Source organism: Bubalus kerabau, unplaced genomic scaffold (genome assembly GCF_029407905.1).
Source record: "Bubalus kerabau isolate K-KA32 ecotype Philippines breed swamp buffalo unplaced genomic scaffold, PCC_UOA_SB_1v2 scaffold_38, whole genome shotgun sequence".
Lineage (NCBI taxonomy): Eukaryota > Metazoa > Chordata > Mammalia > Artiodactyla > Bovidae > Bubalus > Bubalus kerabau.
Genome location: NW_026577892.1, coordinates 44,829 through 330,713, shown reverse-complemented (window position 1 = coordinate 330,713; position 285,885 = coordinate 44,829). Strand labels below are relative to the sequence as shown.

Sequence of the window (285,885 nt, the reverse complement as noted above, 5' to 3'; positions counted from 1 at the left end):
GGATTACTTTTCCCTCAGTGTTTAGGGTCTGCTGGGTTGGTTAATCGAGGTGGCCTCCCCTTGCCCAGTCATAAGACTAAGCTAGGCCAGGTAACTGATGCTGGCTTATCCTTGCTTTACAGCCAAGGTGATCATTCAAAGTACCATAGATGCTCTGAGTAGACTGTTAAGCTGTTCTTAGACTCTTCTTGGAGGGGCTTCCTTGGTGGTGCTAGTGGTAAAGAATCTGCCTGCCAATTCTGGAGACAGAAGAGATGCAGGTTTGATCCCTGGGCCAGGAAGATCCCCTGGAGGAGGCCATGGCAGCCCACTCCAGTATTCTTGCCTGGAGAATCCCTGGGGCAGAGGACCCTGGTGGGCTATGGTCCACAGGGTCACAAAGAATCAGACACGACTGAAGCAACTTAGCATGCATGCATGTCCTTTCTTATCCATTTTGTGGGCCACCTGATAGCCTTCAATAAATTTCACCTACATTAGCTAGAAGACCCTTCTTGTAGGGGCATCCCTGGTGGCTCAGATGGTAAGGAATCTGCCTGCAGTGCGGGAGACCTGAATTCGATCCCTGGGTTGGGAAGAGTCCTTGGAGGAGGGCATGGCAACCCACTCCAGCATTCTCGGCTGGAGAATCCCCATGGACGGAGGAGCCTGGCGGGCGACAAAGAGTTGGAAACAACTGAGCGACTAAGCACACAGCACACACACATTAGCTAGAATCTATTTCTGTTGTTTGCAACCAAAACTTTTTACATTACACAGTTTGGATCCTGGCTCTAAAACTTACTAGCTTTGAAACTTTTTGCAAGTAGTCCCTCAGTCATGTCCGACTAACTCCATGGACTGCAGCATGCCAGGCTTCCCTGTCCTTTCCCATCTCCCGGAGGTTACTCAAACTCATGTCCATTGAGTCAGTTATGCCATCCAACCATCTCGTCCTCTGGCATCCCCTTCTCCTCCTGCCTTCAATCTTTCCCAGCATCAGGGTCTTTTCTAATGCGTGGGCTCTTCGCATCAAGGGGCCAAAGAATTGGAGCTTCAGCTTCAGCATCAGTCCTTCCAATGAATATTCAGAACTGATCTCCTTTAGGATTGACTTGGGCAGGTACACACTGCTATACTTAAAATGGATAACCAACAGGGACCCATGATATAGCACAAGGAACTGTGCTCAATGGCAGCCTGGCTGGGGGAGAATGGATACATGTATATGTATGGGTGAGACCCTTCATTGTTCATGTGAAACTACCACAACACTGTTAATTGGTTATACTCCAACACAAAATAAAAAGTTAAAAAAAAATAAAATAGCATCACCACAGACTTTCTTAGAACTTCCTGTTATTTCCAGAGTTCTTCAAAGCCTGTCCTTGAAGGGGGCACAACAAAATATTTTAAGGTAAAAAATATTTAAAGCAGATGGATGGCATTTTTCAGTATATAGCTTCAGTGTTTCTGTTTGTTTGTGCCTTCTTCCTCTCTGAAGGTATGTTTCAGATCCAAAGCAGTGGTGCTGAGTTGGAGCCTGCACAGGATTTGCCTGCCTGACCCAGGGCTCCAAAAAGTATAGCAACAAATATAAGACAATTTAAAAAAAGATTTCTTTTTATTTATTTATCTGGCTGAGCCAGGTCTTTGTTAGGGCATGTGGGATGTAGTTCCCTGACCAGGGATAGAACCCAGGTCCCCTGGACCACCAGGGAATTCACCCGGACAATATTTTGATCCACATGCCACAACTAAGACCTGGAACAGCCAAATAAATAAAAACAATTTTTTTTAATTAACCGTTAGTTTTGGACTTACAGAGGATTCCCCCAAATGCTAGATCTGAAATTTTGTGACTCTCACTTGACATGTAATATTCCCTCTCAGGTTTAAATTAGAGCTGAAGAGAAAGCCTCAGGGTTTTAAACCATAGATAATGTCTTCCTGCAGTTGCCTGCTGATACCACTCCACTGGAATAAGGGGAAATAAAGGAGGTTCAGATGAGCCCTCACATTCTTAGCTCCTAACAGCTAAGTTGCAAAGATGTAAGAAATGATTTCATTACAGTATTATTAATTGGCTGCTATAAAAATACACATGAGCAGGCAAATATATAAAGCATGGTCACTGAGTCTAGATCTGCTCAGTTAAAAATCACATATTTCCTTTTTTATTGCTATTTATTCATGGTTGATGTTTCTTCTATTTAAATTGATTGAAGTTGTGTGTACACAACAATTTTTATTTATCTGTTTAGGCTAAGCCACTCGGCTTGCAAAATCTTAGTCCCCAACCAGGGATTGACCCTGGTCCTCAGCAATGAACATACAGAGTCCTAACCTCTGGACTGCCAGGGAATTCCTTAAACCAATTGTTTTCCATCTTTTATTTTATTTTTTTCAGGCCTATAAAACTCTTTGAGGATATGATGAAAACTATGAATCTTCTCCCTAGAAAAATTCATATTAACATTGCTGCTGCTGCTGCTAAGTCACTTCAGTCGTGTCCAACTCTGTGTGATCCTACAGACGGCAGCCACCAGGCTCCCCCGTCCCTGGGATTCTCCAGGCAAGAACACTGGAGTGGGCTGCCATTTCCTTCTCCAATGCATGAAAGTGAAAAGTGAAAGGGAAGTCACTCAGTCATGTCCGACTCTTAGTGACCCCATGGACTGAAGCCTACCAAGCTCCTCCATCCATGGGATTTTCCAGGCAAAGTACTGGAGTGGGGTGCCATTGCCTTCTCCGCATATTAACATTACATTTTGCTTATACCAGGTTAAAACCTTCTGTTGTAAGCTCAGAAACTCTCTTTTCCCAGTTTGAGTAGAAAACAACCTGACTGATTCTAAGCACGATTTCTGATTAAGACAAAGTAGTTTTTCCAGGTCCTCCCTAAGGTTTTGCTGTTGTTTTTTTTTTTCCCTTCCTGGTTCTTCAGAGCTAGAAATCATTTGAATTAGGCTTTTTTTTCAAATCAATTTGAGTAAAGTTTGGTTTTCAGGAGATGGGCCTGGCTGAGCAAAAGAACCCTCTTGGTAATAGTCTTCCTAAAGCAGGCATATGGAGGTATCCTGCCCTGGTTTTTGTCATTATCCTTTTACAGTTTTTTTCCTCTGTCCACTCTAGAAGATGGGCAGTGTGCATATCTGCATGTCCACACTGGTTCACAGTATAGACCACTCAGACGCTTTCATACAACATACCAAAAAATTACAAGACAAAGCAAGTTGCCTTCCCTCCTTCTACATACAAACCTGGCTGTTGTTTTTTCATGACCTCTTTCCCCTTAATGGCTGTCCTTGCATGTTCCCCTTTAATTTTTCTTTGGATGAAGGGGAAGAAAAAGGGCTTCTGGCCCTTACCCCCAGTGTGTGCTTCTAGTGTCATGCTTAAAGGCAAGGCTAGGTCCTCTGGTCAAGTTCCAGTGGTAACACACCTCCAATCCCATCTTCAAAGCCATTCTTCACACTGTCACCATTGCACAACTTCACTAAAGACTTATTAGGTCTGTATTACAGGTATAAAGACAAGTCTTGCCTGTAATGGAGATTACAGTCTACTACAAGAGGGTTTTTTTAACAAAAAAAATGTATATATTTAAGGTGATGTTTTAGTATATGTACACATTGTGGGATGCTTACCACAATCAAACTATGTAACATATCCATCACCTCCCATAGTTACTGTGTGTGTGTGCATGTGTGCGTGTGTGTGCATGTGTGTGCTTCTGTGTGTGTGATTACCCTTGAGATCTACTCTTCTAGTAAATTTCAAGTATATAATATATTATTATTAACTATAGTCACCATGATCCCTGGGCAGGAAGATCCCCTGAAGAAGTTAATGGCAACCCACTCCAGTGTTCTTGCCTGGAGAATCCCATGGACAGAGGAACCTGGTGGGCTACAGTCCATGGGGTTGCAAGAGTGGGACACAACTTAGCGACTAAACTACCACCACCATCACCACATAGTCACCATGCTGTACATAAGGTCTCTAGAACTTATTCCTTTTATAACTGAAGGTTTGTACCCTTTGATCAATATCTCCACACTTCCCTCCTCCCCAACTTTGGCTAACCACTACTCTATTCAGGGAAGCATTTTTTTTAAAGGTCTGTTTGTCATTTGTCAGCTCAAAAACCTTCAGAGACTCAGTAATGGCTACAGAATCCTTAGCATGCTGATCTAGGTGCACCATGAATTTACCTTTTTGGTTCATCCTCCTTCCTCTCCCTTCATGCACTATCTGTACAGACACACTGAACTTCAGATCAGAGAATGTGGTACAAAACTGGTGCTTCTCTGCTAATGTGGTTTTCTGAATGTGCTCACCTGAATCCTAAACTCAGTAGTACACAGTAGGTGCTCAATAAAACCTTGTCTCAATCAGCGGAATGAATGAACACAATAGTGGAGGTGAGGTGGTTTAAGGATGAAAGCTAGTGGCAAAGAAGGTACAACTCAACATTAGGAACCGAACATTGGGGTTAGACTCAGGATAATCGGGTTTTTATTTGGCGTTTACAGAGCAGAACACGGTTGAGTTTCTCCACTAACACACAGCTCACCCATTGTACGCTGCAGTATCATCAGAGAAGGAAATAGAGATTGCCAGGAAATGATCAGGAAATAGGGTACGGATGTGAGAGTTGGACTGTGAAGAAGGCTGAGCACCGAAGAATGGATGCTTTTGAACTGTGGTGTTGGAGAAGACTCTTGAGAGTCCCTTGGACTGCAAGGAGATCCAACCAGTCCATTCTGAAGGAGATCAGCCCTGGGATTTCTTTGGAAGGAATGATGCTCAAGTTGAAACTCCAGTACTTTGGCCACCTCATGCGAAGAGTTGACTCATTGGAAAAGACTCGGATGCTGGGAGGGATTGGGGGCAAGAGGAGAAGGTGACGACAGAGGATGAGATGGCTGGATGGCATCACTGACTCGATGGACGTGAGTCTCAGTGAACTCCGGGAGTTGGTGATGGACAGGGAGGCCTGGCGTGCTGCGATTCATGGGGTCGCAAAGAGTCGCACACGACTGCGCGACTGATCTGATCTGATCTGATCTAGATTTAAATATGAATTCATCTTATATTCAACTAGGTGGAAACAAAGAGAAACTATAAGACAATGCAAAGACCTAGTGCTTTGATAAGCACAGAAGTAATTATTTGTTGGTTGTTAATTTCATATATACGATGCACCTGGTCATTTAACTGCTAATACACAGCAAAATGTAATTCCCGGGGTCACTGCCAAGCCTCGTGAGAAGCCCAGGAGGACCTGAGAGAAGAGCTCTCAAAAGAGTCTCCATCTTTTTCATGCAGCGATCACTGCTCTCACCTCTTTAGGGCTTTCTCTTCAAGTCTTTCTCCTCAAGCCTCTAGCGCTGGTGTTGCCATAGCTCCTGTTTCTGTGACTCTGTCTAGCCCCCACCCCTTCCAGTAGGCCAATCACTACCTATAAATCTTTTCGCTGGCATCCGGGGTCTCTTAGGCAACAATGTGTGGTCTCTTGATTGGCTGGGAGATCCTGGAGGGCTGGCTCCAAATTTGGGCACGGGGACAAAATGGAAAAGTGGGAGGGCCCAGAGGGTGGGAAAGGCTGCCATCTCTCAATAGAGTGCCAGGACGAATACGCAGCCAACCCTGAAACAAACAGCATTAAATGCCCCCATTCAAGCTGTAAGTATGTTCAAATCAGGCCAACCTACTGAGCATGCCCAGTTATATCGTTCTGGTCACTCCGGGGTTCTGAAACGTAAACTCCGTTTCTCCGGGTTTTTAGAGTGGCCAACAGGTAAAAGAAGGTTGCAGGAAAAACAATTCTGGAGAGGTTCAGTGAAAGAATAGCACCTGCACACAGGAAGTGAAAGAACGTGGGAAAATTGCCCAACACACAAACTCAGCAATGCTTCCACATGAATTGTAATTTATTGGGTTAAGGAATTCAGGCCGACTAACAGATACACCAGGGAACCAGCAGATGGCATGCCTGAATAAGGATAACTCCAAATTTGGGGAATTTTTCAATCTGGTCTAATTTCATTAATGAAATTTATGAAGCATCTACCATGTAATGAGAGGCAGAGTGAGAATGCAAGAATAAAAAAAAAGAAATCTAATGAGGAGGATTTGAAAGTACAATGTAGAAATAACTACTGGTATAGAACTATAAACTAATGCTGGAGAAAAACAACATTTCAGAAGGGACATCTGGGAAGTGTAAAACAGTTCTTATGGGCAGCAGCTAACCAAATTCAAAAAAGAAGACTTTTCTCATTATCTCACATTCTCTAAAATACATAAAAATGTACTCTCTTCCAAGGTAAATAAATGTAAACCCTATGTTTATATTGTTTCATTGTTTTGAAATAGGCAGCATTCGTATATCTCCCGTTTAAAAAGAAAATGAAAAGTAAAGCTCATAGAGGTTGCTGCTTTCTTTAGAGTTGACAAAGGATCAGTAAGTGGCCAAATTGAAACTTATGTTGTCTGAATTCCATCCCAGTGGTTTTAAGTATGGTTGTATGTTTTATGATCAGGTTGTACGTAAAATGAATAAACAAAGACTTTTGCAGGGGTGGAGGCCTGGGGGAGGTAAGTAGATGCAATACTCAATTACCATGTATTAACTGTTAACATGGATGGTTTCAAAATGGGTTCATCCAGAAAGAGACCAGTTTTAACAACTCCCTGGGAGAGTGTTGGGTCTCGGTGAAGTTCCTGAGCTACCAGGGAAGCCCTAAAGACTTTCTATTGGTGGTTATAACATTGAATGAAAGAAAGATGGGATTAAAGAGAGCCCGACACTTTATCCCTGTTAGATCTGAATATTTTTATCCCTGAAAATAAGGTCCCTTTCATTGATCCTCTCAACTAGCATCCTCTGGACCTCTCCTTGTTCAGCCCTTCATCAGTGTGACTGCTGATCCCCCAGTGAACACCACCATTCACATTGTGTTCACGGTGAGCACATTGGCTCAATGTCCTTGAAAATTTAACATTACTTTCATTTAAAATTTTTTTTTAAAATTCCTTTTTAAAATATTTATTTGGCTGCACTGGATCTTAGTTGCAGCACACAAGATCTTGGATCTTTAGTTGCAGTTTGTGGAATCTAGTTCCCAGTTGTTCTTCAGTCGCTAAGTCGTGTGTGACTCTGAAACCCCATCAACTGCAGCACTCCAGGCTTCCCTGTCTTTCACTAGTTCCCAGACCAGGGATTAAACCTAGGTCCTCTGCATTGGGAGGGTGGAATCTTAGTTACTGGACCACCAGGGAAGTCCCTCAACATTATTTTTAAAGGAAACATTTCAACCATAAAGAAAAGTTTACAGACTTGCCTAAGAAACACCCTTTTCTCCCTGCAGAGATTTTTAAAAATGTTAACATTTTGCTTCATGTGTGTGATTAAGAGTTGAAGACTGTTTTACATGCTGCCCAGGTCTCATTTCCCACCCTGCCTGCCTAGAGGCATCCACTGTCATAAAATTCAGTGTACTGCCTACTTGTCCACTTTTTATGCTTATTATATATACATGTTTGGCCTTGTAAACAGTGTGACTGTTTTAAAGAGCTATCATAATTTACATACTTTGTAGTTCGCTTCTTTCACTCAGTGGTCTATTTCTGAGATGTGATCATGTTGATACATTCAACGATAATTTCTACATCATTCCCACCTCCCACTAGGAGCCAAGATATGTTCTATGCCTGACAGTTTTCACAAGACCATGTGTAAATTGCATAAAAATGTGAGAGCAGCACATCTCTAGAGGATCTGAAGGTACAAGGGATCTAGAAGTACCCGAAGCAGGTCTATACTGCTTTTCATAAATGCTCTTAGCTGCTTCACTCACCTTCAGTAGAGGCAGTGTTGGCTCCACAAGACACAATGACTTGATAAGAATCAGCCTATGGATCAATGTTATTTTTTTTTTAGAAAGTATTACTGCATTAGTATTTATTAACGAAATTGAAAATGTCATTTCAGATCCCCTTTATGGTGCAATTCGCATAGCTCATCTTCTGACATTAAACGATATTTATGACTGTCTAAGCTCAGTATTTATTATCATTTAGGGAGCATCTTTAAAACAGATTGTTTCACTGGTGGCTCAAACAGTAAAGAATCTGGCTGCAATGCAGGAGACCTGGGTTCCATCCCTGGGTCGGGAAGATCCCCTGGAGAAGGGAATGGCAACCCACTCCAGTATTCTTGCCTGGAGAAGTCCATGGACAGAGGAACCTGGTGGACTACAGTCCATTGGATCACTCACAAAGAGTCGGACACGACTGAGGGACTAACACTTCCACTTTTCTTTGTAAAAATAGTTGCCTATAATTAAAGAGGCCACAGAGATGTGTCCCAAGGGTTTGGACAAACCACAGATTATATAGCTGTTTTTGGTCAGTCTCCTAACATGGGGTGGCAAAGATTCAGACAGAAGATTATACTAAAATACACCATTTTAAGCAAGTGTACAGTTGAAGAACCTTAAGTACAGTCATACTATGCTACAAGATCAAAGTATTTCTTTAAGTCCTGTGTGCTACCATAGAACAAAATGATGCCTGTGAAGTCTAGGTTGAAAAGGGAGGGAAAGGAAGAGAAAGGAAGGTAGGTAAAATGATAGAGGCCAAGGTAACAGCTTTGGCTTGGAATGAGTGAATCCAGACTCAGCCCTTAAAACGCTGCCTGGCTTTGGCTAAGTCTTTTTAACCTTTCTGGACCATTCTTTTCCACGTCTGAATAATGAGAGGTTAGGTTTAGATGATTTCTAAGGAATCTTTAAGTTCTGAAATAGCTTAGGTAGAAAAAAATTAAATCACTTACGAAGAAAAAGAGAGAAGAAACATTTCTCAAAGAACAGAAGATGGGGCATGTCACCAATAACCTCAAGCCCCACCTGCTCACTAAAGTGGGTGTTGGTAAAGAGGGTATCTGCTCTGCTGCTTCAGCCTGGAGCTCTGCAATATGAAAGCTGACTACCTCTATCTGCACCCAGTACCACTCTCAGCACCCGCCTCTTAATCAATTCCAATCCCCGGGTTCCCAGGGGGCACGCTGGTTCTCAAACAGGTTTTGGTGGTCTCTCAGTAATAGCGTTCCAGGCTTGAGTGATGAGAGTCGCTGCACTGTCTCAGCAGGGAAGGGAGGGAGAGCTTTGCAAAGGGGACTGAGGGCATTTAAGAAAAGCTTCCAGAGCGCGGAACGACTCCGCCGGAGCAGGACAGGGCCGGGCATCAGCCTCGGCGCGAGGTCAAGAGCAACGAAACCTGCAGACGGGTATCCAGAAGCTGGGCTCAAACTAGGAGCGCTCGGCCGAGTGTGCGCAGCGCGCCTGCGCCGTACGTGCGTGCGCATGTGCCGCGGCCATCGCGAAAGCTCTCGGTTGCTCGGAGGCGCACGCTGGTGGTCCTCGCTGGCTCTGTTTACCTGAGGGAACTGCGGCTGCCCCCGGCCGGCGCCGCAGCCCCCCGGGAGCCCGGCCCCGATGTGTGAGGTGAGCCCCGGGTCGTGCAGGCCACTTCCTGTCCTGCTCAGCGGGAAAAGGACTTGGGAGTGGGGACTGAGGAGGTGCCGCGGCGGCTGCCCGCTCCTCGGTCTAAGCCTGTGCCGAAGAGCCACGAGCAGCTGTGGCACCTCCTCCTCAAGGATCGTTATTCTCGTCTCCGACAAAACAAAAGCCTTGGGCGCTGTGCTGTGGAGGGGTGTCTCCGGGCTTTCTCGGGGTGGGTGGCGGGCCGGCGGGGGAGCCCGAGTTTGGCGCTGGGCGGGCTGTGCGCGCGGACTGGATTAACCCTCTCGGTCCCGAATCTGCGTCGAGCAACCGGTTCGAGTGTGGCCCGCGCTCCCTGCACGCCGCCCTCGGCCCAGCCCTGGGGCTCGGTCGGCGCCGCAGGGGCGTGTGGCGCTCCCGGGCCACTGGGGGCTGTGGGTGGAGCACGCGGCTGCTTGCGGGGAGGACGATGCACGGAGGGCTGGGTGCGGGGGTGCGGGCGGCATCGCAGCATCTGGACTGCTTCCTGTTTCTAGTCCTGAAAGTTGTCCCCTCTCCTCCCTCCCGTCAGTTTTGCAAAGTCTGCATATTCCTCCTCGAGGCTTTCCCCTCTGCCCCCTTGGACGCTCCGTGTGTTTGCCCTGGGGTACCTCGGGGAGGTTCATCCATAGCCTCTGAAATAAGGTTCTGTTAAACATTTCAAGACATTTTAACATCTTCCTAGAGGCCTTTTTCAGAATTAGTTGCCTTCCTCAATAAGAGAATAAGGGGTGGTTTTTTCTTTCTTTCTTTCTTAAAAGAACAAAAGCATATGCCACTAATTTAGGCAGAGGAGTCAACTCGAAGTTGCAAAATATCTAGGAAGGACAAAAGGTCTGGTTCTGGGCCCAGAATAAATGAAATTTTGAATTTTTGTTCCCTTCTGAATGTAGGCAGACAGAGCAGCAGAGCAGACCAGCAGCTATAGAAATAAATGACTGCTCGATAAGATTGGTCAAACAATATCTTATTTTATAGAAGTAGTTTGGAGAGACCTGTAACGTTTATGTACGGGAATTGGGTTACTTGGCAAAGCCAATACCGCAGGAGCAAGGAAACAAACACTTGACGAGGGGGATGTTAACCTCCCTCTTGAGCCTTCTTTTAGCCTTTAGTGGCATGCTAACAGTCAAAGGGATGGATAAATCCGTAGTTCTGTTATTAAGAACCATTTACTCCTCAAGATAATGATTTCCCTCCATCCTTTTTTTTCCCCCCAATCCGTACTTTTAAGCAAATCAATACCATCTTCTTCCTCCATAAGAAGAAGGAAAAAAAAAAGTGTTTGTTTGAAGTACCAAACCACAACATAGAGGTAATAAGATAAGAAAGTGATGTAAAAGTTTAAGTGGGCAGGCTTGCAAGGATGTCGCTGAAAATAAAAGATAATTAAGATGCAGTTCTTCTTACAGTGTTGCCTTTTATTTAGTGAAATAAGAGGTTCCTCCTCTACCCCCCTCTCCCCAAATGCTTTGAAACTGTCAGGAAAATAAGGTAATTAGTTTTCAGGAAGCATTTAACAGGAGGCTTCCTGTGTGCTGTTTTGGATCTGTCAGAAATTCTCTGTTCCTTATTAATTCCTAAATACTCAAGTGTCTCCCGGGGGCTGAGGAATCCAGGCATTTCCTTCATTAGATTTTCTATACGGAGATAAGTACCCTCTTCCTTCTTGTGAACCATAGGGTAAAAGTGATTGTTTACAACTCTCTCTCTCTTTAATATGGATCGCCTATGTTTTGTAAGTCTGGAATTTTCATCTTTATCTTTGCTGAGAAAAACTACCTTGTAAGACAGTCTATATGCCCACACCATGTTAATTAAAACACCTTTGCTCCATCAGAGCTCTGATCCCTGATATTAGAGCATTTCCTGAACACATTTTAATGGAACAGGGAAACGAGGCTGGAATTTCAACCTGATTTTTTTTTTTTAAAGTCCAGACTCTGGCCATCTTTTAGGACTTCCCTGGTGGCTCAGATGGTAAAGCGTCTGCCTACAATACGGGAGACCTGGGTTCAATCCTTGGGTTGGGAAGATCTCCTGGAGAAAGAAATGGCAACCCACTCCAGTACTATTGCCTGGAAAATCCCATTGACAGAGAGGCCTGGTAGGCTACAGTCCATGGGGTCACAAAGAGTCAGACACGACTGAGAGACTTCATTTCACTTCACTTCTGGCCATCTTTTAACTTTCCCGTTTTAGTTTTAAAAGATCTTCTGCTTCTGCTGTCTCTAGTATTAAAAGTATATATAAGTTGTAAGATGGACTGGAGTTTGATGCCTGCTATTCATTTTAGTTTTGAACTTTATTTGTTTTTCCTGTATTTTTTTAAGCCCCATCACTCAGCACACTGGAAGATTAGATTATCTTTTGTAATCAGTAGATGACTAGACGGACTTTAAAAACTAGATAAAGTAGCAAAATGATACCTTGAGATTTGTAAGAATCTAGGCCCTATGAATTAAATACGCTGCTGCTAAATCGCTTCAGTCGTTTCCAACTCTGTGCGACCCCATCGACGGCAGCCTACCAGGCTCCTCCGCCCATGGGATTTTCCAGGCAAGAGTACTGGAGTGGGTTGCCATTGCCTTCTCTGATGAATTAAAGATGGAGCAGAGATCAGCCCTGGGATTTCTTTGGAAGGAATGATGCTAAAGCTGAAATTCCAGTACTTTGGCCACCTCATGCGAAGAATTGAATCATTGGAAAAGACTCTGATGCTGGGAGGGATTGGGGGCAGGAGGAGAAGGGGACGACAGAGGATGAGATGGCTGGAAGGCATCACCAACTCGATGGACTTGGGTTTGGGTGAACTGCATGAGTTGGTGATGGACAGGGAGGCCTGGCGTGCTGCGATTCATGGGGTCGCAAAGAGTCAGACACGACTTAGCAACTGAACTGAACTGACACTTTAGCAACCAGAAAACAGTATCCTGAGAATGAATTTATTTTTTAAACAAGATATGGAAAACAAAAGGCCAAAACCCACATGAGTTTTAGGAAAAGGAATCTAGCACTTCGAGCAGTGATATGCTCTCAGTGTGTACTTTGCTCTCTTACAAGATGATGATTTCCTTGAGAGAAGAAGCTTCAGAGGTAGTGATTGCTAATCCTTATAATGCAGTCTTGGAAAACTCTGAAAGAAGACAAAAGAATATCCTCCGGTTCCCATTGTAGCCAGTGTGTTTGAGGCAACCTTTAATTTGTGAATTGGATACGCAAAATGCTATGTATATGTATAGCGTGTCCAGATAAGTAAATCTAAGCTGAGAAAGATGAAAGGAATCACTTTCTGTACAGAAAGTGTGAATTGGAATAGAATTGCTAATATCTTTTGTTGCAGGGCCTTGCTGACGAGCCCCCAGGGCCCACTTTTGTCATTGTCTCTTCTGGGATTCTGCCGGCTTTCTTTCCTCTTCACAGTTGCCATCTCTTGCTTTTCCCACCTGAGTTCTTTGGGTCTGGCTTTGTAGCCAGCCTCTGAAGACAGTCTTCCAAGATTGCATGCCCTTTATTGCTGCTCTTCAGGACAAATACTCAACTTATTTTAGGGGCTTTTACTTTTTAACATCAAAAGAGAACTGGTAAATTGGGGAATATCAGATTCCTGATGTTACACATTGATAAAAATTAAAATGTAGGGTTAAGTGTATCTAGTCCTTTTTGTTTTCTGATGAAATAGTCATCAGGTCACTTAATTGGAAATTAGTTTTCCACATATATTGCTCTGTAAAGAAGTGAATGTCTTCGCTCAGGGTTAGGGCATGAAAAACTGTTGCCAGACCCCTCACTTTTTACTGGTCCTTGACGCCTGAGACTTTTCCCTCCAGTTAATTCACCAATTCCCTTTATTCAACTGAGATTCTGCAGATTGTTATAGTAAAAGATATAATATCAAAAAGAATGCAAACAATCTTTTAACCTTTATGTGATCAGTTGCTGTATTTTGTCAGTATTTCCTGGTTTCCTCAATCTTCTGTGTCCCCTCTGAAACTTACAGCTTCTTCAAGGATGGTTCTCTTAGGAAAAAGGACTGTTGCTATCCATACTCACGTGATCCTGATTAGAAGCATTTATTTCATTATGTTATTGAAAAGCAACTTAGAATATATATCAAAAGTTTTGTTTTTTAACTGTGCATAATATTTGGTTCAGCTGAGAGGTGATCTGATTTTTTTCAGTATTCAAAATCAATTTTTGACCCATTCTAAATTGATCATCTTTTTTTTTTTTTTGCTTTTCTTGCTGCCTGTAGGAGGGTATTTTTCTGTCCCTTGGCTTGTTATTTAATCAACAGCCAGTAAATCGTTGATTCAAGTAGTAGTATTGTCAGCACACATTCATAGATTTAGCACTTAATGTTCCCATACATGAATAACATGCGACGGACTTTAAAATAACATTGCAGCATTTATAATACTTTACTACTTTTTTGTTTTGTTTTTGTTTTTTGACCACGCTGTGCAGCTTGTGGGACCTTAATTCCCTGAGCAGTGATGAAATTCGAGCTCCCTGACATAGAAGTGTGGAGTCCTAATCACTGGATTGCCAGGGAAGTCCCTATAATATTGTATTTTTAAACAGTTCAGGTAGTTTTATTCTGTTCCGTGTATGTATATTTTTGACAGAAGTGGGAGACTATATGCTGTTTTGTAAACCATTTAAAATTTTATTTTTCAGTTTTTGTAGTGTTACTGTCTTTTGAAGTCAGTATATACAGATCCTGCTCATCATTTTTAGTGAGTGTGTTATAGGTTGGTTGTACCTTAGTTTAACCAATTCCATATTGGCAGACTTTCAGATTGTCTCTGGGTTTTTGTACTAACATTTCAGTTATACATCATGTGTACTTGTGTTTACTTTCTTAGCATAAATTGTAGAATAGGTCTGCTGAATCAAATTATATACATTTTAAGGGCTTTTGATGTCCATAGCTATTTTTTTGAAATACCAACTAGTTTGCTTTTCCTCCAGTAGTATTTGAAAATGGAGAATTTCCTGGCGGTCTAGTGGTTAGACACTCCACTACTCTAGCCCGGGTTCAGTCCTTGTTTGGGGAACTAAGATTCTGCAAGCCGTGTGGGACAGCCAAAAAAAAAAAAAAAAAGTACTTCCATGTGTTGGAATGTTGAATATATTCCTTTTTCTGCACCCTCTCCTATACTGTGTTCTGTTATTCTTACTTTGCTCATCTGATTGGCAAAAATGTTAAATATCATGTTTGTATGTTTTTATTAGTAAAGTTGAGTATCTTTTCATATGTTTGTTGGCCATTTGTAAATTTATGTCCTTTTTCGATTTTTCTATTAAGGTAGTATTCTTTATCTGCTTTAAAAAAAAATTCATTTTATATATTACTTTTGCTAAGCACATAATTATGTGCAAATATCCTGTACTGTTTTAAGTTATTCTATTTTAGGATAGCATTTCTCAAAATATAACTTATAGATCACTTGTAACAGTACAGAGATAATCATTAGAATGCATGTATATCATTCATTTTCCAGAGGTTTGGATTTCTTAGACCCGTGGGGTTGCTATGAATCTACTGCACATTAAAATGAGGGAACCTCTAATTTGGAAGAAATATGAATTCCTTAATGTTTTTACTGTTCCTATTTTTCTTCTTGTCTCATGGCATTCTACTGTTTTTTCTTATTTATCTTAATAATCGTAAACTACAGTCTTAATGTATTAAGGTTTTATCCTATCCCAGGCTAACAATAATTTTACAAAAATGTTTGGATATATGGAAATTTGAATGTTAAAGTGCATAAAGGAAAGCACTTTTGTAAGTCTGTGAGAAGCATTGTTTATAAATGAGGCAAAAGGAATAACTGAGGGAAAAACAAGTAAAATAGAGTAGACAGAAGTATAAGGGGGTTTCTCATCTGGTTTAAAAAACTCAATATTACCTTGTTTCTGCCTCAAGTTTTGTGTGGTCATCTTCTTTGAACCGTAAATTTAGAACCCATACAGCTTGAATAATAGTCTAAATGAAAAATTTGAAATTCTCATTGTTATACACATATTCAGTAGGGAGCAATGTCCCCTTTAATTTTTTTTAAGTTGCAAGCAGATGAACATGCTGCATAAGGAGCAAACTACAAAAATGGAACTTCTATGGATGTTTGATACTGTAGCCAAATAAAGCTTTCAGGGCTTATTTGACACATGTAATGATATGCATAATTGGTACCGTGCTGCATGATAATTAAGCTTAAATATACATGACTGTGTTTAATATCTCTTTTCCATAGCCAGACATCACATTTCTGGGCCCAGCTTGAAGGAGGAAAGAAAATGGCAGGCCAAGAAGCTTTAACAAATATTTCTGATTTAGAGATTTCCGTATTAGAGAGATGAAACGTTTGGGGCAGAGGTTGCTTGTGACTTCGGTGTCTCTAATTCCTAAGGTTGTAGACTTTACTTTTCTCTTCTTCTACTCAAGACCATATGCTTGGGGGAGAAATTGGCAAGATTCAGCCATGGCTTTACTTTCTCCAAATAGTTTTTTCTGCCCAGTAATGAAAGCCTGGGAGGCAGAGGTCCCTGTCATTGGTAGTGCGCAAAGGACAGTTTCTTTCTCTGCTTTAGCCAAGACGGTTCAAGTTCTCTGTCACAGGCCCTAATATCTATTTGAGTTGTCCTGTTAACCTGGGTCTCTGAGAATTTCTGAACCTGACTTTCTCATGTTTTCCCAGCTGAGGTTGTGTACTTCAAACAGAAATATTTGACATCTGTGAAGCAAAAATAAAGTAAAAGCAGACTTAACATCATTACAAAACCAAATGGAAGTATGATAGTTTTAGAATATGCTTTTTTCCTACCAATCCTGCCTTCCGCTCTACCTACCCTTCCAGCCCCAAAAGAGATGCATATTTTTGTCCCTAGAAAAAAAGTGAATGTGAAAGTTGCATCCAACTCTCCGCGACCCCACGGACTGTAGCCTGCCGGGCTCCTCTGTCCATGGCATTCTCCAGGCAAGAATACTGGAGTGGGTTGCCATTTCCTCCTCCAGGGAATCTTCCCAACCCAGGGATCGAACCCATGTCTCTAGCATTGCAGGCGGATTCTTTACCGTCTGAGCCACCAGGGAAGCCCCCAGGAAAGGCAGTGTCAAATCCAACTCTGAAACTTGGTAGAAACTCTTAACTGGAAATCATTCCTATTCCATGCTGTAACTCTAGAGTTGACTCTTCTCTGCAGCCTGACTGTGTATAATGAGGCATTTGTTGGTCAAACGTTTTCTCCATCTATGTACTGAATTTTTGTACTATCTAAAAGGATGAAGCATTGTTGGGAAAATGTCCTGATGCTACTTTTAGAATCTTCTGTTTGTCAGTTCAGTATTGGTTGATAGAAGTAAGTCTTTGTATCTGCTGTCATTCAGTAATAAAACGACCTAAAGTTTGATGTTGCTTTACCTTTTATAGAGGGCATTATTTTATAATTCACTCATACATCTTTGACAGGGAGGTGCAGTTTTTAGAAAGGAAAATTCTGAGCTCAGAGCAGTTAAGTGATTCACATAGTTGGAAAGAGGCTTCAATCCATATCTTTTGATTTCTTTAGAGTTTACACCTTTCACAGATACCATCTGCTGAATCATGTAATGATTAAAACGTATATAATAACATTTAAATAACTTGTTATTAAGTGTGGCAGATATTTAAATAAAATTTAGGACAACAGCATGCAAGGTTTTCAAAATGGATCAATTATGTCTTGTGACAAATGAAAAACTACCACTGTAGATGGGAAATTAAACTATATGTTATATAAACAACTGAGGGAGGAAATAGTGCTTTCCTTTAAATGCTGTTTATGGATTCTCTTGTATAGCTATAGCAGGAATGAGAAGGTAGAGAAACTGTCGTATTTTTTCTGAAATATCCATGTATTTTATCTGTAAGGCAGTCAAAGTTTGTGATCATTGTTGTTGTTGTTAGCCACACGCCTGGCACTTGGAATTTTAGTTCTCCACCAGGGAGTGCACTGGAGCTCATCAGTGGATGTGTGCAGTTTTAATCACTGGACCACCAGAAAGTCCCAAAGGCAGTATTTTAAAATTTCTCTTTCTAGTAGCTGATTGTTAGTGTGTAGAAACGCAACTGATTTTTGTATAGTGATTTTGTATCCTGCAACTTCACTGAGCTAATCAAAGTTTTAATATCAAGCTTGTAATATTTTAAGAGGAAATTGCTAATTTCACCCATTTTTTTTTTTCAATTATTTTTCAGATATTTCAGTCAAAGGAAGAAATAGCTCTTCTCCTAAGATGGAATCTGTTGTTTGGGAATGTGGTTGATCAACTTGACACGTTGGCCACATGGTACCCGATGTAAGAAAATGAAAAGAAGAGGCAAGATGATGTCATTTTCCCATATTGTGAAACCAAAAACAAATGCCTTTTGTGAGACCAAGCTAACAAACCTCTGACGGTGCAGAGTAATTCTGTTTGAAGAACTTAACAGTAGGATAGAAGAAGTACTTTCAAGCTGAGACCTGTAGGTGTACAAAGATCCAAAATACATCTTGAGTAGGCCTGATCATCTGAATCCCATTCAATCGAGAAAGCGTGGCTATGAGTTGGATCATCTTTTAACTGTGGCCCTTGACTATGTTTGTGGGCCATACAGGTAGGCACAGTTTATTTTCTTTGAGCCTATTACCTTGAGGGTGTGCCAGGATTTGCCTTATAACACTGCCTTCATGCCCAATCTTCTGAATCACTATGACCAACAGATGGTAGTTTTAGCAATGGAGGTAAGACTTCATCTATTATTTGGCATATTGTAGAAAATTATTCTTGTATTGCCCTTTTAATCAGTCTAATGAATGTGTTTGATAAACAACAGGAACAACTAACATGTTATTTTTAACTGCATCTTGTACATTAAAAAGTTATGTATTTACGCTCAGACTCGGATAGATTGACGATTTCATGTTTGGGGGATGTTACTTATTTTAGTTTTCAGATATTATTCTTTTATGAAGAACTTTGAAACATTGGAACTGGGGAAGTAATAGCTTTTCAGAAGTTTAAATTGTCCAAGTTATGGTTACATCTTTTCTGTTATTTGATAATAAGACCTTAAAGAGCAGACTATAATAATACTCTTCATAATTCACTTAGTAAATATTGAAGGTAACATGATTTTGAAAATGGGTGCTTTGGTTCAGCCTTTAGGCTGGTGGGTTTACAGTATTTACATTGTCTTAAATACTTAAGATGGTATCCTGGTCTTACTATCTTTACATCAATTTAAGAACAGTAACTCCCAAGCAGTGATAGAGGTGTTGTTGTGTGAATTATCTGTTCTTGACCTCTCAATGCGTCCTGAAAATCGGTTGCCTTACTTGAATTTTTCTAATGATAATTCTTTAGGCACTTTTATTTATTTATTTATTTTTATTATTATTATTTTTTGTTACTTTACAATATTGTATTGGTTTTGCCGTACATCAACATGCATCCATCACGGGTATACACGTGTTCCCCATCCTGAACCCCCCTCCCACCTCCCTTCCCATACCATCCCTCTGGGTCATCCCAGTGCACCAGCCCCAAGCTTCCTGTATCCCGCATCGAACCCGGACTGGCGATTCGTTTCTTATATGATATTATGCATGTTTTCATGCCATTTTCCCAAATCATCCCCGCCTCCCTCTCCCACAGAGTCCAAAAAACTGTTCTATACATCTGTGTCTCTTTTGCTGTCTCGCATACAGGGTTGTTGTTACCATCTTTAGGCACTTTTTAATTATCTTACTTTAGAAGCTATGACAAATTAATGGATACAGTTAGTAATAGGTTTAAATAATTGTGTATGTGTTTCAACAGTGGTTTTAGAATTGTGGACAAAGGTATGTTTACCAGATAGGAATTAGGGGGCAGTAAACTGTGACGACAAGAGGTAAAAGCTTTGGAAGTGTATAAACTGCAGCAGCAGCTACCACTTTCTATCTGTATTACTTTGGTCAAGTTACTTGGGCTTTCTTACCATTGTCACTTTGCTTGTAAAATAGAGTTAACACTTTGGAAGATACAAAATGAAGCGTTTATACAAAATGAAGCATTTATAAAGTATTTGGCACAGTGCTTTTGGAGTAAGTTCTGTGAAAGTGATAGCTTTTACCGTTTTCTCATATTCTAATATTAATGTAGCTACATAGTACCTAGAATTTAAAGTTGTTGTTGTTGTTGTCTTAATTTTAGTCTTTAATCCTTTGTTACAGTGCTTTCAGCAAATCGAATACTACTTGTTTTGGAATCTTCATTTTATTGTAAAATTCAAAGATTTAATACTTCCAAGTAAACTAGCATAAATCTGGGAAATTTTGTAGAAAGATGATTATTGATAGATTTTGAAACGTAGAGGGCAACTTGTATAGTCCAAATACTTGAAAATATTGTAGAGGTTGAATAAAATATTTCTGCTCTTCCACTGACTACACACAGTCTAACTGGTAAGGAGAGATTTGGTATAGACTGTGGGTATTGGTTTAATATAGGAATTTGGTTCCTTGCATGGTAGTCCCTGTTGGGTGTTAAAACTACCCAGTTCTCTCACCAAAAAAATGAAGGAGGACTATCTTTGGTTCTGGTATCATTTTAAGTCAGTATAATCCCTTTGGAAAGCAAATAGAGTTGTAAGAAAGAAGTCATAAAGATTTATATACTGATTTGGGTTTAACTTTTGCCTCTTTCACGTAGTAGCTTTCAGACTTTGAAATTTTTTTTTTTGTTTATTTTTTATTTTGTTTTTAATTTTATTTTATTTTTAAACTGTACATAATTGTATTAGCTTTGCCAAATATCAAAATGAATCCGCCACAGGTATACATGTGTTCCCCATCCTGAACCCTCCTCTCTCCCCATACCATCCCTCTGGCTTTGAAATTAAGTCACCTAACATCTCTGTGATCTGGAGAAGGAAACCCACTCAAGTCCTCTTGCCTGGAAAAGCCCATGGACAGAGGAGCCTGGTAGGCTACAGTCCATGGGGTCGCAAAGAGTCAGACACGACTGAGTCACTTCACTTCACTTCAACATCTTTGTGAAAATCATTTGTGAAAAGGCACTAATAACAAAAATACTTTGAATGGCTATTAGGATTAAGTGAGAGATTTAAGTAGCTAGCACAATGCATGATGCAGAATAGATGGTCCAGAAGTGTTCCTTCTATTCCAGATTTCATTTCTAAGTGACCCTAGAGAGAAAGTACTAGAAAGACGATTTATTTGTTTCATATGAATTTGCATCTCTCATTGTGGGTTCCTGGGGCTTTCATAATGGTGGTGGCATGGTGAGCTGTCTCTGTCCTCTCTTCAAACATGCCCATATAGGCTAGACATTTTGCTGGCAGTGAGACTGCATCTTTTTGAATTTCACTCATTCTAGGGAGAGCACCTAGATGTGTAAGAGAAAGCTCTGGTGATATGAAGTGATGTCGGGGATAGTTGGCTTGGTTGTCATATCAGGCCAGTGATGCCACTGACAGAGTCTCCTGACAGTCTGAGAGTGTAAAGTTTCTGTAATAGCAAAGGATATGGAAATTCAGCAATCAACACAGCACACTTGCAAATAGAAGTAAGGATTCTTAGATCCTTACAAGGACTTGTCTGCTGATGACACCGTCCTGTCTCTGATCCAGGAACTTTGGATCAGCTTGCCAGCTTTTAGTGGGAGCAAATAATTGGAGCAGGTAACCCCAGCACATTCTTGAGTGTTCTTTGTGGGACTGGATGAGTCGAAAGACATTTCCTAGGTAAAGCATCTTTCAGCAGACCCAGGCTTCAAGCCTGCCTTGGGTTCATTCCTGTACTGATGTTTGGTGAAATCAAAATGAGTGCTTCGAATGAAATAATATATGGTATTGAGCTAAGGATGCCAGGAGAGAAATTGCAGAATTTGGGTTATTTCACATTTGCTTATTATTGTTCACAATCAACAAGTTGGGTGTTCTTTCATTGGGTATAGAGAATTCCTCCTCAGTACTTCGATTGAAATTGGAACATGTTCAAATAAATGGGGTGAATGTCCATTTATTAAATTGGAGAAAAGATCCTTGTTAGTATGTTAGTATGTTTATTTCTCTTTACAAAACGTGCATTTATACACAAACACACACATTAAATTTTTCTGAAGTTCTTAACTTGATGTCTGTCTTTTCCCTGAGTATTGTGGCTTTTGATAGAAACAAGATTGCTCATTCCTGAGTTTGGCACACCATTTTGAACTGTCTCAATTGCCAAGTACATGGTACAGTACAGTTGTCTCCAATGTACAATTGACGTTGTACAGGAGACAGGAATCAAGACCATCCCCAAGAAAAAGAAATGCAAAAAAGCAAAATGGCTGTCTGAGGAGGCCTTACAAATAGCTGTGAAAAGATGGGAAGGAAAAGCAAAGGAGTAAAGGACAGATATCCTCATTTGAATGCAGAGTTCCAAACAATAGCAAAGAGAGATCAGAAAGCCTTCCTCAGCGATCAGTGCAAAGAGATAGAGGAAAACAATAGAATGGGAAAGACGAGCGATCTCTTCGAGAAAATTAGAGATACCAAGGGAACATTTCATGCAAAGATGGGCTCAATAAAGGACAGAAATAGTAGGGACCTAACAGAAGCAGAGGATACTAAGAGGTGGCAAGAATACACAGAACTGTCCAAAAAAGATCTTCACGACCCAGGTAATCACGATGGTGTGATCACTCACCTAGAGCCAGGCATCCTGGAATGTCAAGTCAAGTGGGCCTTAGGAAGCATCACTACGAACAAAGCTAGTGGAGGTGATGGAATTCCAGTTGAGCTATTTCAAATCCTAAAAGATGACGCTGTGAAAGTGCAGCACTCGATATGCCAGCAAATATGGAACACTCAGCAGTGGCCACAGGACCAGAAAAGGTCAGTTTTCATTCCAATCCCAAAGAAAGACAAAGGCAAAGAATGCTCAGACTACCGCACAATTGCACTCATCTCACACTCCAGTTCAGTTCAGTTCAGTTCAGTCACTCAGTCGCATCCGACTCTGCAACCCCATGAATCGCAGCACGCCAGGCCTCTCTGTCCATCACCAACTCCCGGAGTTCACTCAAACTCATGTTCATCGAGTCGGTGATGCCATCCAGCCATCTCATCCTCTGTCGTCCCCTTCCCCTCCAGCCCCCAATCCCTCCCAGCATCAGAGTCTTTTCCAATGAGTCAACTCTTCGCATGAGGTGGCCAAAATATTGGAGTTTCAGCTTCAGCATCAGTCCCTCCATTGAACACCCGGGACTGATCTCCTTTAGGATGGGCTGGTTGCATCTCCTTGCAGTCCAAGGGACTCGCAAGAGTCTTATCCAACACCACAGTTCAAAAGCTTCAATTCTTCAGCGCTCAGCTTTCTTCACAGTCCAACTCTCACATCCATACATGACCACTGGGAAAGCCATAGCCTTGAATAGACAGACCTTTGTTGGCAAAGTAATATTTCTGCTTTTGAATATGCTATCTAGGTTAGTCATAACTTTCCTTCCACGGAGTAAGCGTTTTTTAATTTCATGGCTGCAGTCACCATCTGCAGTGATTTTGGAGCCCAGAAAAATAAAGTCTGACACTGTTTCCACCATGTCCCCATCTCTCTGCCATGAAGTGATGGGACCGGATGCCATGATCTTCGTTTTCCGAATGTTGAGCTTTAAGCCAACTTTTTCACTCTCCTCTTTTACTTTCATCAAGAGGCTTTTTAGTTCTTCTTCACTTTTCTGCCATAAGGGTGGTGTCATCTGCATATCTGAGGTTATTGCTATTTCTCCCGGCAATCTTGATTGCAGCTTGTACTTCTTCCAGCCCAACGATTCTCATGATGTACTCTGCATAGAAGTTAAATAAGCAGGGTGACAATATACAGCCTTGACGTACTCCTTTTCCTATTTGGAACCAGTCTGTTCCATGTCCAGTTCTAACTGTTGCTTCCTGACCTGCATACAGATTTCTCAAGCGGCAGGTCAGGTGGTCTGGTATTCCCATCTCTTTGAGAATTTTCCACAGTTTATTGTGGTCGACACAGTCAAAGGCTTTGGCATCGTCAATAAAGCAGAAATAGATGTTTTTCTGGAACTGTCTTGCTTTTTCCATGATCCAGCGGATGTTGGCAATTAAGTAATGCTTAAAATTCTCCAAGCCAGGCTTCAGCAATACGTGGAAAGAGAACTTCCAGATGTTCAAGCTGGTTTTAGACAAGGCAGAAGAACCAGAGATCAAATGGCCAACATCCGCTGGATCATGGAAAATGCAAGAGAGTTCCAGCAAAACATCTATTTCTGCTTTATTGACTATGCTAAAGCCTTTGGCTGTGTGGATCACAATAAACTGTGGAAAATTCTGAAAGGGATGGGAATACCAGACCACCTCACCTGCCGCTTGAGAAACCTGTATGCAGGTCAGGAAGAACTGGACATGGAACAACAGACTGGTTCCAAATAGGAAAAGGAGTATGTCAAGGCTGTATATTGTCACCCTTCTTATTTAACTTCTATGCAGAGTACATCATGAGAAACGCTGGGCTGGAAGAAGCACAAGCTGCAATCAAGATTGCCGGGAGAAATATCAATAACCTCAGATATGCAGATGACACCACCCTTATGGCAGAACGTGAAGAAGAATTAAAGAGCCTCTTGATGAACGTGAAAGAGGAGAGTGCAAAAGTTGGCTTAAAGGTCAACATGTAGAAAACGAAGATCATGGCATCTGGTCCCATCACTTCATGGCAGAGAGATGGGGATAGAGTGGAAACAGTGGCTGACTTTATTTATGGGGGCTCCAGAATCACTACAGATTGTGATTGCTGCCATGAAATTAAAAGATGCTTACTCCTTGGAAGGAAAGTTATGACCAACCTAGACAGCATATTAAAAAGCAGAGACATTACTTTGCTAACAAAGGTCCGTCTAGTGAAGGCTATGGTTTTTCCAGTGGTCATGTATAGATGTGAGAGTTGGCCTCTAAAGAAAGCTGAGTGCTGAAGAATTGATGCTTTTGAACTGTGGTGTTGGAGAAGACTCTTGAGAGTCCCTTGGACTGCAAGGAGATGCAACCAGTCCATTCTAAGGGAGATCAGTCCTAGGTGTTGATTGGACGGACTGATGTTGAAGTTGAAACTCCAATACTTTGGCCACCTGATGCGAAGAGCTGACTCATTGGAAAAGACCCTGGTGCTGGGACAGATTGAGGGCAGGAGGAGAAGGGGACGGCAAAGGATGAGATGGTTGGATGACATCATTGACTCGATCGACATGGATTTGGGTAGACTCTGGGAGTTGGTGATGGGCAGCGAGGCCTGGCGTGCTGCGGTGCATGGGATCACGAAGAGTTGGACATGACTGAGCTACTGAACTGAACTGATATGCCTCTTAATTTATAGTTTCTCCTTCCGTTTCCCATCTTCCTTTTTTCTCGTAACACACTTGCCCTGCAGATTGTCTCAGACTTCATTTTGCTGTTTGCATCCCTGTGATGCTTTTGACCATGTTCCTCTGTCTGTTTTTGTTTTGAAAGAATAGTTCCAAGGCCCTGTAATAGCTGCTTGTTACTCTGTATAATTTTAGCAGCCGTCGATCTTTCCCCAGGTCTAGAATTTTATTAGGGGTTTGTAAAATGGTGATACTCTGTCATTCTTCGTTTCTCAGCTAGAATACTTTATAAACAGAAACTTCCTCATTTTGATTATTGGACTGTTGAGTTACTCTTGTGTTCAGTTTATATAAAAAAGACAGTAAATATGCAGCTGTTCTCCTTTGTTAGTTTTTAGGATAATAAATTGATTCATAAGAATCTTTCAAAAGTGACTAATGAGATCTTTCTCCTTTCAAATATCATCATTCTCCTTTCAAGTATCATTATGAAGTCATGGATTTTTATCATATTTTATGGGTTTCAGTCCATTGCCGTTATTATTTTGTTGTGGCTCAGTCTGTTCTGCTTTTGGCAGTGAGCACCTCTTCAAGATAGCTCCTAAGTGTTTTTGATACTACCCTAGTGGTTTCTGATTGCTTCCTTGCTTTCTGGTATGATCCAACCTCATTTCATAAAATTCTGCCTCAGAACTTGAATTATCAGTTTCTTTTGTGAGCGCTGGTTCCTTTGAGTTGGAAGGAATTGTCACGGACGTTTACAGACTGCTCTCTGGGTGCTATGCTTATTGATCCTAGGTTAGGAATTTATAGGTCTCTTCAAAGATGGAGCTAGGAAATACTTTTTTAAAAAAAGAAAGTTCAGCATGAGTTTATACTGATAACTTGTAATGAAATATTATTGGAGAGTTTTTATTTAAAATTTTAGAATTTTTGTTTCTTCTCATACTGAAACCTTATGATATACAGACATGACATAATTTCAGCATAATATCAGTATCATTACTGAAAGCACTGTAAGGTTTCTTTGTATTTCTTATGTCCTTAGGATGCATTTCACCAAGGATGTGCAGTCAGATTGCTGTGTTTCAGAGTTAAGCACTCCTCTGTTTGGTTTAACTCAATATACAGTGTAGGTTTGTTTTTCATTTTGATTTTGAGGAACGACTTAAAAATTTTTTTTGTTTAAATTTATTTTATAATCATGTTTAAAAACTTGAGATCTATGACAAGGTACATTGAGAGGAGTCTAGTTTCTGGACTGTGTTTGTGCCTAGTCACTCATTTGAGTCTGACTCTTTGAGACCCACTGGACTGGAGCCTGTTAGGCTCCTGTGTCCGTGGGGATTCTGCAGGCAAGAATACTGGAGTGGGTAGTCATGCCCTCCTTCAGGGGATCTTCCCAACCCAGGGATTGAACTCAGGTCTCCCGAATTTCAGGCAAATTATTTACCATCTGAGCCACCAGGGAAGGCCACGAATACTGGAGTGGATAGCCTATCCTTTCTTCAAGGGATCTTCCCGACCCAGGAATTGAACCGGAGTCTGCAGCTGGATTCTTTACCAGCTGAATCCTAACCTTATTCTTTCCTTCCCTTGGGGGTAGTTGGTTTTTTTTAAAGCTTTTTGTTTATCCTTCCATTAAAAGTTATAGTAATTGTAGAAAATGTCTATATAATATCTGTGTATAGCTATATATTCTTCCACGCTCTTTTGGTATAGTGTCATAGTTTGTTTTCTCTACCTTGTTTTTTTTTACTTAACAATATATCCTGGCTATTTCATAGTAGCACTTATAGATAATATTCCTCAGAATTTTTTTTTAATTGTGGCAAAATATACATGTTGCACTAGTGGTAAAGCAACTGCCTGCCAATGCAGGAGATGTGGGTTCGAGCCTAGGGTCGGGGAGATCCCCTCGAGGGAGGGCATGGCTTCCCAATCCAGTATTCTTGCCTGGAGAATCCAATGGACAGTGGAGTGTGACAGGCTACAATCCATAGTGTTGCAAAGAGTTGGACATGACTGAAGTGACTTAGCATGCATGTACACAAAATATATATAACATAAAATTTACCATTTGAATCTTTTCTTGTGTGTTTTTTGGCATGCCATACAGTTTGTGGGATCTTAATTCCTCAGCCAGGGATTCAACCCAGTCCCCGGCAGTGAAAGTTCAGAGTCCTAACCGTGAAACCACCAAGGAATTCCCCCATTCCAGTCATTTTTAAGTGTGCAGTTCAGTGGCATTAAGTACAGTCACCTTGGTATGTCATTACCACTATCCTTTACTTTTTCAGCTTCTGAAACTGAAACACTGTACCTATTAAACACTAATTCCCTGTTCTCCCCTCCCCTCAACCTTTGGCAACCACCATTCTACTTTTTTTCTTTCTCTCTGAATTTGACTACTCCAGTACCTCATCTAAGTGAAATCATAAAATATTTGTCCTTTTGTGATTGGCTTATTTCACTTTGTCCAGTGTCTTCAAGATTCATGCACGTCGTAACAAGTGTCAGAATTTCCTTCCTTTTTAAGACTGAATAATATTTCATTGCATATTTATGCCCAACGTTTAGTTTAATCATTCATGCATCAGACACTTGAGTTCCTTCCACTTTTTGGCTATTACGAATATAGCTGCTGTGAATACAGATGTATAAATATTTGTTCCAGACATTGCTTTAAATTTTTTTTGGTTATTCTCAGAAGTGAAATTTTAGGATAGCATGATAATTCTGTTTAATTTTGTGAGGACCCTCCGAACTGTTTTGTATAGCAGCTGCTCCATTCTACATTTTTGCTAGCGATGCACAAGGGTTCCAGTATCTCTGTATCCTCACCAACACTAGTTATTTTCTGGGTTTTTGTTTTGGAATAATAGCCATTGTATTGGGTACGAACTCGTCCTCATTTTTTAGTTCAGGTCCTACTGCAGGACATTTGCTTTTGAAAGCAGAACTTGCTATTGAGGTCCTTATTCATCTTTGTAGGGCCAGCACGTAACATAGTACCTAACACATCAGATCAGATCAGATCAGATCAGTCGCTCAGTCGTGTGCGACTTTTTGCGACCCCATGAATCGCAGCACACCAGGCCTCCCTGTCCATCACCAACTCCCGGAGTTCACTCAGACTCATGTCCATCGAATCAGTGATGCCATCCAGCCATCTCATCCTCTGCCATCCCCTTCTCCTCCTGCCCCCAATCCCTCCCAGCATCAGAGTCTTTTCCAATGAGTCAGCTCTTCGCATGAGGTGGCCAAAGTACTGGAGTTTCAGCTTTAGCATCATTCCTTCCAAAGAAATCCCAGGGCTGATCTCTTTTAGGCAGGCAGGATAGGGAGCTCTGAACTATCATGGAAACAAGCCACAAATATGTTCCCTCAGATATCCACACATTCTTTCCTCTTAAATGGCAAAATGTGCATTGACTCCTATACTTGCAACAAAGTAAATGATTTTTGGAATTAAAAAAAAAAAAAACTCTTCCTGTGCTAAAAAAAAAAAAAAAAAAAAAAGAGAAATCCCAGGGCTGATCTCCTTTAGAATGGACTGGTTGGATCTCCTTGTAGTCCAAGGGACTCTGAAGAATCTTCTCCAACACCACAGTTCAAAAGCATCAATTCTTCAACGCTCAGCTTTCTTCGCAGTCCGACTCTCACATCCATACATGACCACAGGAAAAACCATAGCCTTGACTGGACAAACGTCTGTTGGTAAAGTAATGTCTCTGCTTTTGAATATGCTATCTAGGTTGGTCATAACTTTCCTTCCAAGGAGTAAGTGTCTTTTAATTTCATGGCTGCAGTCATCATCTGCAGTGATTTTGGAGCCCAGAAAAATGAAGTCTGACATTGTTTCCCCTTCTATTTCCCATGAAGTGTTGGGACCGGATGCCATGATCTTAGTTTTCTGAATGTTGAGCTTTAAGCCAACTTTTTCACTCTCCTCTTTCACTCTCATCAAGAGGCTTTTGAGTTCCTCTTCACTTTCTGCCATAAGGGTGGTGTCATCTGCATATCTGAGGTTATTGATATTTCTCCCGGCAATCTTGATTCCAGCTTGTGTTTCCAGTCCAGCGTTTCTCATGATGTACTCTGCATATAAGTTAACTAAACGGGGTGACAATATACAGCCTTGACGTACTCCTTTTCGTATTTGGAACCAGTCATAGGTAACTGCTAAGTAAATGTTTGAGTGAGTTAATGAACTTCATAAACTGAATTCCAGAAGAGGTGGTGGTAGTCGTGTAGAGGTTGTAGAGCTGTACCCAAGCACATGATCTCCTGGAATTGTAAGTAGCTGTGGGTTTGTTGGGGTTAGTAATGGTAGTCCTGAAAGGAGTACCAGAGATACCACTTTTCTGTGAACACCAGTGTTTTACTTGGCCCCCCCCCTTTTTTTTTTTTGGAGCGGGGAGAGGTCAAAGTGACTTGAAGCTTTCGACAGTATGTGTTTACACTTGTAAGTAGTATAGTAAAGTAAAGGACTAAAACATACCCGCTTTGTTATCTCTAGACCTCTCATTCTCTTTCTGCCTAAATAATCATCTTATCTCCATCTTTGCCTGTCAAATTCTAATGGTTATACTTGATGGATCCCTCCAGGCTTCTCTGTCAGTGGGATTTCCCAGGCAAGAACACGGGAGTGGCTTTGCCATTTCCTCCTCCAGGGACTCTCTGTGACCCAAGGATTGAACCAGAGTCTCCTGCTTGGCAGGTGGATTCTTTACTACTGAGCCACCAGGGAAGCCAAATCTGATACATTAATTAATAGGAAATAAATAGGAAGAGATCATAAAATACTATATATGGTATCATCCTGTTTTTGTTGAAGAAAAGAAGTGTATTCATGTTCATGTAGTGTAAGTGATCTGGAAAGATTTTTGTCAAGACCAACAGTGATTGTTCTTGAATTAGCACAGTTTATTGTGTTTTCTGTGGTTTTCATTTACTGTTTGTGTTTTCTGGTTTTTTTGTAAGAAACACATTGTCTTTTTAAAATAGTAATATTAGTACAGAAACTTTATTTTTAAAAATCCCAGCTGTCCTTTTTTGTCTAGCTCCCAGTTGCAGTGTCTAAGACTTAGTAACTTTTATTAAATATGTTTTTATCTGAATGACTGAAACTTAAGGAAGAACTTGGTAAATGCCATAAATAGGCATATAGTGCTGCGAGGATTCAAAGAGAAAAGGATCATGTGTGGAAAGGATCAGTTGCAGATGATGTTTGAATTGACCTTGAAAGAGTTTTCTGTTGTTTTGTTTTTAAGAGGATACTGTAATTTAATACCCCTTAGTACCCCTGATTAACATTTTGTGGATAGGCATTTGAGGAAATGAAATTTGTTTGATTGTATTTATTCTTTAAGCTCATGGCTTATATTTTTAGGATACGTGCATGACCCAGCAGACTGACTTATTATCTTCTATTTGGGTTAGTATTATTACGGTGGTTTTCCCTAAGCAAACAACAGCCTGGTGAAGTGGATTGAAGAGCCTATTGTATGATAGGGGAACCAGCCAGGAATTAGGAAACTTCTAAATCGAAAAGTGTGGAAAATACACAAGTAGTGGAGAATTAATTGCATTTAGTGATTTCTGACTTTAAGGAGAAATAAGCTTTTAAAATTTTAATTGATTATCTTGCATTTTAGATCACTTTAAAAGAATGCCTTAAAATGCTTATTTTAAAGTATTAATTGTGATGAATTTGGTTTGTAAAGTTTTATCTTTTGAGTCAGACTATAATTCACAACCATTCATGATACTTGAAATGTTAAAAGTACTTCCTGAAGCAAAGTCAGATTTTATGGGCTGCTGCAGGAGCTCCCCTTTGACTTAAGATAAATATACTCCTGTGATAAAGTCATATTTCTGCAAACTAGGTCACTGAACTAATATTGGAAAGTATTTAATATGCTGTCATAAGACATTAACAAAATAAATTTGTAAAAGAAAAGCAAATCTGTGGGACTAGAGGTATTTTACAAACGTAGAATTTTTTATATATTCTATATAAAGTAATTCTTAAAGTTTTAGACCTTTTCTCTTTAGAATTTTATTCGTACAAAAACGTTTTCAACGGTCTTATTTTACGTCACTTAAAATTATTCTAAAAAATTGTTTAAAATAATTTCTTACTCTAATTTGGATCTAAAATAGAATGAATACCATTTTTGAATTTTCAAGGCCATTCCACATTTGGTTTCGCATTTAGTAAATTTAGTCATAATATTCCCAAACCCAGTAGGATACAGTTTCTGTGGTTCTCAGACCCTTTGTAGAGTGACAAAGATTGGAATTCTGAATCTCACGAGTCAAATTTTGGCCTTTGACTCTGTTCCCCTTTCACACTCCTTGCTAAGCTTGGAATGGAAATTTCAAAGAAGAAAGAGAATAGGAGCACAAAGGCTTGGTTGATTTGAACTTGAACAAAAAATAGAAGGTTCCCTGTCTTGCACCTTTGTTGAAGAAACCAGAAATTTAATATTAGAAAGTTATTTTTCAGTTTGTAAACTTCATATACCCTGGTCTTAATTTAGTGAAGAAAAGTGCTGCTGCTTAGGGGAGTACTCAGTAAGACTCTTCTAAAAACTTTATCAGCTGAAGATTCTTTTTTCCTCCTTTATAGAGCTTTGATAGTCTGTGTTCCTTATATATATTCTCAACTTGGCAGTATGCTGGCTAACATTTAATTTTTACTTTGATGAAGTTAAAATTTGTTAAGAGTTATAATCAGGGCAGTTTGCTTATTTGAAAAATATTAATGTTTTTTGTTTTGACATAATTCTGTTGAGGTGTGATTTGTATACAGTTAACTGTACCCATTGAACAGCGTTCAGCTTGAGTTTTGACAGAAGTATGTATCTGTGACACCATCATCACTATCAAGATATCATACATTTCCATCACCTCCAAAGCTTCCTAGCGATCTTCCCTGTGGCTCAGACACTAAAGAATCTGCCTGCAATGCAGGAGACCCAGGTTCGATTCCTGGATTGGGAAGATCCTCTGGAGAAGGGAATGGCAATCCACTCCAGTATTGTTGCGTGGAGAATCCCACGGACAGAGGAGCCTGGTGGGCCACAGTCCGTGGGGTCACACAGAGTCCAACACAACTGAGCGACTAACACTGCTGCTGCTAGGTCGCTTCAGTCATGTCCGACTCTGCGACCCCATGGGCGGCAGCCCACCAGGCTTCCCCGTCCCTGGGATTCTCCAGGCAACTAACACTACTACGCTGCAAAAGCTTCCCTGTGCCCGTTGTAGTCCACCCCTCTGAGTTGACTCCCCGCGGAAGCAACCGCTGATCTGCTTTCTGTCACTGTGGATGAGTGTGTTCATTTTCTAGAGTTTTATATGAATGTACATATAGCATCTACTTTTTTATGTCTGGTTCCTTTCACCCAGAATTGTGATTTAGATTTTAATGCATGTTTTATTTTGCTTTTTAAAAACACCATTCCAGTTGACAATTGACTTTTTCACTTGGTAGTTGAGCACAGGGAATTGAGCAGGGTTCCTGGTGCCCATCAAATAGGCCTTCTGCAGCTTTATTAATTTGTAACTCGTTCCTAATCTGTTTTTAAGCTGTCATTTACTAGGAGCTGTATCCTGTTTTATATATTCTTCTTTGTATATGTTGTTGTTGTTGTTCGGTCGCTAAGTTGTGTCCGACTCTTTGCAACCCCATGGACTGCAGCATGCCAGGCTTCCCTGTCCTTCACCATCTCCCGGAATTTGCTCAAACTCATCTCCATTGAGTCTGTGATGCCATCCAGTCATCTCATCCTCTGTCATCTCCTTCTCCTCCTGCCCTCAGTCTTTCCCAGCATCAGGGTCTTTTCTAGTGAGTCGGCTCTTCACATCAGGTGGCCAAAGTATTGGAGCTTCAGCATCAGTCCTTGCAGTGAATATTCAGGGTTGATTCCCTTTAGGATTGACTGGACTGGTTTGATCTCCTTAATACTTCTATATATATTAACACCATTTTATAGAGGAAAAGCTGAAATTTAGAGAGGTTACAGAGAACAAACTGGTTAATAAGCTCAAGGGCTCTGGACAAGAATGCCAAGGTTTAACTCTTGGGACTGTCTTTGTAGCTATGTGATCTTCGGCGAGCTACTTAGCTTTCTGTGTCTTCTTTTCTTCACATTTATTTTCAAGTGGTATGACTAATGATAGTACCTGCCTTATGGGATTGTTGAGAAGATTAAGTTAGGTGTGTGAAGCACTTACAGCGCTGCCCAGCCTGTAGTGAGTGTCCATCAATGCTAGCTGAGCCACAGCACAAGAGACTTACAGCTAGTGAGTGACAGAAGCGTACACTTAAAGCCTTATACTCAGTGCAAACAGCACAAAATGGTGATTCAAGTCAGTTTTATAATTCATGATGGGGCTCACAAATGCAGGTTTTACTAACATGGTAACATATCAATATCAGAATAGTTGGTATTGTGTAGTTGAGGACTAAGCAAGTTTGAGATTTACTTAGGGCATACATATGCTTGTATGTGTGATGTCTATACATACATCAGCATGTGAATATAATGCATTTTTAAGCTTTGATTTTTTTTTTTTTTTTTTTGGTGGCACTGGGTCTTTGTTGCTGTGCACAGTCTTTCTCTAGTTGTGGTTTAAGAGCTTCTCCGTTGCAGGGGCTGCTCTTGTTTCAGGGCACAGGCTCGAAAGTGCATAGGCTTCAGTAGTCATGGAGCGTGGGCTTAATAGTTGCAACTTGCAGGCTCCAGAGCTCGGGCTCACTAGTTGTGGCCCACTGGCTCAGTTGCCCTGTGGCATGTGGGATCTTCCCAGACCAGGGATTGAACTGGTGTCTCTTGCATTACAAGGTGGATTCTTAACCACTGGACCACCAGGGACTCCCTAAACTTTAAAATAGTTATAGACTCACAGGGAGAAGGCAATGGCAACCCACTCCAGTACTCTTGCCTGGAAAATCCCATGGATGGAGGAGCCTGGTAGGCTGCAGGCCATGGGCTGGCTAAGAGTCAGACACGACTGAGCGACTTCACTTTCACTTTTCACTTTCATGCATTGGAGAAGGAAATGGCAACCCACTCCAGTGTTCTTGCCTGGAGAATCCCAGGGACAGGGGAGTCTGGTGAGCTGCCATCTATGGGGGTCGCACAGGGTCGGACACGACTGAAGCAACTTAGCAACAGCAGCAGCTCAGGAAATGAAAGGCGGGTAGAAATTCTATATACTGTAGCTAGTTTCACTGGGGGCGGGGGGCTGGGGAACTGTGTCTTGCTCTCTTATGTAGCCATTAGTATCAAAACTGGGACCTTGGACTTCCCTAGTGGTCAAGTGGTTAAGAATCCTCCTGCCAGTTTGATACTGGGGGCACCAGTTTGATCCCTGATCCAGGAAGATCCCACATGCTTCGGGACAGCTAAGCCCAGGTACCATAACTACTGAAGCCTCTATTCCCTAGAGTCTGTGTTCTGCCACAAGAGAAGCCGCTGCAATGAGAAGCCCGCACACCGCAACTAGAGAGTAGCCCCCACTCACTGCAGCTGGAGAAAGCCTGCACTCAGCAGTGAAGACCCAGCACAGCCAAATAAATAAATAAAAAGTTTTAAAGGCACAGGTGATCTTAAAAAAAAAAAAAAAAAGGAAAGTTATCATAGGTATACGCTTTAGCCCTTTATCATATTTCACCCGTTTTTACATGTACTCATTTTTGTGTCTGTATATGCACATGTCCATGTATTTTTATTGTCTTTGCATTTGTATCACATGTATAAGTTCATGTAGCCATCACTTTGGTTAAGATACTGTGGAAGTTCCCTGGCAGTCCAGTGGTTAGGATTCTGTGCTTCCACTGCAGGGGGCACGAGTTCAGATCCCTGGTTGGGGAACTGAGATCCCACAAGACGCCCAGCGTGGCAAAAAGAAAACAAAACACCAAAACGATACAGAACTGTTTTTATCACCACATCTTTCTTGTGCTTGCTTTCTCCCTACCACTCTTTCCTGTTCCCAGGCAACCACTAATTTGTTCTCTGTCCCTCTAATTTTGTCAAGAATGTTGTATAAATAGATTCATACAGTGTATAATCTTTTGAGATTGACTTTTTTCGTTTAGCATAATACCTTGAGACCCATCCAAGTTGCTTCATGTACCAGTAGTGACTGTTTTTAATTGCTGAGTAGTATTCCGTTACAGAGATGTTTTGCAGTTTGTTTAATCATCCACTGAAGGATACTGAGTTGTTTCCAGCTTTTTGCTATTGCAAATAAAGCTGCTCTGAACATTCATGTACAGGTTTCTGTGCAGACATAAATTTTCCTTTCATGTAAATAAATGCCCAGGAGTGTGATTGCTGGGTTGCAGGATAAGCATGTATTTGAATTTTTAAGAAACTACTCAGCTATTTTCCATAGAAGTTCTACCATTTTACATTCTACCAGCAGTGTATGAGAGACGTATGTTCTCAGCATTCTTACCGCCGTTTGGTATTTTCACTATGTTTTATTCAGCTTTTCTCAGATGATGTGATTGATACCTTACATGATTTCAATTTGCATTTCCCTTACGACTAATAGTATTGAACATCTTCATGTGCCATTCATGTATCTTCTTTGATAAAATGTCTGTTCATGTCTATTGTTCACTTTCAGTTGAATTGCTTTTTACTTTTGAGCTTTGAGAGTTCTTTATAGATTCTAGATACAAATCCTTTGTTGGAAATATACTTTGTAAATAGTTTATTCCAGTCTATAGCTTGCTTTTTCAGCCTTTTAAGAAAGTCTAGGAGACTAGAAGTCTTAAATTTTAACACTGTCCAGTTTACCAAGTGTTTTTCCTTTTAGAGACTGCATTTTTGGTGTCGTTTCTAAGAATTCTTCAGTGGGTCTGCAAATTCTCTGAAGTTTTATAGCTTTATGTCTCACATTTAAATCTATGATCAATTTTGAGTTGATTTGTAAAAGTGAGTTTCGTTTTTTTGCCTGTGAATATCCACTAGCTTAAGCACCATTTGTTGGAAAGGCTATCTATCCTTCCACCATTGAACTGCTTTTGCTTCTTCCTCAGAAATCAGTTATCTGTCCTTGTATAGATTTATATTTGGGTTCTCTATTCTGTCTTGTTGATCTTTGTGCCTCTTTCACCACCACTACCACAGTGTCTTGATTTTTGGGGCGCCAAAGAATTGATGCTTTTGAACTGTGCTGTTGGAGAAGACTCTTGAGAGTCCCTTGGACTGCAAGGAGATGCAACCAGTCCATTCTAAAGGAGATCAGTCCTGGGTGTTCTTTGGAAGGAATGATGCTAAAGCTGTAACTCCAATACTTTGGCCACCTCATGCGAAGAGTTGACTCATTGGAAAAGACTCTGAGGCTGGGAGGGATTGGGGGGCAGGAGGAGATGGGGACCACAGAGGATGAGACGGTTGGATGGCATCAGCAACTCAATGGACATGAGTTTGAGTAAACTCTGGGAGTTGCTGATGGAAGGGATACCTGGCTTGCTGCAGTCCACGGGGTCTCAAAGAGTTGGACATGACTGAGCAGCTAAACTGAACTGAATATTAAGTAATCTGGACTTCGTAGAATTTGTTCGGATTAGTTCTCTGCTGTTTTCTGGAAGAGATTGTGTAGAATTGGTATTCCTTTAAAATTGTTAGATTTTACCAATGAAAGCATCGGGCCTGAACATCTTTGTTCAGGAGATTTTAAACTACAAATTCAATTTGTTGAATAGTTACAGGACTGTTCATATTATCAGTTTCATCTTGGGTGAGTTTGGGCAGTCTGACTTCTGAGGAATTGGTCTACTTCATCTAAATTGTCTGGTTTATATGCATAGAGTTGTTTGTAATAGTACTTAGGTATTTTTAACATTTTTATTGGAAAGTGAAAGTTAGTTTTGGTTGTGCTGGGTTTCCATTGCTGCGTGCAGTCTTTCCCTAGTTGCAGAGTGTGGGGGCTACTCTTGGTTTTAGGCTTTTCATTGTGGTGGCTTCTCTTGTTGCAGAGCCTGGGCTGCAGAGTGTGTGGGCTTCAGTAGTTGTGGCACATGGGCATGTCACTCTGAAGCATGAGGGAATTTCCTGGACCAGGGATCGAACCCATGTCCCCTGCATTGGCAGGCAGATTCTTAACCACAGGGCCACTAGGGAAGTCCTTCCTTATTATATTTTTAATGTCGGTACAGTCTCTAGTGATACCCTCTTTTTCATTCTTGATATTGGTTAAGTTGTGTTTCTCTGTCGTTTTAAATGATTTGTACTAGAACCTTATCAATTGTACTAAAGTTTTCAAAGAACCCGCTCTGGGGTTGTGTGATTTTTTTAAAAAATTGATTTTCTGATTTCAGTGTCATTGACTTCTCTTCTTTATTATTTCCTTTCCTTTGCTTGCTTTTGCTTTATTTTGCTCTTTATGGTTATTATGAATAACACTGCTCTGTTATGAACAGTCATATGCACATTTTTGCTTCAGTTCAGGTCAGTCGCTCAGCCGTGTCCGACTCTCTGCGACCCCATGGACTGTAGCATGCCAGGCCTCCCTGTCCATCACCAACTGCCAGAGCTTGCTGAAACTTCTGTCCATTTAGTCGGTGATGCCATCCAACCATCTCATCCTCTGGCGTCCCCTTCTCCTCCCGTCTTCATTCTTTCCCAGCATCAAGGTCTTTCCCAGTGAGTCAGTTCTTCCCATCAGGTGGCCACAGTATTGGAGTTTCAGCTTCAGCATCAGTCCTTCCAATGAATATTCAGGACTGATTTCCTTTATGATGGAGTGGTTTGATCTCCTTGCTGTCCAAGGGACTCTCCAGAGTCTTCTTCAACACCACAGTTCAAAAGCCTCAATTCTTTGGCACTCAGCTTTCTTTATAGTTCAATTCTCACATCCATACATGACTACTGGAAAAACTACAGCTTTGATGAGACGGACCTTTGTTGGTAAGTAATGTCTCTGCTTTTTAATAAGCCGTCTAAGATGATCATAACTTTTCTTCCAAGGAGCAAGTGTCTTTTAATATCATGGTTGCAGTCAGCATCTGCAGTGATTTTGGAGGCCCCCAAAATAGTCTGTCACTGTTTCCATTGTTTTCCTGTCTATTTGCCATGAAGTGGTGGGACTGGATGCGGTGATCTTAGTTTTCTGAATGTTGAGTTGTAAGCCAACTTTTTCACTCTCCTCTTTTCACTTTTCATCCAGAGGCTCTTCGGTCCTGCTTTGCTTTCTGCCATAAGGGTCGTGTCATCTGCACGTCTGAGGTTATTGATATTTCTCCCAGCAATCTTGATTCCGGCTTGTGTTTTGTCCAGTCTGGCATTTCACATGATGTACTCTGCATAGAAGTTAAATAAGCAGGATTATTTTTGCTTAGACATGATTTAAAATTATTTGGGGTATATTCCTAGGAGTGGAATTCTGGATCATGTGGCAGTTTTATGTTTAACTGCTTGAATAGTCACCATAGTGGTTGCCTCATTTGACATTCCTATCAGCAAATTTTTTTTTGTACCTAGTCCAGCAATCTTACTCTCTTATGTCGTCGATAGTTCATTTATATATAATGCGATTGGTGATGTACTTGGGTTAATATCTGCCATCTTATTCTTCGATTTCAGTTTTTCCAAACTGTTTTTCTTTTTCTCTCTCCTGTCTTGACTTCTTTTGTATTATTGTATTTCTCTCTCTGATTACCTAGTTAGTTGTGCATTCTTTTATTGCTTACCCCAGAAATTATGATATGTACTCTTGACTTACAGTATTCTAATACAAATAATAACTATGATCACTCCCCCATTAGTGTTCCTCTGACCCCTGTCTTTATCATTTTATTATTACACGTAATTATTTTGTATTTTATATGTCTCTTAAGGCATTCTTTTTTGTTTTTACAGAGAATATTCATTTCTGTTTTCCCACATCTTCCTATTTATTTAGGGGCTTCTAAGAGGCTCAAAGCATTTTATGAAAGAGTTACACATTTCAAAGTTTGTTGATATTTCTAGAAAGCCATTCACATGTAACATATTCATTAAAAACATGGGGTTTACAGTCCCATCTGTAACACTTTGAGTCTCAGTTTCCTCATGTAAATATAGGGAATAATATGTTCAATACAGTAATATCTACCTCATAGGTGGCTGTGAAGATTAAATGAGAAAATCAAGTTAAGCCTCTTACTTGAATGCCATACACAAAGAAACATTTCATTATTCTGTTGTGGCAAGTACATAATTCCTGAGGTTTAAAAAAGAATTGTTCTTATATTCTGTATTAGAATCATCATTTTGTCTTTTAAACATTGATTTTCAAAAGAACATGTTTCCTTTCCTAAAGTTTCCCCCTTCATTTTTTTCTCTTTCATCCATCTGATCCAGTTATCTATGTCCCAAGGAATTTTGATACTAGAACCTGTGTTTCAATAATAGAAATGTGTTACCGTAATAGAAGCAGCTTAGCCAAGACTGTCAGTTCACCTTAGAGCCATTTGTAGAATTAAAAAAAAAATTATTTGTGTAGAAAACAAACAACCCATTATTTCTATTTTCAGCCACAGAAGGCAGCCCATCTGTTGTTTATCTAATCTTGATTCAGAAACATACAAAAATAGAACAATAACATCATATCTAACTCATAATTTTAGTTTCATTTTCTGATAACAGTGTTTCCCCTTCACCAGACAATAACAGAAGGACCTGACAGAGGAGCACAGAACTAGAGAAACACTGTTTATGTGTTTAAAAGACAAACTAGAGAAGCATTGTTTATGAAAGGACCATAAGGAAATGGGTATGTTTTGCTCTTGCAACATTAATGACAGCAAGTAATTCTCTATAAATAGATAGTATATACTACTAATCTTTTTTTTTCCTGCTACTAATCTTTAAAGTTGGGAAGTATCCTGCCTGTGACTTCCTAGCACCAAACTGATTTTTCCTCAAAATTGTTCAGTGCCTGTAATAGAGGGAAAGAGGGAGAGTTACTGAAAAAATATTCAAAGTCTCTTATAGGAAAATATTTTGAAATATATTTTAGAAGTATAGACTATTAAATGTATTTTAAAAGTATTCATCCTCTTATGTACAGGCTGTAAAATGCTATCAAGGGGCACTTTTGGATAAATACTTTAAAATATACGAGTCATTTTGGCCTGTGTGAAACAGACTAAATAGCCTAAGCCATGAGTTCCGTTTTAGTCTTAATTCAGATCAACCGGTGGTGGTGGTGGTGGTGGTGGTGGTCATTCGTTAAGTCGTGTCCAACTCTTTGTGACCCATGAACTGCAGCACGCCAGGCTTCCCTGTCCTTCACCATCAAAGAGCCCTGTCTTCGTCTTTTGGGGCTACTGTTGTAAATCCCGTAGACTAGCTGATAAACAACAGAAAGTTGTTTCTTGTAGTCCTGGAGGCTGGGGAGTCCCAAGATCACCAGCAGGTGCCACGTCTGGTGAGTCATGTTTCCTGGTTCCTAGATGCCTGCTGCTTCTCCCTGTCCTCGCAGCACGGGAGCCCATTCCTTCCTGGCCTGACCCCTCCCAGAGTGCCTGCCTCCTAGGATCATCACCACGTGCGGGGTGAAGTTTGAGGGCCCATAAACTGTCAGCCCATTGCAGTCCCTAAGTATACTCTGCATTACTTCCGTCTTTTGAAATAATTCGAGCTTTCCTAATAGCCCAATACATGTTCTTTTTGTTTTATGTTCGTTGGGCTCTTGAAAATAATATGTATCAGTGGGAATGCAGTGTTCCGTGTGTATCAGTTACATCAGGTTTGTCACTCATGTAATTCAGATTCCAGTAGCCACCTTGAATAAAAGCAGAAGTAGGTGAAATTACCTGTAATATATTTTATTTTAACACACCCCAAATATTATCATTTCAGTGTGTAATCAACATGATAAAACCTAATGAAATATTTCACATTCTTTTTTTCATGCTAAGTCTTTAAAATCCAGTGTGTGTTTCAGGCTTGCAGCGCATCTCACTGTAGAGCAGCCACATTTCAGGTACTTCATGGCTGCAGGTGACTACGTACCAGGGAGCCCAGTTCCACGAGAGATGTGTCTTTAACATCTCCCACTGGGATTATGAACTCGACTGTTTCTCCTTTTCTATTTCTGTCAGTTTTTATGTATTGATATTTTGAGGTTATGTTATTAGGTACATTCAAGTTTAGAATCCTCATCTTCTTGCTAGACTGAACTTGTATCAGTATGAGATGTTCTTTTTTATCGCTAGTAATGCTTCTTTCTTTAGACACTATTTGACAGTGATATTGCCACGTCAGTTTTCTATCCGTGTTAGCCTGGGTATCTTTTACTTTCACCTGTCTAAAAGACCCTCCATCTTAACATGTACCTCTGAATAGTGTATAGTTTTCACTGGAATCAGTTTGAGTATTGGCTCTGTTTATAATGTTGATATTCAGTGTGTAGACACCATGTTGCTGTGTGTTTTCTGTTTGTCCCACCTAGTCTGTGTTCTTTGCTCTTGCCTTCTTTTAGAAGTATGAAGTGTTTTCTGTAGTTCTGTGCTCCTCTGTCAGGTTGTTGGGTGTACATTCGCAGACACAGCGTGTGTTTTACATTCAAGTCTAACTTAGTACTCTTACTGCCTCCCTGACACGACTGTTTCCTCCTTGTCACTGTCACACTTTAAACTGTTAGATATATTTTTGGCGTTAACATCATTGTTTTGTAGAGTTAGTATTTACCCTCACAGTTACCTCATTGTTGGTCTTTACTTGTTTTTTATATTTCCATCAGAGACTACTTTTCTTTTTCCCAAAGCACTGCCTGAATATTTTTTTTTAGTTCCTGTGTGTGGGTGATGAGTTGTCTCATTTCCATTTGCCCTAAAAGTCTCTATTTTGCTTTCACTTTCGAAGAGAGTTTTTGTTGGATATAGAATTCCAGGTTGGTGGTTATTTGTTTTTCAGCATTTTACAGATGCCAGTCCATTATCTTCTGACTCCCTTGCTCTTGGAAAGTCAGCTCTCAGTGTTGTTGTGCCGTTAAAAGCCACACCCTTTTTCCTCTGAGCGCTTGAACATTTTCTTCTTGCCTTAGGCACCGCAGAGCTGCTGAAACCAATGTGTGGTTTTCATTTTTGACTCAATGGTCTGATTCTTGAACCAGCTCTTGCCACTGTCCCTGTCAGTCAGTTCAGTCGCTCCACGTCTGACCCGTTGCAACCCCACGGACTGCAGCACGCCAGGCTTCCCTGTCCATCACCAACTCCTGGAGCTTGCTCAAGCTCATGTCCATCGAGTCGGTGATGCCATCCAACCAGCTCACCCTCTGTCGTCCCCTTCTCCTCCTGCCTTCAGTCTTCCCCATCATCAGGTTCTTTTCCAATGAGTCAGTTCTTTGCATCAGGTGGCCAAAGTATTGGAGCTTCAGCATCAGTCTTTCCAATGAATATTCAGGATTGATTTGCATTAGGATTGACTGACTGATTGGATCTCCTAGTAGCCCATGGGGCTCTCAAGAGTCTTCTCCAACTCCCCAGTTCAGAAGCATTGATTCTTTGGCGTTCAGCCTTCTTCATGGGCCAACTCTCACATCCATACATGACTACTGGAAAAACCATAGCTTTGACTAAATGAACCTTTGTTGGCAGAGTAATGTCTCTGCTTTTTAATATGCTGTCTAGGTTTGTCATAGGTTTCCTTCCGAGGAGCAAGCATCTTTTAATTTCACCATCTGCAGTAATTTCGGAGCCCAAGAAGATAAAGTGTGTGTCACTGTTTCCACTGTTTCCTCATTTATTTGCCATGAAGTGATGGGGCCGGATGCTATGATCTTCAGTTTTTGAATGTTGAGTTTTATGCCAGCTTTTTCACTCTCCCCTTTCACTTTCATTAAGAGGCTCTTTAGTTTCAACCCCTGGAGGCATGTCTTATTCCCCTTTCTGTCTTTTCTCCACCATGAGGGTCCCCATTTATAGTTTTTAACAACATAGTTTAACAGCAGACTCCTTCAATACATTCTATCCTTTTTCCCTCTTATATATATATATTGTAACCAATCCGTCCTTCAGTTCACTGATCCTCTCTTCAGCTACGTCCAATCTGATGTTAAGCCCAGAGACTGAGTTCTTAAATTCAGTCACTGTTATTGTAAAGTTCTAGATTGGTTTTGATTCTCAGAAATTTCCCCTTTTGTCAAGTATATTTTTGAACAGGTGACATTTGCATCTGATACCTCTAGCATACCTCTGATATGCTGATACATATCTCATACCTCTGGATCTGGTTCAGTTCTTTTCCTCTTGGTCCTGTTTGTTGTTACACCCTCTTTTGCTTTTTTGGTTGCATGTTGGACATTATGTTTGGAAAACCCTAGAGGTTCTGAGTGATGCTGCCTTCTCCAGAGTTTCCTCTGACGCAGACCTCCAGTGGGGACAGAGCTGTCTGTTCACTCAGGGCCTGAGGGACTTGAGGCTTGGGGGTCCTTGTAAGCTCAGTCTCAGCAGCCTTCACCCACCTCCCCCCCCTCCCCCGACCCCAGGGAGGAGCTTTCCAGCGTCTCCAGTGTCTGGAAGCCTGGGGTGGCTCCCAGGGCCCCCCCTTCTCGGCAGGTCCTGAAGCCCACCGTCTCTCCTGAGCACCACGAGGTGACTGATAGTCAGCCCTCAGCCGGTTTGGGCAGAGTGTTGGGTACGTTTTCTGACATCCGGACTGACTCGTCAGGCCTGCGCTCGACTTTTTGTCTCCACAGCCCAAGGAACCCTCCAGAGCTGTGTTAGCCAGCCCCCTCTGCTTGACTTTTTCCCTTCCTTTTCTTCGCAGAGTCGGCTTTGCTCAGATGCCCCGAGGGAAGGAGCGGCCCTCTCAGTCTCCAGCTCCCTCACTGGGCTTCGCTTTTGTTTGAAATCTTGGATTGTGGCTGCCTAAGGACCTCTTTTCAACCTTAAAAGCTAAAAGCTAAAGCTTTTCTTGCTCTTGGTAGGCTGACCTACAAGATGCTTGCATCTGTCACTGGAAGTGGAGACACCCTGGGGGGTCTTCTGTCATCTGAAGCCACATGTAACAGTCACAGTAGTTGTCTTGATCAAGTTTATTTGATACCAGGGAAAACAAGAACCAGGGGTCCTTGCTTGGTACCCACGGTTGTGTTTCTGGTCAGAATCCCCAGCTTGCCCGGGCTGTTTCAGTGCCACGTGAACTTGGGAAGGAGGTGGAGCAGGCAGCCCACGCGGCCTGGAGACAGAGGAGCCGGTCTCCCCTCTGCCCTTGCCCCTGGCGGCCCAGGGCAGGCCTTGCGATGACGGGCTGCTGGTGGTGGAGGCCAAGGCTGAGGAGGGAGGGATTACGTGACCTGTATTCTGTGACATGGTCACATGTGGGTTTTCTTTTTCAGTTTGAAAAAATGACTGCTTTTAGTCTTCCCTCCAGTTTCACTTTAAGGTGGAAAATGAAGACTTTATTCATAAAGTTGAGCACAGTGACCTTACAGTCTTTTTGAAAGCAACAGTTGATGCTTTAAGAACACATCTCAGAGAACTCCAGTAGATAAAGCTAAAAAAAAGAGAACGTGTTCAGGGTGAACTGCGGGCGGGACCCCAAACTGTACTCTGTCTCTCCCAGAGTGTGTAATTGCTGAGATGGGTGGATGTAGGACCCCAAGCACCCTGGGGACCGAGGTCCTCAAATGACAGCAGAGGTCCGGGCTGAGCCAGGAGCAAGTGGCCTGTGCCCTGGCGAGTGGAGAGCCGCGAGGGTGGGAGTGGAGCCAGGAGAGGGGTGGGAGACTCAGGCGGGGTCTGGGAGGCGCTGGCTGTCGCCGCTCAAGGCAGGGACACCCCTGAACCTCCACTATGCAGCCCCCACAGGGCAGAGTCGTCTGGCAGCCAAGGGTCGAAGTTAAGAGGGCAAGTTCGCAGCAGGTTGAATGAACCCCTGTACGCACTGTGGGTTCATTTTAAGTGCCTGGAGCGAGGTGGGTCAAGCCCTTGCTGAGCTCGAGTGAGGGAGTCAGTCAGGGAGGACCGAGCTCAGGGTGGGAGTGAGGGGCAGCTAGCATGGTGAGTCCTCCTCAGCCGGGTGGGTTCTGGGGACACCCTTGAGTTCAGGGCTGCCCTTTCAGTAGCCCCACTGGAGGCTTGTTTGGGGCTTAAAGGGGGGCAGAAGCCCACTTAGAAGACATGCTCATTCCCAGGGGTGGTGGTTTCTGAAGGAGTATATACTGGTCGGTTCGACTGTGACCCAGTACCTTGCAGGGTCATGTTTGACAGGGGGCCTGAGCCGTGGGCACAGCCTGCCTTCTCCTGCACTCCACGCTCAAGTGTTGTCTTTTTGGCAGCCCCTCCCCCCTCTCTGCACCCTTGACAGTGGGCCTGAGCCCAGCCCCCCTGTTGCCACGGAGCCCCTTGTGACTGAGTGGGTTCCAGTTCTGGGCTCCTGGGAGACGTGCCGGAGGCAGAGCCTTCATGCCATTTGGTGGTCATAGTGTGAGAGCAGTGGTCATAGTGTGAGAACGGTGTGTGTGAGAGTGGTGTGTGAGAGCAGTGTGTGTGTGAGAGCGGTGGTTGTAGTGTGAGATTGGTGGTGGTAGCCGAGGTATCCTACTGTGAAACAGCGGTTGCCCCCGAGTGGGGGGCTTCCCCCATCCGTGAGGATGGGTCGCAGAAGGGCCCGCCTGTGGGCGTTATTCCAGCGCTGCAACCCCAAGGCAAAGGCGAAGACTAGGAAGGACTTGGCCTCAGCCCACGTCCTGGAAGCAGAGCGGCCTGAGGTGAGAGCAGCCAGGGGCTGGGCCCATCAGATTGGCCCTCACCCGGCGAAGCATTGGGGTTGTGTTTCATTTTGTTAGCATGGTTGTGGGCCCTGCCGGCCAGGGCGTTCTGGCCTTAGTGGGCAGGATCGACCCCAGCAGGTTTACCTTGTAAGAGGTTGTGCAGTTGCTGTGTGGAGGATGGGCGGGGGCCCCACAAGAAGGGAAACACTGGCTGGAGAAGTCACTGGGGCACGTGGACTGAGCTATAGAGTCAGTCCTTGAAGCAGAAAGGCTAAGCCCCTTAATGTCTCCCTTCTTGCAAAGAAAGGATATACGGGCTGGAGGAATCTCGGGGTCATGAGGATCGAGCTAGAGAGTCAGTCCATGAAGCAGAAAGGCTAAGCCCGTTAATGTCTCCCATCTTACAAAGCACAGACCAGTGTGTCCAGTATTTTAATGACAGGTACCTGCTGCTTACGTGTATGACATACACCCTCATAGCTACACATGTCTACTACATGCCTCTTACAAGTGCTGGGCACTGTTCTGGGTGCTGAACACTCAGTATGTAGTAGGGGATAGTAGCCCAGGATTTTTTAATTTCTGCAAAGAAAAAGAGAAGAATGAAAGACTCCGTGTGGTTCAGTTTGAGCAAGTTCACCACGTGGACGGCCCCGCATGCACGCAAATTGTGGTAAAGTACATCTAACATAAATTTAACATGTTAACCGGTTGAGTGAATGACTGGGTGGCTTCCGTGGAGTCAGGCTAACAGATGGCTTTGAGGTGCCATCCGCCTTTTTCCCAGAGGAACACTCCAAAGCCTCGTGGCCTTGTAGACCTTCCTTTTTTTCTTCACTCTCCCCAGTGGCTCTAGGTCACTGGTCTGTGTGTCGTTTAAGAATCTCTTTATCCACTTTGTTGTTAGGTTTACGTTTTGGAAAGTTTCTCAAATGTCCCTGGGTCTTGAGAAGGCAGGCTTGGATTCCAGGTTCTCTCCTGCCACGTGCCTGCCAGGTCGAGGTGGAGGCCGAAGGCCGGTCTGAGTTGTGGTGGCCTGTGTTGTCTTGGGGTCAGTGGACCCCTCTTCTCTGGAGGGGCATGGAGATCCTTTGTGTGGAGCCTGGAGAGACTCGACAGGGTCAGTCTTCACAGTCTCGCTCTCTTTTTAATTTATGTTTGCATTTAGTTTCTCATTGAACTGTTTTCTAGGAGTTTCCAGCTCCTGAAGAACTACACACATGGAGGCAGCAGCTGCGTGAAAGACAAGAGGAGATCGCTCAGCTAAAAGCTGAAAGAAACAACACCAGGGTCAGTAGGGGGATTCTCACGTGTTGACATTTGCCCCGTGGGGGTCACCGCTGGCCTCCGTGTGCTGTCTTTAAACTCTGTCTGATTTTCAAGTCATTTTTCACATCTTCCCACTGAGCAGACCAGGGTGGATCAGTTCGGGGTTCTCATAACCTTGCTTCAAATTTCTGATGAGAGCTAATGTAATTTTAGTACATATGAGGGGGGAGTTCTCTTAACTTACATTTTTGTCCACGCTACACTTTGTGTGGGATCTTAGTTCCCCGACCAGGGGTTAAAACCCATGATCCTTGAAGAAGTGTGGAGTCTTAACTACTGGACCCCTGGGGAAGTCCACTCTAACTTTCGACTGCACTGGCGGGATTCCGACGTGCCTTAGCATGTTTCCGGGTATAGCGTGAGGCTGAGAGGAGTTATCGGCCCGGAATTCGAGCATGAGGTTGAAGGTGTTCCTTTGGCCCTGCCCTGCAGCTGCTGCTGGAGCTCCTGGAGCGCCTGGTTTCCCGATGTAGGCCACCCGTCGGGATGACAGCGCGCAAGCGGCAGGCGCAGTCCCCAGCCGGCATGACGAGTGAGGTCGAGGTGCTCAGGGCGCTGAAATTGCTCTTTGAACACCACAAGGCCCTGGACGAGAAGGTACCAGCCATCCGGCCGTCCTGGATTTGTACACTTGCTGCCTTGTTAGGTGGATGATGCACATATTTATGTAACTAGTTGAGTTTTGAGCGTCTTGAATTCTTGTATATACATTTTTTTTCTGTAAGAAGTCAGAGTCATGGTTAAAAAGCGTTGCCTGCGTACATGCTCAGTCATGTCCGAATCTTTGCAACCCTGTGGGCTGTAGCCCACCACGCTCCTCTCTCCATGGGGCTTCCCAGTCATGAATACTGGAGTGGGTGGCCATCTTCTACTCCAGGGAATCTTCCTGACCCAGGGATCGAACCTGCCCTCTTGCATTGGCAGGCGGATTCTTTACCACTGAGCCACCTGGGAAGCCCCCAGTTAAAAAGTATTCGTTGGCATGAATGTCTCAAGATTTATTATATTCTGTATATCAACTTGCAGTTAAAAACTGGGTAATAATTAATTTAGGATAACATTTTGTTCTCTCAAACTTAGAATTTAAAGCTGTTAACAAGCAGATTCTCTTGACGTTAAGATCAATGAGAGACATTAAAGGTATTCTGTGACAGTACCCATGTATTAGGGTGAGTATACACTAAGAAGTATACTAACATATATACACACATCAACACACAGTGACTCGGCCCCTTTTATTTGAGTTGAGAGTGTGATTACGAGTAGCACTCGAAAGCTGTAGTTTGTTCGAAGAAGAATTAGGTGCCACACATAAAGAGGTAAGTTTGATCAGTCTTTGTGTAATTTCCGTGAAGGGTTTGTCATTTGAATCCTTTCATTTTAAAAAAGAATGAAGGCTGTAGTGGTGGGCATCAGATGTTATTTATCTTTCTGATTGAGGACCCGCCCACCAGGGTTACTTTAATGACTAGTAAACTAGACTTGTGACTCAGAGTTGCAGGATCTCTTAAGTACCCCTTTGTCCAGTAGAAGACAAATTCTGACTCGAATCACCTGGTGGTATTCGGGATGGATAGCATCACCATGTATTTTCTTTTTATGTTGTGTTTTCAGTTTAGAGTTGAGTTTTCCAGGTGGAGTTTTGCTGTCTTTACTTAATTTCTTTACTCTGATTCAATGTTTTGGTTTTAGCAGATGATTCTTTCAGAGGAGAATAACCAGGAAAAGATACTAACGGACAGGGTGCTTGATGTACATCATGAGCAAGAAAACATGCCAAGCGCCAGTGGAAAGGCAAGTCCTTGGTCTCGCTCTCTGTCTGGTTCTCGTCTTACCATCCAGTCTGTGCGGGGCTGTTGGGACCTCTCACCGATGCACCATGTAGGTCTGAGTGGCCGTGAGGGTCCTGTGAGCTCCCAGAGCGCAGAAGGCAGTTTTGACCTCACAGATTGCCCGGAAGTACTGTGTTCCCTCCCTCCCAAAACCAGGCTGTGTAAGGCTTCCTTTCCCCCTTAGAGACCCTCGGACGGCTTGGCGAAGGAGACAGAGCTCCAGGAAATCATACAGAGGCAGTTGCGGGAGCAGAGGCAGATGGAGGAGCGCCTGGCAGCCCTCTCTGCCCACGTGAAACATCTGGAGGAGGACCTGGACACGGCCAGGAAGGACCTCCTCCAGTCCAAGGACAGGAACAGAAAACTTGAGCGGGACGTCCGCGAAGTGAGTGACTGCAGCTGTGTCTGTTGTCCTGAGGTGGAATGTGGGTTTCTTGTTCTCCCGGGGATCTCAGCCTTGGGATGGCTGCGTGAGTAAGAGCAGAGCGCTGGAGAGACCGCAACTGGCTGCCTCCCTGCCTCTGCGTCGAGGTCTCTGGAGGAGAAGAGGCCTGGTCCAGGCAGTCCGTTGGCAGTGGAGCAACACGAGCGCAGCCCTGACGCTGTGCTGCACCCTGGGTGTGGACTCCTCCTTTCCACAAGTTCTAGGGGGCCCACTGTGTTCCTTTTCTAAAAATTCATTCATCCATTCATTCATTTATTGGCGTATAGTTGCTTTACACTGCTGTGTCAATTTCTGCTGTACAGCAAAGTGAATCAGTCATCTATCTATCTATCTATTTATGTATCTGTCTCTCTTTTAGATTTCCTGCCCGTTTACTTCACCACAGAGCACTGAGTAGACTTCCCTGTGCTGTACACTAGGTCCTCACTCGTTGACTTTATGTGTAGTATCAGTGCTGTATATATGTCAACCCGAGTCTCCCGGTTCATCCCCGCCCCCCCGCAACTGCCTGTCCAATGTGTTCCTGATGATGCTGAAATTTGCTTCTGATTCACTCAGGCGAGTCTGGTGACACCTGTGGAGCCTGTTCTCTCGGAGAGATGGGAGCATGCTGTGTGGGCTCTGCTGAGGCAGCTTGCCTGGCCATCTTCTCGAGTTTTCTGAGGTTCCGCTCCTTGAAGGGATGTGTGACAGTGATACCGGCGGTCAGACAAGTCGAGTGGTGTTTGCTCACGCTCAGATCCTCAGGCCCGAGCTGTGTAACCATGTGGAATCGTGATGTCTCTGGCGGTCGTGTCTGCAGGTGTCATGATTTATGAGAAACTCCCTAGCGGTCACTGTGAAAACAGAAGAGTGCTGGGGACTCAGGCCTCTTCCTGTGAGCCTCGCCTCTCCTCTGTGCACAGACAGACAGCACCCACCCTGCCCACCCCTCCCCCGTGAGACCATCTCAGAGAGAACCCCTCCAACATGTGGTACAGCAGGTGTACTTGTTCAGTAGCTTGGTGTGAGTAATTCTGTGTGAGAACTCAAAACAGAAATATTTGCACAGGTTTGTATAAGCTATTCACACTACTCTTTGGCAACAGGAGATTAGGTGTCCGAGTTGAATACGTATAGAATTCTAGAAAAAGCGTTTTCAAGACCTTTCACTTTTAAAGTTAGGACTTTACCCACATTGGCTACTTAGTGACCAGGGAGGGACCTGAAGTGGATTTTGAGGTGGCGGACAGGAGTTGCACCAGCAGCAAGTTCTGGTCCTGGTTTGAGCGTTTCATCCATGTGGTGTAAGTCTGCTTTTGAAGAACTAGGCTTGAGAAGGCTGCTCCCAGTTGTGTACAATTTGACTTCTGTTTCCACTCGTTAATATGCTACTTTAATTCTGAGGAAATTGCATGAGACTTTTCCAACTTTTACTCGAGGAAACGAGCCTCAGAGCTCCCCGTTGGATCTGTTGAAGGTCCCTCCCTGTTCTGGGTCAAGCCCGCCTGTATGGTGTAGCAGACAGAGGTCCTGACTTCATGCCAGATACCTTCCCTCCTGGAATTGTTGCAATAACAGGGTAGTTTAGTATACTTTTCGTTTGCTGTTTGGGTTTGTTATGTAGAAAAGAAGCTTGGTCAACCAAGTGGCTGGACAGAACGTTAAGACAGATGGGTGCCAATCGTGGCAAATGTGACCTTTGGGATAGGCGCATTTTTGCTCACGTCCGAGAAAACTGCCGTGTCTAGGACTTTTATTTTGAGGACGTTAACTTTATGTTTGATTTGAAACTTAGGACGACATCAATGATAAACTTGAAAATGAAATTGCAAATAAGGATTCTAGGCATCGACAGGTAATGGCCTTTCTGAACTGTGTCTGACTTATATAGTAGTGAATTCCTGAGGAAGGAAGGTAAAGATCTTTTCATGTGACTCCCACATTGGAAATCAAGTCCCAGTGTAAAGTTCTTATGACCCTAAAATACTGTGTTCAAAAGTGTGGATGTACATCATGGTAAATCAGCTGTACTGGAAGGAAATACATTTTTAAAAAATTGCGGGTGACTGCAACTTACAGGTTTGCATTATTTGGGACTTGGTTTAACCATTTTGTGGAATTCCATTCCTGACTCTTTTGTTTTACTTGAACGTGAATCTGTTGGCTTGTTAGAGTTTTTACCGAAAGAGTAGAGAGCAGCAGGGAACTTCACGGCAGCTGGCTGCGTGTTGGGAACTGGGGTCACTGTGACAAAAGGCAGGGTTAGAGCTCCGGTCTGATTAGGGTTTCTACTTCCTGTGGTTTGGTGAGCCTTACTCGCTCCTGTTCCCGAGTGGTCTCAGATAATCAGGATTTAACCAGGAAAACCAAATCTGGCTTCTCCAAAACAAAGTGAGTCAGTCTGGTGTGTGCCAAAGTGTATCATTGTCCCCACCACAAAAATTAAATACTAGAAAGCCATTGAAATGTATGATGGGGAATGCTAACTAAAAGCATTACGATATACAAAATAATGGCTGTAAAAGGCAGATCAGAAAATACTATGTACCATATGCTATTGTTTTCTGAGGGTTTTAAAGCACAGCATATTGTTTGTGTACGTACATAGAGGAATACGCACACAGAAAAAGTAAGAAAGCTGCTTAGAAACAAATGCTAACCTCTCAGGAACCTGAGCTTATAGATACTTTAATTTTTTTCTTTTTTAAAAAAGAATCTGTCTGTTCTACATTGAAAGTTTTTCAGAGTAAGAAGATCTGTTAAAAGAATAATCGTGCATTTACAAATACTAGTTGACTGGCATTTCACCAGGCACGCTCTTATCAGGTCTGTATTTCAGAGGAGATGAAAGCCATATTTTGGCTTACACGCCCGTAGCCATCTGCGGTCGGTAGGGTTCCCTCTAAGTGATGATTCTGGTGATGTTTTAAGAAGGGTCCGTAGTGAACCCTTCTTCCCTTAACTTGTCAATAAGAATGAATAAGCTTCTACAGATCTTCTTTAATATATAAGAATTTGTTGTTTTTTTTTAAGACGTCCTTGGGGAACATTTAGGAAAAGCAAATACTCTGGCAGGAGGTGTTCTGCTCACTGAGCCCAAGCCCAGGAACACTGAGAGAAAATTTACCCTGACGGAGCTTCCGAAACAGAATGAATCCACTAGACACGTGCATTTAGGTTTTGTCTCAGCTTGCTTAAAGCGACAGTGGCTACACCTCTCGGCCTGTTTTGATCCTGTGCTCTCCCTTTGTAGACAGAGGATAAGAACCGCCAGTTGCAGGAGCGCCTGGAGCTGGTAGAGAAGCTGCAGCCGAGACTGCGGAGGGCAGAGACGCTGCCCGAGGTGGAGGCGGAGCAGGCGCAGAGGGTGGCCTCGCTCTCCAAGGTGCTGCTCTGGGTCCCTGGGGGGCGGGCGCAGGGAGGGCCTGTTCCCCTGCTCTCCCACCGCGCCCCTGCCGGTGCTGCTCAGTCCACACAGGAGCGCAGACGCGGGGGTCGTGCTGCCCGTCTGAGATGGGAGCGCTCCCTGAGTGTCAGGCAGGCCCCACTTCTGCGTCATCCCTACGTTAATTTCCCTCCAGTTTTGTCCCGAGTTGTGTGTGTCCCTAGGACGCTTCAGCTCCGAGTCACTGCTGCTCAGAGTTCAGTCAGCCACTCAAAGCCTAGCAGGATAGGGACCTAGAAAAATCCCATTCTCGTTTAAGAGATGGCCAAAATAGCTCTGTAATGAACACAGTTTTAAGTCATTATCCATACACTTGTTAAAGAAGTCCCAGCAGGGCACGTGCAGACCCGAGGCCCCACTCCCCACTCGCCGTCCCCAGGAGCCCGCGGGTGAGGGGCCATGTCCGTGGGATGTGGCGCTGCTGGGGGCATCGACCCCATTGCCAGCCAGCCAGCCACCCTGTCCTTGTGGCGGGAAAGGTGTTGCCCTGCGCTGCCGGTGGGCACTGGCTGAACATAGAGAGTCGGGCCGGGTCTGTGCTGACGCGGCTGTCGGAAGCCTTGCCAGGAGCTCAGTGAGCGCCCGAGGGGCCATCACGTCGCGGGAGGCTGCCGGTGTCCCGTGCTCGCCGACCCTCCCAGAGCAGGGTCACTAACAGCCGCCAGGGGGCACCCTTCTGCTGTGATCCTCCTCTCCAGGCTTGGTTTCTCCTCTCCCCTGGCATCTCTGCTGTCCATCCCCAGTCGGCCTTGTAGTCCGACCTTTTGTCTTCCGGAAGCTCTACCACTCAGGAGGCTAAACGGTTCGAACTTCCTTCCCGGCTTAGGAAGGTAGAACGTGTGCCTCGCGTTTGCCGCTGTCTGCTGCCCGCGCGGGCTCGCCACAGGCAGTCCGAGGAGGGAGCGCAGCGGCCGTGGGTGTGGGGCCCGGGGCACGGGGAGCACGTCTCCTCTCACGAGCTGGTCACCAGCCCCCTCCGTGAGCCATGTGTCACACACGAAGCCGCGCAGGCTGTGTGAGCAGGCATGCGGGCGTGCCCCCCGCGAACCCAGGGCCCGTGGTTCGCACAGAGCATGGCCCGCTTGCCGCCCCTGCGATCACAGCCCGCGTGCCGTCAGGACAGGGTTGTTGTGAGCGGAGCTGACGCTGTTCTTGGCCGACAGGCAGGAGAGAGAGACACAGCAGCATGGAGGATAGGCTGCGCCAGATGGAGGCCCAACTGGAGGAAAAGAACAAGGAGCTGCAGCGGGTGCCTGTGCTGACGGGGAGGCGGCGTCTGGGCAGGAGACGTGGCTTGGGCGGGGGCCAGCACTGCCTTTCTCCACCACTCCCGTCTCTGGCATCGAGTGTGTGCCTGTGTGGCCCCATCTGCTGATCCGGGCACCCACCTCCTCGGGAGCAGGGCCAGAGGTGGTCGCCCATAGGCAGTGGGCAGGAGCCAGGGCCTCCCCACATTCAAAGAGGCTGCTTGTTGCTCTGACCAGCCAGTCCGGGGAGCTGCTTGGGATACAGGTGGACCTCACGACTGCCCCTCAGACAAACCTGGGGTGCCAGCCCGGGGCCCATGAAACTGAAGGCATGGCGCCCAGGTGTGGAGCCTGCTTGCCTCGGACGTGGCGCTGGAGTCCCACATGCCAAACCGCTGGTCCAGACACGGTGTGTGTGTAGGATGGCTGCCTCTAGACAGGAGAAGCGCAGTTGTGCTGCGACAGAAGGCGCATCACGACAGGAAAGGGTGATGGTGGAGGCTCGCGTCACCGAGTCCTGAGAGAGGTTTCCTGGAAAGGTTGGCCACACGGCGATACAGACCATCCAGGAAATGGAGTGGGGATCCCGGGTCCAGCCTCACGTGTCAGTACTGTCCCCACCATACCTGTGTTCTTGGACTTGGACTGCAGAGCCTCACAGGCGGGCTTCCAGGGGGCAGTGGTTCTGACTCCCATCATGCGACCCGCGGTGAGGCGCCCTCCCCGCTTAGGCGGAGAGCTCAATATCTCCCGATCAGGGGTGCACTTCTTACTTTCATCACTGCTGCTCAGAGGCTGTTGAGATCGGGATGCTGTTTATGACTAGACTAAGCCAATTCAAAGTCAACTTTTGTTTTGCTTTAAAAATCTTTGAAGGCCGATGCCTTATTGTGGAAGCTGTGACAGGTTTTGTTTCCTTGGGCTCAAAAATCACTGCAGACGGTGACTGCAGCCATGAGATTAAAAAATGCTTGCTCCTTGGAAAGCTATGACAAACATAGACAGCATATTGAAAAGTAGGGACATCACTTTGCCGACAAACCATATACTCAAACCATATACTCAAAACTGTGGTTTTTCCGGTAGTAACGTATGGGTGTGAGAGTTGGACCATAAAGAAGGCTGAGCACTGAAGAATTGATGCTTTCGAATTGTGTTGCTGGAGAAGACTCTGCTTTAACAGAAAATAAACTTTTAAAATGTATTACGATGGAAAATTGCAAACATGCACAAAAGTGGATGGAGTAGTATAATAAATACCCATGACCCGTCCCGTCAGTTCGTCTCAGCAATTTCTCATACAGAGCCAATCTCAAATAGATCATTCTTTTGTCTTCTCTCCATTTTTTTTTTTTAATACAGTAGGTTCTGAAACAGCTTTATAAACCTTGAAATTGATGCTCATTTTATAAAACACAGACTTGGCAACTTTGTTATTGCATTTAAAAATTGTTTGAGGTAATTATTTCCAGTTTTTTAATATGAATTTTCATATTGGAAAAGACCCTGATGCTGGGAAAGATTGAAGTCAGGGAGAGAGTGGATGACAGAGGATGAGACGGTTGGACGGCATCACCAACTCAGTGGACATGAGTTTGAGCAGATGCTTAGCAGACGTCGAGTTACATTCTCCTTATGGCGAATCCACTGCTGTAACACGTATAGCACTTCTGGTTTTGAACACTGAATGTGTTTGCATTATAGATGGATTTAGAGTGTGTGGCTGTTGTGTGTGGTTCAGAATTCTGAGTAGTCCTTTCTGGATTCACCCAAGAGCTGAGACAAAGCGTGAGCCATTCACGTGGGCTGTGCTGTGCGTCAGAAAGATAATACGAGCCACCTACACAATCTAAAATTTCCTAAAAACCAGCGGGCTACTCGACGTCCTTCTTTCACCACGAGTGTTGAAATCCTCTGTGTGATTTCCACATCGGGCTTTGCAGCAGCCTGTCTCACGTGCTCAGGGGCTGCACGAGGCGAGTGACTGCCATGGCCGACAGCACAGAGCTTCCAGGTTGAGTTGAGTGACTCACAGACTTGGCCCGTTTGACTTGTTTTACCCCATGAGCAAGTGAAGTGGGCTGTAGAGGAATGAATGTGAGGAATGCAGGTGAGCTCCATGGAGACAATTGAAAGCAGTGAGAGGAGGGAGGGCAATAGAGTGAGTCGTGTCCCCCTGACCCGAACCCCCCGCCTGAAGTCCAGCTTCTCTCTACAGACTTCATCGTTGTTAATGGCTTGCCATGTTTCCTCCAGAGAAACCTTTTCTACACCTGAGATGGAACTTCCTCCTCATTATGGTTTATAAGGGTTAATATTGTTCTGAGTGTTTCCATTTGCTAGGGACTCTTAGAGAACATGTTCTCAGAATTAAAATGTTGGGAGTTGATACCTACTCACGTAACCTGTTCTGCACATTTTGGTGCAAGTCACTTGACATCCAGAAAGCAAGCGGTGCAGGCTGTGTCATTTGCTGTTTCGTAGGACCAGCTGATTCTAAACCTGGAACCCCTGAGAGCCGAAGTGGACCAGACGAGACTGCGAGGGGCTCCCTTCCACCACAGGTAGGCTGCTCCCCCGGGCAGCTCCCCTCAGCGCTGTCGAGTGTGACAAGGGCCTGTCTGGTGTGTGGACAGTATGACTGGGTGTTGCTCATGGTCGCACCTCAAGGAGCCTGTAGCTTCGTGGCCAGCGAGAGGGAAGAGACAAGCATCGTTCCTTAGGGTCAAACTTGGTACCACGGAGTGGTAGTCACAGGATTGACAACACTCAAAACCACAGGCAGAGGTTTGGAAGTAGGGGGCCGACCAGTTGATATTTGGGCGTATTCATTTGAGGGGCCTGACAGACTGTGACACCGATGTTTCTGAAGAGTCGCAGAAGGTTAATGACCTGTAGTCTTTTGACTGCGGTGGGAGGAATCACCTGGCTTGTGAATGAGGAGAGCAGATTACTGAGCATCCTGCTTTTTTCTTCCTCGTTGTTAGAGGGGCGGTAATTCTTATTGAGTATTTAAATGTTTCTTTGGCTTCTTCACGGAAAACGGTCACAAGTGAGAGAGAAACTCTAGCAAAGGTGATTAAGTGCTTACTGGTGACATTCATTCATCTGTAGGAAATCGACTACTGCTTGCAGCCTGACTTAGGAGACAGTTTGGAGCCCACACGCATATTTCTGTGTTTGTGTGCTTAGGGGATCCTCGCAGTCCAGAGCCCCCACCCAGCCTTCTTCTAGAGAAAAGGAGATGTCATTTGAGACAAAGGCAGAGCCAGAAACTGGTCCTGTGTCTGAAACCACGGCGGGTGGAGTTCAAGCAGAGCACGTGCCCTGTAGAACAGGAGGGGACGTGGCCGGACTTGGTGGCAGAGCTCCTCCAGGGTGAGGGGCTGGGGCTGTCAGAGGTGGGGAACCCCTGCTCCCAGGGTGGACGAGGTGAGTGTGAGGAGGACTGCGTAGACAGTGGAGGAAGAGGAGGTGGACACGGCCTCCTCCTCTTGGGGGTTTTTGGGTAACGAGGAGGGACCTGGTGCCAGGACCCGAGGCCTGACACAATTGGGGGCTTCAGATGGGGAAGCCTGGGGCCTGGTCACCAGTCCCGTGTGTGTCAGTGAGAGTGAGAGACGAGAAGAGGAAGCAGCCGCGGGGCAGGAGGAGCCGCTGTGCTCTGAAGACAGTGGGCCACAGCGGCTGGTGCGAGGGAGGGGTGTCTCCAGGAGGCAGCTCTGGAGGGGTCACAGCAGTGACTTAGCAGCACAGGTGGGGCCTCGGAGTGGGGCTTGTGGGCAGTGTGGGCTGGGTGGGGGGCACTGTGCTGCCTCAGGAGGGAGGGAGTGGGGACTGAAAACTGGCTCCCAGGCAGGGCAGGCACGGCGTATTTGGTGGGACCTCCCAGAGGAATTGGTCACCTTGTCTCTGAGACCTTCTCCCGGAGGAAAGAGCTTCGGGTGAGGAGGGGGAGAGAGATGAAGGCTGCACCCCGCGAGGGGACTGGGAGGCGATGGTTGGGGGGCGACCCAACCCGGAGGCCTCTGTGGCCCTCAGAGGACCCTCGAGGGCCCGCAGTCCACAGCGGGACTGTGTCGTACCCCCCACCCAGTTCCCAAGTGTGCTCTAGCCCCAGGCCCTTGGGTGGAAGTGGAGCAGAGAAGGGAACAGTTCTGTCAGGAGGGAGGGGAGACGGGAGGGAAGACAGGTGTGGCTCCGGGAGATTCCAGACTTCCATCTCCTGTGCAGCACAGTGTTCCTTGCAAAACCGTCGAGCAGAGCAGCGTGTGACCCCGAGCAGGCTGAGCTGGTGGTCGGCCCTGGCCACTCTGCAGCGTATGGGGTGTCCTGTCCTCGGAGGAAGGCCCTGTCTCCTGGGTTTAGGGACTCCTGCACGTGAAGGCACCCCCCTCTTCCCAGAGAGAAGACTGAGCAGAGCCCGGGCGGTCCTGCAGTGCAGGCGGCTCACAGTCAAGGCGGGGCCGCCCTGCCTCCCAGCAGGCCCCTGCTGAGTGAGCTCCTGGCACCTGCAGGCCCAGGCCTTAGTGCTCAGGGCCTGAGCATCTGTGCTGGGCCTTGTTCAGCCCAGAGTCCGGTGACACGCTCACCTCTGCTTTAATGGGAGACACCAATGGTGCTCAGCTCCGAGCTGTGGGTCTGAGGCTTTTCTGCTGCGGGTTGTCTGAGGCGCCTTTAAAAACACTGAGAGCTGTGCAGACAGTGTTCCAGGCAGACCGGTGATTGTGATCCACGGACTTCCCGTGGGAGAGGGAGGTCAGAGCAGGCGTGGGCCGAAGGGGAGGTGGGGTGCCAAGGGGAAAGCAGAACAGGTGCAGGCCCTGCCCTGGGACCTGAGAGCGGGCTCCAGGGGGACCCTGGACGCCCCAACCCCAGACAGCCGATCCTGTCCTAGTCAGCTCCACACCCTCGCGTCAGCACTGCCTTCCCCACATACAGGAGTTTTCCAGCTGCTGGGGATGAGCCCTGAGTGTCTGCGGAGCAGCGGGCGGCCTGTTGCTATTGGAGCCAGGAGGGCAGTGCCCTCCCGGGGGCCCTTTTGCTGTGAAATTGCCGATCTTCCAAATGGACAGGCTTTGGCCCGTCTGACAGAGTGAGCTCTCTTTTCTTCTAACAGTGCTGCTCTTTGCCGTGTGTTTCAGCCGACCCCACTTGGGCAGCTCCCCGGACCTCAGGTTCCCTGTGGCGGACCGGCCGGCAGACTCCTTGGGCAACGGGGCGGTGCTGTGGTGTCCCCAGAAAGGCCGGCTGGCAGCGTTGCACGATGAGCCATCCGAGGCAAGGAACCCACCGCCCCCTTCCCATCCCTGGTGGGCACCTTGTGAGGCACCTGTCCCCTCACACTGTGGTCCTGAGGTGGGTTTGGAACAAAGCGCTGATAGGTCGCTTTACGTCTTCCCATTTTCCTTTTTCTGGCTAAGAGTTTACTTTTAAGGCATGCTTTTTTTCCTTAACCAATTTTAATAATTTGTGGCCTATTGTGAGGCCCAGCATGGTACTAATTAGCACAGTTTTGAAATCGTCCTACGAGTAAATGGATACACATATCCATCAGCTTATAGTGAGAGGAATTCTCATTGGAAGTTTAAGTGCCTTTATGTTTTCACCTCATTCATGCCATGTATTTGTTCATACATGTCTGTGTTTTGAGCTTCCACATTCAGTGAGCAGTTAGTTTGGGCCAGACATGGTCAGAAGTAGGACTCCAGCAGTGAATTAAATACCGTGTGTGTTCTTTATCCACTGCTACGTAACGAATCATTGCAAAGCTTAGTGACTTCCCAGGGAGCAGCTCACAGTCCTCAGTGCCTGTGCATTGTAGCAAGCGGGCCTGGTTCAGGGCCTCCTGAGGGCACAGACGCGGGAAGGCACCCCAGGGCTGGATGGCAGGCTTTCAGACTCACCTGGCTGCTGGGGACAGGCCGAGGTCCCTGCCGTGTGGCTTTCCCATGGCCTGGCTTTCCTCGGAACACCCTCTGAGAGCGAGAGTGCGGGGTTTAGCCCGGGGCCCTTCACGCCCTGGTCTGGAGGCCGCACACCTTCACTTATGTTTGCGAGAGTGAGCTGCTAAGTCCTGCCTCGCTCAGGGGCTGAGCAGGAGTTGCCCCTTCTGCCTCTTGAAGGGAGGAGGATGGAAGAATTTGTGGACCCCTTTTTAAACCCGCGCAGCCTGTTGAACAGTAATGAGCAGGGAAAGGAGACCAGAGTGCCTGAGTTGTCCAAGGAGGAGGGGACGATCGTGTGTAAACAGGGTGGCCAGTGAGGTGACACCAGGAGGGTGACCTTGAACCAGAGACCCGGAGGCAGGAAGAGAAGTAGCCACTCGGAGATAGAAAAAGGGTCATGTCAACCAGCGGGGACAAGGGAGAGAGCGGGCCGCATCAGGGAGGAGCCTGGGCTCAGGCCTGAGCAGCTCGAGGCCAGAGCCTGTTTCCTGAGGTGAGGAGGGCTGCCGGGGCGGGGAGCTAAGAGCCGGGCCTCAGCCCTGTTGAGGTGGACGAGCCCATGGGGTGTCCCGGGGACGTGTCAGGAGAACAGCTGAGTGTTCCGGCCTGCATCCGGGAGAGGACTCATTCAGCTCAGGGTGGACTTGGGGTCATGGGCGTACAGATGGCATTTAAAGGCACGAGCATGGTAAAGTCACCAGGCAGGTGCCGGTGGAGAGAGATGGGGTGCAAGGGTAGAGCTGTGGGGCATCCTGCATTCCAAGGTTGAGAAGGGGCGCAAGGGACTGAGGAATAACCACAGGGAGGGCAGGGCCTGGAGCCCAGGGAGAGACATGCTGGGGGTGGGGGGGTGGCGTGGGGGAGGGCAAGGAAGGGAGGGGGCTTGGTAACATGGGTTCCTCGAGCCCCCGGGGAGTTGCCCTGCAGGGCGGGGCTCACCGCCTGCTGGCAGAGAAGTGGAGACCGGGCGGGGAGGGGGACCGTAGAGGCCACTCCCAAGGAGCTTTCAGAGACCCGCAGTGGGCGCTGCAGGGAGCCCTGGAGGAGGAATCTGCTGGTTCCCCTTGTGCGATTGGAAGGCGAGAGAAGGGAGAGGACATGCCGACCGGGCTGATGGGGGTGAACCCATAGGCAGCTGGTTCGCTGGAGCAGAGCAGGAATGATGGCAGGTGGTCCTGGAGCCAGCGAATGGGGTAGCCCAGCCCTGGGGCGGGGTCGTGACGAAGACAGGAGGCGAGGGCACTGGCCACAGGGGACAGGGAGCCAGCAAGCCAGCACCTCGAGGCTGCCCCTCAGTTCCTTTGAGGTCATGTCTGGGAAAGAAGGCAGGACCTGGGTGACAGTGTGGCAGGGGGGACGTTTGCAGAGACAAGGGTGTGAGGTGTGAGAGCGGGAGGGTGGCACGGGGCACCGCAGGCACAATCCCATGTGTCTCTGATGACAGAGCCAGCCTTGCGGTGCGAGGAGCCATCCCCCAGAACAGCCCAAGGGCCTGTGTCCCGAGAGGAGAGCCGCGGAGGGGCTGGCCCTCCCGTCTCCTGGCTGCCCCTGCTTGCGCCTCTCTGTGGGTGTTCAGACCAGCCTGGGAAACGGAGGACTGGGAGCCTGCGAGGACGGCACACTCTGGTGAACTGGTACCAGTGATGACCGCTGATAGGGACCCAGTGGCTGCCGAGCTGAAGGGTTCTTTTTTCTTATTTTCTTCCAGCCTGGCTGATGGAGGCATGGATATATTTTTGTAATTTTCGGTTTCTGTCTCTGACTCCATCAGCCCACCCTGTGAATAACCTCATAGGATTGCCTGCCGTCCACGCTGAGACCTGGGTGTCACCAGGCCATCTAGGAACTGGATTCTCCCCCTGCCTGTTTCTTGAGTCCTGTTCGCTTAAGAGATGGCAGTGTCTCATGAGCATGGCCCATTTATCCACAGTCAGGGCTTCCATGTAAAATTGGGTTCAGTTCCTGATAGACTTGAGCTGCCCTGAATGTCGCTGACGAGACGTGGTCCTCTCGTGCCCAGGTACAGACCCCGAAGGAGCAGGACTGGGAGCGCACGCAGCAAGCCAGCATGCTGGCCGATGTGGCCCAGGTGTTTGAGAGTGACGAGGGCATGTCTGACGACGAGGGCGACAGGGTCACCCTCTTCAGCTCGGCCACTCAGCTGTCGCCCAGCAGGCAGGCCAATGCCAAGACTCTGACCGTGATGATGCAGGAGCAGCTGGACGCCATCAACGAAGAGATCCGGTGGGTGATCCTGAACTCAGCTCCCCAGAAACTCGGTTTCTCTGAGGAGCTGTCTTCTCCTAGGGACACCTGAGTGTTCCATAGTAAGAAACCTGACCTCAGGTCTGCTTCAAGAATTTTCAGTTTTGAGATGGCCCTTGATTACAGAGCTCGGGCAGCCGGGGCGTTCTGTCCACGGTGTGGTGTCAGCGCTCTGTGGGGGCGGGGGGGGCGGCGTTGTGGGGTGTCCCCCCTCAGCTCTGAGCCCCAAGGTGGGTGAGGTGCCGAGGCGGTGTCCCCTGCGGCCCGTGGACCCTCCTGTGTCCCTCAGAGCCCCCCACGTTCTGGTGAAAAGCCACCTGGTGAAAGCTGGGGTTTTGGGGTTGGCAAATTCCCACTCAGATCTGCCTTTTCCTTTTTAACTTAATGTAGTATGAAGATTGGCTTGTTGTAAGACAGTGGTCCAAGGACATGTGTTTGAGTTTTTCTCATCTCCTCAGTATATTTAAGATGTTTTCTTTAGACACCATCTTGGCAGGTATAACAATTTTCAAAACAGGATAGAATCCAAAGGCCTGCCTCGTGGTGAGCAGGGGGCCTTGGGTCTGGGTGCAGCCAGGTGGCTGGGGGCCCCGAGGCCTGCCTGGTGCCACACCTGCCCAGCTATGCCCGTGTCCCGAGTCCACGTTCAGAGTGGCCGCAGGCCGGTGACCCTGCACAGGACCAGGCAGAGCTGCTGCTCAGACTGGTCTCATCACGTCAGCCCAGGCCGAGGTGCCCGTTCCTGTCGGCCGAGCGCGGGGCTCCGGGGGAGAGGCAGGGGGTGAACGGGACAACCAGCAAACGCGGGTGGTGTCACCTGCCCATTTCACGCCAAGACAGACAGCTTTGTGGGCCGTGTTTGAGCACAGACGAGCTCAGAAAGATGGTCTTTCTGCGTCCCTGCAGGAAATATGGAACGGTTATAGATTAATATTTTTATTTTTACAGCAAGTTTTCAGGTAAAAGTCATTTTTCCTTATGCGACAAGTTGACTTGATGTAAACGGTCAATTCTGTCCATCAACTTGTTATCAACAGTGAAAAACTTTCCAGATGTATGAGTTGAAGTGAAGCTGGAGTTTACTTCCTGTAAGAATCTTGTATTTTAATTTGAAAATCATTGTATTTGCATAATCGTATATTTAAACTGCTGTATAAAAACATCCACCACACATTAGGGGAGAAGAGCAGAAACTGTGAATTCTAGGTTAATGCAGCACATTGACATGAATCCAGAAACTCACACAAAGCTGGTGGAGAACTTCATCAAGTGATGCGTTTGTATGTATACAACCTTAAAAAAAAAAAAAAAGATCAACTCAGCACTTCATCTGGTCTGGAGACTTGTGTTTAGAAACTGCAGCTTGTTTGTGAATTGCTGTTTTGATTATACAGAGTTCCTGATTCCCAGCGGAAAAGACTTGAGGCACTTGACGTGCATCTCTGTCCTGAGAGCAGGGGAGGCAAGGGTTGTCAACTTGAGGTATCTCTTCACAGGAAAGAGAGTTGCCACCAGGGCCCCTTCAGAATGTTAGAGTAAATAAGTGAAATCAAGCGTGGATGGTCAGGGCCAGTTTGTAAGACTCAAGGCTAAGTTATTCTAAGTTTGAGAATATTCCAAAGAGGAAAGGTAGAACCTTTTGGCTGAGATGTTAATTGAGCAACTGTTTCTGGAATTTGCTAATCATGACACAGAATGCCAGCCCAAATTTATTGTCCAGACAGGTTCCTCTGCTGACAAAGGCAGGTGACGCCTTTTATTCTATTTTAGGTTGATCGAAGAAGAGAAGGAGAACACGGAGCAGCGGGCCGAGGAGACTGAGAGCAGGGAGGGCAGGGGGAGCTTAGGCAGCCTCCGTCGTTTTAAATCAGTGAGCTCCCTCAACCTGCTTCCCACCTCCTCGCATGCTGGCTCCTGCCCGCCCCTGCCCAAGCCCAGAAGGAGGCAGCAGAGCCTGGCGCAGGAGGGAGACCAGCTGGGCATCATGACTCTGGTATGTGACTGCCTCCTCCCTGCCGCATCCCTCCCCCAGCATGCTGTTTTTTGTTTGTTTTTTGTTTTTTCTCTTTATACCCAGAAGAAAATCAGGTACATTTGCTACGCTCAGAGGTCTAAAAGTTTTTAAACTGCCTCGTCTTTAATCATTCCACAATGGCACAGCGACAAATTAGTCTTGATATTTGGACCACCACTTAGCACGTCATCATGAACTCAGCCAGAGCCTGCCTCTGTAACGTTGGGCCTGGCCTTGTGCAGGGCACAGCAGCTGCAGGGAAGTTTCTGTTCTCAGGGAGCAGACAGCTTCGTGAAAGTAACCATAGGCAGCTCTCATGGCATGGGAAAGCCGTGCAGCAGATTTTCCACTGGGGATGCCTGGCTACAGGGTGCAGGGCATGCGGTGGGAACAAAACCAAGAATCTACATTGGTCTGCTTACTGATGGACCTGGCCACGCGCTCAGGCCAGCTCTGCGTGTGAAACCAGGTTAAAAGCCCAGGGCCCAGGGCCCCAGGGAAGACGTCGGGCTGCCTCACTTTTCCGAGTCTAAAACTGGGATGACGACCTAGGGCTTTTGGTGACAGAGTGTGTGGCTCTAAAGCACATGTTCCAGCTTTCTTGCGTGTTTAGCTTAGGTGTTGTGAGTGCATTGCTGTTCACCCCATGAAATCACGTGTACAACATCCTGCTTTGTAACTGGACTTGTATTGTCTCTGTTTTCTGTTACCACCCATTGCATGTTAGCTGCATTGTTAGTCAGCTTATAATTAAATTAACCGCGAATCATTTTAGCGGCCTGTGAAGTGGTAACTAGTCCATTTTGTGGTCTTTTGACACACTGTTTTTATAATTTGCATCATTGGCTAATTAGTTGATATTTAAAATTCTTTGATGATTTCTCTGTGGTTTCATGCTTGATTTCTTTCCGAATATTTGGAAAAGAACAGTTCTGCATGTTTTCCTTGCTGTTGGAGTTCTCTGACAGTGTGTCTGCTTTCATCATTGGTTTTGATTCCCTCTCTCATCCTGTTGTCTGCTTAGTCGTCATGAATCCAGATCCCCCCCCCCCAGCCCCCGAGGCTGTAGTTTACCCATCCATCTCCCCTCCCCCGTCCCCTCACTTGCTCTGGTCATAGCCGTGCTGTGGTCCACAGCGTGTGTCCCCTTAGTCAGGTTTGTGCTTTGTCTTCATGTCTCATTAAATGGTGTTTTTCCCCCATAGCAGTAAGTTGAATTGGTGTATCACTATGCAGTTACAGGAGAAGGCAATGGCAACCCACTCCAGTACTCTTGCCTGGAAAATCCCATGGACGGAGGAACCTGGTAGGCTGCAGTCCATGGGGTCGCACAGAGTCGGACACGACTGAAGCGACTTAGCAGCAGCAGCACGCAGTTATAAGCATAATGTATGTAGATGGATCCTAAACTACATATCATGTATAATTCATAAATGAGATTGTGCTTACATAAAGAAATGATCCTCTTAAGTGTAGAATTAGTAGAGTTTTAGATATGCAGATGACATCACCCTTAAGGCAGAAAGGGAGAGGAACTAGAAAGCCTCTTGATGAAAGTGAAAGAGGAGAGTGAAAAAGTTGGCTGAAAGCTCACCATTCAGAAAACTAAGATCATGGTATCTGGTCCCATCACTTCATGGGAAATAGATGGGGAAACAGTGTCAGACTTTATTTTGGGGGGCTCCAAAATCACTGCAGATGGTGACTGCAGCCATGAACTTAAAAGGCGCTTACTCCTTGGAAGCAAAGTTATGACCAACGTAGATAGCGTATTCAAAAGCAGAGACATTACTTTGCCAACAAAGGTCCATCTAGTCAAGGCTATGGTTCTTCCAGTTGTCATGTATGGATATGAAAGTTGGACTGTGAAGAAAGCTGAGCATCAAAGGATTGATGCTTTTGAGCTGTGGTGTTGGAGAAGACTCTTGAGAGTGAGTCCCTTGGACTGCAAGGAGATGCAACCAGTCCATTCTAAAGGAGATCAGTCCTGGGTGTTGATTGGAAGGACCGATGCTAAAGCTGAAACTCCAGCACTTTGGCCACCTCAAGTGAAGAGTTGACTTATTGGAAAAGACTCTGATGCTGGGAGGAATTGGGGGCAGGAGGAGAAGGGGACGACAGAGGATGAGATGGCTGGATGGCATCACCAACTCAATGGACATGAGTTTGGGCGAACGCCAAGAGTTGGTGATGGACAGGGGGTCCTGGCATGCTGCGATTCATGGGGTCACAAAGAGTCGGACACGACTGAGCGACTGAACTGAACTGAACTGACACAATATCCTTTCTGTGTTGGTGCTTGTATTTAAGACTGTAAATCTCATCAGCTTTTGCACAGTTAATGTCTCTATTAGACTCGTTAAAAAAGTATCTTCTATGGTTAATAAAATGTAAAGACTGCACCTGCTATTGTGCTAGCTTTCATTCTTACATATTTTCACAGGGAACTTGCTTTAATGAATTTATTTTGAGAAGTTTTAAATCAAATTCTATGTCAGGATTTTACATGAATGTCCAAGAGGTGGTTAGATTTGTTCAACGTTAAACTAGGTATTATGGTAACTTCCTCATCAGTTAAATTACTAATTTAAAGTGTAACATGTTTTTGATTAAGAGAAGCTAACTTATAGAGAGATTTGGCTGAGAATAGACACCTGTTAAGGCCCTTTGTTGTACAGAATGCTGTGCTTTAATAAATCATGATGTTGTAATAGAATGGTATCTTCCTGAGTAATAATTTTTAGTGTTTCTCTAGTAAATCTCGAATAGCTTATTTAACTTCTGTGGTCAAAAAAATGTTCTGTTTCCAGTCACATTTCTCTAAATCTTCATGTCACTTACATGTTTGCCATCATTTTTGCTTTACTGTATTTGCCTCTACGGATTCTTGAAATTTTAGCTTCCAAGTCGCAATGAATCTGGTTTCTCTTCATTTCTTTGCATGCACCTATCAGCCTAGTGATTTAAGGAAGCAGCGTCGAAAGGTAAACTATTGAGTAATTTAGCAGGCCTTTGTTTCTCTGTGAAGTATTGAAGAGTCCTTATCGTTTAACGTGAATGAACACTGTGTGGTTATGTCCTGGTGAATAATTGACGGTTTAATGGAAGTGATGAAACTCACCCACCACTTAAAATGTGCTGATGGTTCTGTTGGAAATTGGTCATTCGTTGGGACAATTGTAACAGTGTGCCTTTCTCCCACTTGTTGGCCTTCTGGTCATCTCATGCTTGTTTATAATAGACATAGTATTATTTATTATTTTTAAAAATTTCTGTACTTATGTTTTTGGCCGTGCTGCACAGCTTATGGGATCTTAGTTCCCCAACCAGGGATCAGACCAGTGTCCCGGCAGTGAAAGTGCCAAGTCTTAACCTTTGGACCACCATGGAATTTCCGCTTAGTGTTTTCATATAAGAAATGACTGAATCAGAGCCATAGATGTTAGATTTGCGGGAAGCCAATTTAATGATGGTGGGTAGCAGTGTGCAGGAGACTCTGTGTGCCGGGCACGTGCTTTCCGAGTCTGTCATCTCATCCCCAGGTGAGGTCCAGTCTACTGCTATCCCCGTTCAGCAGACATAGACACTGAGGCTTAGCGAGGCCGGGCACCCTGCCCAGGCTCTCACACCCAGCAGCGTGTGCAGACTGGTCTGATCAGAGCCTGGACACTTAACCGTGGTGCTGTCCAGCCCGCTTTCCTCCAGAGGCTCTCGTGTCCATCACGGCATCCCTGATGGAGGGAGCATCAGGAGGGAGCTCTCTGCCTCTCCCCTCGGGTCACTTGGATGAGCCCCTGTTGTTGGAGTCCAGTGCCCCAAGGGCTGGCCTTCCTTGTCCCTCTCTTGCTCCCAGCCCGCTGGCCGAGCACTCCTGGGCCTTCCCGCAGGACTGGGGTGGCCGTGCTCCAGTTCAGGCGGCTCAGTGCCCGGGAGCCCTTCTGCTGGGCACAGCAGAGCAGCGCCGTCCCCCTGGGGTTGGTGACCTGGGCGTGCCGCTCGCCCGCTCTGTGGCCTGCTTTGCCCTCCTGTTCAGCGAGGACACGGCACTGCCCTTCCTAGCCACATGTGGCACCAGTGGGGCAGCTCCCATCCTGGGGGAGGGCAGCCAGGCTGCAGACCCAGAGGCCTTCCTCAGGAGGAGGCCCGGGGGAAGGGGCTGGCCTGGGCCCTGACTCCGAGGCAGGTGTTTGTCTCCACTGAGTCCATAGTCAACCCAGGTGTGTCACTTCCCTGCTCTGTTGGTTGTTGTTTTCTGATTTTTATAAATGCTTCTTTTAACTTGAATTTGAGATTGATCCCTGTTCAGTTCCATGTGGAAAATTTCTAGCCTTTGTAGCCTTCTGTTGTCTGAGGGTTCTTGTTAGAGCTCAGGGGAGGGAGCCCAGTTTATCCAGCTGCTGTTAAATGAGTTCAGCTGTATTTTGCACTAAGTTACTTTGTTGTCACCAAGCTCCTCTGGGGCTGCACGGGATCAGTATTCTTTACAGAATCCCACCAAAAAGGCACAGGTTAGTTGGTTAACACAACGCACTCATTGTTTATAACAATACATGCCATGCATGTTTCCTAAAACCTCCCCAGGTTTAGCCACACACCAAAATGTATCAGTGAGACCTGTTTGGACCCTGCAGGGTTAATCTGTTCCCACACTGTCTTCCTTTCCTCACACCCAGGACCAGCGGAAACGCTGGGAGTCCAAGAGAGATCATCTTCTTCTTTTTTTTTTTTTAATTAGTTTATTTTTTAATTCAAAGATAATTGCTTTACAGAATTTTCTTTTCTGTCAAACCTCAACATGAATCAGCCATAGGTATCCATATATCTCCTCCCTTTTGAACCTCCCACTGCTCTAGGGTGATACAAGATCATCTGTTAGTGAAGACCTGGGGGCGCCTTATGGAAACCACTGTGAGCAAATGACACTCGAACAGCGTGTAAGTACTTCAGTGGGTAGTCCCCAGTCTGTATGTTACCGAGAAATACGATCCAGGCACATGGTGTTCGCGTGGAGGGGTTAGGTACCTTTTCTGTGTTTCCCTTGTTGTCATGGGTTCCAGTAACCTGCATCATCACTACAAATGATCTTGGATGGTGGCACAAGCTGTGTCTTTTTCTCCTTCAAACAGAAAGGTCTGGACGGCTTTGCTGAGAGGTTTTGTACTCTAGCTGTGGTGCTTCTGAGCAGCATCTGGCGATGAGCACAGTCCTGTCATCAGGGCAGTTCATGCCGTGCAGGATCCACGGTGCCAGCATCGCTCTGCTGTCCTGCCCTACAGGGCCATCTGGTCGCTGGATTCCAGGGAGGGCCGAGGCCGACTGCAGGGAGGCTCCCGTCCGGGGTCTCTGCACTCAGTCAGATGCTCTCGCTGCCCCATAGCCCCACTTTTTTTGAACAAGACAGTCCTTTAAGATGGCATTAAGGTATAACAAGGGTTTTTTTGTACTTGGGGGAAAGCATAGCTAATAGATTTTCAAATAAGTTTCTGGTTATAATGTAAAGCCTGTGTGATTGCCTTTTTCAGAACAGTCTATTGTTAGCCAATTTGACACTTAGCTCACTCCCTCAGCTGCCAGCTTTACGGGAAGAGGTAGAAGATGACAAGACCGCCCTCAGATGTGAACCCTCGACCCTCGCCTGGCCGCGGTCCCTTCGGCTGGGCCGCCTGCACACGGGGGCGCTGCGCACAGCCACCCACGAGGACCTCAGGGACGCCCACAAGTAAGCGGCCTGTGTGTGCGTCGTCAGTTTCAGGAGCCCTGCGCCTCTTGTCTTGAAAGAGTTGCAAGGATGATTTTAAAGGAATACCACTGAGTTCGGTGCCTGTGTTTAGTGGTGAACTTCAGGTGCTGGGGAAGAAGAGCTCAGTGACCTCAGTGATTTTAGAAAACGTCCATCTCTACAGATTGACTCCTGTGGGAGCTTTCTTCCCGCTCTTGGTAGAGGTCTGCCCGGCCTGGGGCACGTTCCTGACGGTGACGGCCCCGTGCCTCTCGGGTTCGCTCTTGAGGGTCCCTCCCTTTCCTGCAGGGGTCTCCTCTCAGGAGACCCTGTCCCCTCCTGTGACTGACACTGTCCTCATTCAGACCACCACTTGCTGAGCTCCCGTCCTGAGCCAGGCAGCACTCGATGGAGGGCACATGTGGTCACCTGACCAGCGGCCCTGCACGGTGACCGTCGCTCTCCTGCCACGGCCGGGGATGGTTACCCTGTGGGAGGCGGGGGGATCTACCCAGAGCAGGGGAGCTCGTCTTCTCCTGGAGCGTCGTCACCTGCCGAGCAGCGACCCTAAGGGAGGGTCAGAGCGCCCTCTGCACCAGCTGGCCTGGAGTCAAGCCCTCCTCGCGGGAGAGCTCGAGGCAGAGAATCTCAGCTTCCCAGTGTGGTTGTCTGACGCCGGGAGCCTGCATTGCTTGTGTGGAGTGTGGTTGGTGAAGGAGACTCCAACTGTCAGCTGCGAGGTTGAGGTGCGGGTGTTGCTGGGTGCCCGTTTCTATCAGTAGCTCTTGTGGAGGGGTGTGTGTTTGCACAAGGGTGCCAGTTAAAGGTCGTTTTCTCTCCCCGAAGCTCCACAGGCTCTCAGGACAGCCCCGGGAACAACCCCAGCAGCAGCACCAGCAGCCAGGGCTCGCTGCACAAAGCCCCAAAGAAGAAGGGCATCAAGTCCTCCATCAGCCGCTTGTTTCGCAAGAAGGAAAAGGGCCGGCCTGAACACCCCAGCAAGGAGGCGTTAGGACCAGGTGGGTGCTTCACCGTTCAGAGGGAGGAGGGCCTGCAGGCATCTCCCTTCTGTGTCTCCCCCGTCGTCCCCACGAGGCTCCTGTCAATCACGCTGGGGGTCCTCCTGGGAGCAGGAGTGGAGGAGGCGTCTGTCTTCTCAATGGGTCTGAGATGATCGGCTGAGTTAATGAGTGGATGGTTGGGTGGATGGATGGATGGATTAGTGAGTGGTGGATGGATGAACAGATGGCTGGCTGGATGGGTGGATGAATGGAGCATGGAATGAATAAAGCAGATGATTGTACTCCAGTGCTAGAAACATATTCTACGCAATTGATTGAGTAGGAGCTGGGCAATGATTGTTTCATCCTAACAGTGACATGTGTTTGGAAACGGCCTAAGTGGTCCTCAGTGAGGGGTGAGGTACAATCTGTGGACACCCCACAAGGAACAGCCCGCCCTCCTTCCTGCCACCTTCCCCATCCCCAGGAGCTCATCAGGGGTTCTGCCCATGCCCCCACCCCACCCCACAGCCACACAGGTCCTCCTGGGGTCCCCTCATCACACAGGGTTATCATCAGGCCCCCATATCACTCAGCTTCCTCTCCTTGAGGACAGACAGCATATGTTCCTGCCTCTTCAGCCACAAATTTGTTGAGTCTTGTTTGTGCTGGGTGTGGGATGTACAGGGGTAAGTAAAGCAGATGTGGTCTGGAGCACAGCTAAGTGACAAGAGAGAAAAAGGAGCAGATTATTAAATGCTATCCCTATTATTAGTAAATACAATGCATAGATGGATGGTGCATTGATTATGTACCAGATGCTGTGTGCGCCTTAGCAAGCAGGTGCTGCCCCCTCCCGATTCACAGAGGAGGACACAGTGACAGTCACGTGGTTAGGGAGCGGTGAGGGCAGGTTCACACCCACCCAGTGGGACCAGGCACTTTGCCGAGCCCCAGCCACCTCTCTCGTGGATGAAACAGGAATGAGATGGCTCTATGGCATGATGGTTCAATGGACATGAGTTGGAGCAAACTCCAGGAGATAGTGAAGGACAGGAAAGCCTGGAGTGCTGCAATCCAAGGAGTGGCAAGAGTCGGACACAACTGAGCGACTGAACTAAAACCTGAGCGTGTGCTAACCTGCTTCAGTCGTGTCTGACTCTGCGACCCCAGGGACTGTAGCCCGCTAGCTCCTCTGTCCATGGGATTCTCCAGGCAAGAAGACTGGAGTGGGTTGCCATGCTCTCTTCCAGGGCATCTTCTCAACCCAGGGATCGAACCCACATCTCTCGTTATCTATTGCATTGGCAGGCAGGATCTTTACCCCTAGCGCCACCTGGAAAGCCCCAGTGAATGCTGACAACTAGAAACGCAGAACATAAGGGCCGCTCCTAAGTTAAACTGGAAGAGCAGCAAGCACAGGTTGTAAAGAGGAAAACACACGATGAGCGACAAGAGCGCCAACAGAAACAAGGGATGCGTTCACCCACATAGAGGAAATATCTGTGCCATTCGGAAGAGGAGCCCGTCAGCCCTTGGAGGGACAGCTGGAACCAGAATGAAAACCGAGGCCATGGTCAGCAGTGCCCACCACACGGCCTGGGTGGCGTGGTGTCACTCACCGGGCTTCCTGCATCCCCAGGGCTGCTGGCAGTAACCTCTCTGAGTGCCAGGCCGGGCAGCGTCCCCGAGTGAGCTCAGGCATCACCGCTCTCCTTCCAGTGCTGCTCTGGGGCCCTCTGTGGGCGGCCACCCTCATGCCCTGCCCTGCTACTTGCTGGGGCCCGGCTGTCCCCCTGGGATCCTTTCAGCCCTTGAGCTTGGGTGTTCCCAGCCCTCTGCCACACCGGACTGGGACGCAACTCAGGACTTGGGCTTGAGATATCAAGGAGACCGTGAATCTGGAAGGACACCACCCTGGGGCCTGTGAGAGAGCAGGAGAGCAAAGCCCCTACGGGGAGGAAGCAGAGCTGGGGAACGTGCACACAACCTCCACTGCCTCCTGCACAAGTGCCTTTTCTTTGTCTCTCCTTGACCTGAAACAAACGCCAGCTGCTGCTGCTCCGCAGGTGATTCCTAAAGATGCACCTCCTGCCAGAGCTATTGTCCTGCTGCTCTGGGGCTGCCTGAGTGTGCTCAGGAGTACCAGACAAGTTAGGGCTGCCACACCTCATACTGGAGGTGGGGGGCCTGATACTGGGGAAGGGTCGGAGGTGGGGGGAGGGTCTGAGGGTGGGGGAGGGCCTGATGCTGGACTAGGGCCGTGACGCTGGACTGGGATCTGATGCTGGACTGGGGTCTGATGCTGGACCTAGGGTCTGATGCTGAGGGAGGACCTGATGCTGGACTAGGGTGCATCATTCGGGTCCCCGTCAAGGTTGCCCTCGGACACCCCGCCCTGTGACCGATGGCGAGCCTCGACACCTGCACTTTGTTCCCACCCTCGGCCCGCTGCCCACGCCTCAGCAGCAGAGGGGCCCTGTCCCCGCAGATGCTGAAGTGATGGAGCCTCTTGTCTCCGGAGCCAAGGGAATGAACACACCGTCGGGCGCCCTCTAGGGACACCTATGCTTCCGCCTTCTGGCCTTTCCATTGCATCCGTCCGTTTCTCTTAAGAGAATGTCCGTGGGATGACACGGGCTCCCATTACCAGCTCTGGTCTGTTCTCAGTGAGAGTACAGCTTACCCTCGGCACTCTTTATTGGCCCTGGGAAATTTTGCTTCAGTACTTGATTGAAAGAAAGCAATAAATAATACTGTGATAAAAATAGTTCAAAAGTAGACTGTACATACTTTGTCACATATTCGGGAAGTTCACAAAAGATTAATAGGAAAATAGAATGATAACAATGAATTGTACAAGTAAATTAAAGGCGGAACCCACATGTAAAGAGACATGCTGTCTCTGTCTACCAAGATACCAGCTGCATAATAAATATCACACTGTGACCTGAACGCATCTCTTGCTGGCTTTTTTAATGTGCTGCTGAAAAAGTAAAGATTACATTTGCTATTTATACAATCCAGAATGGCTATGTCATCACAATCTAAAAATGTACGCCTAGGTCCATTCTTTACACATGTTTACAAACATGTAAAAAGATGATTTACATAAAAATAAGGCCTTTGTCAGAGCTGCACTACCCTGTCTGTCTGGGAAGTGGCACCTTCACTGTCCAGCTCGATGGCTCTGCAGCAGGTGCAGGGCATCGCAATTGGTCCCCAAAGAGTCTCACGGGAGAGGAGGGATCCGGGTCCACAGAGACTAGGTTACAGGAGAGATCTTCATAGTCGTCTTCTAGGCATCCTTTCAGCCCAAATTTCATTAGAAGCTCACATTTAACACCCAGTACCTTTAAATCACTTCACGCTGTGGACAAAAACCATTTCTTGCTAGAAAAAGTACAGTTTAGGCCAGTCATTAACATCCACCAACAATTGGTTGAAATTAAGTTTGCTTATTTCAGAGTGATTGTTGGAGAGCTTGGTTACATTCTGGAAGGATAATAATGCACACCGTGTCATGATGATTTTACAATCTCAGGAAAACCCCTTCTCTCATGGTTTAACATTGAAAAACAAGAATAATGACAATAAATGCATCATTTACAAAAGCCCTGTGTTTGTTCATAGGATTTATACAGACAAGCACTACAGTACATTCATTTGAAAGACTGAAACCAGGTATCAGAACATGAATGGATCTGAAAGGATATTCATAGCCTGAATATACAAGAAAAAGGAAGTAATTCTATAAATGAAGTCATAAGTTTACATAAATATCAGAAACATTAAATTCTAAAATATTTTTTCTCTATGGTCTTCATGAATTTTTCACTAATTAAAAACCCTGTAATATCTTCGGATCCATGTAACAAGTATTAACAGAGTAAAGATGACATCGAGTTCAAAATGTAGTCTTTGTTGTATACTGGATGCTGTATAAACATCTGGAGAATTCGTGCAGGTAAACTGGAAACAAACACACAGAAAAGTCAGTCCTGGGTTGGCAGCTGGTGCCCCAGCCCCTGCCCCTCCTGACACCCCCACCCCCTACCCCATTTGGGGCTTCAGCTGCTTTGAGAATTCAGAGAAACATGGAGGACCAAGCAGATCAAGGAGAGAACTCTGTGGCTGACTTGATTCTGACATATAGCTAAAAGCTGCTGGTAAAAAAAAACCCTCAAAAGCCCAATCCAGCTTTCTAGCTGAGATGTGAACAGGACAGAGCAGACAGCCTCCTGCCCTCAGAGTTGCTCGAGCAGGGCTGGGCCCCAGGGCCGGACCCACCAGAGGACCACCCAGAGCAGCACCTGCAAGGGAGGGTGGCCCCTTAGTGGCCGCCGAGCCCCAGATGCCGGTGCACCTCCGTGTGAAATGCTGGCCTCTGCACGGAGAGGTCCAGGGCAGGGCAGCCTCGTGAACCCTGACGGTCTGGGCCCTGTTCCCTCCGAGAACGTGCACGCAGGGCGTGGCCGGCAGCACTGCCACTGTGGGAGGGATACCCACGCGTCCCTATGCGAGGGGCCTTGGCCATGCTCTGACCACTCCGGCGGCAGTGGGGCACCAAGGTCACGTTCTCTGCTGTGAGGGTTCTCCCAGGCTAACCTCCGGAGACCCGCTGACCCTCCACTCCCTGGGGCGTGGGCTCCGTGCCCCCGCAGGACCAGGCCGGCCTGTACTCACCCCGAAGCACATCAGGAGCAAGTCCTGACTGTAGCAGAATCCAGCCCCTGCGTTCCCGCCACGCTGCCTGGTCCCATGAGCGCGGGAAGAAGGGTGCAAACACAGAGTGCGGTTAGTCGTGCAACGTCACATGGGGCACGAGGACACACAACGCACACCCGCAGCAGTGCCCACTCCTACTGAGGGTCTGGGGAAACTTGTAGAGGGTGGATGAGCTGGAGAGAGCGAGCCTGGAGGCTGCCACGTGGGGGTCCCTGCCCCCCGGGGTGGGGGGAGGGCGGTCAATGGCACATTTGATAACGTAAACGTGGTCATGGGGACAGATACTCCACATCGGCAGCTGCCAGTCTCTCCTTAGACCTAGGGATTCACAGAGGTCCAGATTCACAGATTCCACATAGTCTATTGTTATTCAATTTTACACTTCCCTCATTCCCTCAGCTGCCAGCTTTACGAGAAAGAGGTACGAGATGACAAGCCCACCATCAAATGTGAGCCCTCGAGATCAGACGAGATCAGGCGCGTTCAGGGTGGTATGGCCGTAGACGGAGGCGGCTGCCGCCGGGCGCCCTAAGAGCCCTGCGCTGCGCCTCCCTTTCGCTCTGACCTGCCGGTCGGGCCAGCCGGCCGCACCTCTCCCCGGGGGCGCGCGCTGTACTTGAGCCGAAGGACCCGCGACCAGACTCCGGCCGGCCAATGCCGCCACGCCCCCGAACACCGCCGCCCCGTGGCCAGCAAACGCCTGGCCAGGTTCGGCAGCCCGGAGGGCTTCCAGGACCCCCAGCGGCATGCCGGGCGTGCGTGCGTGCGTGCGTGCGGGGCCTGGGGGGTGGGCTGAGGGGCGCGGAGGTCTCGGTGCCCTCCCACCCCGGGCCTCTCCAGGCCCGGCTGCGCTCGGCGAACCGGGCCTCCCCGGATCCCGTTCGCTGCTCAGGGCCGTGCGGCCCAGAGGTGTCTGGCTTTCGGACCCGCCGCCACCCGCTCCCCCGCGGCCCGCGGGCCTCTGAGCCTCCTGTGGGCCTAGGCGCAGCCCAGCCAGGGCCCTGAGCGCCCATCCTGCTGGACACCTGCCGGGTGCCCAAACCCACCGGGAGCCACGGAGGCGCAGTCCTCCCGAGCGCCTCAGTCCCGCCCCTTCGCCCTACCGAGGCCCCCCCCCCCCACTTTCCCCCACGCCTCCGGACAAGCACACAACCTTCCTGAGAGAGCAAACGAGCGACAGGCAGTCACACGGACAGACACACAGACAGTCGACAGCCCGCCGTCGCAAGCTCGTCAGCCAGAGCCATAGCACCTGTGAGAGGCTGGGGCCAGAGGAACGGACGGGCCGCCGGGTGTCAGGAGAGACAGAGGCAGAAAGAGATGAAAGTTCAGAGACAGACTCCAAGACTGCGAGAGGGAGATACAGACAGACAGACAGACGCATGTGCGCGCGTGCACACACACACACACACACACACACACACACAGGGAGGCAGAGACAGATGGAGACACAGAGCGAGTGACAGAGAGACAGCAAACAGGAGACAGACAGGGGAGAGAGGATGGCATCAGATCTGAGACAGACACACTGGCACAGCCCGTGACGCACCTCAGAGGAAGGCCACACGGAAGAAGCAGCTTCCCCAAGGGAGGGGGCGTCAGCCTTGGGCCGGGCCCCGGCTGGACGCGGTGCCCTGGGGCTGGCGGTCACCCGTGGGGACCCCAAGACTTCCTCGAAGCCGAGGTCTCAAAGGTCCCCTTCGGCCTGGCTACCTAAGGCGAGACCCAGCCCCCACCCCCAGGCCAGAGGGTGAGTGTGTGAGAGTGTGTGTGAGTGTGTCGGTGGGTGAGGGTGGGGTCGGGTCGACTTGGGGCCGGGTGGATACCCAGAGTGGAGGGGGAGGGTGTGGAGGCCGGGGGTTGGGAAGCTTGCGTGTCCTCTTGCTGTCTCTCTCTCCCTCTTTCTCCGTCTCCCTTACCTGTGGTTTCTAGCTCTTGACCTGTCTCGGCGGCAGGGTGTGTGTGTGTGTGTGTGTGTACCTCCAAACCCAAAGCAACTTTCTATGGAGACATAGTGAAGGGTAAATGCACTCTGACTCATCTGATATATGAGTCTAAAACACTGGACATGTCTGGACTCAAACTTCCAGGGCCGCCTTCCTGCCACCTCTGGCAAGCATTGATGGTGCCACTGTAATCCTCTAAAGGACCGAAAGTCCTGTACAAGTCCAGACATCTGCTCTGTACAGTCTCTGCCTACAGTACAGAAAAGTATAGAACAGAATGACACATTCTTTTTTAATTGTACAGATGAATCAGCTGCTATCTGCTGCCTAGTCAACATGGTCAACATGAGGGAGTCAAGCAAGAGTTCCAAATCTCTTGAATGTGGCCCTTGGAAATACTTCTGCTCTTAGTTGCTCAGTTGTGCCCAACTTTTATGCTACCCATGGACTGTGGCCCGTCAGGCTCCTCTGTCCGTGGCATTTCCCAGTCAAGAATACTGGAGTGGGTTGCCATTTCTTTCTCCAGGGGATCTTCCCGACCCAGGGATCAAACCTGAGTCTCCTGCAGGCGGATGCCTTCCCATCTGAGCCACGATACAACTAATTGCCTAGTCAAAACACAAAGAAAAGAGCTAGTGTTCTACTAAGTGGAAAGATGATTTAAGAAACGGAAGCTTTCCTTTGTTGGTATATTTAAATCTTTATTTAGTTATATTTTATTTTTCCGATTAAGGCTACTTGAACAAGGCAATGGAGAAACCCCAGAGTTGAAAAGCAATTGACTTTTTAAAAGAAACATGTGGCAGGTGAAACTTTCTTCATTTTTTAGAGTTGGTTCAATGCAAAATCTTTATTCGACAAATATGACTCTTGTGAACTTTATTTCAAATCTCCACGATGAATCACTAAGGCATCAAGGAAGAAAGGAGTAGAGGTGGAGAAAAAAAGAGCAACCTTTCCCCTTGGCTCCATCTCAACCAGCTGCTTAGTTCCTTCATCTCATGGACTACCATCTGGGATTATCTTGTTTGTCTGATTTTTGTTTGGGGACCGTTTCTAGTCACAAGGCTAGAAACAGTGGAGGGGGGAAGCCCTTCTTTCCATTCCACATCAGACCCAGTGGGCAGTCCAGGCCCTGCCCACTGCATTGAGTCTGTAGCAACAGAATCACCAGTGATGCTGGTTAACAATGCATGTTCCTGGAATCCACTCCATTCGCTACTGACTCTTTGAGGTGGTGGTCTGGAACCTATACCTGGAAACTTTCTTGATGATTTCAAATCACACCAAAGTCTGAGGACTATGGAAGATCTTCACATTTCTGGAAGAGCCGCACACCTCCAGAAGGAACCACAAGACTTGCCTGAAATGGTAAAGGTATAAGTATTGGACTGAAAGTTGGAAGGTCTCCACCTTTGCTATGTAAGTAAAATGATCTTTCTTTGAAATGAAAATGGATAATACTAAAAGTTCACATTGTTCTAGAGCATTAAAGAAAAAAACCCTGAATTATAGAAATCTGATGTACGAGTTCCTGGAAAGCAAGAACCTATATTTATTGATATGTCTTCATGCCTTAGATCATGCCTTGAATATAGTGTGCACATCAACAGAAGAAAGAAAAGAACTGGATGGACAAAGATACAAAGAGATCAAAAGTGCTGAGCCAAGTGAAAAGTTGAGGCTTCACAGAACTTTTCTGTCTTTCACACACTGAATAAATATTGAGCACCTACTATGAGCTAGTAGGCATGTAATATGTTTCTGGAAATAGAATCCTGAGAGAAGACACAAAGTTCCTTCTTTCCCTGAGACTAATCTAATGATAAATAACAGGCAGATCCTTTGAGAACTTCTATAGGGGCCTCTTCCCTCACCAAAAACTGGGTGTCAGAGAAGGCTTTTCAGACTAATAATTGAGTTGAGATCCATAGGTTGAACCAACGTAAACCAGGGTTGAGATGCAGGAAGAATTTCAGGCAGGTAAAATAGCATCTTGGAAGGCTACGTGACAAGGAAAAGAAATGAAAAAATGCCCTATGGGATGGAACCAAAAGAGTGCAGAAGGCATTCCAGTGAAAAGAAATCAGAGAAGAAAGTAGGGACCAAGCAATGAAGGGATTTGGTCATATCTTCACTATGATGGGAAAATACAAGAGCAGTTGGAGCAGGGAGGTGATAGAATTGCATCTGCATTTTAAAAAGGTCATCTTGCTCCACATCACTCATGATTGGACAGACTCAACTCCAAACTACAACGAGGTACCATGTCACATTAGTCAGAATGGTCCTCATGGAAAAGTCTGTAGATAACAAATGCTGGAGAGGATGTGGAGAAAAGGGAACTCGCCTCCACCGTTAGTAGGAATGTGAGTTGGTAGAGCCACTATGGAAAAGAGTATGGAGGTTCCTGAACGATCTAAACCTAGAAGTACCATATGATTCAGCAGTCCCACTCCCAGGCACATATCCACCAAAAGTATAACTGAACAAGATACATGCACCATCTGTGCACATATATCTGTGTGTGCACGCAGATGCGCGCGAGCTCGGGCGTTCGCCTGCAAGGATGGGGGGGTGGGGTGGGGGTGGGGCTGGGGGTAGGGCTGGGGCTGGGGCTGGGGCTGGGGCTGGAGCTGGTGCAGCCCCCCGGGGATTGCCTGAGGCACGCCAAGGGAGCCCCAGACGGAGACCCGCGGGACGGTCCTCTGGTTTCCTGGAAGCCAAATGCAGAGGGGCTCGCGGGCCGCGCGGAGGCACCCCAGGTCTGCAGCGGGAGTCGGTGCCCTGGCCACCCACCCCCAGGAGGGGTTGGGGTGCGGGAGCCCAAGAGTTGGGACGTGGGGGCGGGGGCTAAAGGAGAGGGAAGGCAAAGAGCCTACAGCACCCGGTATTCCCAGGCGGTCTCCCATCCAAGTAAGAACCAGGCCCGACCCTGCTTAGCTTCCGAGATCAGACGAGACAGGGCGCGTTCAGGGTGCTATGGCCTTAGACGGAGGCCGCTGCCGCCCGGCGCCCTAAGAGCCCTGCGCTGCGCCTCCCTTTCGCTCTGACCTGCCGGTCAGCCATTCCGACTACAAGTAATTTTACTCCTTCCCCTTTCTCTCCCTGCTTTCTGAGAGTCTCTCTCCTTCCATACTCGATGGTGTAATGAATGGATGCCTTAGATCATTTTCCCTCAACATTTTTTTCTCTTTATTTTTACATTGATTTCTATGAATTCATCTTCAAGTTTATGGATTATTTCTGCCAGCATCTCATATGTGCTATTGAACCTATCAATTTTTCATTTCAATTATTTTAGTTTTCAAATCCAGAATTTATGTTAGTTTCCTTTAAAAAAAATAATTTGTAGCTCTTCATTGGGTCTCTCTGTTTGTTGACTTAGTATCATACTGTCATCTAATTCTTCAAACATGGTTCCATTATTTCATTTTGTAGTTATCATTATTTTGATATTTTATCTTTTGACCTTCATACTGAATTTATAAGTGATATACTTATATGAGTTATCAGTGGTATGTTATACAAATGCTTTACTCACCACCATTACCACATTAGAGTTTTCTGATTTTAACTGTATACTTACCTGTCCCAGCAGGTTGATAAAGAGTCCAAGCCTAAAGCCCCTTTAAGGAGGAGGCAAGCTTGCTTGCTTTTTCACATTCTTTGGCCTAAGACAAGTAGGCATTGTAGGGAGCAGTATCTCAGGTTCAAGGACATTCCTCTTTTTGAGCTTTGGATGTATGCTATAGGAAAGGGTCTGGGCAAAACGCTCACATCCTTGAGATGTTTTTTGTCTATTCTCAGAGGCTAGTTGAGACGTATATATGGCCCCACTTAAATTAGTGAGCCCCTTCTGATGTCTGTGTCAGAAGCTTTTTCTGTCACCTTCACTTTAAATAAAATATACACAAAGCTCTGAATGACTGAGACTGTCTTTGGCCCCAGAGTAATATCTTCTTCTTCAGACACCATGAATCCAGTGGCATCGGTCACCATTGACTGCTAGGTTATCATCTTGGGGGCTTGTCCAAGATCTTCAAGACAAGGTAAGAACACTCAGAGTTGAGATTCTTTTGCTCGTTTACTGTGGTCTCTACTTTACTATGGAGAAGGCAATGGCACCCCACTCCAGTACTCTTGCCTGGAAAATCCCATGGGCGGAGGAGCCTGGTAGGCTGCAGTCCATGGGGTCGCTAAGAGTTGGACACGACTGAGTGACTTCACTTTCCCTTTTCACTTTCCTGCATTGGAGAAGGAAAGGGCAATCCACTACAGTACTCTTGCCTGGAGAATCCCAGGGGCGGGGGAGCCTGGTGGGCTGCCAACTCTGGGGTCTCACAGAGTCGGACACGACTGAAGCAACTTAGCAGCAGCAGCAGCAGCAGCAGCAGCAGCAGCAGCTATTTTACTAAATCAGAAGCATGTGGACTGAACTTCTTTTCCCCAGTCAGCTTTTCCTGGTCCCTCTGACCATTTCATATCTGCTTGGGGAATTAAAGTTATTAACCTCGTGTGCCGGATTGTAGACTTTCAAGGGACTTGCAATCCATGCTGTTATTGTGCTTTTCTAGCAAGGCCCCCATTCCAAGTTTTACAGGACACTGCAGACAGGAGCACTTTAGGGAGCGAGCTGGAGCTCTAGCTCCAGGGACATCTCTCAGACTGGAAATCACCATCCTGACCCCACAGACACACAGGCAAGTTCTTGTCGTGGCTATGCCTCTGGACTATATGGATTGAGGCATTGCTGGTGAGCATGAGATTCCTGAGGACACAGATTGGGACACCCCAGATTTGGGCAGATTGAAAGCGCATTGGGCTTCTTCCCTTAGTAGCGCTAGCTCTTAGCAGAGCAGACGAAGCCCTCCAGTGGCTCTTGTCTCAACTCCTTAGGTATTCTTTTCGTACAGTCTGAGGGACAGGAATCAAAAGGATGATGTTGGCACTCCATGCATATGAAGGATTAGTTTTTCCTCGCAGGCGGGCCCTCCATCGCCTCCTTTGTTATTAAATAGACTCGTGTGGCCACTCTCAGGAGGATGTCTTGGGTTTTCTGTTCATCCCTTTATGACTTGCCACTTATACTGTTATGAGGAATGTGCGCAGGTACACAGAAGTTGGGTGTTTCCCCTAGTGGTCTTGGCTCGGCGAGCATCCGGAAAACTACTCTGTTCCACCCCAGGTGGTGCCGGAATAAAAGGGAAATCAAACCAAGGTTTTAATGGTGAGGACCTGGACATCAATCTGGGATGCCATCAGGTCTAACCCTGGTGCATCTCCACCATGCCTGGGTGGTAGAATGAGGGGGGGTGGGAGTAGGACACCTTCACCTGTAAGAGACAGGTTAGCTCTGGCCAGAGAAGGAAGCTTAGGTGGAAAATCAGTCTCCAACCCCGTCTAGAGCAGGGGCAGACACCTCTGGTAGAAAAAAGCCATGGCACTGGGCACTGCTTTTTTCTCTCTTACAGATGGGGCCTAACAGTCCAGAACCACCACCCCCCCTTGAATAATATCTTGAAAAACTGGGATAATTTTGATCCTCAAGGCCTAAAAATCCCTTATATATGGGGTTTCTTTGCTTTAAGAGACGACCTCACCTGCCCAGAGAGATAATCCCTGCTGGGACATCTTCTCGATCAGTCTACCCCTGTCATCAGAGCCAATTTGAGCACTCTCTGGTTTAAATTTTAGCTATGAAGCTATGACTACATGAAGGAGAAATGACATTTTGAACCCTGAATGGCCATGTGTATTCTTTAGACTCCGGAGAAAACTAGGTAAAATGGAATCTTTTTGAAATTGCAAAACTGGTTCCTTTTGCACATGTAATTACTAAAAGTTTGACTTGTGAAAATACTCTTTTGGGGAGCTCTGATCCTGCCTGAGAAACAGAAACATGCCTGGGGAAAAACCTGAGTTAACTCTTATCATGTCCTTGAGATACACAGCCCACTCGATCCGGGACTCCAGCCATGAGCTGGAACTCAAGCCAAGAAAATAAAAGGGACAAAGAGACAATTTAAATTTCAGGTGGAAAACTGTGAGGTTTCTGTCTGTCCAGATTTGTGTGTGTCTCGGTGTATGTCTCCATCCTTGGAAAAAATTGCTAAAGGCTAAGTGGTTCAATGAGCTCTAATTAATTGGCCTAAAGAGAAGTAAGTGCTTACAAATCAAACAATTCTAAATTCAAGGAAATTAAAGTAAATGAATTCGAGGCTTGTGTGAACTGGGAAATAATCATTATTGTATTGATACATGATACTGATGTTTGTTTATTGATCTAATTAACAGAGACATTGTGCAGATACTTTTATAAATGATATAACTTTGGGTGATTTATCCTTACCAATCGACAGAATGATGATGTAAAGTACAAGTCATGGTTTCTGAAGAAAAGTAAGATGTGTGTTTTTAATAAAAAGTAATAAGGAATGGAATTACATTCTATTAAGGAAAAGCAAAGTAAGTCTAAACGTACAGGTGGCTGTCCTCTAAGTGGACAAATGAAGTGACGAATACAGAAAGTGCAAAAAGGTGTGTTGCAAGTGAAAGAAGAGTTTTGTGCATGCTACAAGTTTGTTAAGACATTAAACTGCCTTTGAAGTCTTATTGTGACTATGACTAAGTGAATAACTATTGTTTCACAGTGAATATAAGCTGTTACCAAACTGGAATTTGGTTTTCTCTCACTGATTAAAAGAACAAAGTTTTCTTGGAATGTGGCTTTTGATAACAGACTACAGCACATATGAACAAAGCTCATTCTGCTTCTACAAAAGTTAACGCCTCTTCAGGGAATTTAAAATGGATTAAAAATGGCCATAAACCAAAGAGTTGGGGCTATGAGAGGTCCAACGTGGCCACTTGGCTTTTCCTGGCTCCCTGACAAACCTCATTTTTATTTGATAATGCCTTTCCTGGCTTCAGAATTAATATCTCAGAATAGAAAAAATGGTTAAAAGGTGCTTTCCACAATCTCCAGTGATCAGGGCACCCACTTTGCTGGACAGGTCATACAGACATTCACAAAAGCTTCATGAGTTTCTTCGAGACTACTGCTTTCACTGATGTCCTTGGCCATTGGGCAAGGACAGCAGAACAAAGGGATCAATTGCATGGGATGGAGTAGACTGCTAAATATGACCGCAATTTTCACGACTTTTTGTCTGACATATTGTTGATTTTTACTCTGTGTTTTCAGATATAAAGAAGCACTTCTCCTCGAGTTACTGGTCATTTAAAACAATCTAGTGATTTACTCCTACGGGTAAAATTATACCTTTTTTCTCTCTGCCTCATTCCTCCAGAAGCTGGAGACACTTGGGTTCTGAACAGCCTTCTCAGGTAAATAAAAAGACTGTCTCCCGACATATACAGAAATCTCAACGTATACTGGGGAGCTCTAAAAGAAAAATCCACCTAACTGATGTCAGGCCTATGGCATCTATTATGTTTCACTGAATATTAAGTTCCAGTTTTTTAAGTTAAGGTCTGTATTTACTAAGACGCACTCCTTAGATAGTTCCTTGTGGTTATGTTACATTGCTAAGAGGTTTAATTAAGTTGTTAAAAAGGACATTCTGAGTTTGTTTCTAAAGCTTATCTCAATAACCAGTCTTTGAATCAAGATCAGATGCTCAGGATCTACAACCACGATATCAACAGCAAGCTATAGTCATTTAGCAAACTAAGTCAGATGACATGGAGATGTCACTGGGCTACACCTACTAGAAGTTCTTGACCTAACTTCTTACTTATGATTCTACTATTACTGCTATCGTTTTCTATATTGCCTGTTTCAAGAAGTGTTGTTCCTTACATTATCAAGTGTGTGACTGAGCCACTAAGTGAGTCACTGTATGACTTAGCTGGAAAAAGAAGAGAAGTGAAAAGCAAAGGAGATAAGGAAAGATATAAGCATCTGAATGCAGAGTTCCAAAGAACAGCAAGGAGAGATAAGCAAGCCTTCCTCAGCGATCAATGCAAAGAAATAGAGGAAAACAACAGAATGGGAAAGACTAGAGATCTCTTCAAGAAAATTAGAGATACCAAGGGGACATTTCATGCAAAGATGGGCTCGATAAAGGACAGAAATGGTATGGACCTAACAGAAGCAGCAGATATTAAGAAGAGGGGGCAAGAATACACAGAAGAACTGTGCAGAAAAGATCTTCACGACCCAGATAATCACGACGGTGTGATCACTGACCTAGAGCCAGACATGCTGGAATGTGAAGTCAAGTGGGCCTTAGAAAGCATCACTACGAACAAAGCTAGTGGAGGTGATGGAATTCCAGAGGAGCTGTTTCAAATCCTGAAAGATGATGCTGTGAAAGTGCTGCACTCAATATGCCAGCAAATTTGGAAAACTCAGCAGTGGCCACAGGACTGGAAAAGGTCAGTTTTCATTCCAATCCCAAAGAAAGCAATGCCAAAGAATGCTCAGACTACCGCACAATTGCACTCATCTCACATGCTAGTAAAGTAATGCTCAAAATTCTCCAAGCCAGGCTTCAGCGATACACGAACCGTGAACTTCCAGATGTTCAAGCTGGTTTTAGAAAAGGCAGAGGAACCAGAGATCAAATTGCCAACATCTGCTGGATCATGGAAAAAGCAAGAGAGTTCCAGAAAAACATCTATTTCTGCTTTATTGACGATGCCAAAGCCTTTGACTGCATGGATCACAATAAACTGTATAAAATTCTGAAAGAGATGGGAATACCAGAACACCTGACCTGCCTCTTGAGAAATCTGTATGCAGGTCAGGAAGCAACAGTTAGAACTGGACATGGGAAAACAGACTGGGTCCAAATAAGAAAAGGAGTTCGTCAAGGCTGTATATTGTCACCCTGCTTATTTAATTTCTATGCAGAATACATCATGAGAAACGCTGGACTGGAAGAAACACAAGCTGGAATCAAGATTGCCGGGATAATATCAATAACCTCAGATATGCAGATGACACCACCCTTAAGGCAGAAAGTGAAGAGGAACTCAAAAGCCTCTTGATGAAAGTGAAAGTGGAGAGTGAAAAACTTGGCTTAAAGCTCGACACGCAGAAAACGAAGATCACGGCATCTGGTCCCATCGCTTCATGGGAACTAGATGGGGAAATAGTGGAAACAGTATCAGACTTTATTTTGGGGGGCTCCAAAATCACTGCAGATGGTGACTGCGGCCATGAAATTAAAAGACGCTTACTCCTTGGAAGAAAAGTTATGAACAACCTAGATAGCATATTCAAAAGCAGAGACATTACTTTGCCAACAAAGGTCCGTCTAGTCAAGGCTATGGTTTTTCCTGTAGTCATGTATGGATGTGAGAGTTGGACCATGAAGAAGGCTGAGCACCGAAGAACTGATGCTTTTGAACTGTGGTGTTGGAGAAGACTCCTGAGAGTCCCTTGGACTGCAAGGAGATGCAACCAGTCCATTCTGAAGGAGATCAGCCCTGGGATTTCTTTGGAAGGAATGATGCTGCAGCTGAAACTCCAGTACTTTGGCCACCTCATGCAAAGAGTTGACTCTTTGGAAAAGACCCTGATGCTGGGAGGGATTGGGGGCAAGAGGAGAAGGGGACGACAGAGGATGAGATGGCTGGATGGCATCACTGACTCGATGGACGTGAGTCTGAGTGAAGTCCAGGAGTTGGTGATGGAGAGGGAGGCCTGGCGTGCTGCGATTCATGGGGTCACGAAGAGTCGGACACGACTGAGCGACTGAACTGAACTGAACTGACATAACATAAGAAATCCCCACATAATAGGAATTAAACTCAATATATGAGTTTTCTCATACAGTGTGATTTACTAGCGAAAAGCAACCACCACCCCACAACCTGAACTGCTCATGAATCCAGACTGAATGAGGCAGGCAGAATAATGTCTTATTTTAAGCCTCATTCCGAGAGAGAGAGATTTGTATGAATGATGTCTCTGTGAAATGAAGCAATATATTCTGGCCTCTTTATTTCCTAGTACTTGTATTTATTAACAGGAGAGATAAGAATGGCATATATTGTAAGCATCTTTTTTAAAAATTCCTCACCCAAAATATCTGGTATTAAACTCTGTAGTTCATGGCTGAAGGTCATGGATTATGGTTTCTGCTTAATTTACACATGAAGGCAGAGCTGAGGTCTCTATGGAAGGCTGTTAAACACTATAAGCAAACACAGAGATGGGGATATTGAAAAATATCAGTTATTACCAGATATTCGCAACTATCTGGGAAGACGAATGGATGATCTTTATGAAAATGTAACTCCAAACAACTGATCCACTTGAGGAGATAATTCAATTGGGAAATTAAGTAAGATTTGGTTGATTTACATTATTTACAACATATTCATTCAGTTACTTTGATAACTTCTGCCTCCTTAAGATTATTATTTACAATTCTGAAACACCATTCTTTTTTGACATTTAAATATTCAGCAAAATATGCAAAATAATATTTGCAAAGTATCTTGCAAGTACAAAAATAAGACACATACATATTCAGTTCAGTTCAGGCCCTCAGTCGTGTCTGACTCTTTGAGACCCCATGTACTGCAGCACACCAGGCCTCCCCGTCCCGTCACCAACTCCCGGAGTCCACCCAAACCCATGTCCATTGAGTCCGTGATGCCATCCAGCCATCTCATCCTCTGTTGTCCCCTTCTCCTCCCCCCCTCAACCTTTCCAAGCATCAGGGTCTTTTCAAATGCGTCAGCTCTTCTCATCAGGTGGCCAAAGTGTTGGAGTTTTAGCTTCAACATCAGTCCTTCCAATGAACACCCAGGACTGATCTCCTTTAGGATGGACTGGTTGGATCTCCTTGCAGTCCAAGGGACTCTCAAGAGTCTTCTCCAACACCACAGTTCAAAAGCATCAATCCTTCGGCCCTCAGCTTTCTTTATAGTCCAACTCTCACATCCATACATGACTGCTGGAAAAACTATAGCTTTGACTAGACAGATCTTTGTTGCTCGTAAAGTAATGCTCAAAATTCTCCAAGCCAGGCTTCAGCAATACGTGCACCATGAACTTCCAGATGTTCAAGCTGGTTTTAGAAAAGGCAGAGGAACCAGAGATCAAATTGCCAACACCTGCTGGATCATCGAAAAAGCAAGAGAGTTCCAGAAAAACGTCTATTTCTGCTTTATTGACTATGCCATAGCCTTTGACTGTGTGGGTCACAATAAACTGTGGAAAATTCTGAAGGAGACACACACATAATATAGCCAAATATTAATATGGCCTATCTTTGTGTGGAGAACAGTTAACAACATTTTTATGACATAGTAATAATATGATTCTTTAAAATCCATCATCTGTCCTATTAATTCTAAAAAATATTACATTATTTGAGAGAGAAACATTAGAAAATATCCTATTACCTAAAATAAATCTATAGTATTAAATATAGTTTAACTCATTATATAGAATACAAATCTATACTATTAATAGTTACATTTTATATCCAAAACTATGCACATTTTCATAAGAAAATGCAGCAATCTTAAAAATGTATTTCAAACAAAATGTATACTTTGCCCTAGAAAATCATGAAAATCCTATAGGTATGGATGTATACACATTAGACTTCCCTGGTAGCTCAACTGGTAAAGAATCCACCTGCAATGCAGGAGACCCCTGGTTGATTCCTGGGTCAGGAAAATCCCCTGGGGAAGAGATAGGCTACCCACTCCAGTATACTTGGGCTTCCCTGATGGCTCAGTTGGTAAAGAGTCTGCCTGCAATGTGGGAGACCTGTGTTCAGTCCCTGGCTTGGGAAGATCCCCTGGAGGAGAACATGGCAACCCACTCCGATATTTGTGCCTGGAGAATCCCCATGGACAGAGAAGCCTGGTGGGCTACAGTCCATGTGGCCACAGAGTCAGAAACACCTAAGCACAGCAGCAGAATATATATATATATATATATATATATATATATTCCCATCACTGAGTCTGATCTATATTTTGTCAAATATTATTTTAGGATTATGCTACACTTGAATTTAGATAGTAAGTGAAAGTCTTTTACTTTGAGATAAATCATCTGTTTTGAGGAACTAAAGGATTTATATTTTCTTCTTTTTTGTAGCAAAGTCAGTTGTAGTTTATTTATTCCTTGATCATGTATACTTAATGTCAAACCCAGTTCAAATAGCATGAGTTTGTGTATATATATATATATATATACACATATATTTCCCCCAATACTTACAATGTTACTTCACAAACAGATCACACAGTGACTTGCTTTTCAGACTGTAAGACTTGCCATGTCGACTATAAGGCTGGACTTTACACTATGTTGTATTTAGATCTATATATTCTTTTCACTTAAGTAAAATAATAGCAGTTCACAAATACACACAAAAAAATCTCTAGGTACTTGATTAAAAGAAATCTAGAGTTGTAGGATACGAGGCTAGGTATATAGTTCTGAAAGGAGTTTGCAGTATGTGATTGTTCTTATTTTCCTATAACTGCCTTTTTGTTTTTGTTTAGTCGCTGAATCATGTCCAGCTGTTTTGCATCCCCATGGGCTGTAGCCCACCAGATTCCTCTCTCCATGGGATTTCCCAGGCAAAAACACTGGAGTGGGTAGCCATTTCCTTCTCCAGAGGATCTTCCTGGCCCAAGGATTGAACATGTGTCTCCTGCATTAGCAGGTGGATTCTTTAACTGTCTTTTACCTTGTAACATATTATTACCTTTTATACCTTGAGGCCAAGTATTTTGAGAGCGAAGTCTCCCCCAGGTTTAGCCTTCAATACAGGCAGGATCACTCTCCCTCCAGATTTTTCAGTGTGTTTTTACTCTGTAAAAAGTTTCCTTTTCTTTTTTTTTAAACAAAGGGGATTATTAGTGAAAAGTGAAATCAAGGAAAACGCATTGAGAGGAAAATAAAGAAGGAACCACTGAAGGCAAGCTGTTGTTGGAGGCTTGGCTTTTACACATTCTGCCTGATGTTCCCATTAGCAGGAGAGACTCAGCAACAGAGGGAGTGATGAGAAGACAGTCACTGGCGTCAGAGATGAATGACCTTCAGATCATTAAGCTCCTTTCCCAGAACCTTTTATTGCACCAAACTCTTCTTATGGAATTTTTCATCTCCATGTTTCTAAGTGTGTAGATAAGCGGGTTGAGCATGGGGACAATAATTGTGTAGAAGAGCGTAAACACTTTATCCTCTGGTAATGTTGTGGCAGGTCTAATGTAAACAAAGATGACAGGTGTGAAAAAGAGGATCACGGACTGTGATGTGGGAACTACAGGTGGAAAGTGCTTTATGGTGGCTTTCTGCAGAATATGTGCACACATTATACAGAATCAAAATGTAGGAGGCCATCAAAACCACAAAGAGCACCAGTCCCATCAAGCCAGAATTGGCAATGACAAAAAAGCCAATTTTGTGTGTATCAGTGCAGGCTAGTTTCAACAAAAGATATGCATCACAGAAATAGTGGTCTATTTCACTGGGGCCACAGAAAGGTGAAACAATCGCAAGAAGAAAGAGACCAAGAGAATGAAGAAGTCCCCCTGCACACGACGCTATGAGAATTGAGTGACGTTTTTGCCTGTTCATGGTGATGGCGTCGTGGAGAGGTTTGCTGATGACCACATAGCAGTCACAGGCCATCCCTGTGAGGGTGAAGACCTCATTCCCCCCTCCCCAAAGAAGTAGGTGGTGAAAAGCTGTGTCATGCAGTTTTTATAGGAAATGGCCTTTTTTCCATCAGTAAGTCAGTCATGAGTTTGGGTGTCACAGTGGAGGTGTAGAAGAGATCTGAGAGTGCAAGGCAGTTAAGGAAGAAGTACATGGGCTGGGTGATTAGCTGACTGCATGTAATAGAAATCACAATGATCAAATTCCCCAACCAAATAGCCAGGTAACAGAATAAGAAAAATAAAAAGCAGAGGATCTGGACTTTCTTGTCCATAGAAAGTTCTAAGAGGATAAATTCAGTAACATTATTTCTATCTTCCATGATCTGATGTTCAAGAAAGTTATCTGAAATGACAAAACCAATGAAACGAATCATTGATGAGAAAATGGAAACCTAATATCTACTTTAAATGGCACCAATGTGCCGGTGCTAGACGGCAAAGTCGATCAGGTCCCGAGAACGTGCACGGCGGGGCTGAGAAAAGAAACGAAAGCAAGAGAAATCTCCAACAAAGATGGGGTCGAGAGGTTCAGACACGTCTCCACGAAGGGACGCAGTCTGACACCAACTTTATTCAGCATCTCACATTTATACAGAAGAGCGTGAGAAAGACAAGACAGTTAACATTTTCTTTGTTTGACCTACACATCTTACAAACAGTCACAAGAAATCTTGAGAGCATGGGAATGGCACCCTGTTATTATTTCTTACACCAGATAATATTTCTCTGTGCGTGAGAAGTTTGCACAGAACTCCAGGTGCCTGCAGTAAATAAGCGCCTAATCTCTGGGGTGGCGGGACAGAGAGCTATGTTTGCAAGCAAACCCTCAAGGACTGAGGCAGCTCCCAGAGCTGTGTCCTTCGGACAAAGGACCCCGTTCTGACGGGCAGCTCCCCACACCAATGCCTTTTAAAGACAAGTTCTTTTGAGACCCACTGAAATCATTTTCATTTAATACAAGTCTTTTGAATATCTAGTACTAATATTCCTCGAAGAGCTAAGAATACAGTGATAAATTAGACAAAGTTCCAGTTTTTATATAATGTAAATTATTTTGTGAGGAAGCCAGGAATTATATTTATCAAGAATTTTTAAAAAAGAGATAATCTTAATAGTGTTAAGTAGGGCGACATATAATGTGCCGATTTAGGATGTAAAATAGAGGCAACTATAGAATTTGCTTGATTAAGTGGTTTCTAATGAAGTCACAAAATTGGTGTAGGGTGTGTGGGTGGGCTTTGCAGTGCTGGCACAGAGTCAATGTTAAATAAATATCAATTAAAAAAAATCTGGAAAGTGAACAATGTGCTATAATTTTGAAGGAATAATACAATACATAATCATCCTTTAGTCAGGTAATTCATGATAAAACTGAAGAACAAATCATTTTTATGAGTGGACTCATGATCCTTTTTGACTGTTAAGTTAGTTAAGTTGCTCAGTAGTATCTGACTCTTCGCGACCCAGTGGACTGTAGCCCACCAGGCTCCTCCATCCATGGGATTCTCCAGGCAAGAATACTGGAGTGGGTTGCCATTTCCTTCTCCAGGGGATCTTTCTGACTCAGGGATCAAACCCAGGTCTTCTGCATTGCAGGCAGATGCTTTAACCTCTGAGCCACCAGGGAAGCCCTTTTGACTTTTAAGAGGAAATAATTCCTTCATGAGAAATACTCCATGAAACTTTCATATTTCTTAAACAATATTTGTAGCATCTCTAGGTTAATATATTGACAACTATGCTTTTCCTGTTTGTCTATATTTCTCTTGCAAGATTATTTCCTCTTTCAAAATCAATTAACATTCAGAAGTTATTTGAGTTACATCTTATCAGACTGTAATTATACTTGCCTAGTTTGGAAATCATACACTGAGGAATGGGCTCCTCTAATTCCAAAATAGTTCCCCCCAAACACAATACAATAAACAAGATGTAGCACTCTTTCCCTTAATTTCTTAGAGAATTCACCCACACAATCTGCTTGTGGAGTGGAGTTCCCTTTGGTCCACATCTTCTCTAGCATTCGTTATTGACAGACTTTGCAATGAGGACTATTCGAACTCGTGGAAGTGGTCCCTCCTTGTAACTTGGAGTTGAGTCGCTCCAAACATTAGTGTTATGGAGCAAGACGACATTTAGGAAATGCAGAGAAATTCTATCATCTCCCTGCCCCAACTGCTCTTGTATTTTCCCATCATATTGAATATATGATCACATCCCTTCATGCTTGTTCCCCACGTTAGTCTCTGATGTCTTTTCCCTGGAATGCCCTCTGCACTCTTTGGCTTCCATCCCATAGGGCATTTTCATTTCTTGAACGTCCTAAGTTTCCCTGGTCACGTAGACTTCCAGGATGCTGTTTTCCCTGCCTGAAATTCTTCCTGCATCTCAACCCTGGTTTACATAGGTTCCACCTATGGACCTCAACGCAATGGATACTCTGAAAAGCCTTCCCTGACACCCAGGTTTTGGTGAGGGTAGAGGCCCCTCGACAAGTTCTCCAAGGATCTGCCTGTGATGTATCATTAGATTCGTCTCAGTGAAAGCAGGAACTCTGTGTCTGCTTCTCTCCGCCTTCTAGTTCCAGAAACTTATTACATGCCTCCCAGCTCATCGTAGGTGCTCAGGATTTACTTAGTGTGTGAAAGACAGAAAAGTTCTTGGAAGCCTCAAGGTGTCACTTGGCTCGGCACTTTTGATCTCTTTGTATATTTGGCGATTCCATTCTTTCCTTTCCTGGGTTCATGTGTACACTATAATCAAGGCACAATCTAAGGCACTAAGACATATCCATAAATATAGGTTCTTGCTTTCAAGGAACTCGTACAGCAGATTTCTACAATTTAGGGCTTCTCAAAAGCTCTACAAGAACGTGAACGTTGAGTATGATCCATTTTCACTTCAAAGAAAGATATTTTGATTTCCATAGCAAAGGTGGAGACCTTCCAACGTTTAGTCCAATACTTATACCTTGACCATTTCAAGCAAGTCTTGTGGTTCCTTCTGGAGGTGTGTGGCTCTTTCAGAAACGTGAAGATCTTCCATCGTCCTCGGACTTTGGTGTCATTTGCAATCATCAAGAAAGCTTCCAGATATAGGTTCCAGACCACCACCACACACAGTCAGTGGCCAAAGGAGTGGATTCCAGGAATATGCGTTGTTAACCAGCATCACCGTTGATATTGCTGCTGCACACTCAATGCAGTAGTCAGGGCCTGGATTGTCCACTGGGTCTCACGTGGAATGGAAAGAAGGGCTTCCTCCCCCTCCCAAACATCCACCCCACTCTTGACAGCCTTGTGACTAGAAACGGGCCCCGAAACAAGAATCAGACAAACCAGATAAGCCCAGATGGTAGTTCATGAGATGAAGGAACTAAGCAGCTGGTTGGGATGGCGCCAGGGGGAAAGGTTGCTCTTTTTGTCTCCCGCTCTACTCCTTTCTTCCTGGACGCCTTAGGGGTTCATCGTGGAGATTTGAAATAAAGTTCACCAAAGTCATATGTGTTGAATCAAGATTTTGCATTTCACCATCTCTCAAAAACGAAGAGTGCTTAACCTGCACAGGTTTCTTTCAAAAAAGCCAATTGCTTTTCAATTCTGGGGTTTCTCTCTTGCCTTGTTCAAGTAGCCTTAAGAGTAAAAATCAACGAAAACTAAAGAAAGATTCCAAGATACCAACAAAGGACACCTTCTGTTTCTTCAATCATCTTTCCACTTAGTAGCACACGAGCTCTTTTCTTTGTATTTTGCTTTGCCTAGGGAATTCGCAATGTGCTGGTTCAGATGGCAAGGCATCCGCCCGCAGGAGACTCGGGTTTGATCCCTGGGTCGGGAAGATCCCCTGGAGAAGGAAATGGCAACCCACTCCAGTATTCTCGCCTGGGAAATGCCACGGACAGAGGAGCCTGATGGGCGGCACTCCATGGGGCCTATAAAAGTTGGGCTCAACCCAGCAACTACGAACAGAAGTATTTCCAAAGACCACACTCAAGTGTGTGTGTGTGTGTGTGTGTGTGTGTGTGTGTGTGTGTGTGTGTCTGTATCTCCCTCTCGCCGTCTTGGAGTCTGTCTCGGAAGCTTCATGGATTTCTGCCTCTGTCTCTCCCGACAGCCGTCCACCGGGCCTTTGGTCTGGCCCCGGCCTCTCCCAGGTGCTATGGCTCTGGCTGAGGAGCTCGCGCAGGCCAGCTGTCTCCCATGGCGTGGGTGCGTGCGAGTGTGTGTGTCTGTCTGTGTGCCTGCCTGTGGTTCGTCTGCTCTCTCAGGAAGGTCGGGTGCTTGGCGGGCGGCGTGGGGACAAGGGGGGCGGGGGGCCTCGGTAGGGCAAAGGGGCGGGGCTGAGGCGCTCCGGTCGACCGCGCCTCCGTGGCTCCCGGTGGGTTTGGGCAGCGGGCAGGTGCCGGGCAAGTTGGGCGCTCAAGATTCGCTGCGCCTAGGCCCGCAGGAGGTTCAGAGGCCCCCGGGCCGCGGGGGTCGGGAGGCGGCGGGCCCCGAAGACCGACACCTCCGGGGTCGCGCGGCCCTGAGCGGCGAACGGGATGGGGGGGAGGCCCCGCTCAGCCAGCGCGGCCGGGTCTGGAGTGGCCGGGGGTGGGAGGGCGCCGAGACCTCCGCACCCCTCAGCCCACCCCCCAGGCCCCGCGCGCACGCACGCACGCCCTCCCGGTCACTGGGGGGTCCTGGAAGCCCATCGGGCCCCCGGGCCCGGCCAGGCGGTTGCTGGTCTGGGGTTGGCGGTGTTCGGGGGCCGGGCCGGCGTCAGCAGGCTGGAGTGCGGTCGCGGGTCGTGCGGCTCAAGTACAGCACGGCCCCCCGAGGAGAGGGGCGGCCCGTTGGCCCGACCTGCAGGTCAGAGCGAAAGGGAGGCGAAGCGCAAGGCTCTTAGGGCGCCCCGCGGCGGCCGCGTCCGTCTCCGGCCCTATCGGCCTGAAGGCGCCCGATCTCGTCTGATCTCGGAAGCTAAGCAGGGTCGGGCCTGTTTAGTATCTTGGATGGGAGACCACCTGGGAATTCCGGGTGCTGGAGGCTTTTTTGCCTACCAGAAGAGGTCCTTTAGCCCCCGCCCCGCGTCCCAATTCTTGGACCCACACCCCCCTCGCCCCCCCGCCACCCCCGCAGCCCCAGCCCCTCCCGGGGCGGGGGGAGTGAGTGGGTGGCCGGGGCCCCGACTCCCGCTGCAGACCTGGGTTGCCTCCCCGCGGCCCGCGAGCCCCTCCGCATTCGCATTCGGCTTTCAGGAAACCAGACGACCGGCCGTCCCGTCTCCCTCTGGGGCTCCTTTGGCTTGCCTCAGGCAATCCCGGGGCTTGCACCGACTCCAGCCAGAGCCCCAGCCCCCGCCCCACCCCCAGCCTCGCAGGCGATCGCGCATGCGCATGCGAGCGCGCGCACAGATCGATGTGCCCAAACGGGGCATCTAGCTTGTTGGCTTGTACTGGGGGTGGATCTATGCCTGGGAGTGGGACTGCTGAACCATAGGCTACTTCTACGTTTAGTTCCTTCGCGAACCTCCATACTCTTTTCCATCCCGGCTGTACCAACTCCCATTCCTACTCAGCGTGGAGGAGAGTTCCCTTTGCTCCACAGCTTCTCCAGCATCTGCTAAGGACAGACATTGCAATGAGGCCCAATCGGACTCGGGCGAAGTGGTCCCTCCTTGGCGTTTGGAGTTGAGTCTCTCCAATCATTAGTGACGTGGAGCAAGATGACCGTTTGGAAATGCAGATGCAATTCTGTCACCATCCTGCTCCAACGGCTCTTGTATTTTCCCATCATATTGAAGATACGACCAATTCCCTTCATGCCTGCTCCTCACGTTCTTCTCGGATGTCTTTTCCCTGGAATGCCCTCTGCACTCTTTGGCTTCCATCCCATAGGGCATTTTCATTTCTTGAACGTCCTAAGTTTCCCTGGTCACGTAGACTTCCAGGATGCTGTTTTCCCTGCCTGAAATTCTTCCTGCATCTCAACCCTGGTTTACGTAGGTTCCACCTATGGACCTCAACGCAATGGTTACTCTGAAAAGCCTTCCCTGACACCCAGGTTTTGGTGAGGGTAGAGGCCCCTCGACAAGTTCTCCAAGGATCTGCCTGTGATGTATCATTAGATTCGTCTCAGTGAAAGCAGGAACTCTGTGTCTGCTTCTCTCCGCCTTCTAGTTCCAGAAACTTATTACATGCCTCCCAGCTCATCGTAGGTGCTCAGGATTTACTTAGTGTGTGAAAGACAGAAAAGTTCTTGGAAGCCTCAAGGTGTCACTTGGCTCGGCACTTTTGATCTCTTTGTATATTTGGCGATTCCATTCTTTCCTTTCCTGGGTTCATGTGTACGCTATATTCAAGGCACAATCTAAGGCATTAAGACATATCCATCAGTATGGGTTCTTGCTTTCAAGGAACTCGTACAGCAGATTTCTACAGTTTAGGGCTTTTCAAATGCTCTAGAAGAATGTGAACGTTCAGTGTGATCCATTTTCATTTCCAAGAAAGATCGTTTGACTTCCATAGCAAAGGTGGAGACCTTCCGACGTGTAGTCCAATACTTAGACCTTGACCATGTCAGGCAAGTCTTGCGGTTCCTTCTGGAGGTGTGTGGCTCTTGCAGAAACGTGAAGATCTTCCATCGTCCTCGGACTTTGGTGTCATTTGCAATCATCAAGAAAGCTTCCAGGTATAGGTTCCAGACCACCACCGCACACACTCAGTAGCCAACGGACTGGATTCCAGGAATATGCGTTGTTAACCAGCATCACCGTTGATATTGTTGCTGCACGCTCTATGCAGTGGCCAGAGCCTGGATTGTCCACTGGGTCTCATGTGGAATGGAAAGAAGGGCTTCCCCCACCCCCCACCCCCCACCCCACCCCCCACTGTTGACAGCCTTGTGACTAGAAACGGGCCCCGAAACAAGAATCAGACAAACCAGATAAGCCCAGATGGTAGTCCATGAGATGAAGGAACTAAGCAGCTGGTTGGGATGGCGCCAAGGGGAAAGGTTGCTCTTTTTGTCTCCCGCTCTACTCCTTTCTTCCTGGACGCCTTAGGGGTTCATCATGGAGATTTGAAATAAGGTTCACCAAAGTCATATGTGTTGAATCAAGATTTTGCATTTCACCATCTCTCAAAAACGAAGAGTGCTTAACCTGCACAGGTTTCTTTCAAAAAAGTCAATTGCTTTTCAGTTCTGGGGTTTCTCTCTTGCCTTGTTCAAGTAGCCTTAAGAGTAAAAATCAACGAAAACTAAAGAAAGATTCCAAGATACCAACAAAGGACACCTTCTGTTTCTTCAATCATCTTTCCACTTAGTAGCACACGAGCTCTTTTCTTTGTATTTTGCCTAGGGAATTCGCAATGTGCTGGTTCAGATGGCAAGGCATCCGCCCGCAGGAGACTCGGGTTTGATCCCTGGGTCGGGAAGATCCCCTGGAGAAGGTAATGGCAACCCACTCCAGTATTCTCGCCTGGGAAATGCCACGGACAGAGGAGCCTGATGGGCCGCACTCCATGCGTCCTATAAGAGTTGGGCTCAACCCAGCAACTACGAACAGAAGTATTTCCAAAGACCACACTCGTGTGTGTGTGTGTGTGTGTGTGTGTGTGTGTGTCTGTCTGTCTGTCTGTGTGCCTGCCTGTGGTTCGTCTGCTCTCTCAGGAAGGTCGGGTGCTTGGCGGGCGGCGTGGGGACAAGGGGGGCGCCTCGGTAGGGCAAAGGGGCGGGGCTGAGGCGCTCCAGTCGACCGCGCCTCCGTGGCTCCCGGTGGGTTTGGGCAGCGGGCAGGTGCCGGGCAAGTTGGGCGCTCAAGATTCGCTGCGCCTAGGCCCGCAGGAGGTTCAGAGGCCCCCGGGCCGCGGGGATCGGGAGGCGGCGGGCCCCGAAGACCGACACCTCCGGGGTCGCGCGGCCCTGAGCGGCGAACGGGATGGGGGGGAGGCGCCGCTCAGCCAGCGCGGCCGGGTCTGGAGTGGCCGGGGGTGGGAGGGCGCCGAGACCTCCGCACCCCTCAGCCCACCCCCCAGGCCCCGCGCGCACGCACGCACGCCCTCCCGGTCACTGGGGGGTCCTGGAAGCCCATCGGGCCCCCGGGCCCGGCCAGGCGGTTGCTGGTCTGGTGTTGGCGGTGTTCGGGGGCCGGGCCGGCGTCAGCAGGCTGGAGTGCGGTCGCGGGTCGTGCGGCTCAAGTACAGCACGGCCCCCCGAGGAGAGGGGCGGCCCGTTGGCCCGACCTGCAGGTCAGAGCGAAAGGGAGGCGAAGCGCAAGGCTCTTAGGGCGCCCCGCGGCGGCCGCGCCCGTCTCCGGCCCTATCGGCCTGAAGGCGCCCGATCTCGTCTGATCTCGGAAGCTAAGCAGGGTCGGGCCTGTTCAGTATCTTGGATGGGAGACCACCTGGGAATTCCGGGTGCTGGAGGCTTTTTTGCCTACCAGAAGAGGTCCTTTAGCCCCCGCCCCGCGTCCCAATTCTTGGACCCACACCCCCCTCGCCCCCCCGCCACCCCCGCAGCCCCAGCCCCTCCCGGGGCGGGGGGAGTGAGTGGGTGGCCGGGGCCCCGACTCCCGCTGCAGACCTGGGTTGCCTCCCCGCGGCCCGCGAGCCCCTCCGCATTCGCATTCGGCTTTCAGGAAACCAGACGACCGGCCGTCCCGTCTCCCTCTGGGGCTCCTTTGGCTTGCCTCAGGCAATCCCGGGGCTTGCACCGACTCCAGCCAGAGCCCCAGCCCCCGCCCCACCCCCAGCCTCGCAGGCGATCGCGCATGCGCATGCGAGCGCGCGCACAGATCGATGTGCCCAAACGGGGCATCTAGCTTGTTGGCTTGTACTGGGGGTGGATCTATGCCTGGGAGTGGGACTGCTGAACCATAGGCTACTTCTACTTTTAGTTCCTTCGCGAACCTCCATACTCTTTTCCATCCCGGCTGTACCAACTCCCATTCCTACTCAGCGTGGAGGAGAGTTCCCTTTGCTCCACAGCTTCTCCAGCATCTGCTATGGACAGACATTGCAATGAGGCCCAATCGGACTCGGGCGAAGTGGTCCCTCCTTGGCGTTTGGAGTTGAGTCTCTCCAATCATTAGTGACGTGGAGCAAGATGACCGTTTGGAAATGCAGATGCAATTCTCTCACCATCCTGCTCCAACGGCTCTTGTATTTTCCCATCATATTGAAGATACGACCAATTCCCTTCATGCCTGCTCCTCACGTTCTTCTCGGATGTCTTTTCCCTGGAATGCCCTCTGCACTCTTTGGCTTCCATCCCATAGGGCATTTTCATTTCTTGAACGTCCTAAGTTTCCCTGGTCACCTAGACTTCCAGGATGCTGTTTTCCCTGCCTGAAATTCTTCCTGCATCTCAACCCTGGTTTACGTAGGTTCCACCTATGGACCTCAACGCAATGGTTACTCTGAAAAGCCTTCCCTGACACCCAGGTTTTGGTGAGGGTAGAGGCCCCTCGACAAGTTCTCCAAGGATCTGCCTGTGATGTATCATTAGATTCGTCTCAGTGAAAGCAGGAACTCTGTGTCTGCTTCTCTCCGCCTTCTAGTTCCAGAAACTTATTACATGCCTCCCAGCTCATCGTAGGTGCTCAGGATTTACTTAGTGTGTGAAAGACAGAAAAGTTCTTGGAAGCCTCAAGGTGTCACTTGGCTCGGCACTTTTGATCTCTTTGTGTATTTGGCGATTCCATTCTTTCCTTTCCTGGGTTCATGTGTACGCTATATTCAAGGCACAATCTAAGGCATTAAGACATATCCATCAGTATGGGTTCTTGCTTTCAAGGAACTCGTACAGCAGATTTCTACAGTTTAGGGCTTTTCAAATGCTCTAGAAGAATGTGAACGTTCAGTGTGATCCATTTTCATTTCCAAGAAAGATCGTTTGACTTCCATAGCAAAGGTGGAGACCTTCCGACGTGTAGTCCAATACTTAGACCTTGACCATGTCAGGCAAGTCTTGCGGTTCCTTCTGGAGGTGTGTGGCTCTTGCAGAAACGTGAAGATCTTCCATCGTCCTCGGACTTTGGTGTCATTTGCAATCATCAAGAAAGCTTCCAGGTATAGGTTCCAGACCACCACCGCACACACTCGGTAGGCAACGGAGTGGATTCCAGGAATATGCGTTGTTAACCAGCATCACCGTTGATATTGTTGCTGCACGCTCTATGCAGTGGCCAGGGCCTGGATTGTCCACTGGGTCTCATGTGGAATGGAAAGAAGGGCTTCCCCCACCCCCCACCCCACCCCCCACTGTTGACAGCCTTGTGACTAGAAACGGGCCCCGAAACAAGAATCAGACAAACCAGATAAGCCCAGATGGTAGTCCATGAGATGAAGGAACTAAGCAGCTGGTTGGGATGGCGCCAAGGGGAAAGGTTGCTCTTTTTGTCTCCCGCTCTACTCCTTTCTTCCTGGACGCCTTAGGGGTTCATCATGGAGATTTGAAATAAAGTTCACCAAAGTCATATGTGTTGAATCAAGATTTTGCATTTCACCATCTCTCAAAAACGAAGAGTGCTTAACCTGCACAGGTTTCTTTCAAAAAAGTCAATAGCTTTTCAGTTCTGGGGTTTCTCTCTTGCCTTGTTCAAGTAGCCTTAAGAGTAAAAATCAACGAAAACTAAAGAAAGATTCCAAGATACCAACAAAGGACACCTTCTGTTTCTTCAATCATCTTTCCACTTAGTAGCACACGAGCTCTTTTCTTTGTATTTTGCCTAGGGAATTCGCAATGTGCTGGTTCAGATGGCAAGGCATCCGCCCGCAGGAGACTCGGGTTTGACCCCTGGGTCGGGAAGATCCCCTGGAGAAGGTAATGGCAACCCACTCCAGTATTCTCGCCTGGGAAATGCCACGGACAGAGGAGCCTGATGGGCCGCACTCCATGCGTCCTATAAGAGTTGGGCTCAACCCAGCAACTACAAACAGAAGTATTTCCAAAGACCACACTCGTGTGTGTGTGTGTGTGTGTGTGTGTGTGTGTCTGTCTGTCTGTCTGTGTGCCTGCCTGTGGTTCGTCTGCTCTCTCAGGAAGGTCGGGTGCTTGGCGGGCGGCGTGGGGACAAGGGGGGCGCCTCGGTAGGGCAAAGGGGCGGGGCTGAGGCGCTCCGGTCGACCGCGCCTCCGTGGCTCCCGGTGGGTTTGGGCAGCGGGCAGGTGCCGGGCAAGTTGGGCGCTCAAGATTCGCTGCGCCTAGGCCCGCAGGAGGTTCAGAGGCCCCCGGGCCGCGGGGATCGGGAGGCGGCGGGCCCCGAAGACCGACACCTCCGGGGTCGCGCGGCCCTGAGCGGCGAACGGGATGGGGGGGAGGCGCCGCTCAGCCAGCGCGGCCGGGTCTGGAGTGGCCGGGGGTGGGAGGGCGCCGAGACCTCCGCACCCCTCAGCCCACCCCCCAGGCCCCGCGCGCACGCACGCACGCCCTCCCGGTCACTGGGGGGTCCTGGAAGCCCATCGGGCCCCCGGGCCCGGCCAGGCGGTTGCTGGTCTGGTGTTGGCGGTGTTCGGGGGCCGGGCCGGCGTCAGCAGGCTGGAGTGCGGTCGCGGGTCGTGCGGCTCAAGTACAGCACGGCCCCCCGAGGAGAGGGGCGGCCCGTTGGCCCGACCTGCAGGTCAGAGCGAAAGGGAGGCGAAGCGCAAGGCTCTTAGGGCGCCCCGCGGCTACCGCGCCCGTCTCCGGCCCTACCGGCCTGAAGGCGCCCGATCTCGTCTGATCTCGGAAGCTAAGCAGGGTCGGGCCTGTTCAGTTATCTTGGATGGGAGACCACCTGGGAATTCCGGGTGCTGGAGGCTTTTTTGCCTACCAGAAGAGGTCCTTTAGCCCCCGCCCCGCGTCCCAATTCTTGGACCCACACCCCCCTCGCCCCCCCGCCACCCCCGCAGCCCCAGCCCCTCCCGGGGCGGGGGGAGTGAGTGGGTGGCCGGGGCCCCGACTCCCGCTGCAGACCTGGGTTGCCTCCCCGCGGCCCGCGAGCCCCTCCGCATTCGCATTCGGCTTTCAGGAAACCAGACGACCGGCCGTCCCGTCTCCCTCTGGGGCTCCTTTGGCTTGCCTCAGGCAATCCCGGGGCTTGCACCGACTCCAGCCAGAGCCCCAGCCCCCGCCCCACCCCCAGCCTCGCAGGCGATCGCGCATGCGCATGCGAGCGCGCGCACAGATCGATGTGCCCAAACGGGGCATCTAGCTTGTTGGCTTGTACTGGGGGTGGATCTATGCCTGGGAGTGGGACTGCTGAACCATAGGCTACTTCTACGTTTAGTTCCTTCGCGAACCTCCATACTCTTTTCCATCCCGGCTGTACCAACTCCCATTCCTACTCAGCGTGGAGGAGAGTTCCCTTTGCTCCACAGCTTCTCCAGCATCTGCTATGGACAGACATTGCAATGAGGCCCAATCGGACTCGGGCGAAGTGGTCCCTCCTTGGCGTTTGGAGTTGAGTCTCTCCAATCATTAGTGACGTGGAGCAAGATGACCGTTTGGAAATGCAGATGCAATTCTGTCACCATCCTGCTCCAACGGCTCTTGTATTTTCCCATCATATTGAAGATATGACCAATTCCCTTCATGCCTGCTCCTCACGTTCTTCTCGGATGTCTTTTCCCTGGAATGCCCTCTGCACTCTTTGGCTTCCATCCCATAGGGCATTTTCATTTCTTGAACGTCCTAAGTTTCCCTGGTCACCTAGACTTCCAGGATGCTGTTTTCCCTGCCTGAAATTCTTCCTGCATCTCAACCCTGGTTTACGTAGGTTCCACCTATGGACCTCAACGCAATGGTTACTCTGAAAAGCCTTCCCTGACACCCAGGTTTTGGTGAGGGTAGAGGCCCCTCGACAAGTTCTCCAAGGATCTGCCTGTGATGTATCATTAGATTCGTCTCAGTGAAAGCAGGAACTCTGTGTCTGCTTCTCTCCGCCTTCTAGTTCCAGAAACTTATTACATGCCTCCCAGCTCATCGTAGGTGCTCAGGATTTACTTAGTGTGTGAAAGACAGAAAAGTTCTTGGAAGCCTCAAGGTGTCACTTGGCTCGGCACTTTTGATCTCTTTGTGTATTTGGCGATTCCATTCTTTCCTTTCCTGGGTTCATGTGTACGCTATATTCAAGGCACAATCTAAGGCATTAAGACATATCCATCAGTATGGGTTCTTGCTTTCAAGGAACTCGTACAGCAGATTTCTACAGTTTAGGGCTTTTCAAATGCTCTAGAAGAATGTGAACGTTCAGTGTGATCCATTTTCATTTCCAAGAAAGATCGTTTGACTTCCATAGCAAAGGTGGAGACCTTCCGACGTGTAGTCCAATACTTAGACCTTGACCATGTCAGGCAAGTCTTGCGGTTCCTTCTGGAGGTGTGTGGCTCTTGCAGAAACGTGAAGATCTTCCATCGTCCTCGGACTTTGGTGTCATTTGCAATCATCAAGAAAGCTTCCAGGTATAGGTTCCAGACCACCACCGCACACACTCAGTAGCCAACGGACTGGATTCCAGGAATATGCGTTGTTAACCAGCATCACCGTTGATATTGTTGCTGCACGCTCTATGCAGTGGCCAGAGCCTGGATTGTCCACTGGGTCTCATGTGGAATGGAAAGAAGGGCTTCCCCCACCCCCCACCCTCCCCCACTGTTGACAGCCTTGTGACTAGAAACGGGCCCCGAAACAAGAATCAGACAAACCAGATAAGCCCAGATGGTAGTCCATGAGATGAAGGAACTAAGCAGCTGGTTGGGATGGCGCCAAGGGGAAAGGTTGCTCTTTTTGTCTCCCGCTCTACTCCTTTCTTCCTGGACGCCTTAGGGGTTCATCATGGAGATTTGAAATAAAGTTCACCAAAGTCATATGTGTTGAATCAAGATTTTGCATTTCACCATCTCTCAAAAACGAAGAGTGCTTAACCTGCACAGGTTTCTTTCAAAAAAGTCAATTGCTTTTCAGTTCTGGGGTTTCTCTCTTGCCTTGTTCAAGTACGCTTAATAGTAAAAATCAACGAAATCTAAAGAAAGATTCAAAAATACCAACAAAGGACACCTTCTGTTTCTTAAATCATCTTTCCACTTGGTAGAACATGAGCTCTTTTCTTTGTATTTTGCCTAGGGAATTAGCAGTGTCCTGGTTTAGATGGCAAGGCATCCGCCCGCAGGAGACTGGGGTTTGATCCCTGGGTCGGGAAGATCCCCTGGAGAAGGAAATGGCAACCCACTCCAGTATTCTCGCCTGGAGAATCCCATGGACAGAGGAGCTACTGGTCTACAGTCCCTGGGGTCTCAGAGTCAGTCACGACTGAAGCAAGTTAGCACACACTCAGGTTTTAGTTCAGCTACTCAGGTGTGTCCCCCTCTTTGCCACTCTGTGGACTGCAGCACTCCAGGCTTTCCTGTCCTTCACTATCTCCTGGAATTTGCTCCAACTTACGTCCATTGAATCATCATGCCATAGAACCATCTCATTCCGGTGGCATCCACCAGAGAGGTGGCTGTGGTTTGGCAAAATGCCTGGTCCCGCTGCGTGGGTGTGAACCTGCCCTCACCACTCCCTGACCGTGTGACCGTTCACCATGTCCTCCTCTGTAAATTGTGAGGGGGCAACACCTGCTTGGGAAGGGGCACACACAGCATCTGGTATATAATCAATGCACCATCCATCGCAGCGTTGTATATATTAATAATAGGGATCGCATTTAATAACCTGCTCCTTTTTCTCTCTTGTCACTTAACTGTGCTCCAGATCACATCTGCTTTACTTACCCCTGTAAATCCCACACCCAGCACAAATAAGACTCAACAAATTTGTGGCTGAAGAGGCAGGAACATATCCTGTCTTCAAGAAGATGAAGCCAAGTGAGATGAGGGCCTAGTGATAACCCTGTGTGATGAGGGGACCCCAGGAGGACCTGTGTGGCTGTGGGGTGGGGTGAGGGCATGGGCAGAACCCCTGATGAGCTCCTGGGATGGGGAAGGTGGCAGGAAGGAGGGCGGGCTATTCCTTTTGGGGTGTCCACAGATTGTACTTCACCCCTCACTGATGAGCACTTAGGCAGTTTCCAAACACGTGTCACTGTTAGGAGGAAACAATCATTGCCCAGCTCCTATTCAATCAATTTCGTACAATATGTTTCTAGCATTGGAGTACAATCATCTGCTTTATTCATTCCATGCTCCGTCCATCCACCCAGCCAGCCAGCCATCTGTTCATTCATCCACCACTCACTAATCAATCCATCCATCCACTTGTTAACTCATCTGATCATCTCAGACTCATTGAGAAGACAGACCCCTCTTCCGCTCCTGCTCCCAGGAGGACTCCCAGCGTGAGTGACTGGAGCCTCGTGGGGACAACAGGGGAGACACAGAAGGGAGATGCCTGCAGGCCCTCCTCCCTCTGAACGGTGAAGCACCCACCTGGTCCTAATGCCTCCTTGTTGGGGTGTTCAGCTGGCCCTTTTCCTTCTTGCGAAACAAGCAGCTGATGGAGGACTTGATTGATGCCCTTTTTCTTTGGGGCTTTGTGCAGCGAGTCCTGCCTGCTGGTGCTGCTGCTGGGGTTGTTCCCGGGGTTGTCCTGAGAGCCTGTCGAGCTTTAGGGAGAGAAAAGGACCTTTAACTGGCACCCTCGTGCAAACACACAGCCCTCCACAAGAGCTACTGATAGAAACAGGCACCCAGCAACACCCGCGCCTCAACCTCGCAGCAGGCAGTGGAGTCTCCTTCACCAAACACACTCCACACGAGCAATGCAGGCTCCGAGACACAGAGAACCACCCCAGGAAGTTGAGATTCTCTGCCTTGAGCTCTCCCCTGAGGAGGGCTTGACTCCAGGCCAGCTGGTGCAGAGGGCACTCCGACCCTCCATCAGGGTCGCTGCTCAGCAGGTGAAAACGCTCCAGCAGAAGGCAACCTCCCCTGCTCTGGGCAGTTCCCCCCACCTCCTGCAGGGTGACTGTCCCCGGCCATGGCAGGAGAGCAACGGTCACCATGCAGGTCAGCTGGCCAAGTGACCACATGTGTCGTCCATCGAGTGCTGCCTGGCTCAGGACGGGAGCTTAGGTGGTGGTCTCAATGAGGACAGTGTCAGTCACAGGAGGGGACGGAGTCTCCTGAGAGGAGACCCCTGAGGAAACAGGAGGGACACTCAAGAGCGAACCTGAGAGGCACAGGGCCGTCACTGTCAGGAACGTGCCCCGGGCCGGGCAGACCTCTACCAAGATCAGGAAGAAAGCTCCCACAGGAGTCAATCTGTAGAGAAGGACGTTTTCTAAAATCACTGAGGTCACTGAGCTCTTCTTCCCCAGCACCTGAAGTTCACCACTAAATACAGGCACTGAACCCAATGGTATTCCTTTAAAATCATCCTTGCAACTCCTTCAAGACAAGAGGCGCAGGGCTCCTGAAACTGACGACGCGCACACAGGCCGCTTACTTGTGGGCGTCCCTGAGGTCCTCGTGGGTGGCTGTGTGCAGCGCCCCCGTATGCAGGCGGCTCAGCCGAAGGGACTGCGGCGAGGCGGGGGTCGAGGTTTCACATTTGATGGCGGTCTTGTCATCTCCTACCTCTTCCCGTAAAGCTGGCAGCTGAGGGAGTGAGGTAAGTGTCAAATTGGCTAACAATAGACTGTTTTGAAAATGGCAATCACACAGGCGTTACATTATAACCAGAAACTTATTTGAAAATCTATTAGCTATGCTTTCCCCCAAGTACAAAAAACCCCCTTGTTCTAGCTTAATGCCATCTTAAAGGACTGTCTTGTTCAAGAGAAGCAGGGCTATGGGGCAGCGAGAGCATCTGACTGAGTGCAGAGACCCTGGTTGGGAGCCTCCCTGCAGCCGGGCTCGGCCCTCTCTGGAATCCAGCGACCAGATGGCCCTGCCGGGCAGGACAGCAGAGTGACCCTGGCACCGTGGACCCTGCATGGCATGAACTGCCCTGATGACAGGACTGTGCTCATCGCCAGACGCTGCTCAGAAGCACCACAGCTAGAGTACGAAACCTCTCAGCAAAGCCGTCCAGACCTTTCTGTTTGAAGGAGAAAAAGACACAGCTTGTGCCACCACCCAAGATCATTTGTAGTGATGATGCAGGTTACTGGAACCCATGACAACAAGAGAAACACAGAAAAGGTACCTAACCCCTCCACGCCAACACCATGTGCCTGGATCATATTTCTCGGTAACATACAGACTCGGGGCTCCCCACTGAAGTACTTACAGGCAGTTCGAGTGTCATTCGCTCACAGTGGTTTCCATAAAGCACCCCCTGGTCTTCACTAAGAGATGATCTTGTATCACCCTAGAGGGGTGGGAGGTTCAAAAGGGAGGAGATATATGGGTACCTATGGCTGATTCATGTTGAGGTTTGACAGAAAAGAAAATTCTGTAAAGCAATTATCTTTTAGCTAAAAAACAAACGAATTAAAAAAAAACAAAAAGAGAGATGATCTCTCCTGGACTCCCAGCTTTTCTGCTGGTCCTGGGTGTGAGGACAGGAAAGACAGTGGTGGCAACAGTGTGGGGACAGATTAACCCATCAGGGTCCAGACAGGTCTCACTCATACATCTGGGTGTGTGGTTAAGCCAGGGGAGGTTTTAGGAGACATGCATGGCATGTATTTTTATAAACAATGAGTGTGCTGTTTTAACCAACTAACCTGTGCCTTTTTCGTGGGATTCTGTAAAGAATACGGATCCTGTGCAGTCCCACGGGAGCTTGGTGACAACAAAGTGACAGTGCAAAATGCAGCTGAACTCGTTTAACAGCAGCTGGATAAACTGGGCTCCCTCCCCTGAGCTCTAACAAGAACCCTCAGACAACAGAAGGCTACAAAGGCTAGAAATTTTCCACATGGAACTGAACAGGGATCAATCTCAAATTCAAGTTAAAATAAGCATTTATAAAAATCAGAAAACAGCAACGAACAGAGCAGGGAAGTGACACACCTGGGTTGACTATGGACTCAGTGGAGACAAACACCTGCCTCAAAGTCAGGGACTTTGGCCAGCCCCTTCCCCCGGGCCTCCTCCTGAGGAAGGCCTCTGGGTCCACAGCCTGGCTGCCCTCCCCCAGGATGGGAGCCACACCACTGGTGCCCACGTGGCCAGGATGGGCAGCACCGTGTCCACTTAACAGGAGGGCAAAGCAGGCCACAGAGCAGGCGAGCGGCACACCCAGGTCACCAACCCCAGGGGGACGGCGCTGGTCTGATGTGCCCAGCAGAAGGGCTCCCGGGCACTGAGCCGCCTGAACTGGAGCACAGCCACCCCAGTCCTGCGGGAAGGCCCAGGAGTGCTCGGTCAGCGGGCTGGGAGCAGGAGAGGGACAAGGAAGGCCAGCCCTTGGGGCACTGGACTCCAACAACAGGGGCTCATCCAAGTGACCCGAGGGGAGAGGCAGCGAGCTCCCTCCTGATGCTCCCTCCATCAGGGATGCCGTGATGGACACGAGAGCCTCTGGAGGAAAGGTGGCTGGATGGCACCATGTTTAAGTGTCCAGGCTCTGATCAGACCAGTCTGCACCATGCTGCTGGGTGTGAGAGCCTGGGCAGGGTGCCCGGCCTCCCTAAGCCTCAGTGTCTATGTCTGCTGAATGGGGATAGCAGTAGACTGGACCTCACCTGGGGATGAGATGACAGACTCGGAAAGCACGTGCCCGGCACACAGAGTCTCCTGCACACTGCTACCCACCATCATTAAATTGGCTTCCCACAAATCTAACATCTATGGCTCTGATTCAGTCATTTCTTATAAGAAAACACTAAGTGGAAATTCCATGGTGGTCCAGAGGTTAAGACTTGGCACTTTCACTGCCAGGACACTGGTCTGATCCCTGGTTGGGGAACTAAGATCCCATAAGCTGTGCAGCATGGCCAAAAACATAAGTAAAGAACATTTTAAAAATAATAAATAATACTATGTCTATTATAAACAAGCATGAGATGACCAGAAGGCCAACAAGTGGGAGAAAGGCACACTGTTACAATTGTCCCAACGAATGACCAATTTCCAACAGAACCATCAGCACATTTTAAGTGGTGGGTGAGTTTCATCACTTCCATTAAACCGTCAATTATTCACCAGGACATAACCACACAGTGTTCATTCACGTTAAACGATAAGGACTCTTCAATACTTCACAGAGAAACAAAGGCCTGCTAAATTACTAAATAGTTTACCTTTTGACGCTGCTTCCTTAAATCACTAGGCTGACAGATGCATGCAAAGAAATGAAGAGAAACCAGATTCATTGCGACTTTGAAGCTAAAATTTCAAGAATCCATAGAGGCAAATACAGTAAAGCAAAAATGATGGCAAACATGTAAGTGACATGAAGATTTAGAGAAATGTGACTGGAAGCAGAACATTTTTTTTTGACCACAGAAGTTAAATAAGCTATTCAAGATTTACTAGAGGAACACTATAAATTATTACTCAGGAAGATACCATTCTATTACAACATCATGATTTATTAAAGCACAGCATTCTGTACAACAAAGGGCCTTAACAGGTGTCTATTCTCAGCCAAATCTCTCTATAAGTTAGTTTCTCTTAATCAAAAACATGTTATACTTTAAATTAGTAATTTAACTGATGAGGAAGTTACCATAATACCTAGTTTAACGTTGAACAAATCTAACCACCTCTTGGACATTCATGTAAAATCCTGACATAGAATTTGATTTAAAACTTCTCACAATAAATTCATTAAAGCAAGTTCCCTGTGAAAATACGTAAGAATGAAAGCTAGCATAATAGCAGGTGCAGTCTTTACATTTTATTAACCATAGAAGATACTTTTTTAACGAGTCTAATAGAGACATTAACTGTGCAAAAGCTGATGAGATTTACAGTCTTAAATACAAGCACCAACACAGAAAGGATATTGTGTCAGTTCAGTTCAGTTCAGTCGCTCTGTCGTGTCCGACTCTTTGTGACCCCATGAATCGCAGCACACCAGGCCCCCCTGTCCATCACCAACTCTCGGAGTTCAACCAAACTCATGTCCATCGAGTCGGTGATGCCATCCAGCCATCTCATCCTCTGTCATCCCCTTCTCCTCCTTCCCCCAATCCCTCCCAGCATCAGAGTCTTTTCCAATGAGTCAACTCTTCACTTGAGGTGGCCAAAGTACTGGAGTTTCAGCTTTAGCATCGGTCCTTCCAATCAACACCCAGGACTGATCTCCTTTAGAATGGACTGGTTGCATCTCCCTGCAGTCCAAGGGACTCACTCTCAAGAGTCTTCTGCAACACCACAGCTCAAAAGCATCAATTCTTCGGCACTCGGCTTTCTTCACATCCCAACTTTCATATCCATACATGACCACTGGAAAAACCATAGCCTTGACTAGATGGACCTTTGTTGGCAAAGTAATGTCTCTGCTTTTTAATACCCTATCTTGATTGGTCATTAACTTTCCTTCCAAGGAGTAAGCGTCTTTTTAATTTCATGGCTGCAATCACCATCTGCCGTGATTTTGGAGCCCGCAAAAATGAAGTCTGACACTGTTTCCCCATCTATTTCCCATGAAGTGATGGAACCAGATGCCATGATCTTAGTTTTCTGAATGGTGAGCTTTAAGCCAACTGTTTCACTCTCCTTTTTCACTTTCATCAAGAGGCTTTCTAGTTCCTCTTCACTTTCTGCCATAAGGGTGGTGTCATTTGCATAGCTAAAAGTCCATTAATTCTACACTTAAGAGGATCATTTCTTTATGTAAGCACAATCTCATTTATGAATTACACATAATATGTAGTTTAGGATCCATCTACATTATGCTTATAACTGCATGCTGCTGCTGCTAAGTCCCTTCAGTCCTGTCCGACTCTGTGTGACCCCATGGACTGCAGCCTACCAGGTTCCTCCGTCCATGGGATTTTCCAGGCAAGAGTACTGGAGTGGGTTGCCATTGCCTTCTCCTGTAACTGCATAGTGATACACCAATTCAAATTACTGCTATGGGGGAAAAACACCATTTAATGAGACATGAGGACAAAGCACAAACCCGACTAAGGGGACTCACGCTGTGGACCACAGCATGGCTATGACCACAGGCAGTGGGGGGACGGGGGAGGGGAGATGGATGGGTAAACAACAGCCTCCGGGGCTGGGGGGAGGGGTCTGGATTGACGACGACTAAGCAGACAACAGGATGAGACAGGAAATCAAAACCAATGATGAAAGCAGACACACTGTCAGAGAACTCCAACAGCAAGGAAAACATACAGAACTGTTCTTTTCATAAATATTCGGAAAGAAATCAAGCATGAAACCACAGAGAAATCGTCAAAGAATTTTAAATATCAACTAATTAGCCAATGATGCAAATTATAAAAACAGTGTCAAAAGACCACAAAATGGACTAGTTACCACTTCACAGGCCTCTAAAATGATTCACGGTTAATTTAATTATAAGCTGACTAACAATGCAGCTAACATGAAATGGGTGGTAACAGAAAAAAGAGACAATACAAGTCCAGTTACAAAGCAGAGTGTTGTACACGTGATTTCATGGGGTAAACAGCAATGCACTCACAACACCTAAGCTAAACACGCAAGAAAGCTGGAACATGTGCTTTAGGGCTGCACACTTTGTCACCAAAAGCCCTAGGTCGTCATCCCAGTTTTAGACTCGGAAAAATGAGGCAGCCCGATGTCTTCCCTGGGGCCCTGGGGCCCTGGGCTTTTAACCTGGTTTCACATGCAGAGCTGGCCGGAGTGCATGGCCAGGTTCATCAGCAAGCAGACCAGTGTAGATTCTTGGTTTTGTTTCCACCGCATGCCCTGCACCCTGTAGCCAGGCATCCCCAGTGGAAAATCTGCTGCACGGCTTTCCCATGCCATGAGAGCTGCCTGTGGTTACTTTCACGAAGCTGTCTGCTCCCTGAGAACAGAAACTTCCCTGCAGCTGCTGTGCCCTGCACAAGGCCAGGCCCAACGTTACAGAGGCAGGCTCTGGCTGAGTTCATGATGACGTGCTAAGTGGTGGTCCAAATATCAAGACTAATTTGTCGCTGTGCCATTGTGGAATGATTAAAGACGAGGCAGTTTAAAAACTTTTAGACCTCTGAGCGTAGCAAATGTACCTGATTTTCTTCTGGGTATAAAGAGAAAAAACAAAAAACAAACAAAAAACAGCATGCTGGGGGAGGGATGCGGCAGGGAGGAGGCAGTCACATACCAGAGTCATGATGCCCAGCTGGTCTCCCTCCTGCGCCAGGCTCTGCTGCCTCCTTCTGGCCTTGGGCAGGGGCGGGCAGGAGCCAGCATGCGAGGAGGTGGGAAGCAGGTTGAGGGAGCTCACTGATTTAAAACGACGGAGGCTGCCTAAGCTCCCCCTGCCCTCCCTGCTCTCAGTCTCCTCGGCCCGCTGCTCCGTGTTCTCCTTCTCTTCTTCGATCAACCTAAAATAGAATAAAAGGCGTCACCTGCCTCTGTCAGCAGAGGAACCTGTCTGGACAATAAATTTGGGCTGGCATTCTGTGTCATGATTAGCAAATTCCAGAAACAGTTGCTCAATTAACATCTCAGCCAAAAGGTTCTACCTTTCCTCTTTTGAATATTCTCAAACTTAGAATAACTTAGCCTTGAGTCTTACAAACTGGCCCTGATCATTCACGCTTGATTTCACTTATTTACTCTAACATTCTGAAGGGGCCCCGGTGGCAACTCTCTTTCTTGTGAAGAGAAACCTCAAGTTGACAACCCTTGCCTCCGCTGCTCTCAGGGCAGAGATGCACGTCAGTGCCTCAAGTCTTTTCCACTGGGAATCAGGAACTCTGTATAATCAAAACAGCAATTCACAAACAAGCTGCAGTTTCTAAACACAAGTCTCCAGACCAGATGAAGTGCTGAGTTGATCATTTTTTTTTTTAAGGTTGTATATATACAAATGCATCACTCGATGAAGTTCTCCACCAGCTTTGTGTGAGTTTCTGGATTCATGTCAATGTGCTGCATTAACCTAGAATTCACAGTTTCTGCTCTTCTCCCCTAATGTGTGGTGGATGTTTTTATATAGCAGTTTAAATATACGATTATGCGAATAAAATGATTTTCAAATTAAAATACAAGATTCTTACAGGAAGTAAACTCTCCAGCTTCACTTCTACTCATACATCTGGAAAGTTTTTCACTGTTGATAACAATTTGAAGGACAGAATTGACCATTTACATCAAGTCAACTTGTCGCATAAGGAAAAATCACTTTTACCCGACAACTTGCTGTAAAATAAAAATAATATATAACCGTTCCATATTTCCTGCGGGAACGTGGAAAGACCATCTTTCTGAGCTCATCTGTGCTCAAACACGGCCCACAAAGCTGTGTGTCTCGGCGTCAAACGGGCAGGGGCACCACCTGCGTTTGCTGGCTGTCCCATTCACCCCCTGCCTTTCCCCCAGCCCCCACGCTCGGCCGACAGAAACGGGCACCTTGGCCTGGGCTGACGTGACGAGAACAGTCTGAGCAGCCACTCTGTCTGGTCCTGTGCAGGGTCACCGGCCTGCGGCCACTCTGAACATGGACTCGGGACACGGGCATAGCTGTGCGGGTGTGGCATCAGGCGGTCTCGGGGCCCCCAGCCACCCAGCTGCACCCAGACCCAAGGCCCCCTGCTTACCACCAGGCGGGCCTTTGGATTCTATCCCATTTTGAAAATTGTTATAACTGCCAAGACGGTGTCTAAAGAAAACATCTTAAATATACTGATGAGATGAGAAAAACTCAAACACATGTCCTTGGACCACTGTCTTACAACAAGCCAATCTTCATACTACATTAAGTTAAAAAGGAAAAGGCAGATCTGAGTGGGAATTTGCCAACCCCAAAACCTCAGCTTTCACCAGGTGGCTTTTCAGCAGAACGTGGGGGGCTCTGAGGGACACAGGAAGGTGCATGGGCCGCAGGGGACACCGCCTCGGCACCTCACCTACCTTGGGGCTCAGAGCTGAGGGGGGACACCCCACAATGCCCCCCCCCACAGAGTTCTGACACCACACCGTGGACAGAACGCCCCGGCTGACCGAGCTCTGTAATCAAGGGCCATCTCAAAACTGAAAATTCTTGAAGCAGACCTGAGGTCAGGTTTCTTACTATGGAACACTCAGGTGTCCCTAGGAGAAGACAGCTCCTCAGAGAAACCGAGTTTCTGGGGACCTGAGTTCGCGATCACCCACCAGATCTCTTCGTTGATGGCGTCCAGCTGCTCCTGAAGCAACACAGTCAGAGTCTTGGCATCGGCCTGCCCGCTGGGTGACAGTTGAGTGGCCAAGCTGAAGAGGGTGACCCTGTCGCCCTCACCGTCAGACATGCCCACGTCACTCTTGAACGCCTGGGCCACGTCGGCCAGCACGCTGGCTTGCTGCGTGTGCTCCCAGTCCTGCTCCTTTGGGGTCTGCACCTGGGCACGAGAGGACCAGGTCTCGTCAGCGACATTCAGGGCAGCTCAAGTCTATCAGGAACTGAACCCAATTTTACATGGAAGCCCTGACTGTGGATAAATGTGCCATGCTCATGAGATACTGCTATCTCTTAAGCGAGCAGGACTGAAGAAACGGGCAGGGCAAGAATCCAGTTCCTATATGGCCTGGTGACACTCAGGTCTCATCGTGGACGGCAGGCAATCCTATGAGGTTTTTCACACGGGTGTGCTGATGGAGTCAGAGACAGAAACCATAAATTACAAAAATACATCCATGCCTCCATCAGCCAGGCTGGAGGAAAATAGGAAAAAAGAACCCTTCAGCTCGGTAGCCGCTGGGTCCCCTTCAGTGGTCATCACTGGTCCTTGTTCACTGGAGAGTGCCATCCTCCGTTTCCCAGGCTGGTCTGAACACCCACAGACAGGATCGAGCAGGGGCAGCCAGGGGATGGGAGGGCCAGCCCCACTGTGGCTCTCCTCTCAGGGCACAGGCCCTCGGGCTGTTCTGGGGGACGGCCCCTCGCACCACAAGGGCGGCTCTGTCATCAGAGGCACACAGGGCAGTGCCCACAGTGCCCCGTGCTGGCCTCCCATTCTCACACCTCACACCCTTCTCTCTGCAAATCTCCCCCCTGCCACAATCTCAACCCAGGTCCTGTCTTCTTTTCCCAGACATGACCTCAAAGCAACCGAAGGGCAGCCTTGAGGTGCTGGCTTGTTGGCTCCCTGTCCCCTATGGCCAGTACCCTCGCCTCCTGTCTTCATCACGACCCCGCCCCAGGGCGGGGCCACCCCATCACTGGCTCCAGGACCACCTGCCATCATTCCTGCTCCACTCCAGAGAACCAGCTGCCTATGAGTTCACCCCCATCAGCCCAGTCAGCACGTCCTCTCCCTTCTCTTGCCTTCTGATCAACCAAGGGGAACCAGCAGATTCCTCGTCCAGGGCTCCCTGCAGCGCCCACTGCGGGTCTCTGAAAGCTCCCTGGGAGCAGCCTCTACGGTCCCCCTCCCCACCCAGTCTCCAAGTCTCTGCCAGCAGGCAGTGTGCCCCGCCCTGCAGGGCAGCTCCCTGGGGGCTCTAGGAACCCACGTTACCAAACCCCCCTCCCCTGTTGCCCTCCCCCACGCCTGCCCCAGCATGTCTCTCCCTGGGCTCCAGGCCCCACCCTCCCTGGGGTTATTCCTCAGTCCCTTGCACCCCTTCTCAACCTTGGAATGTGGGGCACCCCACGGCTCTACCCTTGCACCCCATCTCTCTCCACCAGCACCCGCCTGGTGACTTTACCGTGCTCGTACCTTTAAATGCCATCTGTATGCCCATGACCTCAGTCCACCCTGAGCTGAGTGAGTCCTCTCCCGGATGCAGGCCGGAACACTCAGCTGCTCTCCTGACACGTCCCCTGGACATCCCATGGGCTCGTCCACCTCAACAGGGCTGAGGCCCGGCTCTTAGCTCCCCGCCCCGGCAGCCCTCCTCACCTCAGGAAACAGGCTCCGGCCTCGAGCTGCTGAGGCCTGAGCCCGGGCTCCTCCCTGATGCGGCCCGCTCTCTCCCTTCTCCCTGCTAGTTGACATGACCCTTTTTCTATCTCCGAGTGGCTACTTCTTTTCCTGCCTCCTGGTCTCTGGTTCAAGGTCATCCTCCTGGTGTCACCTCACTGGCCACTCTTCACACACAATCATCCCCTCCTCCTCAGACAACTCGGGCACTCTGGTCTCCTTTCCCTGCTCATTACTGTTCGACAGGCTGCAACGGGCTTAAAAAGGGGTCCACAAATTCTTCCATCCTCCTCCTTTCAAGAGGCAGAAGGGGCGACTCCTGCTCAGGCCCTGAGCGAGGCAGGACTTTGCAGCTCACTCTCGCAAACAGAAGTGAAGGTGTGTGGCTTCGAGACTGGGGAGCGAAAGGCCCCGGGCTACACCCCACAATCTTGCTCTCAGAGGGTGTTCCAAGGAAAGCCAGGCCATGAAGAGGTCCACCCAGCAGGGACCTGGGCCTGTCCCCAGCAGCCAGGTGAGTCTGAAAGCCTGCCATCCAGGCTGTCTGTGCCCTCAGGAGGCCCTGAACCAGGCCCGCCTGCTACAATGCACAGGCACTGTGGACTGTGAGCTGCTCCCTGGGAAGTCACTAAGTTTGCCGTGATCCATTACATAGCAGTGGATAAAGAACACACACAGTTTTTAATTCACTGTTGGAGTCCTACTTCTGACCATGTCTGGCCCAAACTAACTGTTCAACAATATAGAAGCTCAAAACACAGACATGTATGAACAAATACATGCCATGAATGAGGTGAAAAGATAAAGGCACTTAAACTTCCAATGAGAATTCTTCTCACTATAAGCTGATGGATATGTGTATCCATTTACTCGTAGGACGATTTCAAAACTGTGCTAATTAGTACCATGCTGAGCCTCACAGTAGGCCACAAATTATCAAAATTGGTTAAGAAAAAAAAGCATGCCTTAAAAGCAAACTCTTAGCCAGAAAAAGGAAAATGGGAAAATGTAAAGCGATCTATCAGTGCTTTGTTCCAAACCCACCTCAGGACCACAGTGTGAGGGGGCAGGTGCCTCACAAGGTGCCCACCAGGGATGGGAAGGGGGCGGCGGGGTCCTTGCCTTGGATGGCTCGTTCTGCAGCGCTGCCAGCTGGCCTTTCTGGGGGGCACCGCAGCAGCGCCCTGTTGCCCGAGGAGTCTGCCGGCCTGTCCGCCACAGGGAATCTGAGGTTTGGGGCACTGCCCAAGTAGGGTCGGCTGCCGGGAGCCGGCATATTGCATATTGAGTGCATATTGCATATTGAGTGCAGCACTTTCCACAGCATCATCTTTCAGGATCTGGAATAGCTCAACTGGAATTCTATCACTGCCGGGAGCCAGCGTGAGGAGCTCCACCCATGACAAAGGTCATGAGGAAGGAGGCTCGGCATACGCAAAGGCGGGATCGAGCCTCAGGAGTCCCCCTGGAAATTCTCGAGCATCTACCCCCCAAAACCAGAGTCTGCCTACTTTCTGCTTTGTGCCCTGGCGAGCTCCCTCCCGCTCTGCGCAAACCTTTAAAAAAAAAAAACACAAAAACTTATCCACCACTTTCTGATTTAAGGCCATCGCCGCCACCTCCGTTTGCGCCTTTCAGGGCTCAAGAGTTCCCCACTTTGCCCCCAAAGCCTCTCAAAGTGTTGCCTAAGCCTGAGGAAGATAAAAAGTTTTTGAACAGTGGAGCTTTTAAAATAGATTGCGTGCACAATATGCAGAGCGTGCTCCTTGGAGAAAACCCCCTCAGGGGGGTCTCACCCAGGCTAAGGGGATTTAGCAACAATATTAACCCCTCACATGCCCCGATTCCAATGGGAGTGGCTGGGCCCCTGCCTGAGGGCATTGTAGGACTTGTGCTAGGGCGTAGCTGGCTTTCTTTTCAAGAAATTTTGGTGGTGTATGGTGTGGTAGATTCTGATTATATTGGAGAAATTAAAGTTTTGATCTCGCCGCCTACCAAAACTGTGCAAATTAATAAAGGTCAAAGAATAACAGTTTTTGCTTTTACCTTATCAGACAGGAAAAAATTTGACTTCTCAAGCTAAGAGCCACAGAGCGTTTAGATCTAGTGATCTAGCCTTTTGGGTGCAGGAAATTACAGCTCCAAGGCCTTTAAAAGATCTTTTAATTCAAGAAAATAAAATGTCAGGGCTATTAGACACAGGAACAGACGTCTCTTAACATTTCTGGGAAAGACTGACCCAGCTCCTGGCCAACACATACTACTGAAAATGAGTTGGTAGGATTAGAGAAAGTGGTATGCAGGGTGGGAATGCTGTAGAGAAAAAGGTGAGGGAGAGTTTAAAACCTTGAAGAGTAGTGAGTTCCCCGTTGCTGGAAGTATTCAAGCAAAGATTAAATGGTTGCTTGTTATCTAAAAAGCTATAGACCAGATTTAGGTTACAAAACGATAACTGGAGAAACTTATAAAGATGTTGTGCAACACCTCTTTACTTGCTTCTCATATTTAGGTCTGCCAAAAGTTTTAAAAACTGATAATGCCCCTTTGAAGCTGCGGAGAGATTGTTTACTAACTTTAAATGATTTCCAAAAATTATTAGGGGACATTAATTGGATACGCCTACATTTAAAACTGACTACTGCAGATTTAAAGCCTTTGTTTGATTGCTTAAAAAGCGATCCTAATTCCAGTTCTAAGAGAAAGTTGACTAATGAGACAGAATCGGCTCTTGTTAAAGTAGATGAGACTTTAAATGATCAGTTAATTAGGATTAATATTACCAAAAGATGAGATTAAATTATTCTTGCCACAAAACATACACCTACAAGGTGCTTGTGACAAAAAGGCCCATTGGTTCCATCTACCAGTGACTCCAAGAAAAATAGTTTTATCTTATCCCAGCTCGGTGGCACAATTAATTATAAAAAGAGGAAAAAAGTGTGGAACTTTTTAGAAAAGAAGTAGCAAATATAATCATTTCACTCAATAAGGATCAACTGCAAGTCTTTTACAAAATAGTGATAATTGGCAAGTTGCCCTGATAGATTTCAGGGGTCAAATTTTGTTTCATTTGCCCTCAAGCCCCCACAGTAGTTAAAAGTTCAAAAATGTTAGATTGGCAGTTTGAGGATACCTGTGGAGCTTTCCAACCCTATGTAGTTCCTACGCTCCCCTTTACCCTATGGGGGAGGGACATGCTATCTCAAATAAGAGATATTCAGAGAAGGAGTTTTCTCAGTTTCTTAGTTATCAACAGGAGGTACAATTAACAAGACTTTATATGTTGTTATAAATACATAATATAAATATATTTGCATAATTACAGTTTGCCTAATTAGGTATGGGTATAAATAAAATATAATAAAGGTATACCTAATTCTATTTATAGATCTATACTTAATTAATTTGTATATAAATTAATATGTATGCTATATATGCATATTATATATATACTGTATAATTAAATGTATATTGCAGTAATATAATGTGTGTGTGTGGCTGATATTAATTGGTATAGATTGATGTGCTGTGATGATATATGTTCTATATACTGTATAATTATATATGTGTGACATGTATTATTGCAGTACATTGGTTTGTGTTGGTTGGTATTAGCTGTGTACGTGTTGTATTGCTGTAATATATATATTAATTAATATATTAATTATAAAGATTAATTCAAGTATATCGATTTATATATATTATATGGCAACAAGTATAAACTATATAAATACATTTTGCATTTAGGTATATCTGTATACTAAAATGAGATAAGGAGGTTATACATTTATTATTTAAATTTATACAGAGACCTAAACTAAGCATTAGACCTAAATTAACATATCTCTAAATTTATGTTGTTAAAACGTAAATTTTAAAAATTAAACTGACAACTGCTTGACAATTCCTTTGCCATAAAACCCCCATAGGTGTAATTTGGGTAACCAGACAAAAAATTGGTTTTATGGCAAAACGGCCCCCTAGAGTGGGTCCATCTTCCCGCTCAAACTAAAAAAGTAGCGGCTTCTTATCCAGGATTGATAGCTACTTTGATACTAAAGGAAAAAAGCGGAACATTAAATTACTTGTTAAAGAGCCATCAGAAATTGTAATTCCATATAATAAAGAACAACTTGATGCTCTTCTAATGTTTGATGAGGACTGGCAGATTGCCGTAGGAAATTATTGTGGTCAAATTCTGCATCATTTACCTTCGCATGTTTTGCTGAATTTTATATCCAGACATCCAGTTATTTTTCCTGTCAGATGTAAACAGTCTCCTATTCCAAATGCTCAGATAGCCTTTACTGACAGGTTAGCAAATAGTAAAGCTTCCATAGTGACTAAAAATCACCAAAAGGTTTTAGAAACACAGGAAACTTCAGCTCAAAGAGCTGAAATAACAGCAGTCATAGAGGCTTTTGCTATGTTTGCAGATGAGGAATTTAACCTTTATTCTGATTCTCAGTATATTGTCAGGTTGTTTCCACATATTGAAACTGCGGTTTTGCCTGAAAATAAAACTACCATATTTCATTTGTTAACTAAATTACAACAACAAATTTGGAAAAGAAATAAAATATTTTTCACTGGACACATTTGGGCTCATTCCGGATTGCCCGGCCCTTTAAATGCCTTTAATGATTTGGCTGACTTGTTAACCAGAAATACAGTGGCTGCTGTGATCGAGGAGGCCAGAGCCTCTCACTCACTTCATCATCAATACGCTACTGCCTTAAGGTATCAATTCCAAGTTCCCAGAGAGACTGCTCGAGAGATTGTGCGTTCTTGCTTACACTGCCCTACTGTTTCTAATAGTCTACCTATGGGAGTTAATCCTCATGGTCTCAAACCTAACGAACTCTGGCAAATGGATGTAACTCATGTTTCTTCATTTGGAAAACTGTCCTTTGTTCATGTAACTGTAGATACCTTTTCTCATGTTATTATTGCAACTGCTTGTACCGGAGAGGCAGTTAAAGATGTGATACAACATCTCTTTACTTGTTTTTCATATTTGGGCCTGCCAAAAGCTCTGAAAACTGACAGTGCTCCTGCTTACACTTCTAAGTCTTTTCAGGAATTTTGTATAAAGTTTCAAATTAAACATAATACAGGCATCCCTTATTATCCACAGGGACAAGCCATTGTGGAAAGAGCACATCAAACATTAAAAATCCAAATTCAAAAATTAAAAGAAGGGGAGTTTAAGTATAGCTCTCCCCATCAAATCTTGCAACATGCTCTTTTCATAATAAATATTCTAAATACTGATCTGGCTGGAACTACTGCAGTGCTTTGTCATTGGTGCCTGGAGCAATTAAATGCAAAACCATTAGTCAAATGGAAGGACCTCCTCTCAGGACAATGGAAGGGTCCTGACCCATTATTAACTAGCGGTCGAGGATGTGCTTGTATTTTTCCACAGGATGCAGATTCTCCAATTTACATCCGGGACAGGCTGATTCGCCATGTTGCAGTCCCCCAGACATCCAGTTCCCCCACTGCTTCGATCACAAAAGAGGAGCCCGCTAGAAGGGGAGGCAAGATAAACATTGAGATCCCGGCGAGACCGACAGGGCTGCTGCAGCGCGAACTCCAGCCAAAAAATAATTCTACTTATTCTGTTTTGGCTTGTCTACCCTCTTCTTATGTTTTTCTCTTTACCAACGATTCTGGAAAACTTAATCTACATATGACTTTCACTGGTGGACCCAATGTAGTGACTTGTGAACAATGCATGCTCTCATCTTGTTTAAACCCTCAATATAATGTTTGCTCCTTTGTAGTATTACAACGTCCACCTTATCTTATGATGTAACCACTTATTGATATGATAATTTTGATCTTGCTGTATTACAACAACTACAGGATTTAATGCGATCGTGACAGTTTGTGGGTCTACTTATTTTAGGAATATCAGCTTTAATAGCAGCTTTAGTAGCAGCAATATCATTGACTCAACAAGTGCATACTGCCCAATATGTTGATACCATGTCTAAAAATGTTTCTTTAACTCTAGCAACACAGGAAGCTATAGATAGGAAATTAGAGATGAGAGTAGACGCCTTAAAAGAGGCAATAATGCATATTGGGACTGAGTTACAGGCTTTAAAAGTGAAAATGGCTTTGTCTTGCCACGCTGATTAGCGGTGGATATGTGTGACATCTTTAAAGGTAAATGAGACAGATTATGAATGGGAGAAAATAAAAAATCATATCTCAGGTGTTTGGAACAGCTCTGACATTGGCCTGGACTTAGGGAAACTTCATAATCAAATACAGACCCTGGAACACTCTCGACTGGATTTTACCGCCGCTGGAGCAGCTAATGACTTTTTTCACACCTTCTATAACTTTATTTCTGGAAAAAAACATTCTGTCTAATCTTCTCATAATCATTTTTCCTTGTATTGTCAGGATTCTTCGGCAGAACATTCAGAAGCTTGTGACTGAGCTGCATCTGGCTGTTTTAAGAAATAAAAAAGGGGGAGATGCCGGGAGCCGGCATATTGCATATTGAGTGCATATTGCATATTGAGTGCAGCACTTTCCACAGCATCATCTTTCAGGATCTGGAATAGCTCAACTGGAATTCTATCACTGCCGGGAGCCAGCGTGAGGAGCTCCACCCATGACAAAGGTCATGAGGAAGGAGGCTCGGCATACACAAAGGCGGGATCGAGCCTCAGGAGTCCCCCTGGAAATTCTCGAGCATCTACCCCCCAAAACCAGAGTCTGCCTACTTTCTGCTTTGTGCTTTCACCTGCACCTCTGACTTTACGGGGGGCTGTCCCCCACTACCTCTCTCTGAAAAAAGAGTTGGCTTACAGCTCCAGTTAACAATTCCTGGGTGTGACAGTGTTTCAACCTACAAACTCCTTTGGAAATCCTCTAGCCTGCCTGAATAGGTTTTTCCGGCCACATGTGATTGCTCAGAGCCTCCCAACTGTGAGAGGCATGAGATGTTCTAAACTGTCTAAACACAGATTCCTTTGAGCAGTTACAAGATTGATTAGAAATTGTATTTGGTGAAGGGATTTTCACTTGTTGGGCCAATGTTTGCTGCTAAGTTTCCATATCCCTTACCTGCTGTGTCCCTGGCAGTGTATTGATTAATAAAATTGGTGTAAGTAGTAGCTTTAATGTTTGTAACCTGGGACCCTTGAGTTAATTCTTTTTCTTGTTATAGCCCACCACACCTTTGCTCTGTAGGAATGCAACTTTAATGCTTTTGGAGGGTGGCTCCTGACCAATCACCTTTAGAGAAAAATAAGCCTTCTGAAGAAAGGGTCTTAAAATGTTAACAGGCCTCCGGGCCAGAAGATGATGCAAATCACCTAAGCTTTTGCATATGATAAGTTTGCAGGAAGAAAGCCTGGCTTGCTGCATGACTCTACCCCTTCCCCCATTATCCTCTATGCATAACTTAAGGTATAAAAACTACTTTGGAAAATAAAGTGCGGGCCTTGTTCACCAAAACTTGGTCTCCCCATGTCGTTTTTCCTCTCATCTTCTGGCTGAATTATTCAGCCTCTTTTCTCCACTGAATTTCCTCACTGAGCTATTCTTATTTCAGCCTCTTTTCTCCACTGAATTTCCTCACTGAGCTATCCTTATTCTATTACTCTATATCCTTAATTAAAGTTTAATTAAGCAGTTGTTTCCTGATCCTCGCTGACGCCGTCCCCGCTTCGAATTCCCTGGATCCACCGGGGCTGGACCCCGGCAGTCGGCTGAAACACACGGGAAAGAATACCACTGTTAGAAGAAAAGAGTTCACTCTGTCAGTCGAGCCAGAGCCTGTCCATTTGGAAGATCGGCAATTTCACAGCAAAAGGGCCCCTGGGAGGGCCCTCCTGGCTCCAACAGCAACAGGCTGCCCACTGCCCCACATACACTGAGGGCTCAGCCCCACCAGCTGGAAAACTTCTGTATGTGGGGAAGGCAGCGCTGATGCGAGGGTGTGGAGCTGACTAGGACAGGATCGGCTGTCTGGGATGGGGCGTCCACGGTCGCCCCAGAACCCACCCTCAGGTCCCAGGGCGGGGCCTGCACCTGCTCTGCTTTCTCCTTGGCACCCCACCTCCTCTTCGGCCTGCGCCTGCTCTGATCTCCAGGAGAAGGTTTCAGAGACAAGGTGACCAATTCCTCTGGGAGGTCCCACCAAATACGCCGTGCCTGCCCTGCCTGTGAGCCAGGTTTTCAGTCCCCACTCCCTTTCTCCTGAGCCAGCATAGTGCCCCCCACCCAGCCCACAGTGCCCACAAGCCCCACTCCGAGGCCCCACCTGTGCTGCTAAGTCACTGCCATGACCCCTCGAGAGCTGCCTCCTGGAGACACCCCTCCCTCGCACCAGCCGCTGTGGCCCATTGCTTCCTCTTCTCATCTCTCACTCTCACTGACACACAGGGGACTGGTGACCAGGCCCCAGGCTTCTCCATCTGAGCCCCCCAACCATGCCAGGCCTCGGGTCCTGGCACCCGGGCCCTCCTCTTTACCCAAAAACCCCCAAGAGCAGGAGGGCATGTCCACCTCCTCTTTCTCCACTGTCTACACAGTCCGCCTCACACTCACCTTGTCCACCCCGGGAGCAGGGGTTCCCCATTTCTGACAGCACCAGCCCCTCACCTTGGGGGAGCTCTACCAGCAAGTCCGGCCATGTCCCCTATCCGTTCTGCAGGGCACGGGCTCTCCTTGAACTCCACCCACTGTGGTTTCGGACTCCACCTGCCAGTTTCTGGCTCTGCCTTTGTCTCAAATGATATCCCCTTACTCTAGAAGAAAGCTGGGTTGGGGCCCTGGACTTCGAGGATCCCCTAAGCACACAAACACAGAAATATGCATATGGGCTCCAAACTGTCTCCTAAGTCAGGCTTCAAGCAGTAGTCGATTTCCTACAGATGAATGAATGTCACCAGTTAAGCACTTAATGACCTTTGCTAAAGTTTATCTCTCACTTGTGACCATTTTCCATTAAGAAGCCAAAGAAACATTTAAATACTTAATAAGAATTATCGCCCCTAGAACAACAAGTAAGAAAAAATCAGAATGCTCAGTAATCTGCTCGCCTCATTCACAAGCCAGGTGATTCCTCCCACCACAGTCAACGGCAAGTCATGTCTCAGTCTCCATTCATGTAAAAATGACTACAGGTCATTAACCTTCTGCGACTCTTCAGAAACATCAGTGTCACAGTCTGTCAGGCCCCTCAAATGAATACGCCCAAATATCAACTGATCGCCCCCACACTTCCAAACCTCTGCCTGTGGTTTTGAGTGTTCTCAATCCTGTGACTACCACTCCATGGTACCAAGTTTGACCCTAAGGAACGATGCTTGTCTCTTCCCTCTCGCTGGCCACAAAGCTACAGGCTCCTTGAGGTGCGACCATGAGCAACACCCAGTCATACTGTCCACACACCAGACAGGCCCTTGTCACACTCGACAGCGCTGAGGGGAGCTGCCCGGGGGAGCAGCCTACCTGTGGTGGAAGGGAGCCCCTCGCAGTCTCGTCTGGTCCACTTCAGCTCTCAGGGTTTCCAGGTTTAGAATCAGCTGGTCCTACGAAACAGCAAATGACACAGCCTGCACCGCTTGCTTTCCGGATGCAAAATGACTTGCACCGAAATGTGCAGAACAGGTTACGTGAGGAGGTATCAACTCCCAACATTTTAATTCTGAGAAAATGTTCTCTAGGTGTCCCTAGAAAATATAAACACTCAGAACAATATTCACCCATAAACCATAATGAGGAGGAAGTTCCATCTCAGGTGTAGAAAAGGTTTCTCTGGAGGAAACATGGCAAGCCATTAACAACGACGAAGTCTGTAGAGAGAAGCTGGACTTCAGGCGGGGGTTCGGGTCAGGGGGACACGACTCACTCTATTGCCCTCACTCCTCTCATTGCTCTAAACGGTCTCCATGGAGCTCACCTGCATTCCTGGGCATTCCTCACATTCATTCCTCTACGCCCACTTCACTTCCTCATGGGGTAAAACAAGTCAAACGGGCCAAGTTTCCGAGTCACTCGACTCAACCTGGCAGCTCTGTGCTGTCGGCCATGGCAGTCACTCGCCTCGTGCCGCCCCTGGGCACGTCAGACAGGCTGGTGCAACACTAGATGTGGAATTCACACAGAAGATTTCAAGACTCACAGTGAAAGAAGGATGTCAAGTAGCCCGATGGGTTTTAGGAAATTTTAGATTGTGTAGGTGGCTCGTATTATCTTCCTGATGCACAGCACAGTCCACGTGAAGGGCTCATGCTTTGTCTCAGCTTTCGGGTGATCCCAGAAAGGACTACTCAGAATTCTGAACCACACATAATGGCCACACACTCTAAACCCAACTATAATGCAAACACATTCAGTGTTCAAAACCAGAAATGCTATACGTGTTACAGCAGTGGATTAGCCATAAGGAAAATGTAACTCGACTATTGCTAAGCATCTGCTCAAACTCATGTCCATTGAGTTGGTGATGCCGTCCAACCATCTCATCCTCTGTCATCCACTCTCTTCCTGCCTTCAATCTTTCCCAGCATCAGGGTCTTTTCCAATATGAAAATTCATATTAAAAAACTGGAAATAATTACCTCAAGCAATTTTTAAAGTAATAACAAAGTTGGCAAGGCTGTGTTTTATAAAATGAGCATCAATTTCAAGGTTTAAAAAGCTGTTTTAGAACCTACCGTATAAAAAAAAATGGAGAGAAGACAGAAGAATGATCTATTTGAGATGGGCTTTGTGTTAAAAATTGCTGAGACTAATTGACGGGTCATGGGTATTTATTATACTACTCCATCCACTTTTGTGCCTGTTTGAAATTTTCCATTATAATACATTTAAAAACAGTTTATTTTCTGTTAGAACAGAGTCTTCTCCAGCAACACAATTCGAAAGCATCAGTTCTTCAGGGCTCAGCCTTCTTTATGGTCCAATTCTCACACCCATCCGTGACTACTGGAAAAACCATAGCTTTGACTATATGGATCTTTGTCGGCAAAGTGATGTCTCTACTTTTCAATATGCTGTCTATGTCTTGTCATGGCTTTCCAAGGAGCAAGCATTTTTTAATCTCATGGCTGCAGTCACCGTCTGCAGTGATTTTTGAGCCCAAGGAAACAAAACCTGTCACAGCTTCCACAATAAGGCATTGGCATTCAAAGATTTTTAAAGCAAAACAAAAGTTGACTTTGAATTGGCTTAGTCATAAACAGCATCCTGATCTCAACAGCCTCTGAATAGCAGTTCTGAAAGTAAGGAAGAGCACCCCTGATCGGGAGCCATTGAGCTCTCTGCCTAAGCCGGGAGGGCGCCTCACCACAGAGCTCACTATGGGAGTCAGAACCATTGCCCCCTGGGAGTCCATCTTTGAGGCTCTGCAGTCCAGGCCCAAGAACACAGGCATAGTGGGGACAGTACTGACATGTGAGGCTGGACCCAGGATCCCCACTCCATTTCCTGAATGGTCTGTATCGCCGTGTGGCCAACCTTTCCAGGAAACCTCTCTCAGGACTCGGTGACGCGAGCCTCCACCATCACCCTTTCCTGACGCGCCTTCTGTCGCAGCGCAACTGCGCTTCTCCTGTCTAGAGGCAGCCATCCTACACACACACCGTGTCTGGACCAGCGGTTTGGCATGTGGGACTCCAGCGCCACGTCCGAGGCAAGCAGGCTCCACACCTGGGCGCCATGCCTTCAGTTTCATGGGCCCCGGGCTGGCACCCCAGGTTTGTCTGAGGGGCAGTCGTGAGGTCCACCTGTATCCCAGGCAGCTCCCCGGACTGACTGGTCAGAGCAACAAGCAGCCTCTTTGAATGTGGGGAAGCCCTGGCTCCTGCCCACTGCCTATGGGCGACCACCTCTGGCCCTGCTCCCGAGGAGGTGGGTGCCCAGATCAGCAGATGGGGCCACACAGGCACACACTTGGAGGCAGAGACGGGAGCAGCGAAGAAAGGCAGCACTGGCCCCCACCCAAGCCTCATCTCCCGCCCAGACGCTGCCTCCCCATCAGCACAGGCACCCGCTGCAGCTCCTTGTTCTTCTCCTCCAGTTGGGCCTCCATCTGGTACAGCCTATCCTCGATGCTGCCGTGACTCTCTCCCACCTGTTGGCCAAGAACAGCTTCAGCTCCGCTCGCAACGACCCTGTCCTGACGGCACGCGGGCTGTGACTGTACGGGCGGCAAGTGGGCCATGCTCTGTGCGGACCACGGGCCCCGGGCTCGTGGGGGGCATGCCCGCGTGCCTGCTCACGCAGCCTGTGTGGCTTTGTGTGTGACGCCTGGATCACGGAGGGTGCTGGTGACCGGCTCGTGAGAGGAGACGTACTCCCTCTGCCCCGGCCCTGCAACCGCGGCCGCTGCGCCCCCTCTTCGGACTGCCTGTGGCAAGCCAGCACAGGCAGCAGGCAGCGCCAAGTGCGGGATGCGCGAGGCACACATTCTACCTTCCTAAGCTGGGAGGGAAGTTCGAACCGTTTAGCCTCCTTAGAGGCAGAGCTTCCGAAGACGAAAGGTCGGACTACAAGGCCAACCTGGGACGGACAGTAGAGATGCCAGGGGAGAGGAGAAACCAAGCCTGAAGAGGAATATCACGGGCGAAGGGCGCCCCCTGGCGGCTGTTAGTGACCCTGCTCTGGGAGGGTTTGCGAGCGCGCCTGACACCGCAGGCCGCCCACCAACGGACGGCCCCACAGCTGCTCACGGGGCTCCGGGCAACGCTCCCAACAGCCGCGCCAGCACAACCCCGCCTGACTCTCCATCCCCAGCCACTGCCCACTGGCAGCGCGGGGCAACACTTCCCCACCAGAAGGACAGGGTGGCTGGCTGGCTGGCTGGCTGGCAGTGGGGACGATTCCCCCAGCAGCGCCACATCCCCGGGATGTTTCTCATAAATCATGACCCCCGCAGACACGACCGCCAGAAACATTATGATTCCACACGGTCACACAGCTCGGGCCTGAGGATCCCAGGGTGAGCAGACGCCACGACTTGTCTGACCGCCGGTATCACTGGCACACATCCCTTCAAGGAGCGGAACCTCAGAAAACTAGAGAAGATGGCCAGGCAAGCTGCCTCAGCAGAGCCCACACAGCATGCTCCCATCTCTCTGAGAGAACGGGCTCCACAGATGTCACCAGACTCGTCTGAGGGAATCAGAAGGAAATTTCAGCATTCAACAGGCAGGTGGAGGCGGGGATGAACTGGGAGACTGGGGTTGACATATATACAGTACTGATACTACACATAAAGTCCATGAGTAAGGACCTAGTGTACAGCACAGGGAAGTCTACTCAGTGCTCTGTGGTGAAGTAAATGGGCAGGAAATCTAAAAGAGAGGCAGATAGATAGATAGATAGATAGATGATTGATTCACTTTGCTGTACAGCAGAAATTGGCATAGCAGTGTAAAGCCACTATACGCCAAGAAATGAATGAATGGATGAATGACTTTTTACAAAAGGAGCACACTGGGCCCCCTAGAACTTGTGGAAAGGAGGAGTCCACACCCAGGGTGCAGCACAGTGCCAGGGCTGCCCTCGTGTTGGTCCACTGCCAACGGACTGCCTGGACCAGGCCTCTTCTACCCCAGAGAGCTCGACGCAGAGGTGGGGAGGCAGCCAGTTGTGGTCTCTGCAGTGCTCTGCTCTTACTCACGCAGCCATCCCAAGGCTGAGATCACCGGGAGAAGAAGGGACCCACAGTCCACCTCAGGCAGACACGACCGCCGTCACTCACTTCGCGGATGTCCCACTGCAGTTTCGTGTTCCTGTCCTTAGACTTGAGGAGGTCCTTCCTGGCCGTGTCCAGGTCTTCCTCCAGATCTGTAACGTGGAAAGAGAGGGCTGCCAGGCGCTCCTTCAACTGGCTCTCCTCCTGTGACTGCTTTTCTATGACTTCCTGAGTGCAATCACCTTAGTCAGGTCTTCCTCATGGCTTAGAGAGCCGTAGGAGAGTCCCTAAGGGGGAAAGGAAGCCTTAGCCCTGTTTTGAGAGGGAAGGAACACAGCACTTCCAGGCACTCGGTGAGGTCAAAACAAGGCACTAAGTGTACAAATCCAGGATGGATGGGTGGCTGGTACCTTCTCGTCCAGGGCCTTGTGGTGCTCAAACAGCAGTTTCAGTGCCCTGAGCACCTCCACCTCGCTGGTCACGTTAGCTGGGGACTGTGCCTGCCGCTTGCCCACTGTAATCCGGAAGGATGGAATGTACCGGGCAACCAGTAACCCCAGGTGCTCCAACAGCAGCTGCAGGGCAGGGCCAAAGGGGCACTTTCAACCTCATGCTTGACTTCAGGCCCGATAGCTCCTTTCAGCCTCACGCTACAGCTGGAAACATGCTAAGGCACGTTGGAATCCTGCCAGTTCAGTCTAAAGTTAAGAGTGGACTTCCCCAGGGGCCCAGTAGTTACGACTCCACCCTTCTGCAGGGGTCATGGGTTTTAATCCCTGATTGGGGAACTAAGATCCCACACAAAGTGTAGCATGGACAAAAATGTAAGCTGAGAACTCCCCTCTCAAAGGCACTAAAATTACATTAGCTCTCATCATAAATGTGAAGTAAGGTATGAGAACCACAAACTGATCCACCCTGGTCTTCTCAGTGGGAAGATGTGAAAAATGACTTGAAAATCAGACAAGAGTTTAAAGACAGCAACACGGAGGCTAGCGGTGACCCACGTGGGGCAAATGTCAACACGTGAGAATCCCCCTGCTGACCCTGGTGTTGCTTCTTTCTGCTTTCAGTTCAGCAATTTCTCCTTCTCTTTTAAGAAGCTGCTCCCTGCATGTTTTGAGTTCTACACTAGGAGTTGGAAACTCCTAGAAAACACTTAAATGAGAAACTAAATGCAAACATAAATTAAAAAGAGAGCAAGACTGTGAAGACTGACCCTGTCAAGTCTCTCCAGGCTTCACACAGAGGATCTCCTTGCCCCTCCAGAGAAGAGGGGGTCCACTGACCCCAAGACCACACAGACCACCACAACTCAGACTGGCCTTTGGCCTCCACCTCGACCTGGCAGGCACGCAGCAGGGGAGAACCCGGAATCCAAGCCTGCCTTCTCAAGACCCAGGGACGCCTGAGAAGCTTTCCAAAACATAAACCTAGCAACAAAGTGGATAAAGAGATTCTTAAATGACACACAGACCAATGACCTAGAGCCACTGGGGAGAGTGAAGAATAAAGGGAAGGTCTACAAGGCCACCAAGCTTTGGAGTGTTCCTCTGGGACAAAGGCAGATGGCACCCCAAGGCCATCTGTTAGCCTGACTCCACTGAAGCCACCCAGTCATTCAGTCAACTGGGTAAAAGGTAAAATTTATGTTATATGTATTTTACCACAATTTACATGCTGTTAGTGACCCTGCTCTGGGAGGGTTTGCGAGCGCGCCTGACACCGCAGGCCGCCCACCAACGGACGGCCCCACAGCTGCTCACGGGGCTCCAGGCAACGCTCCCAACAGCCGCGCCAGCACAACCCCGCCTGACTCTCCATCCCCAGCCACTGCCCACTGGCAGCGCGGGGCAACACTTCCCCACCAGAAGGACAGGGTGGCTGGCTGGCTGGCTGGCTGGCAGTGGGGACGATTCCCCCAGCAGCGCCACATCCCCGGGATGTTTCTCATAAATCATGACCCCCGCAGACACGACCGCCAGAAACATTATGATTCCACACGGTCACACAGCTCGGGCCTGAGGATCCCAGGGTGAGCAGACGCCACGACTTGTCTGACCGCCGGTATCACTGGCACACATCCCTTCAAGGAGCGGAACCTCAGAAAACTAGAGAAGATGGCCAGGCAAGCTGCCTCAGCAGAGCCCACACAGCATGCTCCCATCTCTCTGAGAGAACGGGCTCCACAGATGTCACCAGACTCGTCTGAGGGAATCAGAAGGAAATTTCAGCATTCAACAGGCAGGTGGAGGCGGGGATGAACTGGGAGACTGGGGTTGACATATATACAGTACTGATACTACACATAAAGCCCATGAGTAAGGACCTAGTGTACAGCACAGGGAAGTCTACTCAGTGCTCTGTGGTGAAGTAAATGGGCAGGAAATCTAAAAGAGAGGCAGATAGATAGATAGATAGATCGATGATTGATTCACTTTGCTGTACAGCAGAAATTGGCATAGCAGTGTAAAGCCACTATACGCCAAGAAATGAATGAATGGATGAATGACTTTTTACAAAAGGAGCACACTGGGCCCCCTAGAACTTGTGGAAAGGAGGAGTCCACACCCAGGGTGCAGCACAGTGCCAGGGCTGCCCTCGTGTTGGTCCACTGCCAACGGACTGCCTGGACCAGGCCTCTTCTACCCCAGAGAGCTCGACGCAGAGGTGGGGAGGCAGCCAGTTGTGGTCTCTGCAGTGCTCTGCTCTTACTCACGCAGCCATCCCAAGGCTGAGATCACCGGGAGAAGAAGGGACCCACAGTCCACCTCAGGCAGACACGACCGCCGTCACTCACTTCGCGGATGTCCCACTGCAGTTTCGTGTTCCTGTCCTTAGACTTGAGGAGGTCCTTCCTGGCCGTGTCCAGGTCTTCCTCCAGATCTGTAACGTGGAAAGAGAGGGCTGCCAGGCGCTCCTTCAACTGGCTCTCCTCCTGTGACTGCTTTTCTATGACTTCCTGAGTGCAATCACCTTAGTCAGGTCTTCCTCATGGCTTAGAGAGCCGTAGGAGAGTCCCTAAGGGGGAAAGGAAGCCTTAGCCCTGTTTTGAGAGGGAAGGAACACAGCACTTCCAGGCACTCGGTGAGGTCAAAACAAGGCACTAAGTGTACAAATCCAGGATGGATGGGTGGCTGGTACCTTCTCGTCCAGGGCCTTGTGGTGCTCAATCAGCAGTTTCAGTGCCCTGAGCACCTCCACCTCGCTGGTCACGTTAGCTGGGGACTGTGCCTGCCGCTTGCCCACTGTAATCCGGAAGGATGGAATGTACCGGGCAACCAGTAACCCCAGGTGCTCCAACAGCAGCTGCAGGGCAGGGCCAAAGGGGCACTTTCAACCTCATGCTTGACTTCAGGCCCGACAGCTCCTTTCAGCCTCACGCTACAGCTGGAAACATGCTAAGGCACGTTGGAATCCTGCCAGTTCAGTCTAAAGTTAAGAGTGGACTTCCCCAGGGGCCCAGTAGTTACGACTCCACCCTTCTGCAGGGGTCATGGGTTTTAATCCCTGATTGGGGAACTAAGATCCCACACAAAGTGTAGCATGGACAAAAATGTAAGCTGAGAACTCCCCTCTCAAAGGCACTAAAATTACATTAGCTCTCATCATAAATGTGAAGTAAGGTATGAGAACCACAAACTGATCCACCCTGGTCTTCTCAGTGGGAAGATGTGAAAAATGACTTGAAAATCAGACAAGAGTTTAAAGACAGCAACACGGAGGCTAGCGGTGACCCACGTGGGGCAAATGTCAACACGTGAGAATCCCCCTGCTGACCCTGGTGTTGCTTCTTTCTGCTTTCAGTTCAGCAATTTCTCCTTCTCTTTTAAGAAGCTGCTCCCTGCATGTTTTGAGTTCTACACTAGGAGTTGGAAACTCCTAGAAAACACTTAAATGAGAAACTAAATGCAAACATAAATTAAAAAGAGAGCAAGACTGTGAAGACTGACCCTGTCAAGTCTCTCCAGGCTTCACACAGAGGATCTCCTTGCCCCTCCAGAGAAGAGGGGGTCCACTGACCCCAAGACCACACAGACCACCACAACTCAGACTGGCCTTTGGCCTCCACCTCGACCTGGCAGGCACGCAGCAGGGGAGAACCCGGAATCCAAGCCTGCCTTCTCAAGACCCAGGGACGCCTGAGAAGCTTTCCAAAACATAAACCTAGCAACAAAGTGGATAAAGAGATTCTTAAATGACACACAGACCAATGACCTAGAGCCACTGGGGAGAGTGAAGAATAAAGGGAAGGTCTACAAGGCCACCAAGCTTTGGAGTGTTCCTCTGGGACAAAGGCAGATGGCACCCCAAGGCCATCTGTTAGCCTGACTCCACTGAAGCCACCCAGTCATTCAGTCAACTGGGTAAAAGGTAAAATTTATGTTATATGTATTTTACCACAATTTACATGCTGTTAGTGACCCTGCTCTGGGAGGGTTTGCGAGCGCGCCTGACACCGCAGGCCGCCCACCAACGGACGGCCCCACAGCTGCTCACGGGGCTCCGGGCAACGCTCCCAACAGCCGCGCCAGCACAACCCCGCCTGACTCTCCATCCCCAGCCACTGCCCCCTGGCAGCGCGGGGCAACACTTCCCCACCAGAAGGACAGGGTGGCTGGCTGGCTGGCTGGCTGGCAGTGGGGACGATTCCCCCAGCAGCGCCACATCCCCGGGATGTTTCTCATAAATCATGACCCCCGCAGACACGACCGCCAGAAACATTATGATTCCACACGGTCACACAGCTCGGGCCTGAGGATCCCAGGGTGAGCAGACGCCACGACTTGTCTGACCGCCGGTATCACTGGCACACATCCCTTCAAGGAGCGGAACCTCAGAAAACTAGAGAAGATGGCCAGGCAAGCTGCCTCAGCAGAGCCCACACAGCATGCTCCCATCTCTCTGAGAGAACGGGCTCCACAGATGTCACCAGACTCGTCTGAGGGAATCAGAAGGAAATTTCAGCATTCAACAGGCAGGTGGAGGCGGGGATGAACTGGGAGACTGGGGTTGACATATATACAGTACTGATACTACACATAAAGCCCATGAGTAAGGACCTAGTGTACAGCACAGGGAAGTCTACTCAGTGCTCTGTGGTGAAGTAAATGGGCAGGAAATCTAAAAGAGAGGCAGATAGATAGATAGATAGATCGATGATTGATTCACTTTGCTGTACAGCAGAAATTGGCATAGCAGTGTAAAGCCACTATACGCCAAGAAATGAATGAATGGATGAATGACTTTTTACAAAAGGAGCACACTGGGCCCCCTAGAACTTGTGGAAAGGAGGAGTCCACACCCAGGGTGCAGCACAGTGCCAGGGCTGCCCTCGTGTTGGTCCACTGCCAACGGACTGCCTGGACCAGGCCTCTTCTACCCCAGAGAGCTCGACGCAGAGGTGGGGAGGCAGCCAGTTGTGGTCTCTGCAGTGCTCTGCTCTTACTCACGCAGCCATCCCAAGGCTGAGATCACCGGGAGAAGAAGGGACCCACAGTCCACCTCAGGCAGACACGACCGCCGTCACTCACTTCGCGGATGTCCCACTGCAGTTTCGTGTTCCTGTCCTTAGACTTGAGGAGGTCCTTCCTGGCCGTGTCCAGGTCTTCCTCCAGATCTGTAACGTGGAAAGAGAGGGCTGCCAGGCGCTCCTTCAACTGGCTCTCCTCCTGTGACTGCTTTTCTATGACTTCCTGAGTGCAATCACCTTAGTCAGGTCTTCCTCATGGCTTAGAGAGCCGTAGGAGAGTCCCTAAGGGGGAAAGGAAGCCTTAGCCCTGTTTTGAGAGGGAAGGAACACAGCACTTCCAGGCACTCGGTGAGGTCAAAACAAGGCACTAAGTGTACAAATCCAGGATGGATGGGTGGCTGGTACCTTCTCGTCCAGGGCCTTGTGGTGCTCAAACAGCAGTTTCAGTGCCCTGAGCACCTCCACCTCGCTGGTCACGTTAGCTGGGGACTGTGCCTGCCGCTTGCCCACTGTAATCCGGAAGGATGGAATGTACCGGGCAACCAGTAACCCCAGGTGCTCCAACAGCAGCTGCAGGGCAGGGCCAAAGGGGCACTTTCAACCTCATGCTTGACTTCAGGCCCGACAGCTCCTTTCAGCCTCACGCTACAGCTGGAAACATGCTAAGGCACGTTGGAATCCTGCCAGTTCAGTCTAAAGTTAAGAGTGGACTTCCCCAGGGGCCCAGTAGTTACGACTCCACCCTTCTGCAGGGGTCATGGGTTTTAATCCCTGATTGGGGAACTAAGATCCCACACAAAGTGTAGCATGGACAAAAATGTAAGCTGAGAACTCCCCTCTCAAAGGCACTAAAATTACATTAGCTCTCATCATAAATGTGAAGTAAGGTATGAGAACCACAAACTGATCCACCCTGGTCTTCTCAGTGGGAAGATGTGAAAAATGACTTGAAAATCAGACAAGAGTTTAAAGACAGCAACACGGAGGCTAGCGGTGACCCACGTGGGGCAAATGTCAACACGTGAGAATCCCCCTGCTGACCCTGGTGTTGCTTCTTTCTGCTTTCAGTTCAGCAATTTCTCCTTCTCTTTTAAGAAGCTGCTCCCTGCATGTTTTGAGTTCTACACTAGGAGTTGGAAACTCCTAGAAAACACTTAAATGAGAAACTAAATGCAAACATAAATTAAAAAGAGAGCAAGACTGTGAAGACTGACCCTGTCAAGTCTCTCCAGGCTTCACACAGAGGATCTCCTTGCCCCTCCAGAGAAGAGGGGGTCCACTGACCCCAAGACCACACAGACCACCACAACTCAGACTGGCCTTTGGCCTCCACCTCGACCTGGCAGGCACGCAGCAGGGGAGAACCCGGAATCCAAGCCTGCCTTCTCAAGACCCAGGGACGCCTGAGAAGCTTTCCAAAACATAAACCTAGCAACAAAGTGGATAAAGAGATTCTTAAATGACACACAGACCAATGACCTAGAGCCACTGGGGAGAGTGAAGAATAAAGGGAAGGTCTACAAGGCCACCAAGCTTTGGAGTGTTCCTCTGGGACAAAGGCAGATGGCACCCCAAGGCCATCTGTTAGCCTGACTCCACTGAAGCCACCCAGTCATTCAGTCAACTGGGTAAAAGGTAAAATTTATGTTATATGTATTTTACCACAATTTACATGCTGTTAGTGACCCTGCTCTGGGAGGGTTTGCGAGCGCGCCTGACACCGCAGGCCGCCCACCAACGGACGGCCCCACAGCTGCTCACGGGGCTCCGGGCAACGCTCCCAACAGCCGCGCCAGCACAACCCCGCCTGACTCTCCATCCCCAGCCACTGCCCCCTGGCAGCGCGGGGCAACACTTCCCCACCAGAAGGACAGGGTGGCTGGCTGGCTGGCTGGCTGGCAGTGGGGACGATTCCCCCAGCGGCGCCACATCCCCGGGACGTTTCTCATAAATCATGACCCCCGCAGACACGACCGCCAGAAACATTATGATTCCACACGGTCACACAGCTCGGGCCTGAGGATCCCAGGGTGAGCAGACGCCACGACTTGTCTGACCGCCGGTATCACTGGCACACATCCCTTCAAGGAGCGGAACCTCAGAAAACTAGAGAAGATGGCCAGGCAAGCTGCCTCAGCAGAGCCCACACAGCATGCTCCCATCTCTCTGAGAGAACGGGCTCCACAGATGTCACCAGACTCGTCTGAGGGAATCAGAAGGAAATTTCAGCATTCAACAGGCAGGTGGAGGCGGGGATGAACTGGGAGACTGGGGTTGACATATATACAGTACTGATACTACACATAAAGCCCATGAGTAAGGACCTAGTGTACAGCACAGGGAAGTCTACTCAGTGCTCTGTGGTGAAGTAAATGGGCAGGAAATCTAAAAGAGAGGCAGATAGATAGATAGATAGATAGATGATTGATTCACTTTGCTGTACAGCAGAAATTGGCATAGCAGTGTAAAGCCACTATACGCCAAGAAATGAATGAATGGATGAATGACTTTTTACAAAAGGAGCACACTGGGCCCCCTAGAACTTGTGGAAAGGAGGAGTCCACACCCAGGGTGCAGCACAGTGCCAGGGCTGCCCTCGTGTTGGTCCACTGCCAACGGACTGCCTGGACCAGGCCTCTTCTACCCCAGAGAGCTCGACGCAGAGGTGGGGAGGCAGCCAGTTGTGGTCTCTGCAGTGCTCTGCTCTTACTCACGCAGCCATCCCAAGGCTGAGATCACCGGGAGAAGAAGGGACCCACAGTCCACCTCAGGCAGACACGACCGCCGTCACTCACTTCGCGGATGTCCCACTGCAGTTTCGTGTTCCTGTCCTTAGACTTGAGGAGGTCCTTCCTGGCCGTGTCCAGGTCTTCCTCCAGATCTGTAACGTGGAAAGAGAGGGCTGCCAGGCGCTCCTTCAACTGGCTCTCCTCCTGTGACTGCTTTTCTATGACTTCCTGAGTGCAATCACCTTAGTCAGGTCTTCCTCATGGCTTAGAGAGCCGTAGGAGAGTCCCTAAGGGGGAAAGGAAGCCTTAGCCCTGTTTTGAGAGGGAAGGAACACAGCACTTCCAGGCACTCGGTGAGGTCAAAACAAGGCACTAAGTGTACAAATCCAGGATGGATGGGTGGCTGGTACCTTCTCGTCCAGGGCCTTGTGGTGCTCAAACAGCAGTTTCAGTGCCCTGAGCACCTCCACCTCGCTGGTCACGTTAGCTGGGGACTGTGCCTGCCGCTTGCCCACTGTAATCCGGAAGGATGGAATGTACCGGGCAACCAGTAACCCCAGGTGCTCCAACAGCAGCTGCAGGGCAGGGCCAAAGGGGCACTTTCAACCTCATGCTTGACTTCAGGCCCGACAGCTCCTTTCAGCCTCACGCTACAGCTGGAAACATGCTAAGGCACGTTGGAATCCTGCCAGTTCAGTCTAAAGTTAAGAGTGGACTTCCCCAGGGGCCCAGTAGTTACGACTCCACCCTTCTGCAGGGGTCATGGGTTTTAATCCCTGATTGGGGAACTAAGATCCCACACAAAGTGTAGCATGGACAAAAATGTAAGCTGAGAACTCCCCTCTCAAAGGCACTAAAATTACATTAGCTCTCATCATAAATGTGAAGTAAGGTATGAGAACCACAAACTGATCCACCCTGGTCTTCTCAGTGGGAAGATGTGAAAAATGACTTGAAAATCAGACAAGAGTTTAAAGACAGCAACACGGAGGCTAGCGGTGACCCACGTGGGGCAAATGTCAACACGTGAGAATCCCCCTGCTGACCCTGGTGTTGCTTCTTTCTGCTTTCAGTTCAGCAATTTCTCCTTCTCTTTTAAGAAGCTGCTCCCTGCATGTTTTGAGTTCTACACTAGGAGTTGGAAACTCCTAGAAAACACTTAAATGAGAAACTAAATGCAAACATAAATTAAAAAGAGAGCAAGACTGTGAAGACTGACCCTGTCAAGTCTCTCCAGGCTTCACACAGAGGATCTCCTTGCCCCTCCAGAGAAGAGGGGGTCCACTGACCCCAAGACCACACAGACCACCACAACTCAGACTGGCCTTTGGCCTCCACCTCGACCTGGCAGGCACGCAGCAGGGGAGAACCCGGAATCCAAGCCTGCCTTCTCAAGACCCAGGGACGCCTGAGAAGCTTTCCAAAACATAAACCTAGCAACAAAGTGGATAAAGAGATTCTTAAATGACACACAGACCAATGACCTAGAGCCACTGGGGAGAGTGAAGAATAAAGGGAAGGTCTACAAGGCCACCAAGCTTTGGAGTGTTCCTCTGGGACAAAGGCAGATGGCACCCCAAGGCCATCTGTTAGCCTGACTCCACTGAAGCCACCCAGTCATTCAGTCAACTGGGTAAAAGGTAAAATTTATGTTATATGTATTTTACCACAATTTACATGCTGTTAGTGACCCTGCTCTGGGAGGGTTTGCGAGCGCGCCTGACACCGCAGGCCGCCCACCAACGGACGGCCCCACAGCTGCTCACGGGGCTCCGGGCAACGCTCCCAACAGCCGCGCCAGCACAACCCCGCCTGACTCTCCATCCCCAGCCACTGCCCCCTGGCAGCGCGGGGCAACACTTCCCCACCAGAAGGACAGGGTGGCTGGCTGGCTGGCTGGCTGGCAGTGGGGACGATTCCCCCAGCGGCGCCACATCCCCGGGATGTTTCTCATAAATCATGACCCCCGCAGACACGACCGCCAGAAACATTATGATTCCACACGGTCACACAGCTCGGGCCTGAGGATCCCAGGGTGAGCAGACGCCACGACTTGTCTGACCGCCGGTATCACTGGCACACATCCCTTCAAGGAGCGGAACCTCAGAAAACTAGAGAAGATGGCCAGGCAAGCTGCCTCAGCAGAGCCCACACAGCATGCTCCCATCTCTCTGAGAGAACGGGCTCCACAGATGTCACCAGACTCGTCTGAGGGAATCAGAAGGAAATTTCAGCATTCAACAGGCAGGTGGAGGCGGGGATGAACTGGGAGACTGGGGTTGACATATATACAGTACTGATACTACACATAAAGCCCATGAGTAAGGACCTAGTGTACAGCACAGGGAAGTCTACTCAGTGCTCTGTGGTGAAGTAAATGGGCAGGAAATCTAAAAGAGAGGCAGATAGATAGATAGATAGATCGATGATTGATTCACTTTGCTGTACAGCAGAAATTGGCATAGCAGTGTAAAGCCACTATACGCCAAGAAATGAATGAATGGATGAATGACTTTTTACAAAAGGAGCACACTGGGCCCCCTAGAACTTGTGGAAAGGAGGAGTCCACACCCAGGGTGCAGCACAGTGCCAGGGCTGCCCTCGTGTTGGTCCACTGCCAACGGACTGCCTGGACCAGGCCTCTTCTACCCCAGAGAGCTCGACGCAGAGGTGGGGAGGCAGCCAGTTGTGGTCTCTGCAGTGCTCTGCTCTTACTCACGCAGCCATCCCAAGGCTGAGATCACCGGGAGAAGAAGGGACCCACAGTCCACCTCAGGCAGACACGACCGCCGTCACTCACTTCGCGGATGTCCCACTGCAGTTTCGTGTTCCTGTCCTTAGACTTGAGGAGGTCCTTCCTGGCCGTGTCCAGGTCTTCCTCCAGATCTGTAACGTGGAAAGAGAGGGCTGCCAGGCGCTCCTTCAACTGGCTCTCCTCCTGTGACTGCTTTTCTATGACTTCCTGAGTGCAATCACCTTAGTCAGGTCTTCCTCATGGCTTAGAGAGCCGTAGGAGAGTCCCTAAGGGGGAAAGGAAGCCTTAGCCCTGTTTTGAGAGGGAAGGAACACAGCACTTCCAGGCACTCGGTGAGGTCAAAACAAGGCACTAAGTGTACAAATCCAGGATGGATGGGTGGCTGGTACCTTCTCGTCCAGGGCCTTATGGTGCTCAATCAGCAGTTTCAGTGCCCTGAGCACCTCCACCTCGCTGGTCACGTTAGCTGGGGACTGTGCCTGCCGCTTGCCCACTGTAATCCGGAAGGATGGAATGTACCGGGCAACCAGTAACCCCAGGTGCTCCAACAGCAGCTGCAGGGCAGGGCCAAAGGGGCACTTTCAACCTCATGCTTGACTTCAGGCCCGACAGCTCCTTTCAGCCTCACGCTACAGCTGGAAACATGCTAAGGCACGTTGGAATCCTGCCAGTTCAGTCTAAAGTTAAGAGTGGACTTCCCCAGGGGCCCAGTAGTTACGACTCCACCCTTCTGCAGGGGTCATGGGTTTTAATCCCTGATTGGGGAACTAAGATCCCACACAAAGTGTAGCATGGACAAAAATGTAAGCTGAGAACTCCCCTCTCAAAGGCACTAAAATTACATTAGCTCTCATCATAAATGTGAAGTAAGGTATGAGAACCACAAACTGATCCACCCTGGTCTTCTCAGTGGGAAGATGTGAAAAATGACTTGAAAATCAGACAAGAGTTTAAAGACAGCAACACGGAGGCTAGCGGTGACCCACGTGGGGCAAATGTCAACACGTGAGAATCCCCCTGCTGACCCTGGTGTTGCTTCTTTCTGCTTTCAGTTCAGCAATTTCTCCTTCTCTTTTAAGAAGCTGCTCCCTGCATGTTTTGAGTTCTACACTAGGAGTTGGAAACTCCTAGAAAACACTTAAATGAGAAACTAAATGCAAACATAAATTAAAAAGAGAGCAAGACTGTGAAGACTGACCCTGTCAAGTCTCTCCAGGCTTCACACAGAGGATCTCCTTGCCCCTCCAGAGAAGAGGGGGTCCACTGACCCCAAGACCACACAGACCACCACAACTCAGACTGGCCTTTGGCCTCCACCTCGACCTGGCAGGCACGCAGCAGGGGAGAACCCGGAATCCAAGCCTGCCTTCTCAAGACCCAGGGACGCCTGAGAAGCTTTCCAAAACATAAACCTAGCAACAAAGTGGATAAAGAGATTCTTAAATGACACACAGACCAATGACCTAGAGCCACTGGGGAGAGTGAAGAATAAAGGGAAGGTCTACAAGGCCACCAAGCTTTGGAGTGTTCCTCTGGGACAAAGGCAGATGGCACCCCAAGGCCATCTGTTAGCCTGACTCCACTGAAGCCACCCAGTCATTCAGTCAACTGGGTAAAAGGTAAAATTTATGTTATATGTATTTTACCACAATTTACATGCTGTTAGTGACCCTGCTCTGGGAGGGTTTGCGAGCGCGCCTGACACCGCAGGCCGCCCACCAACGGACGGCCCCACAGCTGCTCACGGGGCTCCGGGCAACGCTCCCAACAGCCGCGCCAGCACAACCCCGCCTGACTCTCCATCCCCAGCCACTGCCCCCTGGCAGCGCGGGGCAACACTTCCCCACCAGAAGGACAGGGTGGCTGGCTGGCTGGCTGGCTGGCAGTGGGGACGATTCCCCCAGCGGCGCCACATCCCCGGGATGTTTCTCATAAATCATGACCCCCGCAGACACGACCGCCAGAAACATTATGATTCCACACGGTCACACAGCTCGGGCCTGAGGATCCCAGGGTGAGCAGACGCCACGACTTGTCTGACCGCCGGTATCACTGGCACACATCCCTTCAAGGAGCGGAACCTCAGAAAACTAGAGAAGATGGCCAGGCAAGCTGCCTCAGCAGAGCCCACACAGCATGCTCCCATCTCTCTGAGAGAACGGGCTCCACAGATGTCACCAGACTCGTCTGAGGGAATCAGAAGGAAATTTCAGCATTCAACAGGCAGGTGGAGGCGGGGATGAACTGGGAGACTGGGGTTGACATATATACAGTACTGATACTACACATAAAGCCCATGAGTAAGGACCTAGTGTACAGCACAGGGAAGTCTACTCAGTGCTCTGTGGTGAAGTAAATGGGCAGGAAATCTAAAAGAGAGGCAGATAGATAGATAGATAGATCGATGATTGATTCACTTTGCTGTACAGCAGAAATTGGCATAGCAGTGTAAAGCCACTATACGCCAAGAAATGAATGAATGGATGAATGACTTTTTACAAAAGGAGCACACTGGGCCCCCTAGAACTTGTGGAAAGGAGGAGTCCACACCCAGGGTGCAGCACAGTGCCAGGGCTGCCCTCGTGTTGGTCCACTGCCAACGGACTGCCTGGACCAGGCCTCTTCTACCCCAGAGAGCTCGACGCAGAGGTGGGGAGGCAGCCAGTTGTGGTCTCTGCAGTGCTCTGCTCTTACTCACGCAGCCATCCCAAGGCTGAGATCACCGGGAGAAGAAGGGACCCACAGTCCACCTCAGGCAGACACGACCGCCGTCACTCACTTCGCGGATGTCCCACTGCAGTTTCGTGTTCCTGTCCTTAGACTTGAGGAGGTCCTTCCTGGCCGTGTCCAGGTCTTCCTCCAGATCTGTAACGTGGAAAGAGAGGGCTGCCAGGCGCTCCTTCAACTGGCTCTCCTCCTGTGACTGCTTTTCTATGACTTCCTGAGTGCAATCACCTTAGTCAGGTCTTCCTCATGGCTTAGAGAGCCGTAGGAGAGTCCCTAAGGGGGAAAGGAAGCCTTAGCCCTGTTTTGAGAGGGAAGGAACACAGCACTTCCAGGCACTCGGTGAGGTCAAAACAAGGCACTAAGTGTACAAATCCAGGATGGATGGGTGGCTGGTACCTTCTCGTCCAGGGCCTTGTGGTGCTCAATCAGCAGTTTCAGTGCCCTGAGCACCTCCACCTCGCTGGTCACGTTAGCTGGGGACTGTGCCTGCCGCTTGCCCACTGTAATCCGGAAGGATGGAATGTACCGGGCAACCAGTAACCCCAGGTGCTCCAACAGCAGCTGCAGGGCAGGGCCAAAGGGGCACTTTCAACCTCATGCTTGACTTCAGGCCCGACAGCTCCTTTCAGCCTCACGCTACAGCTGGAAACATGCTAAGGCACGTTGGAATCCTGCCAGTTCAGTCTAAAGTTAAGAGTGGACTTCCCCAGGGGCCCAGTAGTTACGACTCCACCCTTCTGCAGGGGTCATGGGTTTTAATCCCTGATTGGGGAACTAAGATCCCACACAAAGTGTAGCATGGACAAAAATGTAAGCTGAGAACTCCCCTCTCAAAGGCACTAAAATTACATTAGCTCTCATCATAAATGTGAAGTAAGGTATGAGAACCACAAACTGATCCACCCTGGTCTTCTCAGTGGGAAGATGTGAAAAATGACTTGAAAATCAGACAAGAGTTTAAAGACAGCAACACGGAGGCTAGCGGTGACCCACGTGGGGCAAATGTCAACACGTGAGAATCCCCCTGCTGACCCTGGTGTTGCTTCTTTCTGCTTTCAGTTCAGCAATTTCTCCTTCTCTTTTAAGAAGCTGCTCCCTGCATGTTTTGAGTTCTACACTAGGAGTTGGAAACTCCTAGAAAACACTTAAATGAGAAACTAAATGCAAACATAAATTAAAAAGAGAGCAAGACTGTGAAGACTGACCCTGTCAAGTCTCTCCAGGCTTCACACAGAGGATCTCCTTGCCCCTCCAGAGAAGAGGGGGTCCACTGACCCCAAGACCACACAGACCACCACAACTCAGACTGGCCTTTGGCCTCCACCTCGACCTGGCAGGCACGCAGCAGGGGAGAACCCGGAATCCAAGCCTGCCTTCTCAAGACCCAGGGACGCCTGAGAAGCTTTCCAAAACATAAACCTAGCAACAAAGTGGATAAAGAGATTCTTAAATGACACACAGACCAATGACCTAGAGCCACTGGGGAGAGTGAAGAATAAAGGGAAGGTCTACAAGGCCACCAAGCTTTGGAGTGTTCCTCTGGGACAAAGGCAGATGGCACCCCAAGGCCATCTGTTAGCCTGACTCCACTGAAGCCACCCAGTCATTCAGTCAACTGGGTAAAAGGTAAAATTTATGTTATATGTATTTTACCACAATTTACATGCTGTTAGTGACCCTGCTCTGGGAGGGTTTGCGAGCGCGCCTGACACCGCAGGCCGCCCACCAACGGACGGCCCCACAGCTGCTCACGGGGCTCCGGGCAACGCTCCCAACAGCCGCGCCAGCACAACCCCGCCTGACTCTCCATCCCCAGCCACTGCCCCCTGGCAGCGCGGGGCAACACTTCCCCACCAGAAGGACAGGGTGGCTGGCTGGCTGGCTGGCTGGCAGTGGGGACGATTCCCCCAGCGGCGCCACATCCCCGGGATGTTTCTCATAAATCATGACCCCCGCAGACACGACCGCCAGAAACATTATGATTCCACACGGTCACACAGCTCGGGCCTGAGGATCCCAGGGTGAGCAGACGCCACGACTTGTCTGACCGCCGGTATCACTGGCACACATCCCTTCAAGGAGCGGAACCTCAGAAAACTAGAGAAGATGGCCAGGCAAGCTGCCTCAGCAGAGCCCACACAGCATGCTCCCATCTCTCTGAGAGAACGGGCTCCACAGATGTCACCAGACTCGTCTGAGGGAATCAGAAGGAAATTTCAGCATTCAACAGGCAGGTGGAGGCGGGGATGAACTGGGAGACTGGGGTTGACATATATACAGTACTGATACTACACATAAAGCCCATGAGTAAGGACCTAGTGTACAGCACAGGGAAGTCTACTCAGTGCTCTGTGGTGAAGTAAATGGGCAGGAAATCTAAAAGAGAGGCAGATAGATAGATAGATAGATCGATGATTGATTCACTTTGCTGTACAGCAGAAATTGGCATAGCAGTGTAAAGCCACTATACGCCAAGAAATGAATGAATGGATGAATGACTTTTTACAAAAGGAGCACACTGGGCCCCCTAGAACTTGTGGAAAGGAGGAGTCCACACCCAGGGTGCAGCACAGTGCCAGGGCTGCCCTCGTGTTGGTCCACTGCCAACGGACTGCCTGGACCAGGCCTCTTCTACCCCAGAGAGCTCGACGCAGAGGTGGGGAGGCAGCCAGTTGTGGTCTCTGCAGTGCTCTGCTCTTACTCACGCAGCCATCCCAAGGCTGAGATCACCGGGAGAAGAAGGGACCCACAGTCCACCTCAGGCAGACACGACCGCCGTCACTCACTTCGCGGATGTCCCACTGCAGTTTCGTGTTCCTGTCCTTAGACTTGAGGAGGTCCTTCCTGGCCGTGTCCAGGTCTTCCTCCAGATCTGTAACGTGGAAAGAGAGGGCTGCCAGGCGCTCCTTCAACTGGCTCTCCTCCTGTGACTGCTTTTCTATGACTTCCTGAGTGCAATCACCTTAGTCAGGTCTTCCTCATGGCTTAGAGAGCCGTAGGAGAGTCCCTAAGGGGGAAAGGAAGCCTTAGCCCTGTTTTGAGAGGGAAGGAACACAGCACTTCCAGGCACTCGGTGAGGTCAAAACAAGGCACTAAGTGTACAAATCCAGGATGGATGGGTGGCTGGTACCTTCTCGTCCAGGGCCTTGTGGTGCTCAATCAGCAGTTTCAGTGCCCTGAGCACCTCCACCTCGCTGGTCACGTTAGCTGGGGACTGTGCCTGCCGCTTGCCCACTGTAATCCGGAAGGATGGAATGTACCGGGCAACCAGTAACCCCAGGTGCTCCAACAGCAGCTGCAGGGCAGGGCCAAAGGGGCACTTTCAACCTCATGCTTGACTTCAGGCCCGACAGCTCCTTTCAGCCTCACGCTACAGCTGGAAACATGCTAAGGCACGTTGGAATCCTGCCAGTTCAGTCTAAAGTTAAGAGTGGACTTCCCCAGGGGCCCAGTAGTTACGACTCCACCCTTCTGCAGGGGTCATGGGTTTTAATCCCTGATTGGGGAACTAAGATCCCACACAAAGTGTAGCATGGACAAAAATGTAAGCTGAGAACTCCCCTCTCAAAGGCACTAAAATTACATTAGCTCTCATCATAAATGTGAAGTAAGGTATGAGAACCACAAACTGATCCACCCTGGTCTTCTCAGTGGGAAGATGTGAAAAATGACTTGAAAATCAGACAAGAGTTTAAAGACAGCAACACGGAGGCTAGCGGTGACCCACGTGGGGCAAATGTCAACACGTGAGAATCCCCCTGCTGACCCTGGTGTTGCTTCTTTCTGCTTTCAGTTCAGCAATTTCTCCTTCTCTTTTAAGAAGCTGCTCCCTGCATGTTTTGAGTTCTACACTAGGAGTTGGAAACTCCTAGAAAACACTTAAATGAGAAACTAAATGCAAACATAAATTAAAAAGAGAGCAAGACTGTGAAGACTGACCCTGTCAAGTCTCTCCAGGCTTCACACAGAGGATCTCCTTGCCCCTCCAGAGAAGAGGGGGTCCACTGACCCCAAGACCACACAGACCACCACAACTCAGACTGGCCTTTGGCCTCCACCTCGACCTGGCAGGCACGCAGCAGGGGAGAACCCGGAATCCAAGCCTGCCTTCTCAAGACCCAGGGACGCCTGAGAAGCTTTCCAAAACATAAACCTAGCAACAAAGTGGATAAAGAGATTCTTAAATGACACACAGACCAATGACCTAGAGCCACTGGGGAGAGTGAAGAATAAAGGGAAGGTCTACAAGGCCACCAAGCTTTGGAGTGTTCCTCTGGGACAAAGGCAGATGGCACCCCAAGGCCATCTGTTAGCCTGACTCCACTGAAGCCACCCAGTCATTCAGTCAACTGGGTAAAAGGTAAAATTTATGTTATATGTATTTTACCACAATTTACATGCTGTTAGTGACCCTGCTCTGGGAGGGTTTGCGAGCGCGCCTGACACCGCAGGCCGCCCACCAACGGACGGCCCCACAGCTGCTCACGGGGCTCCGGGCAACGCTCCCAACAGCCGCGCCAGCACAACCCCGCCTGACTCTCCATCCCCAGCCACTGCCCCCTGGCAGCGCGGGGCAACACTTCCCCACCAGAAGGACAGGGTGGCTGGCTGGCTGGCTGGCTGGCTGGCAGTGGGGACGATTCCCCCAGCAGCGCCACATCCCCGGGATGTTTCTCATAAATCATGACCCCCGCAGACACGACCGCCAGAAACATTATGATTCCACACGGTCACACAGCTCGGGCCTGAGGATCCCAGGGTGAGCAGACGCCACGACTTGTCTGACCGCCGGTATCACTGGCACACATCCCTTCAAGGAGCGGAACCTCAGAAAACTAGAGAAGATGGCCAGGCAAGCTGCCTCAGCAGAGCCCACACAGCATGCTCCCATCTCTCTGAGAGAACGGGCTCCACAGATGTCACCAGACTCGTCTGAGGGAATCAGAAGGAAATTTCAGCATTCAACAGGCAGGTGGAGGCGGGGATGAACTGGGAGACTGGGGTTGACATATATACAGTACTGATACTACACATAAAGCCCATGAGTAAGGACCTAGTGTACAGCACAGGGAAGTCTACTCAGTGCTCTGTGGTGAAGTAAATGGGCAGGAAATCTAAAAGAGAGGCAGATAGATAGATAGATAGATCGATGATTGATTCACTTTGCTGTACAGCAGAAATTGGCATAGCAGTGTAAAGCCACTATACGCCAAGAAATGAATGAATGGATGAATGACTTTTTACAAAAGGAGCACACTGGGCCCCCTAGAACTTGTGGAAAGGAGGAGTCCACACCCAGGGTGCAGCACAGTGCCAGGGCTGCCCTCGTGTTGGTCCACTGCCAACGGACTGCCTGGACCAGGCCTCTTCTACCCCAGAGAGCTCGACGCAGAGGTGGGGAGGCAGCCAGTTGTGGTCTCTGCAGTGCTCTGCTCTTACTCACGCAGCCATCCCAAGGCTGAGATCACCGGGAGAAGAAGGGACCCACAGTCCACCTCAGGCAGACACGACCGCCGTCACTCACTTCGCGGATGTCCCACTGCAGTTTCGTGTTCCTGTCCTTAGACTTGAGGAGGTCCTTCCTGGCCGTGTCCAGGTCTTCCTCCAGATCTGTAACGTGGAAAGAGAGGGCTGCCAGGCGCTCCTTCAACTGGCTCTCCTCCTGTGACTGCTTTTCTATGACTTCCTGAGTGCAATCACCTTAGTCAGGTCTTCCTCATGGCTTAGAGAGCCGTAGGAGAGTCCCTAAGGGGGAAAGGAAGCCTTAGCCCTGTTTTGAGAGGGAAGGAACACAGCACTTCCAGGCACTCGGTGAGGTCAAAACAAGGCACTAAGTGTACAAATCCAGGATGGATGGGTGGCTGGTACCTTCTCGTCCAGGGCCTTGTGGTGCTCAATCAGCAGTTTCAGTGCCCTGAGCACCTCCACCTCGCTGGTCACGTTAGCTGGGGACTGTGCCTGCCGCTTGCCCACTGTAATCCGGAAGGATGGAATGTACCGGGCAACCAGTAACCCCAGGTGCTCCAACAGCAGCTGCAGGGCAGGGCCAAAGGGGCACTTTCAACCTCATGCTTGACTTCAGGCCCGACAGCTCCTTTCAGCCTCACGCTACAGCTGGAAACATGCTAAGGCACGTTGGAATCCTGCCAGTTCAGTCTAAAGTTAAGAGTGGACTTCCCCAGGGGCCCAGTAGTTACGACTCCACCCTTCTGCAGGGGTCATGGGTTTTAATCCCTGATTGGGGAACTAAGATCCCACACAAAGTGTAGCATGGACAAAAATGTAAGCTGAGAACTCCCCTCTCAAAGGCACTAAAATTACATTAGCTCTCATCATAAATGTGAAGTAAGGTATGAGAACCACAAACTGATCCACCCTGGTCTTCTCAGTGGGAAGATGTGAAAAATGACTTGAAAATCAGACAAGAGTTTAAAGACAGCAACACGGAGGCTAGCGGTGACCCACGTGGGGCAAATGTCAACACGTGAGAATCCCCCTGCTGACCCTGGTGTTGCTTCTTTCTGCTTTCAGTTCAGCAATTTCTCCTTCTCTTTTAAGAAGCTGCTCCCTGCATGTTTTGAGTTCTACACTAGGAGTTGGAAACTCCTAGAAAACACTTAAATGAGAAACTAAATGCAAACATAAATTAAAAAGAGAGCAAGACTGTGAAGACTGACCCTGTCAAGTCTCTCCAGGCTTCACACAGAGGATCTCCTTGCCCCTCCAGAGAAGAGGGGGTCCACTGACCCCAAGACCACACAGACCACCACAACTCAGACTGGCCTTTGGCCTCCACCTCGACCTGGCAGGCACGCAGCAGGGGAGAACCCGGAATCCAAGCCTGCCTTCTCAAGACCCAGGGACGCCTGAGAAGCTTTCCAAAACATAAACCTAGCAACAAAGTGGATAAAGAGATTCTTAAATGACACACAGACCAATGACCTAGAGCCACTGGGGAGAGTGAAGAATAAAGGGAAGGTCTACAAGGCCACCAAGCTTTGGAGTGTTCCTCTGGGACAAAGGCAGATGGCACCCCAAGGCCATCTGTTAGCCTGACTCCACTGAAGCCACCCAGTCATTCAGTCAACTGGGTAAAAGGTAAAATTTATGTTATATGTATTTTACCACAATTTACATGCTGTTAGTGACCCTGCTCTGGGAGGGTTTGCGAGCGCGCCTGACACCGCAGGCCGCCCACCAACGGACGGCCCCACAGCTGCTCACGGGGCTCCGGGCAACGCTCCCAACAGCCGCGCCAGCACAACCCCGCCTGACTCTCCATCCCCAGCCACTGCCCCCTGGCAGCGCGGGGCAACACTTCCCCACCAGAAGGACAGGGTGGCTGGCTGGCTGGCTGGCTGGCAGTGGGGACGATTCCCCCAGCAGCGCCACATCCCCGGGATGTTTCTCATAAATCATGACCCCCGCAGACACGACCGCCAGAAACATTATGATTCCACACGGTCACACAGCTCGGGCCTGAGGATCCCAGGGTGAGCAGACGCCACGACTTGTCTGACCGCCGGTATCACTGGCACACATCCCTTCAAGGAGCGGAACCTCAGAAAACTAGAGAAGATGGCCAGGCAAGCTGCCTCAGCAGAGCCCACACAGCATGCTCCCATCTCTCTGAGAGAACGGGCTCCACAGATGTCACCAGACTCGTCTGAGGGAATCAGAAGGAAATTTCAGCATTCAACAGGCAGGTGGAGGCGGGGATGAACTGGGAGACTGGGGTTGACATATATACAGTACTGATACTACACATAAAGCCCATGAGTAAGGACCTAGTGTACAGCACAGGGAAGTCTACTCAGTGCTCTGTGGTGAAGTAAATGGGCAGGAAATCTAAAAGAGAGGCAGATAGATAGATAGATAGATCGATGATTGATTCACTTTGCTGTACAGCAGAAATTGGCATAGCAGTGTAAAGCCACTATACGCCAAGAAATGAATGAATGGATGAATGACTTTTTACAAAAGGAGCACACTGGGCCCCCTAGAACTTGTGGAAAGGAGGAGTCCACACCCAGGGTGCAGCACAGTGCCAGGGCTGCCCTCGTGTTGGTCCACTGCCAACGGACTGCCTGGACCAGGCCTCTTCTACCCCAGAGAGCTCGACGCAGAGGTGGGGAGGCAGCCAGTTGTGGTCTCTGCAGTGCTCTGCTCTTACTCACGCAGCCATCCCAAGGCTGAGATCACCGGGAGAAGAAGGGACCCACAGTCCACCTCAGGCAGACACGACCGCCGTCACTCACTTCGCGGATGTCCCACTGCAGTTTCGTGTTCCTGTCCTTAGACTTGAGGAGGTCCTTCCTGGCCGTGTCCAGGTCTTCCTCCAGATCTGTAACGTGGAAAGAGAGGGCTGCCAGGCGCTCCTTCAACTGGCTCTCCTCCTGTGACTGCTTTTCTATGACTTCCTGAGTGCAATCACCTTAGTCAGGTCTTCCTCATGGCTTAGAGAGCCGTAGGAGAGTCCCTAAGGGGGAAAGGAAGCCTTAGCCCTGTTTTGAGAGGGAAGGAACACAGCACTTCCAGGCACTCGGTGAGGTCAAAACAAGGCACTAAGTGTACAAATCCAGGATGGATGGGTGGCTGGTACCTTCTCGTCCAGGGCCTTGTGGTGCTCAAACAGCAGTTTCAGTGCCCTGAGCACCTCCACCTCGCTGGTCACGTTAGCTGGGGACTGTGCCTGCCGCTTGCCCACTGTAATCCGGAAGGATGGAATGTACCGGGCAACCAGTAACCCCAGGTGCTCCAACAGCAGCTGCAGGGCAGGGCCAAAGGGGCACTTTCAACCTCATGCTTGACTTCAGGCCCGACAGCTCCTTTCAGCCTCACGCTACAGCTGGAAACATGCTAAGGCACGTTGGAATCCTGCCAGTTCAGTCTAAAGTTAAGAGTGGACTTCCCCAGGGGCCCAGTAGTTACGACTCCACCCTTCTGCAGGGGTCATGGGTTTTAATCCCTGATTGGGGAACTAAGATCCCACACAAAGTGTAGCATGGACAAAAATGTAAGCTGAGAACTCCCCTCTCAAAGGCACTAAAATTACATTAGCTCTCATCATAAATGTGAAGTAAGGTATGAGAACCACAAACTGATCCACCCTGGTCTTCTCAGTGGGAAGATGTGAAAAATGACTTGAAAATCAGACAAGAGTTTAAAGACAGCAACACGGAGGCTAGCGGTGACCCACGTGGGGCAAATGTCAACACGTGAGAATCCCCCTGCTGACCCTGGTGTTGCTTCTTTCTGCTTTCAGTTCAGCAATTTCTCCTTCTCTTTTAAGAAGCTGCTCCCTGCATGTTTTGAGTTCTACACTAGGAGTTGGAAACTCCTAGAAAACACTTAAATGAGAAACTAAATGCAAACATAAATTAAAAAGAGAGCAAGACTGTGAAGACTGACCCTGTCAAGTCTCTCCAGGCTTCACACAGAGGATCTCCTTGCCCCTCCAGAGAAGAGGGGGTCCACTGACCCCAAGACCACACAGACCACCACAACTCAGACTGGCCTTTGGCCTCCACCTCGACCTGGCAGGCACGCAGCAGGGGAGAACCCGGAATCCAAGCCTGCCTTCTCAAGACCCAGGGACGCCTGAGAAGCTTTCCAAAACATAAACCTAGCAACAAAGTGGATAAAGAGATTCTTAAATGACACACAGACCAATGACCTAGAGCCACTGGGGAGAGTGAAGAATAAAGGGAAGGTCTACAAGGCCACCAAGCTTTGGAGTGTTCCTCTGGGACAAAGGCAGATGGCACCCCAAGGCCATCTGTTAGCCTGACTCCACTGAAGCCACCCAGTCATTCAGTCAACTGGGTAAAAGGTAAAATTTATGTTATATGTATTTTACCACAATTTACATGCTGTTAGTGACCCTGCTCTGGGAGGGTTTGCGAGCGCGCCTGACACCGCAGGCCGCCCACCAACGGACGGCCCCACAGCTGCTCACGGGGCTCCGGGCAACGCTCCCAACAGCCGCGCCAGCACAACCCCGCCTGACTCTCCATCCCCAGCCACTGCCCCCTGGCAGCGCGGGGCAACACTTCCCCACCAGAAGGACAGGGTGGCTGGCTGGCTGGCTGGCTGGCAGTGGGGACGATTCCCCCAGCGGCGCCACATCCCCGGGATGTTTCTCATAAATCATGACCCCCGCAGACACGACCGCCAGAAACATTATGATTCCACACGGTCACACAGCTCGGGCCTGAGGATCCCAGGGTGAGCAGACGCCACGACTTGTCTGACCGCCGGTATCACTGGCACACATCCCTTCAAGGAGCGGAACCTCAGAAAACTAGAGAAGATGGCCAGGCAAGCTGCCTCAGCAGAGCCCACACAGCATGCTCCCATCTCTCTGAGAGAACGGGCTCCACAGATGTCACCAGACTCGTCTGAGGGAATCAGAAGGAAATTTCAGCATTCAACAGGCAGGTGGAGGCGGGGATGAACTGGGAGACTGGGGTTGACATATATACAGTACTGATACTACACATAAAGCCCATGAGTAAGGACCTAGTGTACAGCACAGGGAAGTCTACTCAGTGCTCTGTGGTGAAGTAAATGGGCAGGAAATCTAAAAGAGAGGCAGATAGATAGATAGATAGATCGATGATTGATTCACTTTGCTGTACAGCAGAAATTGGCATAGCAGTGTAAAGCCACTATACGCCAAGAAATGAATGAATGGATGAATGACTTTTTACAAAAGGAGCACACTGGGCCCCCTAGAACTTGTGGAAAGGAGGAGTCCACACCCAGGGTGCAGCACAGTGCCAGGGCTGCCCTCGTGTTGGTCCACTGCCAACGGACTGCCTGGACCAGGCCTCTTCTACCCCAGAGAGCTCGACGCAGAGGTGGGGAGGCAGCCAGTTGTGGTCTCTGCAGTGCTCTGCTCTTACTCACGCAGCCATCCCAAGGCTGAGATCACCGGGAGAAGAAGGGACCCACAGTCCACCTCAGGCAGACACGACCGCCGTCACTCACTTCGCGGATGTCCCACTGCAGTTTCGTGTTCCTGTCCTTAGACTTGAGGAGGTCCTTCCTGGCCGTGTCCAGGTCTTCCTCCAGATCTGTAACGTGGAAAGAGAGGGCTGCCAGGCGCTCCTTCAACTGGCTCTCCTCCTGTGACTGCTTTTCTATGACTTCCTGAGTGCAATCACCTTAGTCAGGTCTTCCTCATGGCTTAGAGAGCCGTAGGAGAGTCCCTAAGGGGGAAAGGAAGCCTTAGCCCTGTTTTGAGAGGGAAGGAACACAGCACTTCCAGGCACTCGGTGAGGTCAAAACAAGGCACTAAGTGTACAAATCCAGGATGGATGGGTGGCTGGTACCTTCTCGTCCAGGGCCTTGTGGTGCTCAATCAGCAGTTTCAGTGCCCTGAGCACCTCCACCTCGCTGGTCACGTTAGCTGGGGACTGTGCCTGCCGCTTGCCCACTGTAATCCGGAAGGATGGAATGTACCGGGCAACCAGTAACCCCAGGTGCTCCAACAGCAGCTGCAGGGCAGGGCCAAAGGGGCACTTTCAACCTCATGCTTGACTTCAGGCCCGACAGCTCCTTTCAGCCTCACGCTACAGCTGGAAACATGCTAAGGCACGTTGGAATCCTGCCAGTTCAGTCTAAAGTTAAGAGTGGACTTCCCCAGGGGCCCAGTAGTTACGACTCCACCCTTCTGCAGGGGTCATGGGTTTTAATCCCTGATTGGGGAACTAAGATCCCACACAAAGTGTAGCATGGACAAAAATGTAAGCTGAGAACTCCCCTCTCAAAGGCACTAAAATTACATTAGCTCTCATCATAAATGTGAAGTAAGGTATGAGAACCACAAACTGATCCACCCTGGTCTTCTCAGTGGGAAGATGTGAAAAATGACTTGAAAATCAGACAAGAGTTTAAAGACAGCAACACGGAGGCTAGCGGTGACCCACGTGGGGCAAATGTCAACACGTGAGAATCCCCCTGCTGACCCTGGTGTTGCTTCTTTCTGCTTTCAGTTCAGCAATTTCTCCTTCTCTTTTAAGAAGCTGCTCCCTGCATGTTTTGAGTTCTACACTAGGAGTTGGAAACTCCTAGAAAACACTTAAATGAGAAACTAAATGCAAACATAAATTAAAAAGAGAGCAAGACTGTGAAGACTGACCCTGTCAAGTCTCTCCAGGCTTCACACAGAGGATCTCCTTGCCCCTCCAGAGAAGAGGGGGTCCACTGACCCCAAGACCACACAGACCACCACAACTCAGACTGGCCTTTGGCCTCCACCTCGACCTGGCAGGCACGCAGCAGGGGAGAACCCGGAATCCAAGCCTGCCTTCTCAAGACCCAGGGACGCCTGAGAAGCTTTCCAAAACATAAACCTAGCAACAAAGTGGATAAAGAGATTCTTAAATGACACACAGACCAATGACCTAGAGCCACTGGGGAGAGTGAAGAATAAAGGGAAGGTCTACAAGGCCACCAAGCTTTGGAGTGTTCCTCTGGGACAAAGGCAGATGGCACCCCAAGGCCATCTGTTAGCCTGACTCCACTGAAGCCACCCAGTCATTCAGTCAACTGGGTAAAAGGTAAAATTTATGTTATATGTATTTTACCACAATTTACATGCTGTTAGTGACCCTGCTCTGGGAGGGTTTGCGAGCGCGCCTGACACCGCAGGCCGCCCACCAACGGACGGCCCCACAGCTGCTCACGGGGCTCCGGGCAACGCTCCCAACAGCCGCGCCAGCACAACCCCGCCTGACTCTCCATCCCCAGCCACTGCCCCCTGGCAGCGCGGGGCAACACTTCCCCACCAGAAGGACAGGGTGGCTGGCTGGCTGGCTGGCTGGCAGTGGGGACGATTCCCCCAGCGGCGCCACATCCCCGGGATGTTTCTCATAAATCATGACCCCCGCAGACATGACCGCCAGAAACATTATGATTCCACACGGTCACACAGCTCGGGCCTGAGGATCCCAGGGTGAGCAGACGCCACGACTTGTCTGACCGCCGGTATCACTGGCACACATCCCTTCAAGGAGCGGAACCTCAGAAAACTAGAGAAGATGGCCAGGCAAGCTGCCTCAGCAGAGCCCACACAGCATGCTCCCATCTCTCTGAGAGAACGGGCTCCACAGATGTCACCAGACTCGTCTGAGGGAATCAGAAGGAAATTTCAGCATTCAACAGGCAGGTGGAGGCGGGGATGAACTGGGAGACTGGGGTTGACATATATACAGTACTGATACTACACATAAAGCCCATGAGTAAGGACCTAGTGTACAGCACAGGGAAGTCTACTCAGTGCTCTGTGGTGAAGTAAATGGGCAGGAAATCTAAAAGAGAGGCAGATAGATAGATAGATAGATAGATCGATGATTGATTCACTTTGCTGTACAGCAGAAATTGGCATAGCAGTGTAAAGCCACTATACGCCAAGAAATGAATGAATGGATGAATGACTTTTTACAAAAGGAGCACACTGGGCCCCCTAGAACTTGTGGAAAGGAGGAGTCCACACCCAGGGTGCAGCACAGTGCCAGGGCTGCCCTCGTGTTGGTCCACTGCCAACGGACTGCCTGGACCAGGCCTCTTCTACCCCAGAGAGCTCGACGCAGAGGTGGGGAGGCAGCCAGTTGTGGTCTCTGCAGTGCTCTGCTCTTACTCACGCAGCCATCCCAAGGCTGAGATCACCGGGAGAAGAAGGGACCCACAGTCCACCTCAGGCAGACACGACCGCCGTCACTCACTTCGCGGATGTCCCACTGCAGTTTCGTGTTCCTGTCCTTAGACTTGAGGAGGTCCTTCCTGGCCGTGTCCAGGTCTTCCTCCAGATCTGTAACGTGGAAAGAGAGGGCTGCCAGGCGCTCCTTCAACTGGCTCTCCTCCTGTGACTGCTTTTCTATGACTTCCTGAGTGCAATCACCTTAGTCAGGTCTTCCTCATGGCTTAGAGAGCCGTAGGAGAGTCCCTAAGGGGGAAAGGAAGCCTTAGCCCTGTTTTGAGAGGGAAGGAACACAGCACTTCCAGGCACTCGGTGAGGTCAAAACAAGGCACTAAGTGTACAAATCCAGGATGGATGGGTGGCTGGTACCTTCTCGTCCAGGGCCTTGTGGTGCTCAATCAGCAGTTTCAGTGCCCTGAGCACCTCCACCTCGCTGGTCACATTAGCTGGGGACTGTGCCTGCCGCTTGCCCACTGTAATCCGGAAGGATGGAATGTACCGGGCAACCAGTAACCCCAGGTGCTCCAACAGCAGCTGCAGGGCAGGGCCAAAGGGGCACTTTCAACCTCATGCTTGACTTCAGGCCCGACAGCTCCTTTCAGCCTCACGCTACAGCTGGAAACATGCTAAGGCACGTTGGAATCCTGCCAGTTCAGTCTAAAGTTAAGAGTGGACTTCCCCAGGGGCCCAGTAGTTACGACTCCACCCTTCTGCAGGGGTCATGGGTTTTAATCCCTGATTGGGGAACTAAGATCCCACACAAAGTGTAGCATGGACAAAAATGTAAGCTGAGAACTCCCCTCTCAAAGGCACTAAAATTACATTAGCTCTCATCATAAATGTGAAGTAAGGTATGAGAACCACAAACTGATCCACCCTGGTCTTCTCAGTGGGAAGATGTGAAAAATGACTTGAAAATCAGACAAGAGTTTAAAGACAGCAACACGGAGGCTAGCGGTGACCCACGTGGGGCAAATGTCAACACGTGAGAATCCCCCTGCTGACCCTGGTGTTGCTTCTTTCTGCTTTCAGTTCAGCAATTTCTCCTTCTCTTTTAAGAAGCTGCTCCCTGCATGTTTTGAGTTCTACACTAGGAGTTGGAAACTCCTAGAAAACACTTAAATGAGAAACTAAATGCAAACATAAATTAAAAAGAGAGCAAGACTGTGAAGACTGACCCTGTCAAGTCTCTCCAGGCTTCACACAGAGGATCTCCTTGCCCCTCCAGAGAAGAGGGGGTCCACTGACCCCAAGACCACACAGACCACCACAACTCAGACTGGCCTTTGGCCTCCACCTCGACCTGGCAGGCACGCAGCAGGGGAGAACCCGGAATCCAAGCCTGCCTTCTCAAGACCCAGGGACGCCTGAGAAGCTTTCCAAAACATAAACCTAGCAACAAAGTGGATAAAGAGATTCTTAAATGACACACAGACCAATGACCTAGAGCCACTGGGGAGAGTGAAGAATAAAGGGAAGGTCTACAAGGCCACCAAGCTTTGGAGTGTTCCTCTGGGACAAAGGCAGATGGCACCCCAAGGCCATCTGTTAGCCTGACTCCACTGAAGCCACCCAGTCATTCAGTCAACTGGGTAAAAGGTAAAATTTATGTTATATGTATTTTACCACAATTTACATGCTGTTAGTGACCCTGCTCTGGGAGGGTTTGCGAGCGCGCCTGACACCGCAGGCCGCCCACCAACGGACGGCCCCACAGCTGCTCACGGGGCTCCGGGCAACGCTCCCAACAGCCGCGCCAGCACAACCCCGCCTGACTCTCCATCCCCAGCCACTGCCCCCTGGCAGCGCGGGGCAACACTTCCCCACCAGAAGGACAGGGTGGCTGGCTGGCTGGCTGGCTGGCAGTGGGGACGATTCCCCCAGCGGCGCCACATCCCCGGGATGTTTCTCATAAATCATGACCCCCGCAGACACGACCGCCAGAAACATTATGATTCCACACGGTCACACAGCTCGGGCCTGAGGATCCCAGGGTGAGCAGACGCCACGACTTGTCTGACCGCCGGTATCACTGGCACACATCCCTTCAAGGAGCGGAACCTCAGAAAACTAGAGAAGATGGCCAGGCAAGCTGCCTCAGCAGAGCCCACACAGCATGCTCCCATCTCTCTGAGAGAACGGGCTCCACAGATGTCACCAGACTCGTCTGAGGGAATCAGAAGGAAATTTCAGCATTCAACAGGCAGGTGGAGGCGGGGATGAACTGGGAGACTGGGGTTGACATATATACAGTACTGATACTACACATAAAGCCCATGAGTAAGGACCTAGTGTACAGCACAGGGAAGTCTACTCAGTGCTCTGTGGTGAAGTAAATGGGCAGGAAATCTAAAAGAGAGGCAGATAGATAGATAGATAGATCGATGATTGATTCACTTTGCTGTACAGCAGAAATTGGCATAGCAGTGTAAAGCCACTATACGCCAAGAAATGAATGAATGGATGAATGACTTTTTACAAAAGGAGCACACTGGGCCCCCTAGAACTTGTGGAAAGGAGGAGTCCACACCCAGGGTGCAGCACAGTGCCAGGGCTGCCCTCGTGTTGGTCCACTGCCAACGGACTGCCTGGACCAGGCCTCTTCTACCCCAGAGAGCTCGACGCAGAGGTGGGGAGGCAGCCAGTTGTGGTCTCTGCAGTGCTCTGCTCTTACTCACGCAGCCATCCCAAGGCTGAGATCACCGGGAGAAGAAGGGACCCACAGTCCACCTCAGGCAGACACGACCGCCGTCACTCACTTCGCGGATGTCCCACTGCAGTTTCGTGTTCCTGTCCTTAGACTTGAGGAGGTCCTTCCTGGCCGTGTCCAGGTCTTCCTCCAGATCTGTAACGTGGAAAGAGAGGGCTGCCAGGCGCTCCTTCAACTGGCTCTCCTCCTGTGACTGCTTTTCTATGACTTCCTGAGTGCAATCACCTTAGTCAGGTCTTCCTCATGGCTTAGAGAGCCGTAGGAGAGTCCCTAAGGGGGAAAGGAAGCCTTAGCCCTGTTTTGAGAGGGAAGGAACACAGCACTTCCAGGCACTCGGTGAGGTCAAAACAAGGCACTAAGTGTACAAATCCAGGATGGATGGGTGGCTGGTACCTTCTCGTCCAGGGCCTTGTGGTGCTCAATCAGCAGTTTCAGTGCCCTGAGCACCTCCACCTCGCTGGTCACGTTAGCTGGGGACTGTGCCTGCCGCTTGCCCACTGTAATCCGGAAGGATGGAATGTACCGGGCAACCAGTAACCCCAGGTGCTCCAACAGCAGCTGCAGGGCAGGGCCAAAGGGGCACTTTCAACCTCATGCTTGACTTCAGGCCCGACAGCTCCTTTCAGCCTCACGCTACAGCTGGAAACATGCTAAGGCACGTTGGAATCCTGCCAGTTCAGTCTAAAGTTAAGAGTGGACTTCCCCAGGGGCCCAGTAGTTACGACTCCACCCTTCTGCAGGGGTCATGGGTTTTAATCCCTGATTGGGGAACTAAGATCCCACACAAAGTGTAGCATGGACAAAAATGTAAGCTGAGAACTCCCCTCTCAAAGGCACTAAAATTACATTAGCTCTCATCATAAATGTGAAGTAAGGTATGAGAACCACAAACTGATCCACCCTGGTCTTCTCAGTGGGAAGATGTGAAAAATGACTTGAAAATCAGACAAGAGTTTAAAGACAGCAACACGGAGGCTAGCGGTGACCCACGTGGGGCAAATGTCAACACGTGAGAATCCCCCTGCTGACCCTGGTGTTGCTTCTTTCTGCTTTCAGTTCAGCAATTTCTCCTTCTCTTTTAAGAAGCTGCTCCCTGCATGTTTTGAGTTCTACACTAGGAGTTGGAAACTCCTAGAAAACACTTAAATGAGAAACTAAATGCAAACATAAATTAAAAAGAGAGCAAGACTGTGAAGACTGACCCTGTCAAGTCTCTCCAGGCTTCACACAGAGGATCTCCTTGCCCCTCCAGAGAAGAGGGGGTCCACTGACCCCAAGACCACACAGACCACCACAACTCAGACTGGCCTTTGGCCTCCACCTCGACCTGGCAGGCACGCAGCAGGGGAGAACCCGGAATCCAAGCCTGCCTTCTCAAGACCCAGGGACGCCTGAGAAGCTTTCCAAAACATAAACCTAGCAACAAAGTGGATAAAGAGATTCTTAAATGACACACAGACCAATGACCTAGAGCCACTGGGGAGAGTGAAGAATAAAGGGAAGGTCTACAAGGCCACCAAGCTTTGGAGTGTTCCTCTGGGACAAAGGCAGATGGCACCCCAAGGCCATCTGTTAGCCTGACTCCACTGAAGCCACCCAGTCATTCAGTCAACTGGGTAAAAGGTAAAATTTATGTTATATGTATTTTACCACAATTTACATGCTGTTAGTGACCCTGCTCTGGGAGGGTTTGCGAGCGCGCCTGACACCGCAGGCCGCCCACCAACGGACGGCCCCACAGCTGCTCACGGGGCTCCGGGCAACGCTCCCAACAGCCGCGCCAGCACAACCCCGCCTGACTCTCCATCCCCAGCCACTGCCCCCTGGCAGCGCGGGGCAACACTTCCCCACCAGAAGGACAGGGTGGCTGGCTGGCTGGCTGGCTGGCAGTGGGGACGATTCCCCCAGCGGCGCCACATCCCCGGGATGTTTCTCATAAATCATGACCCCCGCAGACACGACCGCCAGAAACATTATGATTCCACACGGTCACACAGCTCGGGCCTGAGGATCCCAGGGTGAGCAGACGCCACGACTTGTCTGACCGCCGGTATCACTGGCACACATCCCTTCAAGGAGCGGAACCTCAGAAAACTAGAGAAGATGGCCAGGCAAGCTGCCTCAGCAGAGCCCACACAGCATGCTCCCATCTCTCTGAGAGAACGGGCTCCACAGATGTCACCAGACTCGTCTGAGGGAATCAGAAGGAAATTTCAGCATTCAACAGGCAGGTGGAGGCGGGGATGAACTGGGAGACTGGGGTTGACATATATACAGTACTGATACTACACATAAAGCCCATGAGTAAGGACCTAGTGTACAGCACAGGGAAGTCTACTCAGTGCTCTGTGGTGAAGTAAATGGGCAGGAAATCTAAAAGAGAGGCAGATAGATAGATAGATAGATCGATGATTGATTCACTTTGCTGTACAGCAGAAATTGGCATAGCAGTGTAAAGCCACTATACGCCAAGAAATGAATGAATGGATGAATGACTTTTTACAAAAGGAGCACACTGGGCCCCCTAGAACTTGTGGAAAGGAGGAGTCCACACCCAGGGTGCAGCACAGTGCCAGGGCTGCCCTCGTGTTGGTCCACTGCCAACGGACTGCCTGGACCAGGCCTCTTCTACCCCAGAGAGCTCGACGCAGAGGTGGGGAGGCAGCCAGTTGTGGTCTCTGCAGTGCTCTGCTCTTACTCACGCAGCCATCCCAAGGCTGAGATCACCGGGAGAAGAAGGGACCCACAGTCCACCTCAGGCAGACACGACCGCCGTCACTCACTTCGCGGATGTCCCACTGCAGTTTCGTGTTCCTGTCCTTAGACTTGAGGAGGTCCTTCCTGGCCGTGTCCAGGTCTTCCTCCAGATCTGTAACGTGGAAAGAGAGGGCTGCCAGGCGCTCCTTCAACTGGCTCTCCTCCTGTGACTGCTTTTCTATGACTTCCTGAGTGCAATCACCTTAGTCAGGTCTTCCTCATGGCTTAGAGAGCCGTAGGAGAGTCCCTAAGGGGGAAAGGAAGCCTTAGCCCTGTTTTGAGAGGGAAGGAACACAGCACTTCCAGGCACTCGGTGAGGTCAAAACAAGGCACTAAGTGTACAAATCCAGGATGGATGGGTGGCTGGTACCTTCTCGTCCAGGGCCTTGTGGTGCTCAATCAGCAGTTTCAGTGCCCTGAGCACCTCCACCTCGCTGGTCACGTTAGCTGGGGACTGTGCCTGCCGCTTGCCCACTGTAATCCGGAAGGATGGAATGTACCGGGCAACCAGTAACCCCAGGTGCTCCAACAGCAGCTGCAGGGCAGGGCCAAAGGGGCACTTTCAACCTCATGCTTGACTTCAGGCCCGACAGCTCCTTTCAGCCTCACGCTACAGCTGGAAACATGCTAAGGCACGTTGGAATCCTGCCAGTTCAGTCTAAAGTTAAGAGTGGACTTCCCCAGGGGCCCAGTAGTTACGACTCCACCCTTCTGCAGGGGTCATGGGTTTTAATCCCTGATTGGGGAACTAAGATCCCACACAAAGTGTAGCATGGACAAAAATGTAAGCTGAGAACTCCCCTCTCAAAGGCACTAAAATTACATTAGCTCTCATCATAAATGTGAAGTAAGGTATGAGAACCACAAACTGATCCACCCTGGTCTTCTCAGTGGGAAGATGTGAAAAATGACTTGAAAATCAGACAAGAGTTTAAAGACAGCAACACGGAGGCTAGCGGTGACCCACGTGGGGCAAATGTCAACACGTGAGAATCCCCCTGCTGACCCTGGTGTTGCTTCTTTCTGCTTTCAGTTCAGCAATTTCTCCTTCTCTTTTAAGAAGCTGCTCCCTGCATGTTTTGAGTTCTACACTAGGAGTTGGAAACTCCTAGAAAACACTTAAATGAGAAACTAAATGCAAACATAAATTAAAAAGAGAGCAAGACTGTGAAGACTGACCCTGTCAAGTCTCTCCAGGCTTCACACAGAGGATCTCCTTGCCCCTCCAGAGAAGAGGGGGTCCACTGACCCCAAGACCACACAGACCACCACAACTCAGACTGGCCTTTGGCCTCCACCTCGACCTGGCAGGCACGCAGCAGGGGAGAACCCGGAATCCAAGCCTGCCTTCTCAAGACCCAGGGACGCCTGAGAAGCTTTCCAAAACATAAACCTAGCAACAAAGTGGATAAAGAGATTCTTAAATGACACACAGACCAATGACCTAGAGCCACTGGGGAGAGTGAAGAATAAAGGGAAGGTCTACAAGGCCACCAAGCTTTGGAGTGTTCCTCTGGGACAAAGGCAGATGGCACCCCAAGGCCATCTGTTAGCCTGACTCCACTGAAGCCACCCAGTCATTCAGTCAACTGGGTAAAAGGTAAAATTTATGTTATATGTATTTTACCACAATTTACATGCTGTTAGTGACCCTGCTCTGGGAGGGTTTGCGAGCGCGCCTGACACCGCAGGCCGCCCACCAACGGACGGCCCCACAGCTGCTCACGGGGCTCCGGGCAACGCTCCCAACAGCCGCGCCAGCACAACCCCGCCTGACTCTCCATCCCCAGCCACTGCCCCCTGGCAGCGCGGGGCAACACTTCCCCACCAGAAGGACAGGGTGGCTGGCTGGCTGGCTGGCTGGCAGTGGGGACGATTCCCCCAGCGGCGCCACATCCCCGGGATGTTTCTCATAAATCATGACCCCCGCAGACACGACCGCCAGAAACATTATGATTCCACACGGTCACACAGCTCGGGCCTGAGGATCCCAGGGTGAGCAGACGCCACGACTTGTCTGACCGCCGGTATCACTGGCACACATCCCTTCAAGGAGCGGAACCTCAGAAAACTAGAGAAGATGGCCAGGCAAGCTGCCTCAGCAGAGCCCACACAGCATGCTCCCATCTCTCTGAGAGAACGGGCTCCACAGATGTCACCAGACTCGTCTGAGGGAATCAGAAGGAAATTTCAGCATTCAACAGGCAGGTGGAGGCGGGGATGAACTGGGAGACTGGGGTTGACATATATACAGTACTGATACTACACATAAAGCCCATGAGTAAGGACCTAGTGTACAGCACAGGGAAGTCTACTCAGTGCTCTGTGGTGAAGTAAATGGGCAGGAAATCTAAAAGAGAGGCAGATAGATAGATAGATAGATCGATGATTGATTCACTTTGCTGTACAGCAGAAATTGGCATAGCAGTGTAAAGCCACTATACGCCAAGAAATGAATGAATGGATGAATGACTTTTTACAAAAGGAGCACACTGGGCCCCCTAGAACTTGTGGAAAGGAGGAGTCCACACCCAGGGTGCAGCACAGTGCCAGGGCTGCCCTCGTGTTGGTCCACTGCCAACGGACTGCCTGGACCAGGCCTCTTCTACCCCAGAGAGCTCGACGCAGAGGTGGGGAGGCAGCCAGTTGTGGTCTCTGCAGTGCTCTGCTCTTACTCACGCAGCCATCCCAAGGCTGAGATCACCGGGAGAAGAAGGGACCCACAGTCCACCTCAGGCAGACACGACCGCCGTCACTCACTTCGCGGATGTCCCACTGCAGTTTCGTGTTCCTGTCCTTAGACTTGAGGAGGTCCTTCCTGGCCGTGTCCAGGTCTTCCTCCAGATCTGTAACGTGGAAAGAGAGGGCTGCCAGGCGCTCCTTCAACTGGCTCTCCTCCTGTGACTGCTTTTCTATGACTTCCTGAGTGCAATCACCTTAGTCAGGTCTTCCTCATGGCTTAGAGAGCCGTAGGAGAGTCCCTAAGGGGGAAAGGAAGCCTTAGCCCTGTTTTGAGAGGGAAGGAACACAGCACTTCCAGGCACTCGGTGAGGTCAAAACAAGGCACTAAGTGTACAAATCCAGGATGGATGGGTGGCTGGTACCTTCTCGTCCAGGGCCTTGTGGTGCTCAATCAGCAGTTTCAGTGCCCTGAGCACCTCCACCTCGCTGGTCACGTTAGCTGGGGACTGTGCCTGCCGCTTGCCCACTGTAATCCGGAAGGATGGAATGTACCGGGCAACCAGTAACCCCAGGTGCTCCAACAGCAGCTGCAGGGCAGGGCCAAAGGGGCACTTTCAACCTCATGCTTGACTTCAGGCCCGACAGCTCCTTTCAGCCTCACGCTACAGCTGGAAACATGCTAAGGCACGTTGGAATCCTGCCAGTTCAGTCTAAAGTTAAGAGTGGACTTCCCCAGGGGCCCAGTAGTTACGACTCCACCCTTCTGCAGGGGTCATGGGTTTTAATCCCTGATTGGGGAACTAAGATCCCACACAAAGTGTAGCATGGACAAAAATGTAAGCTGAGAACTCCCCTCTCAAAGGCACTAAAATTACATTAGCTCTCATCATAAATGTGAAGTAAGGTATGAGAACCACAAACTGATCCACCCTGGTCTTCTCAGTGGGAAGATGTGAAAAATGACTTGAAAATCAGACAAGAGTTTAAAGACAGCAACACGGAGGCTAGCGGTGACCCACGTGGGGCAAATGTCAACACGTGAGAATCCCCCTGCTGACCCTGGTGTTGCTTCTTTCTGCTTTCAGTTCAGCAATTTCTCCTTCTCTTTTAAGAAGCTGCTCCCTGCATGTTTTGAGTTCTACACTAGGAGTTGGAAACTCCTAGAAAACACTTAAATGAGAAACTAAATGCAAACATAAATTAAAAAGAGAGCAAGACTGTGAAGACTGACCCTGTCAAGTCTCTCCAGGCTTCACACAGAGGATCTCCTTGCCCCTCCAGAGAAGAGGGGGTCCACTGACCCCAAGACCACACAGACCACCACAACTCAGACTGGCCTTTGGCCTCCACCTCGACCTGGCAGGCACGCAGCAGGGGAGAACCCGGAATCCAAGCCTGCCTTCTCAAGACCCAGGGACGCCTGAGAAGCTTTCCAAAACATAAACCTAGCAACAAAGTGGATAAAGAGATTCTTAAATGACACACAGACCAATGACCTAGAGCCACTGGGGAGAGTGAAGAATAAAGGGAAGGTCTACAAGGCCACCAAGCTTTGGAGTGTTCCTCTGGGACAAAGGCAGATGGCACCCCAAGGCCATCTGTTAGCCTGACTCCACTGAAGCCACCCAGTCATTCAGTCAACTGGGTAAAAGGTAAAATTTATGTTATATGTATTTTACCACAATTTACATGCTGTTAGTGACCCTGCTCTGGGAGGGTTTGCGAGCGCGCCTGACACCGCAGGCCGCCCACCAACGGACGGCCCCACAGCTGCTCACGGGGCTCCGGGCAACGCTCCCAACAGCCGCGCCAGCACAACCCCGCCTGACTCTCCATCCCCAGCCACTGCCCCCTGGCAGCGCGGGGCAACACTTCCCCACCAGAAGGACAGGGTGGCTGGCTGGCTGGCTGGCTGGCAGTGGGGACGATTCCCCCAGCAGCGCCACATCCCCGGGATGTTTCTCATAAATCATGACCCCCGCAGACACGACCGCCAGAAACATTATGATTCCACACGGTCACACAGCTCGGGCCTGAGGATCCCAGGGTGAGCAGACGCCACGACTTGTCTGACCGCCGGTATCACTGGCACACATCCCTTCAAGGAGCGGAACCTCAGAAAACTAGAGAAGATGGCCAGGCAAGCTGCCTCAGCAGAGCCCACACAGCATGCTCCCATCTCTCTGAGAGAACGGGCTCCACAGATGTCACCAGACTCGTCTGAGGGAATCAGAAGGAAATTTCAGCATTCAACAGGCAGGTGGAGGCGGGGATGAACTGGGAGACTGGGGTTGACATATATACAGTACTGATACTACACATAAAGCCCATGAGTAAGGACCTAGTGTACAGCACAGGGAAGTCTACTCAGTGCTCTGTGGTGAAGTAAATGGGCAGGAAATCTAAAAGAGAGGCAGATAGATAGATAGATAGATCGATGATTGATTCACTTTGCTGTACAGCAGAAATTGGCATAGCAGTGTAAAGCCACTATACGCCAAGAAATGAATGAATGGATGAATGACTTTTTACAAAAGGAGCACACTGGGCCCCCTAGAACTTGTGGAAAGGAGGAGTCCACACCCAGGGTGCAGCACAGTGCCAGGGCTGCCCTCGTGTTGGTCCACTGCCAACGGACTGCCTGGACCAGGCCTCTTCTACCCCAGAGAGCTCGACGCAGAGGTGGGGAGGCAGCCAGTTGTGGTCTCTGCAGTGCTCTGCTCTTACTCACGCAGCCATCCCAAGGCTGAGATCACCGGGAGAAGAAGGGACCCACAGTCCACCTCAGGCAGACACGACCGCCGTCACTCACTTCGCGGATGTCCCACTGCAGTTTCGTGTTCCTGTCCTTAGACTTGAGGAGGTCCTTCCTGGCCGTGTCCAGGTCTTCCTCCAGATCTGTAACGTGGAAAGAGAGGGCTGCCAGGCGCTCCTTCAACTGGCTCTCCTCCTGTGACTGCTTTTCTATGACTTCCTGAGTGCAATCACCTTAGTCAGGTCTTCCTCATGGCTTAGAGAGCCGTAGGAGAGTCCCTAAGGGGGAAAGGAAGCCTTAGCCCTGTTTTGAGAGGGAAGGAACACAGCACTTCCAGGCACTCGGTGAGGTCAAAACAAGGCACTAAGTGTACAAATCCAGGATGGATGGGTGGCTGGTACCTTCTCGTCCAGGGCCTTGTGGTGCTCAAACAGCAGTTTCAGTGCCCTGAGCACCTCCACCTCGCTGGTCACGTTAGCTGGGGACTGTGCCTGCCGCTTGCCCACTGTAATCCGGAAGGATGGAATGTACCGGGCAACCAGTAACCCCAGGTGCTCCAACAGCAGCTGCAGGGCAGGGCCAAAGGGGCACTTTCAACCTCATGCTTGACTTCAGGCCCGACAGCTCCTTTCAGCCTCACGCTACAGCTGGAAACATGCTAAGGCACGTTGGAATCCTGCCAGTTCAGTCTAAAGTTAAGAGTGGACTTCCCCAGGGGCCCAGTAGTTACGACTCCACCCTTCTGCAGGGGTCATGGGTTTTAATCCCTGATTGGGGAACTAAGATCCCACACAAAGTGTAGCATGGACAAAAATGTAAGCTGAGAACTCCCCTCTCAAAGGCACTAAAATTACATTAGCTCTCATCATAAATGTGAAGTAAGGTATGAGAACCACAAACTGATCCACCCTGGTCTTCTCAGTGGGAAGATGTGAAAAATGACTTGAAAATCAGACAAGAGTTTAAAGACAGCAACACGGAGGCTAGCGGTGACCCACGTGGGGCAAATGTCAACACGTGAGAATCCCCCTGCTGACCCTGGTGTTGCTTCTTTCTGCTTTCAGTTCAGCAATTTCTCCTTCTCTTTTAAGAAGCTGCTCCCTGCATGTTTTGAGTTCTACACTAGGAGTTGGAAACTCCTAGAAAACACTTAAATGAGAAACTAAATGCAAACATAAATTAAAAAGAGAGCAAGACTGTGAAGACTGACCCTGTCAAGTCTCTCCAGGCTTCACACAGAGGATCTCCTTGCCCCTCCAGAGAAGAGGGGGTCCACTGACCCCAAGACCACACAGACCACCACAACTCAGACTGGCCTTTGGCCTCCACCTCGACCTGGCAGGCACGCAGCAGGGGAGAACCCGGAATCCAAGCCTGCCTTCTCAAGACCCAGGGACGCCTGAGAAGCTTTCCAAAACATAAACCTAGCAACAAAGTGGATAAAGAGATTCTTAAATGACACACAGACCAATGACCTAGAGCCACTGGGGAGAGTGAAGAATAAAGGGAAGGTCTACAAGGCCACCAAGCTTTGGAGTGTTCCTCTGGGACAAAGGCAGATGGCACCCCAAGGCCATCTGTTAGCCTGACTCCACTGAAGCCACCCAGTCATTCAGTCAACTGGGTAAAATGTAAAATTTATGTTATATGTATTTTACCACAATTTACATGCTGTTAGTGACCCTGCTCTGGGAGGGTTTGCGAGCGCGCCTGACACCGCAGGCCGCCCACCAACGGACGGCCCCACAGCTGCTCACGGGGCTCCGGGCAACGCTCCCAACAGCCGCGCCAGCACAACCCCGCCTGACTCTCCATCCCCAGCCACTGCCCCCTGGCAGCGCGGGGCAACACTTCCCCACCAGAAGGACAGGGTGGCTGGCTGGCTGGCTGGCTGGCAGTGGGGACGATTCCCCCAGCGGCGCCACATCCCCGGGATGTTTCTCATAAATCATGACCCCCGCAGACACGACCGCCAGAAACATTATGATTCCACACGGTCACACAGCTCGGGCCTGAGGATCCCAGGGTGAGCAGACGCCACGACTTGTCTGACCGCCGGTATCACTGGCACACATCCCTTCAAGGAGCGGAACCTCAGAAAACTAGAGAAGATGGCCAGGCAAGCTGCCTCAGCAGAGCCCACACAGCATGCTCCCATCTCTCTGAGAGAACGGGCTCCACAGATGTCACCAGACTCGTCTGAGGGAATCAGAAGGAAATTTCAGCATTCAACAGGCAGGTGGAGGCGGGGATGAACTGGGAGACTGGGGTTGACATATATACAGTACTGATACTACACATAAAGCCCATGAGTAAGGACCTAGTGTACAGCACAGGGAAGTCTACTCAGTGCTCTGTGGTGAAGTAAATGGGCAGGAAATCTAAAAGAGAGGCAGATAGATAGATAGATAGATCGATGATTGATTCACTTTGCTGTACAGCAGAAATTGGCATAGCAGTGTAAAGCCACTATACGCCAAGAAATGAATGAATGGATGAATGACTTTTTACAAAAGGAGCACACTGGGCCCCCTAGAACTTGTGGAAAGGAGGAGTCCACACCCAGGGTGCAGCACAGTGCCAGGGCTGCCCTCGTGTTGGTCCACTGCCAACGGACTGCCTGGACCAGGCCTCTTCTACCCCAGAGAGCTCGACGCAGAGGTGGGGAGGCAGCCAGTTGTGGTCTCTGCAGTGCTCTGCTCTTACTCACGCAGCCATCCCAAGGCTGAGATCACCGGGAGAAGAAGGGACCCACAGTCCACCTCAGGCAGACACGACCGCCGTCACTCACTTCGCGGATGTCCCACTGCAGTTTCGTGTTCCTGTCCTTAGACTTGAGGAGGTCCTTCCTGGCCGTGTCCAGGTCTTCCTCCAGATCTGTAACGTGGAAAGAGAGGGCTGCCAGGCGCTCCTTCAACTGGCTCTCCTCCTGTGACTGCTTTTCTATGACTTCCTGAGTGCAATCACCTTAGTCAGGTCTTCCTCATGGCTTAGAGAGCCGTAGGAGAGTCCCTAAGGGGGAAAGGAAGCCTTAGCCCTGTTTTGAGAGGGAAGGAACACAGCACTTCCAGGCACTCGGTGAGGTCAAAACAAGGCACTAAGTGTACAAATCCAGGATGGATGGGTGGCTGGTACCTTCTCGTCCAGGGCCTTGTGGTGCTCAATCAGCAGTTTCAGTGCCCTGAGCACCTCCACCTCGCTGGTCACGTTAGCTGGGGACTGTGCCTGCCGCTTGCCCACTGTAATCCGGAAGGATGGAATGTACCGGGCAACCAGTAACCCCAGGTGCTCCAACAGCAGCTGCAGGGCAGGGCCAAAGGGGCACTTTCAACCTCATGCTTGACTTCAGGCCCGACAGCTCCTTTCAGCCTCACGCTACAGCTGGAAACATGCTAAGGCACGTTGGAATCCTGCCAGTTCAGTCTAAAGTTAAGAGTGGACTTCCCCAGGGGCCCAGTAGTTACGACTCCACCCTTCTGCAGGGGTCATGGGTTTTAATCCCTGATTGGGGAACTAAGATCCCACACAAAGTGTAGCATGGACAAAAATGTAAGCTGAGAACTCCCCTCTCAAAGGCACTAAAATTACATTAGCTCTCATCATAAATGTGAAGTAAGGTATGAGAACCACAAACTGATCCACCCTGGTCTTCTCAGTGGGAAGATGTGAAAAATGACTTGAAAATCAGACAAGAGTTTAAAGACAGCAACACGGAGGCTAGCGGTGACCCACGTGGGGCAAATGTCAACACGTGAGAATCCCCCTGCTGACCCTGGTGTTGCTTCTTTCTGCTTTCAGTTCAGCAATTTCTCCTTCTCTTTTAAGAAGCTGCTCCCTGCATGTTTTGAGTTCTACACTAGGAGTTGGAAACTCCTAGAAAACACTTAAATGAGAAACTAAATGCAAACATAAATTAAAAAGAGAGCAAGACTGTGAAGACTGACCCTGTCAAGTCTCTCCAGGCTTCACACAGAGGATCTCCTTGCCCCTCCAGAGAAGAGGGGGTCCACTGACCCCAAGACCACACAGACCACCACAACTCAGACTGGCCTTTGGCCTCCACCTCGACCTGGCAGGCACGCAGCAGGGGAGAACCCGGAATCCAAGCCTGCCTTCTCAAGACCCAGGGACGCCTGAGAAGCTTTCCAAAACATAAACCTAGCAACAAAGTGGATAAAGAGATTCTTAAATGACACACAGACCAATGACCTAGAGCCACTGGGGAGAGTGAAGAATAAAGGGAAGGTCTACAAGGCCACCAAGCTTTGGAGTGTTCCTCTGGGACAAAGGCAGATGGCACCCCAAGGCCATCTGTTAGCCTGACTCCACTGAAGCCACCCAGTCATTCAGTCAACTGGGTAAAAGGTAAAATTTATGTTATATGTATTTTACCACAATTTACATGCTGTTAGTGACCCTGCTCTGGGAGGGTTTGCGAGCGCGCCTGACACCGCAGGCCGCCCACCAACGGACGGCCCCACAGCTGCTCACGGGGCTCCGGGCAACGCTCCCAACAGCCGCGCCAGCACAACCCCGCCTGACTCTCCATCCCCAGCCACTGCCCCCTGGCAGCGCGGGGCAACACTTCCCCACCAGAAGGACAGGGTGGCTGGCTGGCTGGCTGGCTGGCAGTGGGGACGATTCCCCCAGCAGCGCCACATCCCCGGGATGTTTCTCATAAATCATGACCCCCGCAGACACGACCGCCAGAAACATTATGATTCCACACGGTCACACAGCTCGGGCCTGAGGATCCCAGGGTGAGCAGACGCCACGACTTGTCTGACCGCCGGTATCACTGGCACACATCCCTTCAAGGAGCGGAACCTCAGAAAACTAGAGAAGATGGCCAGGCAAGCTGCCTCAGCAGAGCCCACACAGCATGCTCCCATCTCTCTGAGAGAACGGGCTCCACAGATGTCACCAGACTCGTCTGAGGGAATCAGAAGGAAATTTCAGCATTCAACAGGCAGGTGGAGGCGGGGATGAACTGGGAGACTGGGGTTGACATATATACAGTACTGATACTACACATAAAGCCCATGAGTAAGGACCTAGTGTACAGCACAGGGAAGTCTACTCAGTGCTCTGTGGTGAAGTAAATGGGCAGGAAATCTAAAAGAGAGGCAGATAGATAGATAGATAGATAGATCGATGATTGATTCACTTTGCTGTACAGCAGAAATTGGCATAGCAGTGTAAAGCCACTATACGCCAAGAAATGAATGAATGGATGAATGACTTTTTACAAAAGGAGCACACTGGGCCCCCTAGAACTTGTGGAAAGGAGGAGTCCACACCCAGGGTGCAGCACAGTGCCAGGGCTGCCCTCGTGTTGGTCCACTGCCAACGGACTGCCTGGACCAGGCCTCTTCTACCCCAGAGAGCTCGACGCAGAGGTGGGGAGGCAGCCAGTTGTGGTCTCTGCAGTGCTCTGCTCTTACTCACGCAGCCATCCCAAGGCTGAGATCACCGGGAGAAGAAGGGACCCACAGTCCACCTCAGGCAGACACGACCGCCGTCACTCACTTCGCGGATGTCCCACTGCAGTTTCGTGTTCCTGTCCTTAGACTTGAGGAGGTCCTTCCTGGCCGTGTCCAGGTCTTCCTCCAGATCTGTAACGTGGAAAGAGAGGGCTGCCAGGCGCTCCTTCAACTGGCTCTCCTCCTGTGACTGCTTTTCTATGACTTCCTGAGTGCAATCACCTTAGTCAGGTCTTCCTCATGGCTTAGAGAGCCGTAGGAGAGTCCCTAAGGGGGAAAGGAAGCCTTAGCCCTGTTTTGAGAGGGAAGGAACACAGCACTTCCAGGCACTCGGTGAGGTCAAAACAAGGCACTAAGTGTACAAATCCAGGATGGATGGGTGGCTGGTACCTTCTCGTCCAGGGCCTTGTGGTGCTCAATCAGCAGTTTCAGTGCCCTGAGCACCTCCACCTCGCTGGTCACGTTAGCTGGGGACTGTGCCTGCCGCTTGCCCACTGTAATCCGGAAGGATGGAATGTACCGGGCAACCAGTAACCCCAGGTGCTCCAACAGCAGCTGCAGGGCAGGGCCAAAGGGGCACTTTCAACCTCATGCTTGACTTCAGGCCCGACAGCTCCTTTCAGCCTCACGCTACAGCTGGAAACATGCTAAGGCACGTTGGAATCCTGCCAGTTCAGTCTAAAGTTAAGAGTGGACTTCCCCAGGGGCCCAGTAGTTACGACTCCACCCTTCTGCAGGGGTCATGGGTTTTAATCCCTGATTGGGGAACTAAGATCCCACACAAAGTGTAGCATGGACAAAAATGTAAGCTGAGAACTCCCCTCTCAAAGGCACTAAAATTACATTAGCTCTCATCATAAATGTGAAGTAAGGTATGAGAACCACAAACTGATCCACCCTGGTCTTCTCAGTGGGAAGATGTGAAAAATGACTTGAAAATCAGACAAGAGTTTAAAGACAGCAACACGGAGGCTAGCGGTGACCCACGTGGGGCAAATGTCAACACGTGAGAATCCCCCTGCTGACCCTGGTGTTGCTTCTTTCTGCTTTCAGTTCAGCAATTTCTCCTTCTCTTTTAAGAAGCTGCTCCCTGCATGTTTTGAGTTCTACACTAGGAGTTGGAAACTCCTAGAAAACACTTAAATGAGAAACTAAATGCAAACATAAATTAAAAAGAGAGCAAGACTGTGAAGACTGACCCTGTCAAGTCTCTCCAGGCTTCACACAGAGGATCTCCTTGCCCCTCCAGAGAAGAGGGGGTCCACTGACCCCAAGACCACACAGACCACCACAACTCAGACTGGCCTTTGGCCTCCACCTCGACCTGGCAGGCACGCAGCAGGGGAGAACCCGGAATCCAAGCCTGCCTTCTCAAGACCCAGGGACGCCTGAGAAGCTTTCCAAAACATAAACCTAGCAACAAAGTGGATAAAGAGATTCTTAAATGACACACAGACCAATGACCTAGAGCCACTGGGGAGAGTGAAGAATAAAGGGAAGGTCTACAAGGCCACCAAGCTTTGGAGTGTTCCTCTGGGACAAAGGCAGATGGCACCCCAAGGCCATCTGTTAGCCTGACTCCACTGAAGCCACCCAGTCATTCAGTCAACTGGGTAAAAGGTAAAATTTATGTTATATGTATTTTACCACAATTTACATGCTGTTAGTGACCCTGCTCTGGGAGGGTTTGCGAGCGCGCCTGACACCGCAGGCCGCCCACCAACGGACGGCCCCACAGCTGCTCACGGGGCTCCGGGCAACGCTCCCAACAGCCGCGCCAGCACAACCCCGCCTGACTCTCCATCCCCAGCCACTGCCCCCTGGCAGCGCGGGGCAACACTTCCCCACCAGAAGGACAGGGTGGCTGGCTGGCTGGCTGGCTGGCAGTGGGGACGATTCCCCCAGCAGCGCCACATCCCCGGGATGTTTCTCATAAATCATGACCCCCGCAGACACGACCGCCAGAAACATTATGATTCCACACGGTCACACAGCTCGGGCCTGAGGATCCCAGGGTGAGCAGACGCCACGACTTGTCTGACCGCCGGTATCACTGGCACACATCCCTTCAAGGAGCGGAACCTCAGAAAACTAGAGAAGATGGCCAGGCAAGCTGCCTCAGCAGAGCCCACACAGCATGCTCCCATCTCTCTGAGAGAACGGGCTCCACAGATGTCACCAGACTCGTCTGAGGGAATCAGAAGGAAATTTCAGCATTCAACAGGCAGGTGGAGGCGGGGATGAACTGGGAGACTGGGGTTGACATATATACAGTACTGATACTACACATAAAGTCCATGAGTAAGGACCTAGTGTACAGCACAGGGAAGTCTACTCAGTGCTCTGTGGTGAAGTAAATGGGCAGGAAATCTAAAAGAGAGGCAGATAGATAGATAGATAGATCGATGATTGATTCACTTTGCTGTACAGCAGAAATTGGCATAGCAGTGTAAAGCCACTATACGCCAAGAAATGAATGAATGGATGAATGACTTTTTACAAAAGGAGCACACTGGGCCCCCTAGAACTTGTGGAAAGGAGGAGTCCACACCCAGGGTGCAGCACAGTGCCAGGGCTGCCCTCGTGTTGGTCCACTGCCAACGGACTGCCTGGACCAGGCCTCTTCTACCCCAGAGAGCTCGACGCAGAGGTGGGGAGGCAGCCAGTTGTGGTCTCTGCAGTGCTCTGCTCTTACTCACGCAGCCATCCCAAGGCTGAGATCACCGGGAGAAGAAGGGACCCACAGTCCACCTCAGGCAGACACGACCGCCGTCACTCACTTCGCGGATGTCCCACTGCAGTTTCGTGTTCCTGTCCTTAGACTTGAGGAGGTCCTTCCTGGCCGTGTCCAGGTCTTCCTCCAGATCTGTAACGTGGAAAGAGAGGGCTGCCAGGCGCTCCTTCAACTGGCTCTCCTCCTGTGACTGCTTTTCTATGACTTCCTGAGTGCAATCACCTTAGTCAGGTCTTCCTCATGGCTTAGAGAGCCGTAGGAGAGTCCCTAAGGGGGAAAGGAAGCCTTAGCCCTGTTTTGAGAGGGAAGGAACACAGCACTTCCAGGCACTCGGTGAGGTCAAAACAAGGCACTAAGTGTACAAATCCAGGATGGATGGGTGGCTGGTACCTTCTCGTCCAGGGCCTTGTGGTGCTCAAACAGCAGTTTCAGTGCCCTGAGCACCTCCACCTCGCTGGTCACGTTAGCTGGGGACTGTGCCTGCCGCTTGCCCACTGTAATCCGGAAGGATGGAATGTACCGGGCAACCAGTAACCCCAGGTGCTCCAACAGCAGCTGCAGGGCAGGGCCAAAGGGGCACTTTCAACCTCATGCTTGACTTCAGGCCCGACAGCTCCTTTCAGCCTCACGCTACAGCTGGAAACATGCTAAGGCACGTTGGAATCCTGCCAGTTCAGTCTAAAGTTAAGAGTGGACTTCCCCAGGGGCCCAGTAGTTACGACTCCACCCTTCTGCAGGGGTCATGGGTTTTAATCCCTGATTGGGGAACTAAGATCCCACACAAAGTGTAGCATGGACAAAAATGTAAGCTGAGAACTCCCCTCTCAAAGGCACTAAAATTACATTAGCTCTCATCATAAATGTGAAGTAAGGTATGAGAACCACAAACTGATCCACCCTGGTCTTCTCAGTGGGAAGATGTGAAAAATGACTTGAAAATCAGACAAGAGTTTAAAGACAGCAACACGGAGGCTAGCGGTGACCCACGTGGGGCAAATGTCAACACGTGAGAATCCCCCTGCTGACCCTGGTGTTGCTTCTTTCTGCTTTCAGTTCAGCAATTTCTCCTTCTCTTTTAAGAAGCTGCTCCCTGCATGTTTTGAGTTCTACACTAGGAGTTGGAAACTCCTAGAAAACACTTAAATGAGAAACTAAATGCAAACATAAATTAAAAAGAGAGCAAGACTGTGAAGACTGACCCTGTCAAGTCTCTCCAGGCTTCACACAGAGGATCTCCTTGCCCCTCCAGAGAAGAGGGGGTCCACTGACCCCAAGACCACACAGACCACCACAACTCAGACTGGCCTTTGGCCTCCACCTCGACCTGGCAGGCACGCAGCAGGGGAGAACCCGGAATCCAAGCCTGCCTTCTCAAGACCCAGGGACGCCTGAGAAGCTTTCCAAAACATAAACCTAGCAACAAAGTGGATAAAGAGATTCTTAAATGACACACAGACCAATGACCTAGAGCCACTGGGGAGAGTGAAGAATAAAGGGAAGGTCTACAAGGCCACCAAGCTTTGGAGTGTTCCTCTGGGACAAAGGCAGATGGCACCCCAAGGCCATCTGTTAGCCTGACTCCACTGAAGCCACCCAGTCATTCAGTCAACTGGGTAAAATGTAAAATTTATGTTATATGTATTTTACCACAATTTACATGCTGTTAGTGACCCTGCTCTGGGAGGGTTTGCGAGCGCACCTGACACCGCAGGCCGCCCACCAACGGACGGCCCCACAGCTGCTCACGGGGCTCCGGGCAACGCTCCCAACAGCCGCGCCAGCACAACCCCGCCTGACTCTCCATCCCCAGCCACTGCCCCCTGGCAGCGCGGGGCAACACTTCCCCACCAGAAGGACAGGGTAGCTGGCTGGCTGGCTGGCTGGCAGTGGGGACGATTCCCCCAGCAGCGCCACATCCCCGGGACGTTTCTCATAAATCATGACCCCCGCAGACACGACCGCCAGAAACATTATGATTCCACACGGTCACACAGCTCGGGCCTGAGGATCCCAGGGTGAGCAGACGCCACGACTTGTCTGACCGCCGGTATCACTGGCACACATCCCTTCAAGGAGCGGAACCTCAGAAAACTAGAGAAGATGGCCAGGCAAGCTGCCTCAGCAGAGCCCACACAGCATGCTCCCATCTCTCTGAGAGAACGGGCTCCACAGATGTCACCAGACTCGTCTGAGGGAATCAGAATGAAATTTCAGCATTCAACAGGCAAGTGGAGGCGGGGATGAACTGGGAGACTGGGGTTGACATATATACAGTACTGATACTACACATAAAGTCCATGAGTAAGGACCTAGTGTACAGCACAGGGAAGTCTACTCAGTGCTCTGTGGTGAAGTAAATGGGCAGGAAATCTAAAAGAGAGGCAGATAGATAGATAGATAGATCGATGATTGATTCACTTTGCTGTACAGCAGAAATTGGCATAGCAGTGTAAAGCCACTATACGCCAAGAAATGAATGAATGGATGAATGACTTTTTACAAAAGGAGCACACTGGGCCCCCTAGAACTTGTGGAAAGGAGGAGTCCACACCCAGGGTGCAGCACAGTGCCAGGGCTGCCCTCGTGTTGGTCCACTGCCAACGGACTGCCTGGACCAGGCCTCTTCTACCCCAGAGAGCTCGACGCAGAGGTGGGGAGGCAGCCAGTTGTGGTCTCTGCAGTGCTCTGCTCTTACTCACGCAGCCATCCCAAGGCTGAGATCACCGGGAGAAGAAGGGACCCACAGTCCACCTCAGGCAGACACGACCGCCGTCACTCACTTCGCGGATGTCCCACTGCAGTTTCGTGTTCCTGTCCTTAGACTTGAGGAGGTCCTTCCTGGCCGTGTCCAGGTCTTCCTCCAGATCTGTAACGTGGAAAGAGAGGGCTGCCAGGCGCTCCTTCAACTGGCTCTCCTCCTGTGACTGCTTTTCTATGACTTCCTGAGTGCAATCACCTTAGTCAGGTCTTCCTCATGGCTTAGAGAGCCGTAGGAGAGTCCCTAAGGGGGAAAGGAAGCCTTAGCCCTGTTTTGAGAGGGAAGGAACACAGCACTTCCAGGCACTCGGTGAGGTCAAAACAAGGCACTAAGTGTACAAATCCAGGATGGATGGGTGGCTGGTACCTTCTCGTCCAGGGCCTTGTGGTGCTCAAACAGCAGTTTCAGTGCCCTGAGCACCTCCACCTCGCTGGTCACGTTAGCTGGGGACTGTGCCTGCCGCTTGCCCACTGTAATCCGGAAGGATGGAATGTACCGGGCAACCAGTAACCCCAGGTGCTCCAACAGCAGCTGCAGGGCAGGGCCAAAGGGGCACTTTCAACCTCATGCTTGACTTCAGGCCCGACAGCTCCTTTCAGCCTCACGCTACAGCTGGAAACATGCTAAGGCACGTTGGAATCCTGCCAGTTCAGTCTAAAGTTAAGAGTGGACTTCCCCAGGGGCCCAGTAGTTACGACTCCACCCTTCTGCAGGGGTCATGGGTTTTAATCCCTGATTGGGGAACTAAGATCCCACACAAAGTGTAGCATGGACAAAAATGTAAGCTGAGAACTCCCCTCTCAAAGGCACTAAAATTACATTAGCTCTCATCATAAATGTGAAGTAAGGTATGAGAACCACAAACTGATCCACCCTGGTCTTCTCAGTGGGAAGATGTGAAAAATGACTTGAAAATCAGACAAGAGTTTAAAGACAGCAACACGGAGGCTAGCGGTGACCCACGTGGGGCAAATGTCAACACGTGAGAATCCCCCTGCTGACCCTGGTGTTGCTTCTTTCTGCTTTCAGTTCAGCAATTTCTCCTTCTCTTTTAAGAAGCTGCTCCCTGCATGTTTTGAGTTCTACACTAGGAGTTGGAAACTCCTAGAAAACACTTAAATGAGAAACTAAATGCAAACATAAATTAAAAAGAGAGCAAGACTGTGAAGACTGACCCTGTCAAGTCTCTCCAGGCTTCACACAGAGGATCTCCTTGCCCCTCCAGAGAAGAGGGGGTCCACTGACCCCAAGACCACACAGACCACCACAACTCAGACTGGCCTTTGGCCTCCACCTCGACCTGGCAGGCACGCAGCAGGGGAGAACCCGGAATCCAAGCCTGCCTTCTCAAGACCCAGGGACGCCTGAGAAGCTTTCCAAAACATAAACCTAGCAACAAAGTGGATAAAGAGATTCTTAAATGACACACAGACCAATGACCTAGAGCCACTGGGGAGAGTGAAGAATAAAGGGAAGGTCTACAAGGCCACCAAGCTTTGGAGTGTTCCTCTGGGACAAAGGCAGATGGCACCCCAAGGCCATCTGTTAGCCTGACTCCACTGAAGCCACCCAGTCATTCAGTCAACTGGGTAAAAGGTAAAATTTATGTTATATGTATTTTACCACAATTTACATGCTGTTAGTGACCCTGCTCTGGGAGGGTTTGCGAGCGCGCCTGACACCGCAGGCCGCCCACCAACGGACGGCCCCACAGCTGCTCACGGGGCTCCGGGCAACGCTCCCAACAGCCGCGCCAGCACAACCCCGCCTGACTCTCCATCCCCAGCCACTGCCCCCTGGCAGCGCGGGGCAACACTTCCCCACCAGAAGGACAGGGTGGCTGGCTGGCTGGCTGGCTGGCAGTGGGGACGATTCCCCCAGCAGCGCCACATCCCCGGGATGTTTCTCATAAATCATGACCCCCGCAGACACGACCGCCAGAAACATTATGATTCCACACGGTCACACAGCTCGGGCCTGAGGATCCCAGGGTGAGCAGACGCCACGACTTGTCTGACCGCCGGTATCACTGGCACACATCCCTTCAAGGAGCGGAACCTCAGAAAACTAGAGAAGATGGCCAGGCAAGCTGCCTCAGCAGAGCCCACACAGCATGCTCCCATCTCTCTGAGAGAACGGGCTCCACAGATGTCACCAGACTCGTCTGAGGGAATCAGAAGGAAATTTCAGCATTCAACAGGCAGGTGGAGGCGGGGATGAACTGGGAGACTGGGGTTGACATATATACAGTACTGATACTACACATAAAGCCCATGAGTAAGGACCTAGTGTACAGCACAGGGAAGTCTACTCAGTGCTCTGTGGTGAAGTAAATGGGCAGGAAATCTAAAAGAGAGGCAGATAGATAGATAGATAGATCGATGATTGATTCACTTTGCTGTACAGCAGAAATTGGCATAGCAGTGTAAAGCCACTATACGCCAAGAAATGAATGAATGGATGAATGACTTTTTACAAAAGGAGCACACTGGGCCCCCTAGAACTTGTGGAAAGGAGGAGTCCACACCCAGGGTGCAGCACAGTGCCAGGGCTGCCCTCGTGTTGGTCCACTGCCAACGGACTGCCTGGACCAGGCCTCTTCTACCCCAGAGAGCTCGACGCAGAGGTGGGGAGGCAGCCAGTTGTGGTCTCTGCAGTGCTCTGCTCTTACTCACGCAGCCATCCCAAGGCTGAGATCACCGGGAGAAGAAGGGACCCACAGTCCACCTCAGGCAGACACGACCGCCGTCACTCACTTCGCGGATGTCCCACTGCAGTTTCGTGTTCCTGTCCTTAGACTTGAGGAGGTCCTTCCTGGCCGTGTCCAGGTCTTCCTCCAGATCTGTAACGTGGAAAGAGAGGGCTGCCAGGCGCTCCTTCAACTGGCTCTCCTCCTGTGACTGCTTTTCTATGACTTCCTGAGTGCAATCACCTTAGTCAGGTCTTCCTCATGGCTTAGAGAGCCGTAGGAGAGTCCCTAAGGGGGAAAGGAAGCCTTAGCCCTGTTTTGAGAGGGAAGGAACACAGCACTTCCAGGCACTCGGTGAGGTCAAAACAAGGCACTAAGTGTACAAATCCAGGATGGATGGGTGGCTGGTACCTTCTCGTCCAGGGCCTTGTGGTGCTCAAACAGCAGTTTCAGTGCCCTGAGCACCTCCACCTCGCTGGTCACGTTAGCTGGGGACTGTGCCTGCCGCTTGCCCACTGTAATCCGGAAGGATGGAATGTACCGGGCAACCAGTAACCCCAGGTGCTCCAACAGCAGCTGCAGGGCAGGGCCAAAGGGGCACTTTCAACCTCATGCTTGACTTCAGGCCCGATAGCTCCTTTCAGCCTCACGCTACAGCTGGAAACATGCTAAGGCACGTTGGAATCCTGCCAGTTCAGTCTAAAGTTAAGAGTGGACTTCCCCAGGGGCCCAGTAGTTACGACTCCACCCTTCTGCAGGGGTCATGGGTTTTAATCCCTGATTGGGGAACTAAGATCCCACACAAAGTGTAGCATGGACAAAAATGTAAGCTGAGAACTCCCCTCTCAAAGGCACTAAAATTACATTAGCTCTCATCATAAATTTGAAGTAAGGTATGAGAACCACAAACTGATCCACCCTGGTCTTCTCAGTGGGAAGATGTGAAAAATGACTTGAAAATCAGACAAGAGTTTAAAGACAGCAACACGGAGGCTAGCGGTGACCCACGTGGGGCAAATGTCAACACGTGAGAATCCCCCTGCTGACCCTGGTGTTGCTTCTTTCTGCTTTCAGTTCAGCAATTTCTCCTTCTCTTTTAAGAAGCTGCTCCCTGCATGTTTTGAGTTCTACACTAGGAGTTGGAAACTCCTAGAAAACACTTAAATGAGAAACTAAATGCAAACATAAATTAAAAAGAGAGCAAGACTGTGAAGACTGACCCTGTCAAGTCTCTCCAGGCTTCACACAGAGGATCTCCTTGCCCCTCCAGAGAAGAGGGGGTCCACTGACCCCAAGACCACACAGACCACCACAACTCAGACTGGCCTTTGGCCTCCACCTCGACCTGGCAGGCACGCAGCAGGGGAGAACCCGGAATCCAAGCCTGCCTTCTCAAGACCCAGGGACGCCTGAGAAGCTTTCCAAAACATAAACCTAGCAACAAAGTGGATAAAGAGATTCTTAAATGACACACAGACCAATGACCTAGAGCCACTGGGGAGAGTGAAGAATAAAGGGAAGGTCTACAAGGCCACCAAGCTTTGGAGTGTTCCTCTGGGACAAAGGCAGATGGCACCCCAAGGCCATCTGTTAGCCTGACTCCACTGAAGCCACCCAGTCATTCAGTCAACTGGGTAAAATGTAAAATTTATGTTATATGTATTTTACCACAATTTACATGCTGTTAGTGACCCTGCTCTGGGAGGGTTTGCGAGCGCGCCTGACACCGCAGGCCGCCCACCAACGGACGGCCCCACAGCTGCTCACGGGGCTCCGGGCAACGCTCCCAACAGCCGCGCCAGCACAACCCCGCCTGACTCTCCATCCCCAGCCACTGCCCCCTGGCAGCGCGGGGCAACACTTCCCCACCAGAAGGACAGGGTGGCTGGCTGGCTGGCTGGCTGGCAGTGGGGACGATTCCCCCAGCAGCGCCACATCCCCGGGATGTTTCTCATAAATCATGACCCCCGCAGACACGACCGCCAGAAACATTATGATTCCACACGGTCACACAGCTCGGGCCTGAGGATCCCAGGGTGAGCAGACGCCACGACTTGTCTGACCGCCGGTATCACTGGCACACATCCCTTCAAGGAGCGGAACCTCAGAAAACTAGAGAAGATGGCCAGGCAAGCTGCCTCAGCAGAGCCCACACAGCATGCTCCCATCTCTCTGAGAGAACGGGCTCCACAGATGTCACCAGACTCGTCTGAGGGAATCAGAAGGAAATTTCAGCATTCAACAGGCAGGTGGAGGCGGGGATGAACTGGGAGACTGGGGTTGACATATATACAGTACTGATACTACACATAAAGCCCATGAGTAAGGACCTAGTGTACAGCACAGGGAAGTCTACTCAGTGCTCTGTGGTGAAGTAAATGGGCAGGAAATCTAAAAGAGAGGCAGATAGATAGATAGATAGATCGATGATTGATTCACTTTGCTGTACAGCAGAAATTGGCATAGCAGTGTAAAGCCACTATACGCCAAGAAATGAATGAATGGATGAATGACTTTTTACAAAAGGAGCACACTGGGCCCCCTAGAACTTGTGGAAAGGAGGAGTCCACACCCAGGGTGCAGCACAGTGCCAGGGCTGCCCTCGTGTTGGTCCACTGCCAACGGACTGCCTGGACCAGGCCTCTTCTACCCCAGAGAGCTCGACGCAGAGGTGGGGAGGCAGCCAGTTGTGGTCTCTGCAGTGCTCTGCTCTTACTCACGCAGCCATCCCAAGGCTGAGATCACCGGGAGAAGAAGGGACCCACAGTCCACCTCAGGCAGACACGACCGCCGTCACTCACTTCGCGGATGTCCCACTGCAGTTTCGTGTTCCTGTCCTTAGACTTGAGGAGGTCCTTCCTGGCCGTGTCCAGGTCTTCCTCCAGATCTGTAACGTGGAAAGAGAGGGCTGCCAGGCGCTCCTTCAACTGGCTCTCCTCCTGTGACTGCTTTTCTATGACTTCCTGAGTGCAATCACCTTAGTCAGGTCTTCCTCATGGCTTAGAGAGCCGTAGGAGAGTCCCTAAGGGGGAAAGGAAGCCTTAGCCCTGTTTTGAGAGGGAAGGAACACAGCACTTCCAGGCACTCGGTGAGGTCAAAACAAGGCACTAAGTGTACAAATCCAGGATGGATGGGTGGCTGGTACCTTCTCGTCCAGGGCCTTGTGGTGCTCAAACAGCAGTTTCAGTGCCCTGAGCACCTCCACCTCGCTGGTCACGTTAGCTGGGGACTGTGCCTGCCGCTTGCCCACTGTAATCCGGAAGGATGGAATGTACCGGGCAACCAGTAACCCCAGGTGCTCCAACAGCAGCTGCAGGGCAGGGCCAAAGGGGCACTTTCAACCTCATGCTTGACTTCAGGCCCGACAGCTCCTTTCAGCCTCACGCTACAGCTGGAAACATGCTAAGGCACGTTGGAATCCTGCCAGTTCAGTCTAAAGTTAAGAGTGGACTTCCCCAGGGGCCCAGTAGTTACGACTCCACCCTTCTGCAGGGGTCATGGGTTTTAATCCCTGATTGGGGAACTAAGATCCCACACAAAGTGTAGCATGGACAAAAATGTAAGCTGAGAACTCCCCTCTCAAAGGCACTAAAATTACATTAGCTCTCATCATAAATGTGAAGTAAGGTATGAGAACCACAAACTGATCCACCCTGGTCTTCTCAGTGGGAAGATGTGAAAAATGACTTGAAAATCAGACAAGAGTTTAAAGACAGCAACACGGAGGCTAGCGGTGACCCACGTGGGGCAAATGTCAACACGTGAGAATCCCCCTGCTGACCCTGGTGTTGCTTCTTTCTGCTTTCAGTTCAGCAATTTCTCCTTCTCTTTTAAGAAGCTGCTCCCTGCATGTTTTGAGTTCTACACTAGGAGTTGGAAACTCCTAGAAAACACTTAAATGAGAAACTAAATGCAAACATAAATTAAAAAGAGAGCAAGACTGTGAAGACTGACCCTGTCAAGTCTCTCCAGGCTTCACACAGAGGATCTCCTTGCCCCTCCAGAGAAGAGGGGGTCCACTGACCCCAAGACCACACAGACCACCACAACTCAGACTGGCCTTTGGCCTCCACCTCGACCTGGCAGGCACGCAGCAGGGGAGAACCCGGAATCCAAGCCTGCCTTCTCAAGACCCAGGGACGCCTGAGAAGCTTTCCAAAACATAAACCTAGCAACAAAGTGGATAAAGAGATTCTTAAATGACACACAGACCAATGACCTAGAGCCACTGGGGAGAGTGAAGAATAAAGGGAAGGTCTACAAGGCCACCAAGCTTTGGAGTGTTCCTCTGGGACAAAGGCAGATGGCACCCCAAGGCCATCTGTTAGCCTGACTCCACTGAAGCCACCCAGTCATTCAGTCAACTGGGTAAAATGTAAAATTTATGTTATATGTATTTTACCACAATTTACATGCTGTTAGTGACCCTGCTCTGGGAGGGTTTGCGAGCGCGCCTGACACCGCAGGCCGCCCACCAACGGACGGCCCCACAGCTGCTCACGGGGCTCCGGGCAACGCTCCCAACAGCCGCGCCAGCACAACCCCGCCTGACTCTCCATCCCCAGCCACTGCCCCCTGGCAGCGCGGGGCAACACTTCCCCACCAGAAGGACAGGGTGGCTGGCTGGCTGGCTGGCTGGCAGTGGGGACGATTCCCCCAGCAGCGCCACATCCCCGGGATGTTTCTCATAAATCATGACCCCCGCAGACACGACCGCCAGAAACATTATGATTCCACACGGTCACACAGCTCGGGCCTGAGGATCCCAGGGTGAGCAGACGCCACGACTTGTCTGACCGCCGGTATCACTGGCACACATCCCTTCAAGGAGCGGAACCTCAGAAAACTAGAGAAGATGGCCAGGCAAGCTGCCTCAGCAGAGCCCACACAGCATGCTCCCATCTCTCTGAGAGAACGGGCTCCACAGATGTCACCAGACTCGTCTGAGGGAATCAGAAGGAAATTTCAGCATTCAACAGGCAGGTGGAGGCGGGGATGAACTGGGAGACTGGGGTTGACATATATACAGTACTGATACTACACATAAAGCCCATGAGTAAGGACCTAGTGTACAGCACAGGGAAGTCTACTCAGTGCTCTGTGGTGAAGTAAATGGGCAGGAAATCTAAAAGAGAGGCAGATAGATAGATAGATAGATCGATGATTGATTCACTTTGCTGTACAGCAGAAATTGGCATAGCAGTGTAAAGCCACTATACGCCAAGAAATGAATGAATGGATGAATGACTTTTTACAAAAGGAGCACACTGGGCCCCCTAGAACTTGTGGAAAGGAGGAGTCCACACCCAGGGTGCAGCACAGTGCCAGGGCTGCCCTCGTGTTGGTCCACTGCCAACGGACTGCCTGGACCAGGCCTCTTCTACCCCAGAGAGCTCGACGCAGAGGTGGGGAGGCAGCCAGTTGTGGTCTCTGCAGTGCTCTGCTCTTACTCACGCAGCCATCCCAAGGCTGAGATCACCGGGAGAAGAAGGGACCCACAGTCCACCTCAGGCAGACACGACCGCCGTCACTCACTTCGCGGATGTCCCACTGCAGTTTCGTGTTCCTGTCCTTAGACTTGAGGAGGTCCTTCCTGGCCGTGTCCAGGTCTTCCTCCAGATCTGTAACGTGGAAAGAGAGGGCTGCCAGGCGCTCCTTCAACTGGCTCTCCTCCTGTGACTGCTTTTCTATGACTTCCTGAGTGCAATCACCTTAGTCAGGTCTTCCTCATGGCTTAGAGAGCCGTAGGAGAGTCCCTAAGGGGGAAAGGAAGCCTTAGCCCTGTTTTGAGAGGGAAGGAACACAGCACTTCCAGGCACTCGGTGAGGTCAAAACAAGGCACTAAGTGTACAAATCCAGGATGGATGGGTGGCTGGTACCTTCTCGTCCAGGGCCTTGTGGTGCTCAATCAGCAGTTTCAGTGCCCTGAGCACCTCCACCTCGCTGGTCACGTTAGCTGGGGACTGTGCCTGCCGCTTGCCCACTGTAATCCGGAAGGATGGAATGTACCGGGCAACCAGTAACCCCAGGTGCTCCAACAGCAGCTGCAGGGCAGGGCCAAAGGGGCACTTTCAACCTCATGCTTGACTTCAGGCCCGACAGCTCCTTTCAGCCTCACGCTACAGCTGGAAACATGCTAAGGCACGTTGGAATCCTGCCAGTTCAGTCTAAAGTTAAGAGTGGACTTCCCCAGGGGCCCAGTAGTTACGACTCCACCCTTCTGCAGGGGTCATGGGTTTTAATCCCTGATTGGGGAACTAAGATCCCACACAAAGTGTAGCATGGACAAAAATGTAAGCTGAGAACTCCCCTCTCAAAGGCACTAAAATTACATTAGCTCTCATCATAAATGTGAAGTAAGGTATGAGAACCACAAACTGATCCACCCTGGTCTTCTCAGTGGGAAGATGTGAAAAATGACTTGAAAATCAGACAAGAGTTTAAAGACAGCAACACGGAGGCTAGCGGTGACCCACGTGGGGCAAATGTCAACACGTGAGAATCCCCCTGCTGACCCTGGTGTTGCTTCTTTCTGCTTTCAGTTCAGCAATTTCTCCTTCTCTTTTAAGAAGCTGCTCCCTGCATGTTTTGAGTTCTACACTAGGAGTTGGAAACTCCTAGAAAACACTTAAATGAGAAACTAAATGCAAACATAAATTAAAAAGAGAGCAAGACTGTGAAGACTGACCCTGTCAAGTCTCTCCAGGCTTCACACAGAGGATCTCCTTGCCCCTCCAGAGAAGAGGGGGTCCACTGACCCCAAGACCACACAGACCACCACAACTCAGACTGGCCTTTGGCCTCCACCTCGACCTGGCAGGCACGCAGCAGGGGAGAACCCGGAATCCAAGCCTGCCTTCTCAAGACCCAGGGACGCCTGAGAAGCTTTCCAAAACATAAACCTAGCAACAAAGTGGATAAAGAGATTCTTAAATGACACACAGACCAATGACCTAGAGCCACTGGGGAGAGTGAAGAATAAAGGGAAGGTCTACAAGGCCACCAAGCTTTGGAGTGTTCCTCTGGGACAAAGGCAGATGGCACCCCAAGGCCATCTGTTAGCCTGACTCCACTGAAGCCACCCAGTCATTCAGTCAACTGGGTAAAATGTAAAATTTATGTTATATGTATTTTACCACAATTTACATGCTGTTAGTGACCCTGCTCTGGGAGGGTTTGCGAGCGCGCCTGACACCGCAGGCCGCCCACCAACGGACGGCCCCACAGCTGCTCACGGGGCTCCGGGCAACGCTCCCAACAGCCGCGCCAGCACAACCCCGCCTGACTCTCCATCCCCAGCCACTGCCCCCTGGCAGCGCGGGGCAACACTTCCCCACCAGAAGGACAGGGTGGCTGGCTGGCTGGCTGGCTGGCAGTGGGGACGATTCCCCCAGCAGCGCCACATCCCCGGGATGTTTCTCATAAATCATGACCCCCGCAGACACGACCGCCAGAAACATTATGATTCCACACGGTCACACAGCTCGGGCCTGAGGATCCCAGGGTGAGCAGACGCCACGACTTGTCTGACCGCCGGTATCACTGGCACACATCCCTTCAAGGAGCGGAACCTCAGAAAACTAGAGAAGATGGCCAGGCAAGCTGCCTCAGCAGAGCCCACACAGCATGCTCCCATCTCTCTGAGAGAACGGGCTCCACAGATGTCACCAGACTCGTCTGAGGGAATCAGAAGGAAATTTCAGCATTCAACAGGCAGGTGGAGGCGGGGATGAACTGGGAGACTGGGGTTGACATATATACAGTACTGATACTACACATAAAGCCCATGAGTAAGGACCTAGTGTACAGCACAGGGAAGTCTACTCAGTGCTCTGTGGTGAAGTAAATGGGCAGGAAATCTAAAAGAGAGGCAGATAGATAGATAGATAGATCGATGATTGATTCACTTTGCTGTACAGCAGAAATTGGCATAGCAGTGTAAAGCCACTATACGCCAAGAAATGAATGAATGGATGAATGACTTTTTACAAAAGGAGCACACTGGGCCCCCTAGAACTTGTGGAAAGGAGGAGTCCACACCCAGGGTGCAGCACAGTGCCAGGGCTGCCCTCGTGTTGGTCCACTGCCAACGGACTGCCTGGACCAGGCCTCTTCTACCCCAGAGAGCTCGACGCAGAGGTGGGGAGGCAGCCAGTTGTGGTCTCTGCAGTGCTCTGCTCTTACTCACGCAGCCATCCCAAGGCTGAGATCACCGGGAGAAGAAGGGACCCACAGTCCACCTCAGGCAGACACGACCGCCGTCACTCACTTCGCGGATGTCCCACTGCAGTTTCGTGTTCCTGTCCTTAGACTTGAGGAGGTCCTTCCTGGCCGTGTCCAGGTCTTCCTCCAGATCTGTAACGTGGAAAGAGAGGGCTGCCAGGCGCTCCTTCAACTGGCTCTCCTCCTGTGACTGCTTTTCTATGACTTCCTGAGTGCAATCACCTTAGTCAGGTCTTCCTCATGGCTTAGAGAGCCGTAGGAGAGTCCCTAAGGGGGAAAGGAAGCCTTAGCCCTGTTTTGAGAGGGAAGGAACACAGCACTTCCAGGCACTCGGTGAGGTCAAAACAAGGCACTAAGTGTACAAATCCAGGATGGATGGGTGGCTGGTACCTTCTCGTCCAGGGCCTTGTGGTGCTCAATCAGCAGTTTCAGTGCCCTGAGCACCTCCACCTCGCTGGTCACGTTAGCTGGGGACTGTGCCTGCCGCTTGCCCACTGTAATCCGGAAGGATGGAATGTACCGGGCAACCAGTAACCCCAGGTGCTCCAACAGCAGCTGCAGGGCAGGGCCAAAGGGGCACTTTCAACCTCATGCTTGACTTCAGGCCCGACAGCTCCTTTCAGCCTCACGCTACAGCTGGAAACATGCTAAGGCACGTTGGAATCCTGCCAGTTCAGTCTAAAGTTAAGAGTGGACTTCCCCAGGGGCCCAGTAGTTACGACTCCACCCTTCTGCAGGGGTCATGGGTTTTAATCCCTGATTGGGGAACTAAGATCCCACACAAAGTGTAGCATGGACAAAAATGTAAGCTGAGAACTCCCCTCTCAAAGGCACTAAAATTACATTAGCTCTCATCATAAATGTGAAGTAAGGTATGAGAACCACAAACTGATCCACCCTGGTCTTCTCAGTGGGAAGATGTGAAAAATGACTTGAAAATCAGACAAGAGTTTAAAGACAGCAACACGGAGGCTAGCGGTGACCCACGTGGGGCAAATGTCAACACGTGAGAATCCCCCTGCTGACCCTGGTGTTGCTTCTTTCTGCTTTCAGTTCAGCAATTTCTCCTTCTCTTTTAAGAAGCTGCTCCCTGCATGTTTTGAGTTCTACACTAGGAGTTGGAAACTCCTAGAAAACACTTAAATGAGAAACTAAATGCAAACATAAATTAAAAAGAGAGCAAGACTGTGAAGACTGACCCTGTCAAGTCTCTCCAGGCTTCACACAGAGGATCTCCTTGCCCCTCCAGAGAAGAGGGGGTCCACTGACCCCAAGACCACACAGACCACCACAACTCAGACTGGCCTTTGGCCTCCACCTCGACCTGGCAGGCACGCAGCAGGGGAGAACCCGGAATCCAAGCCTGCCTTCTCAAGACCCAGGGACGCCTGAGAAGCTTTCCAAAACATAAACCTAGCAACAAAGTGGATAAAGAGATTCTTAAATGACACACAGACCAATGACCTAGAGCCACTGGGGAGAGTGAAGAATAAAGGGAAGGTCTACAAGGCCACCAAGCTTTGGAGTGTTCCTCTGGGACAAAGGCAGATGGCACCCCAAGGCCATCTGTTAGCCTGACTCCACTGAAGCCACCCAGTCATTCAGTCAACTGGGTAAAAGGTAAAATTTATGTTATATGTATTTTACCACAATTTACATGCTGTTAGTGACCCTGCTCTGGGAGGGTTTGCGAGCGCGCCTGACACCGCAGGCCGCCCACCAACGGACGGCCCCACAGCTGCTCATGGGGCTCCGGGCAACGCTCCCAACAGCCGCGCCAGCACAACCCCGCCTGACTCTCCATCCCCAGCCACTGCCCCCTGGCAGCGCGGGGCAACACTTCCCCACCAGAAGGACAGGGTGGCTGGCTGGCTGGCTGGCTGGCAGTGGGGACGATTCCCCCAGCAGCGCCACATCCCCGGGATGTTTCTCATAAATCATGACCCCCGCAGACACGACCGCCAGAAACATTATGATTCCACACGGTCACACAGCTCGGGCCTGAGGATCCCAGGGTGAGCAGACGCCACGACTTGTCTGACCGCCGGTATCACTGGCACACATCCCTTCAAGGAGCGGAACCTCAGAAAACTAGAGAAGATGGCCAGGCAAGCTGCCTCAGCAGAGCCCACACAGCATGCTCCCATCTCTCTGAGAGAACGGGCTCCACAGATGTCACCAGACTCGTCTGAGGGAATCAGAAGGAAATTTCAGCATTCAACAGGCAGGTGGAGGCGGGGATGAACTGGGAGACTGGGGTTGACATATATACAGTACTGATACTACACATAAAGCCCATGAGTAAGGACCTAGTGTACAGCACAGGGAAGTCTACTCAGTGCTCTGTGGTGAAGTAAATGGGCAGGAAATCTAAAAGAGAGGCAGATAGATAGATAGATAGATCGATGATTGATTCACTTTGCTGTACAGCAGAAATTGGCATAGCAGTGTAAAGCCACTATACGCCAAGAAATGAATGAATGGATGAATGACTTTTTACAAAAGGAGCACACTGGGCCCCCTAGAACTTGTGGAAAGGAGGAGTCCACACCCAGGGTGCAGCACAGTGCCAGGGCTGCCCTCGTGTTGGTCCACTGCCAACGGACTGCCTGGACCAGGCCTCTTCTACCCCAGAGAGCTCGACGCAGAGGTGTGGAGGCAGCCAGTTGTAGTCTCTGCAGTGCTCTGCTCTTACTCACGCAGCCATCCCAAGGCTGAGATCACCGGGAGAAGAAGGGACCCACAGTCCACCTCAGGCAGACACGACCGCCGTCACTCACTTCGCGGATGTCCCACTGCAGTTTCGTGTTCCTGTCCTTAGACTTGAGGAGGTCCTTCCTGGCCGTGTCCAGGTCTTCCTCCAGATCTGTAACGTGGAAAGAGAGGGCTGCCAGGCGCTCCTTCAACTGGCTCTCCTCCTGTGACTGCTTTTCTATGACTTCCTGAGTGCAATCACCTTAGTCAGGTCTTCCTCATGGCTTAGAGAGCCGTAGGAGAGTCCCTAAGGGGGAAAGGAAGCCTTAGCCCTGTTTTGAGAGGGAAGGAACACAGCACTTCCAGGCACTCGGTGAGGTCAAAACAAGGCACTAAGTGTACAAATCCAGGATGGATGGGTGGCTGGTACCTTCTCGTCCAGGGCCTTGTGGTGCTCAAACAGCAGTTTCAGTGCCCTGAGCACCTCCACCTCGCTGGTCACGTTAGCTGGGGACTGTGCCTGCCGCTTGCCCACTGTAATCCGGAAGGATGGAATGTACCGGGCAACCAGTAACCCCAGGTGCTCCAACAGCAGCTGCAGGGCAGGGCCAAAGGGGCACTTTCAACCTCATGCTTGACTTCAGGCCCGACAGCTCCTTTCAGCCTCACGCTACAGCTGGAAACATGCTAAGGCACGTTGGAATCCTGCCAGTTCAGTCTAAAGTTAAGAGTGGACTTCCCCAGGGGCCCAGTAGTTACGACTCCACCCTTCTGCAGGGGTCATGGGTTTTAATCCCTGATTGGGGAACTAAGATCCCACACAAAGTGTAGCATGGACAAAAATGTAAGCTGAGAACTCCCCTCTCAAAGGCACTAAAATTACATTAGCTCTCATCATAAATGTGAAGTAAGGTATGAGAACCACAAACTGATCCACCCTGGTCTTCTCAGTGGGAAGATGTGAAAAATGACTTGAAAATCAGACAAGAGTTTAAAGACAGCAACACGGAGGCTAGCGGTGACCCACGTGGGGCAAATGTCAACACGTGAGAATCCCCCTGCTGACCCTGGTGTTGCTTCTTTCTGCTTTCAGTTCAGCAATTTCTCCTTCTCTTTTAAGAAGCTGCTCCCTGCATGTTTTGAGTTCTACACTAGGAGTTGGAAACTCCTAGAAAACACTTAAATGAGAAACTAAATGCAAACATAAATTAAAAAGAGAGCAAGACTGTGAAGACTGACCCTGTCAAGTCTCTCCAGGCTTCACACAGAGGATCTCCTTGCCCCTCCAGAGAAGAGGGGGTCCACTGACCCCAAGACCACACAGACCACCACAACTCAGACTGGCCTTTGGCCTCCACCTCGACCTGGCAGGCACGCAGCAGGGGAGAACCCGGAATCCAAGCCTGCCTTCTCAAGACCCAGGGACGCCTGAGAAGCTTTCCAAAACATAAACCTAGCAACAAAGTGGATAAAGAGATTCTTAAATGACACACAGACCAATGACCTAGAGCCACTGGGGAGAGTGAAGAATAAAGGGAAGGTCTACAAGGCCACCAAGCTTTGGAGTGTTCCTCTGGGACAAAGGCAGATGGCACCCCAAGGCCATCTGTTAGCCTGACTCCACTGAAGCCACCCAGTCATTCAGTCAACTGGGTAAAAGGTAAAATTTATGTTATATGTATTTTACCACAATTTACATGCTGTTAGTGACCCTGCTCTGGGAGGGTTTGCGAGCGCGCCTGACACCGCAGGCCGCCCACCAACGGACGGCCCCACAGCTGCTCACGGGGCTCCGGGCAACGCTCCCAACAGCCGCGCCAGCACAACCCCGCCTGACTCTCCATCCCCAGCCACTGCCCCCTGGCAGCGCGGGGCAACACTTCCCCACCAGAAGGACAGGGTGGCTGGCTGGCTGGCTGGCTGGCAGTGGGGACGATTCCCCCAGCAGCGCCACATCCCCGGGATGTTTCTCATAAATCATGACCCCCGCAGACACGACCGCCAGAAACATTATGATTCCACACGGTCACACAGCTCGGGCCTGAGGATCCCAGGGTGAGCAGACGCCACGACTTGTCTGACCGCCGGTATCACTGGCACACATCCCTTCAAGGAGCGGAACCTCAGAAAACTAGAGAAGATGGCCAGGCAAGCTGCCTCAGCAGAGCCCACACAGCATGCTCCCATCTCTCTGAGAGAACGGGCTCCACAGATGTCACCAGACTCGTCTGAGGGAATCAGAAGGAAATTTCAGCATTCAACAGGCAGGTGGAGGCGGGGATGAACTGGGAGACTGGGGTTGACATATATACAGTACTGATACTACACATAAAGCCCATGAGTAAGGACCTAGTGTACAGCACAGGGAAGTCTACTCAGTGCTCTGTGGTGAAGTAAATGGGCAGGAAATCTAAAAGAGAGGCAGATAGATAGATAGATAGATCGATGATTGATTCACTTTGCTGTACAGCAGAAATTGGCATAGCAGTGTAAAGCCACTATACGCCAAGAAATGAATGAATGGATGAATGACTTTTTACAAAAGGAGCACACTGGGCCCCCTAGAACTTGTGGAAAGGAGGAGTCCACACCCAGGGTGCAGCACAGTGCCAGGGCTGCCCTCGTGTTGGTCCACTGCCAACGGACTGCCTGGACCAGGCCTCTTCTACCCCAGAGAGCTCGACGCAGAGGTGGGGAGGCAGCCAGTTGTGGTCTCTGCAGTGCTCTGCTCTTACTCACGCAGCCATCCCAAGGCTGAGATCACCGGGAGAAGAAGGGACCCACAGTCCACCTCAGGCAGACACGACCGCCGTCACTCACTTCGCGGATGTCCCACTGCAGTTTCGTGTTCCTGTCCTTAGACTTGAGGAGGTCCTTCCTGGCCGTGTCCAGGTCTTCCTCCAGATCTGTAACGTGGAAAGAGAGGGCTGCCAGGCGCTCCTTCAACTGGCTCTCCTCCTGTGACTGCTTTTCTATGACTTCCTGAGTGCAATCACCTTAGTCAGGTCTTCCTCATGGCTTAGAGAGCCGTAGGAGAGTCCCTAAGGGGGAAAGGAAGCCTTAGCCCTGTTTTGAGAGGGAAGGAACACAGCACTTCCAGGCACTCGGTGAGGTCAAAACAAGGCACTAAGTGTACAAATCCAGGATGGATGGGTGGCTGGTACCTTCTCGTCCAGGGCCTTGTGGTGCTCAATCAGCAGTTTCAGTGCCCTGAGCACCTCCACCTCGCTGGTCACGTTAGCTGGGGACTGTGCCTGCCGCTTGCCCACTGTAATCCGGAAGGATGGAATGTACCGGGCAACCAGTAACCCCAGGTGCTCCAACAGCAGCTGCAGGGCAGGGCCAAAGGGGCACTTTCAACCTCATGCTTGACTTCAGGCCCGACAGCTCCTTTCAGCCTCACGCTACAGCTGGAAACATGCTAAGGCACGTTGGAATCCTGCCAGTTCAGTCTAAAGTTAAGAGTGGACTTCCCCAGGGGCCCAGTAGTTACGACTCCACCCTTCTGCAGGGGTCATGGGTTTTAATCCCTGATTGGGGAACTAAGATCCCACACAAAGTGTAGCATGGACAAAAATGTAAGCTGAGAACTCCCCTCTCAAAGGCACTAAAATTACATTAGCTCTCATCATAAATGTGAAGTAAGGTATGAGAACCACAAACTGATCCACCCTGGTCTTCTCAGTGGGAAGATGTGAAAAATGACTTGAAAATCAGACAAGAGTTTAAAGACAGCAACACGGAGGCTAGCGGTGACCCACGTGGGGCAAATGTCAACACGTGAGAATCCCCCTGCTGACCCTGGTGTTGCTTCTTTCTGCTTTCAGTTCAGCAATTTCTCCTTCTCTTTTAAGAAGCTGCTCCCTGCATGTTTTGAGTTCTACACTAGGAGTTGGAAACTCCTAGAAAACACTTAAATGAGAAACTAAATGCAAACATAAATTAAAAAGAGAGCAAGACTGTGAAGACTGACCCTGTCAAGTCTCTCCAGGCTTCACACAGAGGATCTCCTTGCCCCTCCAGAGAAGAGGGGGTCCACTGACCCCAAGACCACACAGACCACCACAACTCAGACTGGCCTTTGGCCTCCACCTCGACCTGGCAGGCACGCAGCAGGGGAGAACCCGGAATCCAAGCCTGCCTTCTCAAGACCCAGGGACGCCTGAGAAGCTTTCCAAAACATAAACCTAGCAACAAAGTGGATAAAGAGATTCTTAAATGACACACAGACCAATGACCTAGAGCCACTGGGGAGAGTGAAGAATAAAGGGAAGGTCTACAAGGCCACCAAGCTTTGGAGTGTTCCTCTGGGACAAAGGCAGATGGCACCCCAAGGCCATCTGTTAGCCTGACTCCACTGAAGCCACCCAGTCATTCAGTCAACTGGGTAAAAGGTAAAATTTATGTTATATGTATTTTACCACAATTTACATGCTGTTAGTGACCCTGCTCTGGGAGGGTTTGCGAGCGCGCCTGACACCGCAGGCCGCCCACCAACGGACGGCCCCACAGCTGCTCACGGGGCTCCGGGCAACGCTCCCAACAGCCGCGCCAGCACAACCCCGCCTGACTCTCCATCCCCAGCCACTGCCCCCTGGCAGCGCGGGGCAACACTTCCCCACCAGAAGGACAGGGTGGCTGGCTGGCTGGCTGGCTGGCAGTGGGGACGATTCCCCCAGCAGCGCCACATCCCCGGGATGTTTCTCATAAATCATGACCCCCGCAGACACGACCGCCAGAAACATTATGATTCCACACGGTCACACAGCTCGGGCCTGAGGATCCCAGGGTGAGCAGACGCCACGACTTGTCTGACCGCCGGTATCACTGGCACACATCCCTTCAAGGAGCGGAACCTCAGAAAACTAGAGAAGATGGCCAGGCAAGCTGCCTCAGCAGAGCCCACACAGCATGCTCCCATCTCTCTGAGAGAACGGGCTCCACAGATGTCACCAGACTCGTCTGAGGGAATCAGAAGGAAATTTCAGCATTCAACAGGCAGGTGGAGGCGGGGATGAACTGGGAGACTGGGGTTGACATATATACAGTACTGATACTACACATAAAGCCCATGAGTAAGGACCTAGTGTACAGCACAGGGAAGTCTACTCAGTGCTCTGTGGTGAAGTAAATGGGCAGGAAATCTAAAAGAGAGGCAGATAGATAGATAGATAGATCGATGATTGATTCACTTTGCTGTACAGCAGAAATTGGCATAGCAGTGTAAAGCCACTATACGCCAAGAAATGAATGAATGGATGAATGACTTTTTACAAAAGGAGCACACTGGGCCCCCTAGAACTTGTGGAAAGGAGGAGTCCACACCCAGGGTGCAGCACAGTGCCAGGGCTGCCCTCGTGTTGGTCCACTGCCAACGGACTGCCTGGACCAGGCCTCTTCTACCCCAGAGAGCTCGACGCAGAGGTGGGGAGGCAGCCAGTTGTGGTCTCTGCAGTGCTCTGCTCTTACTCACGCAGCCATCCCAAGGCTGAGATCACCGGGAGAAGAAGGGACCCACAGTCCACCTCAGGCAGACACGACCGCCGTCACTCACTTCGCGGATGTCCCACTGCAGTTTCGTGTTCCTGTCCTTAGACTTGAGGAGGTCCTTCCTGGCCGTGTCCAGGTCTTCCTCCAGATCTGTAACGTGGAAAGAGAGGGCTGCCAGGCGCTCCTTCAACTGGCTCTCCTCCTGTGACTGCTTTTCTATGACTTCCTGAGTGCAATCACCTTAGTCAGGTCTTCCTCATGGCTTAGAGAGCCGTAGGAGAGTCCCTAAGGGGGAAAGGAAGCCTTAGCCCTGTTTTGAGAGGGAAGGAACACAGCACTTCCAGGCACTCGGTGAGGTCAAAACAAGGCACTAAGTGTACAAATCCAGGATGGATGGGTGGCTGGTACCTTCTCGTCCAGGGCCTTGTGGTGCTCAATCAGCAGTTTCAGTGCCCTGAGCACCTCCACCTCGCTGGTCACGTTAGCTGGGGACTGTGCCTGCCGCTTGCCCACTGTAATCCGGAAGGATGGAATGTACCGGGCAACCAGTAACCCCAGGTGCTCCAACAGCAGCTGCAGGGCAGGGCCAAAGGGGCACTTTCAACCTCATGCTTGACTTCAGGCCCGACAGCTCCTTTCAGCCTCACGCTACAGCTGGAAACATGCTAAGGCACGTTGGAATCCTGCCAGTTCAGTCTAAAGTTAAGAGTGGACTTCCCCAGGGGCCCAGTAGTTACGACTCCACCCTTCTGCAGGGGTCATGGGTTTTAATCCCTGATTGGGGAACTAAGATCCCACACAAAGTGTAGCATGGACAAAAATGTAAGCTGAGAACTCCCCTCTCAAAGGCACTAAAATTACATTAGCTCTCATCATAAATGTGAAGTAAGGTATGAGAACCACAAACTGATCCACCCTGGTCTTCTCAGTGGGAAGATGTGAAAAATGACTTGAAAATCAGACAAGAGTTTAAAGACAGCAACACGGAGGCTAGCGGTGACCCACGTGGGGCAAATGTCAACACGTGAGAATCCCCCTGCTGACCCTGGTGTTGCTTCTTTCTGCTTTCAGTTCAGCAATTTCTCCTTCTCTTTTAAGAAGCTGCTCCCTGCATGTTTTGAGTTCTACACTAGGAGTTGGAAACTCCTAGAAAACACTTAAATGAGAAACTAAATGCAAACATAAATTAAAAAGAGAGCAAGACTGTGAAGACTGACCCTGTCAAGTCTCTCCAGGCTTCACACAGAGGATCTCCTTGCCCCTCCAGAGAAGAGGGGGTCCACTGACCCCAAGACCACACAGACCACCACAACTCAGACTGGCCTTTGGCCTCCACCTCGACCTGGCAGGCACGCAGCAGGGGAGAACCCGGAATCCAAGCCTGCCTTCTCAAGACCCAGGGACGCCTGAGAAGCTTTCCAAAACATAAACCTAGCAACAAAGTGGATAAAGAGATTCTTAAATGACACACAGACCAATGACCTAGAGCCACTGGGGAGAGTGAAGAATAAAGGGAAGGTCTACAAGGCCACCAAGCTTTGGAGTGTTCCTCTGGGACAAAGGCAGATGGCACCCCAAGGCCATCTGTTAGCCTGACTCCACTGAAGCCACCCAGTCATTCAGTCAACTGGGTAAAAGGTAAAATTTATGTTATATGTATTTTACCACAATTTACATGCTGTTAGTGACCCTGCTCTGGGAGGGTTTGCGAGCGCGCCTGACACCGCAGGCCGCCCACCAACGGACGGCCCCACAGCTGCTCACGGGGCTCCGGGCAACGCTCCCAACAGCCGCGCCAGCACAACCCCGCCTGACTCTCCATCCCCAGCCACTGCCCCCTGGCAGCGCGGGGCAACACTTCCCCACCAGAAGGACAGGGTGGCTGGCTGGCTGGCTGGCTGGCAGTGGGGACGATTCCCCCAGCAGCGCCACATCCCCGGGATGTTTCTCATAAATCATGACCCCCGCAGACACGACCGCCAGAAACATTATGATTCCACACGGTCACACAGCTCGGGCCTGAGGATCCCAGGGTGAGCAGACGCCACGACTTGTCTGACCGCCGGTATCACTGGCACACATCCCTTCAAGGAGCGGAACCTCAGAAAACTAGAGAAGATGGCCAGGCAAGCTGCCTCAGCAGAGCCCACACAGCATGCTCCCATCTCTCTGAGAGAACGGGCTCCACAGATGTCACCAGACTCGTCTGAGGGAATCAGAAGGAAATTTCAGCATTCAACAGGCAGGTGGAGGCGGGGATGAACTGGGAGACTGGGGTTGACATATATACAGTACTGATACTACACATAAAGCCCATGAGTAAGGACCTAGTGTACAGCACAGGGAAGTCTACTCAGTGCTCTGTGGTGAAGTAAATGGGCAGGAAATCTAAAAGAGAGGCAGATAGATAGATAGATAGATCGATGATTGATTCACTTTGCTGTACAGCAGAAATTGGCATAGCAGTGTAAAGCCACTATACGCCAAGAAATGAATGAATGGATGAATGACTTTTTACAAAAGGAGCACACTGGGCCCCCTAGAACTTGTGGAAAGGAGGAGTCCACACCCAGGGTGCAGCACAGTGCCAGGGCTGCCCTCGTGTTGGTCCACTGCCAACGGACTGCCTGGACCAGGCCTCTTCTACCCCAGAGAGCTCGACGCAGAGGTGGGGAGGCAGCCAGTTGTGGTCTCTGCAGTGCTCTGCTCTTACTCACGCAGCCATCCCAAGGCTGAGATCACCGGGAGAAGAAGGGACCCACAGTCCACCTCAGGCAGACACGACCGCCGTCACTCACTTCGCGGATGTCCCACTGCAGTTTCGTGTTCCTGTCCTTAGACTTGAGGAGGTCCTTCCTGGCCGTGTCCAGGTCTTCCTCCAGATCTGTAACGTGGAAAGAGAGGGCTGCCAGGCGCTCCTTCAACTGGCTCTCCTCCTGTGACTGCTTTTCTATGACTTCCTGAGTGCAATCACCTTAGTCAGGTCTTCCTCATGGCTTAGAGAGCCGTAGGAGAGTCCCTAAGGGGGAAAGGAAGCCTTAGCCCTGTTTTGAGAGGGAAGGAACACAGCACTTCCAGGCACTCGGTGAGGTCAAAACAAGGCACTAAGTGTACAAATCCAGGATGGATGGGTGGCTGGTACCTTCTCGTCCAGGGCCTTGTGGTGCTCAATCAGCAGTTTCAGTGCCCTGAGCACCTCCACCTCGCTGGTCACGTTAGCTGGGGACTGTGCCTGCCGCTTGCCCACTGTAATCCGGAAGGATGGAATGTACCGGGCAACCAGTAACCCCAGGTGCTCCAACAGCAGCTGCAGGGCAGGGCCAAAGGGGCACTTTCAACCTCATGCTTGACTTCAGGCCCGACAGCTCCTTTCAGCCTCACGCTACAGCTGGAAACATGCTAAGGCACGTTGGAATCCTGCCAGTTCAGTCTAAAGTTAAGAGTGGACTTCCCCAGGGGCCCAGTAGTTACGACTCCACCCTTCTGCAGGGGTCATGGGTTTTAATCCCTGATTGGGGAACTAAGATCCCACACAAAGTGTAGCATGGACAAAAATGTAAGCTGAGAACTCCCCTCTCAAAGGCACTAAAATTACATTAGCTCTCATCATAAATGTGAAGTAAGGTATGAGAACCACAAACTGATCCACCCTGGTCTTCTCAGTGGGAAGATGTGAAAAATGACTTGAAAATCAGACAAGAGTTTAAAGACAGCAACACGGAGGCTAGCGGTGACCCACGTGGGGCAAATGTCAACACGTGAGAATCCCCCTGCTGACCCTGGTGTTGCTTCTTTCTGCTTTCAGTTCAGCAATTTCTCCTTCTCTTTTAAGAAGCTGCTCCCTGCATGTTTTGAGTTCTACACTAGGAGTTGGAAACTCCTAGAAAACACTTAAATGAGAAACTAAATGCAAACATAAATTAAAAAGAGAGCAAGACTGTGAAGACTGACCCTGTCAAGTCTCTCCAGGCTTCACACAGAGGATCTCCTTGCCCCTCCAGAGAAGAGGGGGTCCACTGACCCCAAGACCACACAGACCACCACAACTCAGACTGGCCTTTGGCCTCCACCTCGACCTGGCAGGCACGCAGCAGGGGAGAACCCGGAATCCAAGCCTGCCTTCTCAAGACCCAGGGACGCCTGAGAAGCTTTCCAAAACATAAACCTAGCAACAAAGTGGATAAAGAGATTCTTAAATGACACACAGACCAATGACCTAGAGCCACTGGGGAGAGTGAAGAATAAAGGGAAGGTCTACAAGGCCACCAAGCTTTGGAGTGTTCCTCTGGGACAAAGGCAGATGGCACCCCAAGGCCATCTGTTAGCCTGACTCCACTGAAGCCACCCAGTCATTCAGTCAACTGGGTAAAATGTAAAATTTATGTTATATGTATTTTACCACAATTTACATGCTGTTAGTGACCCTGCTCTGGGAGGGTTTGCGAGCGCGCCTGACACCGCAGGCCGCCCACCAACGGACGGCCCCACAGCTGCTCACGGGGCTCCGGGCAACGCTCCCAACAGCCGCGCCAGCACAACCCCGCCTGACTCTCCATCCCCAGCCACTGCCCCCTGGCAGCGCGGGGCAACACTTCCCCACCAGAAGGACAGGGTGGCTGGCTGGCTGGCTGGCTGGCAGTGGGGACGATTCCCCCAGCAGCGCCACATCCCCGGGATGTTTCTCATAAATCATGACCCCCGCAGACACGACCGCCAGAAACATTATGATTCCACACGGTCACACAGCTCGGGCCTGAGGATCCCAGGGTGAGCAGACGCCACGACTTGTCTGACCGCCGGTATCACTGGCACACATCCCTTCAAGGAGCGGAACCTCAGAAAACTAGAGAAGATGGCCAGGCAAGCTGCCTCAGCAGAGCCCACACAGCATGCTCCCATCTCTCTGAGAGAACGGGCTCCACAGATGTCACCAGACTCGTCTGAGGGAATCAGAAGGAAATTTCAGCATTCAACAGGCAGGTGGAGGCGGGGATGAACTGGGAGACTGGGGTTGACATATATACAGTACTGATACTACACATAAAGCCCATGAGTAAGGACCTAGTGTACAGCACAGGGAAGTCTACTCAGTGCTCTGTGGTGAAGTAAATGGGCAGGAAATCTAAAAGAGAGGCAGATAGATAGATAGATAGATAGATCGATGATTGATTCACTTTGCTGTACAGCAGAAATTGGCATAGCAGTGTAAAGCCACTATACGCCAAGAAATGAATGAATGGATGAATGACTTTTTACAAAAGGAGCACACTGGGCCCCCTAGAACTTGTGGAAAGGAGGAGTCCACACCCAGGGTGCAGCACAGTGCCAGGGCTGCCCTCGTGTTGGTCCACTGCCAACGGACTGCCTGGACCAGGCCTCTTCTACCCCAGAGAGCTCGACGCAGAGGTGGGGAGGCAGCCAGTTGTGGTCTCTGCAGTGCTCTGCTCTTACTCACGCAGCCATCCCAAGGCTGAGATCACCGGGAGAAGAAGGGACCCACAGTCCACCTCAGGCAGACACGACCGCCGTCACTCACTTCGCGGATGTCCCACTGCAGTTTCGTGTTCCTGTCCTTAGACTTGAGGAGGTCCTTCCTGGCCGTGTCCAGGTCTTCCTCCAGATCTGTAACGTGGAAAGAGAGGGCTGCCAGGCGCTCCTTCAACTGGCTCTCCTCCTGTGACTGCTTTTCTATGACTTCCTGAGTGCAATCACCTTAGTCAGGTCTTCCTCATGGCTTAGAGAGCCGTAGGAGAGTCCCTAAGGGGGAAAGGAAGCCTTAGCCCTGTTTTGAGAGGGAAGGAACACAGCACTTCCAGGCACTCGGTGAGGTCAAAACAAGGCACTAAGTGTACAAATCCAGGATGGATGGGTGGCTGGTACCTTCTCGTCCAGGGCCTTGTGGTGCTCAATCAGCAGTTTCAGTGCCCTGAGCACCTCCACCTCGCTGGTCACGTTAGCTGGGGACTGTGCCTGCCGCTTGCCCACTGTAATCCGGAAGGATGGAATGTACCGGGCAACCAGTAACCCCAGGTGCTCCAACAGCAGCTGCAGGGCAGGGCCAAAGGGGCACTTTCAACCTCATGCTTGACTTCAGGCCCGACAGCTCCTTTCAGCCTCACGCTACAGCTGGAAACATGCTAAGGCACGTTGGAATCCTGCCAGTTCAGTCTAAAGTTAAGAGTGGACTTCCCCAGGGGCCCAGTAGTTACGACTCCACCCTTCTGCAGGGGTCATGGGTTTTAATCCCTGATTGGGGAACTAAGATCCCACACAAAGTGTAGCATGGACAAAAATGTAAGCTGAGAACTCCCCTCTCAAAGGCACTAAAATTACATTAGCTCTCATCATAAATGTGAAGTAAGGTATGAGAACCACAAACTGATCCACCCTGGTCTTCTCAGTGGGAAGATGTGAAAAATGACTTGAAAATCAGACAAGAGTTTAAAGACAGCAACACGGAGGCTAGCGGTGACCCACGTGGGGCAAATGTCAACACGTGAGAATCCCCCTGCTGACCCTGGTGTTGCTTCTTTCTGCTTTCAGTTCAGCAATTTCTCCTTCTCTTTTAAGAAGCTGCTCCCTGCATGTTTTGAGTTCTACACTAGGAGTTGGAAACTCCTAGAAAACACTTAAATGAGAAACTAAATGCAAACATAAATTAAAAAGAGAGCAAGACTGTGAAGACTGACCCTGTCAAGTCTCTCCAGGCTTCACACAGAGGATCTCCTTGCCCCTCCAGAGAAGAGGGGGTCCACTGACCCCAAGACCACACAGACCACCACAACTCAGACTGGCCTTTGGCCTCCACCTCGACCTGGCAGGCACGCAGCAGGGGAGAACCCGGAATCCAAGCCTGCCTTCTCAAGACCCAGGGACGCCTGAGAAGCTTTCCAAAACATAAACCTAGCAACAAAGTGGATAAAGAGATTCTTAAATGACACACAGACCAATGACCTAGAGCCACTGGGGAGAGTGAAGAATAAAGGGAAGGTCTACAAGGCCACCAAGCTTTGGAGTGTTCCTCTGGGACAAAGGCAGATGGCACCCCAAGGCCATCTGTTAGCCTGACTCCACTGAAGCCACCCAGTCATTCAGTCAACTGGGTAAAAGGTAAAATTTATGTTATATGTATTTTACCACAATTTACATGCTGTTAGTGACCCTGCTCTGGGAGGGTTTGCGAGCGCGCCTGACACCGCAGGCCGCCCACCAACGGACGGCCCCACAGCTGCTCACGGGGCTCCGGGCAACGCTCCCAACAGCCGCGCCAGCACAACCCCGCCTGACTCTCCATCCCCAGCCACTGCCCCCTGGCAGCGCGGGGCAACACTTCCCCACCAGAAGGACAGGGTGGCTGGCTGGCTGGCTGGCTGGCAGTGGGGACGATTCCCCCAGCGGCGCCACATCCCCGGGATGTTTCTCATAAATCATGACCCCCGCAGACACGACCGCCAGAAACATTATGATTCCACACGGTCACACAGCTCGGGCCTGAGGATCCCAGGGTGAGCAGACGCCACGACTTGTCTGACCGCCGGTATCACTGGCACACATCCCTTCAAGGAGCGGAACCTCAGAAAACTAGAGAAGATGGCCAGGCAAGCTGCCTCAGCAGAGCCCACACAGCATGCTCCCATCTCTCTGAGAGAACGGGCTCCACAGATGTCACCAGACTCGTCTGAGGGAATCAGAAGGAAATTTCAGCATTCAACAGGCAGGTGGAGGCGGGGATGAACTGGGAGACTGGGGTTGACATATATACAGTACTGATACTACACATAAAGCCCATGAGTAAGGACCTAGTGTACAGCACAGGGAAGTCTACTCAGTGCTCTGTGGTGAAGTAAATGGGCAGGAAATCTAAAAGAGAGGCAGATAGATAGATAGATAGATCGATGATTGATTCACTTTGCTGTACAGCAGAAATTGGCATAGCAGTGTAAAGCCACTATACGCCAAGAAATGAATGAATGGATGAATGACTTTTTACAAAAGGAGCACACTGGGCCCCCTAGAACTTGTGGAAAGGAGGAGTCCACACCCAGGGTGCAGCACAGTGCCAGGGCTGCCCTCGTGTTGGTCCACTGCCAACGGACTGCCTGGACCAGGCCTCTTCTACCCCAGAGAGCTCGACGCAGAGGTGGGGAGGCAGCCAGTTGTGGTCTCTGCAGTGCTCTGCTCTTACTCACGCAGCCATCCCAAGGCTGAGATCACCGGGAGAAGAAGGGACCCACAGTCCACCTCAGGCAGACACGACCGCCGTCACTCACTTCGCGGATGTCCCACTGCAGTTTCGTGTTCCTGTCCTTAGACTTGAGGAGGTCCTTCCTGGCCGTGTCCAGGTCTTCCTCCAGATCTGTAACGTGGAAAGAGAGGGCTGCCAGGCGCTCCTTCAACTGGCTCTCCTCCTGTGACTGCTTTTCTATGACTTCCTGAGTGCAATCACCTTAGTCAGGTCTTCCTCATGGCTTAGAGAGCCGTAGGAGAGTCCCTAAGGGGGAAAGGAAGCCTTAGCCCTGTTTTGAGAGGGAAGGAACACAGCACTTCCAGGCACTCGGTGAGGTCAAAACAAGGCACTAAGTGTACAAATCCAGGATGGATGGGTGGCTGGTACCTTCTCGTCCAGGGCCTTGTGGTGCTCAATCAGCAGTTTCAGTGCCCTGAGCACCTCCACCTCGCTGGTCACGTTAGCTGGGGACTGTGCCTGCCGCTTGCCCACTGTAATCCGGAAGGATGGAATGTACCGGGCAACCAGTAACCCCAGGTGCTCCAACAGCAGCTGCAGGGCAGGGCCAAAGGGGCACTTTCAACCTCATGCTTGACTTCAGGCCCGACAGCTCCTTTCAGCCTCACGCTACAGCTGGAAACATGCTAAGGCACGTTGGAATCCTGCCAGTTCAGTCTAAAGTTAAGAGTGGACTTCCCCAGGGGCCCAGTAGTTACGACTCCACCCTTCTGCAGGGGTCATGGGTTTTAATCCCTGATTGGGGAACTAAGATCCCACACAAAGTGTAGCATGGACAAAAATGTAAGCTGAGAACTCCCCTCTCAAAGGCACTAAAATTACATTAGCTCTCATCATAAATGTGAAGTAAGGTATGAGAACCACAAACTGATCCACCCTGGTCTTCTCAGTGGGAAGATGTGAAAAATGACTTGAAAATCAGACAAGAGTTTAAAGACAGCAACACGGAGGCTAGCGGTGACCCACGTGGGGCAAATGTCAACACGTGAGAATCCCCCTGCTGACCCTGGTGTTGCTTCTTTCTGCTTTCAGTTCAGCAATTTCTCCTTCTCTTTTAAGAAGCTGCTCCCTGCATGTTTTGAGTTCTACACTAGGAGTTGGAAACTCCTAGAAAACACTTAAATGAGAAACTAAATGCAAACATAAATTAAAAAGAGAGCAAGACTGTGAAGACTGACCCTGTCAAGTCTCTCCAGGCTTCACACAGAGGATCTCCTTGCCCCTCCAGAGAAGAGGGGGTCCACTGACCCCAAGACCACACAGACCACCACAACTCAGACTGGCCTTTGGCCTCCACCTCGACCTGGCAGGCACGCAGCAGGGGAGAACCCGGAATCCAAGCCTGCCTTCTCAAGACCCAGGGACGCCTGAGAAGCTTTCCAAAACATAAACCTAGCAACAAAGTGGATAAAGAGATTCTTAAATGACACACAGACCAATGACCTAGAGCCACTGGGGAGAGTGAAGAATAAAGGGAAGGTCTACAAGGCCACCAAGCTTTGGAGTGTTCCTCTGGGACAAAGGCAGATGGCACCCCAAGGCCATCTGTTAGCCTGACTCCACTGAAGCCACCCAGTCATTCAGTCAACTGGGTAAAAGGTAAAATTTATGTTATATGTATTTTACCACAATTTACATGCTGTTAGTGACCCTGCTCTGGGAGGGTTTGCGAGCGCGCCTGACACCGCAGGCCGCCCACCAACGGACGGCCCCACAGCTGCTCACGGGGCTCCGGGCAACGCTCCCAACAGCCGCGCCAGCACAACCCCGCCTGACTCTCCATCCCCAGCCACTGCCCCCTGGCAGCGCGGGGCAACACTTCCCCACCAGAAGGACAGGGTGGCTGGCTGGCTGGCTGGCTGGCAGTGGGGACGATTCCCCCAGCAGCGCCACATCCCCGGGATGTTTCTCATAAATCATGACCCCCGCAGACACGACCGCCAGAAACATTATGATTCCACACGGTCACACAGCTCGGGCCTGAGGATCCCAGGGTGAGCAGACGCCACGACTTGTCTGACCGCCGGTATCACTGGCACACATCCCTTCAAGGAGCGGAACCTCAGAAAACTAGAGAAGATGGCCAGGCAAGCTGCCTCAGCAGAGCCCACACAGCATGCTCCCATCTCTCTGAGAGAACGGGCTCCACAGATGTCACCAGACTCGTCTGAGGGAATCAGAAGGAAATTTCAGCATTCAACAGGCAGGTGGAGGCGGGGATGAACTGGGAGACTGGGGTTGACATATATACAGTACTGATACTACACATAAAGCCCATGAGTAAGGACCTAGTGTACAGCACAGGGAAGTCTACTCAGTGCTCTGTGGTGAAGTAAATGGGCAGGAAATCTAAAAGAGAGGCAGATAGATAGATAGATAGATAGATCGATGATTGATTCACTTTGCTGTACAGCAGAAATTGGCATAGCAGTGTAAAGCCACTATACGCCAAGAAATGAATGAATGGATGAATGACTTTTTACAAAAGGAGCACACTGGGCCCCCTAGAACTTGTGGAAAGGAGGAGTCCACACCCAGGGTGCAGCACAGTGCCAGGGCTGCCCTCGTGTTGGTCCACTGCCAACGGACTGCCTGGACCAGGCCTCTTCTACCCCAGAGAGCTCGACGCAGAGGTGGGGAGGCAGCCAGTTGTGGTCTCTGCAGTGCTCTGCTCTTACTCACGCAGCCATCCCAAGGCTGAGATCACCGGGAGAAGAAGGGACCCACAGTCCACCTCAGGCAGACACGACCGCCGTCACTCACTTCGCGGATGTCCCACTGCAGTTTCGTGTTCCTGTCCTTAGACTTGAGGAGGTCCTTCCTGGCCGTGTCCAGGTCTTCCTCCAGATCTGTAACGTGGAAAGAGAGGGCTGCCAGGCGCTCCTTCAACTGGCTCTCCTCCTGTGACTGCTTTTCTATGACTTCCTGAGTGCAATCACCTTAGTCAGGTCTTCCTCATGGCTTAGAGAGCCGTAGGAGAGTCCCTAAGGGGGAAAGGAAGCCTTAGCCCTGTTTTGAGAGGGAAGGAACACAGCACTTCCAGGCACTCGGTGAGGTCAAAACAAGGCACTAAGTGTACAAATCCAGGATGGATGGGTGGCTGGTACCTTCTCGTCCAGGGCCTTGTGGTGCTCAAACAGCAGTTTCAGTGCCCTGAGCACCTCCACCTCGCTGGTCACGTTAGCTGGGGACTGTGCCTGCCGCTTGCCCACTGTAATCCGGAAGGATGGAATGTACCGGGCAACCAGTAACCCCAGGTGCTCCAACAGCAGCTGCAGGGCAGGGCCAAAGGGGCACTTTCAACCTCATGCTTGACTTCAGGCCCGACAGCTCCTTTCAGCCTCACGCTACAGCTGGAAACATGCTAAGGCACGTTGGAATCCTGCCAGTTCAGTCTAAAGTTAAGAGTGGACTTCCCCAGGGGCCCAGTAGTTACGACTCCACCCTTCTGCAGGGGTCATGGGTTTTAATCCCTGATTGGGGAACTAAGATCCCACACAAAGTGTAGCATGGACAAAAATGTAAGCTGAGAACTCCCCTCTCAAAGGCACTAAAATTACATTAGCTCTCATCATAAATGTGAAGTAAGGTATGAGAACCACAAACTGATCCACCCTGGTCTTCTCAGTGGGAAGATGTGAAAAATGACTTGAAAATCAGACAAGAGTTTAAAGACAGCAACACGGAGGCTAGCGGTGACCCACGTGGGGCAAATGTCAACACGTGAGAATCCCCCTGCTGACCCTGGTGTTGCTTCTTTCTGCTTTCAGTTCAGCAATTTCTCCTTCTCTTTTAAGAAGCTGCTCCCTGCATGTTTTGAGTTCTACACTAGGAGTTGGAAACTCCTAGAAAACACTTAAATGAGAAACTAAATGCAAACATAAATTAAAAAGAGAGCAAGACTGTGAAGACTGACCCTGTCAAGTCTCTCCAGGCTTCACACAGAGGATCTCCTTGCCCCTCCAGAGAAGAGGGGGTCCACTGACCCCAAGACCACACAGACCACCACAACTCAGACTGGCCTTTGGCCTCCACCTCGACCTGGCAGGCACGCAGCAGGGGAGAACCCGGAATCCAAGCCTGCCTTCTCAAGACCCAGGGACGCCTGAGAAGCTTTCCAAAACATAAACCTAGCAACAAAGTGGATAAAGAGATTCTTAAATGACACACAGACCAATGACCTAGAGCCACTGGGGAGAGTGAAGAATAAAGGGAAGGTCTACAAGGCCACCAAGCTTTGGAGTGTTCCTCTGGGACAAAGGCAGATGGCACCCCAAGGCCATCTGTTAGCCTGACTCCACTGAAGCCACCCAGTCATTCAGTCAACTGGGTAAAAGGTAAAATTTATGTTATATGTATTTTACCACAATTTACATGCTGTTAGTGACCCTGCTCTGGGAGGGTTTGCGAGCGCGCCTGACACCGCAGGCCGCCCACCAACGGACGGCCCCACAGCTGCTCACGGGGCTCCGGGCAACGCTCCCAACAGCCGCGCCAGCACAACCCCGCCTGACTCTCCATCCCCAGCCACTGCCCCCTGGCAGCGCGGGGCAACACTTCCCCACCAGAAGGACAGGGTGGCTGGCTGGCTGGCTGGCTGGCAGTGGGGACGATTCCCCCAGCGGCGCCACATCCCCGGGATGTTTCTCATAAATCATGACCCCCGCAGACACGACCGCCAGAAACATTATGATTCCACACGGTCACACAGCTCGGGCCTGAGGATCCCAGGGTGAGCAGACGCCACGACTTGTCTGACCGCCGGTATCACTGGCACACATCCCTTCAAGGAGCGGAACCTCAGAAAACTAGAGAAGATGGCCAGGCAAGCTGCCTCAGCAGAGCCCACACAGCATGCTCCCATCTCTCTGAGAGAACGGGCTCCACAGATGTCACCAGACTCGTCTGAGGGAATCAGAAGGAAATTTCAGCATTCAACAGGCAGGTGGAGGCGGGGATGAACTGGGAGACTGGGGTTGACATATATACAGTACTGATACTACACATAAAGCCCATGAGTAAGGACCTAGTGTACAGCACAGGGAAGTCTACTCAGTGCTCTGTGGTGAAGTAAATGGGCAGGAAATCTAAAAGAGAGGCAGATAGATAGATAGATAGATAGATCGATGATTGATTCACTTTGCTGTACAGCAGAAATTGGCATAGCAGTGTAAAGCCACTATACGCCAAGAAATGAATGAATGGATGAATGACTTTTTACAAAAGGAGCACACTGGGCCCCCTAGAACTTGTGGAAAGGAGGAGTCCACACCCAGGGTGCAGCACAGTGCCAGGGCTGCCCTCGTGTTGGTCCACTGCCAACGGACTGCCTGGACCAGGCCTCTTCTACCCCAGAGAGCTCGACGCAGAGGTGGGGAGGCAGCCAGTTGTGGTCTCTGCAGTGCTCTGCTCTTACTCACGCAGCCATCCCAAGGCTGAGATCACCGGGAGAAGAAGGGACCCACAGTCCACCTCAGGCAGACACGACCGCCGTCACTCACTTCGCGGATGTCCCACTGCAGTTTCGTGTTCCTGTCCTTAGACTTGAGGAGGTCCTTCCTGGCCGTGTCCAGGTCTTCCTCCAGATCTGTAACGTGGAAAGAGAGGGCTGCCAGGCGCTCCTTCAACTGGCTCTCCTCCTGTGACTGCTTTTCTATGACTTCCTGAGTGCAATCACCTTAGTCAGGTCTTCCTCATGGCTTAGAGAGCCGTAGGAGAGTCCCTAAGGGGGAAAGGAAGCCTTAGCCCTGTTTTGAGAGGGAAGGAACACAGCACTTCCAGGCACTCGGTGAGGTCAAAACAAGGCACTAAGTGTACAAATCCAGGATGGATGGGTGGCTGGTACCTTCTCGTCCAGGGCCTTGTGGTGCTCAATCAGCAGTTTCAGTGCCCTGAGCACCTCCACCTCGCTGGTCACGTTAGCTGGGGACTGTGCCTGCCGCTTGCCCACTGTAATCCGGAAGGATGGAATGTACCGGGCAACCAGTAACCCCAGGTGCTCCAACAGCAGCTGCAGGGCAGGGCCAAAGGGGCACTTTCAACCTCATGCTTGACTTCAGGCCCGACAGCTCCTTTCAGCCTCACGCTACAGCTGGAAACATGCTAAGGCACGTTGGAATCCTGCCAGTTCAGTCTAAAGTTAAGAGTGGACTTCCCCAGGGGCCCAGTAGTTACGACTCCACCCTTCTGCAGGGGTCATGGGTTTTAATCCCTGATTGGGGAACTAAGATCCCACACAAAGTGTAGCATGGACAAAAATGTAAGCTGAGAACTCCCCTCTCAAAGGCACTAAAATTACATTAGCTCTCATCATAAATGTGAAGTAAGGTATGAGAACCACAAACTGATCCACCCTGGTCTTCTCAGTGGGAAGATGTGAAAAATGACTTGAAAATCAGACAAGAGTTTAAAGACAGCAACACGGAGGCTAGCGGTGACCCACGTGGGGCAAATGTCAACACGTGAGAATCCCCCTGCTGACCCTGGTGTTGCTTCTTTCTGCTTTCAGTTCAGCAATTTCTCCTTCTCTTTTAAGAAGCTGCTCCCTGCATGTTTTGAGTTCTACACTAGGAGTTGGAAACTCCTAGAAAACACTTAAATGAGAAACTAAATGCAAACATAAATTAAAAAGAGAGCAAGACTGTGAAGACTGACCCTGTCAAGTCTCTCCAGGCTTCACACAGAGGATCTCCTTGCCCCTCCAGAGAAGAGGGGGTCCACTGACCCCAAGACCACACAGACCACCACAACTCAGACTGGCCTTTGGCCTCCACCTCGACCTGGCAGGCACGCAGCAGGGGAGAACCCGGAATCCAAGCCTGCCTTCTCAAGACCCAGGGACGCCTGAGAAGCTTTCCAAAACATAAACCTAGCAACAAAGTGGATAAAGAGATTCTTAAATGACACACAGACCAATGACCTAGAGCCACTGGGGAGAGTGAAGAATAAAGGGAAGGTCTACAAGGCCACCAAGCTTTGGAGTGTTCCTCTGGGACAAAGGCAGATGGCACCCCAAGGCCATCTGTTAGCCTGACTCCACTGAAGCCACCCAGTCATTCAGTCAACTGGGTAAAAGGTAAAATTTATGTTATATGTATTTTACCACAATTTACATGCTGTTAGTGACCCTGCTCTGGGAGGGTTTGCGAGCGCGCCTGACACCGCAGGCCGCCCACCAACGGACGGCCCCACAGCTGCTCACGGGGCTCCGGGCAACGCTCCCAACAGCCGCGCCAGCACAACCCCGCCTGACTCTCCATCCCCAGCCACTGCCCCCTGGCAGCGCGGGGCAACACTTCCCCACCAGAAGGACAGGGTGGCTGGCTGGCTGGCTGGCTGGCAGTGGGGACGATTCCCCCAGCAGCGCCACATCCCCGGGATGTTTCTCATAAATCATGACCCCCGCAGACACGACCGCCAGAAACATTATGATTCCACACGGTCACACAGCTCGGGCCTGAGGATCCCAGGGTGAGCAGACGCCACGACTTGTCTGACCGCCGGTATCACTGGCACACATCCCTTCAAGGAGCGGAACCTCAGAAAACTAGAGAAGATGGCCAGGCAAGCTGCCTCAGCAGAGCCCACACAGCATGCTCCCATCTCTCTGAGAGAACGGGCTCCACAGATGTCACCAGACTCGTCTGAGGGAATCAGAAGGAAATTTCAGCATTCAACAGGCAGGTGGAGGCGGGGATGAACTGGGAGACTGGGGTTGACATATATACAGTACTGATACTACACATAAAGCCCATGAGTAAGGACCTAGTGTACAGCACAGGGAAGTCTACTCAGTGCTCTGTGGTGAAGTAAATGGGCAGGAAATCTAAAAGAGAGGCAGATAGATAGATAGATAGATAGATCGATGATTGATTCACTTTGCTGTACAGCAGAAATTGGCATAGCAGTGTAAAGCCACTATACGCCAAGAAATGAATGAATGGATGAATGACTTTTTACAAAAGGAGCACACTGGGCCCCCTAGAACTTGTGGAAAGGAGGAGTCCACACCCAGGGTGCAGCACAGTGCCAGGGCTGCCCTCGTGTTGGTCCACTGCCAACGGACTGCCTGGACCAGGCCTCTTCTACCCCAGAGAGCTCGACGCAGAGGTGGGGAGGCAGCCAGTTGTGGTCTCTGCAGTGCTCTGCTCTTACTCACGCAGCCATCCCAAGGCTGAGATCACCGGGAGAAGAAGGGACCCACAGTCCACCTCAGGCAGACACGACCGCCGTCACTCACTTCGCGGATGTCCCACTGCAGTTTCGTGTTCCTGTCCTTAGACTTGAGGAGGTCCTTCCTGGCCGTGTCCAGGTCTTCCTCCAGATCTGTAACGTGGAAAGAGAGGGCTGCCAGGCGCTCCTTCAACTGGCTCTCCTCCTGTGACTGCTTTTCTATGACTTCCTGAGTGCAATCACCTTAGTCAGGTCTTCCTCATGGCTTAGAGAGCCGTAGGAGAGTCCCTAAGGGGGAAAGGAAGCCTTAGCCCTGTTTTGAGAGGGAAGGAACACAGCACTTCCAGGCACTCGGTGAGGTCAAAACAAGGCACTAAGTGTACAAATCCAGGATGGATGGGTGGCTGGTACCTTCTCGTCCAGGGCCTTGTGGTGCTCAATCAGCAGTTTCAGTGCCCTGAGCACCTCCACCTCGCTGGTCACGTTAGCTGGGGACTGTGCCTGCCGCTTGCCCACTGTAATCCGGAAGGATGGAATGTACCGGGCAACCAGTAACCCCAGGTGCTCCAACAGCAGCTGCAGGGCAGGGCCAAAGGGGCACTTTCAACCTCATGCTTGACTTCAGGCCCGACAGCTCCTTTCAGCCTCACGCTACAGCTGGAAACATGCTAAGGCACGTTGGAATCCTGCCAGTTCAGTCTAAAGTTAAGAGTGGACTTCCCCAGGGGCCCAGTAGTTACGACTCCACCCTTCTGCAGGGGTCATGGGTTTTAATCCCTGATTGGGGAACTAAGATCCCACACAAAGTGTAGCATGGACAAAAATGTAAGCTGAGAACTCCCCTCTCAAAGGCACTAAAATTACATTAGCTCTCATCATAAATGTGAAGTAAGGTATGAGAACCACAAACTGATCCACCCTGGTCTTCTCAGTGGGAAGATGTGAAAAATGACTTGAAAATCAGACAAGAGTTTAAAGACAGCAACACGGAGGCTAGCGGTGACCCACGTGGGGCAAATGTCAACACGTGAGAATCCCCCTGCTGACCCTGGTGTTGCTTCTTTCTGCTTTCAGTTCAGCAATTTCTCCTTCTCTTTTAAGAAGCTGCTCCCTGCATGTTTTGAGTTCTACACTAGGAGTTGGAAACTCCTAGAAAACACTTAAATGAGAAACTAAATGCAAACATAAATTAAAAAGAGAGCAAGACTGTGAAGACTGACCCTGTCAAGTCTCTCCAGGCTTCACACAGAGGATCTCCTTGCCCCTCCAGAGAAGAGGGGGTCCACTGACCCCAAGACCACACAGACCACCACAACTCAGACTGGCCTTTGGCCTCCACCTCGACCTGGCAGGCACGCAGCAGGGGAGAACCCGGAATCCAAGCCTGCCTTCTCAAGACCCAGGGACGCCTGAGAAGCTTTCCAAAACATAAACCTAGCAACAAAGTGGATAAAGAGATTCTTAAATGACACACAGACCAATGACCTAGAGCCACTGGGGAGAGTGAAGAATAAAGGGAAGGTCTACAAGGCCACCAAGCTTTGGAGTGTTCCTCTGGGACAAAGGCAGATGGCACCCCAAGGCCATCTGTTAGCCTGACTCCACTGAAGCCACCCAGTCATTCAGTCAACTGGGTAAAAGGTAAAATTTATGTTATATGTATTTTACCACAATTTACATGCTGTTAGTGACCCTGCTCTGGGAGGGTTTGCGAGCGCGCCTGACACCGCAGGCCGCCCACCAACGGACGGCCCCACAGCTGCTCACGGGGCTCCGGGCAACGCTCCCAACAGCCGCGCCAGCACAACCCCGCCTGACTCTCCATCCCCAGCCACTGCCCCCTGGCAGCGCGGGGCAACACTTCCCCACCAGAAGGACAGGGTGGCTGGCTGGCTGGCTGGCTGGCAGTGGGGACGATTCCCCCAGCAGCGCCACATCCCCGGGATGTTTCTCATAAATCATGACCCCCGCAGACACGACCGCCAGAAACATTATGATTCCACACGGTCACACAGCTCGGGCCTGAGGATCCCAGGGTGAGCAGACGCCACGACTTGTCTGACCGCCGGTATCACTGGCACACATCCCTTCAAGGAGCGGAACCTCAGAAAACTAGAGAAGATGGCCAGGCAAGCTGCCTCAGCAGAGCCCACACAGCATGCTCCCATCTCTCTGAGAGAACGGGCTCCACAGATGTCACCAGACTCGTCTGAGGGAATCAGAAGGAAATTTCAGCATTCAACAGGCAGGTGGAGGCGGGGATGAACTGGGAGACTGGGGTTGACATATATACAGTACTGATACTACACATAAAGCCCATGAGTAAGGACCTAGTGTACAGCACAGGGAAGTCTACTCAGTGCTCTGTGGTGAAGTAAATGGGCAGGAAATCTAAAAGAGAGGCAGATAGATAGATAGATAGATCGATGATTGATTCACTTTGCTGTACAGCAGAAATTGGCATAGCAGTGTAAAGCCACTATACGCCAAGAAATGAATGAATGGATGAATGACTTTTTACAAAAGGAGCACACTGGGCCCCCTAGAACTTGTGGAAAGGAGGAGTCCACACCCAGGGTGCAGCACAGTGCCAGGGCTGCCCTCGTGTTGGTCCACTGCCAACGGACTGCCTGGACCAGGCCTCTTCTACCCCAGAGAGCTCGACGCAGAGGTGGGGAGGCAGCCAGTTGTGGTCTCTGCAGTGCTCTGCTCTTACTCACGCAGCCATCCCAAGGCTGAGATCACCGGGAGAAGAAGGGACCCACAGTCCACCTCAGGCAGACACGACCGCCGTCACTCACTTCGCGGATGTCCCACTGCAGTTTCGTGTTCCTGTCCTTAGACTTGAGGAGGTCCTTCCTGGCCGTGTCCAGGTCTTCCTCCAGATCTGTAACGTGGAAAGAGAGGGCTGCCAGGCGCTCCTTCAACTGGCTCTCCTCCTGTGACTGCTTTTCTATGACTTCCTGAGTGCAATCACCTTAGTCAGGTCTTCCTCATGGCTTAGAGAGCCGTAGGAGAGTCCCTAAGGGGGAAAGGAAGCCTTAGCCCTGTTTTGAGAGGGAAGGAACACAGCACTTCCAGGCACTCGGTGAGGTCAAAACAAGGCACTAAGTGTACAAATCCAGGATGGATGGGTGGCTGGTACCTTCTCGTCCAGGGCCTTGTGGTGCTCAATCAGCAGTTTCAGTGCCCTGAGCACCTCCACCTCGCTGGTCACGTTAGCTGGGGACTGTGCCTGCCGCTTGCCCACTGTAATCCGGAAGGATGGAATGTACCGGGCAACCAGTAACCCCAGGTGCTCCAACAGCAGCTGCAGGGCAGGGCCAAAGGGGCACTTTCAACCTCATGCTTGACTTCAGGCCCGACAGCTCCTTTCAGCCTCACGCTACAGCTGGAAACATGCTAAGGCACGTTGGAATCCTGCCAGTTCAGTCTAAAGTTAAGAGTGGACTTCCCCAGGGGCCCAGTAGTTACGACTCCACCCTTCTGCAGGGGTCATGGGTTTTAATCCCTGATTGGGGAACTAAGATCCCACACAAAGTGTAGCATGGACAAAAATGTAAGCTGAGAACTCCCCTCTCAAAGGCACTAAAATTACATTAGCTCTCATCATAAATGTGAAGTAAGGTATGAGAACCACAAACTGATCCACCCTGGTCTTCTCAGTGGGAAGATGTGAAAAATGACTTGAAAATCAGACAAGAGTTTAAAGACAGCAACACGGAGGCTAGCGGTGACCCACGTGGGGCAAATGTCAACACGTGAGAATCCCCCTGCTGACCCTGGTGTTGCTTCTTTCTGCTTTCAGTTCAGCAATTTCTCCTTCTCTTTTAAGAAGCTGCTCCCTGCATGTTTTGAGTTCTACACTAGGAGTTGGAAACTCCTAGAAAACACTTAAATGAGAAACTAAATGCAAACATAAATTAAAAAGAGAGCAAGACTGTGAAGACTGACCCTGTCAAGTCTCTCCAGGCTTCACACAGAGGATCTCCTTGCCCCTCCAGAGAAGAGGGGGTCCACTGACCCCAAGACCACACAGACCACCACAACTCAGACTGGCCTTTGGCCTCCACCTCGACCTGGCAGGCACGCAGCAGGGGAGAACCCGGAATCCAAGCCTGCCTTCTCAAGACCCAGGGACGCCTGAGAAGCTTTCCAAAACATAAACCTAGCAACAAAGTGGATAAAGAGATTCTTAAATGACACACAGACCAATGACCTAGAGCCACTGGGGAGAGTGAAGAATAAAGGGAAGGTCTACAAGGCCACCAAGCTTTGGAGTGTTCCTCTGGGACAAAGGCAGATGGCACCCCAAGGCCATCTGTTAGCCTGACTCCACTGAAGCCACCCAGTCATTCAGTCAACTGGGTAAAAGGTAAAATTTATGTTATATGTATTTTACCACAATTTACATGCTGTTAGTGACCCTGCTCTGGGAGGGTTTGCGAGCGCGCCTGACACCGCAGGCCGCCCACCAACGGACGGCCCCACAGCTGCTCACGGGGCTCCGGGCAACGCTCCCAACAGCCGCGCCAGCACAACCCCGCCTGACTCTCCATCCCCAGCCACTGCCCCCTGGCAGCGCGGGGCAACACTTCCCCACCAGAAGGACAGGGTGGCTGGCTGGCTGGCTGGCTGGCAGTGGGGACGATTCCCCCAGCAGCGCCACATCCCCGGGATGTTTCTCATAAATCATGACCCCCGCAGACACGACCGCCAGAAACATTATGATTCCACACGGTCACACAGCTCGGGCCTGAGGATCCCAGGGTGAGCAGACGCCACGACTTGTCTGACCGCCGGTATCACTGGCACACATCCCTTCAAGGAGCGGAACCTCAGAAAACTAGAGAAGATGGCCAGGCAAGCTGCCTCAGCAGAGCCCACACAGCATGCTCCCATCTCTCTGAGAGAACGGGCTCCACAGATGTCACCAGACTCGTCTGAGGGAATCAGAAGGAAATTTCAGCATTCAACAGGCAGGTGGAGGCGGGGATGAACTGGGAGACTGGGGTTGACATATATACAGTACTGATACTACACATAAAGCCCATGAGTAAGGACCTAGTGTACAGCACAGGGAAGTCTACTCAGTGCTCTGTGGTGAAGTAAATGGGCAGGAAATCTAAAAGAGAGGCAGATAGATAGATAGATAGATAGATCGATGATTGATTCACTTTGCTGTACAGCAGAAATTGGCATAGCAGTGTAAAGCCACTATACGCCAAGAAATGAATGAATGGATGAATGACTTTTTACAAAAGGAGCACACTGGGCCCCCTAGAACTTGTGGAAAGGAGGAGTCCACACCCAGGGTGCAGCACAGTGCCAGGGCTGCCCTCGTGTTGGTCCACTGCCAACGGACTGCCTGGACCAGGCCTCTTCTACCCCAGAGAGCTCGACGCAGAGGTGGGGAGGCAGCCAGTTGTGGTCTCTGCAGTGCTCTGCTCTTACTCACGCAGCCATCCCAAGGCTGAGATCACCGGGAGAAGAAGGGACCCACAGTCCACCTCAGGCAGACACGACCGCCGTCACTCACTTCGCGGATGTCCCACTGCAGTTTCGTGTTCCTGTCCTTAGACTTGAGGAGGTCCTTCCTGGCCGTGTCCAGGTCTTCCTCCAGATCTGTAACGTGGAAAGAGAGGGCTGCCAGGCGCTCCTTCAACTGGCTCTCCTCCTGTGACTGCTTTTCTATGACTTCCTGAGTGCAATCACCTTAGTCAGGTCTTCCTCATGGCTTAGAGAGCCGTAGGAGAGTCCCTAAGGGGGAAAGGAAGCCTTAGCCCTGTTTTGAGAGGGAAGGAACACAGCACTTCCAGGCACTCGGTGAGGTCAAAACAAGGCACTAAGTGTACAAATCCAGGATGGATGGGTGGCTGGTACCTTCTCGTCCAGGGCCTTGTGGTGCTCAATCAGCAGTTTCAGTGCCCTGAGCACCTCCACCTCGCTGGTCACGTTAGCTGGGGACTGTGCCTGCCGCTTGCCCACTGTAATCCGGAAGGATGGAATGTACCGGGCAACCAGTAACCCCAGGTGCTCCAACAGCAGCTGCAGGGCAGGGCCAAAGGGGCACTTTCAACCTCATGCTTGACTTCAGGCCCGACAGCTCCTTTCAGCCTCACGCTACAGCTGGAAACATGCTAAGGCACGTTGGAATCCTGCCAGTTCAGTCTAAAGTTAAGAGTGGACTTCCCCAGGGGCCCAGTAGTTACGACTCCACCCTTCTGCAGGGGTCATGGGTTTTAATCCCTGATTGGGGAACTAAGATCCCACACAAAGTGTAGCATGGACAAAAATGTAAGCTGAGAACTCCCCTCTCAAAGGCACTAAAATTACATTAGCTCTCATCATAAATGTGAAGTAAGGTATGAGAACCACAAACTGATCCACCCTGGTCTTCTCAGTGGGAAGATGTGAAAAATGACTTGAAAATCAGACAAGAGTTTAAAGACAGCAACACGGAGGCTAGCGGTGACCCACGTGGGGCAAATGTCAACACGTGAGAATCCCCCTGCTGACCCTGGTGTTGCTTCTTTCTGCTTTCAGTTCAGCAATTTCTCCTTCTCTTTTAAGAAGCTGCTCCCTGCATGTTTTGAGTTCTACACTAGGAGTTGGAAACTCCTAGAAAACACTTAAATGAGAAACTAAATGCAAACATAAATTAAAAAGAGAGCAAGACTGTGAAGACTGACCCTGTCAAGTCTCTCCAGGCTTCACACAGAGGATCTCCTTGCCCCTCCAGAGAAGAGGGGGTCCACTGACCCCAAGACCACACAGACCACCACAACTCAGACTGGCCTTTGGCCTCCACCTCGACCTGGCAGGCACGCAGCAGGGGAGAACCCGGAATCCAAGCCTGCCTTCTCAAGACCCAGGGACGCCTGAGAAGCTTTCCAAAACATAAACCTAGCAACAAAGTGGATAAAGAGATTCTTAAATGACACACAGACCAATGACCTAGAGCCACTGGGGAGAGTGAAGAATAAAGGGAAGGTCTACAAGGCCACCAAGCTTTGGAGTGTTCCTCTGGGACAAAGGCAGATGGCACCCCAAGGCCATCTGTTAGCCTGACTCCACTGAAGCCACCCAGTCATTCAGTCAACTGGGTAAAAGGTAAAATTTATGTTATATGTATTTTACCACAATTTACATGCTGTTAGTGACCCTGCTCTGGGAGGGTTTGCGAGCGCGCCTGACACCGCAGGCCGCCCACCAACGGACGGCCCCACAGCTGCTCACGGGGCTCCGGGCAACGCTCCCAACAGCCGCGCCAGCACAACCCCGCCTGACTCTCCATCCCCAGCCACTGCCCCCTGGCAGCGCGGGGCAACACTTCCCCACCAGAAGGACAGGGTGGCTGGCTGGCTGGCTGGCTGGCAGTGGGGACGATTCCCCCAGCGGCGCCACATCCCCGGGATGTTTCTCATAAATCATGACCCCCGCAGACACGACCGCCAGAAACATTATGATTCCACACGGTCACACAGCTCGGGCCTGAGGATCCCAGGGTGAGCAGACGCCACGACTTGTCTGACCGCCGGTATCACTGGCACACATCCCTTCAAGGAGCGGAACCTCAGAAAACTAGAGAAGATGGCCAGGCAAGCTGCCTCAGCAGAGCCCACACAGCATGCTCCCATCTCTCTGAGAGAACGGGCTCCACAGATGTCACCAGACTCGTCTGAGGGAATCAGAAGGAAATTTCAGCATTCAACAGGCAGGTGGAGGCGGGGATGAACTGGGAGACTGGGGTTGACATATATACAGTACTGATACTACACATAAAGCCCATGAGTAAGGACCTAGTGTACAGCACAGGGAAGTCTACTCAGTGCTCTGTGGTGAAGTAAATGGGCAGGAAATCTAAAAGAGAGGCAGATAGATAGATAGATAGATCGATGATTGATTCACTTTGCTGTACAGCAGAAATTGGCATAGCAGTGTAAAGCCACTATACGCCAAGAAATGAATGAATGGATGAATGACTTTTTACAAAAGGAGCACACTGGGCCCCCTAGAACTTGTGGAAAGGAGGAGTCCACACCCAGGGTGCAGCACAGTGCCAGGGCTGCCCTCGTGTTGGTCCACTGCCAACGGACTGCCTGGACCAGGCCTCTTCTACCCCAGAGAGCTCGACGCAGAGGTGGGGAGGCAGCCAGTTGTGGTCTCTGCAGTGCTCTGCTCTTACTCACGCAGCCATCCCAAGGCTGAGATCACCGGGAGAAGAAGGGACCCACAGTCCACCTCAGGCAGACACGACCGCCGTCACTCACTTCGCGGATGTCCCACTGCAGTTTCGTGTTCCTGTCCTTAGACTTGAGGAGGTCCTTCCTGGCCGTGTCCAGGTCTTCCTCCAGATCTGTAACGTGGAAAGAGAGGGCTGCCAGGCGCTCCTTCAACTGGCTCTCCTCCTGTGACTGCTTTTCTATGACTTCCTGAGTGCAATCACCTTAGTCAGGTCTTCCTCATGGCTTAGAGAGCCGTAGGAGAGTCCCTAAGGGGGAAAGGAAGCCTTAGCCCTGTTTTGAGAGGGAAGGAACACAGCACTTCCAGGCACTCGGTGAGGTCAAAACAAGGCACTAAGTGTACAAATCCAGGATGGATGGGTGGCTGGTACCTTCTCGTCCAGGGCCTTGTGGTGCTCAATCAGCAGTTTCAGTGCCCTGAGCACCTCCACCTCGCTGGTCACGTTAGCTGGGGACTGTGCCTGCCGCTTGCCCACTGTAATCCGGAAGGATGGAATGTACCGGGCAACCAGTAACCCCAGGTGCTCCAACAGCAGCTGCAGGGCAGGGCCAAAGGGGCACTTTCAACCTCATGCTTGACTTCAGGCCCGACAGCTCCTTTCAGCCTCACGCTACAGCTGGAAACATGCTAAGGCACGTTGGAATCCTGCCAGTTCAGTCTAAAGTTAAGAGTGGACTTCCCCAGGGGCCCAGTAGTTACGACTCCACCCTTCTGCAGGGGTCATGGGTTTTAATCCCTGATTGGGGAACTAAGATCCCACACAAAGTGTAGCATGGACAAAAATGTAAGCTGAGAACTCCCCTCTCAAAGGCACTAAAATTACATTAGCTCTCATCATAAATGTGAAGTAAGGTATGAGAACCACAAACTGATCCACCCTGGTCTTCTCAGTGGGAAGATGTGAAAAATGACTTGAAAATCAGACAAGAGTTTAAAGACAGCAACACGGAGGCTAGCGGTGACCCACGTGGGGCAAATGTCAACACGTGAGAATCCCCCTGCTGACCCTGGTGTTGCTTCTTTCTGCTTTCAGTTCAGCAATTTCTCCTTCTCTTTTAAGAAGCTGCTCCCTGCATGTTTTGAGTTCTACACTAGGAGTTGGAAACTCCTAGAAAACACTTAAATGAGAAACTAAATGCAAACATAAATTAAAAAGAGAGCAAGACTGTGAAGACTGACCCTGTCAAGTCTCTCCAGGCTTCACACAGAGGATCTCCTTGCCCCTCCAGAGAAGAGGGGGTCCACTGACCCCAAGACCACACAGACCACCACAACTCAGACTGGCCTTTGGCCTCCACCTCGACCTGGCAGGCACGCAGCAGGGGAGAACCCGGAATCCAAGCCTGCCTTCTCAAGACCCAGGGACGCCTGAGAAGCTTTCCAAAACATAAACCTAGCAACAAAGTGGATAAAGAGATTCTTAAATGACACACAGACCAATGACCTAGAGCCACTGGGGAGAGTGAAGAATAAAGGGAAGGTCTACAAGGCCACCAAGCTTTGGAGTGTTCCTCTGGGACAAAGGCAGATGGCACCCCAAGGCCATCTGTTAGCCTGACTCCACTGAAGCCACCCAGTCATTCAGTCAACTGGGTAAAAGGTAAAATTTATGTTATATGTATTTTACCACAATTTACATGCTGTTAGTGACCCTGCTCTGGGAGGGTTTGCGAGCGCGCCTGACACCGCAGGCCGCCCACCAACGGACGGCCCCACAGCTGCTCACGGGGCTCCGGGCAACGCTCCCAACAGCCGCGCCAGCACAACCCCGCCTGACTCTCCATCCCCAGCCACTGCCCCCTGGCAGCGCGGGGCAACACTTCCCCACCAGAAGGACAGGGTGGCTGGCTGGCTGGCTGGCTGGCAGTGGGGACGATTCCCCCAGCGGCGCCACATCCCCGGGATGTTTCTCATAAATCATGACCCCCGCAGACACGACCGCCAGAAACATTATGATTCCACACGGTCACACAGCTCGGGCCTGAGGATCCCAGGGTGAGCAGACGCCACGACTTGTCTGACCGCCGGTATCACTGGCACACATCCCTTCAAGGAGCGGAACCTCAGAAAACTAGAGAAGATGGCCAGGCAAGCTGCCTCAGCAGAGCCCACACAGCATGCTCCCATCTCTCTGAGAGAACGGGCTCCACAGATGTCACCAGACTCGTCTGAGGGAATCAGAAGGAAATTTCAGCATTCAACAGGCAGGTGGAGGCGGGGATGAACTGGGAGACTGGGGTTGACATATATACAGTACTGATACTACACATAAAGCCCATGAGTAAGGACCTAGTGTACAGCACAGGGAAGTCTACTCAGTGCTCTGTGGTGAAGTAAATGGGCAGGAAATCTAAAAGAGAGGCAGATAGATAGATAGATAGATCGATGATTGATTCACTTTGCTGTACAGCAGAAATTGGCATAGCAGTGTAAAGCCACTATACGCCAAGAAATGAATGAATGGATGAATGACTTTTTACAAAAGGAGCACACTGGGCCCCCTAGAACTTGTGGAAAGGAGGAGTCCACACCCAGGGTGCAGCACAGTGCCAGGGCTGCCCTCGTGTTGGTCCACTGCCAACGGACTGCCTGGACCAGGCCTCTTCTACCCCAGAGAGCTCGACGCAGAGGTGGGGAGGCAGCCAGTTGTGGTCTCTGCAGTGCTCTGCTCTTACTCACGCAGCCATCCCAAGGCTGAGATCACCGGGAGAAGAAGGGACCCACAGTCCACCTCAGGCAGACACGACCGCCGTCACTCACTTCGCGGATGTCCCACTGCAGTTTCGTGTTCCTGTCCTTAGACTTGAGGAGGTCCTTCCTGGCCGTGTCCAGGTCTTCCTCCAGATCTGTAACGTGGAAAGAGAGGGCTGCCAGGCGCTCCTTCAACTGGCTCTCCTCCTGTGACTGCTTTTCTATGACTTCCTGAGTGCAATCACCTTAGTCAGGTCTTCCTCATGGCTTAGAGAGCCGTAGGAGAGTCCCTAAGGGGGAAAGGAAGCCTTAGCCCTGTTTTGAGAGGGAAGGAACACAGCACTTCCAGGCACTCGGTGAGGTCAAAACAAGGCACTAAGTGTACAAATCCAGGATGGATGGGTGGCTGGTACCTTCTCGTCCAGGGCCTTGTGGTGCTCAATCAGCAGTTTCAGTGCCCTGAGCACCTCCACCTCGCTGGTCACGTTAGCTGGGGACTGTGCCTGCCGCTTGCCCACTGTAATCCGGAAGGATGGAATGTACCGGGCAACCAGTAACCCCAGGTGCTCCAACAGCAGCTGCAGGGCAGGGCCAAAGGGGCACTTTCAACCTCATGCTTGACTTCAGGCCCGACAGCTCCTTTCAGCCTCACGCTACAGCTGGAAACATGCTAAGGCACGTTGGAATCCTGCCAGTTCAGTCTAAAGTTAAGAGTGGACTTCCCCAGGGGCCCAGTAGTTACGACTCCACCCTTCTGCAGGGGTCATGGGTTTTAATCCCTGATTGGGGAACTAAGATCCCACACAAAGTGTAGCATGGACAAAAATGTAAGCTGAGAACTCCCCTCTCAAAGGCACTAAAATTACATTAGCTCTCATCATAAATGTGAAGTAAGGTATGAGAACCACAAACTGATCCACCCTGGTCTTCTCAGTGGGAAGATGTGAAAAATGACTTGAAAATCAGACAAGAGTTTAAAGACAGCAACACGGAGGCTAGCGGTGACCCACGTGGGGCAAATGTCAACACGTGAGAATCCCCCTGCTGACCCTGGTGTTGCTTCTTTCTGCTTTCAGTTCAGCAATTTCTCCTTCTCTTTTAAGAAGCTGCTCCCTGCATGTTTTGAGTTCTACACTAGGAGTTGGAAACTCCTAGAAAACACTTAAATGAGAAACTAAATGCAAACATAAATTAAAAAGAGAGCAAGACTGTGAAGACTGACCCTGTCAAGTCTCTCCAGGCTTCACACAGAGGATCTCCTTGCCCCTCCAGAGAAGAGGGGGTCCACTGACCCCAAGACCACACAGACCACCACAACTCAGACTGGCCTTTGGCCTCCACCTCGACCTGGCAGGCACGCAGCAGGGGAGAACCCGGAATCCAAGCCTGCCTTCTCAAGACCCAGGGACGCCTGAGAAGCTTTCCAAAACATAAACCTAGCAACAAAGTGGATAAAGAGATTCTTAAATGACACACAGACCAATGACCTAGAGCCACTGGGGAGAGTGAAGAATAAAGGGAAGGTCTACAAGGCCACCAAGCTTTGGAGTGTTCCTCTGGGACAAAGGCAGATGGCACCCCAAGGCCATCTGTTAGCCTGACTCCACTGAAGCCACCCAGTCATTCAGTCAACTGGGTAAAAGGTAAAATTTATGTTATATGTATTTTACCACAATTTACATGCTGTTAGTGACCCTGCTCTGGGAGGGTTTGCGAGCGCGCCTGACACCGCAGGCCGCCCACCAACGGACGGCCCCACAGCTGCTCACGGGGCTCCGGGCAACGCTCCCAACAGCCGCGCCAGCACAACCCCGCCTGACTCTCCATCCCCAGCCACTGCCCCCTGGCAGCGCGGGGCAACACTTCCCCACCAGAAGGACAGGGTGGCTGGCTGGCTGGCTGGCTGGCAGTGGGGACGATTCCCCCAGCAGCGCCACATCCCCGGGATGTTTCTCATAAATCATGACCCCCGCAGACACGACCGCCAGAAACATTATGATTCCACACGGTCACACAGCTCGGGCCTGAGGATCCCAGGGTGAGCAGACGCCACGACTTGTCTGACCGCCGGTATCACTGGCACACATCCCTTCAAGGAGCGGAACCTCAGAAAACTAGAGAAGATGGCCAGGCAAGCTGCCTCAGCAGAGCCCACACAGCATGCTCCCATCTCTCTGAGAGAACGGGCTCCACAGATGTCACCAGACTCGTCTGAGGGAATCAGAAGGAAATTTCAGCATTCAACAGGCAGGTGGAGGCGGGGATGAACTGGGAGACTGGGGTTGACATATATACAGTACTGATACTACACATAAAGCCCATGAGTAAGGACCTAGTGTACAGCACAGGGAAGTCTACTCAGTGCTCTGTGGTGAAGTAAATGGGCAGGAAATCTAAAAGAGAGGCAGATAGATAGATAGATAGATCGATGATTGATTCACTTTGCTGTACAGCAGAAATTGGCATAGCAGTGTAAAGCCACTATACGCCAAGAAATGAATGAATGGATGAATGACTTTTTACAAAAGGAGCACACTGGGCCCCCTAGAACTTGTGGAAAGGAGGAGTCCACACCCAGGGTGCAGCACAGTGCCAGGGCTGCCCTCGTGTTGGTCCACTGCCAACGGACTGCCTGGACCAGGCCTCTTCTACCCCAGAGAGCTCGACGCAGAGGTGGGGAGGCAGCCAGTTGTGGTCTCTGCAGTGCTCTGCTCTTACTCACGCAGCCATCCCAAGGCTGAGATCACCGGGAGAAGAAGGGACCCACAGTCCACCTCAGGCAGACACGACCGCCGTCACTCACTTCGCGGATGTCCCACTGCAGTTTCGTGTTCCTGTCCTTAGACTTGAGGAGGTCCTTCCTGGCCGTGTCCAGGTCTTCCTCCAGATCTGTAACGTGGAAAGAGAGGGCTGCCAGGCGCTCCTTCAACTGGCTCTCCTCCTGTGACTGCTTTTCTATGACTTCCTGAGTGCAATCACCTTAGTCAGGTCTTCCTCATGGCTTAGAGAGCCGTAGGAGAGTCCCTAAGGGGGAAAGGAAGCCTTAGCCCTGTTTTGAGAGGGAAGGAACACAGCACTTCCAGGCACTCGGTGAGGTCAAAACAAGGCACTAAGTGTACAAATCCAGGATGGATGGGTGGCTGGTACCTTCTCGTCCAGGGCCTTGTGGTGCTCAATCAGCAGTTTCAGTGCCCTGAGCACCTCCACCTCGCTGGTCACGTTAGCTGGGGACTGTGCCTGCCGCTTGCCCACTGTAATCCGGAAGGATGGAATGTACCGGGCAACCAGTAACCCCAGGTGCTCCAACAGCAGCTGCAGGGCAGGGCCAAAGGGGCACTTTCAACCTCATGCTTGACTTCAGGCCCGACAGCTCCTTTCAGCCTCACGCTACAGCTGGAAACATGCTAAGGCACGTTGGAATCCTGCCAGTTCAGTCTAAAGTTAAGAGTGGACTTCCCCAGGGGCCCAGTAGTTACGACTCCACCCTTCTGCAGGGGTCATGGGTTTTAATCCCTGATTGGGGAACTAAGATCCCACACAAAGTGTAGCATGGACAAAAATGTAAGCTGAGAACTCCCCTCTCAAAGGCACTAAAATTACATTAGCTCTCATCATAAATGTGAAGTAAGGTATGAGAACCACAAACTGATCCACCCTGGTCTTCTCAGTGGGAAGATGTGAAAAATGACTTGAAAATCAGACAAGAGTTTAAAGACAGCAACACGGAGGCTAGCGGTGACCCACGTGGGGCAAATGTCAACACGTGAGAATCCCCCTGCTGACCCTGGTGTTGCTTCTTTCTGCTTTCAGTTCAGCAATTTCTCCTTCTCTTTTAAGAAGCTGCTCCCTGCATGTTTTGAGTTCTACACTAGGAGTTGGAAACTCCTAGAAAACACTTAAATGAGAAACTAAATGCAAACATAAATTAAAAAGAGAGCAAGACTGTGAAGACTGACCCTGTCAAGTCTCTCCAGGCTTCACACAGAGGATCTCCTTGCCCCTCCAGAGAAGAGGGGGTCCACTGACCCCAAGACCACACAGACCACCACAACTCAGACTGGCCTTTGGCCTCCACCTCGACCTGGCAGGCACGCAGCAGGGGAGAACCCGGAATCCAAGCCTGCCTTCTCAAGACCCAGGGACGCCTGAGAAGCTTTCCAAAACATAAACCTAGCAACAAAGTGGATAAAGAGATTCTTAAATGACACACAGACCAATGACCTAGAGCCACTGGGGAGAGTGAAGAATAAAGGGAAGGTCTACAAGGCCACCAAGCTTTGGAGTGTTCCTCTGGGACAAAGGCAGATGGCACCCCAAGGCCATCTGTTAGCCTGACTCCACTGAAGCCACCCAGTCATTCAGTCAACTGGGTAAAAGGTAAAATTTATGTTATATGTATTTTACCACAATTTACATGCTGTTAGTGACCCTGCTCTGGGAGGGTTTGCGAGCGCGCCTGACACCGCAGGCCGCCCACCAACGGACGGCCCCACAGCTGCTCACGGGGCTCCGGGCAACGCTCCCAACAGCCGCGCCAGCACAACCCCGCCTGACTCTCCATCCCCAGCCACTGCCCCCTGGCAGCGCGGGGCAACACTTCCCCACCAGAAGGACAGGGTGGCTGGCTGGCTGGCTGGCTGGCAGTGGGGACGATTCCCCCAGCGGCGCCACATCCCCGGGATGTTTCTCATAAATCATGACCCCCGCAGACACGACCGCCAGAAACATTATGATTCCACACGGTCACACAGCTCGGGCCTGAGGATCCCAGGGTGAGCAGACGCCACGACTTGTCTGACCGCCGGTATCACTGGCACACATCCCTTCAAGGAGCGGAACCTCAGAAAACTAGAGAAGATGGCCAGGCAAGCTGCCTCAGCAGAGCCCACACAGCATGCTCCCATCTCTCTGAGAGAACGGGCTCCACAGATGTCACCAGACTCGTCTGAGGGAATCAGAAGGAAATTTCAGCATTCAACAGGCAGGTGGAGGCGGGGATGAACTGGGAGACTGGGGTTGACATATATACAGTACTGATACTACACATAAAGCCCATGAGTAAGGACCTAGTGTACAGCACAGGGAAGTCTACTCAGTGCTCTGTGGTGAAGTAAATGGGCAGGAAATCTAAAAGAGAGGCAGATAGATAGATAGATAGATAGATCGATGATTGATTCACTTTGCTGTACAGCAGAAATTGGCATAGCAGTGTAAAGCCACTATACGCCAAGAAATGAATGAATGGATGAATGACTTTTTACAAAAGGAGCACACTGGGCCCCCTAGAACTTGTGGAAAGGAGGAGTCCACACCCAGGGTGCAGCACAGTGCCAGGGCTGCCCTCGTGTTGGTCCACTGCCAACGGACTGCCTGGACCAGGCCTCTTCTACCCCAGAGAGCTCGACGCAGAGGTGGGGAGGCAGCCAGTTGTGGTCTCTGCAGTGCTCTGCTCTTACTCACGCAGCCATCCCAAGGCTGAGATCACCGGGAGAAGAAGGGACCCACAGTCCACCTCAGGCAGACACGACCGCCGTCACTCACTTCGCGGATGTCCCACTGCAGTTTCGTGTTCCTGTCCTTAGACTTGAGGAGGTCCTTCCTGGCCGTGTCCAGGTCTTCCTCCAGATCTGTAACGTGGAAAGAGAGGGCTGCCAGGCGCTCCTTCAACTGGCTCTCCTCCTGTGACTGCTTTTCTATGACTTCCTGAGTGCAATCACCTTAGTCAGGTCTTCCTCATGGCTTAGAGAGCCGTAGGAGAGTCCCTAAGGGGGAAAGGAAGCCTTAGCCCTGTTTTGAGAGGGAAGGAACACAGCACTTCCAGGCACTCGGTGAGGTCAAAACAAGGCACTAAGTGTACAAATCCAGGATGGATGGGTGGCTGGTACCTTCTCGTCCAGGGCCTTGTGGTGCTCAAACAGCAGTTTCAGTGCCCTGAGCACCTCCACCTCGCTGGTCACGTTAGCTGGGGACTGTGCCTGCCGCTTGCCCACTGTAATCCGGAAGGATGGAATGTACCGGGCAACCAGTAACCCCAGGTGCTCCAACAGCAGCTGCAGGGCAGGGCCAAAGGGGCACTTTCAACCTCATGCTTGACTTCAGGCCCGACAGCTCCTTTCAGCCTCACGCTACAGCTGGAAACATGCTAAGGCACGTTGGAATCCTGCCAGTTCAGTCTAAAGTTAAGAGTGGACTTCCCCAGGGGCCCAGTAGTTACGACTCCACCCTTCTGCAGGGGTCATGGGTTTTAATCCCTGATTGGGGAACTAAGATCCCACACAAAGTGTAGCATGGACAAAAATGTAAGCTGAGAACTCCCCTCTCAAAGGCACTAAAATTACATTAGCTCTCATCATAAATGTGAAGTAAGGTATGAGAACCACAAACTGATCCACCCTGGTCTTCTCAGTGGGAAGATGTGAAAAATGACTTGAAAATCAGACAAGAGTTTAAAGACAGCAACACGGAGGCTAGCGGTGACCCACGTGGGGCAAATGTCAACACGTGAGAATCCCCCTGCTGACCCTGGTGTTGCTTCTTTCTGCTTTCAGTTCAGCAATTTCTCCTTCTCTTTTAAGAAGCTGCTCCCTGCATGTTTTGAGTTCTACACTAGGAGTTGGAAACTCCTAGAAAACACTTAAATGAGAAACTAAATGCAAACATAAATTAAAAAGAGAGCAAGACTGTGAAGACTGACCCTGTCAAGTCTCTCCAGGCTTCACACAGAGGATCTCCTTGCCCCTCCAGAGAAGAGGGGGTCCACTGACCCCAAGACCACACAGACCACCACAACTCAGACTGGCCTTTGGCCTCCACCTCGACCTGGCAGGCACGCAGCAGGGGAGAACCCGGAATCCAAGCCTGCCTTCTCAAGACCCAGGGACGCCTGAGAAGCTTTCCAAAACATAAACCTAGCAACAAAGTGGATAAAGAGATTCTTAAATGACACACAGACCAATGACCTAGAGCCACTGGGGAGAGTGAAGAATAAAGGGAAGGTCTACAAGGCCACCAAGCTTTGGAGTGTTCCTCTGGGACAAAGGCAGATGGCACCCCAAGGCCATCTGTTAGCCTGACTCCACTGAAGCCACCCAGTCATTCAGTCAACTGGGTAAAAGGTAAAATTTATGTTATATGTATTTTACCACAATTTACATGCTGTTAGTGACCCTGCTCTGGGAGGGTTTGCGAGCGCGCCTGACACCGCAGGCCGCCCACCAACGGACGGCCCCACAGCTGCTCACGGGGCTCCGGGCAACGCTCCCAACAGCCGCGCCAGCACAACCCCGCCTGACTCTCCATCCCCAGCCACTGCCCCCTGGCAGCGCGGGGCAACACTTCCCCACCAGAAGGACAGGGTGGCTGGCTGGCTGGCTGGCTGGCAGTGGGGACGATTCCCCCAGCGGCGCCACATCCCCGGGATGTTTCTCATAAATCATGACCCCCGCAGACACGACCGCCAGAAACATTATGATTCCACACGGTCACACAGCTCGGGCCTGAGGATCCCAGGGTGAGCAGACGCCACGACTTGTCTGACCGCCGGTATCACTGGCACACATCCCTTCAAGGAGCGGAACCTCAGAAAACTAGAGAAGATGGCCAGGCAAGCTGCCTCAGCAGAGCCCACACAGCATGCTCCCATCTCTCTGAGAGAACGGGCTCCACAGATGTCACCAGACTCGTCTGAGGGAATCAGAAGGAAATTTCAGCATTCAACAGGCAGGTGGAGGCGGGGATGAACTGGGAGACTGGGGTTGACATATATACAGTACTGATACTACACATAAAGCCCATGAGTAAGGACCTAGTGTACAGCACAGGGAAGTCTACTCAGTGCTCTGTGGTGAAGTAAATGGGCAGGAAATCTAAAAGAGAGGCAGATAGATAGATAGATAGATAGATCGATGATTGATTCACTTTGCTGTACAGCAGAAATTGGCATAGCAGTGTAAAGCCACTATACGCCAAGAAATGAATGAATGGATGAATGACTTTTTACAAAAGGAGCACACTGGGCCCCCTAGAACTTGTGGAAAGGAGGAGTCCACACCCAGGGTGCAGCACAGTGCCAGGGCTGCCCTCGTGTTGGTCCACTGCCAACGGACTGCCTGGACCAGGCCTCTTCTACCCCAGAGAGCTCGACGCAGAGGTGGGGAGGCAGCCAGTTGTGGTCTCTGCAGTGCTCTGCTCTTACTCACGCAGCCATCCCAAGGCTGAGATCACCGGGAGAAGAAGGGACCCACAGTCCACCTCAGGCAGACACGACCGCCGTCACTCACTTCGCGGATGTCCCACTGCAGTTTCGTGTTCCTGTCCTTAGACTTGAGGAGGTCCTTCCTGGCCGTGTCCAGGTCTTCCTCCAGATCTGTAACGTGGAAAGAGAGGGCTGCCAGGCGCTCCTTCAACTGGCTCTCCTCCTGTGACTGCTTTTCTATGACTTCCTGAGTGCAATCACCTTAGTCAGGTCTTCCTCATGGCTTAGAGAGCCGTAGGAGAGTCCCTAAGGGGGAAAGGAAGCCTTAGCCCTGTTTTGAGAGGGAAGGAACACAGCACTTCCAGGCACTCGGTGAGGTCAAAACAAGGCACTAAGTGTACAAATCCAGGATGGATGGGTGGCTGGTACCTTCTCGTCCAGGGCCTTGTGGTGCTCAATCAGCAGTTTCAGTGCCCTGAGCACCTCCACCTCGCTGGTCACGTTAGCTGGGGACTGTGCCTGCCGCTTGCCCACTGTAATCCGGAAGGATGGAATGTACCGGGCAACCAGTAACCCCAGGTGCTCCAACAGCAGCTGCAGGGCAGGGCCAAAGGGGCACTTTCAACCTCATGCTTGACTTCAGGCCCGACAGCTCCTTTCAGCCTCACGCTACAGCTGGAAACATGCTAAGGCACGTTGGAATCCTGCCAGTTCAGTCTAAAGTTAAGAGTGGACTTCCCCAGGGGCCCAGTAGTTACGACTCCACCCTTCTGCAGGGGTCATGGGTTTTAATCCCTGATTGGGGAACTAAGATCCCACACAAAGTGTAGCATGGACAAAAATGTAAGCTGAGAACTCCCCTCTCAAAGGCACTAAAATTACATTAGCTCTCATCATAAATGTGAAGTAAGGTATGAGAACCACAAACTGATCCACCCTGGTCTTCTCAGTGGGAAGATGTGAAAAATGACTTGAAAATCAGACAAGAGTTTAAAGACAGCAACACGGAGGCTAGCGGTGACCCACGTGGGGCAAATGTCAACACGTGAGAATCCCCCTGCTGACCCTGGTGTTGCTTCTTTCTGCTTTCAGTTCAGCAATTTCTCCTTCTCTTTTAAGAAGCTGCTCCCTGCATGTTTTGAGTTCTACACTAGGAGTTGGAAACTCCTAGAAAACACTTAAATGAGAAACTAAATGCAAACATAAATTAAAAAGAGAGCAAGACTGTGAAGACTGACCCTGTCAAGTCTCTCCAGGCTTCACACAGAGGATCTCCTTGCCCCTCCAGAGAAGAGGGGGTCCACTGACCCCAAGACCACACAGACCACCACAACTCAGACTGGCCTTTGGCCTCCACCTCGACCTGGCAGGCACGCAGCAGGGGAGAACCCGGAATCCAAGCCTGCCTTCTCAAGACCCAGGGACGCCTGAGAAGCTTTCCAAAACATAAACCTAGCAACAAAGTGGATAAAGAGATTCTTAAATGACACACAGACCAATGACCTAGAGCCACTGGGGAGAGTGAAGAATAAAGGGAAGGTCTACAAGGCCACCAAGCTTTGGAGTGTTCCTCTGGGACAAAGGCAGATGGCACCCCAAGGCCATCTGTTAGCCTGACTCCACTGAAGCCACCCAGTCATTCAGTCAACTGGGTAAAAGGTAAAATTTATGTTATATGTATTTTACCACAATTTACATGCTGTTAGTGACCCTGCTCTGGGAGGGTTTGCGAGCGCGCCTGACACCGCAGGCCGCCCACCAACGGACGGCCCCACAGCTGCTCACGGGGCTCCGGGCAACGCTCCCAACAGCCGCGCCAGCACAACCCCGCCTGACTCTCCATCCCCAGCCACTGCCCCCTGGCAGCGCGGGGCAACACTTCCCCACCAGAAGGACAGGGTGGCTGGCTGGCTGGCTGGCTGGCAGTGGGGACGATTCCCCCAGCAGCGCCACATCCCCGGGATGTTTCTCATAAATCATGACCCCCGCAGACACGACCGCCAGAAACATTATGATTCCACACGGTCACACAGCTCGGGCCTGAGGATCCCAGGGTGAGCAGACGCCACGACTTGTCTGACCGCCGGTATCACTGGCACACATCCCTTCAAGGAGCGGAACCTCAGAAAACTAGAGAAGATGGCCAGGCAAGCTGCCTCAGCAGAGCCCACACAGCATGCTCCCATCTCTCTGAGAGAACGGGCTCCACAGATGTCACCAGACTCGTCTGAGGGAATCAGAAGGAAATTTCAGCATTCAACAGGCAGGTGGAGGCGGGGATGAACTGGGAGACTGGGGTTGACATATATACAGTACTGATACTACACATAAAGCCCATGAGTAAGGACCTAGTGTACAGCACAGGGAAGTCTACTCAGTGCTCTGTGGTGAAGTAAATGGGCAGGAAATCTAAAAGAGAGGCAGATAGATAGATAGATAGATAGATCGATGATTGATTCACTTTGCTGTACAGCAGAAATTGGCATAGCAGTGTAAAGCCACTATACGCCAAGAAATGAATGAATGGATGAATGACTTTTTACAAAAGGAGCACACTGGGCCCCCTAGAACTTGTGGAAAGGAGGAGTCCACACCCAGGGTGCAGCACAGTGCCAGGGCTGCCCTCGTGTTGGTCCACTGCCAACGGACTGCCTGGACCAGGCCTCTTCTACCCCAGAGAGCTCGACGCAGAGGTGGGGAGGCAGCCAGTTGTGGTCTCTGCAGTGCTCTGCTCTTACTCACGCAGCCATCCCAAGGCTGAGATCACCGGGAGAAGAAGGGACCCACAGTCCACCTCAGGCAGACACGACCGCCGTCACTCACTTCGCGGATGTCCCACTGCAGTTTCGTGTTCCTGTCCTTAGACTTGAGGAGGTCCTTCCTGGCCGTGTCCAGGTCTTCCTCCAGATCTGTAACGTGGAAAGAGAGGGCTGCCAGGCGCTCCTTCAACTGGCTCTCCTCCTGTGACTGCTTTTCTATGACTTCCTGAGTGCAATCACCTTAGTCAGGTCTTCCTCATGGCTTAGAGAGCCGTAGGAGAGTCCCTAAGGGGGAAAGGAAGCCTTAGCCCTGTTTTGAGAGGGAAGGAACACAGCACTTCCAGGCACTCGGTGAGGTCAAAACAAGGCACTAAGTGTACAAATCCAGGATGGATGGGTGGCTGGTACCTTCTCGTCCAGGGCCTTGTGGTGCTCAATCAGCAGTTTCAGTGCCCTGAGCACCTCCACCTCGCTGGTCACGTTAGCTGGGGACTGTGCCTGCCGCTTGCCCACTGTAATCCGGAAGGATGGAATGTACCGGGCAACCAGTAACCCCAGGTGCTCCAACAGCAGCTGCAGGGCAGGGCCAAAGGGGCACTTTCAACCTCATGCTTGACTTCAGGCCCGACAGCTCCTTTCAGCCTCACGCTACAGCTGGAAACATGCTAAGGCACGTTGGAATCCTGCCAGTTCAGTCTAAAGTTAAGAGTGGACTTCCCCAGGGGCCCAGTAGTTACGACTCCACCCTTCTGCAGGGGTCATGGGTTTTAATCCCTGATTGGGGAACTAAGATCCCACACAAAGTGTAGCATGGACAAAAATGTAAGCTGAGAACTCCCCTCTCAAAGGCACTAAAATTACATTAGCTCTCATCATAAATGTGAAGTAAGGTATGAGAACCACAAACTGATCCACCCTGGTCTTCTCAGTGGGAAGATGTGAAAAATGACTTGAAAATCAGACAAGAGTTTAAAGACAGCAACACGGAGGCTAGCGGTGACCCACGTGGGGCAAATGTCAACACGTGAGAATCCCCCTGCTGACCCTGGTGTTGCTTCTTTCTGCTTTCAGTTCAGCAATTTCTCCTTCTCTTTTAAGAAGCTGCTCCCTGCATGTTTTGAGTTCTACACTAGGAGTTGGAAACTCCTAGAAAACACTTAAATGAGAAACTAAATGCAAACATAAATTAAAAAGAGAGCAAGACTGTGAAGACTGACCCTGTCAAGTCTCTCCAGGCTTCACACAGAGGATCTCCTTGCCCCTCCAGAGAAGAGGGGGTCCACTGACCCCAAGACCACACAGACCACCACAACTCAGACTGGCCTTTGGCCTCCACCTCGACCTGGCAGGCACGCAGCAGGGGAGAACCCGGAATCCAAGCCTGCCTTCTCAAGACCCAGGGACGCCTGAGAAGCTTTCCAAAACATAAACCTAGCAACAAAGTGGATAAAGAGATTCTTAAATGACACACAGACCAATGACCTAGAGCCACTGGGGACAGTGAAGAATAAAGGGAAGGTCTACAAGGCCACCAAGCTTTGGAGTGTTCCTCTGGGACAAAGGCAGATGGCACCCCAAGGCCATCTGTTAGCCTGACTCCACTGAAGCCACCCAGTCATTCAGTCAACTGGGTAAAAGGTAAAATTTATGTTATATGTATTTTACCACAATTTACATGCTGTTAGTGACCCTGCTCTGGGAGGGTTTGCGAGCGCGCCTGACACCGCAGGCCGCCCACCAACGGACGGCCCCACAGCTGCTCACGGGGCTCCGGGCAACGCTCCCAACAGCCGCGCCAGCACAACCCCGCCTGACTCTCCATCCCCAGCCACTGCCCCCTGGCAGCGCGGGGCAACACTTCCCCACCAGAAGGACAGGGTGGCTGGCTGGCTGGCTGGCTGGCAGTGGGGACGATTCCCCCAGCAGCGCCACATCCCCGGGACGTTTCTCATAAATCATGACCCCCGCAGACACGACCGCCAGAAACATTATGATTCCACACGGTCACACAGCTCGGGCCTGAGGATCCCAGGGTGAGCAGACGCCACGACTTGTCTGACCGCCGGTATCACTGGCACACATCCCTTCAAGGAGCGGAACCTCAGAAAACTAGAGAAGATGGCCAGGCAAGCTGCCTCAGCAGAGCCCACACAGCATGCTCCCATCTCTCTGAGAGAACGGGCTCCACAGATGTCACCAGACTCGTCTGAGGGAATCAGAAGGAAATTTCAGCATTCAACAGGCAGGTGGAGGCGGGGATGAACTGGGAGACTGGGGTTGACATATATACAGTACTGATACTACACATAAAGCCCATGAGTAAGGACCTAGTGTACAGCACAGGGAAGTCTACTCAGTGCTCTGTGGTGAAGTAAATGGGCAGGAAATCTAAAAGAGAGGCAGATAGATAGATAGATAGATAGATAGATGATTGATTCACTTTGCTGTACAGCAGAAATTGGCATAGCAGTGTAAAGCCACTATACGCCAAGAAATGAATGAATGGATGAATGACTTTTTACAAAAGGAGCACACTGGGCCCCCTAGAACTTGTGGAAAGGAGGAGTCCACACCCAGGGTGCAGCACAGTGCCAGGGCTGCCCTCGTGTTGGTCCACTGCCAACGGACTGCCTGGACCAGGCCTCTTCTACCCCAGAGAGCTCGACGCAGAGGTGGGGAGGCAGCCAGTTGTGGTCTCTGCAGTGCTCTGCTCTTACTCACGCAGCCATCCCAAGGCTGAGATCACCGGGAGAAGAAGGGACCCACAGTCCACCTCAGGCAGACACGACCGCCGTCACTCACTTCGCGGATGTCCCACTGCAGTTTCGTGTTCCTGTCCTTAGACTTGAGGAGGTCCTTCCTGGCCGTGTCCAGGTCTTCCTCCAGATCTGTAACGTGGAAAGAGAGGGCTGCCAGGCGCTCCTTCAACTGGCTCTCCTCCTGTGACTGCTTTTCTATGACTTCCTGAGTGCAATCACCTTAGTCAGGTCTTCCTCATGGCTTAGAGAGCCGTAGGAGAGTCCCTAAGGGGGAAAGGAAGCCTTAGCCCTGTTTTGAGAGGGAAGGAACACAGCACTTCCAGGCACTCGGTGAGGTCAAAACAAGGCACTAAGTGTACAAATCCAGGATGGATGGGTGGCTGGTACCTTCTCGTCCAGGGCCTTGTGGTGCTCAAACAGCAGTTTCAGTGCCCTGAGCACCTCCACCTCGCTGGTCACGTTAGCTGGGGACTGTGCCTGCCGCTTGCCCACTGTAATCCGGAAGGATGGAATGTACCGGGCAACCAGTAACCCCAGGTGCTCCAACAGCAGCTGCAGGGCAGGGCCAAAGGGGCACTTTCAACCTCATGCTTGACTTCAGGCCCGATAGCTCCTTTCAGCCTCACGCTACAGCTGGAAACATGCTAAGGCACGTTGGAATCCTGCCAGTTCAGTCTAAAGTTAAGAGTGGACTTCCCCAGGGGCCCAGTAGTTACGACTCCACCCTTCTGCAGGGGTCATGGGTTTTAATCCCTGATTGGGGAACTAAGATCCCACACAAAGTGTAGCATGGACAAAAATGTAAGCTGAGAACTCCCCTCTCAAAGGCACTAAAATTACATTAGCTCTCATCATAAATGTGAAGTAAGGTATGAGAACCACAAACTGATCCACCCTGGTCTTCTCAGTGGGAAGATGTGAAAAATGACTTGAAAATCAGACAAGAGTTTAAAGACAGCAACACGGAGGCTAGCGGTGACCCACGTGGGGCAAATGTCAACACGTGAGAATCCCCCTGCTGACCCTGGTGTTGCTTCTTTCTGCTTTCAGTTCAGCAATTTCTCCTTCTCTTTTAAGAAGCTGCTCCCTGCATGTTTTGAGTTCTACACTAGGAGTTGGAAACTCCTAGAAAACACTTAAATGAGAAACTAAATGCAAACATAAATTAAAAAGAGAGCAAGACTGTGAAGACTGACCCTGTCAAGTCTCTCCAGGCTTCACACAGAGGATCTCCTTGCCCCTCCAGAGAAGAGGGGGTCCACTGACCCCAAGACCACACAGACCACCACAACTCAGACTGGCCTTTGGCCTCCACCTCGACCTGGCAGGCACGCAGCAGGGGAGAACCCGGAATCCAAGCCTGCCTTCTCAAGACCCAGGGACGCCTGAGAAGCTTTCCAAAACATAAACCTAGCAACAAAGTGGATAAAGAGATTCTTAAATGACACACAGACCAATGACCTAGAGCCACTGGGGAGAGTGAAGAATAAAGGGAAGGTCTACAAGGCCACCAAGCTTTGGAGTGTTCCTCTGGGACAAAGGCAGATGGCACCCCAAGGCCATCTGTTAGCCTGACTCCACTGAAGCCACCCAGTCATTCAGTCAACTGGGTAAAAGGTAAAATTTATGTTATATGTATTTTACCACAATTTACATGCTGTTAGTGACCCTGCTCTGGGAGGGTTTGCGAGCGCGCCTGACACCGCAGGCCGCCCACCAACGGACGGCCCCACAGCTGCTCACGGGGCTCCGGGCAACGCTCCCAACAGCCGCGCCAGCACAACCCCGCCTGACTCTCCATCCCCAGCCACTGCCCCCTGGCAGCGCGGGGCAACACTTCCCCACCAGAAGGACAGGGTGGCTGGCTGGCTGGCTGGCTGGCAGTGGGGACGATTCCCCCAGCAGCGCCACATCCCCGGGACGTTTCTCATAAATCATGACCCCCGCAGACACGACCGCCAGAAACATTATGATTCCACACGGTCACACAGCTCGGGCCTGAGGATCCCAGAGTGAGCAGACGCCACGACTTGTCTGACCGCCGGTATCACTGGCACACATCCCTTCAAGGAGCGGAACCTCAGAAAACTAGAGAAGATGGCCAGGCAAGCTGCCTCAGCAGAGCCCACACAGCATGCTCCCATCTCTCTGAGAGAACGGGCTCCACAGATGTCACCAGACTCGTCTGAGGGAATCAGAAGGAAATTTCAGCATTCAACAGGCAGGTGGAGGCGGGGATGAACTGGGAGACTGGGGTTGACATATATACAGTACTGATACTACACATAAAGCCCATGAGTAAGGACCTAGTGTACAGCACAGGGAAGTCTACTCAGTGCTCTGTGGTGAAGTAAATGGGCAGGAAATCTAAAAGAGAGGCAGATAGATAGATAGATAGATAGATAGATGATTGATTCACTTTGCTGTACAGCAGAAATTGGCATAGCAGTGTAAAGCCACTATACGCCAAGAAATGAATGAATGGATGAATGACTTTTTACAAAAGGAGCACACTGGGCCCCCTAGAACTTGTGGAAAGGAGGAGTCCACACCCAGGGTGCAGCACAGTGCCAGGGCTGCCCTCGTGTTGGTCCACTGCCAACGGACTGCCTGGACCAGGCCTCTTCTACCCCAGAGAGCTCGACGCAGAGGTGGGGAGGCAGCCAGTTGTGGTCTCTGCAGTGCTCTGCTCTTACTCACGCAGCCATCCCAAGGCTGAGATCACCGGGAGAAGAAGGGACCCACAGTCCACCTCAGGCAGACATGACCGCCGTCACTCACTTTGCGGATGTCCCACTGCAGTTTCGTGTTCCTGTCCTTAGACTTGAGGAGGTCCTTCCTGGCCGTGTCCAGGTCTTCCTCCAGATCTGTAACGTGGAAAGAGAGGGCTGCCAGGCGCTCCTTCAACTGGCTCTCCTCCTGTGACTGCTTTTCTATGACTTCCTGAGTGCAATCACCTTAGTCAGGTCTTCCTCATGGCTTAGAGAGCCGTAGGAGAGTCCCTAAGGGGGAAAGGAAGCCTTAGCCCTGTTTTGAGAGGGAAGGAACACAGCACTTCCAGGCACTCGGTGAGGTCAAAACAAGGCACTAAGTGTACAAATCCAGGATGGATGGGTGGCTGGTACCTTCTCGTCCAGGGCCTTGTGGTGCTCAATCAGCAGTTTCAGTGCCCTGAGCACCTCCACCTCGCTGGTCACGTTAGCTGGGGACTGTGCCTGCCGCTTGCCCACTGTAATCCGGAAGGATGGAATGTACCGGGCAACCAGTAACCCCAGGTGCTCCAACAGCAGCTGCAGGGCAGGGCCAAAGGGGCACTTTCAACCTCATGCTTGACTTCAGGCCCGACAGCTCCTTTCAGCCTCACGCTACAGCTGGAAACATGCTAAGGCACGTTGGAATCCTGCCAGTTCAGTCTAAAGTTAAGAGTGGACTTCCCCAGGGGCCCAGTAGTTACGACTCCACCCTTCTGCAGGGGTCATGGGTTTTAATCCCTGATTGGGGAACTAAGATCCCACACAAAGTGTAGCATGGACAAAAATGTAAGCTGAGAACTCCCCTCTCAAAGGCACTAAAATTACATTAGCTCTCATCATAAATGTGAAGTAAGGTATGAGAACCACAAACTGATCCACCCTGGTCTTCTCAGTGGGAAGATGTGAAAAATGACTTGAAAATCAGACAAGAGTTTAAAGACAGCAACACGGAGGCTAGCGGTGACCCACGTGGGGCAAATGTCAACACGTGAGAATCCCCCTGCTGACCCTGGTGTTGCTTCTTTCTGCTTTCAGTTCAGCAATTTCTCCTTCTCTTTTAAGAAGCTGCTCCCTGCATGTTTTGAGTTCTACACTAGGAGTTGGAAACTCCTAGAAAACACTTAAATGAGAAACTAAATGCAAACATAAATTAAAAAGAGAGCAAGACTGTGAAGACTGACCCTGTCAAGTCTCTCCAGGCTTCACACAGAGGATCTCCTTGCCCCTCCAGAGAAGAGGGGGTCCACTGACCCCAAGACCACACAGACCACCACAACTCAGACTGGCCTTTGGCCTCCACCTCGACCTGGCAGGCACGCAGCAGGGGAGAACCCGGAATCCAAGCCTGCCTTCTCAAGACCCAGGGACGCCTGAGAAGCTTTCCAAAACATAAACCTAGCAACAAAGTGGATAAAGAGATTCTTAAATGACACACAGACCAATGACCTAGAGCCACTGGGGACAGTGAAGAATAAAGGAAAGGTCTACAAGGCCACCAAGCTTTGGAGTGTTCCTCTGGGACAAAGGCAGATGGCACCCCAAGGCCATCTGTTAGCCTGACTCCACTGAAGCCACCCAGTCATTCAGTCAACTGGGTAAAATGTAAAATTTATGTTATATGTATTTTACCACAATTTACATGCTGTTAGTGACCCTGCTCTGGGAGGGTTTGCGAGCGCGCCTGACACCGCAGGCCGCCCACCAACGGACGGCCCCACAGCTGCTCACGGGGCTCCGGGCAACGCTCCCAACAGCCGCGCCAGCACAACCCCGCCTGACTCTCCATCCCCAGCCACTGCCCCCTGGCAGCGCGGGGCAACACTTCCCCACCAGAAGGACAGGGTGGCTGGCTGGCTGGCTGGCTGGCAGTGGGGACGATTCCCCCAGCAGCGCCACATCCCCGGGACGTTTCTCATAAATCATGACCCCCGCAGACACGACCGCCAGAAACATTATGATTCCACACGGTCACACAGCTCGGGCCTGAGGATCCCAGGGTGAGCAGACGCCACGACTTGTCTGACCGCCGGTATCACTGGCACACATCCCTTCAAGGAGCGGAACCTCAGAAAACTAGAGAAGATGGCCAGGCAAGCTGCCTCAGCAGAGCCCACACAGCATGCTCCCATCTCTCTGAGAGAACGGGCTCCACAGATGTCACCAGACTCGTCTGAGGGAATCAGAAGGAAATTTCAGCATTCAACAGGCAGGTGGAGGCGGGGATGAACTGGGAGACTGGGGTTGACATATATACAGTACTGATACTACACATAAAGCCCATGAGTAAGGACCTAGTGTACAGCACAGGGAAGTCTACTCAGTGCTCTGTGGTGAAGTAAATGGGCAGGGAATCTAAAAGAGAGGCAGATAGATAGATAGATAGATAGATGATTGATTCACTTTGCTGTACAGCAGAAATTGGCATAGCAGTGTAAAGCCACTATACGCCAAGAAATGAATGAATGGATGAATGACTTTTTACAAAAGGAGCACACTGGGCCCCCTAGAACTTGTGGAAAGGAGGAGTCCACACCCAGGGTGCAGCACAGTGCCAGGGCTGCCCTCGTGTTGGTCCACTGCCAACGGACTGCCTGGACCAGGCCTCTTCTACCCCAGAGAGCTCGACGCAGAGGTGGGGAGGCAGCCAGTTGTGGTCTCTGCAGTGCTCTGCTCTTACTCACGCAGCCATCCCAAGGCTGAGATCACCGGGAGAAGAAGGGACCCACAGTCCACCTCAGGCAGACACGACCGCCGTCACTCACTTCGCGGATGTCCCACTGCAGTTTCGTGTTCCTGTCCTTAGACTTGAGGAGGTCCTTCCTGGCCGTGTCCAGGTCTTCCTCCAGATCTGTAACGTGGAAAGAGAGGGCTGCCAGGCGCTCCTTCAACTGGCTCTCCTCCTGTGACTGCTTTTCTATGACTTCCTGAGTGCAATCACCTTAGTCAGGTCTTCCTCATGGCTTAGAGAGCCGTAGGAGAGTCCCTAAGGGGGAAAGGAAGCCTTAGCCCTGTTTTGAGAGGGAAGGAACACAGCACTTCCAGGCACTCGGTGAGGTCAAAACAAGGCACTAAGTGTACAAATCCAGGATGGATGGGTGGCTGGTACCTTCTCGTCCAGGGCCTTGTGGTGCTCAAACAGCAGTTTCAGTGCCCTGAGCACCTCCACCTCGCTGGTCACGTTAGCTGGGGACTGTGCCTGCCGCTTGCCCACTGTAATCCGGAAGGATGGAATGTACCGGGCAACCAGTAACCCCAGGTGCTCCAACAGCAGCTGCAGGGCAGGGCCAAAGGGGCACTTTCAACCTCATGCTTGACTTCAGGCCCGACAGCTCCTTTCAGCCTCACGCTACAGCTGGAAACATGCTAAGGCACGTTGGAATCCTGCCAGTTCAGTCTAAAGTTAAGAGTGGACTTCCCCAGGGGCCCAGTAGTTACGACTCCACCCTTCTGCAGGGGTCATGGGTTTTAATCCCTGATTGGGGAACTAAGATCCCACACAAAGTGTAGCATGGACAAAAATGTAAGCTGAGAACTCCCCTCTCAAAGGCACTAAAATTACATTAGCTCTCATCATAAATGTGAAGTAAGGTATGAGAACCACAAACTGATCCACCCTGGTCTTCTCAGTGGGAAGATGTGAAAAATGACTTGAAAATCAGACAAGAGTTTAAAGACAGCAACACGGAGGCTAGCGGTGACCCACGTGGGGCAAATGTCAACACGTGAGAATCCCCCTGCTGACCCTGGTGTTGCTTCTTTCTGCTTTCAGTTCAGCAATTTCTCCTTCTCTTTTAAGAAGCTGCTCCCTGCATGTTTTGAGTTCTACACTAGGAGTTGGAAACTCCTAGAAAACACTTAAATGAGAAACTAAATGCAAACATAAATTAAAAAGAGAGCAAGACTGTGAAGACTGACCCTGTCAAGTCTCTCCAGGCTTCACACAGAGGATCTCCTTGCCCCTCCAGAGAAGAGGGGGTCCACTGACCCCAAGACCACACAGACCACCACAACTCAGACTGGCCTTTGGCCTCCACCTCGACCTGGCAGGCACGCAGCAGGGGAGAACCCGGAATCCAAGCCTGCCTTCTCAAGACCCAGGGACGCCTGAGAAGCTTTCCAAAACATAAACCTAGCAACAAAGTGGATAAAGAGATTCTTAAATGACACACAGACCAATGACCTAGAGCCACTGGGGAGAGTGAAGAATAAAGGGAAGGTCTACAAGGCCACCAAGCTTTGGAGTGTTCCTCTGGGACAAAGGCAGATGGCACCCCAAGGCCATCTGTTAGCCTGACTCCACTGAAGCCACCCAGTCATTCAGTCAACTGGGTAAAATGTAAAATTTATGTTATATGTATTTTACCACAATTTACATGCTGTTAGTGACCCTGCTCTGGGAGGGTTTGCGAGCGCGCCTGACACCGCAGGCCGCCCACCAACGGACGGCCCCACAGCTGCTCACGGGGCTCCGGGCAACGCTCCCAACAGCCGCGCCAGCACAACCCCGCCTGACTCTCCATCCCCAGCCACTGCCCCCTGGCAGCGCGGGGCAACACTTCCCCACCAGAAGGACAGGGTGGCTGGCTGGCTGGCTGGCTGGCAGTGGGGACGATTCCCCCAGCAGCGCCACATCCCCGGGATGTTTCTCATAAATCATGACCCCCGCAGACACGACCGCCAGAAACATTATGATTCCACACGGTCACACAGCTCGGGCCTGAGGATCCCAGGGTGAGCAGACGCCACGACTTGTCTGACCGCCGGTATCACTGGCACACATCCCTTCAAGGAGCGGAACCTCAGAAAACTAGAGAAGATGGCCAGGCAAGCTGCCTCAGCAGAGCCCACACAGCATGCTCCCATCTCTCTGAGAGAACGGGCTCCACAGATGTCACCAGACTCGTCTGAGGGAATCAGAAGGAAATTTCAGCATTCAACAGGCAGGTGGAGGCGGGGATGAACTGGGAGACTGGGGTTGACATATATACAGTACTGATACTACACATAAAGCCCATGAGTAAGGACCTAGTGTACAGCACAGGGAAGTCTACTCAGTGCTCTGTGGTGAAGTAAATGGGCAGGGAATCTAAAAGAGAGGCAGATAGATAGATAGATAGATAGATGATTGATTCACTTTGCTGTACAGCAGAAATTGGCATAGCAGTGTAAAGCCACTATACGCCAAGAAATGAATGAATGGATGAATGACTTTTTACAAAAGGAGCACACTGGGCCCCCTAGAACTTGTGGAAAGGAGGAGTCCACACCCAGGGTGCAGCACAGTGCCAGGGCTGCCCTCGTGTTGGTCCACTGCCAACGGACTGCCTGGACCAGGCCTCTTCTACCCCAGAGAGCTCGACGCAGAGGTGGGGAGGCAGCCAGTTGTGGTCTCTGCAGTGCTCTGCTCTTACTCACGCAGCCATCCCAAGGCTGAGATCACCGGGAGAAGAAGGGACCCACAGTCCACCTCAGGCAGACACGACCGCCGTCACTCACTTCGCGGATGTCCCACTGCAGTTTCGTGTTCCTGTCCTTAGACTTGAGGAGGTCCTTCCTGGCCGTGTCCAGGTCTTCCTCCAGATCTGTAACGTGGAAAGAGAGGGCTGGCCAGGCGCTCCTTCAACTGGCTCTCCTCCTGTGACTGCTTTTCTATGACTTCCTGAGTGCAATCACCTTAGTCAGGTCTTCCTCATGGCTTAGAGAGCCGTAGGAGAGTCCCTAAGGGGGAAAGGAAGCCTTAGCCCTGTTTTGAGAGGGAAGGAACACAGCACTTCCAGGCACTCGGTGAGGTCAAAACAAGGCACTAAGTGTACAAATCCAGGATGGATGGGTGGCTGGTACCTTCTCGTCCAGGGCCTTGTGGTGCTCAAACAGCAGTTTCAGTGCCCTGAGCACCTCCACCTCGCTGGTCACGTTAGCTGGGGACTGTGCCTGCCGCTTGCCCACTGTAATCCGGAAGGATGGAATGTACCGGGCAACCAGTAACCCCAGGTGCTCCAACAGCAGCTGCAGGGCAGGGCCAAAGGGGCACTTTCAACCTCATGCTTGACTTCAGGCCCGACAGCTCCTTTCAGCCTCACGCTACAGCTGGAAACATGCTAAGGCACGTTGGAATCCTGCCAGTTCAGTCTAAAGTTAAGAGTGGACTTCCCCAGGGGCCCAGTAGTTACGACTCCACCCTTCTGCAGGGGTCATGGGTTTTAATCCCTGATTGGGGAACTAAGATCCCACACAAAGTGTAGCATGGACAAAAATGTAAGCTGAGAACTCCCCTCTCAAAGGCACTAAAATTACATTAGCTCTCATCATAAATGTGAAGTAAGGTATGAGAACCACAAACTGATCCACCCTGGTCTTCTCAGTGGGAAGATGTGAAAAATGACTTGAAAATCAGACAAGAGTTTAAAGACAGCAACACGGAGGCTAGCGGTGACCCACGTGGGGCAAATGTCAACACGTGAGAATCCCCCTGCTGACCCTGGTGTTGCTTCTTTCTGCTTTCAGTTCAGCAATTTCTCCTTCTCTTTTAAGAAGCTGCTCCCTGCATGTTTTGAGTTCTACACTAGGAGTTGGAAACTCCTAGAAAACACTTAAATGAGAAACTAAATGCAAACATAAATTAAAAAGAGAGCAAGACTGTGAAGACTGACCCTGTCAAGTCTCTCCAGGCTTCACACAGAGGATCTCCTTGCCCCTCCAGAGAAGAGGGGGTCCACTGACCCCAAGACCACACAGACCACCACAACTCAGACTGGCCTTTGGCCTCCACCTCGACCTGGCAGGCACGCAGCAGGGGAGAACCCGGAATCCAAGCCTGCCTTCTCAAGACCCAGGGACACCTGAGAAGCTTTCCAAAGCATAAACCTAGCAACAAAGTGGATAAAGAGATTCTTAAATGACACACAGACCAATGACCTAGAGCCACTGGGGAGAGTGAAGAATAAAGGGAAGGTCTACAAGGCCACCAAGCTTTGGAGTGTTCCTCTGGGACAAAGGCAGATGGCACCCCAAGGCCATCTGTTAGCCTGACTCCACTGAAGCCACCCAGTCATTCAGTCAACTGGGTAAAATGTAAAATTTATGTTATATGTATTTTACCACAATTTACATGCTGTTAGTGACCCTGCTCTGGGAGGGTTTGCGAGCGCGCCTGACACCGCAGGCCGCCCACCAACGGACGGCCCCACAGCTGCTCACGGGGCTCCGGGCAACGCTCCCAACAGCCGCGCCAGCACAACCCCGCCTGACTCTCCATCCCCAGCCACTGCCCCCTGGCAGCGCGGGGCAACACTTCCCCACCAGAAGGACAGGGTGGCTGGCTGGCTGGCTGGCTGGCAGTGGGGACGATTCCCCCAGCAGCGCCACATCCCCGGGACGTTTCTCATAAATCATGACCCCCGCAGACACGACCGCCAGAAACATTATGATTCCACACGGTCACACAGCTCGGGCCTGAGGATCCCAGGGTGAGCAGACGCCACGACTTGTCTGACCGCCGGTATCACTGGCACACATCCCTTCAAGGAGCGGAACCTCAGAAAACTAGAGAAGATGGCCAGGCAAGCTGCCTCAGCAGAGCCCACACAGCATGCTCCCATCTCTCTGAGAGAACGGGCTCCACAGATGTCACCAGACTCGTCTGAGGGAATCAGAAGGAAATTTCAGCATTCAACAGGCAGGTGGAGGCGGGGATGAACTGGGAGACTGGGGTTGACATATATACAGTACTGATACTACACATAAAGCCCATGAGTAAGGACCTAGTGTACAGCACAGGGAAGTCTACTCAGTGCTCTGTGGTGAAGTAAATGGGCAGGGAATGTAAAAGAGAGGCAGATAGATAGATAGATAGATAGATGATTGATTCACTTTGCTGTACAGCAGAAATTGGCATAGCAGTGTAAAGCCACTATACGCCAAGAAATGAATGAATGGATGAATGACTTTTTACAAAAGGAGCACACTGGGCCCCCTAGAACTTGTGGAAAGGAGGAGTCCACACCCAGGGTGCAGCACAGTGCCAGGGCTGCCCTCGTGTTGGTCCACTGCCAACGGACTGCCTGGACCAGGCCTCTTCTACCCCAGAGAGCTCGACGCAGAGGTGGGGAGGCAGCCAGTTGTGGTCTCTGCAGTGCTCTGCTCTTACTCACGCAGCCATCCCAAGGCTGAGATCACCGGGAGAAGAAGGGACCCACAGTCCACCTCAGGCAGACACGACCGCCGTCACTCACTTCGCGGATGTCCCACTGCAGTTTCGTGTTCCTGTCCTTAGACTTGAGGAGGTCCTTCCTGGCCGTGTCCAGGTCTTCCTCCAGATCTGTAACGTGGAAAGAGAGGGCTGCCAGGCGCTCCTTCAACTGGCTCTCCTCCTGTGACTGCTTTTCTATGACTTCCTGAGTGCAATCACCTTAGTCAGGTCTTCCTCATGGCTTAGAGAGCCGTAGGAGAGTCCCTAAGGGGGAAAGGAAGCCTTAGCCCTGTTTTGAGAGGGAAGGAACACAGCACTTCCAGGCACTCGGTGAGGTCAAAACAAGGCACTAAGTGTACAAATCCAGGATGGATGGGTGGCTGGTACCTTCTCGTCCAGGGCCTTGTGGTGCTCAAACAGCAGTTTCAGTGCCCTGAGCACCTCCACCTCGCTGGTCACGTTAGCTGGGGACTGTGCCTGCCGCTTGCCCACTGTAATCCGGAAGGATGGAATGTACCGGGCAACCAGTAACCCCAGGTGCTCCAACAGCAGCTGCAGGGCAGGGCCAAAGGGGCACTTTCAACCTCATGCTTGACTTCAGGCCCGACAGCTCCTTTCAGCCTCACGCTACAGCTGGAAACATGCTAAGGCACGTTGGAATCCTGCCAGTTCAGTCTAAAGTTAAGAGTGGACTTCCCCAGGGGCCCAGTAGTTACGACTCCACCCTTCTGCAGGGGTCATGGGTTTTAATCCCTGATTGGGGAACTAAGATCCCACACAAAGTGTAGCATGGACAAAAATGTAAGCTGAGAACTCCCCTCTCAAAGGCACTAAAATTACATTAGCTCTCATCATAAATGTGAAGTAAGGTATGAGAACCACAAACTGATCCACCCTGGTCTTCTCAGTGGGAAGATGTGAAAAATGACTTGAAAATCAGACAAGAGTTTAAAGACAGCAACACGGAGGCTAGCGGTGACCCACGTGGGGCAAATGTCAACACGTGAGAATCCCCCTGCTGACCCTGGTGTTGCTTCTTTCTGCTTTCAGTTCAGCAATTTCTCCTTCTCTTTTAAGAAGCTGCTCCCTGCATGTTTTGAGTTCTACACTAGGAGTTGGAAACTCCTAGAAAACACTTAAATGAGAAACTAAATGCAAACATAAATTAAAAAGAGAGCAAGACTGTGAAGACTGACCCTGTCAAGTCTCTCCAGGCTTCACACAGAGGATCTCCTTGCCCCTCCAGAGAAGAGGGGGTCCACTGACCCCAAGACCACACAGACCACCACAACTCAGACTGGCCTTTGGCCTCCACCTCGACCTGGCAGGCACGCAGCAGGGGAGAACCCGGAATCCAAGCCTGCCTTCTCAAGACCCAGGGACACCTGAGAAGCTTTCCAAAGCATAAACCTAGCAACAAAGTGGATAAAGAGATTCTTAAATGACACACAGACCAATGACCTAGAGCCACTGGGGAGAGTGAAGAATAAAGGGAAGGTCTACAAGGCCACCAAGCTTTGGAGTGTTCCTCTGGGACAAAGGCAGATGGCACCCCAAGGCCATCTGTTAGCCTGACTCCACTGAAGCCACCCAGTCATTCAGTCAACTGGGTAAAATGTAAAATTTATGTTATATGTATTTTACCACAATTTACATGCTGTTAGTGACCCTGCTCTGGGAGGGTTTGCGAGCGCGCCTGACACCGCAGGCCGCCCACCAACGGACGGCCCCACAGCTGCTCACGGGGCTCCGGGCAACGCTCCCAACAGCCGCGCCAGCACAACCCCGCCTGACTCTCCATCCCCAGCCACTGCCCCCTGGCAGCGCGGGGCAACACTTCCCCACCAGAAGGACAGGGTGGCTGGCTGGCTGGCTGGCTGGCAGTGGGGACGATTCCCCCAGCAGCGCCACATCCCCGGGACGTTTCTCATAAATCATGACCCCCGCAGACACGACCGCCAGAAACATTATGATTCCACACGGTCACACAGCTCGGGCCTGAGGATCCCAGGGTGAGCAGACGCCACGACTTGTCTGACCGCCGGTATCACTGGCACACATCCCTTCAAGGAGCGGAACCTCAGAAAACTAGAGAAGATGGCCAGGCAAGCTGCCTCAGCAGAGCCCACACAGCATGCTCCCATCTCTCTGAGAGAACGGGCTCCACAGATGTCACCAGACTCGTCTGAGGGAATCAGAAGGAAATTTCAGCATTCAACAGGCAGGTGGAGGCGGGGATGAACTGGGAGACTGGGGTTGACATATATACAGTACTGATACTACACATAAAGCCCATGAGTAAGGACCTAGTGTACAGCACAGGGAAGTCTACTCAGTGCTCTGTGGTGAAGTAAATGGGCAGGGAATGTAAAAGAGAGGCAGATAGATAGATAGATAGATAGATGATTGATTCACTTTGCTGTACAGCAGAAATTGGCATAGCAGTGTAAAGCCACTATACGCCAAGAAATGAATGAATGGATGAATGACTTTTTACAAAAGGAGCACACTGGGCCCCCTAGAACTTGTGGAAAGGAGGAGTCCACACCCAGGGTGCAGCACAGTGCCAGGGCTGCCCTCGTGTTGGTCCACTGCCAACGGACTGCCTGGACCAGGCCTCTTCTACCCCAGAGAGCTCGACGCAGAGGTGGGGAGGCAGCCAGTTGTGGTCTCTGCAGTGCTCTGCTCTTACTCACGCAGCCATCCCAAGGCTGAGATCACCGGGAGAAGAAGGGACCCACAGTCCACCTCAGGCAGACACGACCGCCGTCACTCACTTCGCGGATGTCCCACTGCAGTTTCGTGTTCCTGTCCTTAGACTTGAGGAGGTCCTTCCTGGCCGTGTCCAGGTCTTCCTCCAGATCTGTAACGTGGAAAGAGAGGGCTGCCAGGCGCTCCTTCAACTGGCTCTCCTCCTGTGACTGCTTTTCTATGACTTCCTGAGTGCAATCACCTTAGTCAGGTCTTCCTCATGGCTTAGAGAGCCGTAGGAGAGTCCCTAAGGGGGAAAGGAAGCCTTAGCCCTGTTTTGAGAGGGAAGGAACACAGCACTTCCAGGCACTCGGTGAGGTCAAAACAAGGCACTAAGTGTACAAATCCAGGATGGATGGGTGGCTGGTACCTTCTCGTCCAGGGCCTTGTGGTGCTCAAACAGCAGTTTCAGTGCCCTGAGCACCTCCACCTCGCTGGTCACGTTAGCTGGGGACTGTGCCTGCCGCTTGCCCACTGTAATCCGGAAGGATGGAATGTACCGGGCAACCAGTAACCCCAGGTGCTCCAACAGCAGCTGCAGGGCAGGGCCAAAGGGGCACTTTCAACCTCATGCTTGACTTCAGGCCCGACAGCTCCTTTCAGCCTCACGCTACAGCTGGAAACATGCTAAGGCACGTTGGAATCCTGCCAGTTCAGTCTAAAGTTAAGAGTGGACTTCCCCAGGGGCCCAGTAGTTACGACTCCACCCTTCTGCAGGGGTCATGGGTTTTAATCCCTGATTGGGGAACTAAGATCCCACACAAAGTGTAGCATGGACAAAAATGTAAGCTGAGAACTCCCCTCTCAAAGGCACTAAAATTACATTAGCTCTCATCATAAATGTGAAGTAAGGTATGAGAACCACAAACTGATCCACCCTGGTCTTCTCAGTGGGAAGATGTGAAAAATGACTTGAAAATCAGACAAGAGTTTAAAGACAGCAACACGGAGGCTAGCGGTGACCCACGTGGGGCAAATGTCAACACGTGAGAATCCCCCTGCTGACCCTGGTGTTGCTTCTTTCTGCTTTCAGTTCAGCAATTTCTCCTTCTCTTTTAAGAAGCTGCTCCCTGCATGTTTTGAGTTCTACACTAGGAGTTGGAAACTCCTAGAAAACACTTAAATGAGAAACTAAATGCAAACATAAATTAAAAAGAGAGCAAGACTGTGAAGACTGACCCTGTCAAGTCTCTCCAGGCTTCACACAGAGGATCTCCTTGCCCCTCCAGAGAAGAGGGGGTCCACTGACCCCAAGACCACACAGACCACCACAACTCAGACTGGCCTTTGGCCTCCACCTCGACCTGGCAGGCACGCAGCAGGGGAGAACCCGGAATCCAAGCCTGCCTTCTCAAGACCCAGGGACGCCTGAGAAGCTTTCCAAAACATAAACCTAGCAACAAAGTGGATAAAGAGATTCTTAAATGACACACAGACCAATGACCTAGAGCCACTGGGGAGAGTGAAGAATAAAGGGAAGGTCTACAAGGCCACCAAGCTTTGGAGTGTTCCTCTGGGACAAAGGCAGATGGCACCCCAAGGCCATCTGTTAGCCTGACTCCACTGAAGCCACCCAGTCATTCAGTCAACTGGGTAAAAGGTAAAATTTATGTTATATGTATTTTACCACAATTTACATGCTGTTAGTGACCCTGCTCTGGGAGGGTTTGCGAGCGCGCCTGACACCGCAGGCCGCCCACCAACGGACGGCCCCACAGCTGCTCACGGGGCTCCGGGCAACGCTCCCAACAGCCGCGCCAGCACAACCCCGCCTGACTCTCCATCCCCAGCCACTGCCCCCTGGCAGCGCGGGGCAACACTTCCCCACCAGAAGGACAGGGTGGCTGGCTGGCTGGCTGGCTGGCAGTGGGGACGATTCCCCCAGCAGCGCCACATCCCCGGGATGTTTCTCATAAATCATGACCCCCGCAGACACGACCGCCAGAAACATTATGATTCCACACGGTCACACAGCTCGGGCCTGAGGATCCCAGGGTGAGCAGACGCCACGACTTGTCTGACCGCCGGTATCACTGGCACACATCCCTTCAAGGAGCGGAACCTCAGAAAACTAGAGAAGATGGCCAGGCAAGCTGCCTCAGCAGAGCCCACACAGCATGCTCCCATCTCTCTGAGAGAACGGGCTCCACAGATGTCACCAGACTCGTCTGAGGGAATCAGAAGGAAATTTCAGCATTCAACAGGCAGGTGGAGGCGGGGATGAACTGGGAGACTGGGGTTGACATATATACAGTACTGATACTACACATAAAGCCCATGAGTAAGGACCTAGTGTACAGCACAGGGAAGTCTACTCAGTGCTCTGTGGTGAAGTAAATGGGCAGGAAATCTAAAAGAGAGGCAGATAGATAGATAGATAGATCGATGATTGATTCACTTTGCTGTACAGCAGAAATTGGCATAGCAGTGTAAAGCCACTATACGCCAAGAAATGAATGAATGGATGAATGACTTTTTACAAAAGGAGCACACTGGGCCCCCTAGAACTTGTGGAAAGGAGGAGTCCACACCCAGGGTGCAGCACAGTGCCAGGGCTGCCCTCGTGTTGGTCCACTGCCAACGGACTGCCTGGACCAGGCCTCTTCTACCCCAGAGAGCTCGACGCAGAGGTGGGGAGGCAGCCAGTTGTGGTCTCTGCAGTGCTCTGCTCTTACTCACGCAGCCATCCCAAGGCTGAGATCACCGGGAGAAGAAGGGACCCACAGTCCACCTCAGGCAGACACGACCGCCGTCACTCACTTCGCGGATGTCCCACTGCAGTTTCGTGTTCCTGTCCTTAGACTTGAGGAGGTCCTTCCTGGCCGTGTCCAGGTCTTCCTCCAGATCTGTAACGTGGAAAGAGAGGGCTGCCAGGCGCTCCTTCAACTGGCTCTCCTCCTGTGACTGCTTTTCTATGACTTCCTGAGTGCAATCACCTTAGTCAGGTCTTCCTCATGGCTTAGAGAGCCGTAGGAGAGTCCCTAAGGGGGAAAGGAAGCCTTAGCCCTGTTTTGAGAGGGAAGGAACACAGCACTTCCAGGCACTCGGTGAGGTCAAAACAAGGCACTAAGTGTACAAATCCAGGATGGATGGGTGGCTGGTACCTTCTCGTCCAGGGCCTTGTGGTGCTCAAACAGCAGTTTCAGTGCCCTGAGCACCTCCACCTCGCTGGTCACGTTAGCTGGGGACTGTGCCTGCCGCTTGCCCACTGTAATCCGGAAGGATGGAATGTACCGGGCAACCAGTAACCCCAGGTGCTCCAACAGCAGCTGCAGGGCAGGGCCAAAGGGGCACTTTCAACCTCATGCTTGACTTCAGGCCCGACAGCTCCTTTCAGCCTCACGCTACAGCTGGAAACATGCTAAGGCACGTTGGAATCCTGCCAGTTCAGTCTAAAGTTAAGAGTGGACTTCCCCAGGGGCCCAGTAGTTACGACTCCACCCTTCTGCAGGGGTCATGGGTTTTAATCCCTGATTGGGGAACTAAGATCCCACACAAAGTGTAGCATGGACAAAAATGTAAGCTGAGAACTCCCCTCTCAAAGGCACTAAAATTACATTAGCTCTCATCATAAATGTGAAGTAAGGTATGAGAACCACAAACTGATCCACCCTGGTCTTCTCAGTGGGAAGATGTGAAAAATGACTTGAAAATCAGACAAGAGTTTAAAGACAGCAACACGGAGGCTAGCGGTGACCCACGTGGGGCAAATGTCAACACGTGAGAATCCCCCTGCTGACCCTGGTGTTGCTTCTTTCTGCTTTCAGTTCAGCAATTTCTCCTTCTCTTTTAAGAAGCTGCTCCCTGCATGTTTTGAGTTCTACACTAGGAGTTGGAAACTCCTAGAAAACACTTAAATGAGAAACTAAATGCAAACATAAATTAAAAAGAGAGCAAGACTGTGAAGACTGACCCTGTCAAGTCTCTCCAGGCTTCACACAGAGGATCTCCTTGCCCCTCCAGAGAAGAGGGGGTCCACTGACCCCAAGACCACACAGACCACCACAACTCAGACTGGCCTTTGGCCTCCACCTCGACCTGGCAGGCACGCAGCAGGGGAGAACCCGGAATCCAAGCCTGCCTTCTCAAGACCCAGGGACGCCTGAGAAGCTTTCCAAAACATAAACCTAGCAACAAAGTGGATAAAGAGATTCTTAAATGACACACAGACCAATGACCTAGAGCCACTGGGGAGAGTGAAGAATAAAGGGAAGGTCTACAAGGCCACCAAGCTTTGGAGTGTTCCTCTGGGACAAAGGCAGATGGCACCCCAAGGCCATCTGTTAGCCTGACTCCACTGAAGCCACCCAGTCATTCAGTCAACTGGGTAAAATGTAAAATTTATGTTATATGTATTTTACCACAATTTACATGCTGTTAGTGACCCTGCTCTGGGAGGGTTTGCGAGCGCGCCTGACACCGCAGGCTGCCCACCAACGGACGGCCCCACAGCTGCTCACGGGGCTCCGGGCAACGCTCCCAACAGCCGCGCCAGCACAACCCCGCCTGACTCTCCATCCCCAGCCACTGCCCACTGGCAGCGCGGGGCAACACTTCCCCACCAGAAGGACAGGGTGGCTGGCTGGCTGGCTGGCTGGCAGTGGGGACGATTCCCCCAGCAGCGCCACATCCCCGGGATGTTTCTCATAAATCATGACCCCCGCAGACACGACCGCCAGAAACATTATGATTCCACACGGTCACACAGCTCGGGCCTGAGGATCCCAGGGTGAGCAGACGCCACGACTTGTCTGACCGCCGGTATCACTGGCACACATCCCTTCAAGGAGCGGAACCTCAGAAAACTAGAGAAGATGGCCAGGCAAGCTGCCTCAGCAGAGCCCACACAGCATGCTCCCATCTCTCTGAGAGAACGGGCTCCACAGATGTCACCAGACTCGTCTGAGGGAATCAGAAGGAAATTTCAGCATTCAACAGGCAGGTGGAGGCGGGGATGAACTGGGAGACTGGGGTTGACATATATACAGTACTGATACTACACATAAAGCCCATGAGTAAGGACCTAGTGTACAGCACAGGGAAGTCTACTCAGTGCTCTGTGGTGAAGTAAATGGGCAGGAAATCTAAAAGAGAGGCAGATAGATAGATAGATAGATCGATGATTGATTCACTTTGCTGTACAGCAGAAATTGGCATAGCAGTGTAAAGCCACTATACGCCAAGAAATGAATGAATGGATGAATGACTTTTTACAAAAGGAGCACACTGGGCCCCCTAGAACTTGTGGAAAGGAGGAGTCCACACCCAGGGTGCAGCACAGTGCCAGGGCTGCCCTCGTGTTGGTCCACTGCCAACGGACTGCCTGGACCAGGCCTCTTCTACCCCAGAGAGCTCGACGCAGAGGTGGGGAGGCAGCCAGTTGTGGTCTCTGCAGTGCTCTGCTCTTACTCACGCAGCCATCCCAAGGCTGAGATCACCGGGAGAAGAAGGGACCCACAGTCCACCTCAGGCAGACACGACCGCCGTCACTCACTTCGCGGATGTCCCACTGCAGTTTCGTGTTCCTGTCCTTAGACTTGAGGAGGTCCTTCCTGGCCGTGTCCAGGTCTTCCTCCAGATCTGTAACGTGGAAAGAGAGGGCTGCCAGGCGCTCCTTCAACTGGCTCTCCTCCTGTGACTGCTTTTCTATGACTTCCTGAGTGCAATCACCTTAGTCAGGTCTTCCTCATGGCTTAGAGAGCCGTAGGAGAGTCCCTAAGGGGGAAAGGAAGCCTTAGCCCTGTTTTGAGAGGGAAGGAACACAGCACTTCCAGGCACTCGGTGAGGTCAAAACAAGGCACTAAGTGTACAAATCCAGGATGGATGGGTGGCTGGTACCTTCTCGTCCAGGGCCTTGTGGTGCTCAAACAGCAGTTTCAGTGCCCTGAGCACCTCCACCTCGCTGGTCACGTTAGCTGGGGACTGTGCCTGCCGCTTGCCCACTGTAATCTGGAAGGATGGAATGTACCGGGCAACCAGTAACCCCAGGTGCTCCAACAGCAGCTGCAGGGCAGGGCCAAAGGGGCACTTTCAACCTCATGCTTGACTTCAGGCCCGACAGCTCCTTTCAGCCTCACGCTACAGCTGGAAACATGCTAAGGCACGTTGGAATCCTGCCAGTTCAGTCTAAAGTTAAGAGTGGACTTCCCCAGGGGCCCAGTAGTTACAACTCCACCCTTCTGCAGGGGTCATGGGTTTTAATCCCTGATTGGGGAACTAAGATCCCACACAAAGTGTAGCATGGACAAAAATGTAAGCTGAGAACTCCCCTCTCAAAGGCACTAAAATTACATTAGCTCTCATCATAAATGTGAAGTAAGGTATGAGAACCACAAACTGATCCACCCTGGTCTTCTCAGTGGGAAGATGTGAAAAATGACTTGAAAATCAGACAAGAGTTTAAAGACAGCAACACGGAGGCTAGCGGTGACCCACGTGGGGCAAATGTCAACACGTGAGAATCCCCCTGCTGACCCTGGTGTTGCTTCTTTCTGCTTTCAGTTCAGCAATTTCTCCTTCTCTTTTAAGAAGCTGCTCCCTGCATGTTTTGAGTTCTACACTAGGAGTTGGAAACTCCTAGAAAACACTTAAATGAGAAACTAAATGCAAACATAAATTAAAAAGAGAGCAAGACTGTGAAGACTGACCCTGTCAAGTCTCTCCAGGCTTCACACAGAGGATCTCCTTGCCCCTCCAGAGAAGAGGGGGTCCACTGACCCCAAGACCACACAGACCACCACAACTCAGACTGGCCTTTGGCCTCCACCTCGACCTGGCAGGCACGCAGCAGGGGAGAACCCGGAATCCAAGCCTGCCTTCTCAAGACCCAGGGACGCCTGAGAAGCTTTCCAAAACATAAACCTAGCAACAAAGTGGATAAAGAGATTCTTAAATGACACACAGACCAATGACCTAGAGCCACTGGGGAGAGTGAAGAATAAAGGGAAGGTCTACAAGGCCACCAAGCTTTGGAGTGTTCCTCTGGGACAAAGGCAGATGGCACCCCAAGGCCATCTGTTAGCCTGACTCCACTGAAGCCACCCAGTCATTCAGTCAACTGGGTAAAATGTAAAATTTATGTTATATGTATTTTACCACAATTTACATGCACGCAGGGCCCTCCACGTGGTGAACTTGCTCAAGCTGAACCACAAGGAGTCTTTCGTTCTTCTGTTTTTCTTTGCAGAAACAGAAAGATCCTGGGCTACGTATCCCCTACTACATACTGGGTGTCCAGCACCCAGAACAGTGCCCAGCACTTGTAAGAGGCATGTAGTAGACATGTGAAGCTATGAGGGTGTATGTCATACACGTAAGCAGTAGGTACCCGTCATTAAAACACTGGACACATTGCTCTGTGGTTTGTAAGATGGGAGACATTAACGGGCTTAGCCTTTCTGCTTCAAGGACTGACTCTCTAGCTCGATCCTCATGCCCCAGAGACTCCTCCAGCCAGTGTATTCTTTCCTTGGAAGAAGGGAGACGTTAAGGGGCTTAGCCTTTCTGCTTCAAGGACTGACTTGATAGCTCAGTCCACATGCCCCCGTGACTCCTCCAGCCAGTGTTTCCCTTCTTGTGGGGCCCCCGCCCATCCTCTACGTGGCACCTGCACAACCTCTTACAAGGTAAACTGCTGGGGTCGATCCTGCCCACTAAGGCCAAAATGCCCTGGCTAGCAGGGCCCACAACTATGCTAACAAAATGAAACTCAACCCCAATGCTTCACTGGGTGAGGGCCAATCCGATGGGCGTAGTCCCTGGCTGCTCTCACCTTGTTGAAGTCCTTTAATGGACTGGAACCTAGTGGTCTAGAGTCGACGATAAGAAGGTAAAGGAGAGAAAAAGGCTGATATTCCTTGATTTATGCAGAAAGCCAATAAAGCCCCTGAGACGGGACTTGCTCTGTTCACGGAGGCCTCAGGTGCCCTCTCGATGGAGTGAAGATGGAGAGCGCCTTCTCGAGAGGGTCTTAGAAGCCCGGGTAGGAAAGTGAACTAAGAGAGCCTCTGCTCTCCAAGGGATCAGCCTGAAAAAGAGAGAGAGAGAGAGAGAGAGAGAGAAATACACGGGGACCAGAGCTCTGATGGAGCAAAGGTGTTTTAATCAAACATGGTGTGGGCATATAGACTGTCTTACAAGGTAGTTGTTCTCAGCAAAGATAAAGATTAAAATTCCAGACTTACAAAACATAGGTGATCCATATTAAAGGGAGAGAGAGTTGTATACAATCACTTTTACCATATGGTTCACAGGAAGGAAGAGGGTACTTATCACTGTATAGAAAAACTAATGAAGGAAATGCCTGGATTCTTCAGCCCGCGGGAGAGGCTTGCCTCTCCTCTTCAGGAATTAATAAGGAGCAGAGAATTCCTGACAGATCCAAAACAGCACACAGGAAGCCTCTTGTTAAATGCTTCCTGACAATTCCCTCTATTTTATTAAATTTGTAAAAAAAAGGTCTTGACCAAATGAGTTTGGTTAGTATTAACCAACCTTATAGAAAGGCGATGGTAAACAACAAATATAATTATCAAGACAATCACCAAAGCTACAGTTCCAGACCCGATACTGTGGGTAATACTTTGAAACCATCCTCGTGGGTCTAGCCCAGGTAATTTGTTCAGCTAAGGTTTCCAAATTAGGGGAAGAGGGCAGATTTTTAGAAAAGGTTTTAAAGATTTTCTTTTATAGTAATTGTACATTCAGAGAGGCATTATCACATATATTTTGTAAATGAAATTTGATTTGTTCCCAGTTGTAGGCACTATGATTGACGTGAACAGGAATAACACAAAAAGCTTAAAGAAATAGAGGAGTTAATACAAGTATATAGTTTGCAATTAATACAAGTTACAGAACGTAAAAGTCTTATTAAATTGTAAATTTTCTATGGCTATAACAAAAGGAAGTGGGACACAGGCCTGTATAAAATATGACTGACTGTAGCAAAAGAAATAGTTACTATGACGACTGGTCCCTATGAAATGTCCGGTCCAAGTTCCAAGTTCTTCGGTGCTCTGATGCTCGCAGCAAGTTTCCAAATGGCCCATTGTTCAGACCCACTCTGTTTATCGAGGATGATCTTAGGAGGAGGTGGGGCTAATCCACGGTCAAGCCACTCAAGAAGTCGTTTGTCATAGTAATGTTCCATCATAGTGTCAGTGACCTTCCATATCACACACAGTGTTGTTAATATCATCTGAGCAGTCAGATAACCACATACCATGGGGCCCCCAATCAACAATTGTATGATTAGCCACAAACATTGATTTTCTTGATTTGGTTTGACATTTGTCCCAAGGAATGGGAGTATAAGTAAAGTTTTTATACGTAAACCCTTTGCATAAAGTTCTTTGTTCTTTCCCTAACTCTTTCCCTAAAGTTTCAGTAGTATAAACATGGTTTACAGATGAAGAAAGGGCAGTAAATAATCCAAGCAGTGTCTGAAAGTCTTCTTTTGGAGGCAGGACGAAAGCCCAAGTTTGTCAGCCCAAATTTGTCGGCTGACGTTTATGCACAATTTTGCTGGGCCCATGCACAAGGGAAGGACTTCATAGCCTAAAGAAATATTAATTAGTTTTCTTTCCTGCCCAGGGTGTGAAGGCCCTTTCATGTACTAGGGGAGAAAGCATATGTATAGAGTCATTAGTTGAAATGATTGGTCCTCTCTCTGTCCATTCGACCACCTGTAATAGAGGGGGGTTGGGTGTTAGTCTGAGCTTGAGCAGGGGGAGGCACAGGCCAAAAGACTGAGCATTGCCAGGAGAATGTATTCAGGACTCGGAGGCAACCCTTGTTGAGAGACCAAATTTTCAGCTTGATTAGTAGGGCTTTTATTTGTCTCCAAGTGAGGAGATCATCGGGGTGATGCCGCCGAGGGTGGTGCTTTCTGGAGATTTTTGGAGCAGACATGGCCCGTATTGGAATTTCTTCTTCCTGGGGTTCTTATTTCATCTCCATTTTGAATGCTGGGGCCCCCCTTGGGTCGAATCTTAAGAAGAGGTTAAAAAATTTAAAACAAATAAAGCTGTAGTAACAATAGTTATAGGTTTAGAAAATGTTAGAACCTAGTAAAGTCTGCTTTAGATAAGGAAGACAGTAGTGTACCTGTGTATTCCCCTTTTAAAATTTTTTTATTTGTAACTTTAGTGTGTGATGTATTTGTTTTGACTATGTCTTGTGTCTGTGGATTATAAGGAATACCTGTAATATGTATTTATTGATAGGTATTACAATTTTATGAGGATCGGAGCCAATTAGAGTTTTAGTCCTAATTCTTCCACTGATAACGATTAGAGCAATTAAATCAAGGTCGGGTGTAAGTGACTTTATTTCCATAAAACGGGTATAGATCCATTTTACTGGGTGTTCTTGTTGGGCAATAAGTCCTGTGGGAGAATTAGAGGGGAGTATAAACAATTCTAGAGGTAAATCTATTTTGATGCGAGTAAGAAATTGTTTTTGTAATTTATTTTGCACCAAACAGAGTTCTTCTCGTGCCTCTTGAGAAAGTGAATGAGGGCTATTTAAATCAGGATCTCCTTTTAAAGTACTAAATAGACTATTCAGTTGATAATTAGCAATGCCTAAAGAAGGTCTAATCCAATTAATATCACCTAAGAGCTTTTGAAAATCATTTAAGGTTGATAATTTATCAGCACGGATCTGAGTTAGTTCGGGAGTAATGTGTTGCCTATTAACAACGAACCCCAAGTAATAGTGAGGTGTAGAGGTTTGAATTTTTTCAGGGGCAATGATTAATCTAGAGTTTTTAAAGCATAGTTGAGCTACATCAAACATGTGTTCAGTGTTTAAGATAGATGGAGCCGAAAACAATATATCATCCATATAGTGAATAACAAGAAAGTTAGGAAATTGCTTTCTCACAGGCTCAAGGGTTTTGGCTACATAGTACTGACACATGGTGGGAGAATTCATCATCTCTTGTGGCAGTACAGTCTATTGGTACCGTTTATGAGGTCTAATATGATTAGGAGAAGAGAGAGAGAAAGCGAATCTCTATTGGTCTAAAGGGTGTAAAGGTATATTAAAAAAGCAATCTTGTCCTGGTTGCAATGCACCCATAGGTTTCACAGATGCACTAACTTTTCTAAGGTCTGTTAGGAGACGCCATTTGTTAGTTTTTTTTTTTTTTTTTATGACAAAAATAGGAGAGTTCCAAGGAGAACAAGATTCTTCAATATGTTTTAATTCTAGTTGTGCATCTATAAGTTCCTTAGCCGCCTGTAATTTCTCTTTCGTGAGGGGCCACTGCTCTGTCCAAATAGGCTCGTCATTCTTCCAAGTTATTTTAATAATTGTATTGTTTGTTAAATGAGCAGTGGCCCCCAGGGAAAATGTGGGATGTATATCTCAGTATGTCATATCTTATATCTTTTTATTAAAAGCATATATCTCACTTTTCCTTAGCAACTATGAAGTGTCTTGTATATTAGCATTTTATAGATTGGTGAATATATTTATATTTATATATATCAATATATTATACATTATAAAATATATTTATTAATAGTTTAAAATCTCTTTAGTTTTTCTGTAAGAAAAACTTTTTGTAAGAGGAATTTAATGTTTAGTAATTAATGTTTTAAAATCTTATTTTATTTGGAAATGACCTAGCTGTTTAATAAACTTTTATTATTTAGTTTTAGTACAACTCTAGAAATTTAAGTTATTCTAATCCTAAGAGACTATTTTAGATTACAATAACAGATTATAATAATAGATTATTCTATTAAAACTATAATTACTTTTAACAGTTTATCCAAAAGTTTTTATCTCATACATATATATATCTATATATAGATCTATATATAGATCTATATATATAAAGAGTTACCTTTTTGTTGACAAATTTAGTTTACCTTAAACCTAGGCATAAGAAAAGTATTATATAATGTTGATGACTTAAGACATGTCTTAATTAGATTAGCAAACAATTATATTTAAATTATATTCATATTTAAATAATTATATATATTTAATATTTTTCAGTTCACGTGAATTTGAATTTAAGTAGAGCTCGTTAACTTCATAGTATCTAAAACCAAAGCTGGTATATCGATGGCAACACTGCCAGATGTTGAGGGTTTCAGGTAAAAGATGGAATTTGTCTCAGGTTTTTGCTGAAGGGGACCTGGGGGGTCCCTGCTTGCAGTTTTCTGGAATAGGTTTCCTTTCAATGCCAGATTTAGACTTACAATCTTTAGCCCAATGCGTTCCTCTACTGTAGCGAGGGCAGATTTTTGGAGGTCTTTTATCTTTATATATTTTTCTTTTCTTTTTTTTTTAAGCTTTCTTAGGGCCATCCCTTTTTAAATGGTTCTTATTTCCACATGTAAAGCATCCTTTATTTCCCTTTCTTAAGGCAGCAGCTATTGTTTCAGCTACCATTTGCATCTTTTGAGTTTCTAATCCTAGATTGCGACAAGCCTTGAAATAATCAATAGTCCCTTTCTCATGAATTGGAGCTATAGCTTTTTGACATCCCTGATTTGCATTATCACATAATGCAAGTAATTTGCAAGTAATTAAAGGTGTTTTAATCAACATGGTGTGGGCATATATACTGTCTTACAAGGTAGTTATTCTCAGCAAAGATAAAGATTAAAATTCCAGACTTACAAAACATAGGCGATCCATATTAAAGAGAGAGAGAGTTGTAAAGCAAATAATTTCTCTAGTTGCCTTTTGGCTTCTCCAAATACACTACGGGAAATAGCAGTTTCTAATCTAGCTAAAAAATCAGCATGCATTTCCTTAGATCCCTGAACTTTAAATAAGTGATGAAGTAAAGTAGAAAAGTGATGGGGCTTTCCAGCCTTTTTACCCATGTCTTAGTACTTACTGGCCTCAATAGGCCCTGCGGTCACTCCGTCCAAGAATCTGCCTACGTGTACCAAGTCCCTGTTCTGGGTGCCACTTGTTGAGGTCCTTTAATGGACCAGAACTTGGTGGTCTGGAGTTGACGATAAGAAGGTAAGGGACAGAAAGAGGCTGATAGTCCTTGGCTTATGCAGAAAGCCAATAAAGCCCCCGACACGGGACTTGCTCTGTTCACGGAGGCCTCAGGTGCCCTCTCAATGGAGTGAACACACAGAGTGCCTTCTCGAGAGGGTCTTAGAAGCCCGGGCAGGAAAGTGAACTCAGAGAGCCTTTGCAGAGCTCCAAGGGATCAGCCTGAAAAAGAGAGAGAGAGAGAGAGAAAGAAAGACACGGGGACCAGAGCTCTGATGGAACAAAGGTGTTTTAATCAACATGATGTGGAAATATATACTGTCTTACAAGGTAGTTATTCTCAGCAAAGATAAAAATTAAAATTCCAGACTTACAAAACATAGGCGATCCATATTAAAGAGAGAGAGAGTTGTAAGCAGTCACTTTTACCGTATGGTTCACAAGAAGGAAGAGGGTACTTATCACTGTATAGAAAAATTAATGAAGGAAATGCCTGGATTCTTCAGCCCGCGGGAGAGGCTTGCCTCTCCTCTTAATTCCTGAGTATTCAGGAATTAATAAGGAGCAGAGAATTCCTGACAGATCTAAAACAGCACACAGGAAGCCTCCTGTTAAATGCATCCTGACATCCCCTCAGGCCACTCTCCTTACAGGACTTGGGCCGAGGCCAAGTTCTTCCTTGTCTTGGCCTTTGCCTTGGGGTTGCAGCACTGAAAAAGCGCCCACAGGCGGGCCCTGCTGCAACCCATCCTCGCGGATGGGGGCAGCCCCCCACTCGGGGGCAACTGCTGTTTCACAGCAGGATACCTCTGCTCCTGAGCTATAACCACCAATCTCACACTACAACCACTGCTATTCACACTATGACCACGGCTCTCACACACACTGCTCTCACACACCACTCTCACACACACCGCTCCCACACTATGACCGCTGCTCTCACACTATGACCACTAGCACCACTGTCTCAAGGAGAAATGGCATGAAGGCTCTGCCTCCAGCACGTCTCCTAGGAGCCCGGAACCGGAACCCACTCAGTCACAAGGGGCTCTGTGGTAACAGGGGGGCTGGGCTCAGGCCCACCGTCAAGGGTGCAGAGAGGGGGGACGGGCTGCCAAAAAGACGACAGGTGAGTGTGGGGTGCGGGAGAAGGAAGGCCGTGCCCGTGGCTCAGGCCCCCAGTCAAACATGACCCTGCAAGGTACTGGGTCACAGTCGAACCGACCAGTATGAACTCCTTCAGAAACCACCACCCCTGGGAATGAGCACATCTTCTAAGTGGGCTTCTGCCCCCCTTTAAGCCCCAAACAAGCCTCCAGTGAGGCTACTGAAAGGGCACCCATGAACTCAAGGGCGTCCCCAGAACCCACCCGGCTGAGGAGGACTCACCACGCTAGCTGCCCCTCACTCTCACCCTGAGCTCGGTCCTCCCTGACTGACTCCCTCCCTCGAGCTCAGCAAGGGCTTGACCAACCTCGCTCCAGGCACTTAAAATGAACCCACAGTGGGTACAGGGGTTCATTCAACCTGCTGTGAACTCGCCCTTTTAACTTCGACCCTGGGCTGTCAGATGACTCTGCCCCGTGGGGGCTGCAAGGTGGAGGTTCAGGGGTGTCCCTGCCTCGAGCCGCGACAGCCAGTGCCTCCCAGAGCCCACCAGGTGCTGCACCACCCTCCGCCCCCGAGTCTCCCACCCCTCTCCTGGCCCCACTCCCACCCTCGCGGCTCTCCACTAGCCAGAGCACAGGCCACTTGCTCCTGGCTCAGCCTGGACCTCTGCTGTCATTTGAGGACCTCGGTCCCCAGGGTGCTTGGGGTCCTATATCCACCCATCTCACGAATTACACACTCTGGGAGAGACAGAGTACAGTTTGGGGTCCCGCCTGCAGTTCACCCTGAACACGTTCTCTTTTTTTGGCTTTATCTACTGGAGTTCTCTGAGATGTGTTTTTAAAACCTCAACTGTTGCTTTCAAAAAGACTGTAAAATCACTGTGCTCAACTTTAAGAATAAAATCTTCATTTTCCACCTTAAAGTGAAACTGGAGGGAAGACTAAAAGCAGTCATTTTTCCAAACTGAAATAGAAAACCCACATGTGACCATGTCACAGAATACAGGTCACGTAACCCCTCCCTCCTCAGCCTTGGCCTCCACCACCAGCAGCCTGTCATCGCAAGGCCTGCCCTGGGCCGGCAGGGGCAAGGGCAGAGGGGAGACCGGCTCCTCTGTGTCCAGGCCGTGTGGGCTGCTTGCTCCACCTCCTTCCCAAGTTCACGTGGCACTGAAACAGCCCGGGCAAGCTGGGGATTCTGACCAGAAACACAACCGTAGGTACTAAGCAAGGACACCTGGTTCTTGTTTTCCCCAGTATCAAAGTTGATCAATACAAGTACTGTGACTGTTACATGTGGCTTCAGATGACAGAATACACCCAGGGTGTCCCCACTTCCAGTGACAGATGCAAGCAGCTTGTAGATCAGCCTACCGAGAACTAGAAAAGCTAAACACAGTTTAAAAAGAGGTCCTTAGGCAGCCACAATCCAAGATTTCAAACAAAAGGGAAGCCCAGTGAGGGAGCTGAAGACTGAGAGGCCCGCTCCTTCCCTCGGGCCATCTGAACAAAGCCGACTCTGCGAAGAAAAGGCAGGAAAAAAGTCAAGCGGAGGGGACTGGATAACACAGCTCTGGACGGTTCCTTGGGCTGGGAAGACAAAAATTTGAGTGCAGGCCTAGTGAATCAGTTCGGATGTCAGAAAATGGACCCAACACTCTGCCCAAACTGGTTGAGCACTATCTGTCACCTTGTGGTGCTCAGGAGACAGATGGTGGGCTTCAGGACCTGCTGAGAAGAGGGCGGCCCTGGGAGGCAGCCCAGGCTTCCAGATGGAGACGCGGGAAAGCTCCTCCCTGGGCTCAGGGGGAAAGGTGGGTGAAGGCTGCTGAGACTGAGCTTACAAGGAACCCCCAGCCTCAAGTCCATCAGGCCCTGAGTGAACAGACAGCTCTGTCCCCACTGGAGGTCTGTGTCAGAGGAGACTCTGGCGAAGACAGCATCACTCAGAACCTCTAGGGTTTTCCAAACATAATGTCCAACATGCAATCAAAAAACCAAAGAGGGTGTAACAACAAACAGGACCAAGAGAAAAAAAAAACTGAACCAGATCCAGAGGTATCAGATGTATATCAGCATATCAGAGGTATGCTAGAGGTATCAGATGCAAATGTCACCTGTTGAAAAATATACTTGACAAAAGGAAAAATTTCTGAGAATCAAAACCGACTCTCGAACTTTACAATAACAGTGACTGAATTTAAGAACTCAGTCTCTGGCCTTAACATCACATTGGACATAGCTGAAGAGATGATCAGTGAACTGAAAGATGGGTCAGGTAAAAAATATATATAAGAGAGAAAAAAAGGATAGAATATAGTGAAGGAGCCCCTTGTTAAACTACGTTGTTAAAAAGTATAAATGGGGACTCTCATGGTGGAGAAAAGAGAAAGGGGAATAAGAAATGCCTCCAGGGGTTGAAACGAAAGACCCTCTTGATGAAAGTGAAAGAGGAGAGTAAAAAAGCTGGCAAAACTCAACATTCAAAAAAATGAAGATCATGGCATCCGGCCCCATCACTACGTGGCAAATAAATGGGGCAACAATGGAAACAGTGACAGACTTTATTTTGGGGGCTCCAAAATTACTGTAGACAGTAAAATTAGAAGATGCTTGCTCCTTGGAAGGAAAGCTATGACAAACCTAGACAGCATATTAAAAAGCAGAGACATTATTTTGCTGACAAAGGTCATTTAGTCAAAGCTATGGTTTTTCCAGTAGTCATGTATGGATGTGAGAGTTGGCCCATGAAGAAGGCTGAACGCCAAAGAATCGATGCTTCTGAACTGGGGAGTTGGAGAAGACTCTTGAGAGCCCCGTGGACTGCCAGGAGATCCAACAAGTCACTCCTAAAGCAAATCAGACCTGAATATTCACTGCAAAGACTGATGCCGAAGCTCCAATACTTTGGCCACCTGATGTGAAGGACTGACTCATTGGAAAAGAACCTGATGCTGGGGAAGACTGAAGGCAGGAGGAGAAGGGGACGACAGAGGATGAGCTGGTTGGATGGCATCAATGACTCGATGGTCATGAGCCTGAGCAAGCTCGGGGAGTTGGTGATGGACAGAGAAGCCTGGTGTGCTGCAGTCCATGGGGTCGCAATGGGTCAGACACTGAGCGACTCAACTGGCTGACAGGGACAGTGGCAAGAGTTGGTTCAAGAATCAGACCACTGACTCAAAAATGAAACCACACATTGGTTTCAGCAGCTCTGCAGGTGCCTAAGGCAAGAAGAGCATGTTCAAGCGCTCAGAGGAAAAAAAGTGTGGCTTTTAGTGGCACAGCAACACTGAGAGCTGACTTTCCAAGAACAAGGAAGTCAGAAGATAATGGACTGACATCTGTAAAATGCTGAAAAACAAATAACCACCAACCTGGAATTCTATACTCAACAAAAATACTCTTCGAAAGTGAAAGCAAAATAGAGACTTTGAGGGCAAATGGAAATGAGACAACTCATCACCCACACACATGCACTAAAAAAATACTCAGGCAGTGCTTTGGGAAAAAGAAAAGTAGTCTCTGACGGAAATACAAAAAACAAGTAGAGACCAACAACGAGGTAACTGTGAGGGTAAATATTAACTCTACAAAACAATGATGTTAACGCCAAATATATATCTAACAGTTCAAAGTGTAACAGTGACAGGAGGAAACAGTCGAGTCAGGGAGGCAGTAAAAGTACTAAGTTAGTCTTGAGTGTAAAACACATGCTGTGTCTGCAAATGCGCACCTAACAACCTGACAGAGGAGCACAGAACTAGAGAAACACTTCATAGCTTTAAAAGAAGGCAAGAGCAAAGAACACAGACTAGGTGGGACAAACAGAAAACACACAGCAGCATGGTGTCTACACACTGAATATCAACATTATAAACAGAGCAAATACTCTCATTAAAAGATAAAGTGTCAAACTGATTCCAATGAAAACTGTACACTATTCACAGAGCTACATGTTAAGATGGAATATCTTTTAGACAGGTGAACCTAAAAGATACCTAGGCCAACAAGGACAGAAAACTGATGTGGCAATATCACTGTCAAATAGTCTCTAAAGAAAGAAGCATTATTAGTGATAAAAAGGAGCATCTCATACTGACACAAGTTCAGTCTAGCAAGAAGATGAGGATTCTAAATTTGAATGTACCTAATAACATAACCTCAAAATATCAATACATAAAAACTGACAGAAATAGAAAAGGAGTAACAGCCGAGTTCATAATCCCAGTGGGAGACGTTAAAGACACATCTCTCGTGGAACGGCCCCCTGGTATGTAGTCACCTGCAGCCATGAAGTACCTGAAATGCGGCTGGCTCTACAATGAGATGCGCTGCAAGCCTGAAACACACACTGGATTTTAAAGACTTAGCATGAAAAAAAGAATGTGAACTATTTCATTAGGTTTTATCATGTTGATTACACACTGAAATGATATTTTATGTGTGCTAAAATAAAATATATTACAGGTAATTTCACCTACTTCTGCTTTTACTCAACGTGGCTACTGGAATCTGAATTACATGAGTGACAAGCCTGATCTGACTGATACACATGGAACATTGCATCCCACTGATACATATTATTTTCAAGAGCCCAACGAACATATAACAAAAAGAATATATATTGGGCCATTAGGAAAGCTCAAATTATTTCAAAGGACTGAAATAATGCAGGGTATACTTAGGGACTGCAACGGGCTGACGGTTTATGGGCCCTCAAACTTCACCCGGCAGGTGGTGATGATCCTAGGAGGCAGGCACTCTGGGAGGGGTCAGGCCAGGGGGGAATGGGCTCCTGTGCTGCGAGAACAGGGAGAAGAAGCAGGCAGTCTAGGAACCAGGAAACAGGCCTCACCAGACGAGGCACCTGCTGGTGATCTTGGGACTCCCCAGCCTCCAGGCCTACAAGAAACAACTTTCTTTTGTTTATCAGCTAGTCTACGGGATTTATAACAGTAGCCCAAAAAGACGAAGACAGGGCTCTTCATGGAATTAAGCTAGAAATCAAAAAAGGGTCACTAGAAAAACCTCCCCAAACATTCCGAAGTTAAATGACATACTGCTTGAAGAATTTCCTGATTAATAATTTTAAAAAACACAATGAAAATTAGAAAATACTTTTCCTTAAAAGATAATGAAAATCTGGCTTATTCAAACTTGTGGGATGCAGCGAACTATGTTTAGAGGGTAACTTAAAGCCTTAAACACATATACTGGAAAAGAAGGAAGGCTAAAAATCAATTAAGCCTCTCTCCCAAGAAACCAGAAAAAACACCATAGCGAATGAAACACAAGGCAGATGGGAAAAAAAAAAAAAAAAGAGCAGAAAACAAGGAAACAGAAAGCAAATATGAAGTTTCTTTAAAAAGAAAGCCAAAAGTTGGCACTTTGAAAGGAATGATAAAACTGATAAACCCCTAGAAAGACTTATTAAGAAAAAGAGACAAAGCACAAATCACCAGCATCAAGGATTTTTAAAAGGGGAGACAACACATCTTGCAGATAAGAAAGATATTATGAACCACAGTTCACTTACTAATTGCAGAGTCTGCTCATCTCAATAAATTCCTAGCAGGGGGGAAATGCTTTACTGAAATAGACCCAAGAAGACATACAATATGAGAAAATTTTATTTGCATGAAAAAAATTACATCTGAAATTAAAAGCCTCCCCACAATGAAACCAACTGGTTTTGCCAATCAACTCTTCCAAAATTCTAGGGAAGAAAACAGTCATCTCACAGGAATTCTTGCAGTAAACAAGGAACACTCTCCAACCTTGTTTTATAAGACTGGCATAACCTTGATACTAAATCCAACCAGGAAGAAGTACAAGAAAGTAAAATTACAGACTCTGAGTATAGATGAAATAATCCTAAATAAAACACTAACAAATAAAGTCCAACTGAAGGAGAATACATTGAGATCAGGTTGGGGTTGTTTTAGAATCACAAAATTTTTAAAAGTTAAATCACCACATAAAAGAAAAATCACCTGTTTCAAAATCTGCAGAAGATAAACTTAAGAATTTTTAATGTAATAATTTTAGCTCATGACTAAGAAAAAACTGCTTAGTAAACTAACAGAGAAGAATTTACATATTTTGATAAAAATATCTACAAAAAAGCTAATATCCTGTGTGATGGTGAAATAGTGAAAGCTTTTCCTCTGATAATTGGACAGAGACAAGGATACTTATTCTCACTACTTCTGTTCACCACTGTACTGGAGATCCTAGTCCATACAATAAGTCAAGAAAAAGGAAAGGGTTATCACAGTTGCAAAGGGGAAAAAAAGAACTTATTTGCAGACATAATTGTGTATACATAAAAAAATACAATTAGAATGATTTGAAGTAAGTGGATTTACCAAGGGGATATAGAAAAGTCAATTCTATCTCTATTAGGAATTTATAATGGCACTGAAAATATCAAGTTATCTAATTAAACATGTGCAAGACATACAGCAAACTATAAACTTCTAAGATAAATAAGATCTAAAAAAATGGAGAGCTATCTGTATTGTGTTCATGGATTATAAGAATAACATAAAAGGCACACACACACACAGAGTTAATCATGTGAGGCGATGCGTATGTGGGGCAATCATTCCACGACGTCTATGGGCATCAAGTCATCACAATGTAGACTTGAAATACACACAAACTGTATCTGTCAATGACTCCTTAGTGAAGCTGGGGGTCTAAAATCAGCACCTGCACCTGGTAGCTGGCAGGTGTGGGAACCCGGGTTCACGTGCAGGCTGTACACACTCTTAATCACAGGTGAGACTTGAGGCAACCCAGCAACTCTCCATTTTTTTCTCTGTTTTGCTCTGTTCCCCTTGCCATTTGTGTTTAACCGATTCCCAGTATCGAGTGAGCAGCGTCAATGCAGCAATAACGTTTCCCCATCTAAGGCGGGAGCATGTAACACCAACAGACTTCCCATCGCCCCGAGATAACTGGGGTGCCCCATCACAACAGAAAGCAAAGAAACACGACAGTCCCCGAGAGAGAGCTGCCCCACGGCAGGGGGAACTAGGTCCACCAGATGTCCCAAGGGGACCCCCAGGGGCTTGGAGCCCAGGCTGGGCCCCTCAGCTTGAGGCCACACTTGCCTTTCCACCATTCTGGGGGTCCTGGCAGAAGAAAGCCAGGCCAAGGAAGGGGGAGGGTGTGGCCGGCCCGTGGGACTCAGGGCAGGACTGACTTGGGTCTGTGCTGGGCTCCACGTCCAGTCACCACCCTTGGAGTGTACAAAGCTCTTGGGATCATTGTAGGTTTTTGGCAAAAAAGCAATGGAGCTGAAGTCACTTAGGATGGCTTTTAAGGAAAAAAATCCTCACTGAGGATTCCCTCAGCGCCAGCCTCGGCCCCTAGTGAGATGCAGACTCCTGGTCATCCATGGCTGTGCCCGCAGCCCACCAGCTCCAGGAAAGGACTCCGCCTTCTCTTCTCTGTGTGCTGTGAACCTGCACAGTGGGCCTTCAGAACCTCAGGAGACTCACCCCACCCCCACTGTAGCCAGAACCCTCCCCAGGCATTAAAACAGCTGTGGAGTCACTTTGGCCCAAGCCCTGGTTACGGATCCCTGGAGCCCACTACAGCCTCTACAGCATGATTAATCAGGCCCTTTATACACAGATTCCTGCCTGTCAGATCTGAGCTTTGGATTCATGGTCAGCTCTGTCCCTCCCGTGGCAGCCAGGTGGGCCGCAATGCAGACAAAGGAGCTCAGGAGCTGAGTGTCAAGGGAAGCACTGAAAGGACAGCGATGGATGCAACCTGTTGCAAACTGAAGGAGGGTCCCTGCATGCCTCAGAAACGGCCTCTGGTGTGCAGGTGTGGAGGAGGGCCCCCAGAGTGCAAAGCAAAGAGAGGTACTCAGGGGCAAAGGCTCTTGGCCTCTCCGGTAGCAGCTCCAGGTGGTAGCTCGTGAACAGTGGACAGCCAATGTGGTCACATGAGCGTGACACTTATTCCCTTACAAAGAAAGAGAAAGGGGGCAGGGTGTGGGAGTACCCGGAGGGTGTGGTGGGGGGGATGAAGAGAGGTGTCCCTCCTCTCTTCAGTGCAAATTGCTTTTGTGAGTCTCAGAGCTGCCAGAAGGCAGTTACCAAGTCAGGTCCCCACAGTATCCAGTGTGGGCTGGGTGCCTTAGCCCCCGTCACATGGACAAGCCACACCACATGGCTTCCCTGAGTTCTAACAGAAGATCTGGGGGGTTTGTCTAGGTACACACTTCCTTACTGTAGCTGTGTTACCCACTTCTGTGAGCCCCCGTTTTGTCCTCTAGATAAAGGACATCAATTGCTACCTTAGCAGGTTGCCAGCTTAATCCCATGAAGACTAATTAGGGTCTACAATTAATTAATCCTACAATTAATATCTGGCCTTAAGAGATATCAATGAATAGCTGGCCTTAAGAGATATCAATGAATAGCTGGCCTTAAGAGATACTGGGCTTCCCTGATAGCTCAGCTGGTAACGAATCCTCCTGCCATGAGGAGACCCTGGTTTGATTCCTGGGCTGGGAACGCTGAGCCGCTACAGAAGGGACAGGCTACCCACTTCAGTATTCTTGGACTTCTCTTGGGGCTCAGCTGGTAAAGAATCTTCCTGCATTGCAGGAAACCTGGGTTCAATCCCTGGACTGGGAAGATCCCCTGGAGAAGGGAAAGGCTACCCACTCCAGTATTCTGGCCTGCAGAATTCCATGGACTGTATAGCCCATGGGGTTGCCAAGAGTTAGACACGACTGAGGGACTTTCACTTCACTTTCAAGAGACATGACCTGAATCCAGATTAAACTGGAGTCTCCCAGTGTCATCTGGCATTTCTTCCCTGAAGCCAGCCAAAATTCACATAGGAGCATTTCCAGGGTCTCCACGTAGCCAGCTGGACAGAAAATCCAGTGTGGTTCAAACAAGCTGACAGACAAGCAGGAGAGGACTCACGGGCAGATGGCCTCCCTCCGGTCTCAGGGGAGCTCCGGGACCACAGCAGGAACCGGCGCTCTCAACCCCCGGGCTCAGCAGCGCCCTCCTTATCAGGCCGGAGGCTCTGCCCTGACGGGCGCAGGAAGGCCACCAACTGCCCCAGGCTGAACTCACTCCTCTCCCACGGCTGTAGCCTGACCTCACCCGGCCTCACCCCTTCCGGCAGAACCAGCCCTCCTCTTCCCTTGATTCCAGTGTGAGGCCCGGCCCTGGGCCCTGATTGGTCACCGCCCCAGTCCTGAGCCACTCACGGTGGCCAGGGAGGATGGAACACACCGATTGGCCAGGTCCAGGTCATGTGACCATACTCTCCAGGATACGTGCGAGCTGCTCACCCTGTGTCCGGGGTAGAGAGAGTGTGATGCCCCCAGAGCAGAGCTGAGAGTCCAGTCCATGTGTCCGTGTGCTCAGTGTCCTGGGACGTGCCTGCACATCCTCTCTACACACCGCTTTGTCCTCTGCAGACAAAATATTCATGACACACCTCTTCCTTTCCCAAGCGCTGTTTCACACACCCACATTCAAGGGAGCAAGACCTCCTGTTTGAAGGTAGGTTTGGAGATCCTCTCTTAACCTCTGGACTTGTTTCTTGTATTGCTACCACTGCTACTGCCAAGTCACTTCAGTCGTGTCTGACTCTGTGCGACCCCATAGACGGCAGCCCACCAGGCTCCCCTGTCCCTGGGATTCTCCAGGCAAGAACACTGGAGTGGGGTGCCATTGCCTTCTCCAGTTTCTTATATTGTTAGAATAATTTATTCAGTCTAAAAACCCCCCACAAGCACCACCATATGCTTGCTGCTTTGCCTATTCAGGATTCTTAGCTGTTCTGACAGAGAAGGCAATGGCAACCCACTCCAGCACTCTTGCCTGGAAAGTCCCATGGGCAGAGGAGCCTTGTAGGCTGCAGTCCATTGGGTCGCGGAGAGTCGGACAGGACTGAGCGACTTCCCTTTCACGTTTCTCTTTCATGCATTGGAGAAGGAAATGGCAACCCACTCCAGTGTTCTTGCCTGGAGAATCCCAGGGACAGGGGAGCCTGGTGGGTCTATGGGGTCACACAGAGTCCGACATGACTGAAGCAACTTAGCAGCAGCAGCTGTTCTGAGGGCGTGGCCCAGGGACCTCCCAAAGGGAATGCATTTTGTCCAAGGAAGCACCTGAGAGGCTGAATCACTGAATCACTTTGCTGTACACCTTAAACAAACAAATTATTATAAATCAACAATACCTCAATTTAAAGAAAAGATATTCCCTCATCAAAAATTGTTCCAAATTTTGTAAAGTTTTTCCTTCAATTGTTGGTTTTTAATATGTGTCTAATTGGTTTGGTGGTGTTTTGTGAGGTAGGGATCCAACTTACCTTCCCACATGGATACCAGATTGTCCCAATGGGACGATTCCTTTGTCCTTGAATAATTGAATATTTTTTAATTTAATAATGGAAATTATTAAATTAAATTATTGAATTAATTTAATCATTAAATATTAAATTATGTATTATATTAATATTATAAAGTAATCTATTATATTGATTAAATTAACTATTGAATTAATTTATTTAAATTAATATTTAATTTATTTTAATTTAAATAATATTTCAATTATTGTGCTTGATTTATTCATATTTTCTATTTGTTCCTGGTTCAGTCTTCAGAAGATTGTACTTTTCTAAGAATTTGTCCTTTTGTTCCAGGATATCCATTTTCTTGTCATGCAGTTATTTCTAATTGTCTCTTATGACCCTTTGTCTTTCTTTGTGGTCTGTTGTAACGTCTCCTTTTTCATTTCAAGTTGCTTTGAGTCTTCTCCTTGTTTTTCTTGATGAGTCCGGCTAATGATTTGTCAAGTTTGTTTATGTTCTCCAAGACGTATCTTATTGTTTTATTCATCTTTGCTCGTGTTTCCTTCATTTCCATTTATTTCTGCTCTGATCTTTATGATTTCTTTCCTTCTGCTAACTTTGGAGGGTTTTGTGGCCATTTTCCTCTTTTTCTAGGTTCTTTAGGTGTTAGATTAGGTTGTTTATTTGATGTTCTTTTCATTTCTTGAGGTAGGCTTCTTGTATTGCTATAAACTTCCCTCTTAGCATTGATTTATTGCGTCACATAGGTTTTGGGTTGTCATTTATTCATTGCCATTTGTTTTTAGGTATTTTTAAATTTCCTCTTTGATTTCTTCAGTGACCTGTTTGATTTCTCCATGTGTTTGTGTTTTTTACAAATTTTCCTATAAATGATCCCTAATCATGTATCAGTGTGATCAGAAAAGATGCTTGCTGTGATTTCAGTTTCTTAAATTTTGCAAGGCTTGATTTATGACCCAAGATGTGATCCATTCCAGAGAGTGTTTCATGTGCACTTGAGAAAAAAAAAATGTATTCTGCTGTTTGGTGATGGAATATGCTAAAGATATCAATAAGGTCCATCTAGTCTAATGTGTGATTTAAGGCTTATGTTTCTATATTAATCTTCTTTGTGGATGATCTGTCCATTGGTATAAGTGGGGTGGTAAAGTCCCCTAGTATTATTTTCTTACTGTCGATACCCTGTTTTATGGTTATTTGTATTTGTCTTACGTATTTAGGTGCTCCTGTGTTGGATGTGTGTGTATTATTATTGCACTATCCTCTTCCTGGATCGATCTCTTTATCATTATGTAGTGTCTTTCCTTGTCTCTTGTAATAGTCTTTATTTAAAAGTCTATTTTATCTGAGATGAGAATTGCTACTCCAGCTTTCTTTTGATTTCCATTTGCATGGAATACCTTTTTTCCAGGCCCTCCGTTTTAGTCCGTGTGTGTCCCTAGGTCTGAGGTGGATGTATTATGGACAACATTTATATGGGGCTTGTTTTTGTTTCCATTCAGCCAGTCTGTGTTTCAGTTGGACCATTTTATCCATTTATAGGTAAGGTAATTATTGCTATGCATGATACTATTATTTACTTTATTATTCTGTTTTTTTTCCATGTCTATTCACTCCCTTCTATTTCCTGCCTAGAGAGCATCCTTTAATATTTGTTGTAAAGCTACTTTGGTGGTGCTGAATTTTTTAACTTTTGCTTATTTGTAAAGGTACTGAGTTCTTTGAATCTGAGTGAGGTCGTAGCTGGTTGGAGTAGTCTTGCTGGTAAGTTTTTCCCTTTCATAACTTTAAGTATATCATGCCACACCCTTCTGGCCTGCAGCGTTTCTTCAGAAAGATCAGCTGTTAAACTTATGGGGATTCCCTTGTTATTTGTTGCTTTTCCCTTTCTGCTTTTACTATTTTCTCTTTTTGCTAAGTTTTTCTTAGTTTGATCAGTATATGTCTTGGCATGTTTCTCCTTTGGTTTACCCTGTGTTGGACTCTCTGTGCTTCTTGGACCTGGGTGTGTTTCCTTCAACAATATAGGGAAATTTTCAGTCATTGTTTCTTCAAGGGAGAGTTTATCTTTCTCTCTTCTCCTTGAATTCCTATAATGTGAATGTTAGTATGTTTGATATCCACCAAATGGCCTTAAACTATCCTCAATTTTTTGGCTTATTTTCTTCTTTTTGGTGCTCAGATCGGGTGATTTCCACTACTCTGTATTTCTTTGTCTTTTTTTAAAATATAAATATTTATTTTAATTGGAGGCTAATTACTTTACAGTACGGTAGTGGTTCTGCCGTACATTGACATGAATCCGCCACGGGTGCACATGTGCTCCCCGTCCTGAGGCCCCGCTCCCTGCCTCTGGGTCAGCCCAGTGCACCGGCACTGCTCTGTGTGTCAGCTTGCTGATCTGTCCTCTGAATCATCCAATCTCTTGATTCATCTGCTGTATTTTTCGTGTCAGTTATTGTATTCTTCCATTATAATCAGTTCTTTTTTATACTTATTGCCTCTTTGTGGAGTTCTCACTCTGTTCTTTCATGCTTCCCCTGATAGAAGTAAATATCTTTTATTCGTTTATTTAATGGGTCCACTGGGGCTTGCTGTGTCATTGGCTTTCTCTAGTTGCATAGAGTGGGGGCTGCACTCAGTTTTGGTGCGTGGGCTTCCCATCGTTCTGTCTTCTCTTGTGGAGCACAGGCTCTAGGGTACATGAGTTCAACAGCTGTGACATGCAGCTTTACTTGCCCCGCAGCCTGGGATCTTAGTTCCCAGACCACGGGTTGAACCCTTGTTGCCTACATTGTCCGGAAAATCTTAACAAATGAACCAGCAGGGAAGACCCAGTAAATATCTTTATGACCCTTACTTTGCAGTCATTTGATGTAGATTATTTATCTCCATCTTGTTTAGTTCTTTTTCTGAGTTTATGTCTTAGCTGTTCATTTAGCATAGATTCTTTGTCTCTTTATGTTGCCTTTTTGTTTCTATGCATTAATATTAGGTAGATGAACTATGTCTCCATGTTGAATAAGTGGATGTTTGTAGAGTGTCTCCTAGGCGGCCCAAAGGAACAGCTCCCCCAGGTCACCAGAGACAGGAAATCCAGGGTGTCTCCTGTGTAGGCTGAGTTTGGTGTTCTGTTAGATAGACCTGCATTTGCTTTGGGCATGCTGGTGGGTCTGGCTGGCCCCCAGTGCAGCTGAATGTAAGCCCCACCTCAACAGTTGCAGGTGTACTTCTGGCTGGAGCTGACCTGGAGTGGGACTCACCTTGAGGGGATGCAAGTCACGGCTGAGTCCACCCACCGTGAATGGTAGGAAAGGAGGCGATTGTGTGGGAATCCAGGCCCTTGAGGGCAAAGCCATTTTGGAGGAGCGTTGTGGGCGTGGCTGGGCTGGATATGTCTGTTCCACAGGGAACACAGAGACATAGCAGGGCAAGCAGTGCTAGCAAGGTAAGTGAGGAATGTCAGAAAAGTCTCCTTCTAGCACTGGGACAGCTGGGTACAGGGAGGATTTTTTTAAATGTCAAGTGATTTCATCCCTGGATAAAGTTTCAAGAAATCCTTGCCCCTTTGGCACGTGTCCTAAAATTAGTATATAATTCTCTTTCCCATGTGACCTGTGGCTACATTGAGCATCATTACCGACAACATTCAGCGTCAGTAAGTTTGGCACTAACCTACTAAGCATGGGGTCTTGGCTTACCACAGCCCCCAGCTCTCTCCCAGACGTAGCTCTGCTGGTTTCAAATCAAGATATGGGGGCTTGTCTTCCTCATTCAGGTCACCGGGGCTCAGGTGCTCAGCATGTCCTCCCAGGGAAGATACCAAGTTGGTAATGTCCCCTCCTAATTCTGGGTCACCCATCAGGAGTATGGGTCCTGACTAGACTCTATCTCTCCCTTCCAATGCATCTCCATATTGTTTTTTCTTTACAACCTTAGTTGTGGAAGAGCTACTCTGCTAATTTTCAAGTTGGCATCTGGGTTTTCCATGTGAGGAAGCTCTCAGAATAAAATAGAGTAAGTGTCTCAAAAAGTGCCATTTCAGTTTCTGTGGAAGCTGTCTCCTTGTGTAAGTCAGTGGTTCTCAAAGTGTCATCACTGGACCAGCCGTGTTAGCATCACCTGGGAAGTGGTTAAAACTGGAGTTTCTTAAGGTCCACCCTGATCTACTGTATGAGATGCTCTGAATCATTCCTCCAAGCCATACACATGCTCAATCCTAAATTAACCTGAAACACATCTCCCCCAAGGTTCTGGGCCCACCGTGCCCCTTAGCTTTAACCAGGCACTACTGTTTTGCAATTCTGAGGAATTTTAGGAATTTGGGGGGCATGTTTCACCACTCTCACTTGGAAGATACTAAGGAATATCTAATAAGTTGGACACGATACTTCTCTCTCGTCACCCATTGTGAGAGTTCTTAGTACATAAAGTAAAAATAAAGAACAATTTGATTGGTAAAGAAAATCCTACAGCAGGTTGGAAAGGTGCAGATGCTGCATTAAGATCAAGGTCTTGTACAAGGTTCATGGGAGTACAGGATGTACAGATATTTTGTAAACTTCATGGAAAAGAAACAAGGGTGGAGCAGAGTAGCCACTGGGCTTCAGTGACCCCCTACTGCTTAGCTGTGCACCTTCCTGCAGGTGTGATCACCACTGAACCCTGGGAAGAGCGCTTCACACCTTGAACTGTAAGGCTCCCCAGCAGGCTGGCCTGTGACCTCCTGGGCACCATCACCTTCTGCTGCTTCCTGAACTGGCCATGTTTTCTCCCTCTGCCTTCATCTCCTCTGCCTTTATCGCCTCGTCTTTTGTGGGGTTGCCAGTACCTTGTGGTCTGTGCTGGGCCAAGGAAGACGCACGTTTGCACTTCTGAACCCTACTGGCCACCTGATGACACGTCATCCTCCCGTGATCGTTAACTCTGGCCCTGATGGGAGAGAGCTGTGTTCACTCACCACTGATGTACTCTCTTTTAGCTAAAGAAGGAATCCGTTCTAATCATGCTTTTTAGGTGGCTGGATTTACCAAACAGAAATACACGAATCCCAGTTAAATTTGAATTTTTGGGAAACAATGAAAACTTTTTTTTTCTTTTTTTAGTAGAAGTCCATCTCCTGCAATACTTGGGATGTACTTACACTAAAAAATTATTCACTGAGAACCAAATTTAACTAGATGTCTTGTGTTTTACCTGACAGGCTTACTCCCAAGGTAAAGGGGTTCCCATTTTAGCTTCCCATCCTAGGAGTGGCACTTTGTCTTAGAAAGGAATGTATTTAGTCATCAAAATAAGGTCAGACTTACCTGCACGCCAGCCATGACTTGTGACATATTGATCACATGTTGAAATGATAATACTTTTTGTTTACTGGATTAAAATATAATTTGAAAATTAATTTCATCTGCTTCTTTATGTTTTTAAATGTGGTTACTAGAAAATTTAAGGTATTATACGGAGCTTGAGTTTGTAGTCCATAGTACACTTCACTGGACAGCTTTGGCCTAGAGCAAAAGCCATGCTGGGGGACCTAACGACCATCGGGCTGGGAGTGGGGCACCCCTCTCCCCAGAAAGAGTTAGACTCTCCCCTTTGGAGTCGTTTGTGGCTGAACTGGTCGGGGGCATACAGATTCCTTGAGTGTAGTTTGTCTTTACAAAGATTTTATTGTTTGAATTTTTCAGTTCTGACCAAATCTTGGTGGTTTTTGATTGACGAGAGACCAAACAGGCCTGGAGTGCATTTCCTGTTAAGTATATTTGTAGCAGGGTGCTTCCCAGGTGACTCTGGTGGTATAGAACCCATCTGCCAATTTAGGACACACCGAAGACTAGGGATAAAAGTTTGATCCCTAGGTCAGGAAGATCGCCTGGAGGAGGGCAAGACAACCCACTCCAGTATTGTTGCATGGAGAATCCCATGGACAGAGAATCCTGGTGGGCTACAGTCCATAGGGATGCACTGAGTCGGACATGCCTGAAATGACTGAGCACACACGTGTATTTGCAGTTGAATTATGACAGCAGATTGCGACACATGGGAAGAAGCAAGATGGGTGTGGAAAGGGGGTGGTTTGGGAAAGGGTCTGGTTTCTGGAAGCTGTGCCGTGTTGTCCTTTTTACTCCTCTTTTTCTTCTTTTGGTTTTATGATTGCATACTGGTGGTGGCAAGACAACACTGACTGCATTTGCTAGAAGCAGATGTCCCCACTAATTTAGATTTTAGAGGCTGAAAAGTAAGGAGGATGCATTATGCAATATGAAAGAAGGAAATGAAAATTTCTTTGGCAACATTCAAACTCTGAATATCTCCTGAGTTGGGTTCGTGGAGGTGGAAGTCTTTTTATATAAGTCTTATATAAGATATAAGACAATATCTTAGGATCATAGTTTAGTTGTAGGACTACAATTCTCCTTGATGATTCACTGCTTTCCTCTCCCTACCCCCTAACCTTCTGAAGTTCTTGGAAAGTCAAGAAACAGTAGTGAGAGCAAAGCAAATGAAAATTCAAGAGCTTTCAGAGGCCAAGGGCTTGGTCTCTGGTCAAATAACCTGACCTTTACTCAGTTCCATTTACAATCTCTCTTCTGGGAAGGCTTGGACGGTAAAAGAATCTGCCTACAATGCAGGAGACGTGGGTTCGATCCCTGGGTCGGGAAGATCCCCTACTCCAGTATTCTTGCCTGGAGAATCCCCATGGATAGAGGAGCATGGAGGGCTACAGTTCATGGGGTCGCAAAGAGTCAGACATGACTGAGCAACTAAGCGTAGCACATGCCAAGCACAGCAACTCGGAGAACCTGCTCTTGCTGCAGGATCCACCTTCTGTCCACTTCCACTTTTCCCTGCAGGTCTCACTACCTGCTGATCATGTTGCCAGAGTGTCCCTCATAGGTGTCTTGTCACCAGTTTGAGGGCATGACCTCCAAGATGTCAGGCCAGTGGGAAGTTGATGCCACATACCTTAGCAGCTGGCAGTCTGGTGCATCTGGTGATAATTTCATTAAGCTCAGCCCTCCCCCACCCTAGGTCTTCTTGTTGGCATTGTTGTTAATTTGAGGATTTCTATAGGACACGTGTGACACATGGCGCTTCAGTAAGAGGAGCTGATAGCCTTGGCTGGCAGAATGAGGCATGGGGCTGTGTGCTAGGTTCCATTTTCTGAGAAGGAGAACACCTCAATTTCATGAGGCCTTGAGCTCTCAGACCCAAAGGAGAGAAACCAAGGGTGTAGAAGGTTGACAGGTGCTGACGGAAATCTGTGTGAGAAGGTGTTACTGCTGGCTGTGTCCTGTGTCTCATGCTGAGCGCAGAAAAACTGATGCTTTTGAACTGTGGTGTTGGAGAAGACTCTTGAGTGTCCCTTGGACTACAAGGAGATCCAACCAGTCCACCCTAAAGGAAATCAGTCCTGGGTGTTCATTGGAAGGACTGATGTGGAAGCTGAAACTCCAACATTTTGGCCACCTGATGCGAAGAGCTGACTCATTTG

General features: G+C 49.5%; 2 protein-coding genes, 1 long non-coding RNA gene and 4 pseudogenes across 5 annotated transcripts; 5 read left to right on the top strand and 2 right to left on the bottom strand.

Annotated features, from left to right (window-relative positions):
- Nucleotides 1-47,472: 47,472 nt before the first annotated feature.
- Nucleotides 47,473-105,343, top strand: LOC129640714 (liprin-alpha-1-like). Its single transcript, XM_055565806.1, has 4 exons — nucleotides 47,473-47,589; nucleotides 48,685-48,786; nucleotides 49,009-49,227; nucleotides 105,320-105,343. Exons 1-4 carry the CDS (start codon nucleotides 47,479-47,481, stop codon nucleotides 105,341-105,343), a joined length of 456 nt encoding a protein of 151 aa, XP_055421781.1. The 5' UTR covers nucleotides 47,473-47,478.
- On the bottom strand, nucleotides 80,440-80,558 carry LOC129640731 (uncharacterized; annotated as a pseudogene).
- Nucleotides 96,146-96,265, top strand: LOC129640739 (uncharacterized; annotated as a pseudogene).
- LOC129640728 (uncharacterized) lies at nucleotides 99,526-99,645 on the top strand (annotated as a pseudogene).
- On the top strand, nucleotides 102,897-103,017 carry LOC129640732 (uncharacterized; annotated as a pseudogene).
- LOC129640712 (liprin-alpha-1-like) lies at nucleotides 105,263-277,171 on the bottom strand. Of its 3 annotated transcripts, none has more exons than XM_055565805.1 (7): nucleotides 276,983-277,171; nucleotides 126,621-126,700; nucleotides 115,390-115,613; nucleotides 113,393-113,615; nucleotides 108,428-108,508; nucleotides 107,642-107,793; nucleotides 105,263-106,799 (listed from the first exon to the last, which is right to left on the bottom strand). In XM_055565805.1, the coding sequence occupies exons 3-7, from the start codon at nucleotides 115,521-115,523 to the stop codon at nucleotides 106,469-106,471; spliced, it is 921 nt and encodes a 306-aa protein (XP_055421780.1). In that variant the 5' UTR covers nucleotides 115,524-115,613; nucleotides 126,621-126,700; nucleotides 276,983-277,171; the 3' UTR covers nucleotides 105,263-106,468. The 3 variants fall into 3 exon arrangements, 2 of the variants coding, with proteins under 2 accessions (XP_055421780.1, XP_055421779.1); XM_055565804.1 differs by lacking the exons at nucleotides 126,621-126,700; nucleotides 276,983-277,171 and adding exons at nucleotides 107,366-107,457; nucleotides 117,117-118,147 and having other exon boundaries at nucleotides 106,499-106,799; XR_008708924.1 differs by lacking the exons at nucleotides 105,263-106,799; nucleotides 107,642-107,793; nucleotides 108,428-108,508; ... (1 more) ...; nucleotides 115,390-115,613; nucleotides 126,621-126,700 and adding an exon at nucleotides 262,661-263,926.
- A 73-nt stretch (nucleotides 277,172-277,244) lies between these two features.
- Nucleotides 277,245-283,787, top strand: LOC129640713 (uncharacterized). Its single transcript, XR_008708925.1, has 2 exons — nucleotides 277,245-277,573; nucleotides 283,037-283,787. It is a non-coding gene; the product is annotated as an uncharacterized LOC129640713 (long non-coding RNA).
- The last annotated feature ends 2,098 nt before the right edge of the window (nucleotides 283,788-285,885 follow it).

What these genes read in the sequence shown, in the direction of transcription:
- LOC129640714 (XM_055565806.1), top strand. Translation starts at nt 47,479, where the DNA reads ATGACAGCGCGCAAGCGGCAGGCGCAGTCCCCAGCCGGCATGACGAGT. An exon ending in ACAAGGCCCTGGACGAGAAG is followed by an intron (nt 47,590 to 48,684) that starts GTACCAGCCATC and finishes TTTTGGTTTTAG; the next exon opens with CAGATGATTCTTTCAGAGGA. An exon ending in AAGTGAGTGACTGCAGCTGT is followed by an intron (nt 49,228 to 105,319) that starts GTCTGTTGTCCT and finishes TATTTTGCCTAG; the next exon opens with GGAATTAGCAGTGTCCTGGT.
- LOC129640712 (XM_055565804.1), bottom strand. Translation starts at nt 117,212, where the DNA reads ATGTCAACTAGCAGGGAGAAGGGAGAGAGCGGGCCGCATCAGGGAGGA. An exon ending in GCCGGAGCCTGTTTCCTGAG is followed by an intron (nt 115,614 to 117,116) that starts GTGAGGAGGGCT and finishes TCTCGTGCCCAG; the next exon opens with GTGCAGACCCCAAAGGAGCA. An exon ending in GACGGCCCTGTGCCTCTCAG is followed by an intron (nt 106,800 to 107,365) that starts GTTCGCTCTTGA and finishes CTCTCCCTAAAG; the next exon opens with CTCGACAGGCTCTCAGGACA.